The 288358-nt window shown below is 34.1% G+C and overlaps 3 protein-coding genes across 4 annotated transcripts; 1 reads left to right on the top strand and 2 right to left on the bottom strand.

Annotated features, from left to right (window-relative positions):
* Nucleotides 1-11382: 11382 nt before the first annotated feature.
* On the bottom strand, nt 11383-205742 carry LOC124353722 (roundabout homolog 1-like). The gene is made up of 19 exons (XM_046803694.1): nt 205643-205742; nt 81576-81872; nt 48743-48896; nt 47229-47359; nt 46505-46774; nt 42609-42765; nt 39930-40047; nt 38525-38755; nt 32454-32669; nt 30270-30534; nt 29719-29834; nt 28628-28931; nt 25996-26219; nt 18716-18839; nt 15881-15942; nt 14610-14732; nt 14359-14432; nt 12099-12166; nt 11383-11647 (listed from the first exon to the last, which is right to left on the bottom strand). Exons 1-19 carry the CDS (start codon nt 205707-205709, stop codon nt 11532-11534), a joined length of 3117 nt encoding a protein of 1038 aa, XP_046659650.1. The 5' UTR covers nt 205710-205742; the 3' UTR covers nt 11383-11531.
* Nucleotides 205743-234644: 28902 nt separating this feature from the next.
* LOC124353723 (galactose-specific lectin nattectin-like) lies at nt 234645-251236 on the top strand. 2 transcript variants are annotated; one of them, XM_046803696.1, is made up of 4 exons: nt 234645-234789; nt 241887-241930; nt 249289-249400; nt 250848-251236. In XM_046803696.1, exons 1-4 carry the CDS (start codon nt 234726-234728, stop codon nt 251096-251098), a joined length of 471 nt encoding a protein of 156 aa, XP_046659652.1. In that variant the 5' UTR covers nt 234645-234725; the 3' UTR covers nt 251099-251236. The 2 variants fall into 2 exon arrangements, with proteins under 2 accessions (XP_046659652.1, XP_046659653.1); XM_046803697.1 differs by having other exon boundaries at nt 249292-249400.
* Nucleotides 251237-261851: 10615 nt separating this feature from the next.
* Nucleotides 261852-269054, bottom strand: LOC124356226 (trypsin-1-like). The gene is made up of 6 exons (XM_046807411.1): nt 268937-269054; nt 267030-267133; nt 266577-266665; nt 265916-266156; nt 265509-265664; nt 261852-262079 (listed from the first exon to the last, which is right to left on the bottom strand). The coding sequence occupies exons 1-6, from the start codon at nt 268962-268964 to the stop codon at nt 261915-261917; spliced, it is 783 nt and encodes a 260-aa protein (XP_046663367.1). The 5' UTR covers nt 268965-269054; the 3' UTR covers nt 261852-261914.
* Nucleotides 269055-288358: the final 19304 nt, after the last annotated feature.

Below are 288358 nucleotides of genomic sequence, written 5' to 3' on the forward strand. Positions count from 1 at the left end.
TTGTACATATATTTATTATCAATGTATATACAGGGTGTATATTATGTCTGGAAACACCCAAATATATCCTTTAATAATTTAAATATAAATTTTAAAACCTCTTACAATCGTGATAGAGATTGGGCATCTACTTTTTGGAACAATTTTTTGTTATGTCACACCAACGGGGGACGTCCTGCCGAGGGTATCGTGAATATTCTTAATGGAAGCCTATACCTTGTGATACATAATTTTAAAGGTAATAGCTTACTGAATGGAATGCCACAAACCGCATCTCAAAGGAATTATTCTATCAGAAAATAGAGCATTTTTAGTATTGAAAATTTACTGATGTTCAACAATGTAATTTTAACATGGTTCTTGCCACAAAATGTGTTATACTAATTTTTTAGCATTTTTTAAATGTTCAATTAAAATAAAATAAACAATTTATTTTTAAGCTGGTTTCATTAGTACAAATTTACCAGTTTTTATTACAATGAATAAAACTTATGAGTCACTTTCTCTGATTACTTATGAATCTGTACTTGGTGTTTTCCAGTCAGCAGGAAGGTTTAAAGAGACAAAGGTCACTAGCCTATGAGAAACATTATTGCGTTATTAATCATCTGGTCTACAGGTTTCAGTTTGTTGAGCATGGAGCTTTCACTAGACAGGTCTAAGCTTGGGAATTACAAATGGACAAAGGTCATATCATTCCTGTCGAGTTAATCAGTGTCTCTGAAGCATTGCTGTCAACAAGTTATCTAATTACAGTAGTTCAGTTTTTATTTGGCATTTTAATGGAATTGTCTGAAAGAGAACGAATTACTCTGTTGATGATGCGAGGATATGGCGATCGTCAAAGATCTTATCGGGAAGTTTGTAATTTGTTTAATGACACTTTCCCAGAAAGGAATCCCATAAGTGTTTCAACAATATCAAAAACTATTGAGCGTTTTGAAATGACAGGGAGTGTACGTAATCGGCCAAAGTCGGGTAGGATACAATCTGCAACAGATGAAGAACATGCACTAGATGTTTTGCAAACATTTATTGAAGACCCACATACATCGCTCAGAAAAGCTGCACAGCAACATGATATGCACCCTATGTCTGTGAGTAAGATTTTGAAAATTAATAAATACAAACCATTTAAAGTTCATTTAGTCCAACAGTTAAGTGAGGATGATTACGACAGAAGAGTTAAGTTTTGTAAACTTGTGATGCGCAAATGTGATGACAATAGAGATTTTCTGACCAACATACTATTTTCTGATGAGGCAACTTTTTTCCTAAATTGCAATGTTAACAGGCACAATTGCCGTTACTGGGCTAGTGAAAACCCACATTGGATTACTGAGTCCCATTCACAGCAACCACAAAAACTGAACGTATGGTGTGGAATTTTAGGTAACAAAATTGTTGGACCCTTTTTCATCAATGGAAATTTAAATGCCGAACTTTACTACAATATGCTCCAAAATGAAATAATCCCAGCTATTCAAATTGCATCAGGAGAATACTTTGATAATGTATGGTTTCAGCAGGATGGTGCTCCACCCCATTATGGGAGACAGGTAAGAGAGTATTTGGATTTAAGGTTTCCTCATAAATGGATTGGCCGAAGATGAGAAATCGAATGGCCTCCAAGATCTCCGGATTTGTCACCAATCGATTATTTCCTATGGGGTCATTTAAAATCCAATGTTTATAGAAGAAAGCCTCATAATTTGGAAGACCTAAGAAACAGGATTATAGAGGAGATTGCTTTGATAACTGAAGAAATGTTAGGCAACTCTGTCGAATCATTTTACGCAAGATTGGCTCATTGTCAAACCGTAGAAGGAACACTGTTCGAACAATTGCTTTGACACCAAATGCAGGTAAAACGTTTGTTGTAAGACTTTTCTAACAGCATACATTATTTTTTATTTGTAATAAGAAATCAATAACATAAGTATTTCCATAATTGTACTGTAATAAAAACTGGCAAATTTGTGCTAATAGAACCAGCTTAAAATGAAATTTTTGTTTTATTTAATTGAACATTTAAAAAAATGCTAAAAAATTAGTGTAACACATTTTGTGGCAAGTACCATGTTAAAATTACATTGTTGAACATCAGTAAATTTTCAATAAAAAATGCTCTATTTTCTGATAGAATAATTCCTTTGAGATGCGGTTTGTGGCATTCCATTCAGTAAGCTATTACCTTTAAAATTATGTATCACAAGGTATAGGCTTCCATTAAGAATATTCACGATACCCTCGGCAGGACGTCCCCCGTTGGTGTGACATAACAAAAAATTGTTCCAAAAAGTAGATGCCCAATCTCTATCACGATTGTAAGAGGTTTCAAATTTATATTTAAATTATTAAAGGATATATTTGGGTGTTTCCAGACATAATATACACCCTGTATTAATACTAATTGTAATAGTATTGTAATTATACAGGAAATAAACTTTCTTTCATTTCATTTCATTTTTCTGCCTAACATCTTTCACTATCACTTTTTATCATTATTTTCATATAATATAAAGCAGCACAGTACAAACATGGTACTGTAGCCTATGGTGTTAGGGTGTTGACACTACAATAATGGATGAAGACTTCAGAAGACTATTATGTAGACTGCATTGATGTTTATGGGTTGGAGGAATGAAGGTAATCTCTCTTTTGTATCTGACGTGGGGCGTTTTCCCTAATTTTGTCACCAAACTTGTCAGATTGTTTATTTAAAAAATATTTTATTAACAAATATGATATTTACAGGAATTTTAAGTTTTGTTTGTTTGTTAAACTGTTAATTGTTGTTTATTATTTGCGACATATAGTGCAATACAAAATAATCTGGAAATTTGATTTAGTGAGATGGGTTATGTTTCAAATGTGTATGATGGATTCTGGATTTTTGTGATGGGCAAAATTATTTTCTTTAAATCCATTAAAGAAATTGCTATTTTTATAGCTTATATAATATTCCTTGTTTCAGAGTGACTAGTCGTTGAACTTCATTTTGTACTTCTTAATGTAGTAGAGGTGTTCCACAAGGTTTTGTTTTATTTTATTTCCACTGATAACAACAAAGATAACAAGGCCAACAGGCATGATCTTCATCTTAAATATTCGTAGTTTATCCTGGAAGAAGTCCACTTCACCTGGAATACAGTTACCAAGTCTATGTTTACTAGTGATGGGTCCAGCCTTCAGGTAATTTACCCTGCCAATTATATATTGGTATTGACAGTTTTTTTAGTTTTGCATGTTATAGTGTATCTGGCTTTTGTAATATTCAGCCAATTTTTCTGTGGTAGTTATTATCTAATGAGCAGTGAAACATTCACTAAGACAACCTAACAAACATATCATGGATAGGGTAGGTCAATTATTAATTTAAAACTATCATATGAAGAACATTGATTTCTTTGCCAATCGCAATAGTCCAAGGTGTTCTGGCACACCTCTGTTTGGTGTCTGATGTGACAAAGGTTTTATGACCACCTTGGAAATGACCAAATTGTCACCTTTACAAGGATATATGTATCAGAGCCTCTTGAGTGCTTTAAAATCTGAGTCAATTCCATGGTAAATCTTTTGGGACCAATCTTAAATAAGCATCTATGCCTATATGGCAGTAACTTACTTTTCTGAAATCCATCAACATACACACATGGATAAGAACTAAAAACAGAAGTAATTCATAACAATTTCAAAAAATAAGCAGAAAGTTTTATTGGAGATGTACATTATTGTGTTTAACCCGTTGACTGCAGCGGACCCATTAGTGCGCCATATACTATTACGAGTACTCAAGATCACTCAGTACAGAGCCACATTTAGGGTGTTAACTACTTGTATTATAGCTGGACAGTTATTATACAGTAGTTAGTATTATAGCAAGACAGATACTGTACAATAGTTGAACGTATTAACAGTATTTTCTACACATAATGTAGCTATGGTGAGAAGGGTTGATTCAATGTGAATATTGAGTTAAACTTCAGTTCAGGTATTTGGAATCTGATTCTGTCACATCTAGATTATGCTATATTTGTAGTCTATGTGTTTCTGTTGTCAAAACGATGTAGAGAATTCATATTAAGCTTCGTCGCAAACTTTTTCTGGATCTCTTTAGAGGAGCGTGACTCAAGTTCCAGGAGCCAAGTCTATAATAATACGAATTGGACCTGAATTATACCTTGCGCAAATCACTATTGTAATATTCTGGTATTTAACAATGGGCTTTGTTGTGATGTTTCTTTCTGATATGTTATCAAACTTATATATTGTAAAGTAAAAAAATCATTAATTTTGGTCTACACCTCAACAAATGTTATCCCGGTAGTTATCAACTGATATTAGCCACAATCACTTGCGGTGGGCCGTTATTCATCTGATTACCATGTTTTTGTCATAGGACTGGACTCAGATTAATTATAATCTGTTTGTAAACATTAGAAATACCTACCACTATTATGGGAAGCTGAGGTTATGGATCATTCCTAGTTTTGTATAATGCATGTGTAAATGTAAACATCTGTGGAATAAATCATTATTTTTTCATAAATTGGGGATGTGCAATTAGTACGTAACTTACAGGTTAGCTGATGAATGTCCTATAGGAAAAGTTTTTGAAGTATTGATGAACAACAAAACTTCATAGCTTTGGAGTAAATTTACAATGATAGATGTAGAAAATTGTTTCTCTGATAAATTGAATCTTAAACATTGCAAGAGAAGTACAGAATATTTTCAAATACCTGTCTGATATGCTTGCAAGAGCATCAAGGAAAGGATTTTTCCTTCAAATGAAAATAAACATTATTACCCTCCTACACACTTGTTAATGCCATTTTCAAATCATAATATAAAAGAACTCCTAAGACACCTTAAGGAATAAATTTTTATTTTCTAAAAATGCCAACAAAATTGAAAATTATGGATTTATTTTTCGCTAATGAAATCAGTTTTTACTGTGATTCTTAGTGTGATTAACCCTATTTGACAGCTCTGTAAATGTAAGGAGATCTTTGGTCTGAACACATACTTGAGAAGGGGAGGAACTATGTCACAGGGAAATACACACTACACTCCTTCACACTTGTTAATGCCATTTTCAAATCATAATATAAAATAACTCCTAAGACACCTTAAGGAATAGATTTTTATTTTCTAAAAATGCCAAGAAATTGAAAATAGTGGATTTATTTTTTGCTAATGAAATCAGTTTTTACTGTGATTCTTAGTGTGATTAACCCTATTTGACAGCTCTGTAAATGTAAGGAGATCTTTGGTCTGAACACATACTTGAGAAGGGGAGGAACTATGTCACAGGGAAATACACACTACACTCCTTCACACTTGTTAATGCCATTTTCAAATCATAATATAAAAGAGCGCCTAAGACACCTAAAGAAATTAGATTTGACTAATTAGTGTCGTTAATCCTATTGAACAGCTCTGTAAATGTAAGGTCTTTGTTTGGAACACATACTTGAGAAGTGAAAAAGGTATGTCACAAGGAAATAAGACCAGTGGATTTTTATGTCAGCTTCAGATTTTTGCAGGGATCACGTTAATGAATTGTCATATTGTGCAGCCATTTCATCAAACAGCTTATTATTGTTATCCTCAATTTCCAAAAGATATGAGAGCTCAAAAGAAGAATTCAAAGAGTTAGGTGTTCACCAAAGTATTTTTATCTAAAAGAAATCAAATTTGTCTTGACCCTTAATGGAAAAAATATAACCACTTGTAGTTTTTCAGGACTAAAAGTGTCAACAGCAAAAGATTTACTCGTAAGTATGTAGACAGCAGAATGCATGGGGATGGATCTTTTGGTCAATGCATACTGCCACATGTTGATGCAAATTTAGGTAAGAACTTAGTACCCTGCTACACTTCTTGTCTTCAGCAATCCTGCAATGGCGTCAAATGTGCTGTGTGATGGGAATTTCTCAACATGTTTTCAGTGGCTATACTAAAAAAAGTAATGAAGAGTTGGTAATGTTATATTTAGTATCCAATAGGTCACATTGGATACATCCAATTAGTAAAACTGAAAACTTCATGATGAATGCCATATCTTATGCAAGACTTTGGGTATGGATGAGTAAAGGTGTAAAGGTTATTACAGATTCTCTTAAGAGAAATTCAATGGGGTGTTGTAGTTGGGTCCCAAAGAACATGATGCAAATCTCACAGCCTCTATTAATTGTTTCATGTCCATTACAGCAAAAGACAACAAAGGGAAACACTACTCACATGAAGAATACCAAGCATGGCACCTTACTTTACTGGTAAAACACTCCTGCACCCCTAGCAAGACTGTTAAAAAAATACTTAAGTACATGTGTAAGACAAGATGTCTGCTTGCAGGCATTTTAAAAGTAGTCCCCGGAGTGATTTTAAAACATATGCACACAAATGTATACAGCCTGGTGGATTTCTGGGTGCATTGGCACATATAATTAACTGGGGAGCTGGTCATCTGCTGACCTTGAGAATAATATAAGTATTGAATATAGTACATTATTCTGTCCAAGGCTTGATTATATAAATATATTGATTTGTTGGACAGGATCTGGAAATTCATAGTATATAATATTGCCATTCTACTGATGGTGTTTTAACACTCCTTGCCGTGTATTTTTTTGTACAGTTTCATCACATCCACAAAAATCGAGAATTTATTTTTTGTTTCTAATTTTTAAATGTTTAAACTTTTTTTTATTTAATCATGGAATGTTTTAGTTTCAATACCAAACCGTGGAAAGCTATATAAGTTGTAGCCATTGAGAAAGAACTAATACTAATTTGCTAAAACAGTTAATTAGTAATAAGTTGTTATAAATGTTGGAAAATAGAAATGATAGATGTTGTTTTAGAAATGTATGAAATGATGAATACATGAATTGTGTCATAAAATGATCAACAGTTTTTAGTTTTAAGCCAATCCTGTTTCAGCTCAGTTTACATACCTTAAAGTAATGTATGGCTTGATAAGTTCAAGAAGCAAATGGAAAAATCTTCTATAACTCCATCAACCCTAATATGATTTCTCCATCACACAATACAAATACAACTTTCCAACTAAAGGTCCATTTTATAGCACAATATGTTCTAGGAACATATACAGTTTATATACACAACTACCATTACATATCTGTATACATACAATGGATATCAACTATAAGTTATATGGATGTATGCAATATACAAGTATATTCACTCGTTTTCCAGAGATGGATATCTGATTATGATCATTTTTGGATGAATTATGTCCAAAATACATTTTATATAATGTTTAAAACCATTTAGATTCCTTATTACATATTTCACAATCATTGCTCATCCTCATAGTCAATATTAATTTAAGCATCGATAATTTTAGTTATTGCACATCAAAGCGGGATTGATAAAGCACTGGGAATAACAAGAAGAAAATAGTTTTATACTAAAAACAATTACATTAAGCATATAGGTGGAGGGTGGAGGGTCAAGGAAACCTGTCAAAAGGGTGTTTTTCAAAATTAAAGGATGGATAAACGATTTACAACACTTAATTATGTAATTCTTTATTCTTTACAAATTTACAAAATGTCAAGGGTACAAAATGGTTGTACAAAACACTAGACTAGGACTAGATTAGAAGTCTTGAGAGTCAAGTTGTGCACAGGATTGTACGAAAGTTCTGGGATAATTTAGCGATATTTATGTTTATGTTTAGTGATTAGATTTACAATAGTGAAATGCCACTCCTGAACATCAAAACTAAAGGTTTTATTCCATAATTGGCATTTCATTTTTTCAAGAGAATTTGTGAAGGAGATAATCTGTACTGGTTGCTGAAACTCTATTAGTCATTTGTGAGATTATATTTGAAAGCATGAATGGGGATGTGAAAAATTAAATGTTGATGGTTCTAGATAAAAATGGGGACTATTAATATATTTTGAAAATGCATAAGGTTTGTAACAAAATATTGTCAAATTATTATTTTAGGATTGTTTTAACTGAAAAATTGTTTATTGTAAATGGTATTTCTTAAGGAAAATTTGTTTGCATGATTTTAAAGTAGATGCTTTGAGTTAAATAATTTTTTTTTAATCCCTTCTAGTTACTCGTGATTACTTCAATTATTGGTGATTATTGTGTATAAATAGATTTTTTGCTTTGATCCAAATTATTTATCATTAAAAAAACAAGACACCACTATTTCAGTCAAGGTTGTGCAAATTTGTTGTTCACCATAATCTTTCCTTACTATAAGATTTGTTATCGATTTCTCACATATTGTCTGTCCTTTTGACTAAATAAATAGCCACTAACTTCATAAAATAATCTTTTCTCTTACACTGATGTACAGAATTTCACTTTTACAAGTTGAGCCATTAAGAAAAGTTAGTTATGTATCCCAGGACTTTCAGAACCCTGTACAACGGACACAGATGTATGAGCAATCACATGTACAAGTAGTAGCACAACCTACAAACTACAGTACAAGCATGTAGGAACACTAGTTTAACTAGTACATAACACAAATTTGCAGCACCTCATACAAAATACCTTATACACTTTAACGGGGTGATCTGGATGGAGTGTAAAGATGAACATCTTTTTTGCGATTTGATGCTTTTACAGGACGTGTCTGAACTATGTGACAAATTTGGAGGTTACGTTACTGAGATTGTTTAGCATTTTCCACAATACTAACGCTTTTGGATTTATTCCTCTAAAGCTCGAAAGAACTGATGATTTAAAATATTAGCTTTATTATTTGATCAAGTTGTAGTTAATTAGGGGTTCTCGTGGTATGTAGGCAATTCAGTTAATTATAAGAAAAATAAGTATTAAGACAAATAATTACATATTAGTGTATATAAATATGTGAAATGTTCTTGTCCAACTAACTTCAAATAGTTCAGGTATTTCACTGCCATATTTCCCAAAAAAATCCTGTGCAGCATAAAACAAATCCTCATAGTTTCCCTTCTGTTATAAGTAATGCACTAAATGTCATCTCTATTGCCCCCAGAAGAAGATTCTATTTATGTCACTGAAACTTGGAATAGATTTTCAGTCTTATTGAATGTGTCACAATTTATTGCCATAGGATATATTCTTGAATTTCCTATAGTATTATTTTATATTTTTAATCAACAGACCAATCACTTAAAATTACATTTCCTCTCTTAAAAATTCACAATGTTTTCATTCTAATTAGAGAAGTTTAACACTACTTATCTTTTGAAATATTTAATATGTTTTCATTGATTTGCCTGATCATAAATTCCTGATACACAACATCATACCTCATTCCTAATCATTCAGTAACTGCTTCTAAAACTAGATTTTTATATTCAACTCCTCTGACTACTTCATTACATTTGGTACTTGGTTTCACTGTTTTTCACTGGTTCCAAGTGGTATTTTTAGGAAAATTTTACAAAAGTCTGAAAAATATCCTAGAAGTTTGTCACATGGGTTCAGACACACCGTGAGTTAGCCAATGCTAATTTCACTCCTGATGTCTCTTAGGAGATTTGTGTTTACCGTAAAAGTTATATTTCATTTTTAAATGTAGAATATTACACTTACTTAAAACACCCCTTTCTCAATCATCAGTACATAACATTTTTCAATGCATTTAAATTTTGAAAACTATAAACATAGTTGAACATGAAAAATACACCAATTTTGCAGAATGTAAGTTTAAATTTAAAAAATTAGATGTACCCTTTTAAGCCTTATTCTGAGCGTTGTTATGGGGCACAGGCCTGTGCAAAGATCTTATCAAACAATTTAAGGAAGAGAATCGACACAGTCTAAGGTGTGGGTACTGATAAAAAGTGCTATGTCACAAAAATATTTGAACCCGCACAACATATAATTCAAATCTAAAGTGGGATGTTTTGGACCACTTGGCCAATGGCTCTCCCACAACACAAAAGAACTTGATTTATTTATATTTTTTCCCCATACTGTTATAGCTTTTAGCTGTGATGTAGTTTAAATGCAAAATATACATTTCAAAGTTCGTTTGAAACAAAGTGTACCAGTTAAAAAAGGATTTATCGCACAAATCACCATTTGCTCAACATCTGATTGACAGGACCACGTGATGACTAACATAAACAAGAATCTTAGAAAAGTACATTTATAAAGTAATAGGTTAAAGAAATATGAAATACATAGGCATTTCAGAAGCGATATATCACAGGACAATTCATTATAAGTGAAATAAAACCGTTCAGCTTTTATTATGTATTCAACACAATCCTCAACCATACTTAAACCTTGATGTTTTCATCTTTGACACATAATTATTGACAGATTGATTGCATCAGCATTTAAAATACTGTCATATCTTGTCAGTACCTATCGTAGTGTCATGTCAGTTGTTTAACATCATAATAGCATCAATGAATAAGAAGTAACTGGATCATCTTGGCCAGTGTATTCTATCATTTGTGATACCATTTTTTTATATAAAGTACTGTGTATAATAATGGTTGAGTTTTTGTTTTTCTGCACTAGTTTTAAAATTATTTGTTGTCTGTGTGGTATTAAGCGTTGTAAACTATGACAACTGCAGCTGTAAGATCCTTGCATTAAACAAAATAAGAAAATTAATTACTAGAGTTGAAAATAGTTTTTTATATCGACACAAATTGTTTATGACCTGTTTAGCTAAAATAGGACTTATTGTAAATTGTTTATTTATTGAGCAAGATCATCAATCTTGTGCATCTCTCTATGTTTATATCAGTAGTAAGGGTGAACTATATGAGAAAACTATTATATTAAATCATTACATTGAAATAAAAGATATTTTACAATTAAGATCATAATAGAATTGGTAAAGTGTAATCTTCAGATTTTAATCTACAATTTAGATTTAATTAGTTCATCAAACCCCCCTAAAATAAACATTTCTTAACCGCTATTTTAACAAAATATATGTGTCTTTACTTTTACCGGAAGTGAGTGAGCTAGCTAAAGTTTCTTACATTGAAAAGAAAAACAGGAAGAAGCAAAGGATTAACATGTACAGTTATAAAACAAAACACTAATTTGTAACTGTCACTTTCTAAATGCTATATTCTAAAACTATATCACATAATAGGGAATGTAGATTTGTATTTTATACAGACGGAAACTAGTCTGACTTTCTTCTACACTCACAATTCTTGATTGGATTTCAAATCATTTCTATACTCAGGTTCAAACTATATTTCCAGTTAGGCTTTACTAATGACAATAGCTATGTGTGATATTTAGTTCTTTCTTGAATACCATCTTTCATGTTCTACCATACACAGACTGATTTATTTAGGTTCGTAAAAAGAATTAGAAACTTTCCTAGATGGTAACCTTGAGTCAGAATACATCAAGCACTTTTAAGATTTATTACAATAGTTTATAACAAATTACAAGTATTATCACAATTACAAAGTACATGTAGATAGAGATCGTTCGTATTGTACATTTGTTTACTTCCAGCAGAAAACTACTAGCTGGAACTTGATGAGGAAAGGTTGTGTTCATGTACAATTCCTAGTTGCCTCCATGATTGCGTTTGTGTTGTTGGTTGCATATGAACACGATGAGCCACTGCAAGAACAACTGTCATCGTAACTGCCATTGCAACCGCAAGACTCTAAAACAAGATGTAAACTTTTAAAACAGCAGCTTTTTAAAAATTCAATATCCATCAAATAGACCTAGAACTCACCATTTTTGGGAATTATCACACCACTAGCGAGTTCTGTTAGTGGTCCAAGTTACTAACCCCTGTGAGACTATTAGATTTGGATTGTCTTTGACAGTTACAAAACACCCTTCTGTTTGAGTTTTTATCCTTCCATATACAGGTATACACGTTACTCACATAATCCAATTTTAGTCTGAGGTAAGAATCAAGTTTATACATACAAAAAGTTTCTTCTGCCAGTATGAAACTGTGGAAGATTAAATGGGTAAGTTTTGAAACTAAATTATTGCATTTTTTTAAAGTTCTCCCTGTTTTGAACAAAAGAGAAGGTTCTCTTGCATTCACTTTGCATATTGCTGCAGTAACAAGAAGTAAAGAAACTTGTACTTTAACTTACCTACAAGCAGTTGTGGATACTGGGCAGATAAGGGAGTGGAAACATTACCACCAGCTGTGGCTTTTAACCTGTAACAATTATAACTATTTACTATGTGAACAATACTCTTGAAGCTTGAGAAAGATAGAATGTAGACTGTTGGCAGTACAAGAATTAGGGTAAACAACAATTGTGGGGGTTAGTAACAATCGTGCATGTGTTTGAAAAAGCAAGATAAATAATGATATAAAATGACTTTTTCTCCTTTGTAATATCAGTGTATGTTAACCTTTTTCCAAAAATGAGAAGAATTACAAATCTACCTACTTCTTTTCATTATATATACTTCCATAATTATTATGGAAATAATTTAATTTAATCACTAAATGGAATAATTAATTATTCAGGAATACTGTGAGTGTATAGCACTTTTTTATTTAAAAATCCTTAAAAAAACTATAATCATGTACTGCTTAGTTTACAAATGAGATATACATCAAAATTCAAGGTGGTGTACTTTAATAAACAAGGTAGAAAGCACAATACCACGTGTCGTATAACAAATTTCTCTCATGTCACATGTAAAATTTTGATGTCCGTCTGTACAGACAAGCAGACAATGATTGATGATGAGCAGAAAAGACACTTTAACATTCTCATGGTAGACAAAAGAGAAATTTTGGAAGCCTACTGAGTGATAGACTTCAATGATGCTCAGCAAAATCTCATGGAGTGGCATGCATCGTTATCGAACTTGATGTTGACTATATAGAAATGAAGCGCCATGCAAAAATCTAAGTTTAGAAGTCAGTTCATTTCTAGATATAGAGTGGATAGACATATGGATAAGCAGACAGAAATGAGACTTTTTCAACCAACAATAAAACTTTGGAGATGTTACACCTCAACTCAGCTGATAAATATATCATATTTTATAAATTTAAATCATTTTTATTAATAAACTATTGCTACCATAAGTAGTCAACTTTTCGTCAATTTATTTAAGTGTTTATTCCCAGTTTCAAGTAAACGGAGTATTTCTCTCTGAATCATAACCGAATTTTGTTAAAGAAAAATATATTTGGTGACACAGTAAAAATGAGCAGTTATATTTCTATTTTCCAAGAACTCTGTGATCACAGTTAGCCTTTGTTTGTACGAGTATTTGGTACACAAGAGAAAACTCATCTGTAATGTAAAAAAATATGTAAAATAAGTAATAATTTCTACTTTTCTTAGTTTGCAACCTTTTATTAATACCTTAAAAATGAAAAATAACTTGAGTGCTGCCTAAAATTTAAAATTTTTGGCTACTCCAAAGGGTTACGTATGCCTAGGTTGTAAGCAGTTAATTCTTACCTCTAAAACTTTTAATTACCACCATTTTGAACTAGATTAAGATAGAGACCTCTAGTTTTCTTTTAACAGGACCTTCAAAATAATGGGTCATTCAATGAAATCTCCCGTTTGACTCATTTGAAATTTTTTTGAACGGAATAATTATGTCCAAAAAGTACTCCATAACTGAACAAAGATAAACAGAGCTTAGTTTTCTAGTGTGAGCCATTACAATATTAACAGGGGTCTCCAAACTTTTTATTAACCCTGTATATAAAATAGTATGAAAATTTAGGGACACAATGCAAATACCCAAAATAGGTTCTAGTAGTTGAATGGGCTGTCAGTAATGCCTCTGCCCATCATCATGGCTGTGATTTTCGGAACTGCTCTGTGCTGATGGTGACAAATGAAAAATATTCCTCAAGTAAGTACCTATCAGTAAATTTCAAAATTCTACTCTGAGTTTTCCTTTTGAAAAAACAAGAAGTAATGTGTATATGCTGTAATGAATAAACAGAAAAGGACCAGTTTGTTTGTTATGAGTGAACAAGGTATGCTATGTTATTAGTTTTGACCTATATACACATAATAGGTATAATAAACTTCTAACCAGTTCCAGTTACGTTTTACTACCTAGATTTTATAGAAAGCTTTTCATAACTGTGTCAGCGTTCAGACACCGCAATAAGCACATCAACAATAACAATAAAAACATTAACAATAAGCTGCTATTTTACTCCAACTTCTAGCACTGCCACTTTGTTTATTTTTAAAAATAATTATATACAGTTTATTAAGTAAGTTCCAACAATTTTTATGTTAAACAAATTGGGTGTTTTGTATATTACAATTTCTTTTTTAAAACCAACTTATTCGAGTTAAAACAGTAAATTCCTGGCATATTTTTGGTTTGTATTTCAGTAAAAGTGTATACACTCACTCTGAGTCTGGCTGTCTGTATGTTGGGGAACAGTTGCAGTAGATGTCTTGGGAGGTTCTTGTGCTCACAGGAACCTGCAAAGATCCAATACCATCAGCTGAATTTTAGAATAAATTCAGATGTATCGCATCTTATATAACTCTCACAGTATTTTACTTCATAAATTAATAAACAAAAGAGAGGAATTACCAAAATGAATAGAGTGAAACCATACTGTGTACCTTGAATTATAAAATGATAATTGAACTCACAGGGGGAGGAAGTTGTACGGGAGGAGGGAGGCGAGCTATGTCGAGATTAGCAGCACTGCTAGCAACTCTCACTGGGGCTACTGGAATGTTGGCTACACTGATGCTGCTAGCCCGTCTTTCTATCTGTAAAAGTAAAGAAAACTGAGGTTGAAACTGAAATAAAGCATAGTGTATAAGTAAAAACTAATCAAACCCTTTAATTTTAGAGTCTGACACTCTAAAATCTTGTGTTATGTTTTCACCACTATTATCTACATTTTATGCTTGACACCACATCTAAACATTACCAACACAATTAATTAAAAACCTATTTTTAAAATACATAACATTGAAATGGTAATCAAGCAGGTTCAAAACATTGAAAAACTGTTTGAGATCAGCAAAGGACATACTTCTACCACATATATCTGAAATATACAAAATGTCAGACAAATATGAGGTTCAGTCTAGAAGTTGAACAACTATTGATAAAGGCACTCAACATCTTCATGAGTTTGTAAACACATTAAGCACACAGAAGATCAGGATATAGAAAAATCAGCCACATTAGAATACAGTTACTCGACCAAATGGGGAATAAATAGAATTCAACAAAACAAAATCCATGTAAATATTCCAAAATCTTATCCAAGGATAATGAGGGGAATCTTAGAAATACCTTAATCAAGAAGGACAAGAACTTTCGAACAAGACAGCAGCATCAAACTATAAAAAAACTGGTAATCAACAATAAAAAAAACATATTGAAACTAATTGGTCACATTGATCACTAATTGGACGCATTGATAACTAATTGGTCACAATAAACGCTAATTGGACGTATTGATTGCCAATTTGACATATTAATCGCTAATTGGTCTTATTGACTGCTAATTTGTTATAATCATAGCTAATTGGCCATATTGATTGATAATTAATCTTATTAATCGCCAATTGGTTGTATTGATTGCTAATTGGTCGTATTGAATATTACTTGGTTTAACTTCATTCAATCACGATACAACTGTACCCTCTTCCACTTAATGTTTTAAGTGAATGTGCATTACTATCAGTTTCAGTTAAGATCTGTTGACTGAAGATAACTCTCCACAGAGAGGTCAGAATTTCTCAAAATGTTAATTTATTATGTTAGCAGTATTTCAAAGTATTATAAATTTAAGAAATTAGATGATAGCTGTGTTACCAGTCGCACAACTTTTCATCAACAAAAATAAAGGAAGAATAAAATTTGCATAAAGAAACTGAGGATGACACTAAGATATAAAACCTACCTGTGAAGTACTTCTTGCCAGGAATGGTGGCGGAGGTGGTACAAACATTCGAGACTTGGCCCCTAAAAATATAAAAACAGATTTGTACCATCTTGTAGTTGTGCCAATATAAAGGACTAGGATTGATGGTGTGGACGGAAAACTACATTTTTTAAATTCAAATCTAACTGCTAACACAATGTAGCTGTAGAGAGGGTTGATTCAATGTGAATGTAAAGTGTAGTTCCATTTCAACTTCCTCTTAGTGCAGCGTTTAGAATATGATGTGATGTAAGCCAAATTTGATGAGATGTCAATTTTGATGAGGACCCCTCGTTGCTGCGCCTATTGATGTAGGTCAAATTTGATGCGAGTGTAAATTTGATGAGAGTCCCAGGTTATAACACCAATTTGCTATGTGTCACTCCCACGTTGGTTACGATAATTTGCTGAAAGTCAGTTCTTTAGAATTATTCACTCACCATGTAGTTGTACGCGCCTTGTCACCAGTGGCACGTTGTTATATACCATGTTGTTCATCATAGTATCGGTCGCCATCTTGCCCAATGCTAGCTGTATTTCCTCGTATTACTCAAAAATTATTAGATTTGAATGTCTCTGGTGTTATCACCAGAGACAAGTCTGTGTGTATGTCAGGGTTCCAAAATATATTAAGTAATAATTACAAAATTTAACATCACTCCACACTTTTTGTAAAAGGGATATTTAAAGAAAGTCAAAGCAAGTGACCACGAGATTAGTTTATTAAATGTCACACTCTCAACAATATTATAAACTCACTCACCTTGCAGTGCTTTGATAATTTTAAAAGTCTAAACAATATCCCATCCTTGATTAAATTTCAATATACTATACAACAGATCATTACTTTCCCAGGAGAACTAACACAACCTCCTTGCTTCGAGTCTGATGGTAGAAGAACGAATCTCCGTATAATACGACGGATACTGATTCAAAACAACACTCATCACTTCTCTCGTTCAAATCAGCGTCTTCACGAATAAATTTAATTTAATTCTTTCTTACAATTGTCGAAATTTATCACGTTTACTATAATTAATCAATTTAAGTATTTCTATTTTCTTTTTATTAATTTTTCAAAGCTTTTTATTTAAATTTTTAGCAACATGTGATTTATGACGTCATAAATTTACAAGTCATTCATACCACAATTGGCTCTTCTGCGTAATTCTATTTAATGTTTTTGTAAAACACGAATTTTGGTTATGTTTACTTTATTTTAATTAATCAAATCTTTTCCCGTATAAAGTTCAATAAATGTCTTCGTTATTAAATAAATCTCAATTCCGACAACATGTGATTCACTGATGTCACAGTCTGCCGATTCATTGACGTCACAGTCTGCCAATTCCCCGCGAATATTCAAATGTCGTAATTTGACCTGTTACAGATGCTGTCACAAACTTGACTTCTGAAATCTGGAGTCAAAGGTGACAAAGAAGCTTAAAATGAACTCTTTACACTGTTCAGTGGCACCTAGACTACAAAATATGGTGTAGCCTAATCTAGATGAATAGGTATCATCATCGTCTCGTCAGGAATACAATTGAGTGCAAACTTGAACAGCACCAAAAACAAGTAGATATTTTGTTGTTACCGACATAAAAACTTAAAGTTTTTGTTTGTAAGTAATTTTTTCTATTTGTCTAAATGCAGATATAAACAAGCTATATTCTAATGTCATTCCTGTTATTGTAGCTTTACTGGTTTGTGGTTAACCATAGCTAAATCTTTGTATGAGTTTTAAGAATTTCTTGTTTATTAAATAGTGTTATGTTATTATTGGTATAAAACAAACATTTTATCAATATGACAACATCCAATGTTCAGACTATGTACTTTTATGAATACAGTTGTTTTCAATTCAATTCAATTCAACCCCTTCATGATTTTTGACATAATATTACGTTCATATCAATCGTGTAAAGTGTGTTACTGAAGTAATATTGTGTGTTATATTATTCCTGTTTTATTCTGTTGTCTGCCTTAATATTGTGCATTTTATTCTATTGTCTGTCATAATATTGTGCAAAAATGCATGTAACGCAAGTAGTTCTGGTGTTCTCCACTAGATGTCAGCTCTAACTTGGTCCTCTGTCATGAGTGTTTGCACCTTGGTGAGTTCGCTGTAGTTGCTCTGTGTTACCGCGTGTGTTGTTATTGCATGTCACCCATCGTGGAGTATTTTATAATTTTATTTCTAGTGTTTAATGTACCATGGCAATATCCGATGCACAAATAGATGATTGGCTTTGTTTAAGTGATGATGACACGAACACATTGTATATATTGTATTTTGTATATATTGTTAGTGAAATGGACAATATATACAAAATAACTAAAATTTGAAAAGTGACACTAAAAAGTATATATTTAAAGTCTAAAAACCTGTCTAATTGCAAACATTAAGTAAAACAACACAATAGTTTAAGGTACAAAAAAGTGATAAGGTTTTAACTTTTAAACTAAGGAATCAAACTTTTTGATCCAAGTGCAGTGTATTAAGGAATTTTTCTGCTTGAAACAGATTTGTTATGGTGCATCTGCTGATCCTATTTCCCACATCACTTTGGGAATGTTTGCAGTAGCACTAATCATGTACAACATGTAGAGATCTTAAATTTTGACCTACCATCATCTCTCAAATCATGACGTTTTCTCAATGAGAAATTTTATGGGAGGATCTACTCTTAAGAACTTCATGACATGTTGTTGAGGGATTTACGAGTGTTTCCTGATAAAACATGAAGTAATAATGATTCAACATGAATTGGAGTTAAAGAATTAATTACGAAAATATTGACAAAATCTTACCATTGCTAGGCATAGTGGTGCAGTGATTGGTGGTGGTCTTTTCTGTAGATCTCATCTGGGCCTCATTTTTCACAGGGTCTAGAGGTGGTCTCCCTCTTGTAGATGCCAAATTGCCCTTAGAATCCTGTGATAGGAATAAATTTTTTAACATAGATTACTTTGTTATTTCTTTTTTTATGATTTGAGACTGAGTGTAACTTTAGTACAGACTGATAAATCTTTTCCTTGTGCACTAGCTGATGCCTATGATCAATCAATCAATCAATCAATCAATTCATTTATTGCCAAAAACATAACATGCATAGGCATTCGTCAAGAAAATTATAATATCCTAACTTAAAGTATAGACTACTGACAGATCAAACACAACAAGACCAAATCAATATAACAGGAGTGATCTACAACTTATTATCCTCAACGTATTCCCGGACACTGTAATATTCTCTCGAAATAAGAAATTTTTTCAGACGATTTTGAAATTCCCTATCGTCCACAACAATTTTCAAGCAGGATGGCAAAGAGTTAAAAAGGCGGATGCAGGAGTAAAGACTTTGTTTTTCAAAAAAAGATGTTTTATGGCAGGGTAGGATTAGGTTGTTTCTTTTTCTTAAGGAGTAATTATGGGCTGGATTAACGTTGACTGAAAAAAGGTGGGGATACTTTTTGTAAAAAGAAAGACACTGAAGGATATAAATGGATGGGAACGTAAGGATATTATTACTGCGAAAGTAACCTCTTACAAGACTGGGAACGACTCAACTTGAAAAATAATCCGTATAGCTCTTTTCTGGAGACGAAAAAACATATTGAGTTTTCTTACTCTCGTATCCCCATATAGAGACTCCATAGCAAAGGTAAGGATAAAAACAGCCATAGTAAGTAAGCAAAAGAATTTCCTCATAGCAAAACAGGATAGTCTATACATCAAAAATATGCAGCTGCTTAGTTTTTTCGTGACTTTATCAATGTGACTAAAAAAGTTTAGCTGATCATCCAAAACAATTCCAAGATAATTAACATTCAAAGAAGGACACATTTCTGGACTCTCCAATCATAATGTTTTGAGATTCAATCAACGTTTTAGCAGACTTTCTAATTCCAAAATCAAGAAAATTGGTTTTAGATGTATTTACAAACAGAGAGTTTTCACCCAACCACTGCAGCAAAATTACTGGCCTGAACAAAGGTTTGGATTTCAAGCTCGGCTCGATTGCAACCAGAGATGACCAAAAGAGGTGGTATCATCAGCAAACAAAAAACAACTTGGAACCTTTCACGCTTCGATGGATGTCATTTATGAATAGTAAAAATAATAAAAGGACCAAGTACGGAGCCTTGGGGAAACTCCAGTGCGTACTTCTCGCCTCCTCAGAAAATTGTTTTCTTCAGCACCCTGTATCATCAATAAAAGGAATTTCAACAATCTGTCTACGGTTCAGGAGATAAGAAGCAATCCAATCAAAAGCTTTCCCTCTAATACCCAAGTTTTTCAAGTTTTCTGAGCAACAACCCGTGATCCACAACGTCGAAAGCCTTCGTAAGATCCATAAAAATAGGCCAAAACACATGATTCCTGTTATCCAATGAGTTTGATACCTCAGTTAAAAGACTAAAAAATTGCATTGACTGTAGACAACCCCCTCACGAAAGCCATATTGATGGTCATGTAAAATTCCATTGACAGACAGGTAATTGGAAAAGTCTGGTCAGCACAAGCCTTTCAAGAACTTTTGAAAATGTAGAAAGGATCGAAATGGGGGCGGTTAATTGCTAAGTTCATTTGGACTTCCTTTTTTCTTAAATATAGGTTTTACAATTGAGAGCTTCAAGTGTGATGGGAACTTCCCAGATTCAAATGACGAGTTCGCAATCTGTGCAAGAGGATCAGCCAATATATCTATACAGCTCAACAAAATCCTGGATGAAACTCCATCAAATCCTGCTGAATTGCTTGTTTTCAAGGACTTTACGATTGAGATGATTTCATTCTTATCAGTTGGAGCAAAAAATATAGAGGAAACTCATACTTGATGAAGACAATGATCTAGGAGGAACAAATGAAGAATTACCCTCAGAATCTCTCAAACTCTGGCTTATTTCTGCAAAATGGATGTTGAATTTCTCTGAAATCATCCTAGGATTGTTCATCAGATCGCCATTCTCGTCATTAAGCGTAATATGTGTGAAGGCATTAGCTTTCTTATCAGGAATGAGATCCTTAACCACATTCCAAGCAGCTCGCTGTTTATTCTGAGCCCCGCTGATGTAGGTCAATATTTTTTTCGCTTTGGCGGAATGGATGCGATTCCTAAACTCCTTCTTGGTTTGAATAAAAGAAACTCTCAAAGGATGAGAAGAGTCAAGATGCTTAGACAGCGAGTAGAGAAACAAAAGGCGATTATGAAGTTTTTTTAGATCTTCATCCAAAGGAATCCTCATCTGAGTGCCCCATGTACCGAACTTAGTCTTTTTTGTAGGAAAAACACAATCAATATAAAATGACAAAATTGCAAGAAATGAGTCAAACATTTCATCAACATCAGCGGCTCCAAAAAGCTCATGCCATGATTCACCCTCCAGAAGACTCCTCAAGACCCGAATGCAGTCCGGGGGTGAAGCACCGCTTGAATGTAAATTTAATAATATTGTGGGTTGAAGGAACAAATGAGGCAATGTTCTCCAATTTGCGCATGATGATCGGAAATTCCAGTAATTAGAACCTGAGGTGAAAACATATTCTTTGGAATATTGCTAAATATGTTGTCAATGAGTGAACTGGAACCATTAAATTCTCGAGTGAAAGTGTCTATTGTGCTCACCAAGCCGAACGAATTCATCAGATCGATAAAAATTTTAGATGACTGACTAATGGTGGAAAAATCTATATTGAAAATCACCAGACAAAACAATCCATCTGTCAAGATGGATACAGGTTTCCAAGCAATGCTGAATCGATAGAAAAAAATCATTTATTTCAGAAATGCTCTGATTAGGTGGTCTATAGACACATATAAAAATAATACTATTTGCTTCAGACTCAACTCTAACACCACACAACTCACAAACACCCTCAATCGAGAAACTCAGACATATCAATTTCATAAAACTTAAGTAGTTCCTTAACTAAAATACAAACGCCTCCTCTTTTTAGATAGAACGACAGTACCCCCCGAAGCAATACAGTAGCCAGGCATGCTGAAAGAGTCTAGGTCCGCTTTATTAAAAAAATGCTCAGAGATACAAAGCAAATCTGGGAAGTACAGATCAAGTAAAACTTCAATTTGAGGCATTTTTTGCCTTGGCACCCTGCACATTCCTGATGGATAACTCGGAGACTTCGTAATAGAGGCCTGCCCACCAAAGAACAATTACCATTCACTAAAACACTATCCACTCTCGGCAAACAGCCCTCAAAAAAACAGTCTTTCTTAGGAGGATAGGTGTCTTTCGGCACTGTATCCGACATAACTGGGAGTGATTCGGACATATAGTTATATGAGAGATCTCGGTTAATTAAGACAGGAATAGGAGAGGTTTGGGAGCTACAATCAACAGGCATCATGTTAAAAAGGAGACTAGCTATCCTCCTCTTCCCTGAAATGTTAAGATGGGAGGCCAAAATTTGGTGTAAAGTTGAGGCTTGAATACTGAGCTGAGTGACAGGAAATGGGCATGAACAAACTGTGAAACGATTTGAAAAATTTTCATATTAATCTTAGAAATCAAACTATTTAGTCAGGCCTATCCCGTCTATTAAGGAAGGCCAACCACAATCACGTTTGTGTTGCTTAGTCGATGTTAATAATCTGGTAAATGAGTTCAATAAATCTTCAATACTACAGTGTCCAGAGTTTACATCATTGGTCCCACCAAAAATTATCAAATAATCATTTTTACATAAATCACTAGATACATCATCTATATCATGTACAACATGATCCAACTTAGCACCAGGTCTGACAAAAGAAAGTACATCAGAACCACTATTACATTTTTCTTGTAACAAGTTACTTAGCAGTTTACCATGACTGTCAGTTAACAACCTAATTTTCCTTCTTGGACGTCTTACAGAAACAGAAGGAGAGACATTTTCCTCATCGCAATATTCTGGGTGTTAAGCTTAACACTTCCGTACTGATTACATTTGTTCTATCAGCACATTTGTTTGACCTAGAAAGTCTTGTGTCTCCTAAGGTGACTAGGAGAGTTGTGCAATCTTATTGGACTACCAAAATCTCCACTTACTCTTGGAGGTACCCCTACCACCTCACAAGGAGGTTCAGATTCGTCAAGGGAAGAGAGGATGGAGTAAGGATTATTGTGCTCAAAAGAGACATCAAGAGAGGTACTGGGGTGAATTTTACTGGAAGTTTGGACAGTTACCCAACCTAACTCATCTGACTGCTCCCCTCCAGCCTCCAGGGAAGCTGGTTTAAGCTGTACTTTCATGAGATCAGGTTGATCAGTTGGCGACACCATCAAGCTACTTGAAGAACAAACCTCACTTAAATCAGAATTTACATGTAATATCACATCAGTGTACCAATCAAGAAACGGTATCTGCAACATCTTATTACAGTAAGCTTCATTAACCAATTTAGTATACATCAAGACATTCAAGCCACACTCTCATAGTTGTTGTTTTGTTTTGCACAATCCACTCAACAAGAGTAAGTCCAGCATTCAGTCTCTCGATCAAAATGTTCGCACTTAAGAGATTGTGTTTGCCAAGCGAATCAAAATGGAATGCCTGCTTTACAAACAAGTCTACGAATAGTAAACTCCAGTGATCACCAGAATCACTTTTAATTTTATCAAGGTTATTGCCTACACAAAAAAACGCATATTTAGAGTTATAAAATGATAATTCCTCTAGAATTGGCAAAACATCACCAGAATCACCCAACTTAACAAATTGCGTAACAGATGGACGAAAAAGAGAGTTTCCGAATCTTTACTCGTCTGTTTGTCAGCAAAGGATTCGAAATAGGAATCAATAATTTTATCTTCTAGCCACCTACTGTTATGCCAAGATTTTTCCTCTGCATCTCGCAACTGAGCTGCCAATTTACTATGAACAGATATTAATTCGACATTTTGCCTCTGATGCCGCTCAATTTGATTTTCAAGATTCGAGATAAAACTCTCCTTCTCAGATAGTAACCTTTGTACAGTATTACTTTGGCTTTCCATTAAACTAATTTCATCCTTAAGTTTACTAATTCTAGATTTCAGGCAACTATTTTCATGAGCTAAAGAGTCTTTTTCTTCTTTAACTACATCCTGTGCCGTTTTCGAGTCATTGAAGTCCGAGATTCTTCGAGTTTTTTCATCCTGATATTTGGACTCAAGTTGGGCTGTCTCACGCTGGCAGGTGTCCAGCAATGTTTGGAGGCTGGAGCCTCGAGTCACGGCATCACTCAGAGAAAGTTATCAACCGTGCAACAGTTGATTCCAAATCGTCCAGTTCAATCTCAGGGTAATTAACTTTTAGTTTATTTAAAAAACCATGCATAGATCAGTAACCAAAGTCTCAGATACATCATCAAGATTCAAAGTGTCTTTAAGAATTTCATCAATGGACAGAATGTGAGATTTAGTTTTAGCCCTGGTAAGAACCATTTTTGAAACAAATCACAAAATCTAACCGATGACTCACTGTTGGTAGAGTTTTAACTAGAGTTAGTGATAAGTTTAAATTGTACAGTGCCTTCAAAACCCTGGATACAAGTACCGCATGCAGTAAAGATGTTAGAGTTGCCTTCAAATATTCCAGGCGCAAACGCTGCCAGCCGTAATACAAGGCAGCGGCCGCTTTTTTACCGGTCAGATAGATCACTACCAATCTTATTTTTGCATCTGTGTTCTAGTTTAAAAAACCATTATGGCAAATGACAGAACCGGGCACACGTTAATGGATAGATAATAAATAATAGTAAGCTAACATAAAAACATATAAAACAACAACAAATAAACACAAGTAAAGAATAATTACAAGTAGTCAAAGATACATACAGGATACTTATCCTAGAGAGAATAATTTGAACAAGTTACAATAATAAATATAACAATTAATTAAGACAGTAACTAGATACGGATAAATTATATTATTTTACCTTAACAAAGTATATACATAATTCTTACATTAATTCAGACCTGATAAATCAACAAATAATAGTTGGCTAATTTTTACAATAAAATATATTTAATACATACACAAAAATACAATATTAACAGTATGTGGAGATAAATTCCTCGAAAAAATGTTACATTTACTTTTACTATTTGTGTTAATGATAGAAATAAACTCAATCAACCATAAATGGCTCAAACATTATCTTGTGCATTATGCAATATACTAAAGTATTCATAGAAGATTTTTGGTTACTCCCTTAATAACCAACTAAATAACGTTTGTTTATATAGCATCCCTTCCATTACAAATCTCCAAGGTGTTCAAGGATTAGACTAGATTCACCAAGAAAGTGTTGGCTTTCAACATCATGCTAATGTTATATACAGATTGACAATTTTAACTTAAATATATTCACTATATCTGATAAATATGCTTTAGTTGCAATAATTGTTCAGCATTTATCTACAAGAATTTGTTTCCAATAATTATATGGTTAACTTACTTTAGTTTCAGAGTTTAATAATTAATCATTAATGTTTTAAATCCAGTTTGAATTGTATTTGTTTTATGGAATGATTTGTTAAACAGTTTTAATTCACAATATTATCGTAATTGCTGTATTTTCATTAATCTAATGTTACTTCTCACTGATTTTTTATAAGTTGGATATCTTATAAACCTTGTAAACAAATAAAGTACAGTATAAACAATAAAGTGTATTTAACACCTTCACTATGGAAAAAGATGTGCCAAATTTAAAACAGCTGGATATATTTGCTACTGTCAATATGTTAAAATATGTGCATTTTTGTAAAAAACATCTGCGCATGAGATAACAAAATGTATAAATATTTTTTTAATAAAGATGATTTCATTTAGAATATGTTGGTTTTGCCAGCAACTCTGACATGTCACCTCACGATAGTATTGGAAATACATAGGCTATTACAATGTACCAGGGTGGGCATGCAAAGCAGTCAGGAGTGTCTCTTGGTTTTTTTTATTGGATATCGTTTACGGCACAAATGTGGGACATGGTGTTGAATTATATTTGCAGTTTGGGGAATTATTAAAATAATTATAGTATGGATCTACTTTCCGCCTGATACATTTTTACACTATCAAACTATTAAAGTGACTTCACCTTGCCGTTGACAAGGGTAGTGGTGGCGTAAGGGGTGGGTGTCTCCGTTTGTCTGGGAGCAGAATAGAACGTGGACAGTCCTGCTGTGGTGGTGGCACCACTGAGCCCTCCACTGTTGTTGTTGTGAGGTTGGTAGGCCTGCAGACTCACCCAGCCCCCCTCGATCCACAGGGACTCCTTACAGGCCATCAGACTCAGCTGGGACAAGTCTCCCATGTTATTCACTGGAATGAAATAAAACTCGTTTATAACATTTTTGTTGAACACACCCCTCCTCCCACTCTATAGATTTAGTAGCCTCAATTATTTTCTTACCTGTCTATTCTGTCTAGTTTCTTGAAAGCAAAATAAACTAAAATCCATCTTGAACAAAATTGCAAAACCCCATAAGCTCTGCACCTTTTTATGACTTGAACTTAACTTAAACTATGGTAACTATTGATTCTTATTTTATTCATTTCCCTAACAGCTCTATTACTTTTTAACATAATAATTTTCTGAGCATTAGCAAAGCCTATCACTCGAGGAGCAAATTGTATCTCTTTCAGTCTGTCTGCATTATATCTCAAGAAAGAACTGAAATACAGAGTTGAAATTTTGAATCAAGCTTCTTTTCTGTAGAGGCAACATCGAGTTCCATGATGGTGCATGTCATTACATTACATGGGATTTGGCTGAAATTTACAGAAAATTTTTATATTAGCCTTATGGGTAACCATAATGGTATCAAGGAAATAGCTGGATAAATAAATTTGTAAACAAATTGAGTTAAATCGAATGAAATTGATCATGTTATATAAAATCAATGTAGTCAAACTATCTATACAACATCTCAAGAAATGTTTCTTCTGTATACTTTAAAATTTGCATAACTCTTCATTTCTACATAGACAAGAATGATATTAATGATTATGCATGTCCATGCATGGGATTTAACTGAGCATCTTTGAAGCCTACCACTAAGTAGATTAGCACAATTAATTCCTCTTTTGTCTGCCTGGGATGTAAAAATGTCTTTTCTGTATGATTATCTATCTGTCTCCAGTATATATCAGATTGAAATGAGCTAAATACTTGAATTTTTGCATACATCTTCAAGGAAGCCTGTTACATGACAAATGGTGTAGCATACTCCTAGCTTTAAGATGTGCTTTAGTATTTAACAATATCCTACACCATGCACCCAGTTTAGATCAAATTTCACTGGTTAAAAAAAACAGTAACTGTACAAATTAAAATTTGACTGCTGCCTTAGAGACACCTATGTTAGAAATGGAACACTACATCCTGCACAGCTGAAACTTATGAATAAGAATAAGAATAATTTATTCACCCAATAGAACACAAAAATTTTCTGTGCACAAATCAGAATCAGAATCTCTTTATTTCAAGTTTAGAAATTGTGTCATAGTAACTTAAAACAATACAATGTCAAATATTTACAGAGTTTCACAATTTCAGTACAAAAATTCATCAATGGAGTTAAAAGATTTGTCAATGAACCAGTCTTTTAGTTTCTTCTTCAGAGTTGTGGGTAGACTATTCTTGAGACTTGTTGGTAGGGCATTGAAGAACTTTGCTCCGGCATAGGACGGCTTTCCCTGGAAGAGTTCTAGGCGATGTGCAGGTAGAGTAAACTGTTGGGAATGTCTTGTATTATGTTGATGGATGTGGTTAAATCTCTGTAGATTCTCTTGTATAGCATACATAATTACTTAAATTATATAGATGGAGGGTACTGTGAGTATTCCCCATTCCCTTAATGCTTCCTTGCGTGACTCTCTTGGCTTTAGCCCAGTGAGTATCCTTACAGCACACTTTTGTAGGACTAAAACTCTCTGGAGATTCCCTCCTGATGTGCCTCCCCAAACCAAAAAATTCCATATCTTACACAACTTTCAAAAAGTATATAGTGTGGGACTTTAACTGCGTCTACAGTGGAAATTGTTCTAGTTCTTCGAATTGCATACAAAGCTGATCCCATTTTACTGCACAAATACTCCACGTGGATAGTCCACGACAAGCATCCATCTATAATTACACCCAGATGTTTTGTTGTATAGACTTACTGTAAGTTTGGCAGTGTTTATAGCTCGTCTTTCTTTCTTCTCAGTATAACTTGTTTATCAGTATCAAAAGTATTTATAGAAGAGCATCAGAACATAACCATTTATACTATAGAGCATACAATCTAAAGTTAAAACACAATAAATTCTTATAACAATTTAAAAATTGTTCCTACTACAAAAATAATTGGTCTAATTAAGACATGGGTATCATGAGAGCCTCGTGGAGACTGTAGAAAGCCTTCCCGATTTGAAAGTAAATTGTAGAGTTTAGGACCAAACTAAAAAAATTGAGTTTTTGAAAAGGTTGTTTGAAACTGTCTGAAATTATGTAATTTCTATGCCGTGTTTTATGATCATGATTTAAATGTAGAAAAAGAATTTGATTTTGAAAAACAAACGTTGTCGAATGAAAAATGAGAAGGTTATGGTTAGTTTATACTTGATCCACCCTCATAACTAGGTCAATTTTAAGAAAGCACACCCTTGAACTATAAGTGGAAGAGATTGTAGGAGTTGTAGGACCTTTTAAGGATGCTTTAACAACTTTTGTTGAGTAAACATACCACAATGCCCAAGCTCCTTGGTGAGTGCATGGCGTCGCTTGAGGTAAATGGTGGTGACAAACGCAAGTGCACAGATGAGCACAGAAGCGGCGAGCAGTAGGGCGAGTAGTGAGCGCGGCTGGGGGTGTGGAGGAGGCCGAGGAGGTGCCAGGGGCACAGGAGGGCTGTAGGGGCCTGGACCTTCCCTGGTGACAGCACACACACGCACTGAAACTCCTCCCCTGGCTTGCTGCAGGGTCACAGCTTGTGTAGACGCATTCACTGACAGAGATACCAGAAGTTTGCCGCCCGCTCGTACCTGGATCTGTGACCATGACACATGACTCAAACTGGTTATTCACTGTAACAACTCTTAATTCTAGGTAGAGATTAGTGATAATGGTTTTCATTGGGAAATGTTACATAATAAAAGGTTTAAGCGAATAAAATTCTTCTCAAAAAATCAGGGAGCACTAGGACTTACTTCAGAATAAAAAAATGAAGAATATTACAAACCATAAATTTTGAGGAATTTTCAATAAGTATAGATGTTAAAAATAATTTACAAATGTACAGTACTATATGTTTAAAACAATATAATAACTTTCTTTTTAAAATTGATAATATATTTATTAAAACCCGTACAAATTTATAAAACAGTGCAACAAGCTTGTTTTTTTATTCCAAAGTTGACTGTTGCACTTTGTATCAATATTGTTGACCTCATACTGTACTGATTCACCTCCTTATTCTGTTTGTTAAAATCCTCCCACAACCCAGTGGCCCATGAGGACGGGCAGAATAAGGCTAAAAAGGAAATTGGTCTCTCTTTGAAATAAAATAGGATCACAAAATGTCTACATACTTGTCATGGTACATCAAGGAAACAACTTGTAGTTTGATCCATTATGCGTGCATTGCACACAGCAGTGGAAAAATACATGAAAACTAAATTAGTAATTCTAATCAGAATCTGTTGTGTTACTGTAGTAAATGTCAAAATAAACTAGAAAGGTATATGAGCAGCTCTGTTACTGCAGTATTGTATCTATTAACAAGTTTGTTGAAACTATTGAAATTGAAAGAAAAACAGAAATTTGAAAAACATATACCTTATAACCAAGAAGAAATCCGTTGATTTCCTGAGCAGGAGGAGGGCCCCAGCGAGCAAACGCTGTTGTTTCATTGAACCATCCCACTTCTAACCCAAGTGGGAAGGCAGATGGTACTGAAAAAGTTAAAAACGAATAAGCTCTGCTAAATTCTCTTAAACATTGTTTTAAGTTGAACAAAAAGTGAGGATGAATTAAGACATGTTCCAACATATCTGCGACATAACAGTGGGGAACAGAAGCAATAGAGAGCAATTATTTATAATAACCTATAAGAGTTTAAAGTTCCGTGGCCTGCTTTCAATCTTATGAGATTATTTTTGTTTAGTAAACAGCTGATTACTAAAACACACATCTCACTCAAGTTCAAGTTCAAAACTCTTTATTCAAGTCAACATTTTTAGTACATAAATCTCACAGATCCCAATGCGCGTGCGTGAAAAGTTGTTGACAGTCTCTTCTTGTCTTTGATATCTATACAAAGGTTATTAATAATGAAAAACAATACTTTCATATGAATCAAAAGTAAGGAGGATGATAAATTCACTCACCATCCTCTAGTGTCTGCACAATCCTGGAGTTGGAAGGTCGGCCCTCGACAGTCTTAAAGAAGGGCACGAGGAAGAACCGATAATGGGTGAATTTGCGGAGGTTGGTAACTGTGTAGCTAGTGGCCCCTGCATTGAGTACTGTCTCTAGTTCAAAGTCTCCGTCCTCTCCTCTCTCTTCCTCCCACTTCCCCGGGCTTTGAAGCAAGGGAGATAAGGGTCGGTACCTCAGGTAAATACCCTCAACATACTGCTCAGCACCAACTATCTGTTTAAACATTTAAGTAATGTTAAGTAAAAATATCAAGAATTGATTTGGTGGTTGGGAATTGGTTGTACAGTCCTATTTAAATTCTTTGAAAGATTTTAGCTAAAACTAGTTACAATTAGCCTTATTGTGCTGCCTATCAACACTAATCCTTTGGAAAGTATAGAACTTTGAAAAGGTGATCAAACTATAATTGGGCATGAAAAATCATGTTCAGCATTTGAGAACCTATTCATCGTAATCAATATCATAACATGGAATCATGTTCTTTTAGCATATTTATTGGTTTACTGGTTTTGAGTAATTTCCTAAATCAGTCTTATTCATTAAAAAGCTACCGCTCTAATTACGATTCATTAAAATTATATAGGAATACACTTTATGATGAGCACTGAAACGACATCTGTGTGAACTTATCAATTACGTTGTTGTTTAATTAAATTGAAAAAGATGTGTAATACTTGTATACCTCAAGATGAAGTATTGGGTCCTTTTTTTATTTTTACATTTTTTAAATTAAAGTTGGTTTGAAAATATAATGGGAACATTACAGATATTTGAAACTGTTATATAACAAAATGTAACACTGTAACACAATGTTATAAGAACTGGGAATTGATCTCTTTATCAAGAAGCAAACACCTACCCCTCGTAAATGAAGACGATTTTCTTTTCATTTCCCCTGAGACAAAAAAACCCCCAAAAAGTTTTAGTCTCAAATGTGTTTTAGCTAATTACGCCATAATCTTGATGGCACATAGAGGGCAAGATATTCCAGAGGGGTTCCTGAGCCCAAAAGACATTGCATTCATGGTTGTTCCAAATATGGGAGGAATTCACAGACCAGAAAATCTCAGATACTAGTTGGTTACATAAACATTGTGCTTCCATTGGAAACCAAAGATCCCTGAACCATGGATCAAATGAAATAAGGGATAAGGGTAGGAGTAATTACAGGCATCCCCAATATACTACAGTGTTACATTAGATTAAAAGAAAGTATAAGGATTCTTATTTTCCAATACGTCGACCTAAAATTATTGTGCACCCCAAGTTCCACTAGTAGGGTCTGCCTATCCGTGTACCTTCAAGAAGATCCAAGAGCTTCTGCCCGATGCTGATGTTGAATTCATTACCTTACTGTGAGCTTCCAAATACGGTTCTTTTGCCTCTCACATTCCAAAATATCGTGTTTAGCAACCACCTCTGTCTGATTACATTAGTTTATACCTAGAATCTTCAGTAGTGAATTCTAAGGGGTGCAAGTATTTTTGAATTGATCATGCCCAATAATAAGGGGAATGATCTGGGTCAGAAGGCTTTTGTTTGAACTGGATGTTAGTGGTTCTAATGAGTTTCTTGCCAAATGATTGCCCAGAGAAACTCAGCCACTGATGACAGTGCTTATCTCTGAACTATTCCGTAATAGGTTGGTAGATAGTTAATTGCTTATACCACAATCCAGTTCAGGTCCAAGAAAGTGCTTCTTAGAGTAAATTTTTTGCCAATTCATCAGTGAGTTCATTTCTCCTAAAAATTGCCCCCTAAAATTTCCAGGAACCCAGCTGAGATGTACTGAATAATGACTAGCTAGGACAGATAGTCTTAAAGATTTCCTATACTAACATTGAAGTAAATTTTGTAAGATTCCCATTATATTAGATTAACATCTATAAACTGGTGAAAGGCCAATTTAAATTAAACATTATTTTAATATTTTGCTATTTCGGAGAATATTAGTGATTCAGTGTATTGTTGTGCACTGCACTTGTGATGAGAATTCCATAACTGTACAAATACTACAAATACAAGAAATCATAGCTTATAAAGTTTTAAGATTTTTAAAACATCAGAAATAGGATGGAACTAATTTGTACTGTAGTGAATGTATTATTGACATTTGAAATTTATTAACTCACCTGCCAAACTACCCTGACAGCAGTGGATGATGCCGCAGTTAACTGTCTCAACTGCAGCACAGTCTCTGTGAGCACAATTCGTGCAGTCTCCAACTGGTGTAGTGTCACTTTGCGTGCATTAGCGTTCAGTGTGCGCACCACCTCTGACACACCACTATCCCCACTCTCAGTACGAACGATAAACACGTACGCAGTCGCTGGCTTTAGGTCTGTTATCTAAAGTGTTAAAAACTAATATAATTTAATCTATTAAATTGCAATCATTAAAGTTAATACATGTACATTTAAAATAATATAATTTTAATTTTTGATACAATATTGCAGTATAATTAGTTACAATACAAAATCTTTCATTAAAAAAAATAATATTTTTAGGAAGAAATCTATATTTGTTATTACTATACTCATTTTCCTCAAATCCCCATTTCTATATAATAATATACATGTCCTATACTGTGACAGGTGAAAATTAATGTACATATCACACTAAGTAAGAGGTACAGCTTACATTCATTTTAAGTTACTTCATACTATTCAATTGGTAGAATGTGTAGTGTACAAGGGGGTACCCAAAAAAAACCGGAATTGTATTGCTGGCAGCCGGCAGCGTGTAGTACACATTCCTGCCGCTAGGCGTGTGTCGCGCAACCCATTGCAAGCTCAGTGACCCCAGTTCCGTTGTCCTAGTGCATTCTGTTCGTTCGTAGTGACTGTTTTCGCTATCCCTGTTTTGTTCTTGTTTCGTTTTTTGTCATGGCAAGTTTAAGTGAACAACGTGCAGCTGTGAAATTTTGTTTTTTACTTGGTAAAAATGCTGCAGAAACTATTTTAATGTTGAATACAGCTTACAAAGATGATGCTATGGGGAAAACTCAGGTCTACGAGTGGTTCGCTCGATTTAAAAATGGCGACATGTCGATTGAAGACAAACCTTGTTCTGGACGTCCATCAACCTCTCGAACGGACAAAAATGTTGAGAAAATTCGTGAACTTGTGCTCACCGACCGTCAACAGACAATTGAGGAACTATCAGAAGAGATTTTAAGAAGATTGCGCAACAGTGTTCGCCAGAAAAGACCCGATTTGTGGCAGACTGGAGACTGGTTCTTCCATCACGACAACGCACCGGCACACACAGCCATCTCAGTTAGGCAGTTTTTAGCCAAAAACGGCATGGTTTCGCTGCCCCACGCACCTTACTCGCCTGACCTCGCTCCATGCGACTTTTTTTTATTTCCACACATGAAAAGAGGCTTGAAAGGTCAACGATTTGACAACGTTGAAGAGGCTAAGAAAAAAACGAAGCTGAGCTTGCAGCCATTTCTAAAGATGACTACAAAAAATGTTTTGATCAATGGAAATACCGTTAGGACAAGTGTATTAGTTGTAATGGAGATTATTTTGAAGGAGATAAGGTCGTATTGTAAAAAATTTGATAATATATAATTTTTATAAAATAATTCCAGTTTTTTTGGGTACCCCCTCGTATTATGCAAAACAAAACAAAATTACAATTACATTACAAAATAACGATAAAAATGCAATATTTTAAAAAATCTTGAAGAAAATTAAACAATTTTAACAACTAAATTGTATGTGAGGGTATTCTAAATTGATTGTAAAAGTTAAAAAATAACAAATTGTTTGTTTATCAAAAATTTAATTAAATAGATAAAACAATTTTTATAGCAAAATGTTTGTGGTTTATTAGTAGTTTTCTTATGTTATGAAAGTGGACAATCCACGCTCACTCTAGTACCAAATACCTATGTACAAAGATGGCATGTTTTGTTTCTTATTTTGTTTTTTGTTCTTATTCCTTTAGCTCACCATTTTTTCCAACAGTATTAGCCTATAAGATGAGCAAAAGCTTGGAATACTAATTGAAAGACAGGACCTAACTGACGATTTTCCATTTACCAACCTGTAATATTAATCAGCATCAGTGGCGTAACTAGACAGAGTCGCGCCCACCCCGCAGCGTACTGAAATGCGCCCCTCCTGTCGGCTCCTAACACCCCCCCCCCCCCTTCCTCCTACTGACCTACACGCATCGTTATAATTATAGCCTACTTCCCCTGGTCTACCTTTATTCTCATGATGTTCACTTCTACTTACGGTAAATTGTAAATAGAAAAACAAACCTTTACTTTTTAAGAGTGGGCTTTAAATTTGTGTAAATAGTTGATAGTCCCGTGCTGTGCAATGTTTATTATTTTTATACATTTTGTAAAAAGATCAAAAAGGAAAAGAAAAACTTTAAAATGAATTATTCATCATAATTATTTATTAATGAAACTATCTCAAACATTAAAATAAAAATAGAAAAAAAATTGTAGACATGTTAATTATTTCCATTTATTTAAACCCTCTCCTCTTCTTAAAACTGAAATATTTTTCAGCTAACATCTTCAAGTTGATCCTACGAGCCCGTTCATGTTCTATGCTCAAGACTCCCAAAGCGCTCAGCCTGGTATTGGTCATAGTGTTTTTCTCAAATAATTCTTTATGAGCTTGAGTTTAGAAAATGACCTGAAAATTTATATAAGATTAAAAAACTATGTTGTTAACATATATGCCATTTTCAGGTTATAATACAAGTATATAATTAAAGGGTATAATAACTCTTCTTAAACACAAAAATTTAATTTTAGTTAGTACGGGTTTTTTATGATATTTTGGTGATTACGAACCTTTCCGCTGACGCTGACGTAACTGGGAGAGTCAAGAACATCATCATCGCTGTGCAGACATCAGGAAGGCTGCTTGACAAAGTCACGTTTTCTATCATTAAATATGAGGCTAAATCCTTAACTTTTTTCAATCCTCTTGTTTTTATTTCATCCGAAACAATGTTTCTGAAACACACTATTTGTGTCTCCAACCCGTGTGAAACATCTTCCTCATACTTCTCACAAAACTTCCTGGCTGAAAAAAAATTAGTTTCATCATCACTTTTCTCTGTGAGGTACTTTGGAGTTAAAAAAGATGAACTGATCGTTAATCCTGACCATGCTCTCAAAAGTCTGGAGATTTGAGCAATAACTATATCCAAGCTCCTGTAAAATACTTTTACTTTGAATTCTTGCAATGGATTAGAAAATTCAACATCGTTGGTCAGTTCGTCAAAAAAGTTTTTTTACTTTTTTACATCGTTTAGTCGGCAGAGAAGACTCAATATTCCATCCCCTTGGCTAGCGTTTTCAGCTTCTTTAACAACACCTTCAAACTCATTTCTTGCTCTCTTTAGTTCAGTCATACTCTTTCCAAGAAGGGCTGTAGCTTCGTCAATTGATACATCCTCTTTTTGTAGTGTTTTAGATGTAATATTAATTCTCTCTAAAACCTTACTTTGGAAAGTAAGCATCAATACAAATTGAAAAACACGTCATTTGTTTTTTGAGTCCAGTTGCCTCTAAAACCTCTTTATTCTTTTTAGAAGTCAGAATAATATTCGTCAAACAGCTTAAGACAGAAACAAAGTTACACTTTATGGCCAGTAAACAATCGTACCTAGATGACCAACGGGTCGGACACAATCTTTTGAGTGTCTTGCTAAGTATAGACCCCCTTTGCTCCATAGATTTCTCTCTCAAAAGCTTGCCATCTTGGCAGGCTTTCGCCGAAAAAACACGTAAATTTGATTGACCAAATCGTAAAATAAAATCATTTCTGTTATGTCAGTAACTGAGTCATTGAGTACCAAATTTAAATTATGCGAGGCACAATGCACGTACTCTGCATTTGGCGGACTTTTGCTTTATTCTAGATTGGATTCCAGAATAGTTTCCACTCATTACGGCTGCCCCGTCATAACCCTGGCCTCTACACTTTTCAATTTTAATGTTGTTTTCTTCTTCCAAAAAATTACAAACCTCGTTAGTAATTTTTTCCGAATTTTGGCCTGTAAGAGCTATGAACCCTAAGAATGATTCTTTAATTTCAAGTTTTTCGTAGTTTTGGACTGCCACATGTCGTATTACTATCGATAGTTGATCAGTTTTTGAGACGTCTTGAGTGGTGTCTAATACCAGAGAGAAGAAAGGAGCTGCTTGGATTTCACTTACAACTTCATCCAGAACATGCTGTGACGCAAACATGATCATTTCATTTTGGATTTTGGGAGACAAATACTTAACTTTGCTTTGATCGTTTTCTAAGTGACTTTTTAGAAGAGGATCGTATCGTGACAACAAATCTATAATATTCAAAAAGTTTCCAGAAGTAGTGTCCACTGTTTCAATATTTTCATTCCGATGCCCTCTGAACGCTAAGTTACAAGTAGCCATAGTTATTACTACATCTAAAAGTCTTTTGAGAATCTCACAATACTCAGGTTCATACTTTTGAATAAGTGATTTTGCATCTTGGCTATTTTTTACGGTACTATATGCTAAACATGAATTTAAGTGTATACGAGATGTTTCATGTTCTTTAATTTTTTTTGCTTAAACCTTGCCAATCATTTATTAGACCTTTACACCAAGCATCTTTAAATTTAGGGTCAGTTCTGTCAGCGAACAACCAACAAGGTTCACAGTATACGCCATTTAATAAAGGTGAATAACAAAGCCAAAACCGTTCTAGTTTTTGGCCCGTTTTGGCAATTTTGTAATAAAAATCACTGCTAAAAGATCTATTGTTTGTCGAGTCTTTAGGAAAAGGCCCTGTGGGCCTACATGGTTCAGAATTCAAAATGAAAGTTTTATCTTCTTCTTTTAAGAGGGATACTCCCGTCATTAGTGTAGAGCCCAATGTCAGTTTTAAAAACACCACGTTGTTGACTGATTTCATTAGTATCAATATGCAAAACACAGTTTTTATCAATGTCTACGGTACAGCTACAGCTATCATTATTTATCTTAACGTCTAGGACTCACGTCTGGTTCGTTATTTGTGAATTCAGGTGGGGTCTGAGTAGATGTTCCATTTTCTGTCTCGATGGTAGGTAGGTCAGAACTTATTTCACTACACTCACAAATTAAACCGGAAGTTATTTGTTTCCTTACACTGTCATTGTTTTTACTAAGAGATATGTCAGATTTAAAAAAATAGATCAATTTTTTGGTGTTTTTTTGCTTTTTTCTTCCTCCTCCTTCTTCCGCTTTCGGTATTCTGCACCACTAGGTTTTTTAGACATTTTTGTTTAATTATTGATTTAGTTTTCTAGTACATCGTCCCATAATATAAGTTTCCTGTAAGAGGTGTAGTTTGCAAACACTTTTCACCGCCACCACAGTTGTAGGCTACTGAATAAATCACAACTTTCGAAAATGCAGTAAACGTTAACGAGTAATGAATATATGACTGAGTGACAAGGAACCACAGTATACTGTGAAGGAACTACCTAACAATAATTTGGTACTTGGTAGTGTGGAGGGAGGGAGGGGATATTCAAGTCGCAACATGAAACAAGGCAGTACACGCACGCACACCCCCACGCTCACACACGGTCCTAAAAGCGCCTTAAAATACACTTCCGTGGCGGTTCAGCAAATAGTTTGCCTGCTTTAGTTTTGAAGGCGTTTAACTAAAACAAGAAATGATAATAGGCCTACGATATTCCTCGCTAGCTCATTTATACAAAAAAAAAATTATAAGGAATTACAATGAAAATAGTGATATTCAACCTTAAGAAATTTTGGTAAAATCGGTATAATTTTTTTTTATTTTTTTCATTCCTTCGTGTGGCGCCCCTTGACACGCCGCGCCCCCCCCGCATTGCGGGGGTTGCGGGGGTATGTATTACGCCACTGATCAGCATCCAATCTTACACAGTCTACTGATTACCATTGGATCATCATTTTACTTGTAATAACGTCACAGACATCTCACCACAGTGGTGTATATAGAACATTATTTCATGGGGAATGGGGGCTGACACTCTAGGTGACATAGGGAGTATAAAATATCTTCTAAAATAGAGGATTACTGATCTTTAATACCAGTAGTTTGTTGTAGCTTAAAACAAACTACTGGGTGCATTTTTAATGTTTGCCTTTCAACATTTCGAGATGGAGGGGCTTGAGCCCTCTTTATATACACTTATGTCTTACAAATATCACACCTACCATGACAGTAGTAGAGGCTATTCCAGTAGCAGCAACCTGCCAGCCAGAGGAGGGATGGACAGAACAGTAGAGCACAGAGTAACCCCCAAAGGGTGGAGAGGGGGAGGAGATCCAAGAAAGTGTAACAGAATCCTGGGTGACATTGGTCGGGTGTGGGGTGCCTGGGGAGGATCGCGTGGAGTTGGTCACCCCTGCTGTTGGGGGTGGAGGAATGACATCCGTCAAAGCCACCTGTAAGAAAATGAGACATGTTCATAATCGTTTAAATAGGGCAAAAGAGGTGCATTGCCTTACAAAACAATCAACCAAATAGTCCTCTAAATCTTCAAAAGATTTCAAAAACTTATCATCATAAGACCTGAAGAGATTTTTCTCAATCCTTGCCATCATGGGTGCTGAAGGTATTCATTGTGGAAGATGTTTGTTATCTTTGCTTTTAGGATTCTTCCTCAAAACTAAATTTTTCCAATGTTTTACCTTCCATTTTCTTTTTTCTTATTATCTTTCTGTGTTTACATTGCTGGATGATTTTATTAAGGACTTACTATACAAGGGTGGTCTGAAAAGTTTCCGACCTAACAAATATACAAGACATTTTTTCTGAAACTTATTAAAATTTTTCAAAACTGTCTCCTTGTAACTCTACACACTTCTCCCAGCGATGATCCCATCTCTGTAACCCGACCAAATAATAGTACTCAGCATTTTTCTCTGCAAAATAATTGCTCACGAAGATAGTTGCATCTTCATTTGACGAAAATCTTTGTCCTCCAAACGCAATTTTTAGATGAGAGAACAAAGAGAAGTCCCTTGGATGGATTTGGTGAGTAAGGCGGATGGTTAAGCAGTTCAAACCATAATTGATGGATTTTTTGCCACGGCAACCGCTGAGGTATGAGACCTGTTGTCTTGGTGAAACGGGATTTTCTTTTTCTCCGAATGTGGCCTTTTTCTGAAAGTTCTGCCTTCAGCTTGTTAAGTAATGATGCATAGTATGCTCCTGTTATGGTTTTTCCTTTCTGAAGATAATCGATTAAAATAACTACATTACTTTCCCAGCCCAAAAAACCTTTGGTGTCTTGGTGCGTGGTTACTTCTTGGTGTCTAAGGCATTTTATGCTGCAGGTGAGTTTTTGGCTTTCAACTGGAAGGCCGTCCTATTAGGAGACTGAATTGGGTTACATTGGCAATGAATGAAAGAAGTGTGATTGTAAAGATTGTATATATATATATATATATATATATATATATGTGTGTGTGTGTGTGTGTGTGTATTATAGTATGAATGGCAGAAATTTGAGGATATCCTTATTAATTGATGTTTGCCATACGATGTAATTATTGTCACAGCAATAAAACAGATTTGATTTAATTTGTGAACAACAAAGATGTTACTAAAACTGACCTGCACAATTGCTCTGTTGATTGCTGCCCCAGCCTCGCTCACAGCAGCACACACCATGTGGTCCACATCTTCTGCAGTCGCCCTCACAGTGATTGTGTGGTCCTCACTCACTGAGTACCTGGGGTTAGTTACAGGTAAGATCTATAGGTACTACGAGTCTACTGCTTTAATAGTATACAAGGTTAATACTGCCTCACTGATATTATTTTGGATAACATTAAAGGGCAATATTGTTGTTACACATAACTGATATGGGAATTAAATGAGAAATTACATCAGTTTGTTACAGTATAAATGGAGTTACAAACAACTAAAAGTAACTTTTAATTTTTATTTACCATACTTTTTTATATAACAAGGTTTACACAGCTGTTAATTGTGAATTCCATAAAAACTGTCAGATCAGTACATGAGGTATGTTCAAAAAGCAACAGAAATTCTTTACTTTCGTGGGTAAGGAGAGTCCAATTGCCAAGATTTTTTTATTATGTTGGTACTCATGCTGCTGAAGTATAATACAATTTCCAGCTGTACTAATTGTTTACTTTTTCAGTTGCAGCCCCTAAAGTTAAACATGTTTTATGAACTCAGCAATGTTTGTGTGCTAAACAAATTGATCAAAGAATTTGTATCAGATTTTGTTTGGAATATTAAATACAGTTTAGTAAAACAAGGGTTTATGAGTGGTATAAGGTTTCAAAGATGGCCATGTAGACATTAAGAGATAACAAGCTCCGGACGCCCCAGCACATCAACAACCGATGAAAACTTGAAAAGAGTAGGAGAAATGGTTTTGAGCGATAGCTGTGTTATGTTCAGAGCAGTTGCTGATGATATTGACTCGTCAATTAGCTTAAAATGGGCATGAAATGTTTCTGAATGTTGTGTGGCAGCAAAATTTGTTCCAAAATTGTTGGCTTTTGAACAAAAACAGTGGTGAATGGCAGTTGCTCGGGAGTCCCTAAATGAAGTCAAAGATTCTGCAGAATTACTGAAACTTGCTATAACAGGTGATGAAAGATGGGTTTACAGATGTGATGTCAAAAGTAAGGCTCAATCATCCCAATGGAGGCATTCTGGATCACCAAGACTGAAAAAGGCTCAACGAGTGCACTTGAATGTGAAGGTTATGCTCACTGTGTCTTTGATTTTAATAGCATAGTGCATCATGAATTCTTGCCACAAGGTCAAACGGTCAATAGGAATACTACCAGAAGTTCAACACTGTTTGCGTGAAGCAATCCAAGAAATGCAATTTTGAAGGTGACAACATTAATGTAGACAAATAAATAAATATTTTTAAAACATGAAAATTTCCATTACTTTCTGAACATACCATGTAAAACAGAATATTTTTGAAAATCCCTTTCTAAGAATAGTTTAAAAGAATGCATGTTATTTATATTTAGTATGGTTATGTAAAATCAATACAAATTGTACATAACACTAAATAAAAAAATACTAGTGTGATAAATCAAGTAAATATTTTAGCACAGTAAGCTGTGAATTTAAAACATAATAAAATGCCTCTTCAGTAGAAAGCATATTGATCAAGTTTTGAATCAAACTTGACTTTCTGATGCCCCACTAATCTCAAGGAATCCATTGATAACTCAAAGAGCTTTCATGTTGATTATTTGTGTTATGAAAAGGTATCTTGTTACTCCAGTTACCTACTCCAGTTTTATTTGTCAGAAGTCTATCACTGTACTTTTGAGAGAGTCTTATGAATGGAAAATTTCTTTGAATTCTTTTCTGTATTCTTCAAAAATATAGATAAAATAAAGAGAGAGTTGAATTTTCTTGAACATAAAAATGCATAGCTTCAGACTGAATTAAAGTAGGGAATTATGAATAGAAATACAGTATGATGAATATTTTTGTAATTTTCCCACAAATTGAGCAGAATAAACTGTTGTGGTCCAAAAAAAATCAAACTTTGGCCTCCAGATGTCCATCAATTTTGTCATGGTTTGTTGGTGAATGACTTTTGTAAATGAATGAAAAATATTAAGTGCTTATAATTAATTTTCAATAAATGTTGATAGGTTAGTATAATCTTTGCTATCTTATTCGGATACGTACTTTTCATTTTAAACTTTTAAATATTTTTGGATAGTTATTTCAAAAACAATATTTTAGTAAACATTTCTGAATAGACCCTCTAAGAAAATAATTACTAACTACTTGATCTTAAAAAAAACTAGCGAGAACTAAAATATTTATCAAAAAGTTTTCACAAATTAATTTTTATTTTAAGAGAAATTATTTTAATATAATCAAAATGGTTTTTAAATATCTTGACTTAGCCTCTTTACTGTTTAACAATTTAAACATTTTTACATTTTAAGAATTTGATAAATTAAAATATTTATTTAAGAACAATTTTTTGCGTAATAGAAGAAAATTTTTTTGACAGACAGTAGATTTTGATTAAGTTTTCATAACTGTATCATAAAATGGCTTACATTTCTGAATCAAGGTCTGCATGCAAGTTTGTTTTTGGAAAATATTAAATTTTGGTATTTTATAACCTAATCAACATCCTACATAGATCTTCTGAACTTCTCTTGTGATGTGGAAACTGTGAAACATAATCTCTAGTATGTAAAAACTGGGTTCTCATAATTAATTGTTCAACGAATTGGTGTATTTATGAATTTGTCATTGAATACTCACCTGTCACTTATGTACCCTGGCATCATGAGCGTCTGCGAGCCCTCAACACTCCAGTAGAGCAGGGGAGGGGGCCAGCCCTGGACAGCGCAAGGGAGGGAAACTGAACCGCCAGCGGCTACTGTCCGGTTTGGAGGGCTTATCACGAACTTGGGTGGTGCTAAGGACAGTACAATTTTATCAGTCGATAAATAAATAATTAACTTGACTCGATTAAAAAAAATGTAAATAAGTTATTCAAGTTTGACATTTACATGTAGAACATGTAGTTGCTTATGTTGGTTACTCTTCTAAGCAAACAAGAGATCCAAATGTATAAAGAACTCTGTGCTCTAAGATTATCAAATTATGGCAAGTAATTGAGCACAACAAGAAGATGATATATTTCTGAGACAGAATTAGCTTTAATAAAGTTTTATACATTAATAGTTTAGGTCTCACTGTGAAGGACGTAGCCAGCGAGGAGGTTGAAGGGATCCGGAACCTCCCTAATTTCTAGTAAACGATTATTATTATTTAAATAATTCACTATTACTGACATGCACTGCTGAAAGATCGTTCTCAACAAAGAAACAGGTCAAAAACTTTGAAGGAACAAAATGGAGCCTTACTCTCTGTCTACTACCAGAAAATATCAGTTGTCTGGATCCCCAAAATTTGTTCCTGTCTACATTCTTGCTCATAATAGTTAAGTTTTATCTTCTACATCAGCTGGGGAAGTACTCAAAGAGCGGGTATAAACTCTATTTTCAATATTGTAACATGATAATAGTTGGTCTCTGCTGTCTATTTGTTTCTTATTCAGACATCCTTGTAGTTGCAGTTAACACGTGCTGTATTCCTCTCTCCTATCCAAGATATAAATATACATATTAGGCAAAAAATAATTTTAAGAATTTCTATATAATTGGAACATACAAAAACGCCTGTAAGATCTCTAATAAATTTTCTAAATACCCAGAAATGTACAGTTGAAAAAATTATATACAACATTTTTGACAACAAAATTTCTCGTTAAATATTTTAGAACAAGGTATAGGAAGAGAATAAAATAATGCACCATATTTGAGTCCAAACTGTAACATTCATTTTTGTAGATAAAATATGACTCATTTCCCTATATACACATATTGTGTTAACAGAGTCAATATTTGTAGTGAGGTAAGAGTAAGTAGATTCACCCTTTTAAAATATATTCAGGTAGGCTCATGTATCATAATAACTATGCTATACTAGCAGTTGCCCGCGGCTTCGCACGCAATTTCCCGTTGAAAACAGTACACTATATTCACTTATTCTTTTTCTATCACATTTTAAGCATTGCAGAGATAATTGATAGTCGTTCCTTCGTGAGCCTCTTGGGCGCATTGTGAAGGTGGTACATATTCCTGCCTCTATCATTCGTGGTTTTTGCTAGGTGTTGATAAGTTATTCAGAACAATAAATGTATATGGATGAATCTCGGTAAACTAATTAGGTTATAAAGAATCAAATTCAGTCTGTTAAAATTACTTTTCTGTCTAAGATATTTCCAGTATTATATAGGAGTGTGCCTTCAAGAAAATGTATCAAAGAAACCCAATTTCGATCATAAAGTGTCTTCTTTCGGCTCTTTTCATTTAACTTCGATGTAACCAAATTCGATTACCTTATGTGCAAACATTCACGGATTTGTACAATGAGGTTATTTTCATAATAGCGTTTAATAGTATTTTCATAGCATTAGATAGTTTATTGATCATTGGTGCAATCTGAATTTAAAATTAGGCAATGACGTCCTCTATGCAACCTGCATTACACTACTGATCAAGCACTTTACAATAAAAATTTTTTAAATTTTCAATGTAAACAAATGTTTCTGCCTCTTTGATGAACTTCAGCTGAAAGTATTAACAGCTTTTAAGTATCAGTTCGCTTTGTATTACGTGTCGTAGCGCAGTCTGTCGGATCAAATGTAAAACACTCCAACATCAACAACAATTTATAATTAAAAGATTAATTAAATCTATGTTTCCCTCTCTAAAAGTATGCCTATGTTACTTCCAGGAACGTGTAGAATCACTGTACAAAATTTCACGATGTTTCGTGCATTGGTTCCAGAGTTATAACGGAACATACAAACAAACATTCACATTTATATATATAGATTAAAAATTGGTTAGTAAACCAACACAATGGAACATCAAAGAACACAACTGAATGTAACTAAAGTCTTACTACCAATGCAACAAAGTAACTTTGTTACATGTGTTGGTAACTTACTGAAAAATGACAATGATTTCACTGTTTTTAACAAATTTGTTTATTCTGTTTATTCTCATTTGTTGTCATGTTTACCCTGACCAATGTAAACATTTTAGACCTTTGTTTTTAATTAAATTTAGACCTCTTGACCCCAAAATCAATACAGTTCTTTCTCGGACCAAGAGGACCCTACATGCCAAGATTAATGTCCCTAGGACCTTTTTATAGAGAATTAACAGAAACAAACAGACAATACAATTTTAAAAACGGTTGTGTGCTTAGTAGTTAACTGTATTATGAGTCACAGGTGACTCATAGTGAACCTGTAGTCGAGAAATCTACTGGATTTCACTAAAGCTACCAGTGGTGGATCTGAGGGTTTGGCATGGGGGCCATGACACGTCCGAGATGTTGTAAAAAGACGTTTTAGTGGGGAAAACTTAATCATCCTCTTATTATAGCCATAAAAAATTAAATGAAATTCATGAACTAAACTTTAAGTATGAGTAAATTTCTTTCTAAAAATGTTATTTTTTGTTGTATTGAAATGCAATATTTCCTGTTTTTAATAGTGGTAAACTAAAATTCAGGTGGTTCAATAATTATTACCATAAAGAATATTATTATATACGAGACTCTGGTGTCTCATGCCGCACATGAATAAATATACTTAAACATTTATATTTCGAGTGTGCACCACGAGTCATCCGTGACTCAGCACGTTGTTTCCTTCGTTCATGCCAATTTCAGCTGCTACCATTGTCTGCTTTGCTATTGCATCAGCTTCAAAGTTACAGGGTAGATGTTTACATTTGTCATGTTGTGGAGGTTTATTCAATAATTCACTCACTATTAGTCTAATTGAATATAACTATTTTGCGACATGAGTCACTTGTGACTCATGACAATTACAAAGCAAAAACCTTCCACGGTGGTGCTCTCTAATAGAACATAATCTGGAAGTTCCGCCAATTTCACCCAGAACGCCCTAGTGCTAGCTTACACTAAACTGTCAGATGCCAAAATTCGCCATTTACATCAGTCACTGATGCCTCATTTTTTTGTTCTCTTAGGACAAGAAGCTTATACATTGCACTTAGTCCTATAAGCCTTAGCGCTGGTTCCAGAGTGACAGGATAATTAGGATGGATAAGGTTAGGGGGTAGGGGCCGCCTCCTATTGAGATCCATGAGGAAGAATTAGGGCACTAATCTCAATGTCACGTCTCCCCAGAAGAAGGGGAAGCCAGCACTGAACCAGCCTCTCTAGTCAAAGCAGGCAGGGGGTGACACACCCTTGTTGAAGCTAGCAAGAACCTCTGATACTTAGAGAATGAACTTCACCAACTCCAACAGTCATCTCCCACAGTAGACTAGACCTATTAAATTACCCTTGCACCCCAGAATCCCAACATTTGCGGTTAGTGATGTGCCGCTCCTGGACATCCATAAGGTTGCCCAGATTCAAGTGACACATCGTTTTTTGCTGTGCCCAGTGGTAGGTTCAACTGGAAGGTATAAACCAGCCAGAAGTGATCCCTGCTGGGTTCACTGGTGCCTCATACCGTACAGATATAATTCATCTTTATGAGTCACCAGTGACTCACGTCGCAATATGAGAAAGATTACAATAAGAAATACTTATAGCAGACTTACCATGAACAGTGATAGTGGCACTAGTGGTGACTGTCCCCACAGTGTTGGTGGCCTGGCACACATACACCCCTTCATCCTGGATGGAGACCCCAGTAACAATGAGGGTATGGTCATCCCCCACGTGGGCCCTGGGTGGTAGAGTGGCTGAGGGGTGGTCTCTGTACCACCTGATCAGTGGTACAGGCTCTCCACCTGCTCTACATACTAGGCGGGCAGTTCCTTCCGGAGCTACTGTTACATCCCTCGGTGTACTCGTGAAGAATGGCTTTACTGAAACAATACATCCTATGATTAAATGAGGATACAGGAAAAGGCTTATAGACTTTGATGGCGTTTTTTTTACGATTGAACTGTTATGAACCCTGCTACTAATTGCTCTTTTGACTCAGTTTTAATATTGAATAACAATGTCTCATTATCAATCACGAGTTCAATAAACCTTCACCTTCCTTGCTGTAATGGAAAAGAAAGTTGAGGATGAATTTCCTTACTACGTTTTGTGGATGCCTAATTGTATTTGGTGCAGGGTAAGGTATACTCAGAGGGAAGAAGAGTAGCAGAGTAACAAATTATACATCTGTCTCATAATATGTTACTCTATGGTGGTAGCCAACTATACGCGTTACAGAACTTCTAATTTCTAACTTCTAATTCTACGCGAGCGGTACATCTATAGTACTGTTATGATCATACCTACCAAAGACCGCCAAGTGAAGTAACCTACCGTGAACAGTAAGGGAGGCCGCTCCACTCTCCCGCAATCCCGCCAAGTTCTGGACGACACACTGATAGTCTCCCGCATCCCCTGGTCTCACGTCAGCGATCATCAAGCTCCCGCCGTCCACCAATCGGAACCTACCTCAGAACAATACAAGTCAATACATCATGCATAATTAGTTAAATAGTTTCTGCCGATACAATTATATTTACAGGGTGTCCCACGAGTAACCCGACAAACTTCTCAGGTGGTTTCCTCTCATCAAAATAATAAAAAAAGTTCATATAAACATATGTCCGGAAACGCTTCGTTACCGAGCTACGGCTAGTGAAAGATTTCGCCCGATTTTCTAGGAAAGGGTGGAGATAAAGCGAAACTGATGTTTATATGGCGTAAAGATAGTTGTAAAATTTATTGGATTTTATGTAAAACTGAAAAATTGAATAAAATTCGTCCCGGACCTGTAAGACCACCCATTTCTGAGATATCATACAAAATATGCAAATTTTGGTCTCGAAAAACATGCTTTTTTAGATTTGAAGTATATTAACTTCATTAAATGGGTAATAAACACGCAAACTTTTTAACCAAAACTTTTAGAAAATTGAATTCCGAAGAGAATAATGTAAAATAGGCTTATAATAAACATACACAAAGTTTAAATAATTAATGTCAACTAATTAAATCGATATATACGAAAACTAATACCGTAAATGCAATATATGTTTATTAAATGATAAATAAACAACTTAAGCCAATACAAAAATATAGAACAGGACCTACATTGTAAATGTTTCAACTCTTTAAACATGTGTAATGTTTAAAGAGTGAACCTTTTGAGGTCGGATTTGCGCCATTGTACTCTATTAAAAAGACCTAAAGACCTCTACTCGACCTATGCTCTTATTTAAGATTTCCTTCGGACTATTTGGAGGCCATCCCCCGACATGACAAAAAAATGCTAGTTACTTCAAAAGTGTATTTTAAAGTGCAGATATGATTCACTTATATAGTTAATGATATTTGATATTTAGTTTTATTGCTTTACCTGAAATCGTTTGGGAATGATCATCATTACCTGTGCGGGACTTTTTAAGGAGTTTGTAAAATATAATAAACAAGAAAGTCTATTCTTGGTGCGAAATTCATAAAGACAGTTAAAATCTAGGTTTACGTAATAGCCTAATTAGTGAATGGTTGATTAAATTGTTATAATTATAGAAAGACAATGTTCAACAGGAACAATTTGTTTGAAAGTTGCGTTTTTACATCAAAGGTTGTGGAATGCTACAACTGAGCAAAATTATAAGAACTTTAAACTATATTTAGAATGTTGAAACTCATTATTCTTATTTTTTATTCGAATGTTACAAACCAATACATCGTTCATTGATAAGTTAAACGATTTCGACAATCGATTGGTTGGGGCTGCTGATCGAAGAATTGTAATTGTAAATTCATTTTAATCATACACCTTCATAATATTTCGTACTTTTACAAGAGCCAGTTAAATACTCCACCTGGTAGAAGACTGGAGGTCCACAACATCCCCGTCCTTACGCCAGTGAAGGGCTGGTTCCGGGTGCCCTTTGGGGGGTCCGCAGGCCAGAACTGCCGTCTCTCCAAGGGCCACTCTCGTGTCACGTGGTTCCTGACGGAAGTCCTCCCTCAACACTGATTCAATACAAAACGTATCACTAGATGTAAGAGATCAAAAATACTAATTTTTTAAATTTTATGAATTAACATATATCCTCACATGTCTAAATGTTCATTCTATCCATGTTATGGAGTTTCAAACTTAGGCTACTATTTATTTTACCAGCACATTTAGGCTACCTCAAACTATACCGACTCCCTTATATTGTGCTGTAAAGTCTTCGTTCAGCCTGAGGTCAAATTTCTACGAATATGATCATTCCTTATTTATACTAATTTTATGTATATACTGTATGTTTAAAAATTGATACTTATATTGTAGAATCGATCAAAAGTTATATTTAGCTACTTACATTTAGACAACTCTAACTGTAAAACATTGTTAAATTTGGTAGAGTTTTTGGTTAGGACTGGTAACAAATAGTCGTAAGACATTTTCTTTCTTTAATTTTGTACGCTCTTAAATTCCATGAAGCGTAGTGAATGTTGATGTATTCTACATTCTGAACGATACTAAAGTACCAAAGTTAACTCTAACCTTTATGAACGCTTCCGTGATCTGAGCTTTAATTTGGGTACTATCTCGAGGGATGTTTTTAGGAGCCGAAGGCGCTTCTGTAGCGCACTGATGGCCAGGGCATTTCCCAACGGTACTTTCCGGACCTCGTCCAACGTGATGTTGGAAAAATTGGACGATCTAGGACGTGATCTAAGGTTGGGAAAGTACCGATCGCAAATGCCCCAGGCCATCAGTGCGGGCTTTGGTGGCCGAACTTCTAGCGAAAATAGAAAAAATATTCTTCGAGATAGTACTTACCTAAATTCCAGCTCAGATCACGTGAGCGCTCGTAAATTTCAAATTCAACTTTTCTATTTCTAATAAGTACGAATGTATTTACTCACTTATACAGACCAGTGGCAAATAGTAGATAAGGACAGAGTGGCCTCATTATATTACCAAAGCAGGCTATCCTTTTTCTAAAATTTAATTTAATTTATTTTTATGGTAATTAAGTTAGTTAAAGATTCTTTGAATATTTAAAATATTGAGCCGAAGCCCCTACCTTATAATGATATTCTTATCGTTATAGGCCTATGTCTTCAGAGCTGCGCTCTGTCTGAAAGAAGAAGGAATAAATATTGCTTGTGCTAGAAAGTGTCTGCCATACCTTTTTAGTGTCAGTCTATACTATACTACCACAATGAGAAAATAGTGTTTTAATTAATAAGAAAGGCCAGTTTACAGGTTTTACTCGTGATCTGTATGTTTTCCTGAAGCATATTATTTTTATATGTGCTGTTAAATGTATTGTTGCAAATATCAAATGAATAAAACACTTTGTTTAAATTAGGTAATACCGATAAAATGTATATTTTGAATATATTTTAATACGGCTCGAATTTAAAACTGTTATGCACATTGCACAAGCTTTTCAACGGTTAGAAAACACTAAAAAAGTTAATAATTACCGAAATATAAAACCAAAATGGCGAAAATTTTAAATACTTTTTACAGAAGTGACTTTAAATGGTTGGCTACACCAGAATTTAATATTTTTATAAATATTTTGTAATATTACTTAATTTATGAAGATTGACCATAGACGTAATTGTTGATAGCAAATTTCAACTCCGTCAAGGTACCTGTTAATATTTTTACAACAATGAAATAGTCACCTACCTCTCACAATACAATACAACAATTGTGCCTGTATGGGTAATTATGTACAACTTCAATATGATATTTAAATTTTATTTTAGCCCAGTAACAACGCCTAAAATATTGGTAGAGAGTTTTGAAACTATTAAGATCATGTAATAAATTATCTAAATTTGCTCCACATTTATACATAACACTGAACATAATTTGGAAAAGGTTAAATTTACCTCCTCCTCATCTAAAAACATGAGATGATGCTCCCCAAATTTAAATTCTGGATACGGCACTGATATAACATGAAGCAATATATATATATATATATATATATATATATATATATATATATATATATATATATATATAGCACAAAACTTTAACAGACTGACGCCACTTCATCTTGTATCAAAGTTCCTTTCCTTTGAGTTTCTGATCTCGTTGGAGAGAAGCATCCTTTAATCATAGCCCTTAGTGCTGCTGCCTTACGTGCCCTCGCGTCGCTATATATACTTACTCAGGGCTTTGAGATGATGTAAGGGCAAAGGAGAACGGACTACTCTTTTGTAATTGAAACCCTAATGCAGCACTTTTTCTGTGACCTTAACTTGGTTAAAACTTAGGATTCCAGTCGCCAGTTTCATTGACCGTTTAGACCAATCATTGTTTTTTAATTATTGTGAGCTGTAACTAAAATACCGAGAAAAATTCGATAAAGAAGATATTAACTACAAAAAGAGACCGGTTTTATTATTTTATTAACTAATATAGACACAGGAAATGTAGAATATTTCTAAAGAAATCTATATTAAGGTTTAGGAAAATGTGAACATTAGTGAATATTATGCATATTTTCCTGTGACCTAATGTGGTCACATGGAAACAGCTGTAAGTACAGTACTTAATACAGAGTAAGGTCACCTGAGTGTGTGTTATTAATCTGGGCTGTGACGAGTTAATGTTGTTGAAAACACAGTTATGTTCGTCGGACATTCAAATAATAATAATAAATGACAAAGTGCTTTTGTTTGTTTTTTTGCTTTTACGCGTAAACTACTGAACCGACTGTAATGAAATTTTACATGGATATTCTTAGGGTCCCTGGGATGAATGTAGGCCTATTCTTATATAAAAATTCCTCTGGGCTACGCCCCACTTTATTACGTTAAGCAATAAAACGGCTAAAACTTACTAACCCCAGTGCATTAATGACCTTACGGACAGAATAATAGTTGAAATTAAAATAATCCCGCCTCATTCCTTAAAACATGTAGTTTCAAGTTTCTACAACAGGCTTGGAAATTGTCAAAATCTCGTGGGGAATTATTTTGAAAATCTTATATAAAAACACAGGTTAGTGTGTTTGAGCCGTTTTATTACTTAACGTAACTGTAATTACTAGTGCTACTGTAACTTTACATTTAATATTTTCAAACTGCCCCTAAAAAGCCCATTTTGGGGAATTGTTTTGCTTTTGCATCTTAGAGGGGTGTCCTGAGTTTCATATTTCTATGCATTGAACACGCATCACAATCTGATAATCCAGGTGTACTAAAGCTATCCCACATATTCTGTGTCACTGGTTCTCTGTTATCAATGCAATTCCACGGTACAGGCACGTCCCGTCTGCTGTTATCAATACAGATGGCGCCATGGGTGGAACTGGAACATGACTGGAATGTCCCTGCTTCGTGGGTGGACCTGCCTCTCCTAGATTTCTGAGTCAGGATTTCATGCATGTTCGAGTCTACTATCTCCGGGTGCCATGTGTCCAAAAACTTCCACCTATTCCTTGTCTGAAAATTTGACGAATAAAAAGGAAAATCGTTGTTATCAACGCCCTTTTTATTAACCATTTCCTCTTCTGGTATTATTCTTTTTTTCCCGTTTACTCCGTTGAGAGTCTTTTCTGTCATCTCACACCAAACCTTGCAAAGTCTTATATTCGAAACCATCACACCGTAATGGTTTTGCTAATGGCGCAGTGCAGTGGATACGGCGGTTATCGCAAGATAACTGAACGAAGCATGGCTGCTGCTTGGATGGGTGACCGCTGAGCGATCCTGTCCTTGCAAGCAGCCCTTCTGCCCGGCCATTGATGGTGGTTCGGAAGTCAGCTTTACCTTCTCCTGGTAAAATAAAACATTCTTTGGCCTTTACTGTAATCGTTATTAATGATATGTTTACAATGTTATACAAGAATGGAGGTCGGGTAACGTTCCTATCTTGTTTTATCTACTAAGATTACGGTGCTGCCTTGCAGTGATGGCGTAGAAAAAACAGATCCATCGAGATGTGCCTATCACTGAACACAATAAGGATCTGATGGATCTGTTCACAAATGCGTGAGATAGCAATGGTATATTGGTGTGAGCTAACTAAAAAGACATGGCATTGATGCTTCTAGACATTGTAAAAACATATGTGACTGGGTTCCGGATTTAAGAACATTTAAGAATGGATATGCTCTGAATTAGTAAATAATATTTATTGTAAAACTCACATCCTTAGCTGGTAAGAGGAAAGGATTCCACGATTACACGTAGAACATTGCTGAATAGAGCAATTCTACCTATTCAGTATTCAGCAATGACAGAAATCGGTTTTGTATGGATTTCGTGTAAATTTATTGGAGCCCCTAATGGATTTTGGGCTATTTCAAAAGAGTGGTATCTCAAAAACATAGTTTATTCAGAATTGATAACAACTGAAAAATTTACAATCCTTTAGTATTTGAGTACTATATTCTTAATTATCTATATTTTCAACACCAAGACAAAAATTAGTCTTATTCCGACTTTATGTAAATTTGTTGGATCTGTTTGTAATGGATTGTTTGTAATGGATCTTGAGTTATATTTGTCAAACAGTTTTTTATTCTAAGTTCATAATACTAAACGCAATTGAAAAGTTGGAAAGTTTGTAACGCTGTAGAAAGAGTTGACTATCATAAAATGATATTGAATATGTGCACCCAAACAGTAGAAGTGTATTCCAGCTAGGGTAAATCTAGTTATTTAGAGAACATTTGGGAAAGACCGATAAATGTAATAATTTATTCAGGATTAGGTGAATTAGAACAATGCAATTAACACTTTATTCAATGTTTAAAAGTAAATTTTACGGAAAATAGTATACATTTCTTAAAATTACAGCGACTGTGAACTAAGAGATTCGTACCAATACTTTTATAACTCTTGAGGACTGTTGGCCATTTTGGGATTTTATTTTATTTTAGTGGGTTGACTGTCGTCGATATTTTCATTCCGACAAGCACTCCCCCTCCCCCTCCCCCTCCTCCCTTCATTAAAGTCTCTTTAACCTCGATCTCACGTCCGACATAACAGTAAAGTTACGAACAACTCTTTACTGCCCCCCCCCCCCCCCCCCCCCCGACTAACCACCTCCCACAAGCGTCGGTCTCATTAAGCGGCGAAATGTGAAGCAACACTGCACTTAGCGCATGAAAGGGCAAGTCTGGGTAGTTAAGTACCGGAAGTCATCGCAGCCAAAGGCGGCCCGGAAGTTTAGCCAACGTTGCCAAACCCTCCGATAAAACACACGAATTGCCACAAGTTGGCACTACTGAGGCTCAATCTAATAAAATAGGGATAACGAAGTTTACTGCCTAAGTATGACAACAAAATTTGCAGTTTAAAGATTAGACCTCCAAAATAAACGATATTTAGAAGTTTGATTGAAAAGGTATCCAAACGGGCATTCAATTATATTTTTAAAGTCTAGACATAAATAAGGCATAATTTTTTAGGCTTTAAAATTTTTAGTATATGTAATTCAAGCCAATAGAAGATCATTTATAACAGTTCTATGGTGAAATTTCTACATTATAATATGAAAACACGAGCACGACTACCAACAATTACTGTTATCACTAATCAATTTAAAACACAAGTTTTAATTGTTTTGTTTTTTACATTTAGAAATCATTAACACTGTACAAGGTTACAATGCAAGAAATAATGTCACATTATCAAGAAAATAAATAAAATAAAGAACTCAAACATGTCCATTTAGTCATTTCTAAATATATAAATTGTAATAAGTAATGTCTTTGATTTTATTAGTCACACCAAAGATAACTCACCCAGTGCTAAAGATTGAGGCAAGGCAAAGTTGGCGCTCGGACTGCCATCTATGGAGATAAATAGCAATTACTTGAACGACAACTATCAAAGTTACGTGGCGCAGCCCTAGCGTTGGCCATAAGAACTAACTGAAATAATCCCGAACCTCAACCAGGTCCGTAGGAACAAATACAATCAAAGATAATACATAGCCTACTTTGATCTTGTCCTCTTACAAGGCCAATGAAATTGAATCTATATACATCTCCCTATACGCAGAAGAAAAGAATATAACATTGGTTTTACGAGTACTTTACCAATATTTTGGGAGCTGCAGTACCCTGTCTTCAGGAAAAAGACATTAATTAATATACTTTATATAAAGTAAAAGTTTCTTTATTTATATTAGAAGAATTTAAATATAAACACAGTACATTAGTTGAAAATGTCCGGTGACGTGCAATTTTTAAACAAAATCTTTGTGGAGCAGTTGATTTCAAGTAAGAAATTATTGATTGATAGTGCCAACAATGTTTTTGAAAAATTTTGAATCCAGCAACGGTTTGAAATTACTGACAAAATTATCTTAAATTTAATCCAAATGGAATAAAAACAATTTAAATTGTACTTACTCCATGTACTTACTTACTCACTGATCGTTATTTTTCAATTCCGACAAAAAGTATAAACTTGTAACTTTGACATGGTAGATCCACTTAAGCACTAAACGAGTAATAAGAAGGGATTTCAAAATCATTAGGAATCATAAAATTCAATAACATATTTCAAGATAACAGCCGAAGACAAAATTTACTTCTGCCTATCTTCCTATTGTGCCCAAAGGGATGATAATTGTTTTAGAGACAATTCTAGACAATTCTTTTAAAGAGAAATACATTAATGTTTAGCCCTAAAAATAGGGTTTACACTTGGCATTCAACCGTTGTTAACGATTAATTTAATAGTATTACTTAATATAAATCACAGAGTTCTAATACTGATTTAAAACTTACGGCCCTTATTAATTTCTGTGGCTTTTTATTAATTAGGAATAAGCGAAAATTTATGTAACATAATGAAAACTTTTTGTATTAAATGAGGGTATTAATCCCGTAACACATTTTTGAAAAAAGTTGTGTTAAATCTCTTTCCAAAGCTACGAAATTATCAATGATCCTCTGAATAATATTCGTATAATTTTAAATATATTCCCTAAACTGCGTTAATACAAAAATAACTACAAATTTGATACTTTAAATTCATTTAAAATCTATGTAATATTTTTTTCAAATTGATAGACGGATCTCACATTCAACCGCTCATAATAGAGATAGCCTACTATAGTGATGAATTACTCCGGCGAAGTAGTGACAAGTGTTGACTGGTTTGCCCTCAGAGGGCTTTGAGTTTGCCCCTCCCCAAGTCGAAAAGTTCCAAAGTCACACCCTCTCTTCCTTGTTGTGGATTAGTGTCGAGGGATCCCAAAACAGGGAAGTGTCGACAACTAGAGGTTGCTCTGTGCTTTAATCTAAATCCGTTAAATCCAAATAATCGCTGAGTATCAGTCCTTATATAAAGAAATAAATAAGATGGTACGTTATAGGTTAAAAAGATATATATTCACAAGATTTGTTCAAAAATATGTTATGGCCATTTAAAATTTTACATTTCCTCCCAGTAATGTGTAAAGAAAGCAATTTTAAAGAACTAAATATAAATAATAAATCATTTTCTCAAAAAATTGATCTGGTGTTTTGTTTAAAGTGTACTATCCTTATTAGAATATCAGGCAAGACTTTTTCAAAAATTATGTAGATTGAACTTTAGTAAAAGAAATTAAGAATTTGTGATGAAAACAGAAACATTATGTTTTATATAACAATATTACTCTTATAATTAGGAAAGCACAAATTTATTTCCCAGTGCTTCAAGTTTTATTCCAATTTTTAGAATTTTAACGTCCAATAAAAGCATAAAAATCAGATGCCGTACTCCATAAATTATTACAGTTTAAAAGTATGCAAGATTTCATTTTAATTTTGAGTCTAAATAAAATTAAACTTCGATAAAGACTAATCGAACTGGGTCTGTGTAGTTACACTGGTGCTTGGACAAACCATTCATTAATACAGAATGTTTCTTAACACATGAACAGTTTTAAAGAACGTACTCATTTGTTCAATCATTCTTTAAGATTTATTAAACCTTTACAAAGATGAAAAGTAGAATATCAAAATAGGTTTCAAATTTGGATCTGTTTTTATGAACAAAACTAGATTATTGCCTATGGCTTCCCTTAACATGATTGTCTTTTCTTTGTTAAGAGTGTTGTTGAACCTTGGTCATATTTAGGTCTACTTCTAAAGAAGTGTTTTTGAAGAACGTTTGAAGAACGTTATATTTTAAAAGTAAAGTAAATATAAAATAAAGAATGACTTATTTACCAGGCGAAGTTAGGGGTAGGAAGCCCCTTCTAATACTTAACCTGGGGACCTACGGCTTAAAAGTGACTTCGAATCGCCACCAATAGCCGAGCAGGCGAGCCGCTTACTAGGACAGGATCGCTCAGCGGTCACCCATCCAAGCAGCAGCCACGCTCAATGTTGCTTGATTCGGTATCTCGCCTTAACCGACGTACCCGCAACAATGGGCTATTGGCTAACACACATTTTAACCGTGGAAATAATACAAATCCTAGGCCAACAACGCACTAGGACACTTCCACATTTTAACCGAAGTTTTGTCCTAATCTTAATATAACCTTCCCATTTATTTGAGGTTGTTGTGGTGTGGCTATGAAATTCGTAGAGACCTTAAGGTACTGCTGCCTTGAATACGAGTATATGATAAACTGTGCTGGAACACGCTTAAGTCTTTCTGAACCCAGAATCAATTGAGCTTTCCATACTTTGTAATCTGCATTGGCTGGGAGTGATAAATTGGCTTTCAGCGAAGCCGCCACTCACCACTCAGGGGCTGGGAAAAAAACTCAGAACAAATTGGGAGGATATGTCAAGAACAAATTGAGCTATAGACTTAAATTAACTATAGACTTAATTGGTCCATGGAACTTCATTTCTACATAAAGATCGCGTTCAATGATGATGCACGTCTCTATGTGCAGGAAGACGTGATGTGATATGGAAGTACGTCTTGGCTATATATGTCTCCGACTTGTACCGAAGGTGGAGGATTCGGTCTATGATCTCTCTCTCTCTCCATGAAATATTCCTTTATTTAGTCATGATACATTCTGGAGTACAACACTATGGGCTTAGCGAAGCTAGTTACGCTATTCGTGGTCTAGCATACTCCTATATTGTATAGTATCTCACACCTCCTTCTGTCGGTGAGCCTCGAGAATAGGCTGACCTCTTCAATCATCTAATGTACCGACTATGATGTCTTATATATCGTAGGCTATAGTACTCGTAGGTGTGGTTTGCGTCTGAAATACTTCAAAATTTAAATACTAGTAGGCCTATAAGAAATCCCATGCCACACTGCTCGTCGAAGGCAGTGTACAGTTCCTCGTTGTTCCTTCTAAACAGAATGCGAAGTGTTGTTTTCTTCAGCACAAAGAGAGAAAATGGGCCAATTTTGTTTCTTTTACAGGCATTCTAATTTTTTGGACAAATAAGGAGGGATTGAAAGTTTTTGAGTCCCATACTTCAAACAGGATATTCTGATGATGATAAAATGTGAAGTTGTGCTGTTTATTGAAGTATTAGTTAAGCTTGTGTGAACCAGCTATAGTGAAACTACCTTGCGTTATATCCCATAAGAACGATGAAAAATTTAAAAATCTCTACTTTTTTCTTGTTCGCAGCTATTTTCTTGGGATATTTTAATTTTTATCGAAAAGTGCACAATTTTTAGTATTTTTAGGCGCCAAAGTCCAAAATGTTTGATATTTTTTTTCTGAACAACTCATAAAAATATGCCCTAAAAACAAAAAAGATGCATATCTTTGATATCTTCAAAATGATACGATTCATGATTCCATGATTCTACGACTAAGTCAGCGTTTACACTGGCGAGTAAAGTTGAGCAAGAGCTTGGGTAGCTACTTTTGCATAATGTGAAGAGTGTCAAGCAATTTTATCTAAAGTACTGTCGCTAATACACTTGTGCTTATCCGAAACTGTTCTCCAGTTCTTGCAAACAGCTGCCGGACACTGGTAACACTTGCGCCTGTTTACACTAGCAATTTTTACTAATGGACGCAACACTCAACTTCATGCCGGTGCAACATAAACATAAGAGCGCAAAGGTTTTTGACTTTTCTTATGGGTTAAAATCAAGATGGCTGCCAGTGCAGCCGACTCTTAATTTTAATACAGTTATGGAAAACTCTCGGCGATGTTGCAAGCAAACTAAAAAATCTTTCAAATAACTACTATAGTATTTAAAAAAATGTGAAAATTTAGAACTTTTACTTAGAGGTTCAAAACGTTGAGGTTACATATTTTTTGGTTTTTTCTGCTAACCATAACTCTCTACAACCTCTCGCGATGCAGCTTCTTGGTAAGTTATGCAGCGAACAGTAAAACATCGGAATGGTACCCATCGTTCCATTCCTCCGTTAAGTTCAGCAGAGTAGGGGAACAGCGCAATAAACTACTAGACTTTACGATACAGGGAGCTGCAGGGGAGGGCGCTATGGAGGGTTTGTAGGAAGTAATAGACCCTGGTACGCACCTATAAACGAGCAGTTGTTATAAACGGAGCCCTGGGGTGGAAAAAAACGGTGACGCGAAATGGACTTAGTTCACTGGATAAAATCTGTTTTAATACGAATCATACTTTTGTCAAAAGGGTATTTGCATGGATTTGTCACAATCTCTTGCAAGAAAGTAGCTAGGAAAAAAATTTGGGGGGGGTTCAGACAACTGATATATTCCCGTAGTGGACAGAGAGTAAGGCCCTATTTTGTTCCTTAAAAAGTTCTTGATCCGTTTCTTAGTTGAGAACAATCTTTCAGCAGTACATATCAGTAATACACTGAATTATTTAAATAATAATAATCGTTTACTAAAAATTTATTGAAAAATTGAAAACTGGGAGGAGGGATCCGAACCCCTTTAACCCTCTCGCTAGCTACGTCCCTGATCTCTTGGCATATGATGGGTCTTCAAAACAATGTTAAACTCGCGTTTCAAACCTGTGACACATTATGAAATCAGTACTATGTTAAGAACTATATTTCATTTATTACATGTACCTAATGGCATTGTCGACATACTGTTATAAGTAGGCATGTTAAAGCATAGTATTGTTTGGTATTCTTATGGACAGATTTGAAAAGTACAAGGATTTGTGCCCTGCTGTCCACAGAACCTGCTACTGAACAAGCATGTAATTAGAACTAGTCATCATTGTATAGTATTCAAGATTAGGCCATGGATACAAAATTTTTGTAATGCGGCTTTCGGTTTGACCGGCGATCTAATAGTTTCTGACAATTAAGGTCCTATCCATAAGGTTCTATATTATAACAGAGGCAAGGATAACAGAAAATAACAAAGGGTGAATCTTTGTTACAAACACAGATTCGGTGCGTCCTCTTTTCAAATTTATAAAGAAACGTCAAAATTATATTATAAACCAATATATATATATATATATATATATATATATATATATATATAAAATGTTGAACTAAATCACTAACTTTGAAGTTTGTTGGTTGCAGATTTCAGCAAACCTTACTTCCCTTGTGTCAGATTCCAGTCACCATCGGAGGTGGACAGCAAGGCAGAAGTCCTTGTAATTCCTTATAAATACTTTACAAGGCGCATTAAAATGGTTTTTTTATGAAACTGCCTTATTTCATTATACTTGACTTCTACATTAAAATAATAGATTATCGTGTACCTTTGATCAGTATCTCCAAATATTGTGAAAGGGCAAGGATTCTCATTGAAACCATCTGAAAATTCAAACAGCTAACTTCTATTTTGTAACCAACCATATACAAGAGTACAAAAAAAGATTGAACGTTATAAATTTGTAATTTTTTTGTATCTTTAATAAAATTAGATTTATTAAATTATTGGTTATTTTACCAATATTATCAAATACGTTCAATTAGTTCTATGTGAAACTCAAAGAAAATGTTTGCTTGTTCGTTTAAATAGTACATTATTATATTTTATGCACCGAAATTATACGTCATGCATTTTAATTGATTTTTTTTCTTGAACAAGACGAGTGAAAATTAAAAATGTCAATATTTACTTTCCAACAATTATGCAATAAAAGTGTCAGACACACAAATTAAAGCCATTTATAAAATTGTGTCACCTTGTTACAACAAAAATAGTGCTATTTTAAATTTTTTTACATTTTTATTTAATTCAATAAGTAAATATAAAGATCTTATCAATTAGAGGAATAAATATTTTAGGACAAATATTGAGTAATAGTGAGAAATTTCAGATTCATGCATTTTAAACTTGGATAATTAACAATCGAAAGAGCTTTTTACATTTTAAACAGAAATACGAAAATCCAATTTTTAAACTGAGCCACTGCGTATTGGGTTATTATAACCATATTGAAAATTGAAACATTTTAGCTACTCCAAACTCTTTCACTCCCCTTAGAAAATGGACAGGCAAAGACAAGAAGCCAAGTTGCAGATCTCTCTCAGAGAAATTACAGGTTCGATTCCCGAGAAGGTCAATTATAATTTGTAAACAATTTGGATTGTTCACCCCAAAAATGTCTAGTCCAATAAATTAAAATACTATTGGCGTAGAAAAAACCCCCTTAAAAATTTATCCATCCTTAACTGATCATTCATATATAATTAGTTTAAAACTGTGTTAATACTAAGCATGTACTGTAAGTACGTGTTGAGATTTCAATAGTATTATTTGGTACGCCACACAAAAATGTTAAAAAGCAATATTTAGGGGTAACTCTCTCTCCGTGCATCAAACATATCATCAGACTACGGGAGGGTGAGGGTTGAGAATCTCCAAGGGTCGTAATTATATTCTCCACTTCCAACATTCAAACGTCAACTCAGCTCGATGTGTGTTGAAAAGCTAAGTAACGGGAAGAGATTTGTAATTGATCCGAACTTCTCACCACCCAACAGTTGTAGTTGAGGTAAACTTGGCGCCATTTGGTGGTATAATCTATTGTTGAACACGGGGCTGAGTCGTCAATACGGGTTAAGTGCTCAAGTTTCCAGCTTAACCCTTTCTTGCTTCCCTGCTTCTCCGTTTCCTACTCTAGCGCATTCCAGAGGTGTTTTGACAGTATTCATCTTCTCTTTCCTGTCTGAACTTACATCCTTCCTCAGTCATTTATCATTAGACTTTTCAAATTAGATTTTATACGTACCGTCCTTATGCAATATAATTGTTTTGTATAAATGAAAGTTTTCATTAAATTAAAGAATATTGTTTTATTTACGTTGCTGAGAGGCGGTAAGAACGATATACTGTATGTGACAGTGTGTAAGAAAACAACTTATACAACATATTGTATCAGAATAACCGATAGTCAGTTTACGTAATCGCCCAGCCAATGAAAATGAAAATAGGCCATTATTGTAAATAGTACCGGGAAAGCGTGTTGTTAATGGTGTATTTTCTAAAAACATCTACACATATACCTACGTATCACTGGCCTATAGCGCAGTGTAGCGGGAATGGAGCATGGCTGCTGTTTGGATGAGTGACCGCTGAGCGATCCTGTCCTTGCAAGCAGCCCGCCGTTAGTGGTGGTTCGGAAATCACCTTTAAGCCCAAGGTACTTCTTAGACCTAACTTCGCCTGGCGAAATACGACATTCCTTACCTTCTTTAAATGTACTTTTTCCTTCACTTCCTTCAAAAATTTCAAAGTGTAGATTTTTACAAAAATCAGCCACCATTACATTGTTCTTTATCATTTTTCGTCCTTATTTTTTTATTACTCCATTAAATCATCAGTAGATAATATATCTGTACACGTAGTTTTCAAACAGCATGGTTAAAGTACCAATACAAATAATATAAAATATTTATTTTTAACCCTGGTTTTATTTTACTTAGTTGTTTTTTAAATTTAGAGGAAAATACTGTGACGAATTGTTTAGAAAGAGTTTTAACTGATATAATGGATTCTTTACAGCTGTGTTAGGAGACTGGCTTCTTTTGGGAAACTAGATCATCTAATGAGGAACTTTCATGGTAGAGGAATAGCTACAACATTTGAATATTAGGAAATGTTTACGTTTAAAATTAATTCGTACGTGCACATAGTTCCAATATTCAGGCACCAGGGAACTCCAGAAATTAGGAGTTCCATAAAGTTCCAGCGTCTTGTAAAGTCCTGTAGGTCTTGGATTTATGGGTTAAGATGGGACTTTTGGAGATAATAATCTGTTTAATACACTAGAAAGGGCGGTCTCTTGTTTTCTGATGGATCTTGAGTACTTCTTAGTAAATATAAGAATTCTTATTAATAGATTAATATTGGCACGATGGCGGTGACTTTTCTGAACATTGTGATAAGATAAGTAATCAATTATGTGTTGAATATACAAATTCCAAGGAATTTCTTGTGTCACATATAGTTATTACATATCATTGCGATAACCTTTTCCAAGTTCAACTTCTTGAGAAGTATGATCCAATACGGTTTTTGTATTTTGAAGTAGTTATTTGGTCAGATTCCGTTATATGCCCCTAACGCTTAAATTTTTTTCAATGAACTTAGAACATTATAAAACGATCTAGTTGAGTAACAGAACTAACATTCCATCAATCAACAAGGATTTCCAGGTTTTGCGGTCGGTATTGTTGTCGCTGTTATCTTGTCTTTCTCAAGAATCCCGATTACGGCAGGCCGCGCGGCATCACAACGCTTCACTTCAACTCTGTTACCTGTTCAATTAAGTAGGTACTGATATTTTACATATTTTACTGATAGGTAATATCTCGAGGGATGTTTTTCTTTCGTTGTCATCAGCGCGGGGCAGCACCGACGCTGCCGAAGCCTGCGCTGATGGCCGGAGGCACTCGCATTTTGGGTGGAGGAGTGTGATCAAGAATAAAAACAAGTTATGTGTGTTTTTTTCAATAAAGAGTTTAGTTTTTGTTTGGTAATGTTTGTTTTTGTTGAATTTTTGTGTTTGGAGAAATGTAGGGGTGTGGTCGATATAATACGTAAGTACGCTTTTTTCTTAGCTAGTAACCAATTGTCATTCATTACAATCATCCGTAAATGAAAAATTAGCGTTGGGGGCATAATGTTAGTTCTGTTACTCAACTATACATCGTTTTATAACGTTCTAAGTTCATTGAAAAAAGTTTAAGCGTTGGGGGCATATAACGGAATCTGACCAGTTATTTTTTTAAACAATCTACTCCTGCCATCTTGGATTACCTATTTTGCTCTCATGATCCAAGAGGATTGGTAGATTTATCTGCAGCTGCTGTAAAATATAGTTTGCTCACTCCACCCTCCATGTACCCCATCGAACAAAGGGTATAAATGCCCAATAAATCCCCAGATTAACGACGCTGGACTGTATGGGGATGAGTGCCGTGAGGGTTTGAACACGAAGGGTTGGATTTAGTTTGTGAAATATTCACGGAATTAATTAATGGCATCGCACTCCTTGAGTTATGCGTTTAAAAAACAAATTTAGTTTATTTTATATTAATTAATTGCTGATTAATTGTTTAACAGCAGAGCAGGTCGAGAAATAAGTGTTACGCGTGGTCATCTAATTGACAGAATGGTTTTGATTCATGAGAGTGACAACATAGTATTACTTATACATGTTTAAAAATTAATTTACAACATTAATAAGAATCAATACATTTTATCAATTGAATAGATTATGTTTATATTATATTACTGCCTGTCTTACAATATCAGTAAGAATCTATACATTTTATCGATTGAATAGATTATGTTTATATTATATTACTGCCTGTCTTACAATATCAGTAAGAATCTATACATTTTATCGATTGAATAGATTACATTATGTTTATATTATATTACTGCCTGTCTTACAATATCAGTAAGAATCTATACATTTTATGGGCTAATAAAGTAGGTTCTGCTTATGATGTTAAACTGTTTTTTAAAACAGGAAGAAATTATACAATTGAATACAAAGAAGTAGATGATTCTGATTAGATTGTATAACTGATTGTCTTGTAAAATGAGATTCTACATTTCATGGAATGTAAGCAGTTCTAATGAAGCAAGTTCTGATTGCATTATACTACTGTTTTACACTGTCAGGAAGAAAATATACAATTTAAAACAGATTAAACAAATAAGTAGTAAGTTCTAATTATTGTTATGGAATTAAACAACAAGCTCTCACTATGCTTAATTATTGTTTTGCAGCAACAGGGAGATAATATACATTTTACAGACTAACTAAGTAGGTTCTAATTAGATTATATTACTGTCTGTTTTACAACATCAGTAAGAAAGATACACTGTTGTGGACTAAGCAATATATTAATGTAAGTCTTGTAACATCAGCGACAAGTTATATTTTTATATTAGGAAGAAACTAATATTACATTTCTACTTTTTGTACATACAGAGTTAATAAAATGTTTGAAGACCCCCTGTTAATATTGTAATGGCTCACACTAGAGAAACTAAACTATGCACATCTTCATGTCTTATTATGAAGTACCTTTGGGCATAATGACTACTGTGTTTACAAAGCCAAAATGGGAAATTTTGGGAGCAACTCAAATATTTCAAGTGACAAGCCCCATCGAGTGACCCCTCATTTTAAAGGATCTGATAAAAGGAAACTAATAACGCAAACTGGAGGTACTTATGTTAACCCAGAACAAAATGGCGGCGAATTGAAAGTTTTAGGAGTCAGAGTTAACTACTTGCCCAAGCATAAGTAACCTGTTAAAGCAGTCTGGAGACCCCCTGTTGATATTGTAATGTCTCACACTAGAAGAACTAAATTCTGCAAACTTTTTGTCATATTATGAAGTACTTTTTCGGCATAATTACTGCTTCGATCAAAAAGTCAAAATGGGGGATTTTTGAGGCAATTAAAAAATTTCAAATGCTCCATTGAGGAATCCCTCATTTTAAAGGTCCTGATGAAAAAAAACTAACAACGCAAAATAAGAGCTTACAATACAACTGACTAATTAGATTATATTGATGTCTGTCTTACACCAGTAAGAAAGTATATATTGGTATGGGGCTAAGCAATACATTAATGTAAGTCTTGTAACGCCAGGAAGAAATTATACATTTTTATAGACTAACTAAGTAGATTCTGATTAGACTACATTACTGTCTATCTTCCAGCATCAGTAAGAAACTATACAATTACTGGATTCAAGTAACTCCAACTACGAGTTACAAAGCTGGTGGAGATGCGATGGAGAGATTTGTGGTTACTCTCTAACTCACGCTATCCGGTAATTGTAGTTAAGGTAAACTTGGAACCATTTGGGGGATATCATCTATTGTTGAACTCAGCCACGAACACCGACACCGGTTAAGTACCCAAGTTTCCGAACCGTCTCCTCTCCCTGTGCTCATTGTATCCCACCCCTGCCCCTTAGAACATCCAGACTTGAACTTCAGGTATTGCTCTTCCTCTCTGGAAGTATTTTGGTGTGTACAATGTAATAAAATAGTTTCATAAGAGCTTAAGGTGTTGCAATCGATTTTGGGTTCAGTAAATGCTTTAAAAAGTCACAATCCTTTAAGGTACCCTTTTTGAAGACAGAAAAAGAACAAACTCTTTTTTGGTTACTTAACGAAGAATTATAGGCATTTGAAGTACTCATTTGAAGCCATTTTATAATCAGGTCTAAACGAAAACGGCTGTTGATAACGATTTCAAATTTTTACAGTGCGTATGTGAAATATGACCCCAGGGGTTGACATATATTTTATTAAAAAAAACAAACAAAACACGAGTTAATGTTTTACCTAGTATAAAAATTCTTTTTGACCCAAACTTTTATTACTATTACATATATTAATATTTATTTTATTTTACTTTTAATTAATCTTTATTCAGCTGAGAATTGTTTTAAATTGTAAATATATATTTTACATATTTATACTATTTCAAATTGTTGATTCACACCTGCTGACGATGGCATCTTTAATGTCGAAAGGCCTCGTGTGAAAAAAATAAAATTATTGGATAATTGTTACTTTTCTTTACCAAATCATAGAACAAAACTAGTATAAACTGTCACGGAAAATAATAATTTTGTTTATTTTTGGAATTAAAAATAAATCAATCCATTTGGGAGAATTATATAAAAAATTGGTCTTTTAAAAATTGTAAAATACTATTCATATGGAATCTGTGTTCATTTTTAAAAAGACACCACGCGCCTTCCAATTTTTAGTCCGCGTCATGTTGAGCATGGTAGAGGGGAAAGGGATCGGAAGCGGCAGACCGTATTATGTCAGGAGCGGTAGAATAAAGAAACGATTGTGTTCATGTGACCTAGCGAGCTGATATATGGACAACCTTAAGTCATACAGAATAACTTAACACAGCATATATCAGAATCATAAGGTTAGGAAATTGTGTCATTTTGAAAGCGTGTTGAACGCTTTATATCACTAATGTATAAATTTAATGAGACTGAACGAAGATTTCGACAGATCTAATAAGAAAACAATGAAAACGTGTTTAAAACTGGCAATATAATTTTTCTCTGTTACAAGAGATGCTCTAAACATCCACTAACTGGGCTGATCAGTATTTAGTTTTTGGGATATATGTAACTTATGTATAAACTTTATAAACTTTTAAAATATTTTTTATTGCTTCGGGATGACTAATTTGCAGAATAAGAAGGAACGCTGTGTGGATTTGGAAACAGCCGTTTAATTACTAAAATAAACTAGGCCCGACCTCTTGGGTTACCTATCTTTATGGTTTTCAATTTCCTTGTTCTCATTATGAGATCACTGGTTTCCTGCAACTGTAGTAAAATATAGTTTACTAGCTCTACCCTCCCTGTAGTCCAGCAGACAGAGCAGAAATCCCAGATAAATCCCCAGATTAACTATATTATGGACTGTCTAGGGATGAGTCCCGAGAGGGATTTAAACATAAAGGGTTGGATTTGGTTTACGAAATAGTTGTCGAGCTCCTTAAATTCTGCCTTGCAAAAGACACTGTTGTGTGTTTCACATTAATTTATACAATATAATTAAGGTTCTTGTCAGTTTAAATTATTTTTTTGGTAATTAACAATAATTTTTCAATTATTTTGGGATAACTAATTAATATATGAGAAACACTGGTGTCGTTCGAATGATCAAGGAATGAAGAAGGGGAGATTCCACAGCACATATTTTTCAATATTGTAGAACGTTTGTAACTTTGAAAACGGACGTTTCATCCATTTTTGGTTATTATTTGGTCGACGTTTTTTGCCGTAATGCTACATCTGTACGACGATTTAATATAGAGTGCGACCATGATAAACCTTATGTTTTAAAGTTATACCCATTCGAATCTTCTTAGAGTGACCTCATTTTAAGAAACTGGATTAAAATATTGGGCATTTCTTTCTTTATAAAATATTACTCAATGTAACATGTATAATACTTTTGAGAAGTACGTTTATAACTCTTATTTCTTTATTCTAACGTCAGGAGGTGTGCAACCACGACTTTAAATAGCAACGTATCGGATATTAAAAGTAAAATAAAGTAAATGGAAATAATGATCATATTTTTATGGACAAATTTTCCAAATTCACACGTAATATTGCATGTATTTAAGGTACCATAAGGGAGAAACCAAATCCACCATTTTAACAGTTATTGGATCTTTTCATTTGTCACATTGTCAGCGTAACACATAATTATTTCTTCTTTCTTTCTACGATTCTTAAAGAAAAATACACAACTATACTGCAGAAACATGTTTAAAACCGATACATTTTTCGACACCAATACAATCTGAATATGATGATTTACTTCTATGTAAAATATTGGACACGGTATGCAAAGTATTGTTTTAATGTAAAGTTTGCAACTTTTTGAAGGCACAGCCTTTGATTCTTAACGGATTCCTCTTAGAAGATTCCCCTTAATCATCGGTTAATAAAGCATCTCAGACAAAGGCATCCCTCATCCCCCTCATGCGCCATTACCGCCTCCTTCTCCAGTTTTCTCCAGTATAATGAGATGTTCCAGTGATTGTTATCCAGCCCTTGTCAACTGCCGGTATCTAAACACAGACTGGAATTTCAATATAAATTGTTCAACGAAATATTACTCGGTAAAGGTGTATGTGAAATATGTCTTTGGTGGAATTTTATTAGTTTTAGAAGCAAAGTTCCTGAAGGTATTTTCACTAAAAATAGTTTAACTTTTGGTCCTATTTTGATTTTTCTTTAGCAAGAAAGTTTAAAAATACAAGATTAAATTATTGCATTTAGCAATCATATCGTAGTTTTATAAATATTGTTACTGAATTATTTTAGCTGTTGACATTACTCAATTTTAGATACTTTATGTATTTTTTATCGTGCTCTATTAAATTTATTTCCTCCTATTATAAACATTAAACTAGTTGGGGCTACTTATTATTGACTGCTGTCAATATTTCATTTTAATATGACAATTTTTATGTCGAAATCTAGATAAAGGATTTTGCCTAAAGTTGAGAATAAGTATTTTTGGATCTTAGATATAGATTGGCATGACCTTTTCACAAAGAGAACTCATAGTTCACTTCTTTCAAAAAAACTGTTCTGGTACTTAATAAGGAGTTATAGGCATCTTAAGTTGGGAAGTCCGAATAATTTTGTAATCTTTCCAAAATTAAAACGTCTTAACATAAAAATGTGAATTTTGCAGCACCTTTCATAAGGGATTCCATTGTTTGATAATGACGTATAACTTTTATTAATTTTGATGAAAAGAAAACTTTTTTTCGAAATTGTTTCGAAAGAAAGTTTTGTTCCGTTCCGTCATATTTTAGATACATTATAAAATAGTGTATATTATTACTTCAAGTTTTGCGCTGGGTCTAATTATAAGATGACCTTACTTAAATGCCTAGAGTAGATCATGAAATAACTCAGTGCCTATTGAATATTTCCTGCCTTTAGAAAATGTATTTCAAAGGGTTATAACTGAAAAGTGTTATTATTATCATGACTGAATACCGATTAAACCACTGCTGCCAACACAAATTAGAGAAAACCCGAACTCCTCGTCGTTATCAAAACATCATTCCGACTTAGTTAATAATTAACGGATATGGCAAGCCGATGAGCACCATTGTTCATCTCCATTATCTTATCTAAGATATAGTCTGGATTTTTGATCGTTATGTATATATATATATATATATATATATATATATATAGACACAAATTTTCGAAAACATACATCCGCTGTATGTTTGATGCTCTATCCCCGCAAACCCTTCTCAGTCTGAGATATTAAGAAGCCACGGCGGAAAGACGACGGCTAGACTTCGCTACGGCACTTTTACTGTAAGCAATAATGTTGAATTTCAAACTACACTTTCTGCAACCTCTGAGGGTTTTATGAGCCGGAAATAAAAAAAATAGCTTTTATACAGTAGAAAGCCTATAAATATGCCTATTGTATCGTGTTTCAATGCAGGGAACGTTTAGGTTAATTTTCGTCCGTAGTGCTCTTCATAACCGTGAACCCTTCTCAGTCTGAGATATTAAGAAGCCGCCACGGCGGAGGAAAGACGCGGCTAGACGTCGCAAAGGCACTTTTACTGTAACCAATAATGTTGAATGTCAAACTACTCTTTCTGCAACCTCTGAGGGTTTTATGAGCCGGGAATAAAAAAAGGAGCTCTTATATAGGGGAAAGCCTATAAATCTGCCTATTGTGTCGTGTTTCAATGCAGGGAACGTTTAAGTTAATGCTCTTCATAACGGAGGACGACATTTTGTTTAATCGTTTATATACAGGGTACACAGGTAGACGGATTTACGTGATGAATAAAAAGTGAAGACCCCTCTATTTTTTTCTCAAGTTTATATAAGGAGATATTCCTGGGGTAGTGGTGCAATGTGGAAGAGAAGTTTTATTTAAAAACTTTGAAAATTTGTTGTGTCTCCCAAAAATGCGAGATTTTGGGGGCAGCTAAAAAATTCTAAATGTAAACTCTTGAGTGACCATTCGTTTTGAATAGTATGAACAAACTGAAATAATGGTGAAAACGCAATCTCTTTCCCATTCAAAATAGTTAGTTGTTAACATTTTAATGAAGTCTACACTTATATTAATATTTTGTAAGATTATTGTCAAGCGTGGGAAACGCTTTATTGGGCGTTTGTGTTCTGAATCAGTTAGGAATGGAATAGACGAAGGATCCAATTAAGAGTAGAAAGTACACTGATAAGAAGTTTATTTACAATGAGTGACTATGCAGACAGTAACTTAACCCAAAGTAAATTAATCTAAGTCAAAATTTTTAGGACGTATTATTTTAGATGGGATCTCTGGTTTTCATCATTCTTTAACTTTGTTTATGCTCTTCAAAATGAGGGTCCCTTGAGAGGGGTTTACATTTTAAATTTATGAGTTGCCCCAAAAATCCTACATTTTGGAGGACTCAAACAATTTTCAAAATCATCAAATAAAACTTACTGTCATAAACAAACTGAAAGTCGCCACTTTTGAGTTAAGTAGTTGCTTTGTGCGTGGAAAAAATTATAATTTCATGTTTTTAACCTTTTTGATGACCACCAAAATATATTTTGAATTATATCTACCAAAATTACCGCTCACTGACTATAAGCTCTTTCCCAAGAAAACTTCTATCATTTTCAAGAAAACCCGGGTTGTGTGAACAAATTGGCTCCTGGACTGAACATTAATAACCTTTTTGGTTAGCCAAGCATTGTAAATTTCTTCAATACAAAAATATTCAAATAGTGTTATAAAAATAATTTATTCTTCCCAAATAACCTTCTTTGTCACGAAACTTCCTTAATCGATTTTAAGAATTTCTATTCAGTGTACTTACTATAAATATTTAAAAGAAGACTTGAATTTTATTTAAAATATTTTTTCATCTAACACCTTTCCTTACATAATATACTTGCATAGACGTACTCTAGTGATCGAGCGACAATTATTTCCATATTTATCATACTATTGTTTAATTTGGCACTAATTGATTTTTATTATACGAGTATATACGCATACTCAATGAAAATCACAGTGAAAAAATTATATATTTTTCAATTTTAACAAAAAAAATATATACTAGGAATCCAAAATTTCCACTCCCAGCTAAAAGTTTTATCGCTAAGAATTTAGAAATCTTATTTCAGGATAAGTAATAACAAAATTTTTGGCTGATTCTAAAGTTACCCGCCATTTATAATAAATACTCTGATAGATGGCTTTATTTTACTTTCATTGTTTAATAGGTCAAAGATAGAGAGAGGAATGTTTATTTTACATAAATAAGTATTGATTTAGCAAGATTAGTTTCGGTAACGTTAGTTCCTATTGTGCTGTACTAAAAATGGACAGCGACGAGTTTATGAATGCAAAGCTTCTACCATTGCCAAATGTATAAGCAGTAGTCAGTGGGATTATGTTTGTTGTTTGGCAACCCTGTCTCTTGGTGGTGAGGTCGACTTCCGGTATTCGCAGCCCAGACTCGTCTTTTCATGCCAACGTGTACGGTCTGTTTTAGTTGTGTGTAGTAATGAAAGCGTAAAGAGGGTTGTAATGGAGGGGAGGGGTGACTTGTAATAGTTGGGGATGGCTGTCGCCCAGAGACGTCAATATATGAGCACTGATCATGTACAGACGGGAGGGTTGGTAGAGATTGAGTCCATATTTTAATCACTGCCAACACAAATTGGAGAAAAACCGAACTCCTCATCGTTATCAAAACACCATTCATACTTCCTTTGATCATAATTAACGGATGCGGCCACTGTAGGCCGACGAGCGACATATATTATCTCACTTATGTTATCTAAGGTGATTATAATTAACGGATTCGGTCACTGGAGGCCGACGAGCGACATTTATTATCTCACTTATGTTATCTAAGGTGATTATAATTAACGGATCGGTCACTGGAGGCCGACGAGCGACATTTATTATCTCACTTATGTTATCTAAGGTGATTATAATTAACGGATTCGGTCACTGGAGGCCGACGAGCGACATTTATTATCTCACTTATGTTATCTAAGGTGATTATAATTAACGGATCGGTCACTGGAGGCCGACGAGCGACATTTATTATCTCACTTATGTTATCTAAGGTGATTATAATTAACGGATTCGGTCACTGGAGGCCGACGAGCGACATTTATTATCTCACTTATGTTATCTAAGGTGATTATAATTAACGGATCGGTCACTGGAGGCCGACGAGCGACATTTATTATCTCACTTATGTTATCTAAGGTGATTATAATTAACGGATTCGGTCACTGGAGGCCAACGAGCGACATTTATTATCTCACTTATGTTATCTAAGGTGATTATAATTAACGGATTCGGCCACTGTAGGCCGACGAGCGACATTTATTATCTCACTTATGTTATCTAAGGTGATCATAATTAACGGATGCGGCCACTGTAGGCCGACGAGCGACATTTATTATCTCATGTTATCTAAGGTGATATACTCGTAATTAACGGATTCGGCCACTGTAGGCCGACGAGCGACATTTATTATCTCATGTTATCTAAGGTGATTATAATTAACGTATGCGGCCACTGTAGGCCGACGAGCGATATTTATTATCTCACTTATGTTATCTAAGATGATCATAATTAACGGATGCGGCCACTGTAGGCCGACGAGCGACATTTATTATCTCACTTATGTTATCTAAGGTGATTTTAATTAACGGATGCGGTCACTGAGGCCTATGAGCGACATCTATTATCTCCCTTATCTTATCTAAGGTGATTATAATTAACGGATGCTGCCACTGCAAGCCGGTGGTTTAGGTTCAGGTTGAAAGGTTTAGTTTAGTTTTTGTCTAAGATAAGATCACTTGACCAGTCTTCCACTGTCAACCTTGCGGCGAAGATGAGTCAAAATGTGTACGTGAGTTTTTACATTCATTAATCGCAAGGTTTCTCTAGATCAAAGGGGTTTCCTTATCCAAAATTCATCTTTCAGACCTTCTTCGGAAAATTATACTTTTAGACTTTAAATTGAGAAAAGTGCAACTTTACATATAATAAGATTTGATTATAACGTAGTATTATAATGTTACATATATCAGTTTAGTTATAATTTTCTCATAGTGGGCTTATCTGATTATTTGCTAAGTAAAATGTGTTACACGTTTAGCCAGTTAGATAACATTTGATGAGTTACGGCGTTTGAATGGCGTTAGCAAAGTGGACAGGATAATATTATGCAAACAGATCAAATAGCATATGAAGTAGGGGAAGAATACATGGAGGGTGGAACGATATACCTTTGTCTGGAGATCTTTTAGACCGTTGATAAATGGGCAGTTTTCTGAGAGAAATCTGATAAATGTCGAGAGAACTTTGCCAATATCTCATGCGACTGCTGAATTTCCCGAACGATGCAATTTTATTTGAGTATGAAATACAGTAACAAATCATAAAGACTCTATAAGGCCATCTCACTATGAAATCCAATTTATTTGGCAATAGACATAGCAGATGTGAGTAAACCTTACTGTACTTTATCCCCAACGCATAACGTCTTTGGATAGCAACAGGCGAAAATTTCAAATTTGAGTTTCTGGTGTACTGAAGTAAATTTTATTTTTAACACGAAAACACGTAATTTTAATTTTTTAAAGTATAAACTAACGGTATAACCATAAAAGTTGTTGACAGAATTAGCCAACCCGTACTCATTATGTGTAGTAAATTTGTTGCGAATTTATGAACTATGAATGAATATGAAAGAAATAGGAATAAATACGACAGTAGTTTAAAAGACAACACATACCAGCTATTGTTGTATAAATTTAAAAAAACAACTATTTATCTAATTCTTTACAAAATTGGTTAATCACTGCCACAATTAACGTAATGTAATAGCAACTGCTCGATATTGGGATTAGCAGAATCCGCACACATTGTTTTAACCCTATTATTTTGTTAGTATATAATGTTAAATGATTTTTTGTTAGTAATTTTTGTTGTGGGAGTAGTTAGTTTAATTGCACGAAAACAATTGCATTCGCAATTAATTGGACTCAGGATGTCTAATGTCGTAGGAGACAATATATTTTGTTACATCGTAACTTCACGTTTTTGTCCTTTTTTATTGGCAACATGTTTTGTTTATGTGATCACCTTTTAATTTTTTGGTGTAATGTACAAAAACTGGTAGTAATTTAATGCTCTACTATAAAGATAGCGAACTGGGATTTCAGTATATTTCAAATTTATTTTTAAATCATAAACAAGATATTAAAAATTGAAGAGTATATGGAAACTTACAGAAAACAAATAAAAAACGAAATTATAGTGCTGTATGGATCCAAAATACCTAGTCTAAAGGTTATTTTCTACAAAAAGATGGGAGAAAAGTTGTGAAATTAATAAAATTATTATTATTTCAATAAAAAAATAAAAACTGTATAAACACTAAAATTGTAAACATTAGCTGTTAAAATGAATCTGGCATTTACAAGCTCAATTCAAGTTTCTTGACTTACATCAAAGGCAAAATGGATGGGAAGGGAACTGAATGTAAGTAAACTATCCTTGGAATGTGTTCAGGAAGGAGTAGCAGAGACAATGAAGGCTGGGAAGTAAGTAGGAGGAGGAGGAGGTCTGGAAACTTGGGTACTTGAACTTAACCGATGTTGACGTTCGCGCCAAGTCCAACAATAAATAACACCCCAAGTAGCTCTAGGTTTACTTTCGGTGTAATTAATGAGTCTGGAGAATTGTAATGGTTTCAAGACTTCTCGTTCTTATTTACCTCAACAATGGTGGAGAGTGAAAACAATACTAAGTTAACTTTAACATCAAGTGTCTGGCTTGGAAAGCAAGCAAATATTTACGGTTGTGAATTGGAGAATTAATAACGGAAATCTCGTTTTAGACACTGTATTATAATTATATTATTCCTCAACATTGTCCCTAAAAGTAGAGGCGCAATGCTCAAATCCCCTTTTCTAAATCACTAGCTTTTTCCCTTCAAATAAAAAAAATTATTCCTGGAACACTAGAAACGCCGAAGTAAAAGAAATCTCATTTTAAAAATTACACTCTTAACCCGAAGTATATATTGCTGCATAAATAATACCAAAGAAGCCTCTTCGATGTTACGTATCATATATTACTGCAAAATTAGACACTAAAGTAAATTAGATCTCTTCTACGTTATATACCACATAGTGCTGCAATCATAGACACCATAGTAAATTTCGTGTCGTAAATAATAAATATAGTCTCTTCGATGTTACACATCATATATTGCTGCAACAGTAGACACTAAAGTAAATAAGATCTCTTCTACGTTATATACCACATAGTGCTGCAATCATAGACAACATAGTAAATTTCGTGTCGTAAATAATAAATATAGTCTCTTCGATGTTACACATCATATATTGCTGCAAAATTAGACACTAAAGTAAATAAGATCTCTTCTACGTTATATACCACATAGTGCTGCAATCATAGACACCATAGTAAATTTCGTCTCGTAAATAATAAATATAGTCTCTTCGATGTTACACATCATATATTGCTGCAAAATTAGACACTAAAGTAAATAAGATCTCTTCTACGTTATATACCACATAGTGCTGCAATCATAGACACCATAGTAAATTTCGTCTCGTAAATAATAAATATAGTCTCTTCGATGTTACACATCATATATTGCTGCAAAATTAGACGTTATAGTAAATAAGATATCTTCGATATAATATATTACTGCAGACTTTATAACATTGAATTATTTTTAAGGTATTACTTACAGTCATGATTACAATTGGTAATGAAATTAGTAAACAAGGTCTCTTTTATGTTACATAATATATAGTGCTGCAAACGTTATTACATTACATTATTTTAAAGGCATTCCTTACAGTGATTATTACAATTAGTAATGAAATTGACTGCAGAATCTAATAACAAACTGATGTAAAATTGCTGTAATTTTTTACCTAATTACAAACACGTTATTAACTTATTGGATATAACAACGAAAACAAAACTAAAAAAATAACCTTTCCGGTAAACACTATGTCGAAATAAAGATTGCTTACTCGATTACGTTCTTGGAAATATTTCGAACTCCCTGTGGAAAATCATCTCTACCAAAGATTTGTTACAAACCAACCAAATGAGTCATATATTTTCACAGCGAGATCAAAACATTATTTCAAGAAGATAATAAGTGATAGTCGGTAGAGTAAACTGGGAAATATAGGTATTGGTCATGGCAACGATCATGTAAGCCTAAGAAGTATGAAAAGTTATTTAAACATAATCTGATTGTAGCAAGTTAAAAATTGATGGAGAGAAGTTCATATGTAATTTCTTTATTGATTTACAATATAGACATCATTGTTCCAAAACGCCAACTCACTGTTCTCATGGTTTCCATATTTAGTTTGGAAAACAAAGACACATACTCTAAACTCCTTTGTTTAAAAGGAAATTATTCGAGGCTTCATACATTAAACAATCAATCAGTCAACCATCAGTCGAATTAGGCCGCTTTGGTTGCCAATTCTGTAAAATGAACTAAAAAGAAAACCAAAAGTAGAAAACAGATTAGATATTTGTAAAAATCCAATGCAGAGTCACAATACAATTTAAAGAAGTTCATCTAGCATGAACCAATGACAATATATAAAAGACCCACTCATGTTCCCTCTTTTTTGCCACCATGTTGTTTCTGCCGTGACGATTGCCATTTACTATTGGCCTCTGGTCAGTCGTATATGGTTGGTCAAATCAAATCAATTGACCTATTGTGACCTGTATTCTGTAGTTCAGTATAAATAATTAGTGTTGGGTTTTTATTTATTTTTTATTAAGTGCATGTTTTATAGTTACTGAAGTTGACACACAATATGGTAGTGTGATTCCTGACTTACGCGTGTCACAACGCTTTGGTATGATTTGTTTATTTAACCTAGTTTGTTATTATGTTTTACGTTAGTTATTCACCTGAAGAAGAGATGAGATTGCAGATCTCGAAACTTAGTGTTACTGATTTTTTGTATTACTGAACGATGGCAAATGTCCGGAAAATCCTGTTTCCTTCATATACACTAAATTATAAGACACGTTTAGAGGGATTTCTTCATTATGGTGTAAAATCAACAATTTATCGAAAAAGTCCAGAGAGGAAAATGCAACACCAGTTAAATATTGTCACGAAATACAGTATAATCCTTGCTTGAATAGAAATTGCCCTTGACACATCCACCAGACTCGACCCTCTCTGCAGCACCCCAGCTCGTCGTAAAATCTAGGAGTTTATTGAACGACTGCTCACTCCGTTGAGTTTTAGTGAACAATTGAACACGAATCTGATATTTTACTACCTGCTGTAAACTCCGCACAGGACTCAAGTAGAAGAGTACGAAGAGGGTGAAATACACTTCACTTCAGGTTAAACCTGAGTGGGTTGGTTTAAATCTTTACAGGCAGACAAATTAATACTGAACAGAAGTCAAGTGCTGCGTGTACTTTTGTAATTGTTTTCGCAATCACACTCGTATTTAAAGAAATTAAACTTTAACACCATACGATTCGTAAATATAGAAAGGACATAACAACCTAATTCTTAAACTGCTGTGAATACCTGTGTTGGCATCAAATATTACATATGATCTATGTACTCATACCGACAAAGTATTTTTAACGCCAAAATGTTATCAAGGACTAGCTGTTTCCCGCGGCTACGCACGCTTTTCGTAAGCTTTGCCCGTGTATGAGTACTTCTGGTTCAAGTGAAATATATTTCCAACACCGATGTAGAGTTTGCCTTGTTGCCACGATCAAGAAAATCTGTCAAAATTGTATGTTTATAACGATTGTACACGTATATGTTCTTTATTATAAAGTGGTCTAACACTCAAGCTTTAAGTTCAACCATAAATTTATTTTAAAGACAAATGAACATAATAACTTAGCGCCTTTTAATAGAGTATTTTCTATTTAATATACGTAACTGTTCATAATGAACACGCGCTTTGAAAACGTTTATCTTTTGCAGCACCGTCTGGTGCCGAAGTTACATCAATGGGCATAGTATATAAACCCTTCTACGTTGAAAAATACATATACATACAAAATTTTCATAATGATCGATAAAATAGTTTACGATTCTATAAAGGACATACAGAAAAACATTCATATATATATATATATATATATATATATATATATATATAAAACTGTCGCAAAAAACTCTAAACATAATTTTCAATATTAAAGCTCAAAACTATCGAGATGGAGTCTACATTAGTGGGAATTGTTTGCAATGAGTAACTCTAATCTCGGTGGTTATTAGATTAGATTTATCGTACTGTCCAGACATAAATGATCACTCATGCCCTTGCTGGAATCGTTGAGCTGCTAGACTTGGTGTAGAGAATTGGGTATTCTTCTTATGAATGTCATAACTTGCGATAGGGACAATAGGGAAAGTCATCACGTCTTCATAAGGGTAGCAGCCCACATACACGTTTTAAAAGCCATAAAGTTTTGAGCCCTGAAGTTCAAATAAAAACTATTGTTTTATGCAAAGAGGTCACAGATGTTAATTTTATCCATAACTAGTTTGGATTTTAAAGACCATTATCTCCTCTCCTTAATTGAATTGAAGCTGACGAAATCGATACAATCATCCATTAAAATGAGAACGCCTAAGTAATTCTGGTTTGCTCATAATAGCCATCACAGATTTCCTACATCCTCATTATTACCTTGCTTTCCAACCAAGGAAATTTAATGATATCCTTATTTTAAAGTTAATCCTGAATGCCATCCTTACAGATGGAAATCACAAAGTGCAAACGGTTGTAGGTGACAATCTCATAGTCAGTATCTCATACTGCTTTAAATAAGCCATGTGATTACGTTCAATTCAAACCTAAATTTAGAGATTGTAGGATGAAAAGAATTTCCATGTACAAAAACATACTGCATTTGAATTACAATGAAGTAATAAAATAACATGAGTAAATTAACTTAATAACGATAACTTTTCTTGTGGTTACCTTACATATTTAACATTGTGTACCGGTTTATTTAGGCGATTTGATAAGCATTTCATTAACAATGTTTGAGTGTTGGTGGCGAAATGGGTCAGTTAATATGAAAACATATCATTAAAATTTCGTATAAAACTAAGGAAGGGGAACACGATACTTCTGTCGGAGGATCTTTTAGGCTGGTGATAAATGGGCAGTTTCCTGAGGAGAATCTGATCACTGTCGAGAGAACTTTGCCAATATCTCACGCAACTGTTGGATTTCCCGAACAATACAATAGTTTTCCTGGTGAATAGCTTATTGGGCATTTATATGAATAAGAGAATCTGTAAAAATACAAAATTATTTTAAAGAGCTGTAAAAATAAAAATAAATGGTATCACACAAGTGGCCCTACACATTATCCTATTTATTATAAAATGCTAAAAATTATTCCTAGGGTTGATTTTGACTATTTTTACTACAGCTGACTATAATTCAAGTATTTTGGACCACCGCAATTATTCTTGTTAATCCTGAGGCTTTTAAGTATGTACATGGTTTTTCAAGAAGTAGAAATTTGAAATCCATTTATAATTAACAGCTTTAAAGGTATCACTTAAGTATCATATCTGTACTAAGAATACACTAACCTTGCCATAAATTCTGTTACGTTAGCCTTAATACTGTAACAGAAATACATTGGAATTTTCATATCCTATTTTGCCTCAACGTTGTATCCGGCGTTACAACAGCCATATATCGTAGCTATGATGGGAAAGGGTTGATTCAATATTGATGTTAAGTTTTGCTCCAGTTCAGCTTCCTCTTAGTGCAGCGTATGCAATCTGACGAGTCAGAAACATCATAGTGCACTCAATCGTGCACGTGATGAAACAATGAGAATACATCTTCACCTAGATTACACTATATTTCGTAGACTAAGTGTCCCTGATGTCGAAACGATGTAAAGAGTTCATTTTGAGCTCTTTCGTCGCCGACTTTTTTTATCTCTTCAGACAAACATGACTCCAGATTCCAGAGAGCGTCATATTCAGACGCTGCACTAAGAGGCAGGTGATCTGGAGTTAAGATGAAAATTCACATCCATCAAGAATACTCCACTTCACAGACAACACAATATAATCAGCCTTAATACTTCTTCAAGAATACTCGACTTCAGAGACAACACAATATAATCAGCCTCAATGCTGCATCAAGAATACTTGACTTCGCAGACAACACAATATAATCAGCCTCAATGCTGCATCAAGAATACTCGACTTCGCAGACAACACAGTGTCATCAGCCCCAAGGCTGCATCAAGATTACATGGCTGCGCACACAACACAAAATCGTCAATCTTGTTAAAGTAAAGTACAGTAAAGATGTCTTATTTTACTAGGCGAAGTTAGAGCTAAAAAGCCCTCTCGGACACTTAGTCGGGGGACCAACGGCTTAAAGATGACTTCCGAACTACCACCAATGGCTGGGTAGGTGAGCTGCTTGCAAGGACAGGATCGCTCAGCGGTCACCCATCCAAGCAGCAGCCACGCTTGACTTTGCTTGATCTGGTTATCTTGCGATAAACGCTGTACCCGCTACACTACGCCATTGGCAGATAAGGAGTTTTGCAGTTCAATGTCTCATATGACAACTCAAACTTATTGTAGAAGATCAAACGGAAGTTTTGTGATATTTCAAGAAGGAATCCAAGTTTTGCAAATATTTTGAAGTAACTGTTCAGTAATGCCTTGAATAAGACCCACCTGCGACACTCAATGTGGCGTTCCTGCTACGGACTGTCCCCGCCTGGTTGGTGGCTTCACACCAGTAGAGGCCACTGTCAGAGTCGCGCCTGCCGTGGATGACACGCAGGAACAGGAGGCTCCCGGCGGGCAGGACAACCCTGTGTCGAGGCTCCAGGTCGAGTGGTCGTCCATCCTTGAACCACCGGATGGTCGGCTCCGGCGAACCCTCTGCGTGACAGTTCAGGGTCACCGGGTCGTTTCTGGGGACAACCAGATCCGCCGGATGTTCTGTGATTCGAGGAGGTCGCGTTTGGCCTGGAACAAGAATAAATGAATATAATATTATCTCAAATATGGCTTCCTAATATGAAATATAAAGGCAGGTGTTATACAGAACCAACGTAATCTAGATAAAAGCATCTCTTAGATGTTTTTGGGGATTAAGGATAATTTTAAAATTCCAAAAAAAGATATATACGGATATTTGGGTTCAAGCTACGTAGCTTTGATTATTATATCTCGATACCAATAACTTTGATGAAGGTAGAGGACACTTTATTTCCACATTACTTCATGGTTTGAAGTGATTATCGACTATAGAATATTTAAATTGATGAGAGGCTAATGAATATTTACTAACTTAAGAGTATCAACTTAAATAACAATGGCGCGGACTTATTGCTTGGAAAAACAACAACAAATATTATCGTAATACTTCGATTGCCATTTATCAATGGGCTAGTTATTTATTAGCTGAGTTTTAGACTCGTGCGACTGGACAAAATTTCATTTATTTTTGTCTGTCAGCATGATATCACGGAAACAAACTGACGCATAGAGTTGATATTATGCATGAAACTTCGTTTATATATATATATATATATATATATATATATATTTATATATATATGAGAAACACAGTTCGATGACGATGTATAACACTCCTAACTTTCCCAACACATACATAATTTTATTTTCTAACTGAAGAAACGAACAAATAGAACAGTTATAAAAACTAAGACCAATATATTATCAAAATGTTCTTAATTTCTTATCTTGAATAGTCCTGATGGAATATAACCACCGTGAGCATGCTTTACTTATAATATTTAGTTTAATTATTTTGTTTCAAAGATGTTTATAATGATGACATTTATAGCGTATATTTATTATTAGTGTAATTTTGTCTAATTAACGCTAGTCAAAATTAAAATTCAGGACAAATTTGGAATATCCACGCCTTAACTTCTCACAAACACCTGGAACATTGCGTTTCGTTGAATGCATGTTGAGATCTGAGGGAAACAAAACGTGAACGTTAGAGGCTAATTATATATAGTTTTAAATATGACCAATGATAAGGTTGATAATCCCCCAGGAGGGTTCGCTTTTGGCTGGTTTATACCTTCCAGTTGAACCTAAACTGAGTACAGCAAAAACATATGTACCACTTAAATCTGAGGAACCTTATGGATGTCCAGGAGCGGCACATCACTAACCGAAAATGTTGAAATTCTGGGTGCAAGGGTAATTCGACCGGTTTAGTCTAGTGCGGGAGATGGCTGATGTAGTTGATGGGTTTGTTCTTTAAGAGTCAAAGGTTCTTGCCAACCTAGACATGGGTGTGCCAACCCCTGCCTGCTTTGACTGGAGAGGCTGGTTCAGAGCTGGCTTCTCCTTCTTCCCAGGGATCATGACTTCAGATTAGTGCCTTAAATTTTTCCTCGTGAATCCCAAGGCGGGCCCTACTCTTAATCTTACCTATCCAGAATATCCAGCCATTCCGGAAGCAGCGCAAAGCAAAGGTCCTTTTATAGGACTAGGTGCAATTTAAACTTCTTCTCCTAAGATAACGAAAAAGGTTGATAATATAAAAAATAATAATTATCAATCAGATTTATTTTTAACGGGATTTTTTCTACTTTAGTGGCATTTTTTAATAATTACAAAACAAATTTTAGGAAATTCAGTCCAAACCCAATTGCAATCTTTCATAACTTCCTCGGAAATCGAACACGTGACCTTGCGGTTAGATCACATCTTTATCTCTACGCTACGGTGAAGGTCTAAGTTATTAATGTCTTAGTTGAAATCTTACCAGTTATTGATTTAAGCGTCTCCCTCAAGAATGGGGAAAGAGGGGGAAGTTTAATAACAGTTGATAAATTGTAGCGTCATAATTATGTTGTGTCAAGAAAACTTGCAGCGATTTATAACCGTCTCAGCCAATAATGGATCAGTTGTATGGTTTTTATTTAATCCAAGGCCTTTTATTTCTGTACGAAATTTAAACAGCTGTGATGTTCCAGTGGAATAAAAACTGTATTATTTTAATAATATTATTATTAGTGCCTTTGTTTGTTTTTTTTTTTTTTGCTTTTCACGCGTAAACTATTCAACCAATTATACTGACATTGTTCATGGAATTCTTAGAATCTCTGGTAAGAATTTAGATAGGTCTATTCTTGTTTAGAAAATCCCTCCGGGTTCCAACACTACTTGTCTCTAAATTAGCAAATAATCCCATCTTGGTCTCTGATGTTGCTAAATATTAATTGAAAGAGTCTGTTAGATGTAATCAACTGTTATATGCAAAAGTTATTTTATGGCTTATTTTAATGATATTTAAGAGTCATAATAACTGTGAATGTTGATGTGCAAGAATGTCTATACTCTAGACTCTAGAATGTTGGCTCCTTGACATTGTAATATGGCATTTTTACACAAACATGCATCAACGAGACTGTTTCCCAGACTGCAATCCAAAAAACAAGACTTCCACAACAAAATCTATCATAAATAGTGGTGGGAATAACTGAATGAAAATAATTGATTAGTTCGGTTATTTTAATTTAACCGATTAGTCAGTTATTTTTGCTGCAACCAGTTAAATTAGCTTAAGACTAGTTTTCCTAACGACTAATTTTTCAATAAGTTAACTGATTGTATAGACTTAGTCTATACTTAAATTAGCCGTTGATTCAGATCGGTTATTTTAAATTAGTCTTAAGACTAAATTTTCTACAGACCAATTTCTCTGAGTTAACTGATTGTGCAGACATAGTCTATACTTGAAGTAGTTATTTAATCTCATAGGTTATTTTGAATTAGTCTTAAGACAAAATATTCTCTTTTTAAAGTAGTACTTTATTCTTATCGGTTATTTTAAATTAGCACTAGTCCTAAAACTAAATTTTCTACAGGCTAATTTTCAATAAGTTAACACTGATTGTGCAAACTAAGTCCTGTACTTGAATTAGTGACAACTGTTCGTGTATTTTTCTAATATATATTACTACCTCAACTAATGCTCCATACTTGACATATTATACATAATTTTTTTATAAAATAATACAAAAAACATGTTCTACAGAAAAAACAAATTTTTTTTCTTGTCATAAATTTTTGATGCGGCAAAAAGATTTAAAAAAGTAATAAAATAAAATTTTATCCTCGGATCCGTTTTGTACTTGACTTCAAGCGTATATAAAAACAATTCTAATATATACATTTTATTTAGAATTTATTGGTGATATCAGAAATATATAGTTTATATGACTTTAAAAATCCATATTTACACTTTTTATGTTTTTTTGTAAACGTGTTTTGACAGGAAGTAGATTACAGGAGCTGCTTATGAGTGTTTTTATTGGCCGAAGTAAGTTTTTGAGACCTATGTATATATTTTCTTGATCGGGACAGCAAGGAAAACTCAGCTGTGGCATTGGAAATGTAATTCATTTCAGCCAGAATTGGTCTTATACGTGCAAATTTTGATATAAGAGTTAGTCACTCAACCTGTGATCGTCTAACCCTGAACACTGAAATAACATGTACCTGATTGTGTACCTACTTACGTTTGAAAAATATCATAAGGGACCATCATATTACGTCATAAGTGCTTTGACTAAGTAGGTTGCAGAATTTCATTTTTAAAATTGCGTGCGAATCAGTGGGTAACAGCTAGTATAAAGTGTAAAACTTAAGTATTTGAATACTTTATATCCCGGATTGAATCTTGTAATATACGGAAATTGTGCCCTAGAGGCGCAATAAGAAAGGATATTTCTTTCCAGCATCAAAGTTGCGAAAAAAAGTTCTTATAAAACGTATTGCTGCAAACACAATGTTACAAATACAAGATTTGGTTAACTGTGATCAGCTGTTCGATGTAAACAAATTCTAATACAGAATATATTTGTACATAGCAGCATCCAGGATGCTCGGTACAGAAGGGAGCAGAGAGCCTGTTATCTGTTAATATAAATGTCTGTTATCTAACTGATATAAAAGTTGGTTTTATTCCTAGACTTCCAAGGAATAAGATAAAAAACCTAATTCAGGTCAGACAGATGTAACTCACACTGTAATGTAACATGTTTCCAGATATTTATATTTTCCAAGAAAGAAAACAGGAATATAAATGAAAAAAAACTGCAAGCCCGATGGTCCTTAAAATATACAGATGTTTCTTTTAGGGAATCGATTTAATCGTAAATAATTTCAATTTCACTGTTACGACTTTTTTTCTATTACGCAAATGATACTATGTACGATAGTTTAATTTCGTATAGCCGCCGAAACAATATGTGCTTGAAATATGCCCGCTTCCGTTTCAAAATTATTATAAGAATCCTTAATATTACAGTACAAGTGCTCTCACAGTGAAAGTTAACAAACTTCGACTTGTGATTACTCTCTTTGGCCAAGCATAGTTGAAGTAATACTGAAATCTTTTGAGCCACTTAATTGCAAAAATCATAGAATGTTGCATGGCAATTAGAATGGAAATATCATCCGATGGCCTTTAATTATGTCATGAGTGATGCCCAATTTAGAAAAGATACGTCCCTGACGACCTGTGGTTGAAGACGCAGGTGACAGCTACTTATATATTTAGCTATATTGTAAAGCACAGTGGAAATAAGGTCAAAATATGTTCGAGCCCCATTTACAAACTTCCAAGACCTCTTAGTAAACAACATATAAATCTGCACATAACGTAGCTATGGTGGGAAGGGTTGATTCAATGTGTATTTTGAGTTTAGCTCCAGTTCACCTTCCTCTTATTGCAGCGTCTTGAATCTGACGCTGTCACATACTTAACTCCTGAAATCTGGAGTTATGTTGGTCTGAAGAGCTCAAGACGAAACATCGTTTCAACATCAGATTAATTTGGTAATAATCTCGATTGAAAAGTTCATCCATTTTTGGCAATGGCCACATCAAAATCAGAAAGGTTCCTACAAGAAATTCAAAGAAAAAAATGTGCGCCAAAAACATATCATACCACTGACTTGTATTGCTGTAAAAAATCAGATAAAGCAATTGAATCATACTTTTTAAATCATACGATAGATGATAGTTGTGACTGTTACGTTTAAATAAAGTTTTGAATAACACTTTGATAATTTTCCTTTTATACTTTCATTTTTAACCAATTCGGGCATTTGATTTCAATTAAGTCTTAAAATATTCCAGCGGACAATAACAAACGTTGCCGTTGATTGATGACCGAGCAATGATAAATGGTTGCCTCTTCACAGTGTTGTTTATTCAATACATTTTATTGATTGAGTATTCATTCTTATCCAAGAATTTCCTACAATATTTATGAAATTGGCTATTCAGTTGTGAAATATAACCCGTTCAAAGGAAAATTGAAGAAAACTAGTTTAATTGAACCTAAGCTTTGGCGTATTGAAAATTCTGAGTGAATGTTGCCTGAAGGAAGCCTCGCAAATCAAAATGTTCTAATCATTTCTAGGGCAAAACATCCTGGGTTGCACTAAGCTAAAATAAGAAATGAAATTGTACACTGGCGCAGGAGTTCTACAGTACACTTATGAAAGGGTTGTTCACTGGTAAAAGAATTTTGCACTGTTGAAGGATATGTGCACTTGTGGGTTTGTATTGGAGTTGTGAACTGGTGAAGGAGTTGTGCACTGGTGAAGAAGTTGTACTCTGTTGAAGAAGTTTTGCACTGTGAAAGGAGTTATACAATAGTGAATGGGCTGTGCACTGGCGAATAAGTTGTACATTGTTGAAGGGTTTGTGCACTTGGGAATGCAAGTCCTCTGTACACTGTTGGAGTTGTGCACTGGTGAAGGAGTTGTGCACTGGTAAAAGAACTGTTCAGTAGTGAAGGAGCTGTGCATTTGTGAAGAAGTTGTACTCTAGTGAAGGAGTTGTGCACTGGTAAAAGAACTGTTCAGTAGTGAAGGAGCTGTGCATTTGTGAAGAAGTTGTACTCTAGTGAAGGAGTTGTGCACTGGTAAAAGAACTGTTCAGTAGTGAAGGAGCTGTGCATTTGTGAAGAAGTTGTACTCTAGTGAAGGAGTTATGCACTGGTAAAAGAGCTGTTCAGTAGTGAAGGAGCTGTGCATTTGTGAAGAAGTTGTACTCTAGTGAAGGAGTTGTGCACTGGTGAAGGAGTTGTGCACTGGTAAAAGAGTTGTATACTGGTGAAGGGGTTGTGCACTAGTGAAAAAGTTGTATACTGGTGAAGGGATTATGAACCAGTAAAGAAGTTGTTCACTGTTGGAGTTGTGCACTGGTGAAGGAGTTGTGCACTGGTGGAGGGGTTGTGCAAGAGTGAAGAGGTTATACACTAGTGAAGGGGTGTTAGCGATTTAGATGTCACCCTGCATAGGCAATACTTATTTGGAATGATACAGCTTGAAAGGATAGCTGGATCAGAAAAATGTAATATTGGAACACTGATAGGAACAAATGAAACACTATCTGCTCTCTTTAGAGAAGAAATAAACGCCGACGAAACAGTCCCGTCATATGAAGGGTCATGTTTCATTTCTCGTGGACATTGTTTTAACCCGCCGTCACAGCAAAACGCGCTGATATTGGCTATTTTTCACTCGGATTACCAACTCTGGATATATATCGCTGTGCAAAATTCGGGTTTTTAATAATTAAAAAATTATTTCAAGCTAAGATATTACTGGAAGTGAAATATTGTTATCTGAAAATTAAATATATAGATTTAAACTATTGAAATACATTTATTTCAGTTACAAGTATCGTAATGAAAATAATCATTGATACAAACAATATTTTATTTAATTAATCCTATATACAAATTAAAAGTTTTATAATCTATTTATTTGAATGATTAAAAAAATTAATGTCAAATGTGTTTTTAATTTTTTACTTGTTTTTTAAATAAAACAAATTTTTTTTCATTTATTTTTAAATTTAAATCTAAAGTTTTTGAACACATGATTTTTCCACTATTTTCCTGAACTCTTTGGTTTGAAACGTTGTCCTGTATACTTTTCCGTTCTCAAAATTGTAAAAAATAACTGGAAACAAAAATGTACGTATTATTAATGTTGTTGATAATGAAAATTAGATTTGGTTTAAACACTTAACAATACAACTTCACGGGTAATATAAAATGCTAAAGTTACTGCATAATTAACTGTTTGAAGTAAAATTGTTTTACTTTTAGTGATGCCCAGGGCATGTTTTATGTAAACCTCTATAGTCTAATATCATATTTAAAATTTTTATTGTCATTTCAAGGTAACTTCACCTCTACTTATAAACGACTACCATCAAAATAATTTTGAAATAAGATATAGTAGGCAATGTTAAAACTGCCTTAGAAAATAACTTTTTGAAATTTTCAAAATATAATTTTATTTTCGGCTGAGCGTTGGTGAATCCTATCACTCGCGAGTTGGAAAAATTTCATTTTTACCTGTATGTTTATCTGTCTGCACAATATCTACAAAACGAATTGAATTATAGATTTGAATGTTTGCACGAAGCTTAATTTTTATATGAGATACACTGATTTCGATAGTTGACATTGTTACTAGAGTGGACAGTTAGTGTTATAAATTGGTGACAAGACTTAATTTCAGCGCACTACTTACTACATTGCAGTAAACTCGCTAACCCACCAAATCTTATTATATTATTGTTTGAAAACTGCTAGGAAACCTAACCTAAAAAAGTGAATATATCATGTAGCAAGATATATCGTGAAATATTTAATCTGTGAATAATTTTGCATGAAACTTCGTTTCTACATAGACAGGGATAATTTCTATGGTGATGCATATCTAACTATGGAATTTGGCTAATCATTCCGGAAGCTGACACAATTTCCCTTTTGTCTACCGTGGGAAGGGGGATGTAAAATTATTTTTCTGTATGATTCTCTGTATCTCTATATCTCCGCAGGACATCTCAAGAATCTCACATTAATGTAGTCACAACAATTTAACACTGAAAATAATAGTAGTTATATTTCCTTAGTATTTTTATTTTTATTCCGTCAATGATTTTTTCCGCAAACTGTGCCATGTGAGGTTTATGATGATGAGCCGTCTCTCCCTAATTCGATTGGATTAGACTATCTTCAGTGTTTCTATTTAGCAACTGCCAATCCCAAAATAACAAAAGCAGTTGATTTATAACCATACCAAATATTACGGGTGTCCCACGAAGAGGTTTAAACGTTTGGTTTTATATTACTTGCCCATTTATGCACGGAACATTTTCAAACTCTACGCACAATTCATTAAATAGGTTCTAAAAATATTCTGTGAAAATGTCAGTTCTCTAGCAATTGTTGGGACAAAATTGCATTTTGATATTTGATTTAGCTTTATGGCATTTTGATAAACTATACTTTAAAAACAGTATTTTGGTTTTGTAAAATTATTTATTGTCATATTATAGAGAAATAAAGCATTTAAATCAGAAAATTAGAACACAGCCTATTAAAAAACCTACATTTAATTACAGTCCACAATTATTCGAACTGTAATCCATCCACAGCGACACACTGATAACAGCGCTTAACAAATGAATCGTAAGCTCTTAGTAAGAAATTCTGTGGTATTCGGACAGGTTCTTCTTCAATTGATTGTTTTAATCCCTCATCATTATTGAAGCTACGAGTATAACCTTGTTTCTTTAAGTAACCCTATAGAAAGAAATCACATAATATACTGTTCTTTAAAACTGCAACGCAGTAATCAAATCAGGTAATTCAAGAAATGAATTTTTATAGGAAGCAAAATGGTAAAATTTTTAATATGTCACCATTTTGTTTCTACAATTATTAGGGAGCTTTAAATTTTCACAGATTATTTTTTAAACCTACTTTATTAATTCTGTAGAGTTTTAAAATGTTCGGTGTATAAACAGGCAAGTAATATAAAATCAAACGTTTAAACGTACAATTATTACCTATAATTTTAAATACTCTACCCGTACTCTTGGAAGACTAAAGTCACAACACAGATGAATCGGTGGACAGTGTCCAGTGATGAACCGAGTTGTTGAAAGAACCACTGTTGCAATAAGGTTACTTGATAAATCAGATAAGATAAATGAGCATCGAGATAACGGCTACAACAAGTAGCAGCTATCAAGAGTAGCAGCTCCTGGTGAGTATCAGTTACTGTGAGCAATGAGACACTCTATTCCCCTGACAGTTCCATTTGGGACACATCTATTGCGTTTCTCTTGCACCAGATGTCTGTAACGTTGATAAAGTTGCTGTACCAAATACGCTGTCTTGTGAGAATTTTGTATTTTAATAACTAGTTGTAAACGTTGCTGTACTACTTCAGACGATTTTCATGATATATTTTGTATCTTAAGTCAAGCGGTATTTTGGGCGATTTTTGTATTTGTATTTTAAAAGGGCAAGTTCCGCCGGTATTCAAAAAGTATAAAAAAATTTCAAATTTTACAGATTGATTAGTTGGAGTCTGATTGTTTAGATAGTGGAGTTTTAATATATTTGGTACTCAAATTTCGTCAAATTAGGAGAATCAGTAATAAAAATCTTTCGAACGGCCACTGTAAGTACTAGTCGTTAGAATAAGGTGATGCAGTTACCAAAGCTGCAGGTGCTGCACGGATCTAGTCAATTCGTATTGTACCAACAGATCAGTCTTTTGAGTTTTAAGCTAGGGCTACTAAATCTAGATGCACCTAGATTGTGCTACTAAAAAAGCAGACTGTGGTAAAAATATGTTTTCCCACCAGAAGCAAAGAATTTTAACAAATACTACGCATGTCAAAGTAATACAATTCATCATCGGACTGTGCTGCTTACCAAAAGTGCTCTCGTCACAGTAACATCTCACATGTGAGATTCATTACAATATGTGATTCTATGCTCATGATCTACGTAATTAATTAGAAGCTCATTGGTGAGAATATTATGTCTTTAATACAAGAGACTCAACGATGTAGTTGAGTAACAGAACTAACATTATGCCCCCAACGCTAATTTTTTCATTTACGGATGATTATAATGAATTACAATTAGTTACTAGCTAAGAAAAAAAGGGTACTTACGTATTATATTGACCACACTCCTACATTTCTCCAAACACAAACATTCAACAAAAACAATACATTACCACACAAAAACTAAACTCTTTATTGAAAAAAAACACACAAAACTTGTTTTTATTCTTGATCACACTCCGCCACCCAAAATGCGAGTGATTCCGGCGATCAGCGCGGGGTGCTGCCGAAGCCCGCGCTGATGTCACCGAAAGAAACACATCCCTCGAGATAGTACCTATCAGTAAAATATCAAATTCTAGAGGGGCTGATCAGTAATATAAATTGAATTGTAATGGAAAGGCAATTATGTACCGATCAAAAAAACTTAAATAATCATGTGATGCCGCGCGGCCTGCCGTAATCGGGATTCTCGAGAAAGATAAGATAACAGCGACAATACCGATCGACATACCTGGAAATGCTTGTTGATTGATGGAATGTTAGTTCTGTTACTCAACTCCATCGTTTTATAACGTTCTAAGTTCATTGAAAAAAGTTTAAGCGTTGAGGGCATATAACGGAATCTGACCCAAAAGTAAATGCTGAGAACTATTTTATTCTACCGTAAGGAACTTATTGTGGCGGGAGAGTGAGTGAGCGAGGGTGAGAGGGAGGGAGGGAGGGGGAGAGAGAACTTATTTATTGAGATAGGACAACTTTGGGAAGAGGAGCATTTCAAAATTTTTCTATCAAGGAAGAGAATACCTAATGGTCTATAATACTCTTCGGCATGGGAAGCCGAGCCATATTTCCGATATAGGATATGATAAAATCTAGAAAGAGACCAGGAGGAGATGAAAATACATTTTTTGGGATGGATGAAAGGCTGTATTAACGTTTGGCTCGAATTACTAACAAAGAAGGACTTTACTCCTCGGGTTGGAGAAAACCTCAAGACATAGTCTCATGATCAGTCAGTGTTTAATAAGATCTATGTCACAGAAAAGGCGGAAGTTTAGAGACTAATGCAGACGTGAAGGGGAATATTTTTCCCAGTATTTAATGTTTTCAAGGGAAAAAATCGTAGAAAAACACGTGTAGAAATTAAAGGGTAAAATTATGAAGGTTTAAAGTTCAAATCCTTGAAGGACCCCTAACGTTACAACATATATGATTTGTAAATTGCTGTTTGTTTTATTTAAATGATGTTATTATTAAGATCGACGACTCCTCTAAAATTATCCAAAGACCACACAGCCTCTAGCGGAAAAAATAGGGGTGTTAGTGTAACATTATAGATCGCAAACAGCATATTGCGATAATACCCTTATATGCCAAAGTTCATACCATTAGCGAAACCTCGAGAGGTTTATTATTATGTCCAGGTGAAAGTAATATTTAATAAATTACTTCAAATTTCTCCTATTTGTATAATAACATTTATAGTACCTACTCAATTTTCAAGAAAGTTTTGTTATCATGCAAATTCATTTGTTCTGTGCTGGTCTTTGATTTGATATGTGACGAATGAATAGGTAATTTCAAAACTAATTTATTATGACACACATAGTTGCAAGTGATATTGACTGACACATTTGAAATAGTACTGGAATTTTTAATACAAATTTCCAAAACTCGGTTTCTATAAATTTTAAGATTAAAATTACTACTTCTTTTTTTCGGATTAGGCATTTATTACTAACCGAATTAAATATCCAATCCAATTATGGCAGGTAAGCTCATTCACTGTAATAAACTAAATTATGGATTGAGAGGATCAATGTGAAAAGCTGACAATATCGGGCAGCGTGTAGATGTGCTGTGGTGGGTGAATAACACCCACTGCGAACCTTGCATGTGATCTACCCCCCCCCCTCCCCACGACGTATATATGACATGTGATTGACCGCTGCTGCCAGGGGTTTTCAATTAGCTGGAGAGTACCACCCTACTTTGTTTATTTACTAGCTTCAAACTTTCAATATTTTTACAATTTACCACTCCACAATCCTAATACCAGCCAATATACAACTAACTTTGCAGACTGGTATAAAGGGTGATTTGTTTGCCGAGGGATGCAAACCGATATTTCATCCCGCGTGAGCATTGTTTGCATCTCACTCTCACTGGGAAATATCACAATGAATCGTCGCCTTTTTTTATTTAATTCATACGTCAAAATGATAAATTTTGAATGCTGTTACAGTTTGCCTAAGAAGCTTTAATGTATTTTATTAGTATTCTAAAGCCAAACAATTCAAATAGTCCAGCAAGCAAGAGTAAATTTGGAATGAATAAGCAGACAAATTATTTTTGGTAACACCGAGTTTCTCTAAGAAATTTGAATGTCGGCCGCGCTAGTTTTTGAGAAGGTCGAAATGAGAGGATACTAAAAATATTTAGAATAGTAAGCTATGAGCCATTTCATGGATTAATTTCACATGATCTTATCAAGATCTGAGGGTGTTTAAAAATAGGTCAGGAATATGACTAAAGTACTAAAAATGTTAACATATTTCACAAATTATGTTTTTTTAGTTTACCAAAGTCAAACTAACCTCAAATACGAATATTCAATACGTTAAAGTAGCGTGGGCCAATGAGATATAGTTACTGAAAATGACTACTTTCAGATGTATTCTGTCCAAAATGAGTGCACATGCCTTTAGACTTTCAAGATTCATAGCATTGTTCATCACCTATTATGTAGTTAGTCAGCTATTTATACTTCATCTACCACAGCAATAGAGTGCATTTTCATAATTACGTCTGAAGCAAATATTATGCAAAATTTCTCACTGGAAAGACTCAAAGAACATAGAGTAACGTATTATATAGCATGTTACTCTATGGATTCAAAACTCCTCGTTACTAAATTTGCTGAACACGTTTATGCTTACTTGCATTGCAATAATGTTATCAGGAAACGCTAGACATATTTGAATAACTGTATTATCCTCAAGCGCCAACAGTAGCGTTATTTCCCGGAAGCAGCTTGGTACCGGAAGGTACAGCCTGTATGAGATTGTAGTGTGCGTCACTTTATCAAACTTAAAACGTGTTCTTTGAAATAAACAAATTGAGAACGTTTTGAAATATATTACACATTGTAAATGTATAAAATGTAATTTTGTTCAAACTTTTACTGATATAGCTCTAAAGTCATTGTAAGTTATGTACACGTTTACTCTTTCTCTGTGTTTATATTATATATTCGTAATGCATGTGTTTGCTCTTATCGCCTGTCTTAGCGGAAGATAAGGTTAATTATCAGATAAATTCCTCCATTATTCGGAATCCTCATGAATTTATAATCTTGGTTACTGATCAAAGTAATCTGTTTTAAGGATTTGTAAGACAGACAAATTAATACGACTCTAGCCTTATGTACGAATTAGCCTCCCTCCTGTAGATTAGCCTTACGTGTCGCTACAGATTACCTATAAAGTAATTGTACATAGGTCTAATTACCCGTAGTTTTAATTTTCGTAATAAAAAAAACTACAAATAAAATTATTTTAATAAAAACTCATTATGATACAAGTAAGATAACACTCGTGATTGAAAAGCGTTCATTGACAGTTTAAAAGGTTAATAAATTTTTTAAATTAAATGTCCCTATAAATAGATCACTTTCTGGTAAAAAAAAATAAAATGCACTATTACACAATTCTTGACAAGCATACTTTTAAATACGCAATAACTGCCCTGTTTTTAGCAACATTAACCCAAAAAAGATATAAAAATCATAAAAGACGTTTGCCAGACTGTAAATTTTTATTAAGCTACGTTATCTTTACAAACAGTACATTTTCTGTCCCGCTATCATTGTATATCTTCTCCCTCAGATATCAAAAGGGGTATAAAAACTATACAGTAGAGTAGCGAGTTCCATCGTATTAGCTGGGGGAGTTAGGTCATTAAAACTAATGACTGCATTACAATCAATTGAGTTTCCCGGGGCGTAGTCATTGTAACGGGTTACTATCATTGTTGCAGGGGAAGGGAACGTGTCAGGAGTTTATACACGTTCACCGCTCTGTTAAGTAGGGTTAGGGGATACCACTGCACGCCAATGGCGCTCGAATTGTTTTCAGACCACTACCGCAATGTGACGCGTTAAATAGGTTCATTTGCTTGGTTTCAAAACAATAAAGTTTATATCTTCGTTACCCCGGCCAACCAGTAAAGTAAAACTGGTTTACTCCCAGAAAGTGGAGATTATTGTGTGGGGACTTTTTATACTAGCAGCAACTTAGAATGAATTTGGAAATAGGATAGTAGAGGAAAGTAATGCAGGAAAGAGTTAGTTAACGTGACAGTAATCCATTCAAATTCGCCCACCTTCTACACTGGGACAGGTCAAACACGATATGTTGTCAGTTGACAGGCATCAGCTGTTTTGACATGTTTGTTGCTCCCGGCTTGTGCAAGCGTACAATGAAAGTGGCCGTGTTTACCGATGTGTTGACGGATTTTGTTAAAAATGGTACCGTTGGAATTGCAGTAAAAATTTCAAAATAGTTGGTATCCTGTAAATGTTTTATAACATACAAACACTGGCTTTGTTTTTGTTATTTGACTTTTTCAATACGCTCCGTTTAGTTAATATAATATAAATAAAATTTGTTATTTTAGTCTTATTTTTGATAATCCATGTGCAAAGTTTGGTATCTGTAACTTTACTAGTTACGCAGATAACACATTTTTTGTAAAAATTACGAAACGATGGCTTGTGACTAAACGACACATTTCTCGGCCTATTGTTATATGGTTATTTTTAATTGTAATAATTAGTATTAGCCACAGCAGTTTGTGACATCCTTTTCTGAACACTCTGTATATGGATATCGTGCAACTCCTGTAGTTCTGGTGGACATATGGGTATCGGAAGTTTATGTTGCTACTTCGGAGACGGTAACAGGTTTCAATCATAGACTGAGAGACATCCCCTGGAGGGAAATGTATCATCATTGAACTCGATCTTGCCAATGTAGAAATAAAGTTTATGCAAAGTTCCGAGTCTCCAGCTCAATTTGTCATGGACACACCCTGTAAGCAGTCAGACCGACAGACATATGAGAGATTTTCCAGTTCCCTGGAATCCCAACCATGTAGAGATACCTGGCCGGTCAATTTAGTTACTATAATTACACGAATATAACAAAATAAATTAATTTCATGTTACGTTAGTGTAGTACGATGTTGAAACCGGTCAGGAAGCGTGTCATGAAACAATATCCACCCGGTTTGCTCTGAATTCTAACAGTGTACACGTTAGTCCTATCACTGCTCGTTAGTCCAACTTGCTTGTTAGTGCGACCTGCTCGTTAGTCCGACTGTTCGTTAGTCCGACTGCACGTTAGTCCGACCTGCTCGTTAGTCCGAACTGCTCGTTAGTCCGACTGTTCGTTAGTCCGACTGCACGTTAGTCCGACCTGCTCGTTAGTCCGACTGTTCATTAGTCCGACTGCACGTTAGTCCGACTGTTCGTTAGTCCGACTGCACGTTAGTCCGACCTGCTCGTTAATCCGACCTGCTAGTTAGTCCGACATGCTCGTTGGTCCGACCTCCTCGTGAGTACAACCTGCTCGTTAGTCCGACTGTTCGTTAGTCCGAACTGCTCGTTAGTCCGACTGTTCGTTAGTCCGACTGCACGTTAGTCCGACCTGCTCGTTAATCCTACCTGCTCGTTGGTCCGACCTGCTAGTTAGTCCGACATGCTCGTTGTTCCGACCTCCTCGTGAGTCCGACCTGCTCGTTAATCCGACTGTTCGTTAGTCCGAACTGCTCGTTAGTCCGACTGTTCGTTAGTCCGACTGCACGTTAGTCCGACCTTCTCGTTAATCCGACCTGCTCGTTAGTCCGACCTGCTAGTCCGACATGCTCGTTGGTCCGACCTCCTCGTGAGTCCGACCTGCTCGTTAATCCGACTGTTCGTTAGTCCGAACTGCTCGTTAGTCCGACTGTTCGTTAGCCCGACTGCACGTTAGTCCGACCTGCTCGTTAATCCGACTTGCTCATCAGTCCGACTTGTTCGTTAGTCTAACCTGCTAAAACAGAACTAAACTGAAGTAAACGAACCTTTTTTGTTGGCTCACGCCATATCAGTCCAGTTCAGAAACTAGAACACAGAAACCTCACTGACATATCGTGGAAACGCAATACGATGACGAGACCTAAGATGTATCATTGTCGAGACATACCGGATCACTAGGGAATTCTGTTGATTTGCCCAAGTTTCTAACCTCAATGAGGACGACTGGGTTTGAATGTTTTAATATCCAGTTATTGATATGGATCGGCTGGGTACTGTCATATAGATACACATGAATGTAATGTAATGCATGTGGCAGGATACATATCCTGAGTAAGGCAGGTGGAAGCTTTGTCTGCATTTTAATAAGAAAATATAAAACTAAGAGCTCAATTTTCGAATGCATTATGGTAAATTCAAATTTCTTGCTCTGTGTATAATCTTCTAAAGATCTTATTCGCAAAATGTTTTAAACTTTACTTTGGTTTAATATTACAAATTGGCAATTACTTAGAACATTTACACAAATCATAATTCATTAATATGGTATTTCCAATCATAAGCAAAGCATGGTAGCGATGCAAATCCAGGCCACCACTATAGCAGTGTGCTCCTAATTGAATCCGGAACTTATTAAGCAATAAACCAAATATCGACATAAATTTTGATAGCCAGCCCGTTATGAAACCCGGATCCCATTTCAAACCCAATTACCCAACAGGGCGACAGTGCCGAGTAATATGCGACAAATTAAAAGCGCCGACGTCCGCTGTATTAGACAGCATACGCTTGTGGGTATTGGATTATACAACGGTTTCCCCTTTGTGTGTATAACGTGTGACTGGCATTCACCTCGACTCAGTGCAAATGTTTATTTTCGCAGTCGTAAAGGCAAATGATTAATATAATATTGGTTTTTAAATACAGAAACGTAAGAGTTGGAGAACTACATAATCCTTTCAAGTTCAATTCTAAAATATATAATTCTAATCTAAATTCGTAAAAATAATTCCTTTAGCAATACTTCTAACGACTTACATCGAACACCCAACCCACTGTTTGCTTTATACTATAAAAATCAAATGTCACAAGCTTTGTTTATTTCATCATATTTTTATACAAACATTGGTCTTATCCAAACCTAAAATATTATTGTAAAAGACATTTACAGATTTCTAAAATGTCTCAAACTTATTTGTCATATTTCACAAAACTCGACACAATACAAAATAGTCCTTCCGGATCTGAAGAAGAACCTCGAAAGAAGTAGGTGGATTTTGTTACAACTGAAATATTATTAATTCAATATCTTATGATTTACATGTAATCAATATCTCGAAAATCGGTGAAGATGCAAAGATACGTTAATTTTAAAATGTTTGTAAAATGTTACAAGCATTATAAAAAACTTTTTTGTTTTTTCCTAGGTTCGCAAGTTACGGAGTTGTATTTTTTTATGTTTTAACGACCGCCATATTGAAACTACATGGAGTACGAAGCTGGTTCTCATGACCAATATTTCACAGTTTCAACTTTTTTGGGCGTTTTTGGAACAGTTATCGTTTCCACAAGCCGCGTTATAAAAAAATCAAAGGGTTCCATCATATTACATAATAAATGCTTACATCGTAACAAAGCTGCTCCCTTCAATTTAGGAAATTTGCATGTGAAGCAGTGGGTAACTGCTAGTATGTTTGTGTGTGTGCGTGAAGGAAACAGGATTTTTCCGTGTTTAACACTTTGGTTTTGGCTTTTAGGTTACCATGTTTGATTATGCAGAAATATTCGGTAAGTGCTATCCTTATGGCGATTGTGATAGACTGATTGTGTACAGAAAAACTACCTGAAACCATTTAAGAATAAAGAATATTCAAATTTTTGAAGGTCTCACGATTCTTCTGAAGGTGTACTTTTTGTCGCTCCTGACCATTAATTTGGTTTATCATGCCATCATCAACGGAATTCACAATGTAGGCTCTTTTCGTGATGAAACTTAACTAAGAAATAATCATATATCAAATAATCAGGGAATCAAGAAATACTGTGTTGTGAGTCTTTAAAAATCATTGGAGCTTTAACTAGGGCCTTATTCTTTTTAGTAAAAGATGTTTGTCAGCTCTGAATAAATGAATACAAAAATATCTGACAAATATCATTACGGAGAATGATAACGAGATATTTACCTCAGCGATCACCGTGTTCAAAACGACGCGGCAACTTTTTATACATTAGGAGCACTTAGACTTAAAGACTAATATCAAATTAAATTGAAAATTCTAAATGCGGTTATTTTATTCATTGAACAAATTCGGGTTAGTTACACCATTTATAACTCAAGAATGGCTATACCGATTGTTAGGCTAAAGAAGCCAAACAAATTGTATATTGCTGGTTGTATAAAACATATTGATCTCTGATTTGTTGGATCCGTCTCCGCCCCGAATATCAGAATAACTATTAAAATATCGTAAAAGATTAAGAAAAATCAATAGTATACACTGAAAGAGCCTGTTAAATGTAATCAGCTGTTCTGTGTAAACACTGTTTTATAACATCACAACCAAATCTTCAATTAGTTTAACTATTCAATTTGTTTGCATTTAGTGTGTAATCATAGAGTAAGCTTGATAGTAACAACAATCCTTATTTCAATCTTTTATGCAACCGCTGTTAAACACAGAGTAAACAAATCCAGATAAGTAAATTAAAAGTATTACTAAAATATACTTTTAACTGTACATTATTGAAAATGTTAAGTATGCCGTGATTGGTCAGTATTGTAATGCAGATTTTTAAAAGACAAGGTTACCTAACATGTACTACTACCAAGCCAAAAAGCCAAACAAATTGTATATTGCTGGTCGTATAAAACAGTGCACAAAAAGCAATTGCAAGATCTTAATAACCCCTATAACAAAATTAATAATCTCCATAACATTTTATTAAAACAATTTATTACATACATTAGAGATATTTAAAAGGTCCCCAGTGCGATCTATATAAAGAACCTAAAATGTTACTGTCTCAACAGTCTGAATTCGTCCACGTTTGCTTTATCTGACGCAGCCTGTTGGTAGACAGAGATTGAATTCCATTTTTCTATGAATTGATTTCCTTTCTGTACAGGAAACCGAAGGCTATAGAATATCCGCTGTAGTGTAGCGGGTACATAGGTTATCGCATGATAACCGGATCAAGCAACGTCGAGCGTGGCTGCTGCTTGGAAGGGTGACCGCTGAGCGATCCTGTCCTTGCAGGCAGCCCGCCTGCCCGGCCGTTGGTCCTCAAGGTTAAATGTTACAGAGGTCTTCTTAGCCCTAACTTCATGTGGTAAAATGAGACACCCTTTAATTTTTTCTTAATTTTTACTAGTGCGTGCTTACTGTGTTTTACTAATTAATCTGTACAGCCCTGGAGACAAGACTAACTTTGCATTCTATAAACACAAAACCTGTTTGTTAGTTGAATTGATACATGAATTTCCCTTAAGAAATTTAGAAAAGGTCATAATGGGAGGATAACGAAAGGGTTAGATATATCAACCGTTACATTTTCTCACAGGTTATAAATTTTAACGAGACAATTAAAAGCAATCTGCACATATTTAAATGATAGTTAGCCCAGACCAGCCATTTGGCTGAAATGGCAAATTTGAAATCTATTCATCTTCTTGGCTGACACTGATATAACCTGTTAAAATAAGACTGGAAAAAAATTATATTTTTTTATTTTCAACCCTTTCTTACCGCCCCGTTACAATAGTGCGACAGAAGGTCAAATTTTGTTGGAAAATTTATTATCGGTTTAAAGAAATACTACGTTGTGTTATACTATGCAAATTTCCTTGGGCTTGTGGACCATGCCATTATAGACCATGACGAATTTTTATCACTAAAAAAACTTTTAAATATAAAATAATATTTTTTCCCTTGAATGAAAAATGCACAGATCTCAAATTATTACACGATTTTAGGACATAACGCTTAGTTTTACAAGGTATTATAAAAATTTTTGGCAACAAATTAATATAATATTTTTACCTTAACGTATGTTGATTTTTAAGTTTTTTTTTCAAATAACTTTTATACTCGTATTAATTTCTCGTGCAATATAAATACACATTAATAATCTACCGAACTGATCGAGCCCGATTTGTAATGGTAGAAAAGCAATAATGATCAGCCGCCCATCGTCATTACTGTCAGTCATTATTGCTGCAGCCGTTAGCTAATGATTGTAGTGGTTGCCTGTGTGACAGGATACAGTCAGTAATTAACACTGGGTATTGGAAATGCCCCGACCAATTGGTCTCATTAAACTGACATACAACTATATCCCAAATGTTCATTTATTCCTGACTAATGTAAATATTGCTGAACTAACATATGAATATGATTGTGTGATAGTAGTGTTACGGGAGGGAGGAGTTAACGCTGCATTATAATAACGTGGTAGTGATATTGGCTATCATAAATTTGTGGACGACTTTATTTCTCTTTACTATAATATGAATTTAACAATGTTATAAATACAGAGATCAAAATAAAACTTAAGAACATTTTAAGCTTCACATTACTTACTATCTAAATAGTAATTCCTATTGGGCGTTATACTACAAAAGTGCAAATTCAAAAATGCCAGAACGGAATTGCCAAATTAAAAGTGCCTAAGACAGCAAGTGCCACAAGCTTCAAATGCCATTTAATTAAAATGATAACAATTAAATATGCCAAAATTTAGGTTGGATTTGATGATAAATCTTTTAAGCGTCCATGCTGAATTTGTTTCCGAATGTTTTCTCTCTCGGGAAGTTAAGCTAGAAATGCTTTCAGAGCATCTTGAAAACACCTCATAATTCTGCTGGGAGGATCTTTTGGATGTTCGGACAATAATTAAATATGCCAAAATTTAGGTTGGATTTGGTGATAAATCTTTTAAGCGTTCATGCTGAATTTGTTTCCGAATGTTTTCTCTCTCGGGAAGTTAAGCTAGAAATGCTTTCAGAGCATCTTGAAAACACCTCATAATTCTGCTGGGAGGATCTTTTGGATGTTCGGACAATAATTAAATATGCCAAAATTTAGGTTGGATTTGGTGATAAATCTTTTAAGCGTTCATGCTGAATTTGTTTCCGAATGTTTTCTCTCTCAGGAAGTTAAGCTAGAAATGCTTTCAGAGCATCTTGAAAACACCTCATAATTCTGCTGGGAGGATCTTTTGGATGTTCGGACAATAATTAAATATGCCAAAATTTAGGTTGGATTTGGTGATAAATCTTTTAAGCGTTCATGCTGAATTTGTTTCCGAATGTTTTCTCTCTCAGGAAGTTAAGCTAGAAATGCTTTCAGAGCATCTTGAAAACACCTCATAATTCTGCTGGGAGGATCTTTTGGATGTTCGGACAGTAATTAAATATGCCAAAATTTAGGTTGGATTTGATGATAAATCTTTTAAGCGTTCATGCTGAATTTGTTTCCGAATGTTTTCTCTCTCGGGAAGTTAAGCTAGAAATGCTTTCAGAGCATCTTGAAAACACCTCATAATTCTGCTGGGAGGATCTTCTGGATGTTCGGACGCATGCCTCTTCATGCTCATGCTCGTTAGTAATAGAAGAGCTTGAACTTCCTCTGGATTTTGAGCACGGTTATGGGATTCCACATCACCGCCTTTTTTCACAACAATGTCCCTCTATCATCGAGAGTGGAGGTTAGGCGAGCAGAGCATTCTCCATGGAATTTGCACCTCCAGTGTTTGCTTGCAGCCGATGATGAATGTTTGATATAAATACTCCCATTGTAACACAAGTATGAAGTTTTTCCTTTAATTATAAGTTGCGCCATTTTATAAAACATTTTATATAAAACCATATCGAAATTTGTATACAAAAGATTTTACGATCGGCACTTCATCATTTTGGCAATTATTCGTTATGGCATTGATTAGATTTGGCATTTTATAATTTTGACATTTTTACGATTGGCACTTTTAAATTGGCGCTTTTGTACCCTAATTCGGAAAAAAGCCATATACGTACCTTTTAGAAAATTATTTAATTTAAAAGGAAACATTCCTTTCATGTAGTGCCAATAAAATAAAGGGCAACATTTATAAGAAACTGTTTCCAGATCATTTATAACGAATTCTATAAAAAATATTATCTAAGTTAAATGAACATTTCACCATAATTACAATGTTAATTAATAACTAACAGTAACATTTTCAAAGTGCCAACGATAGTCAATTTGGGGGTTCTCAAGGTAGTAAACTTAGTGTTAAATGTTTAGTAAACGGTAAAATTTATAGACCGTTAACATTAAACTACGGAGAGTCTGTACGTGAGACCAGCTTGTGCACATCTCAATTCCAAAAGTGTTTCGAGACCCGATAAATAAATCCTTTTGTAGTGAAATAAATTGTTCGTTGGAATAATTTTTGTAATTACAATTTTAATCAAAAACCTTCAATATCTCTTTTCTGATGACAGAAAAAATGGTTTCTTTATTTGATCAAAAAGAGAACTGTAGCTAGGCATTTGAAGCAGACCTTATAATTAGAGCAAAAGAAGACAGGTTGAAAAAGGATATTAATTATTACAGTAAGTGTACGGAGAAAATAAAATTTGCTTACATAAAAAATAAAATCCTCATGAAAATTTTCACTGGAAGCATTTATTTTCATAAATTATATTTTATTAAAAAAATATAGTTTTCATAAGTTAAAAATAATAAAAGAAAGCTAACCCTCCCTGAATTTATAATTCATGGACTTACTGTAAGAACATATTTTTATTTTTATCAGTTTTAGATCTGGACCTAATTATAAGTTTTTTTTCATTTTCTCTTAATACTGTAGTTTCTCATAAGGTGATTACATTATTCTACTTTTCTATCTTCAGCTTTCCACGTAATCGTAAAGGGCTACCTGAAATCAGATATTCCAAATTTTAAGGTGGTGAAATAATTTTTTTGGAATAATTGAAGGAATAATTTTTTTAATTACAATTTTAATCACATGCCTTTAATATCCCTTTTCTGGTGACAGGAAAATGGAACTTTTATTAGTAAAAAAAAAAAGAACTGCAGCTAGTCATTTGAAGTAGAGCTTATAATTAGTGTTAAGAAAACCGTTTGAAGGAAAGGATATTAATTTTTACAGTAAGTATATGGAGGATGATTGGAGAAAATAAAATTTGTTTATATAAGTATAAAATCTTCAAGAAAAATTTCATTAAAAGAAATTAATTTTCTTAAATTATATTTAGTTAAAAAAATAGTTTTTATAAGTTAAAAATAATAAAAAAAGCTGCCTGTCCTTGAATTTATAACTCATGAAGTGAAGTTGAAGTGATTGCATTATTCTACTTTTCTATCTTCAGCTCTGATGTAATCGTAAAGGACTACCTGATCACAGATATTCAAAAATCTGAAAAAAATACACTGCACCATATTAATGATTAAGGCTCAACACTGGTTTAGTGTTAATGGAATTCACAATGAAGAAGACAATTGGCAATTCCTGAAAATGTTAGTTTGAACTGATCAACTGTTGTTTTCAATACGTTCGCAAGAAAAGTAAAAGAATGGTGACGTAGGCATGGTTACTTGAACACTCCTTCCGTCGAACCCTCCATCCCTGATGGAACTACTGCGGTTACCTCAGGATGGCAGATGTTGAGTAACAACAAGCATGATTGCTGACGATGGATGATCCTGTCTGGCACTAGGGAGAGGTGTGAGGGGCAAAACTAATGGGTGGGATAGAGGGTGATCCCAAGGGACTTTAGGGATACGGTAACTAGTACAGATGAGTTTGGGTCGCAGAGGTCTGGAATTACCCAACACTAATACAAATCCTATACAACACTGGAGTATTATACAAGCATAGTGTTATAACCCATTTCTGTAATTTCAATGTATATGAATCTCAGAAAAGAATATCATTTTCCAAAAATAAAAGTTGAGTGGGTTGATTTTATTTTATCACTTTAATTACGGGTAAAGAAATATATCCTTATTGATTCCAGCCCTAAATTGAGCACTTAGTAGTATTTTAATTTCATTATAACCAATTACAAAAATAATGGCTATTCCAAAAACCGAGTCGTTACTCTAAATGTTGTTAATAGGATTGTTGACATAACAATCTGTTCGACATTCCATTTGTTTATTAGAGAAACGTTTTGATGAAGTAAACTTTAAAATTCTAGAATCACAAAATATTTATGACTATATTTTATGCATCATTGTATATGGGATCACAGATTCTAATTCAGGTTCAAATTCACTATTAGAATTACTTATTTCTTTTTAATAATTCGGTAAGCTTTAATACAGTTAATAACGCAAGGAGCTGCACAATCTCTCTTCTGCCTGTCTGTTTTTCTACGTTGAGTTTGATAATAGTGTGTACCTCCATGAGACTGGGCTACACGCTAGTGAAATTTAGTAGACATCATTAAGTTCAATGATGGAGTATGTCCTTCAATTAAATTTGGCTGATCGTTAGCGAAGCCTATCATCTAGGGGAACAGGAAACCTCTCCTCTATCTATCCATCTGACTATATCACAGGGTATGTTTAGGACATATTGAGCTAAGGACTTACAAGAAAATCTATTTCTATATTAGGAAGATTGAGTTTGATGATACTTTTCCCTCCACGGGATGTCCGAAAGTCTTTCACCGAACCCTGTTACGTGACACGTAGTTTGGTGTATACCTAAATTGTAATAAGTCACTGAGGCTGCTTCTTTTACGTATGTACAAATTTGAAACTAATAATATAGTCTTTTTAGTCGTAGACCTTCATTTGGTATGGATGTTTCAGAGCTGAAAGATTTATCACGTCTTTCTGGTTAGAAGAACTACGAATTTGGGTGTCTCCGAAGTGGCCATATAAACTTCCGATAGCCAGAACTACAGGAGCTGCACGATATCAATATACAGGTTGTTGTGAAAATGGTGTTAAAAACGTCTGTAGATAATTAAACTAATTATTTCAAACCAAAAATGTCATATACACGCCAGTCGAGAAATGGGCCGTTTAACCGCTAAATATAATTTTGTATTTTTTTACAAATAAAGTGTTATTTGTAAAGCTAGCAAAGCTACTGATACCACACTGTGCACATAGGTTACGCCAAATAAAAGAAAAACTTACCAAAATAACTGTGTCATTTTCTTCAATATTAACAAAATGGTGCTTGTTGAAAATTTAAAATGTCAAATAAAAACCTCTATAACCTCTATAATTATAAAACATTGACAGGATACGAACTATTTTACAGTTTGTCGTACAATTCCAACGATACCATATTTAACGAAATCCGTCAACGCATAAGCAAACACGGCCACTTCAAATGTACGCTTGCACAAGCCGGGAGCAACAAACAAGGCAAAACAGCTGATGCCTGTCAACTGACAACATATCGTGTTTGACCTGTCCCAGTGTAGAAGGTGGGCGAATTTGAATGGATTACTGTCACGTTAACTAACTCTTTCCTGCATTACTTTCCTCTACTATCCTATTTCCAAATTCATTCTAAGTTGCTGCTAGTATAAAAAGTCCCCACACAATAATCTCCACTCTCTGGGAGTAAACCAGTTTTACTTTACTGGTTGGCCGGGGTAACGAAGAGATAAATTTTATTGTTTTGAAACCAAGCAAATGAACCTATTTAACGCGTCACATTGCGGTAGTGGTCTGAAAACAATTCAAGCGCAATTGGCGTGCAGTGGTATCCCCTAACCCTACTTAACAGAGCGGTGAACGTGTATAAACGCCTGACACGTACCCCTCCCCTGCAACAATGATAGTAACCCGTTACAATGACTACGCCCCGGGAAACTCAATTGATTGTAATGCAGTCATTAGTTTTAATGACCTAACTCCCCCAGCTAATACGATGGAACTCGCTACTGTATAGTTTTTATACCCCTTTTGATGTCTGAGGGAGAAGATATACAATGATAGCGGGACAGAAAATGTACTGTTTGTAAAGGCAAAATAGCTTAGTTAAATATTTACTCTTCATAAAATGTACTTTTTAGAATTTGATTACTTTTTTTGAAATGTTGAAGGTTTAAATGTTGTTAAACAACATGACAGAGACTGCCTTAAATATATTCTTTTTCAAGAATTGAGAAATAGTTTATTTTCTTTTATTTACCATAAAATGATCTATTTACACGACGATTATGTTAACGATTTTGATTACTTTTTAGAAATTGTTAGGTTAATGGCACTAAACAACAGTGTAATATTTTTGAAAAATTGCGAAATAGTGTATTTTTCTTTATATATTTTTATACGGACCTTTAACGTTTTAAAAATTAACATAATTAATTAACCTTTTAGACTGTCAATGAACGCTTCTCAACCACACGTTTTTTGTATTTGTAGCAGAATGAGTTTTATTTTGAATGAAACTTAAATTAAACTTTGTAATTGTACCTATGTTTAATTACTTTATAGTGAAACTAAAGGCTAATCTACAAGAGTGATATATCGTAAATAAAGCTATAGTCATATTTATATAAGCCCTTACTAATATTTAAAGGAGACCACTTTGGTTTTAGTTAAGTGAAGCAACTTTATAAATTATGTGGGTTCCGAACAGTATAAGGATTGACATGATAATTGGCCTTCTCTCCCGCTAATACAGGGGTTAAGAGCAAACAACTGCATTACAAGTATATACTATTCACACATAGAGAGAGTACACGTGTATGCAACTTACAATACGTTTAGAGTTGCATCATAAATGTTTTGAAATGAAATGAACATTCTTTCTGTGCTTTTTTATAATAAAAACTTGTAAGTTTGATAAAATGACATACACTACAATATCATACAGGCTGTACCTTCCGGTACCAAGCTACTTCCGGGAAATAACGCTACTGATGGCGCTGGAGAATAATACAGTTATTCAAATATGTCTAGAGTTTCCTGATAACATTATTGCAATGCAAGTAAGCATAAACGTGTTCAGCAAATTTAGTAACGAGGAGTTTTGAATCCATAGAGTAACATGCTATATAATACGTTACTCTATGTTCTTTGTGTTTTCCAGAGAGGAATTTCGCACTTGAATAATATCTAAAGTTGTAAGTAATAATCGTATAATACAATAAAATGAAACCGCCACTTGGTATTGAATAGCCAATTGTCAGAATGTATGAATTTAACTCAAAAAAAGCTACGATTGTCAAAACTGTACAATTTGTATAATTTTACTGTAGAGTTAAACTAAGTATTGACGATTTTTAAACCAATGATACATTGTAAGATGAAAGAAACGAATTTTATTATATTTGGACGAAAACATTGTTTTGGATATCGGAGTATATATTCTAAGGGAACAGCTGCGACCAAATGTGGTGACTGAAATATTTGTGATGGGACGGAATAAAATCTCCTCTTATTTTGACTGTCGCCGGACGGACAGTCGGGCATCTTTTCATCTCGTCTGTTCCAGTATTACAGACTCGAAATGAAACCTTTATGTTTCCGCATTAGATTGTTATTTACGTACATGATACTCTCAGCCATAAATTTTATTTTCATTGTTACATACTAAGACAATATTAAATGTACAGAGAGCGAATTTAACAAAAACGTTATTTTTTTAACTGTAATACTTGACTAATTTACAATAATTAATGTTTTATTTGAAATAGCTGTAACGCAAAATTTGGAGATAGCTATCTAATATTTTGTGTGTGGTAAAACTTCACTCTCTCTGTTATATGTAACAAAGTGTATATCACAACGTTTCGAGGGTTGGTATTCGTCATCTTCGTCAGGTGGGAAGCTATTAGGTACATAAACAAGAAAGAAACTTTTCCCCTTTTGTTTCTCTTTTTATTTTCTTTCTGTTTTACGTACTAATTATCTTCCCACCTGAGGAAGAGGATAGATTTCAATCTTAGAAACGTTGTATTACACATTTTTAGATATCGCTACTAGTGGTCCTAGAAGATAATCCATCTATTTAAATATGTCTAGGACTTTCTTGATAACATCGCTGCAATGTAATATAGCACTAAAATCGAACAAAAATACTAAACTCTGAGTTATAATTTAAATAATGCAGACAGTGGCGTGTATAGAAAATTTTTTCGGGGAGGGGAGGTCTGACACAATGGGTGGTTTAGGTAGTATAAAATACTCTCTAAAAATAGGCCCTCGAGAAAATTCCCCTGGGAAATTGCTAGACGTCATAAGGGTGTTATAGCTTAAAATAGACTACTGAGTGAAATTTTAATGCTTGTCTTTCAAAAGTTGGAGGGGGCTTGAGTCCCCTTCCTCCTATATACGCCAATGAGTTCAGATGAGCGTTAATTTCATTTCCCCATTTCACTCTACACTAATACATACAATAGGTAGTAACTCTTAATTGGTTACAGGACAAAATATCTCAATATTATCTTACAGAACCTGAGTGGGATTTGAGATACTTGTAGGTTCTAGATTGGCGTAGAATTTGCCTGTTATTTGGATTACCTGTCTAGTTTTTTTAATCAGTTAAAAATTTTACCGCCACCTTAATTCTGTTTGCAGTCTTCTATAGTGAGGATTTTCACATTATATATTTAAATCATAGCCCGTCCCATAGTTTTATACCGTAGTACTGTGAGGACTGTCAATGATACCAATAGCTTGTTATTGCCCGTAAAATAATTAAAACAGTACAAAGTACAGAGAACTAAATAGCAGAATTGTGAGACTTATAATGGACCAATATAACTCTATTGAATTTAAAAATATATCCACAGAAGTTCAACCAACGCTGTATATATTTATACTTCTATAACGACACTATTTAAGTGTTAATAGTTCCAATACTATTCTACTCAAGACATTATCATGTTGTTGTCGACATCCAATAACGTATGAAATACGGAAGACATCCTTGTAAATGCTATTGAAAACTGTCGAATATCAGGCATTTATACAAAGTGTGCACCGAGAGAGAAAAAGAGAGAACGTATTTGTTTCTTCACACCAGCTAAAGCCATTTGACTCTGTGTTTTGAAGCATTATTAATCGTCTAGATTTTTATCTAATAAAGCCGTATTACACAGCATTTTTTACATTTTAGCATAAGTTACTATGGGTTCACTGAAAAGGACCAACACTAGGTTAACATAACTGTTAAGTTTGAATTCTGTATCTTAAGTGGTTTTTGAGTAGTAATTTTTTTCCCAAAAAACACATACAGACAGACAGACGCTAAACGAAGCGAAATAGGGCACCTGCTATATTGCATTATTTGTTGTTAGTTTTGGCCTGCTGAACAATGTGGCAAAGTTTGTTCGAATGGGTGCTGGACACCCTGTATATGAGGAACACAAGAGCTTGATTGTGCATGTCACTCCATGGGATTTTAGAAGCGTTAACGAATATTCTAACATTGGTCTTTTGGGTAACCATGATGGCAACGAAAATTAGACTAACTAAACTTGTATACAAACTCAATACACCCATACAGGATACATCAAGACACTATCCCAACATACATAAACATAATTTTATAGTGAATTTTTCTGACTTTTATTAATTTATCCCGAGTATGAAATATAATTTAATGAATAAAATGTGAATGAATCATGTAGCAAGATATTTAGAGAAAAACTCCAGAACGAGTTATATGGTATACCATTTTCGTGCCAACTTTTTTGTATGGTTGTATGTCTGTCTATCTGTATATCGAGAATGAAATGAGTTATAAATTTAATAATTTGCATGCAACCTCGATGAATCCTGTGTAACGACAGGGTGTAGTGTACTCCTAACATGTTGGTAACCAAGGTGGCAATGAGAAAATCGCAGGATAAATAAATTTGTAAACAAACTGAGTACAATAGTAACTTACGCCATTTTAGCATATGACATACTAAGTTTGCGTACTTGTATTAAAAAATTATTTTCTTGAATGATCGCAGTTTTCGAACAGAAGAACGTAATATATTGTGTCTGAAGCTATAACGAAATAAATATTTCATGGATTGTGCTACGATTATTTCCACATATTGTGGCACGTTACTGGGACACCCTGTACACCTAGGGATGAAGTATACATGTGTGTGCTTGGCAGAGGAGAGTGTGTTGTTATTTATGCCCTACTCCAACTGAAACCATAAATCAGGCAGAGTTAGAGTTGGTGGTTGCTTCCTCTGTACGCCATTGTACCTCCATCTCTTGCACCTTTATGTGCTTTTGAGTGATTGAATTTCCTGTTACTCAAGAGTACTCCGATTGAATTTAAACTTAATGCTGACTCTAGGACACATTTAACAATTTATAAAAAAGCTAGTCCCATGTTTTTTTTTTAGTTTTTACAATTATACCTATTCCCAGTTCCTTTCATAAGGTTTTTATAATATATAAAAATATACAGGGTGTAAATTAGGTGAATGAAACAGGATTTTTCGGGACATTTGCCATCGTTCAGTGAAACAAGAAATCAGTAACACTACGTTTCGAGATCTGCAATCTGATCTCTTCTTGGTGTAACTTTTTTGCACTTTTTGAAGGATAAAAATATCCCCCCCTTTTTCAAATGGGGGCAGTGGGGAGTAACTTTTAAATTTTCAAATTGCAATTCCAATCTTGTGACATGTTATATTAAAGGTCTATTAAATGGAAACAAAATGACATGAACAAAACCTCTACGACGATACTGGCAAAAGTTATGGGCCAATAATCCCTTACATTGTAATGCCGCCTAGAAAATGACACTTCTTACCAAAACTATGCACACCAGAAACATTAGATACTACGTAAAGGAATAGGTTGGACCCCTCAAAGGATCCCTAAAAGATATCACGCATGCATTGTGTTGATATGAAACACAGCCATAAATTGGCATTTTCGTTGCGATATGCACAAGATATTGGCCTTATATTTTTATGTTATTTGCACATAGCTTTTGCTAGAAACAGCGGAGAGGTGTTAAATTTAAACAATATTTTTTACATTTTTTACCTAGTTTTTGACATAACATTTTTTTATTCTAGAAACTAAATACAGATCCAATGAACATGCGGTAAATGATTAGTTAACACATCTCGGCAACGGTTGTCATTATATACAAGGTGTTCGCAAAAGGTGTCACAGAGTTCTGTGGGAGATGGTACTCATAATTTCAAGCAAAAAATGTTCTAAAGATATAGGCCGAGAAATGAATCATTTAGTCGCTAGCAGCAACAAACAACTGGCACCTCTCATTTGTGACACGTTTGGCGCTCCCGACTTGTTCAAGCGTATCTTAAAGTAGTCGTGCTCGCTTATGCGTTGACGGATTTCATTGGGAAAAGTACTGTTGGAATTGGTATAAAAAGTGCAAAATATTTAGTATCTTGTAAAATTGTTTTAATCTATCTAAAACAGTTGATGCCTATCAAAATAAATGTTTGCTGTTCCTGGCTTGTGCAAGCGTACCTTAAAGATTGCACAAGCCAGGAGCACGACCACTTTAAAAGTGGTCGTGCTTTTTCCTTTTTTTCTTTTAGTTTACAAAAAGGAGAGGCCGATCCCCAGGGCCACTGGCCTGTGCGAGGATCTTATCAAACAGAATAAAGGGAGAGTCGATACAGTACGAGGTTGATTGTATTGATAAAAAGTGCAACGGTCACAGACAGAATTTAATCCTGCGCTATCTCCAACTCAGACCCAAAGTTTATCGACTTAGACCGCTCGGCCATCGGCACTCCAAATATACATACTCGTAGATATCTTGAAATATCCTATAAAATATCTTGAAATATCTTTCAATCTGATACAATATCGCTTGAAGTATCGCAGCTAGTGCTCGCTTATACATGGACAGATTTCTTTAAAACAAGTACCGTTGGAATTTTAATAAAATCGCTCAAATATTTGATTCTGGTGAAGTGTTTATAACTATTATATTTCATAAATTATATTTGACTTTAAAAACTCTCAACCGTCGCTATTATTTAATAATAAAGAAAATAACACACTCACTGATCTATTGAGACATATGTGCCAAATTTGGTTTCTCAAAATTAAATAGTTGTAGAGATATTACTTCTTTTCTAAACAATGCAAAATGTCGGCTTGCGGCTAAACGACAGATTTCGCAACCTGAATTTATAGGAAATTTTTAAATCTAAATGATGAATACTATCATCAACCACAGAATATTGTGATACCCTTTTGTGAATACTCTCTCTCTCTCTCTCTCTCTCTCTCTCTCTCTCTCTCTCTCTCTATATATATATATATATATATATATATATATATATATATATTTTTTGATTCATTTTTGTTTAAAACTTCCTGAAGACGGGGGTATTAAATCCCCGAAATATAGAAGTGAAAAATAGTTATTTTGTTTTCTTCTATTTAACACAGTGATTAGTAATTAGTATATATATATATATTCTAAAGAGTTACAAATCTAAAGAGTTACAAAATTAGATTTACGAGAATCAGACACAATTTAACTACTTTGCATTGATATTCTTCTACACTGTATGTGGGGGTTTTCTGGACTTCTTCACATGCATACACACACTCTATCTTCTTTTGATTAATATTCTCTTCAACCTTATATTTCTTCAAAATCAATAACGGTGTTATAAGCCTAATTCACCCGTTTCAGATCAAGGAGCAGTGAGTTGTCCATTGCTTTTATTTTAGATTTTAGTTAAGTAATTATTAAAAGAGAAAATTGCTTCTGACACACAAAACTTCAATGTTGGTAAGCTTGAAAGTTTGCATTGGAAAAGTCTTGATCAGATCAGATTATTTAGGGATTTATTATAGAATTCTATGTTTTTGCTTTTAGACATGTATTAACAGCCCAGGCCTCATATGCAACTTGTGGGTGTCTGGTAGCAGGAAGTGATTGTTCGTGGTGGTCTATATTTCCATAGAAATTAAGGCATTGACGTTGTTTAATCAAAATTACGTACTAAAACTTATGGTAACACACATACAGCTTTTTCACCTTAGCGCAACGAGATATAATAATAAAATACAGAAAAAACTAGTTTTTTTGGTATGCCGTAAAGTGAATTTCATTGGTAACGTTCCTTATACGAAGGATGGCAACAACTGGAAGTATTGAACTAATTTGAGAAAAATATTCTATCACGACTAAATAATGTAAATTAATTTCACGCAACAAAAACAATGAGCCTGTGTTCGAAAGTTGTTGAACACAAACATCCGGGGACTTCCCTGGATGGATTGATGAGACGTGAATGTGGGGGATATCCAGAGGGAATGTGGGGGATATCCTGTGGGAATGTGGGGAGAGTTGAGTGAGATGGATGAGTTTGCTTGGGGAAATCAGGGAGAATAATCTGATTAAACTGTAACCAATCACATGTATCTGGTGTTAACAAATTAATTGTCAAGCATTCTTATGTTGAGGTGTTAGGCGTGAATTCCCTGGCTGCGTTGTTATTAAAACAAAATTTTGTTTCGCGTAAATATTATTCTTGACAGAGTTCTTGACAAAGTCTCTTGAAATATTCTACAACATATCTTGAAATATCTTTCAATCTCATAAAACATCGCTTGAAGTATCGTAGCTTTGGTGGGAAGGGTTGATTAATTGTGAATGTGGAGTTTAGCTCCAGTTTATCTTCCTCTTAGTGCAGCGTCTGGAATCTGACGCTGTCACAGCGAATCTCTGTCATGGAATCTGGAGTGCAAAAAGAGTCAACGCGAAGAAGCTCAAATGATGCCTTCGACACCAGACACAAAAAGACTGCAAAATAACTGTAAACATGTAATCTAGATGAAGAGGTATTCTTACTCTCTCATCAGGTGCACATTTGAGTGCACTTCGATGTTTTAAACACGATCTATAAGCAAGGTGGAGCAACAGAAATTTATACACATAACATAGCTATGGTGGGAAGGGTTGATTTTAGCTCCATATTAATGTTGAATACCTACAGTACACCTTCCTCTTTACTCTATGCCTTGTTTTACCTTGAAAATTTACCAAAATCGTTGTAGATGTTTTACGCATCAAATACTAATCAAGGATAAAGTTCATGAGCACCTTATTGAAGCCTGATGGCCAAAGCCCATTTTCAGAACAACCTAGCTTGTGTAACATAATGAATTGTTTAAACAAAAATTTGTATAGACGCTCTGTGAAATAAAATGTAATAGAAATATTCGTAAGCTAACCATAAGCACGGGTGGAGCTTTATACACATAAGATAACTATGGTTGAAAGGGTTGGTTCTATGTGAATGTTGAGTTAAGCTCCATCTTATCTTCCTCTGAATGGCATCTGTCGCTGTCACAGACTTCTTCATTTGGAGTTTCTTCGCGAATTTTATTTGAGCTTCTTCGTCACCAACCTTTTCAGATATTTTTAGAGAGATGTGACTACAGATTTCAGTGAGGGTCAGGTTGTCACAGCGTCAGATTTCAGATGCTGCACTAAGAGGAAGGTGAACTGGAGATTAACTCAACAGTCACCTGGAAGTATCTTGAAATATCTCTTATAGGCACTTTAAATATCCCTAAATTTATTTCGAAATACTTTTTAAATTCTCTTGAATTGTCTCTTAAGAAATAGGCCTAAATAATTTCAAAACATAGCATAGGCGATTTTCCTTTACCGCTCATAAAATGTATCTTGACGCATCTGGAAATAACTTTAATAAATATCTTGATGTATCTTAAAGTCTCACAAAACGTCTCTTGAAATCAATTTAAATATGTCTTGGTTAACTAATGTCACAATGCAGCGCAGACATTTCTTTTTACGTCCTGAACACTGTGTGTTTCAACCTCCCACACCATCAGTGTCCTGACAAGTCTATAGTAAGACGTCGGGAAGTCAGTGTGAACCGTCTACAAAAGGGGTTTTATACCATTTATTATACGATCCTTGACAAATTAACATCCACATATGTAATAAAATCCGTATTACATTAGATAACCTCTTTGATTCAAAAATATGTTTTTCAGGTAAAACATCGACATATTGGTTTAGACCTTTAAAATAAAAAAATTATCTTGATTATTTCCAAAGACAAAATAATGAAACTAACACGCTGATTTTAATAAAAGTTATACGAATAGTCTCTATTGAACTAGGATAAAGATATAAGCGAGACAGATAAGAAACAGGATGAAGAAAGAGAAGCAACGTAATTTTATTTTATCGGCAAAACTAGGAGAACTTACCTTTTCTTACATTTAAATTCAGCTAGTAAACATTTACAACATTAATAAAACAATATAAAAATAAAAAATCTCCTTATCTTTCAAATATAAATTTGAAAACGAACACTCCAATAATACACTTTTTATTTTTTTGGGGTTCAAGGAACACACCATCAGACCCACATATATTCCTTGAACACGAAAGGTCTTAAAAAAATAAAAAGTAAATTATTAGTGTTTGTTTTAAAATGTCAAAGAATTCCAATAAGGGCTTCTAGAATGTCTCCTTATCTTGTACAACAAATCCTAGTTGAAGTTATCTACAAAAACAAATGAATATTGTCATAACAAAAAAGGCCAATCCACATCGGTCATTGAGGAAAAGAGATAAAGTTAATGAAATCAGAAATTTTTGGGGTTAGCGTATGATTAATTATTTTCGAATGAATCCAGATTTGGCACCTGTCTACTTATCTGCTTGGAGAACACCTACGAGCTCTTCATCACGTTGTAAATGGCCGAGCCATTATTTCCACTAGGGGCCACCCTATCAACCTTCGCCCTTTGATAAGCTCTGTAGCCGCTCTCCCTCCCTACAACAGATACAACTGAGGGGACAGTAACAGAGGGCCGTGGACGATCATTAAAACAAATGACTTCATTAGAATCAATTATTGAGATCCCCATGTTGTGGTCACTGTAATGAGTGGTTGTTATTGCACGAGTGCATTGGATGGTAAAGTTTTAACACGGTTTTGTGTGGTTTTATTTTTACAACAACAATCAGCATGGTGAGATAATAAAAAAAGACACTAAAACTCGTAATTTAAACTTATCTAAAATACAAATTAAGAATAAATGTTATATATAATAATACAAATTTATCCAAACGATAATAAAAAATTGGCTAGAATGTTGGTTTGAACTTAACTGGAGGATTTAAATAACATAAATATCTGGAATTAAAACAAGAAATAAAACAAGTGTTAGTAAATATTAAAAAAACTCATTTTAATATTCATGTACATTGCGTGACACCTGTTGATAATAAATTGTCCCTTTAAAACGCCGTCAAATAATTAGAGTTGTAGTCAACAATATGTTATAAAAATGTGTGTGTGTGTGTGCGTGCGCGCGTGTATGAGTGTGTCGTGCTTATTTAGATTACATTATAGAAAATATGGAGCAAATACAATCCCTACCTAGATGTCTCATAGTAGTAACTACGATCAGTCTTTCCAGTGGTAACTCTTAGGTCTGGCCGCCGGATAGCGCTGTAAAAAGCGTTTAAGTGTTTTTAGGCTACTGAAACTTGTCTTGTATTCTGTAATGTCTGTGACATGACATGGTTTGCTGGTTAAGAATGACCAAAAGAGATCACAAAGAGAGAGTGCAAGAGATCACTCATGAAAGATACACTTCCAGGAAGAATCCATCAATTCATATGTAACCTCAGTATACTCTGATCATATATAGGCAGTTTTAGTGAATGTCCTTTTAGAAGGCCATGTAAGATCTTCCTTCCATGGGCATTATAAATCCTTTCTAGAAAAAAGATTTTGTTCTCTTAGAACAACAAGAAGCTGGGAAATTTCTGATTGCACGTAGTCCCATAAGGACCTTTACGCTTGCTTCCGGAGTGACAGAATATTCTGGATAGGTAAAATCGGGGGAGGGGCCACCTCCTCCATGGGTCGAGATCCTACGGGTCATGTCGCCTTGGAAAAAGGGAGGCCATCTCTGATCTAGCCCTTCCAGTTAAAGCGGGCAGGGAACAGCACTCCCACATCCTTTAACACTAAGGATGGTCCACCCAATCCAACAGTCATCCTTCGCAGTACACTAGACCTATCTATCCACCCACCCATCCCCATATCATTTCTGGTTAGTGATGTGCCGCTCCTGGACGTTGACAGGGTTGCCAATATTTAAGGGATACATCGGTTTTTGCTGTACCCAGTGTAGGTTCAACTTGAAGGTACAATCCCGTGAGCCTTCCTTGGGATATTGGAGAGGATTTTGCACTTCTTACTGAAATGACGGTAGTTAAAAAGGATTAAAAGGGTTAAACAACATGACACGAAAATTGTTTCTCAGATCAAATTTTTTCCTCGCTTGGTATATACAAAAACCGTCATCCAACTGGATAAAGGGACTGAAAGCAGCCAGTTCAAGGGTTTATGGTGAGCTGAAGCTGTTTCAACTTTTATTTATATGTCTGACGGTTGAGTTTGAGTGTGCCAAGTTGAGAGATGTACGATCTGAAAAAAGTATAGTTTCATATTTTGTAACGATTTTGATACGCTCTGACTTAGACCTACACCAAAACAAGCGCGTCTGTCAATTATTGTATCTTAGAGAAGGAATTTCTGTGTCGATTTTAAGAAAACCTATTGTTTGTTTTTATAATGCTAATTAAATTTCGGCGCCTAGACTATTTCTATTAACAAATTAACTCAACTGCTATTTTCATGAGAGGGCATTGCATATCCAAAATAAAAAAAAAATAAAAAAAATCTTTAGTAACATGAACATTATTACGTATATCAAAATAACTCTTATAAAATAAGATAATAACATCCAAAATCGTTAGAGAACTGAGCCAAACTCTTCACATCAGAATAAACAATTTATTGTATACTTCATTGTTGAGAGTGCTGACGCAACACAGTCCTTTGATTTTGAAAACACCAACCACACAACGTGTATGCGCCTTGTAAATTTCCCACAGCGGGTACGTGGCCTCTGATGTTACAATGGAATACATTAACATGTTAATGGGCTCGGGACAGCATACATTAACTGTTAATGTACAACCTCGCCGGTATGGCAGAGTCTCACTGGACATGGCAACTCCTGGCGTGGAGTGACACAAACTCCCACGAGATGGGTTTCTAACTCAGAAACGTCTTTTACAGTACATTTTCGAGTGTATAGAATGTTAAAACTAAAATCGTAAAAAGGCCTAACTAAGTTGTGAATTACAAAATCAGTTAACACATATTGTTCTTGGCATTGTGTTCTACTGTTTTCACACTAAGCTCACTCACTCAGTTCAAATCTTGTACCCTCACATTTCCAATACAGTAGTATCTGTACAGATAGTACCCACATTTATGCGCACAATATATTGTTACTTGAAATTTTACTCCCCTTTTTCCACACTAAGTTCACAAAGTCTCACTCACTAGGTTCAGATCTTGTACCCTCACATTTTCAATGGAGCAGCATCTGTACAGATAGTAGCCACATATATGCATACAATATATTGTTCCCGACATTGTATTCCACAGTTTCCATACTAAGCTCAACGAGTCTCACTCTATAAGTTCAGATCTTGTACCCTCACATTTTCAATAAGCATGTGTACAGATAGTACCCACATATATGCATACAATATATTGTTACTTCCCGACATTGTATTAAACCGTTTCCAAAGTAGGTTCACAAAGTCTCACTCACTAAGTTGATGCGTTTATGACATAGCTATGATTATAGTGCTAGTGGATTACATTATTTCCAACATTTGAAAGGAATTAAAATCCACAGATATTCTATGACAGTAATAAGGTTATACATGAAAAATATAATAAATCAGCCAATCCTTAACAGATTTTGACAATATAAAGGCCATTGATTTCGTGATCACATTGTAAACGATTTATTATGCTTTAGTAGTACCACGCAATTTTCTTGGAATGTTTTGTTAAAAGATGAAAACTGCCGCCATTTTTAAACTATAAATGGCGTAATATTTTTATTTTTCTCGATTTTTATATATACTGTATATATATATATAATATATATATATATATATATATATATATATATATTATATACTCATAATACGCGAGAAAAAAATTCAGTGCTGTAGTTTTAACAGTTTTTTTTAATATATTCATATTTTTCTATAAAGCATATACATATACAGGCCGATGAAACAAAAGCATTTTCCATGCCCTGAACCAGTATTTTCAATATTGATCATCAGTTATGGAATACCATCTATATTTCAAATAGACATTGATGCCAACGAACTATGTAATAATTCATCAATAATGAATATTTGGAAAAATAGAAAGCGAAAAAACTTTCTTTCTATACAAAACAATCTTTTAAAAATTAATATTTTTACTAAAAATAAAAAAATAGTATTATTTTGAGCCAAATATTAAAAATTACGAACTAAAATAAATTATTCAATCTCTATTATGATTGCAATTGGAGTTGACACAAAATGCAGTTGATCATATATTATTTTTTAACGATAAACTAAATTATTTAACATGTTAATGAAATTATAAAATTATTTATAAAAGTTAGTCATAAAAATAATATTAAATTGTGTAGTAACTCATGTAACTATATATTTTTTTGTTTATGAAATTATAAAATTATTTATAAAAGTTAGTCATAAAAATAATATTAAATTGTGTAGTAACTCATGTAACTATATATTTTTTTGTTTATTTTTATTCTATAACTATTAGTTATTAGTTTATTTTGAAGTTCAGAACTATGTACTTAAGCTTTGCTTACTGGACACTTCCTATAATTAATAATTTAAATTTAATTATTGAAAAACTAACAACCAAAGAATTCAGTAATATATATGTGAAACATTTATAAACATATTTTATAGAAGGATGTCGTCATTGAAATCTGAGTAATAAAATATATACTACCATTGAACACTTATTAAATTAGTAGCACAAGTTATGACTAATGAGTTTCGGGATCGTTTTAACCATATTAAAATAATCAGAAGAGTAAGAGCAATAAAAACTGGTGAATATTCATAAAAATGTATAACAGCATTAAGGTAATTGCTTATAAGCCCATTAATTTTAATTACGACCCTATCCCCGTGCGTGGAGTTGGGGTGAAAAACGACACTATGAAAATTAATCTGGTTTGGCCACCGGAAATGAGGGGCTTAATGAAGTTTTATCTCAGCCACTTCCTCTATAATGGCACTGGAGCTAATTATAAAAATCTGTTGCAGCAATGCTTATTTTTGTTTTACAAAAAACCTGCATAACGACAAAGTGTTTAATCTAGTTTAACGAGATGTGTATTCCACGTAGTATTTAAGCGAAGTCTTTTTTAATAGTTTAATTATTAAACTATTATTAAATAATCTATGAATTAAAATATTTTATACGTTTTATTCTTAAAAAGCATTGTTCTTTGAAAATTTAGGATGTACAAAATTTATTTTATTTGTAATAAAAATGACTTTTAATTCAGTAAAACACATTATTATAGTTTATTACCCGTAAGGAATTGACTTATTTGTAGAACGAATGGGAAACTACGCATTTCGCGTTTCAGCGTAAATTTATTTCATGTGCTAATTTAATACACTCAGACACATAAATGCTACATATCCATAGCCAGGCAGTTTACGGAAAACACTGATTCTGCACATTAACGTGGATTCCGCACCACTCATTTATTGATTTGGTTTTTTAGACTTTGATTGGTTAACAATTTAAATTGGACACTTGTCTATTTGAGACACAACAGCATTCTGCAACTGACACGATAATACATGACGTAATGTCAGTGGTGGGGGGGGGGGGCAATACCCTCCAATTAGAAACGTTCCCGTGTCTCACTAGACTGATATCAGTCATGACTTAAGTCAAGCGCTACTGTTATCAATCACTTAACGTTATTAGCAGCAAAATCAGGGTTTCATCAGTGCGCGGATATCAGCTGGTAAACTTGTAAAAGTTAAGTTTTCGGTAACGGGGAGCAGTAATTATGTCACGTGACCTGTGATCACTTGTTACAATGCTGCCACCAGCATTTTTTATTTGAACATTCGAGCTTTTACAGCTAGTAAGCAGTGGCAAATAAATTAAGAAATGCTGCAATTGATTTTATACTCTCCGATGTTAAGAGTGACAGGCGAGAGTCCATTACAGGAACGTCTCGTAAGACGAGGCGATCTGTATTGACCACTTAATTTTCCTTCTGAATATTTTTTGGGAGCCTTTGCTGATACAAAACTCTGCTACCCTTCTTCAGATAACTTAGGACCAGGCGATTTCAGTGTAAAGACTTGCCTTCAACCAGGTAAAAATCATATCAGACCGGTAAAAGGAAAACGATCAAGGCCACAGCACCACCATACCATACCAGAGTGTTGTGACACGCATAAGTCAGTAATCACAACCACCATGTTGTGCATCAACATCCAAACACTAAAACATACACTTAATGAAAACCAAATCTAACACTAATTATTAAAATTGAACTACAGAATACAGGTCACAATAGGTCTGCATCAGCCGACCAACCACCTAACACTGAAGTAAACTTACGAAAAGGAGGATAAGCAATTAGCTTCAGCATTCGACACTGATAAACAATACCGCAAGCCTCTTGGAGTATTCTTGCTCAGTTACGCTTTCTAGTCCACCTTCTTATTGCAACACCTGAAATCTAATGACGTCATAGACTTTACTCCTGAGTTCTGCAGTCATGTTCGTCTCAAGAGTTGGAACGAAAATCAGAGACGAAAAAGCTCAAAACGAACTTCTAATGTAGGATCTATAATCTGGGTGAAGAACTGGAGGTAAACTGTACACTGAATCAGTCCTTCCCACCAAATCCGAATGCCCCAACACGCGTTATGTGTAGAAACTCGGTTGCTCCACCGTGCTTTAGGATCTTGTCTAAAACTTCGTAGTGCATTCAATTGTGATCCTGGTGAGACAATGAGAACTCTTCACATAGATTATACTATTTATGTTGTAGTCCAGGTGTCTCTGACGTCGAAACGATCAGAGCTTCTTTGTCGTTTTCGAGCTTCTCCGTCATCGAATTTTTTTGGATGTCTTCAGAAGAATATGACTAGATTCTGAGTCAAGTTCAGATTTCAGACGCTGCATTAAGATAAAGATGAACTGTAGCTAAACTGAACATTCACAATGAATCAACTCTTTCCACCGTACTACGTTATGTGTTGGAGTTCTAAGTGGCTTTGCATTTAACATCTCGGTCACTTGGGGGAATCTCGATTTTTGCTCTCCAAAAGGGCCACGTGAACGTTTTTGGATGAAGTAAAGTGACCACTAGAGCCGGCTTTGGTAAATGGATATCGTTAAATGGAAGACAGAAAAATTAAACTGGGGCTTCAGTTAAAAATACTATTATCCATCCTATCCATCCATTCCTTTTATACCTAGGTTCCTCCTACCTGTGGTACCATTTTCATTGCTGAAGGTGTAAAAAACTAGAATGGCATACCATAGACTACTTCTCTCACAGCTCTGCTCTAATCCTTCTTTCACCATTGTTGGACTCTTTCTTGTTCACATGGTGTGTACAGTCGAGAAGTTGGGAGACCTTTTGTGTTAAAACAGATACTTCCTACCAAAACTAACGATCGACAGCAGAGCGAGGATTAAGAACTATTACACGTCATTCAGTAGACGCTGTGGATATGACATGTGTGCGTGACGTCTAGAAGACAAGTGGGCAGAGGGAGAACTTTCAAAGCCGTCACCCGACGAAGAGAGGAATATCCGCCGTCGCTTCCTCTTACTGCAGGACATCTGGCACACCAATTGTTGTAGCCAGGTCCAGACTATTGTCGATGGTCCTATTGGATAGTCAATGAAAGAGAAGTACGCTCAATCAAATTCTGCACCAATCAGGGACTACTTTGTCAGATGTATCAATGAATCGTATAGTCCAGAATCGTATTCGGGCTCAATAGAACATTTCGTAGCAGGAAACGTTACATCACTTAAAAAGAACTTCCTTTGTTGTTTTTATAATACTTGCATGTGCAATTTTTCTTAAGTATTAATAAATTATAAATTCATTATTGACTGCGCTAAATATGAAAGTTTGCCACCTCTGGCCGTATATATTAAGTAGCAAGAATTAAGCCGCTTACATCTACCGCAGACAACGGCGTTGAGCTTCAAACTAATATTTAACTTTTGTGCACTGATCACATACACTATTAGTACACTAGCTAGTTTGAGCAGTGTTTGTGTACATTTATTCTAACATACAGTTATATAAGGATTGTCATTTATTTATTTATTACAATGAACGGCAATAAACCTTTTTACAATATTTGGTTTCTTGATGACTACCATTTGCTCTTTACATCAATAAATTCAACAAAATTACATCCACATCATAACTATAAATTAATCAGATCAACAAAACAGCTAAAACAATAACAAATTAACAGTAAACAACAAGAACAACAATGATCAATTAAATATATAATATTCTTACGGGAAAACGTAAGTAGACTATGTATAAATGTAACAATAATTTAAGTAACAAAAATAATTTTATTATAACAGTGACATCAGGCTATATAACAATAAACTAATCAAGCTCATGCAGTGGCTGCCCTCCTCTTAAATGATAACAGGGGCATCCCAAAAAAATCCAGATCTGCAGAGACTGCATTTCCAATCCTCATCAAACATCAAGGTCATCAAGGTCTTCTGGTTCTAACCGCGTCGAAAAATAGATAATGCAATTCAGATATTGAAATGTCTAATCTTAGATGTATTTAAACTCTTGCATAAGGAGTTTCTTACGATTGACTGACTTTTATTGTAAAATTTATAATCTGAAAATAAAACAAATTATGTCATATTTACTACTTGTTGGTTTTATTATATTCCAGGTTAGTAAGAAGCAGAATAGAATTTTTAAACAATATCTACTGTACAATGATCTTGAAATTACAATCTTTTGCTCATCAAAACTTACTTCACTCTGTTTTGTAAACTGAAAAATCTATTTTTATTTTCTAGGTAAGGTAATGAAATTCTCTCCCTAATTTTCTATTCGAAATTTGACGTGACGATGACGTACTGCTAAGTAAGTAGAAAGAAATCAAAGTGCAAGTATAACAATTTTAGGCTTGCGATTGTTGAATGTAGTTCCAATTCACCTTTCACTTAATGCAGCGTCGAAATCTGACACCGTCACAGGTGTGATTCCTAGAATCCCAATTAGCAATCGACTTCAAGCAATCCATAGCTTGAGTTTTGGTTTGAGTAAACTGTTGTTTATATTTACTGCCTAAGCAGTACGCTGTGCGTGTGTAGTGGAAGTATCACTCACATTCTTCCACAGAATGAAGAACGAGTGCAGGTAAAAAAATTATTGCACGGCCAGGTCAGTTTTGAAAAGTAGGACAGTTAGTCCGCAGGTGTCGGCGTGGACTAACTGTCCTACCCTGAAGAAAAGTGACGTCAGCCACCCTCGTCAAAACTAGGCGTGGACCTACAGTCCTACAATTTCTAGAGTCATATCCGTCTCAAGAGTTCCAAGTACAAACCAAGCTCTTTACATCGTTTAGACATCATAGACACTTAGACTACAAAATATAGCGTTATCTAGGTGAAGAGGTGGTCTCATGGTTTCAACGGTTGCAACTTTAAAATTCATCAATTTTTAACTTTAAACTCTTAAAAGCAACCGTCTTTTACGTAAATAAAATAAACGTTAACCGAATTTATGAAAAACGACTATTTGGCTTAAATGGTATGGTATTTTCTTCAACCTCTTTATCTCATTGAATAACAACAAAATACAATAACTGTATACATGTCAGTTGGTTTTTTTTTTAAGATACAAAATATTATCTGAGAAAAAAATTTTTGAAAACATTTTAACCCTTCCGATACCCTGCCAATTTGACCCTAGTTTGATTAGTAGGTCCTTCAATGTGGGATACGCCTCCAGTTCCAGTGTCTGGAGTATACTGTCCTTTTTATGCAGAATCAACCATTACTCCGGATTTGAATACTCAGCGGAGTCTTGGTTGGTTACGAAACAATGTACAACGCCGGTTATATAATTAATGATATGTTTCTAATTGGATACGGTTTGTAGAACACAGAAGGTCAAAGCTGTTCTTCGACTGGAACTCGTCGATTATGGCACGAGTATTTTACTTGCCAAGCTCGAAGTGACAATGTAAAATGAACCTTTAGTACAAGTCGTTTAGTCGTGTAGCCAAGGATACTGGTGATGCTTAGGAGTACTAAGACAATACAGGTAGCAACAGCTACTAAGAGCTCTAAGGGTCTAAGAGCCAATTTGCATTGAATAAGCGTACAACCCAGTTTTACTTAAAATTGGATATATGAACCTCCCTTCAGAAAAAAATCGATCGTCAGACGCTCTAAAAAAACCCAATTAAAACAATATATAGTTTGCAAGTTTTGAAAAATTTTTATAAATTTAAATTACTGCTATGACATTTTTAACTAATGATTACTAATCTGCACAATTTAAAGTTTTCGCCTACTGTCGTTTTTTACATGACAAGGAGCATAAGAAGGAAACAGGATTTTCCGGATATTTATCATTGTTCTGTGATACAATACAATCAGTAATACTGCGTTTCGAGATCGGAAATATAGTCTCTTCCTCAGGTGAATCACTAGCCTAACACATAACTAAAATCTAGGTTAAAGTAAACAAGTAAAGGGGCACGTCACTAAGAACCTCAGTTTTGTGAATATCTCTAAAACCTCGAGTGACATTTTAAAACATTAGAAATTGCATAAATTATTAGATACAATTTTAGATAAATAAGACATACGTAACCGCAAATTAATAATTTTTATTTCGACAAGTAAGCACATTTAAATTTTTTACGAACGAGCTATTCGCTGTGAAAGGGAATGGTCACAGGAGCCGTTGTGGGAGGGGAGGGAGGGGGAATTAATCCCAAGTGAGAGTAAGGGATGGGTTTCATTAACATGGAAATGAGGTTATAGGCCTTGGCACCATACAGCAGGTAGTTTATACCGTATTCTGTCACTGAGATTGTATCATCAGACTTTATGTAAGTAACGTCGATGGCAAAAATAATTAAATAAAAACCCTCGGAAATACCAATGTCATTTGAAGTTATCTACAATTCATATTATGGAGTTTAAAATATATTCCAAAAAATAAGCTATGTATTGTCAGTTTTGAAAATATTTTCGGTTAAATACTACATGATTTGGAGGCTTAAAACACAAAAATATAGAGAACTTCAATAGAGAAGTTATTATGTTTTAAACATGTGCTTCAAGATAAAACAGTTTATGTACAAGTAAATATAAAGCTGCATTTTTGTCATACTAATTGAATAACTTATAAATATTGATGGGCCACAATAATGAAATTTTGATAGAAGGTTTGGCGCCCAGATCAGAAAATACTGGAACTTTAAGGTGGCAAAATAGGTTTTTGTTAGGATAAAAAATCAAATCTTTTTAAGATAGGTTCCTTGTAGATAGAAAAGTAGAATCAGGTTTTTATAATTCCTTAAGGAATTACGCGCATTTAATGTAAGGAATTTCAGAAATTTTGTAACCAGGCTCAGATATGAACCGGTAATGATAAAAATATGATTATTTATAGTATGTATATGAGTCATGTCTGGAAGCAACATGATTTTAATGATTTATGATTTAAAAAAATTACAGAAGTGTAATTTAAGCAAATTTTATGTGCTCAATAATCAATATTTTTGTTTATAATTTTTCAGATTGTCAATATTTTATAAACAATGGCGTGCAATTCTTGTTGTCTTTCAAATACATAATGTAAACACCTTTATATATACATACTTACTTTGCCCATTTTGGGCCTCGTAATAAAATGCCCAAAATTTATGCTCTTGAATTCCTTGTGTAATGTTAAAGAATATTTTTAATATTTCCTGTTCTTAATACGTATGTAGCAAAGTTATTTTAAAAAATAAATAAAGAAAACATGTTTTAACCAAAAGTGATTGCATCACTATAATACTCTTGACAATTAAGATATGAAGTCCTATCTAACACTAACTGTGTTTATACTAAATAAGCCCCTTTGAATGTAAACTTCTCTTCGTCATTGTATATATTTATAAATCCTACCACTTCGACAAAAATGTGCGCGGGTAAAACCACCTCGGAGACAAACAACCGGGAAATATCGGTGAGAAAGGACAGTTGTGACCAAATGTGCTGAATAAAGTATGCTTGAAGGAACAAATAAAGGGGCTTTCATATTCAGAGACAGACGGACGGTCGGACAGACAGACAGACGCGGCTTTGATCTTCTCGTCCCTGAGAATGCAAACTGAGACTTTTATTTAGACTTACCTGAACTCCCGAGGCAGTTTTTAAATGTGCGTTTCCCTACCTATCAGATGGAAATACAAAAGAAGGAGGTGGAAGGAATAAAGAAGAATTAACTCTACAGTTTCTTACTTACATTTCGATTTTAGAAATAAATTCACTTTAAACTTGAAAAATAATTGCCTGAGGTGGAACCATTCGAGGGGCTAGAAAAATTTCATTTCTGTCTGTCTGACTACCCGCACGATATTTCGAAAACGAACTTACCTGTATACTTGAAATTGTGCATAACGCTTCATTTCTATATGAGGAACACTGAGTTGGATGATGGTGCATGTCATCCCCATGGGATTTGGCTTAGTATTTCCATTTGGCTTGTATTTGAGGTTAGCGAACATTTTTACCTTAACATGAGTAACCATGATGACAACGAAATAACAACAGAATAAATACATGTGTAAACAAATTGAATACAATCAAAATTTTAACGTGATGATATATTTACACATGTTGTCTACCTACCCTCACACATACAACATAACTTTTTGACAAATTATGAGTGGCATAGAGTAAAAAGAAAAGGGTTTAGACTTTTATTATTTTAACACTGCTTTGAAATCCAATTTAATCAACCAAGATGTGAATATATCATTTTATGTCAAATGTGGGAATCTATCCCAAGAAAGATTTTTTTATATGTAGGCGTTAAATTTGGTAAGAAACTTTATTTCGATATATACTAGAATTATTTTATTATGGTACATTTTCAAAAACTGAATTAGGCTGAACGTCATTCTACTCAGTAGGATGAAATTTTTTTTTTTGCCTGCCAGAGGGATAAACAAATTCCCTTTATATACAGGGTGTTTGAAAAGTATGGGTACGGCTTAATATTTTAAAAACAATAGGAGATAACATCTATAAACTTTGCACAGTGTCATATGGCTATGTAAACTATTTTTTCTTGCTATTACCATGACATGCCAATCATGGGGGGACGGCCCACAGAGGAAAACATGGAAATCTTAAATTGAAGCATGGGTCGAGTGATACCTCATTTGAAAGAGCTTACTTAGTAGAGTTGAATGCCACAAACCGCATCTCAAAAGGTTTATCCAATCAGAAATGGCGGCTTGTTTTAGGTACACATTGTGAAGTATATTAAGCGCTGCCATTTCTGACTGGATCGTCGTATTCTGATGCGGTAGGCGGCGTTTCACTCTACTAACCAATGTGTTTTCACTGACATTTTTTAATTAGTAAATTATGTCATAAATTTATAACACAATAAATAAAACACAATCAATACCGATGTTTTTTAGTTTTTTAGTACTAAGTGAGCTCTTTCAAATGAGGTATCACTCGACCCATGCTTCAATTTAAGATTTCCATGTTTTCCTCTGTGGGCCCATGTCATGGTAATAGCAAGAAAAAATAGTTTACATAGCCATATGACACTGTGCAAAGTTTATATATGTTATCTCCTATAGTTTTTAAAATATTTAGCCGTACCCATACTTTTGAAACACCCTGTATAATTGGCTGCTTGACTTTCAGTCCACAGGACATCTCAAGAATGAAATGAGGTATAGGCTTGAAATTTTGCATCCAAGCTCTGCGAAGCCTGATACGGTACACGTTATGTGGTGTACTCTTACGTTTTACGTATTAAGTTAGTTTAGAAAAATAGTTTTTTTTTTTCAAACAATACTTAAAAGTTGTATACAGACGTGTATTAAACGTGAATAAGTATTTTTAAATAAAAACATTTCTGGACCAATTTCCGTTAGTTGCCCGTAAAACGTTGTTTATAGAAATACATGTATATAAATAAGTTTGTAATCCTTTATAGCTCTCACAGTACTTGTGATTAGACTCAAGAATTGTTGTGAATGACTCTCTGTTATGTGATTAGCATTATACTGAGGGTTTTATTCTGTTGGGTGCCAGCGTTGGCTAACCGATGGGCGGAGAATTTATGTCAGATAGTCCATAAAGTGGAAATGGTTGAATTTTATTCGAACGGTCATGAAGACTGTTGTTCTTGATTTTCAATACGTTTACTTCATTAAGTACCATTGAAAAGATTAAGTTGTTCAGGCAAATAACTTAATTTAACCAATTTCTGTAACTTGGAATTTCAGTTTAAGAGAAAATCATATTATCATGGGTGGTAAGGTTTTTGAACCACCTGCGTGGTGTCAAAGTTTAATGGAAATTGTTGGCTTTTAAAATAGCATAAATCTACCATGAAACTGTAGGTTTCACATCATTATAAATTTAATAGATGGGCAATGTAGCGGGTACAACGGTTATCGCAAGATAACTGGATCAAGCAACGTCGAGTGTAGCTGCTGCTTGGATAAGTGACCGCTGAGCAATCCTGTCCTTGCAAGTAGCCCGCCTGCCTGGCCGTTGGTGGTGGTTCGGGAGTCACCTGTAAGCCGTTGGTCCCCAGGTTGAGTTATTGAGGGTTTCTTAGCCCTAACTTTGCCTGGTGAAATAGACATCTTTACTTTACTTTACTTTAGATGCCCGATTTTTTCTCTCTTTGGACAAGAAGCTTATAAATTGCATTAGTCCTATAAGAACCTTATCGCTGCTTCCGGAGTGACAGGATATTCAGGATGGGTAAGGTTAGGGGGTAGGGACCGCCTCCTGTCGAGATCTATGACGAAGAATTAGTGCACTAATCTCAAAGCCATGTCTACCCGGAAGAAGGGGAGGCCAGCTCTGAACCAGCCCCTCCGGTCAAAATAGGCAGGGGGTGGCACACCCTTGTTGAGGCTAGCAAGAACCTCTCAGGTTAGGGAACAAACCCCACCAACTCCAGTCATCTCCCGCATTAGAATAGACCTACCGAATTGCCCTGGAACCCCAGAATCTCGACATTTGCGGTTAGTAATGTGCCGCTCCTGGATATCCATCCATGAGGTTGCCCAGATATAAGTGACACATCGGTTTTTGCTGCGCCCAGTGGTAGATTCAACTGGAAGGTATAAACCAGCCAGAAGTGATTCTTGCTGGGTATAGATGCCCGATTAGTATGTTGCCTATAAATATGGTTTAAATTAGGTAAGGGCCATGCTGGGATGAAAAAATAATCCCAATGTAGGAATTGCATATAAATACTTGACAAAAGTTGGGTGAGAGGCAGTAACAAATTTTGGAAAAGATTTTGCAATAAAAGGATAACTGTTTGATTGGCATCCACTTTGTGTTGATAAGTTGTGTACTCTATGGAAGTTAATTTAAAATGCTTCAGTGCCAATAAAATAATGCAAGGTACGCTAATATTTCAGGAAAAATGTTTGAAAATTCCCCGAAGTGGAAAGACACATTCATTTTATAAACGCCACCCGGCTGGTATTACTGGGCAAATAAATAATTGAACATTTGCGAAGATATATTGAAGACATAACAGAATCATCGCCTTCCTGGTGGTACACCTGCGTAAGAGAAATGTACCCGAAGATAGCTTCTAATGGAACTGTCACTGGAATAGAGAGCCCCATCGTTTACAGTAACTGATATTTTCAGAACCTGTTACCCCATTTTCGCGAACAAGTACCCTTTTATGCAAGTTTGATTTACCCAATTGCAAATAGTGTGTTTGGGGCAAAGAATTACTATTTTCCATGCGAATGGTTTTGAACTGGTGCATAATTTCTACAGTTCCATATTATGATTATTAATAACTATTAAAACTCTTTCTTTGATACTTGTTGTTAATACTTTAATTTGCAACTATAATTTCTTTTATCGGAAATTAAGACGTATATAAGAAGAATCAGCGTTTAATATAAACCCATTTCATTATTAATATGTATTCCTTTTTCGTAACCAAAAGTCTTTGGAAAGATTAGGTTGTAATAGTGATCTGAACAAACAAATGTCAGTTTAGTTTGAATTTAAAAAAGGTGAAGACCATATTTTCTTTTGTTTCGTGCACAACCAACATTTTTTAAAATTATTAACCAGTCCACACTTAGAGCTGCGGACTGCGGATACACAGGTAACGACTAATGTATGAAGAGTTCGTAGTCTTTATTTTTGGATATTCTGATACAGCAAGCTTGTAAATAATTGGATTGGTTTACTGGTACTAGAATACTCAGTAAGACGCGTGTTAAAATATTAATAAATTCCGATGAGTGCTCTCTATGCATTAGAGTCCGTTTTATTTCTTAAAAATATTATATTTTTAAATTCATCTGTTTTAATTATCGGTACGTTTTAGGCGCAGTGTAATTGGTTGTATTAGGTTAGGTTAGATTAGGTTATATTGTGTTAGGTTAGGTTAGATTGGGTTAAGATTCGTACGTTCGTACGGTTTGGTTAGGTTGTTACATAAATGTTTAGAAACACCAACTGTATTAAACAAGTTTCTAATCAGTTTCTGGCACTAAGTGTGATCATCATGATCACACCCTAAGATTTCTAACTGATTAAGGTTTTCTTGGTGCTACGTCTTGGTGTTGTTTTTTTTAATGTACGTTGGATGCAATTACAAAGTATTGATACATTCAATTTGTTCAAGCTAAAATTAACTGACTCCCACAAAGTATACGAATTATACGAAAAATGTAATATTAGGATAACCAGCTGGTTAGAGCTGACATGATGGAGGTGCCGTTTCATTCATCATCCGATTGATAGGAAATACCACCGTAGTTTTATCAACTCTTTGTTCCACCGGTTACTATTATTTCTTTACATGAATGAAATATGCCAATATTTGTCATCATTCTTCTTCTATCCTAAACTTGAAATATCAATAGATTAATTATTTCACAGAATGTGAATGGCCGATTGTTAAGATTTTAATGATTATTGAGAGTAATCAAGTCATTAATTATAATCAAAATATTTAATTTTAAATGTAATAGAGGGGAGATTAGTTTATTTCATAAAGTTTAGCGTAATTGTGGCGTCAATACCAGTAAATATGTTTTTATACACTATTCCATTGCGAAATCTTATATTAGACTGGAAATTCTTTCTTTGATTATTATGTATGAATTAATTGTATACGGTTACTGAAATTGAAAAGATTATCAATCGATTGTTTCGTTTAACTAAGAAAACCGACTAAATACAACATCAGCCGATTGGAAAGATACGATTGAAAGATTTAATCAGAAGAATTTGGTAGACAGTGAAGGACTGACTGCATACTCGATGTAGTCTGTAAGAGAGTCAACGATTTGTGAGTCATTGGCACTTGTGTGGTAAGTGGTTTGCACGTTATGGCTCAGATATTGTTTTAGAAGTACAATACGCCATCCAGTGGCGTAGCAAAGGGGGGCGGTGGCAGCGAGCCACCCCGGGTGTCATCTTTTTTGGGGTGACACCCACCCGGTGTCTCTTGACTTTAAGACAAATGTACAAAAAGAAAAAAAAATCGCTAGCACAACATTTCTTTTCGGGGATTCCTCCACTAGCACTACCTCAGCTCTATGTATAATTCAGGGATTCCCGCAAAAGAGCCTGACGCTGTCGTGGGGGATTCCCCGTCCCATACTCGCGATCTTGGACGTTTCAGTTGCAACATTTCTCATTTGTTTCGTGAAGTGTGTTGTGTTTGGTTGGAGATATTATAAATAATAAATGATCCATGACCTGTATCATATAAAATTTATTGCTTTTTACTTTCGATGGGGTGACACCACCAACTTCCGCACCGGGTGCCACCCAAGGTAGCTACGCCACTGACGCCATTTTCTCGTCGTACATGATTACATTACAGAATATTTGGCCATGTCAAAATATACTAAGGACAATCCAAACTTAAACTCAGATCAAAAAGTTTAAATACAAGAATTTGAAAGTTAACTACAAGCTAACTAGTAAAGCAACAACAACTATAGTTAGGCCTACGTTAACATTTAGCTTGTTTATTTCTGCGTCTAGTCATATAAAATAATATACAAACAATAACGCTCAGTTTTATGCCGGTAAAAACGACTAAATACCGGTTGCTAATTTGAAAATTCAAAACTAGGATATTTTTGACCCTATTAGAACATATTTGTTTATGAGATAGGTACAAGTTTACTGTTTTTGAGTGTGTAAATTTAGATTATAATAGTTATACGAAAAAATATATTACTGAATTACCATCTTAATTTCTAGATCAGGCCGTTTAAGAAGTCAACATAGACTCGTTATAGAAGCTCTTAAAGTTATAACTTGGACGTTTAATTTTGTAAATTACTATTAAAACGTTTAATACTTAAATGTGTAGTTATTGTTCGTTTACCGCAGGAGGCGCTAATTCATTTAAAAGCTCAAATCCGCCAGCTAATCGAAATAATTATCCCGCTATTCCAAAATTAATTACATGCTCAAAAACGACACACTTGTACCTCTCCTGCTAAGACTTTGATTGCAATCAAGTCTCCAGGCTTCGAACTATGGATTTTCAAAGTTGCAGTTTGATTGAAAAGCGCTAAAAAACAGTACCTTTTTTCGTTGTTGTCGACATAAAAGCTGGAAGACAATGGTTATTAAATAATTTTTTAAATGTCTAAACTCAGAAATAAACCTACTAAATTTTAAAGTAACTGTCGTTATTGTAGTTCCATTGGTTAGTTTGTAGTTATCAGGAACTAGTACTAGGACCAGCCAATAGTGTGAGTTATATGCACTCAATTTATACGTTTAGGACTGGCCATAGGATGGAGCTGTGACTGATCAACACGGTCAATTAACAATGGTATTAAATAACGAACTGATCGTTTACTGTTGTATGGGGATTATTGGGTTACGTCTTGTCCCAAGAGCCCTCCAGGCTGGCGTTAAACGTACTGCTGCCAATAAAACACGTCTGCCCTGTAATTTCCTTTTCACCCACGAGGATTGAGTTGGCAGGTCGAAAACTGGACCGAATGTTGATTGACATGATTGTGAATGATTAATATTGATGGATGAATAACACTTGATGTTGCCTAATTGTTTACATAAGTATCATGTACTGCACGTTTAAAATTACTTAATTAGTTTGAAACTCACTAAACAAATATTAATATGTTATTTAACTAGCGTAAATTTAAGTAAATCTCTATTTGGGTTTAAAATAAAATTGAACTGGAATTTGTAACGACTGATTTTTCTAACAGAACAGGAAAGTTATAATACTTAAACATTACGTGTTGTATACAGAGTGTAACCAAACTCTCTACACAAACTTTAAGGTATTGCTCTATAAACTCAGAGGAGCTAAAAAGTACAGACCGAGAGATTCCATGCACGAGAGGGGAGCAGACTTAACTTACAGACTGAACTCGCGACTTCCCCCTCTATTCCACATGAGCAGTAGGCTACTGCGCATCGTCGGACCGTGGACCATATGGAATCTCTCGGTCTGTAAATGCAACCAATAGTAGTAGATATCTTTTAGTTTACCACCTGTCCTGCACAATATATGTGTTTTAGATTTTATGTTTTATTTCAGAAACCAGAGAATATATGAAAAATAATTTCGTAAAATTATCATCCATGCAGTCTTACATCAAGACAAAGATTAATATTATATAGTTCATATCTAGTTGTAAGATAGTGAATGGTTTTAAAAGTTTACTAAGATTATACAAGTTTTTAAAGAATACAAAATCTGTTAAATTTAATTAGAAACATCGTGGCACGAAGATCTTAAAAATCAGCCAGTAAATAATGTAGGTACTTACCAGTGCTTACTTAGATGCAATGCACAATTAATGATGTCGTAAACATGTAAATAATGGAAATTTTGCCGTTTTGTCCAATGGTCACGAATTTCTGTGGTGCTAAAGGACTAAATATTTCATGTTTCAATTCAATTCAAAACCTTATTTATTTCCAAATAAAGAAATTACAGTTCCATAATAGAGTAATATATACTATAGTAAACCCCCCTACTATGTTACCTCCCTCTTTCTAAACCCTGTCAAATAAAGGTATTTATTTTCAATAAATATTTTTATTAAACAAAAGCTAACCCCCCAAAAGCTAAGTAAAAAGTAACGATTTTTACAAAAAATTTTACTTTTCTTAGAGGAATAGGCTAACCTATTATTTTTTTAATAACACACAAAAATATTGTAATTTTAACTCATAAAGATTTTAAATAAAACAAATATTATTGATGTTATTCGGACAACTAGTATAAACGAAAGTTACAGAAATTGCCTATTTTATTGTTTAGTAAAATTGACCAATGGACGAATGACTATTGGCCGAGCTTTAGCGATCACTTTTCAGCTTTTACTCGTGGGGCTGGAAAATGTAATTTCTGTCTGTTTGGCTGTCCATGTCTCAAATACGAACTGACCTATAGACGACATTTTGAATGAAGCCTTCATTTATATATAAAGAACACTAGGTTGGACGATGGTACATGTAAGCCATCATTCTGGGTTTCGCTGAGCGTAAATTCTTGCATGTTACTCAGTAGGCTAAGACAATTTCTCTTTTTTCTATCAGGATATGTAAACATTTCTTTTCTGTAAGATTTTCTATGTTTATCCGCAGGACATCTAAAGAATGAAATGAGCTAGATTTGTAATGCTGCATGCAACTTTAGCAAAGCCTGTTACACGACACTTAGTTTTAGTTGTAAATAGTTGAAAAGAAGCATTAGTCCCATTATTTAATAGTTTATTAGATAAAGAACATCCCTAACACATATACTACGCCAAATTCTTCACAAAACGTGCTTACAAGCCTACACGCCAATATACATTAAGTATAAGATGGTATAAACAGAATAACTGTTTATCAACAATTTAATTGCAAATCTGAATTTAATTTCTAGAGATCCAAGAATAAAAAAAATTTCAACTTGGGAAGAATTAGTAACATTAAGAATGAAAGATCATAACTATCAATTTGATTTGTGTTAATGTTTATCAGCACATCTCGTTCTTATTTGTCCCAGGTGTAGCTAATGCTCAAATGTATTAATAATAGAGAAATCACCAGGCCTGTTATATTACAAATGCCTATTAAATAAACAATTTATGTTGTTTGAAAGTGATTAAAATAAGGTTGTTCATTAATTGCTTGGTTTTTCCAAAACGTCGTCAGGATAGTGATAGGTCTGTAGGCGCTCATAAACAATGTATTGCCTGATAGACATCGGAGACACATAATGATTAGCATTATCAAATGTAATTCTCAACCACACAACTGTATAATGTAATGTATATTATATTAGCATAAATTCAGACAGTTCATGTTTTTGCGTTCAATCCAAATGATGTTTTGGATTTAAAAATGGGGAACGGTAATAAAGTAATCAGGTTAGTTCTGGAAAATAATTAGACTGTATTAATTTCTACAAAATATAAATATCTATTTAGTGACCGAACATATTAAAGCTTGAATAAGTTGAAAATAATCGTAAAGTAAGTGGAGTTTGAATGAACAAGTGTTTAAGACAATTTTTAAGTTTATAAATAAATTCAAAATACATGTTCAATTCTCTTACCAACCATCAAAAGCCATTTTAATATTATTTAAAAATTAATTTTGTATAAAGACAATTAAGTCTCAAGTATTATTTAAGTAGCCTAAACAACTAACTATCAACATTTGCAGAGGAAATCGTAACAGAAACGTTGCTGGTAGGAAATTAGCAAAGTTAGTTACCGAGAAGACCAATAACTCAGCTGATTACCGGATATAGCTTGAGACCGGAAGTGTAAGATTAACCGGATATTAATGTTGGTTCTTGTTCTATACGTTGATAACAACTTCAGTTAAACTTCCCTTTGCGACTCCGCGTTGTTTGAACACTTAATCTGAGATAGAATTCGGTATAAAATACTGTTTTATTTCATTTCCTTTTTTATCACGAACAAACTGTGCAACATATAAAAAAGCTGATGAAAATTAGAATAAATAAATAAAACTATTAAAATACTAATATAGTCCTTCCGACTCAATCGGAAGTATTGTATTAAAACTAAATATTTACTCTGAAAGATTATTAGAGTTTATTTTAGAAACACAGGATTCACACAATGACTTTACGAAAACAGTTTTACTCTAGGCCCATAAATTATAACAAAGTTGTATTTTTTTATTTCAACGACCGCCATATTGGAACGAATTGGTGTGCCAACCTGACCACTGAATTGGACCGTGAAATTTAATCACTAGTTGCATAAATTAGTGTAAATATTTTTTTCGTCAGTTCTTAGCATTCGAAAAATTCTTATGGGATTTACATGTAACGTATAACTCAAAAACTGTTCGTGATAAAAAAAAACTATGTTTATAACAAAAAGTTTAATAATGTCGTATACATTCAAAACAACTTTTTACACTTTTATAAGCCCATAAATAGAGAATGAATATTTTTAACGGCCGTAAAATTAGGATTGTAGGACTGTAGGTCCACGCCTAGTTTTGACGAGGGTGGCTGACGTCACTTTTCTGCAGGGTAGGACAGTTAGTCCACGCCGACAGCCGTGGACTAACTGTCCTACTTTTCAAAACTGACCTGGCCGTGCGATAATTTTCTACCTGCGCGCATTCTTCATTATATGGAAGAATGTGAGTGACACTTCCACTACACACGCCCAGCGTACTGCTTAGGCAGTAAATATAAACAACAGCTTACTTAAACCAAAACTCAAGGTATCACATATGAAGTGGGTTGCTAATTGGGATTAAATTTGAACAAATTCCATACATCACTACATTACTATCTGAGTAATTCCGCAATATCCTAATGAATGATAAACATCTACAGTAAGTTTGTTTTAATTATACCTTATCTTGGTGCATCGTTAGTATCAGGAGGTAAGATATTATTAAAAATTAAACTTTTAAAATAGATATAACTCAATTAGGGACATTAATTTGTTGATTATTTGTACTAACAACGAACTTTATGTTTATTAACATAAAGTAACGGATATATTTCGAAGGACAATAATGCATATATAACAGTTATTAAAAATACATACATATAGTTATATACATTTTGGATTATTAATACATTGGTTGTTTTAGTAAAAAGTTAAGTAATTTATTTAAATAACAACAAATAATTTAAATAAATCTGAATGAGCAAAACATACGATTAGTCTCAAACATTATGTACACATAGAAACGATGATAGGAAATTATTAATACAATGTAAATATAAAAATTAATTTATAAAATAATAATAATAGCAATAAAAAAGTAACGTACAAAAATTCAATGACGATTAGCGCAGAAAAAAAAACTTAACAACACACTTAAGAAAATAAACCCGACTTTCATTTATGCATTTAGCTTTTTGTTTCAATCTTTCTGTAGTTGGTCTTCTTCTGTAGCGAGTCAGAAAGAAGTAGTAAAAATACAGTAGTCCACTGAATAATATTTATCAGATATAGAGTATAGATCTCTAAACAACCGTTTAAGGGCAGTAGAGCCAGTACGGCGATCCCCTGTCAAACCCTCGTTAAAAGAAACCCGTGAGTCGGACAGTAGGTCCACGGTCCCGGCCTGGGACCCACTGTCCACACCCCTTCAGAAGCAGGTAAGAAATTATCCCGACAGTTTTACGACGTGGACCTACAGTCCGTTTACCCAAAATTAGAATGAGATGGCTTATCAAGCCGTCAACTGCGTCTGAAAATGCACGGATACTTCCATTCAATAATAATAAATAATAAAACTATACTAAATTATAATAAATAATTTCAATTACTAATAACAAATAACAAAATAAAAATAATAAGAATAAATACAAAAGTCAATGACAATATATTTCTCTGAGGAAAAAGTTGTCCTATAGCGAAGGGAAAGCTGAGAACGATGCGAAAAGAAACAGTTGCGACAAAACATGGTGGACAAAAACGCTTCACGAAATATGTAACGCCTCTCTTCTACATATTTGTTTTGGATCGAGAAATAAAAATAAATATAGACACATCGCCTTCTCAACCTCCCGCCCAAGCTTGGTGTGACACGACATTCCCTTCTTGAAGGGTTTCAATATTTAGGGAACACTATTGGTTGGTGTGTTATTTTTATATACCACTATTTTCATATTGGCTTTTCGTAACCTAAAACAAAACAGGGGGGGGGATATTATTGCTTTATATTTAATAGTTCCTAAGCAAATCCGCTTCGGTTCACATTGAGATTCGATTACCGTTGTGATAATATGGTAAGATGGACACTTTTTCACAAATCGAAAAAATTAAAAACGCCTTAAAACGTCACAATTATCTTATTAAATTGGAAAATTTAAATGATTAATTAATAAATCAAATTAATTTTCGGTTGTGAAATTGTACTCAAGTTAAACACGACATAACAGTTTTAATTGACACAGTTTTTTTTTTTTTTTTTTTTTTTTTTTTTTTTTTTTTTTTTTTTTTTTTTTTTTTTTAATAAAGGAAAAGCCGATCCCCTTTTAAGCCTTATTCTGCCCGTCCTCATGGGCCACTAGCCTGTGCGAGGATCTTATCAAACAGAATAAGGGGGAGAGTCGATACAGTACAAGGTCAATGGTACCGATAAAAAGTGCAAGGGTCACAGACAGGATTCGAACCTGCGCTATCTCTAACGCAGACTCAAAGTCCGACGTCTTAGACCGCTCGGCAATCGGCACTCCCAAAAACGGTTTATAGTTAAAAAACGGGTCAGCTGTACTGGTGGGGACGGCCATTTTCAAATTTTCTCCATATTGATTTTTAAAGATACACTTAATACGCATTTAAACGCTTTATAGTTTTTTTTTTTATATTCTTGCAGATATTCATAGAAAATTCTGAAACTGTTTTATACTTCATCGTTTAAATATGTTACTTGAAAAAATAAAAAAGGCTTCGATGTGTATTAGAATAAAACAACTCACACAGATTTATTACCCATAATACAGGTTGTAGGTGATGAGGTTTTAAAACTTTTCTTATGAAGTAAAGCTTAATACAACATATCTTAATTGTGGTTTTAGCTTTAATTAATCTCACATTAGCTTTAATCTACACACTTTACAAACGAAAACAAACTAATTGTTGTCAACTCTGGACTGATATAAATATGTAAACAAATTATTAAAAGCTTTCGTGTAAATTTTTAAGTATTGTAAATCTTTTCCAATTATACGGCAAGAGTTATATTACAATTTATTTTGGGATTCTTAAAGATTTAAGAAGACTAGGTACAAAATAAAATATTCAATTTGATTTAAAAATATAATGTCTCCAAACCTACTAGATGTCCTGATTTCGAAGAAGGTTTGGGAAACACTGAAAGCGTACACGAAGACACAATGAGTGACAGCTGTAGCAGAGCGTGCATATGTTTTAGGTTGGCAGTAAATAGTTGAACAGGTTTGCCAACGTATGGTTTTACTGCCACTTACCTTGGAGCACAGCATTATCTATATTGTTTCGTTTTTAAGATATCAACAGGGTCAAGTTCCGTTATTTCACCCCATGTTTTTAAATCGCTACTATAGCCACGGAATTGATTGTTTGAGGTGAACTAATCATTTCAACTTATATTTCTGATCAGCCCCTCTAGAATTTTTATATTTTACTGATAGGTACTATCTCGAGGGATGTTTTTCTTTTATTGACATCAGCGCGGGGGTGCTGCCGAGCCCGCACTGATGGCCGGAGGCACTCGTCTCATTTCGATAACAAGAACAGTCTGGGCATGCCTGATGCTGATAAGATAAGACGTCGCGTCGTCAAAGAAAACAAACAGTGTCTATCTAGTTTAGTACCTCCGTACTCATCTATGATCATAAATAGTTAAAACAATCAATTCCGTGGCTATAGTAGCGATTTAAAAACATGGGGTGAAATAACGGAACCTGACCATCAACAGGATAGCGTACATATTCAACTGTTTCTTCGTGTAAAGTATGTTTTCTGGTTATGTTTGAACCTTTTTCTTTTCCTTCCTTCTATTCTTTATTTTTATATGTACTAATTCCTCCCCACCTGACGAAGAGGATAGATTCCAGTTCTTGAAACGTTTTGTTATACCTTTTGTAACCATAACTATGGCAAACTTCTGAAATCCTGTTAATCTGTCAAACCTGCCACCGTGAACAACCAACTTTAAAGAAAGAGTTTGGCTTAATTTACATTTTTAGTTTATAATGTTATATTTATAACGCTTATAGTAATAATGCTTATATATTATACTTTTCAATTATAATAAAATATACGCAGGTAAATGGTTTTCTAACACAAAACGCCTTATTAAAGTAGAGTGTTAGCATTATTAACCCATTAACTCCCAGAAAGTGAAGAAGACTTTAGATGCTACCATCAAATTTCTAGAGTTCATTGCTGCTCCCCCCCCCCCCCCCCAGTAATCTGAACATTTTTAACACTAGTAAAAAGGTAGAAGGTTGGTATATTCACTTTTAAAATGGTGTTTAAAGAAATTTTACCCGTTTGAAAGCGTTAAACTTCTAACAATTTAGTATTTTATTTGAAGGTACATAGTACTACTATCGTTTTACCTTAAACATTTTCAAAAGTAATTGTAGGATGATCATATTTAAAAAAAGTTTAAGTACGCCACATCATGTTCCGTAACAGTCTTAACAAAGATCGCATGCAAAATTTAAATCAACTAGCACATTTCATTCTTGAGATTTTCTACGGACAGATAGTCTGGGACAATCATACAAAAAATAAGTTGATAAGACAATGATCCATCATTGCACTTAATCTTATCTGTGTGGAAATTGTTTCAAGCAGACTTCAAAGTCTACATTCAGATGTTCGGACATTGAATTATGTTTCATATCAGTGTTTAAATAATTTACATTTACCCACCAAGTCATAATAAAATTATATTGGATGTGTTAGGCTACATGTGTTAATATGTCACAAGTTTGAGTCTCTTATGGGTGTATTGAGTTTGTTTACAAATTTATGTGTTCTACTATTTTTCGTCAACATCATGATTACGCATAAGACCAATGTAAAAATATTAACACAGCCAAATCCTATGCATTGACATGTAGCGTTATCGGACTCAGTGTTGCCAATATATAAATGAATCTTCATCCAAAATACGATATATTGTGCGGACAGACAGACAGACAGATAAACAGACAGAAATTAAATCTGCCCAGCCCCACGAGTTAGGCTTCGCTAAATCTCAGCCAATAACATAATTATAAAGTCAGTTCATTGTTTAAACGAATAACGAGATTGTAATGGACTTTTGCAATTCTTAAGTTTACTTTAAGTTACCATTGTTAAACTACAGCACATTTACTGTCTAGCTATACTACCTGTAGTTAAACTACTATACAATAGCTGTCTAGCTATAATACATGTAGTTAACACGTTCACTACTGAGTGAAGATAAGTAGTCTAATAAGATAGCAAATGCACTAGGACGTCTGTCGAAGGCAGTTAAGAGCTATCGTCATTACCACCATAGAAGAGCTGTCGTCGTGGTCTTGCCGTTAAGAGATAGAGCTGTCGATACTTGGACATATTTTGTTAAGAGCTGTCATCATTACCACCATAGAAGAGCTGTCGTCGTGGTCTTGCCGTTAAGAGATAGAGCTGTCGATACTTGGACATATTTTGTTAAGAGCTGTCATCATTACCACCATAGAAGAGCTGTCGTCGTGGTCTTGCCGTTAAGAGATAGAGCTGTCGATACTTGGACATATTTTGTTAAGAGCTGTCATCATTAAAAGTCACTTTTTGGTTTGGTTTTGGGTTTGGTACACAATATGTTTGTTTTAGTTCTTACAAAGCACTCTAGAATGCCAAATTCCTTTAATTTAAAATATATACTGTATCTAGATTGTTATACCTTAAGTAATTTATCCACACGAAGAATAAAACTGAATTGAAGTCTGGAAATGCAGTATTCATAAAATCCTAAAATTTTGCCTACTGAGTCAAATGACTATGACTTCATGAAGCTTCCAGGCCACGTTATAAAGCCTTTTAGGGTTGTTTTAAAAGACGTTTTTGGACTTGGACTCCGTTTCCCAAGACTAAAGGTAGTTCACGAATTATTCTCAGTGAACATTTTATTTCACAGAATGCTCATACCAATTTTGGTTTAAACAATGTATTACATTACACAAGAAGCTACGTAGCTCTGAAAATGGGTTTTGGCCATTGGGCTTCAACAAGGTGCTCATTAACTTTATCCCTGATTAGTATTTGATCGTAAAACATCTACAACAATTTTGGTAAAATTTCAGGCAAACACAAGGCATAGAGTAAAGAAGAAGGTGAACTGGAGTTAAACTCAACACTCAAATGGAGCTAAAATTAAACCTTCCCACCATAACTACGTTATGTCCAGAAAACTCGGTTGCTCCATCGTGCTTAGATATCGTGTCAGAAACATCTTAGTGCACTAAACTGTGCATCTGATGAGGCAATGAAAATACCTATTCACCTGGATTAAACTATTTCTTTTATATATTGGAGTCTAGGCATCTCTGATGTAGAAACCGTGTCACGAGTTCGTTTTGAGCGCCTTCGCCACCAATTTTCTTGGATCTCTTCAGACTAAGATGACTTCATATTCCAGGAGTCACCTCTATGTTACAAGGTCACATTCCAGACTCTGCACTAAGAAGAAGGTGAACTGGAGCTAAATTCAACATGCACATTCAATCAACCCTTCCAACCATGGCTACATTATTCATTGAATAAAATTGTGCATAACACGCGTTTAACTTTGCGACCCTTTCCCTTTCATCCAGCTATCTCCAACAACTAACATTTTTATACGATCCATACTGATTTTTGTAAAGATCATTTAAAAATTACAAACGAAATATTCGTGATACTTAGAAACATAGATGCAGATTTGTTTACAAAAACAGTAATTAGAAATCTAGCTCACTTGATGTTGGAAGAACATTTGTGTAATCCACCTGCAAGTAAGTTATAAAAAAACCAGAAAAAACGTGTTAAATCTCCGTGAAATAGATGTGGACAATTATATATCATCAATGTAAATAGAATTAGAATCTGTCGGAAATTCTTCAGCAATCGTTAGTTGTGGTCTAATAGTACTGGCGAGCAAACAACGATATCTGAGAATTGTAAGATTGATTGATCTCTGTTAACCGCATTCTCCCACAACCGGGAGAAAATGGCGAGACGAAATATCCCGACACGTTTCACTACCTCGGACCGGCCATTATTTATTGTACCCCTTTTATTGTCCTCCCCTCCCCCACCCCTTACTTCTCTCCCACAATCCCTCGCCATTACAGTAATGCCCGGTAACACCTGAGGGTTGGCGAATCACACTTGAAGGTACCAGTTTTTATGACTCGGAATGTATTATTTATCCGATATAATATTATATGTGAGGAAGCAAGAGTTATGGCCTGTAACGTTGCCGTTATACCTCACAGAGTTCATCTATATTTATATTGTTGCTGTTACTGAGGGGAAAAGTGTGTTTTTTTTTTTTTTTTTTTTTTTTAATAATCTCTTAAAAGGTTAGTTTATCGAAATAGGAGATAAGAACGTTTTGTGGGATTATCAGATTCATCTGAGGGTTGGCGAATCACACTTGAATGTACCAGTTGTTATTACTTGGAATGTAGGCTATTATTTATAATATTATCTGTAAGGGAGCAAGATTTATGGCCTCTAGCGTTTCCGTTATACTTCACAGAGTTCATTCATGTTTATATTTTTATATTATTGAGTTTAAAGCTTTTTTGAACAATCACTTGAAAGGTTTGTTTATCGTAATATGAGATAAGAAAGTTTTGAGGGATAATTAGATTCATCTGAGGGTTGGCGAATCACACTTGAATGTACCAGTTGTTATTACTTGGAATGTAGGCTATTATTTATAATATTATCTGTAAGGGAGCAAGATTTATGGCCTCTAGCGTTTCCGTTATACTTCACAGAGTTCATTCATGTTTATATTTTTATATTATTGAGGGGAAAGCATTTTTGAACAATCACTTGAAAGGTTAGTTTATCGTAATATGAGATAAGAAAGTTTTGTGGGATTATCAGATTCATCTGAGGGTTGGCGAATCACACTTGAATGTACCAGTTGTTATTACTCGGAATGTATTATTTATAATATTATCTGTAAGAGAGCAAGAGTTATGGCCTCTAGCGTTTCCATTATTACTTCACAGATTTCATCTATGTTTATATTTTTATATTACTGAGGGAAAAAAACTTTTTTTGAATATTCAATTAAAAGGTGAATATTCAATTAAAAGGTTAGTTTATAGTAAAATAGTTAAACGCGTTTTGTTGTATTATCATATTAAATTGTTGTTGACCTTTGTTATATTACCTAGTTTGTTTGATATATTTGCGTCACTTTTACGATGCTAAGCCCTTATTGGTCTATTGGTTATGTTCCAATTTCCGCTCTCACTTTGATGCTTTTATTATTGCCATATTATTATTGTTCTTTATTTGATGTGCTTGTTTACTAAGGTTTTCTTTTTTTTTGCCGTTTGTTATTCAGATAGGTTTTTGTATTAATTCATATTTGAGTGTTATTTCCATGTTTTTGGAATGCGTATATTTAATGCGTCCACTATTTGGCCATCATGATGTAAACAGTTGTAAATAATAAATGGTGGATGCGTTGATGAATAAATAAAATCTTTGCTAAACATCTCAAATTTCAGGCATGTTTACATTAAAGTATGATTCGTTACAAATTTTTAATTACGAGGCTAACTAAAAAAATAATGGATTGTTGACTGTTATACAATTGCAAGGGTAGAAATATGTTCCCTACATGTCGAGTAACAGGTTTCGCCGATTGAATGATAAACGTCAATTCTATAGATCATTTCGTTAGGCTACAGTGTATTACTTTATCACAAGTTTAGTGGTAATAAATAATATTCAGTTTTTTAGAAATATATTTATTCTGCGATTTTCTCGTTGCCAGCATACCCATAGGACCAATGTAAAAATGTTTGATAACGTTCATTCAAATCCCATGAGGTGACAAGCATCATCATCGAAGTAGGCTAAGTGTTGTATATAGAAATGAAACTTCATGCACACTTTCAACACCGTGGGTAAGTATAATCTTAAGATATCGTGCAGTCAGAGAGACAGAAATCACTCTTTTCTAGCCCTTCCAGTGATAAGCTTTACTAACGCTCAGCTAATAAATTAACCGCCCACAGCCACTTGATCTGACCTACATTGGTAAAGGAGGATGTTTAACACCATCGTAAACGTGCTGTAATTCACGGTACAAATAAAATTTGCTTTATTGCTCGACAACAATTGTCTATTATCTTATCAGTAAAGCTGATAAGGTGCACGCAAGCAATTCGGTTGGCGGTAAATAGGTGTACCACATCGAGAAGAGATGCGAATTGACGTGTAAGACGACCTGCTTAACATTACAAAGGCCTGCTTACTTCAAATGGCTTGAGGGACTATGAATCCGAACTGCTCCTTAAATATAACAGTCTCTTGAAGGAAAGTGAAAGATGAAGGTACACCGAAAACCAGGTTGTTTCTAGAAAGGTAAGCTTTCTGGGTATAAGAATTTGAAATATTTATTTTCTACAAGAACTTTCCTATTGATTCAAATAAATACTAAGCAAGGCGTTGTGGCAATAAGTACACAAACCTACTGTTTACCCCTGTGTTTATTTTAATTACTACTTTTTTATGTTTTCAGTTGGAATAATTTCTACGAATAACGTACGTGTGGCTCAATTTATTTATTTATTCTTCCAACTGAATTACACCAGTAGTACACGTAATAAGTTAAAAAGAGTATAAATGATTAATATAATGTAATGCCACTAATATAATGTATACATATATAATTAAATAACAAACAGTGTTAAAAAAATAATCAACAAAACAGCGAATTAATAATAACTATAAGTTAACAAATAATCAACAAGAAGGTGAAAAAACAAAGCCAATAATAAATAGTTAAATATAAAAACGAGCAACAGTAATAAATGTGTGGTGTATGATCAAAAATTTGACTAATGCAAAAGTAACAATATATAACTAGCAACATCCAAGAAAAGATAAATAACCAGGAAAATGCGTAAATATAAATAATAATAAAAAAAATCTTAAATAATTTAACATTAAAATAAACATGAACTAAATCCACTACATGCATACCAGTGACGTGTGTGTGTGTGTGCGCGCGCGCGCGCGTGTGTGTGTATGGGGGGGGGCAGGCTACTAGTTAGGTATTTCCAAGGGAAGCCACTTTTCTTCTGAATGATGCGACAGTCTCATTGAAGAAGTCAACATGTGGAGCAGCATCACTTTCAGCTCTAAGAAGTCTAGAGAGACCGCTGTGGTAAGCGTAGTAAGTAGGATCTCAATTTAATTGAGATCGGGCTTGGAATTGAAATCAGACCATAACGTCACTATATCCGTTAATGGTTGTTGCCTTTAACAAAAAAACTGAGGTAACAATAACAACCGGTTTCCAACGTGGTGCTTGGGTTACATTGCGCTTTATACTCGTACACGGTAACGGATTGGAGTTTCATTACTACTCGGAATTCGACTTTTCATTGCATCTCTAAATTAATAATAAACTGTTATATCACAACTTTACTTACTTTTATTTCGATAATTAACAAATTTAAATAATCGTTTACTTGCCCAATGTGATTAGAATTTTATATTTGTATAGATATATGTGTGTCAAGTAGGAATAGTACTTAAATAGCCAATAAAGTGGGTTACTTCATTCAAGGTTGAAAGAGATTTCCCTGAAAGCATTGTGGCTCTCCCGGCATTTAGAGAAATTAAATTACTACAACGAAATGTGTTGTTTGTAATAAGGGAATTTGTTTAATGGATTCTTTTAAATTCTTATCCAATATTTCTTATGTGACAGATACCAAGACACTACAAACACAATTTTCATCACTGTGTTTCATTGATCGTGGACTGTACAAATAATATCATGTGAACTTTATTCCTCATTAATGAGATAATTTGCTATCATTAAAAAACGCTTGCAAATGATTCTAACTGTATGAAGTCCTAACGTGGCTTCCTACAGACTAAACTACTGCCCTACTACCATAATGTGTTTGAAAATAATCATAATTCAATCGCAAAGATATTGTTACAATAAAATATAAACGTTTTATTTTTCGGTAAAATGAACAATTGGCATGACTGACCTGAAGTTACTTTATTACACTGTAAAATGATAGAAATATAACAATCTTAAGATTACTACTGAAAAAAACACTACTAAACTTTAAATGTAGAAACAATTATATTATTTTATTCAAACATAATAGCAAGTTATGAGTATGCCACAAGACGTGTTGCATGATGACCTTCGCTGGGTTGCATGCAACATTTTAAGTATATACCTAATTTATTTAGTCTACATGCGTTAAAATGTCACAAGTTAAAATTTCATATTAATGTACTCATGAGTACATACAATATTATTTATTCCACGTTTTTCTCGTTACCACCATGGTTACCCGTAAGGTCAATATAAAAATGTTCGCTAACGCTCAGCCAAATCCGATGCAGTAACAGGCACCATAATCAAACTCAGTGTTGCATATATTATAGAAATGAAACCATGCAAAAGTTCAGGACTATAGGTCAGTTTTTTAAGAGATATTGGTCTTTCACTATAAGAAAGTTAATTTCTCCAGATTCTTAAGTGATAGGCTTCAATAATGCTTAGCCAGTAATAAATTGTTTAAAATAATGTTACTGAGCATGTAATATCTCTACTAAATATCTAACAATCTCCCAGTATTATTTACGAAGGTTTATTTTTTGAAATAAACCTAGGTTTATTTTTTTTCTCGTTATTGTTATGGATTTTAGTTGTTTTTGATATTCTTATCGATGTATCTGTCACTTATTTAGACTATCTTGGTAAGTTCTCTTTTATATAATATAATTAATAAGTAAGTAGTCAAGTATTCTTGAGTCTATAATTTGTCATTGAATGGAAATGGTGTAACCGTTGATACAAATAAATAAATAAAATAAATTACCTTTACGGGAGATAATGATATAGCATTAGAATTACTAGCATAGTGAAAGCATTCTAGGAGTTGTTGATGAAAAGAATCTTTACCAGTAATTTATTTAAACTGTATTTATTTAGACTGTTTAATTTATATTTTCAACTTATATATAAAACAGTAACTTTTATGTTATTATAATTATTTGTAAAGTATCCTCCATCAATGGCATTGTTTCAACGAACACATATATTTCGTTGCCACAAATATCACCAATATGATGAATATCCTTTACAAATATAAAGGGAAGCATTGTCTGCAGAGAAATCCTGAGATGCCAAACCGTTAAAACGCTTCCCTCTGAAGATGCTGAACCGACTTCTCAGGAACAGGACTCGTTATTTCCGCCCTTAGTCAGCCCTTTGAGGATATCTTCCCCGCTCCAAATAACGATTATTATCATCTACAGTCGAAGAGAATGTTTTTACGGCTATCTGATAATATATATACAGTACGAGTTTCATGGATACAAAAAGCTTCTTCAATATCCTGAGTAGCATTTTATAATGATGAATATCTCAAATGGACGACCATGTTTTATATAAAAGTCTTATATGTAAAGTGCGCGCGCGCACACACACGCACACGCACACACACACGCACACACACACACACACACACACACACACACACACACACACACACACACACACACACACACACACACACACATCAACATTGTGGTGGAAGTGAAGACAAGTTGTAGTGATCACGATCACGAAGTCTTTGTTATGTCTGCCAGAATTCGACGAATGCAGACCTATTGTGACCTGTATTCTGTAGTTCAGTTTTAATAATTAGTGTTGTGTTTAGTTTTGTATTAAATGCATGTTTTAGAGTTAGTGAAGTTGACACACAACATGGTACTTGTGATTCCTGACTTAGGCATGTCACAACGCTCTGGTATGATTAATTTATTTTACCCTGGTTTTTAATTATTAGGAGGTTTGTTATTTGAAGAAGAGATCGTATTGCAGATCTCAAAACGTAGTGTTACTGATTTTTTGTACCACTAAATGATGGCAAATGTCCGGAAAAATCCTGTTTCCTTCATCATCTACTTCCTGTGATGCACTTATTCAACAGAATTAATAAATATAACAATTTATTCTAAAGAAAAGAGCAGGATTAAAAAGAATTGTTGGACCCGCTGTTTTACACGCAATTGTGTGGGCTTTGCACGTGTATGAGCACTTCTGGTTCGAGTGAATTACATTTCCGTCGTCAAAGTTAGGTTTGCCTTGTTGCCAAGATCAAGAAATTCTGGCAAACATGTATATTTATGGTCATTATAATTTACTCCGGTTTTAGAATTGTTTTTGTGCCACAGTTGATTTTTCATAATTTTCCGATCAAGAAAAATATATAGATAAACAGGTCTAAGACGCCTACTTCTGTAAGGCAACTAAGGTGGGCTTTTTAAAATGTAAAATTTTTAGTACAATCGCTTGAATAATTTCCGTGTGAAAGCGTAACAAACAAACAACCCCACTTTTGCATTTATAATACGTAGTTAGGATATTTACTTAGAGGTAATAGGCAATGTGCTTTACTACCTTTTCGATCACTTTTCGGTATGTCGTATGTGGTCAGTTCATATTAGGAGGAAATTTACTCAGGTGATTTGTTGCAAGAACTGTCTAAATGAACGTGATTTGGATTCCATTGTTGTAACCAGCATTCAATATGCCGGGAGGGGGGGGGAATAAAACAACACGGATATTGAATGTCCCAGGAGGGAAAAGTGTTACGCTTCTTCAAGAAACTCTGAATATTTATAAACTAAAAACGACATTGTTAAACAAAATTAGTTTAGGTACAAAACACAGATTCTAGTTTCTTTATAAAACAATTTCCGAGAAAACGCGGGCATAAAAATACCGTTTAAATGAATTTTTAAACTATTTTTGTATTATACAAATTATACTGAGCCTAAGAACTACTTGAAAACAATCTTTAAACCAAGGCCTAAAAATAGATTTTGGTCGTATTGAAACTAAATACATTTATATGAAAATATCAGTTAAGCCAAAATCACAATGCAATATTTTAATACCTAGTCCAGTATGTGTATAATATTAGTAATAAAAACTCAGTCTTCAGAATAAAACCATTGCTTTATTTTACTGCAAATACAAGTACGGATGTATAACCACATTGTTAATTGGGTTACGAATTAATGACGAATGATGAATCTTAATCAGTAATACAGATACTGCACCTATCTTATCTATTCGGGTTGTATATTAGTGTTTCATCTCTGGATTTATCCAATATGATTGATAAAAGTAACTTGAAACATAATGGCAAGGATTACGTTTCCATTTACAAAATAATACTGACGATCAGTGTTTGTAAAAATACATTTTATATTTTTATAATATTTTTTGTGTTTAATGAGTAATTATGTATACAATTGTATTCAAATGATACATATTCCCACCTACCAAACCCATTTTCTCCTTTATTTTTAACAACTCGTTGAAGTTAAGTCCCCGAATTTCATTTTTTTAATGAACGCTTAAGAAATGGCCGTAACTATTTTGATTGTAGTTTTAACAATGATAATGCATAAAGTGCTTACGACCCAATAATTGTCGTTAAAATATCTTGTTTAAAATTATGTAAGATTGAATATTAATGTTGATATTGATAACACGTTAAATATAAATATATAATGTACGATGCCTTATTGTCTAATCGTTCGATGTCAAATTTAAACAAAAATCAATATAAGTACTCACTAAGTACCCATTTTAATAGTTAAAGTTTCAAACCCAACAGTTGTGTTTTTAAACTTAAAAATTCGTTTTTATACGTTCTTTTTGTTAGGAAAACAGGATTTTTACTGTACTTCTTGTCGATTAAAGAAGTGCTACAAATCTATAGGATTTTTACTGTACTTCCTGTCGATTAAAGAAGTGCTACAATCTGTATCTGAATAAAGATATTGTACTAATTTAAACAAATCGAATTTTTAAGCCTGATTGAAAAGGTGGAATAATATTTTACACATCTACCTCATTTACTTATTATTTCCAAAACGCTCTCGTAGTGTAAAATGTGGTAGTATAATAGTCAAAACTTATAGCAATTTCGTACTATTTGTTAATTGAATCATCCAATCATTCATTCATTAATATTATACATAACCTCTGATCGGCATTCTATCAGTTAGAGTAAGACGGATCTGCACGACTCAATGGTTGTCAACAATATCGCAGAATATCTGCAGCAGCTGAGCCGGGGATATTGGGACATTGAGCAGGACAAGAGATATTGTACATATGAGATATGGAACATTCCGGTCAGCAGGATACAATAACAAGGATAATCCAGGACCCGCTGAATAGCAGTATTTTAGGACACTCGCTTCTTCCAACTACCATTGTGAAGGAAAGATATCGGGGTCAATCTTTTTCCCCACAAATATACCCAATATAACAAAATAGTAGAATTTAGAACATTTGCCACCATTAAACGTTAAATAAAGTATAACTATACGTTTCGAGGATTGAAATCTACTCTCTTCTTCGTATTAAAACTCCCAGGCCGGGGAAGGGAGGGAGGAAGGGAGGGAGAAAAAAAGAGAGAGACCGTACCTTTTAGTGAATTCCTGTATTAGAGTTTTAACACCTAAAAGAGGGGTGTTAACGGAGTGTTATACTATTTTGTCACATATGACGATGACAAATGTCCGCAATTCTACTGTCTTCTCAGATCATCCATCGTGAGTAACAAATTTTTAATAATACTTTATAAATTGCTTTTCCCATAGTGACATTTTCACAAGTAACCAGTAAAAGTGTAGAATTTGGGAACAAAAGAAAACTGAATAGACTTGTAATCCCGATCATTGACTGCTACAAATTATTGTTGGGGGGGGGGGGGTGAAAGGAAATAGGAAGGCGATCGGAGAGGGGGGAGACGTCGACAGTAAAGAGCCTTGACGTGACAGTTAACTACAAGGTTTACAACTGGTAATGGGAGGGGGACAAGCGCGTAATTAAGGGGGGACAATTAGTGAGGGTGGGGAGGGGGTGTTTATAGTATGGGGTGGAAGGGGTGGCGTCTACAACATCTGGACAGCTCCATAGCTTCCGAGTGCAAATTGTGGCACCATAATTGAATTTGAGCCTAATTGAATTGATTACGATTGAGTATTGAATTGTTAAATTAATGTAAAATTGTATAGTACTTGTTTTGGCACAACAATTATAAACTGTAAAATTACTTTATATTCTGTATATTATGAGGTAGAGAAAGTAATTAATTCGTTATCATCTTTTAGCCTTACTTTTGTTATGTATTAATTACCTTCCCACCTAATTTTAAACTTTCAATCCTTTCATCGTCAATAGCAAACTTTAAACAAAGAAAGAGACTATTTACTCGAGCCGATTCTAGAGATCCAAAAACGAGTTTTTTTTTTCAAAACTTTCTAAATACAACTGTTTCGAAGGCTGTAGCCTAAAACAAATAAAATATGTGTGTTTTAATCAGCAGTTTTGAAGTATTTAGACAATATTCCAAAAAATGGGAGTTCCTAAGATTTTATTACTCGAACGGGTATTTTGTCAAAATATTCTAGAATTTACACACGCTTAAAAACCAATCGTCAAGACACAAATTTATTGTTATATCACCATCAAACAGCTAGAAAAGGGACTAAGTCGTCATTGTAAGGGTCTGTATATAGTTATCTGAAGCTAATTAACATTATTTATGTGTCTGACGGTTAGTTTTAAGCGTGCCAAGCCACGAAAAATATTATCTGCGGGAAAATTATCCTTTATAAAAAACAAGCAGATATAAAAAGGTTTTAAAAGCTGTCCTTTTTGTTTAATTCAAACCTTATAATTTAGCTTTACAAGTATAATTAAAATAGAATTCTTGGAAGAGAAACTGTTGCTTAAAACCTAAACTTACAGCTTCATGAACTTTAACAAAACTTGTTCGTCTTAATCTTACTAGAGCGCTTTTCGGTTTCAAAGATACGTGTTGTTAACATTTACTGCTATAATTACACGTTAAATTTGTCCTAGTTGCCCTAATTGGCATCTTCGTCATGTCGGATTTTAGTATTCTTGGTTAGCTGAGTTAATTAGTCTTATTAAATATGTTTCTCAGTTCTACTCGATGAAAGAGGGCATCTTAAAATATCTATATTAGCAAGAGTTTCTATAAATGCCGTGTACCTTTACCATCATCATGATGTAATACAGATATCCAGAAAAATAAAACGTGCTGGTAACGGAAAATAAAACAAAACAAATCTTCTGATTGTGTTGAGAACAATTCAGATAACTAAACTATGTTCTCTGAAGGGGAACTAATAATTACTGTTTATCTTTTAGTTCCCGTTCAAACAACATTAACTAAAGCCGGCTGTAACAGCGGTAATTTTGATTTTAAAACCATAAAAGCAATGTTAAACATCAACTACATTCATGAGCGTTTTTTACTCGTAGAATTGTACATCCAAACACTTCTTAATTCATTTATGTTTTCTATCGTTAATCGCAAATAAACCTCAAACCTTTACCTTTTAAATATAGAAATACATAATGTACAAAAAATAAAATTCGATTGGATGCGTTTTAATTACAAATGAACTTTGAACTTTTGTTCTTAAGGGGCAAAATCCAAGCTCGTATCACTGTAGTCGGTTCTTAAAGTAACCCTTTCCAAACAAACATCAAATTTTCACCATCCAGCATTTCAGCCTTGTAGTATAGCCTGAATTAATGACTTCAGGTAAGTTTACACTGGTAAACATATATGAAAACTTGTATGAGATACTTGTTGAATTAAAAAAATGGAAACATTTGCTCACTAAAAAATTAACACATTTTCTATGAGCTTCATTCAACATTTGATCATAAGTATTGAACAACAATTTGTTTAAACATTGACATGTATGAGATGAAAACTGAAGCTTTTCTGCCCTAGACAATAGATTTTGTAGGTTATTTTCATTGTTTTTAAATTTTTGTGGTAATTCATATTTATTTTTTTACCTTTACGTTTATTGTTGTTGTCTTTAGTCAGGAATAGAGAAGCAATACTGCAATTAATTGATAACATTAGGGCTTTGTATGAGATGGTAAATCCAAAGAGTACAAGAATAGTAGCATATCCTGCCATACGAAAAGGATAAGATTTATCTGCTAAGAGATTGAGACCAAATGGCATACTGTAAAAAGCTCATTTTTCTCTCTGTTGCTATTTTCTTCAAAAATTCACGCTGCAACAACGCCCATTTCTCTTATTTATTATATCAACAGCAGTGTAAGATAAGTATAAGTATAAAAACTCTACTTCATCGCTATTCATAATTAATAATACAAAATCTATGAAAACAATATTTTGTCGAATCAACATATGTGCTTGTGTAAACGCTCAGATGTCAGCGAACATGTATTGGGATTTCATTACTCAAACTTTAAACTTGTATCCTGACGACAATATCACACAAGTTTTCAAAAATGTGTATCAGTTCAAACGTAGCTACCTTTCTCAGATCAACAGAGTTCAAACCCTTTGCAGGTTCTCGTGTTGAGAAACTAATCCTGCCTTCCACCCAAGTAAGTCTGGGACTTTTCAATTTTACTTAGCGGAAAGCCCTAACTGCCGACATGTGTTACATTCGCGTGATCAGCTCATGCCCGCTAACAATGGGCATGTTTATTTTTACCCTGTTGGCGTGTGAGAGGCCCGTAACGGGTGCGGGGAGAGGGGTTGATTGTGGGGGTAGACTTCGTGGCGTAGATTGGCAGCGCTGACACGATATTGCAGGGTTGCACTATAAACACGCGGAAAAAGCAATAAAATAAAATTGCTGACACCGCACACAGTCCCACGCGTGTTTACTAATGTCGGCAAATATTTATCGCAATACAACCTGCTTTTAATATGAGCGACAGGTACATATTCGTGTAGCCTAATATAGCTACTTGGAGGTTCTTTTAAGTTTTTGTTTTTGATAATGAAATGCTGTGAAGGTGTCAGGATATTTTCTGACATATTACACAGTGATTCAAAAACAATTAGTAATATTAAGTTTCGGGATTTGCACTCAATCCTCAGTTGGGTAACAAATACCAACTCTAATTGGTACTAAATCGAGGACAATCTTCTAGAGAAGATCCATGCCCTCTTACTATGCGTACAACTCGTCAGTCCCAAGACTCCTCCGCAGTGGCAGTGACATGGCTCCACTGATTGACTTCTTCATGAGGCCAACTGGATTCAGAAAAGAACTGTTTAAAATTATCTATAAGGAACCATAGTTAGGCTTTTGTTGTGGCAGCATCATAAAAATATAGCAATTTCTGATGTGGGTAAATTTTCTACACTTTTTTGTTACACTATGTTTATTGTAGTCTAACTTATTATAGTTATCGTCCTGATTGTTGAAGTTTGTTCTACGTTTATCTTTTGTTATTTCTTCTCTTCTAATTTAATTTCGTTATTTTTCGAATTTTTATTATATTGTTATAGTTTGTTTTCAAGTTTATCTCTTGTTATTGCTTTAAAATCTTTACTGTTGTTATAGTTTAAAAATTTTATTTTTAATTTTTGCCCTCTTTTTTTGTCTAGACACTAGACTTGTTACACTTGTTTACTGTTTTTGCTCACCAGTTCCTGACTTCTTTTTGTCTTATTTTCTGTCCACATATTTAATGCATGTCCTATTGTATATTTATATAGTATTGGTAGGTCTATATTGGCATAATGTATTAGTTATACAAATATTGTTAATTGTTACTGTAAAAATGGTGGATACCGTTGATGAATAAATAAATTTTACCAAAGCATTTTTGGCACGCGTAAGCCGTTTTAACCAACCACTGACAACCAACCAGCGGCCAATAGTAGATGCCCACTTCACGATAGAAACAAGATGGCAGTAAATCAAGAGATAACGTTAAATCAGCGAACCGACTGCTCAGTCAACTGATAAAGTTAGGCCGAAGTGGTAGCAAATACTAAAAAGTGAACTGAACAAGCAATCTGTGTCATGTTCATCTATAATAAATTGTGTAAGTTTCATTAAGCAAGTCTTGGAAATAGTGCTCTTAGAGTTGACCCAAAACATATTTGTTATTATTTCTGACTGCACTGATAAGAAAGATTGTCCTAATGTTTGGTATCATGTTTTTTTTTGTAAATTAAACCAGATTGTGGTTAGGTATTAGAATTTTATCCACTTGAGTTAGTTTTACTGATTTTCTGCCTCACTGAAGATTGGAGGTCATTTTTTGGAAATGATAATTGTTAGAGTTTAAAGTATATTATGTTCGATCTAATTGTTTCTCTCGTCAATGGATTAGTCTATTCGCTGACGTAGACTTGGAAATTGGGATACTGTAGTATATATGCCCAAAATGGCAAAAGCCGGAAATCCCATGATTAAGGCTAAAAATATAATGATATCTGCGTTATTGATCAATTGCATTTTCTAAGAAATATGCGATAACCTAGTATCTAGGTCGAATGTATCACACATCATATTCGTCCATGAGTCATAATCGCCTTAAATATGATTGACAATGATGATTATGGCAAATGAAAAATTGTATTCTGTGTGAGATTGCATTTCGAGTTGGTTATTGGAAATTTTAAAACAATGGAAATGTTGTTATTAACTTCACATGATGGTTTTTACTTTTTATTTTTCATTCAGTCTAATGCAGAACTGGAATGATGCAAATGTTTGAATGCTATAACAAAATCGGGTTTATTTTACTTATTTAAGTGTTTTGGGGTGTAGTTAGTTTTAACTTAATCCCCGTGGAATTGAGTAATGCAGATGAAAAGTATTACTTAGTATAATCATAGTAGTAGTGTAATACAGTGCACTGTATATAATTGTAGGAACTTAGTAGAACAGGTAAAGGAAAAATCCAAACAATAGAATCAGAAAAACATTTAATTATCCACGTAACGCTCACACTAAAACAATGTTGTTTATGTTTTTTTTTATATAACAAGTGAAACTAACCATTGGACAAATGAAGCAATATTTACCAAATAAAGATGGTGAGATTATAAATACAATTATATAGTATTTAATACATTTAAATTTGAGTCACAGTTTACCTGTAGAATTGTAATTAAAATTAAATATTCACTCACTACACATTTTTGAAAGATATAATAACATATTAATAAAATTAATTTTGCTAGATAAAGGTAGATGAGTTGAAAGTAAGTGTATCAATGATTAACATTTACAAATTGAGAAGGTGAATAATTAAAATGGTTCTCAGTCACAGTTTGTTTCAAATTGCAAATACACATATTCAGGAAAAATAAATCTTATTGATCTTACTTTTTTGAGAGGATATGATAATATTTTAATATGTAAAGAAAATGCAAGTATTATATTAATTCTTTTCAATTGGTTTCTAAATTAATTTTAACTCAATACCTGTCCAAAAAAAGTATAACAAATTTAAATATAGTATTCAACTAAAATCAGTGATAACATTAATTAAAAACGTAACAGAATAACAATTAATGTTTATATAAAATGTGATTCAAAGGACTTACAAAGATTTAATTGGGTTAATTGTCAAACAATTATGTGCATATTATAAATGAATATTGTAAGCCTGTACATTTTGTTTATTATGATCATCTTCAAAACGAGCTTTTAACTCACTTACTTTTTACAAACGATTTGAATTCCGAACTGCTGTATAGGCATAATGTAAATATCAATCGAAAATCATATGAGATGTATGTGGAATTGTCCTAAATGTATACATATGTGTTTCATTAATTTCAATTACGATTTTCAAAGAATTGAATTGATCATAAATTAATTATGTCAAATTATTTAAATGTCAATTCTAATGTGTTTTAAATAAAGTTCCTAATCATATATGATTATATTAATGCAACAAACGCATAACCATAACCAAATGTATACGTGAGTGTTTCATGAATTTCGATTTCATAATATTGGAAGAATGGAACTGATCATAAAGTAATTATTCATATTATTTTTGAGGAAAATAAAATACGTAAGAACTATAAAATAAATATTTGTGTTTTAAATATAGTGCTTTATCATATATAATTATATTAATGCAATAAACACATAGTCCTAAATGTGTACACACTTACACGAATTTCAATAAATAATTTTGGAAGAATGGAATTGATCATAAATTATTATTCATATTATGTTTGGGGACAATAAAATACATAAGAACTATAAAATACAAGTTCGAGTTTTAAATACAGTGCTTTATCATATATAATTATATTAGTGCAATATAAACACTCAAAATAACGCATTAAATAAAACACATTATTTCACGAGGCATATTAAAAAACCCACCAAGGCAGCGGAAAGAACTCTTGTTTTCTTGTTATCTAGGATGAAATCAAAACTCCTTAAGGCATATTCCTCGCGCAATAATATGCATGATTTAATCTTCTCAAAACATTGTAATGATTTCCATCTCAACAAATTTAAAATTAAATTCTGCTTCCACTTTTTTTATAAGCTTGTATTGGAATATTAGTAGTTTCATATTATGTGTGTAGTTATAAACATTTCTAGTTTTAAATACAACAAGCGAGTTGAATATTGAGACCTTTATGAAAAAGTCTCACAATCAAACTTTTAAATGTGATTTGCTATTAAAGTTGTATTATGTTTACTAAAGTACAAATCTCTTTTTTATTCTTCCAGCCTCAACATTTTAACAAAGAAAGTCGTCGTTATAGACTATAAACTGATATTTCAAGAAATCAATAATAAAGATCCTAGTAACTATAAAACTTAAAAGTTAATCAATAGGAAGTAAATTAATTGAATATTATTTATTTTGTACACAACAAACTGTATTATTATAATGAAAATACACGATATGGGAGGATCATTAATTCACAAAATTAGAAGTTTGAATGAAAGAAACTCAGTTAAGTTTATTAATTTTAAACAGGCTCCGCTATTTACGTAAATTTAAGCATAATACTAAATTGTTAAAACGAATTTTTAAATTATGAAAGTAGTTATCCACGTTCTTTCAACAAGTATTAACATGGTTAACATTTTATTAGTAATATAAGTAGTTCATGACTAGTAATTAGTAATATGTGTAGTAATAGTAACAGCAGTGTTTACTTTTCTTTTAGTAGTGATATGTTGATAGCTTCAAATAAAGTTATGAAAGTAAAAGCATTAATTCTTATCGGCTTAAACTAGTTAAATGTTAGGTTAAAAATAACTTTGCAAGGTTGGAAATAAAGCGGAAAACTGTAGTAAAAGTTATAAACTACAGTTCACCTACTTACGTGTAAGTTTTCCTATCGTTACCTTACAACTCAAGGTTACAGATAACGTTCACGTTGGAACAATATTTTGTTGTCATATCATGTTAGGTAAACATGTTACAATTTAATGTGACTGTAAAAAAACTGAGAATGATTAATGATATATTTTTTTGCACAAGTCGTACAATGAAATAGATATAGATGTGGATGTTTTAATTAATTACAAAATATTATACAGACTGTTATTGTTTAGTAAATTAATACATTGTTTATCATTGAAATTTATCCAATAAATGGTAGTGCTTTGTTCGAAACCGTACCTAAACTTGCCTAGATAACCAAAAATAAAATAATTTGGTCAACTTTAATCTCAAATTTAAATGTGTAATGGGCATTTATGTTGATTTAATTGTAAAAATATCAGTATAAAAAATAACTTGGTACTGAAAAATAAATAATATGCATGGATGATATAAACTTTTAAGATATGCTACTCGGCAAAAAATAATTTAGCTTCAATTAAAACAAAATTGCGAATGGTAAAGTAATAATAAGAAAGAAATATATTCGACGTACAACGACTTCAAAGAATTCTAGATTAAGGACATGTTATCTCGAAAACAATGAACAGTAATTAACGAACTTTATTAATTATTTTTTAACTTATTATGCAGCCTCTTTTCTCAAGAACGTTTTATAAACCAATTAGGGCGTTTTTTGTTCTGGAGATTAAACTACAAAAACATGTTTTCAAAAAAGGATGTTTAAAGAAAAATCTATTAAATAATGTGTTACAATTAAATTAAGATTTTTTGGAACTGTTTATGTCCTGGGACTTTTCGCAATTACTACAGAGTTAATTATTGATGAAATTACCTGATAATACGAACAGAGGTAGTAGTGAAATGGGGGGTGATTGGTGGGGGAAGAGGGGTCTGTGGGAGGGTGGAAAGAATCGAGTTTCAGAACTAATGGGCCCATTATCAGATTAGAAGTTAGCACCGGCTTAGGCTAAAACTTCAACAAAAGCCTCTTCTTGACAGCATCCCTTTTTAATAGGCTTTATTTATTACGTCACTGACGAAATAATAAATATTTTAGCTACGTGTTTTAAGAATTAATATATCCTGAAATTTATTGTGGTCGTACTCTTGGAATATGTTACTAATGGTTTAAAAACTTCTACATATATTTATACATAAATGATTTGTAATTATGATTTGTAAGTAATCTAGCCAAATATTAATTATTTCCAAAATTTCGGGTATTAAAAACTCATGATATTGTAAACAAGAGTAATTTCACGATTAATTTAAAACAGTTTTAAAACTGTATGGTGAAAGGTGGAATAATAAATCTGTAAACTATCCAGCAAAGGTTGTAAATATTTACTACAAGAAACGTAAAGTAATATAAAGTTATTATTTATTTTAAAAGTCTACAAATTAAAAAAGAATGTTGGCGTTTCCGTTTCGAGTTTAACTCATGGTTTGTTAATATGAAGTGTTTAGTATCAAATATAAAATCCGTTTTGTAAAAATAAACACAGCCTTCATAAATGCAAGTAGTGTGTTTTAAAACGCGTTGAACTCTGTATGTGAAATAAGTTTCTATAAATAGACAAATTAAGTTTGTAATAAGAATAAAAAATGTAAATTTTTTACTAGACATATGGATAGTCTATAATACTTCAAAAATTTCAATATTTATCAAATTAATTTTATTTTTATACAAACGATTACCTAGAAATCATGAGTTCATGTGATTTATTTGAAGAGTAGCCACAGAAGGAACCACATTTTTGAATACAATGAAACGTAGCCAATGGAACTTAGTGGGATAATTTTACATGATTCAATATACAAATGTCCTATATTTTGTATGATTGTGATTTTGATATGTGATAAAACTGTAAAAGTAAAAATAAACATTAAAAAAACGTCAACCGTGCCAACACTCAAATGTATTTAGGACCAAATAATGTACAATTCAATTTGTTATAAAAAATAACGGACTCACCCGACAAAGTAACCTCCAGCTTTGAAATTATACAGTACTAAATTTATTATAAAACACACGAAGTAAATGTTTTTAAATAATTCAATATTTTCATTACAACATTATGCTTTTGAAAACAAATCTATATTTAAGGCTCTATAAAATAATAACTATAGTTACTCAATTTAAATCGACTTTTTAATTATGAGTTTATGCTCATCAGGATTTCATTGAAATATTTAATAAAGAGTAATCTGACGAAAATTACAATTTGTTAGCCGTAGTTGTGGGGTCCATAAAATTTAGGGGACACAACATTTTTAATAACATTACAAAACCATGATTGTTAAAAGAGTTTTGTGATATTTTCATTTTATTTTATAAACAATAAAGCATTTCTAACAAGTCTTTTACAGCCATTGTGCCATTGTGACAAGACAGCATTGCTCTACGGCAAGTAGTTTATACAGTTCTGGATATCTAGCTCTACTTGGAATAGCAATTTTTAATGTTCTACGAAAGTGATTAGCTCTTCATTTTACATAGAAGTCATCAAGACTCACACTTGACAAAGACAACGTTAATTAATTCATAAAATCTGTCACATCTAATTTAAGTTACACTTGAGTTTTTTAATACAGTTTTAGATTATTAGGTAGTAGCATACGTATTAGGTAAAGGATTGAAAAATAAAAGTGTCACGATAAAATTTGGTTTTTTTGACTTCTTTAACTTTGAAAGTTTATCGCAAAAACGTCCTTAGTGAATTAATAAATATTAAAACCAAATCATTCAATAATTAACAAAACTGTATTTGAAGATTAGGAACCAATAATAAAATTTAATACAGAAAAACTTGTAAATAATCGCAAATATGGTTTAAATAAATTTTAACTGTCCAGTTCACAATGTGTAATAAAATTATTTTTGTCAACTATACGACGTATAAGTTTAATATCTTCATAACATTTAGTTCAATCCGGTTGATATTTATAATATTTGAACAGGTATTTGGAATCTTACGTATAATCTTTGGAATTGGAATCTTTGGTAGCAAGATTTTATTATTACAAATTTAAAAAAATATTTAATTTATTAGATCAGTGTTTGAATTTTAATAATAATACAACAAAAGGACTAATTTTCAATGGGTTTTAATTCCTTATTTTATCCTTCTCCTCAAAACAAACTTAATTGTAATGAAACAAATGAATTTAACTTTTAACATTGGAATTTAATTATGAAAGCAATTAATAATGACATTGAAATTCCTTTAATTCTTTAGTTTAAAATGCGTATCCAATAAATAATATTACCAAATCGAGTAGGATTGTAGAAAAAAGCAATTAGATTTTGCAATCAACTAGAAAAGCAAAAACATGGCCTCGATCGGGAAATAATTTAAAAACAAAAGAATGGCGGAACAATTGAGTTGATTGTTTCTCTTTATGCCAACCAAGGCGAGAGAGGCTAGTTGAATAATTCATGCCAGAGTAAACTCCCATCAGCCATTCAATATAGGTGACCTTGCCAGGTCATATTGGCTGTGATCCGACAAACAATTGCTGTTATTAAATAACACTGCAGTTTAAGCGATAACCTCCCGGAACTTTAACCGCGGAGCTATTAAACTGCGTCAGTTTCGTTCAATGGACTTTGCGAAACATCTGTGCAAATTGTGTCGTCATCCAATTCAGTGAAGTCTGACGTTACTTAGATCTTATTATTTGTTTTGCTGTGAATAATTACTGGATTTCAATCAATATTAATGTAGAGTTAGTGGGGACTTTATAAATAGCAGTAATTAAAGTTTTAAAAGAGAGTAGGATTTTAAATTTCTTTGAATAGTTGCGCAATAAAGTGAAGACTTTTATATTATTTATGACGTCATCTCTTGTTGAGTAAGAAACAATTTGTTGAGGCTGGATTATTAAACAACTCTATATTGATTGCAATTTGTGAAAAATTAATTAAAAACCGGTTATGGTATAAACCTGTATTTAAAAATTACTATATAAAATAACATTTTGAGTTTGTTTATTTGCTGGATTCTACCGAAGTGTATGTGCAGTAAAATATTATTTTTGTGTTTAATAAAACAAACTAAGCATTTAATTTGTGATTTAGTGGGCCCTCTTCAGTGCATTATGTTGTTAGAAGAGGTTTTCATAGAATATTGTATATAACAGTATTAGTATATACCCCATATAAATGATAATTAGCAGCTATGTGATCTACAACCTACCTTATGAACATCACTAATCTACCATATAATAGGTAAGATAGCGGGCCAAACACAGCCAGCAACTGCGAGTAGCGATAACAACACCACTTAACACCGCATTAACACCCACACTTTCTCACAACCTCACTCTCAATTCATGCCCGTTTCCACTAGGCTGTAACTCTTCTCTCGGCGTCACTCTCCCAGACGATCCTGGTCTTTTCAAAGCGCTGGAACATGGAGATTTGGGGTGCCTCAGGGATCACCTTTGGCCCTCCGAATTTGGAAGCTAGCTTCGAGATGATCTCGGTGATCTTCTTCTTCGGCTTGATCCTCAAGTTCAACCTGCTTCGCAAAGTTTCCTTCTTCTCCTCCGGTTTTATCTCCAAGTAGTTACTGGAGGTAAAGGTCTTCTGCTCACTCTGAAACTCCTTTGCGAAAAATTCCTTCCTCAACTCTGCAACACTTTTCTTGCTCTTGTTCTCAAATCCTTGGATTCCGTTTTCTCGTGGGAGGCTTACCGAGAAAGATTGAATCCCGTACTTGGCGGTCTCAGGAAGATTTCTGGGATCAGAATTCTTGTTGAAATAGCTCCTTGCGTTTTCAAAATTTCTCTTCCGAATCGAAACCTCAACAGGATCTTCGTTGGCGTTTTCGATCGTGACTACCACCTCGGCCTTTTCTTTCTCCTCTTTCTCCTTCAGCAGTTTCTTGAGCGCCTCTATTTCACTCTTCAGCGCCTCATTTTCCTTCTTCACGGCATCCCTCTCGACCCTGTATATGTCCACCGCGTCCGCCAACTTGCTCAGGTCTCTCTTGACGTCCTCTAGACACCCTGAGCAGTACTTCTTACCCTGGCGAGGCTGCTGCCATCCTCCGTACTCCCGAAGGTCTAACTCTCCCTTGGTGGGGAGAACGGGCAGGATGTCTTTGAACGAGAGGTCATGGCTGTAGCTGAAGACTGATGGTACATCTCCGATGGTCTCCGCGAATAGATCCTCCTCCCCGCTGTCCTCCCCCAGGTCTCGCACCCCGGGGGGAGTCGCCGGAACGTCCTCCGTAAGAGCCTCCCCCGAAGGCTCCAACACGCCCATGCCTACGGTCTTCTCGTAGCGGCGGTATCTCTCGAACTGCTGTCTGCGGAGCGCGTCGCGCTCGACGGACTGCGCCACAACTCTTCGTAAGAATAATGGCCCCACGCGTTGCTTGGAAATTCCCTCTCAGCAGATTCCCTGTTTAACGTTCCAATACTTTGATTTTTACGATCGAGTTGCGTGTCTCAAGGACGGTCATTATCACAGCACCGCGTATCGTGTATCATTAATAATTATTAACCGTATAAAGTAAATCATTATTGTAAAATAAGGCATGTATCTATATCATATATTTAACTAATTAATTGCTTTTAATTACTAATGTCAAAAGTTTGGGAGGCCACCTGTACCTTTTAATTACATTTTAACATATTTCATTTAATTGATCTATTCTCAAGTAAATATAGTACTGTAAAAAAATGTGTTTACGTGTTGAACTAAATAAAAGTACCTACTGATTATAACGGGAATATTATTAGCAAACGCTTAATGAAGAAAACGTTAACCATGAAATAGACTATGATACAGAGTTGTAATCATTCTTCGAAAGCCCTTTCTAATTCAAAATAATAATTTAATTCCATTCAGAAAATGATCTAATTTTATATATCGTAATCGAGGAGTGTTGAATTACATTATTTTTTTTAAATGCACAATAGTAAGTAATGTAACAATAGTTATTGAGTGGTTAAATTTACGAAATAATAAAACATTTTAAAAAAATCAGGTTACGACATAAAGTTGCTTGGTTATGCTTAGTTCACGAGGAAAGTTTAAAGGTATGTTTAATAGCGAATTAGAATGGAGGATTTTAAGTCAGGTTTTCCCTAACAGTTTAATTCAATGTAACATTGTTTGTTTAATTAGGTCTTATTAATTAAGGTAATTAAGCGCACTAAGTTCAAAACCAGCGTTGAAATGATGTAATATTTATTTTAAGAGTTTGGTTTTAATGAGATTTAAAGAGAATAAAATTTCGTTCCGTAATAATGATGGTGTGGTAAAAATATAGGGAAATATACACAAAAATTCGTACAAAATTGGATTTTGGAATATATAGACTGCAATAAAAATAGATAAGTTATAGAATGGAGAAAAACTTTACATTACATTTCACCTATACACGAATTTAATTTAGTTCAACAATGTAGGTTACCATTAGTTAAGAATAGCCTTAAAACAATACGGTTACAGCGATCTAACTATCAAAATAAACTCAACAAAAATTCCCTCAGCGGGGATTTTTTCCCTCAGTGTGCATCACTGTATGTTATCACCTAATCACCGCCTTACGTCATCGCCTAGTGGCAGTGTCTCAGTCAGGTGTTGCGAAACTTGTGCTGACAGCAACACAACACTCCTGTTCTGCCTCTGCCGCCATTCATCACTGATAAGCGACCCTGATAACAGCGCTATAATTGGCAATAGATTACAGCGCCTACGATAGCGCTACTGGGTTACCGCCGCGGCACGTTGATCTGTTAATGGGTCATTTTACAGTCGGCGAGGATGTAATTATTCAATTTAATTGGAGTTAATAGTAATCAACTTTAATGTGCTTCATAGGACATTATATTATCAATGGTTTCTTGTTTTAGTGTTACTTTATGGTTTTGTTATCACACGTGATCCTATAAAGCATTATTACAAATAAAATCATTATCATGAGAATATTATCACAAAAATAACAGGTTATAATTTGTGTATGGATGTAATGACAAACATGTTATACGTCCTAATGTCTGCCTGAGTTAAATTTTAAACGGACTATTGTTAGACCTCTCTCGTTAAAAAATAATATTTAAAGTTGAATATATTATTTATTATATTTTAATGGCGTCATATACATGACGCTTTGACAATAATGTACATTAGTACCTGAGCTTAATAGATAATTTAAGGAAACATCCAAGATATCTTTAACAATCTAACATTGTTCACAATATTAAATAATTCACAAATAAACGTACTACCAAAATTCTATTTTACTCGAAATTATGATGTACCACCGTTATAAATTAAAAAATTAAATTCGAATCTTAATAATACCAGCTTGACTCAATAATTACTTCAAGAAAGCTCGCAAAGGAATAGCTCCATATAGGTGATCTCTTTTTGTGCTACTACTCAATTCTATAAATGTTAAATAAGAAAAGGGATCAAAATAATAAGATAGTTGATGAAAGGCAATGAAAGGATTATATTTAACACTAACAACTCTTCACGAAAAAAACGAAAGGTGAACTACGTTACCAAACCAATTGTGCATTATATTAGCGTATGAATCCACTGAAGATCAAGGAATCCTGATGAAGAACTTAGTCGAAGAGTGAACCCTTCTTCGGCTTTGCTCTGAATTTATCTATGGTTTGTTATTAGTTTCTATATTCAGACTGGTATCATCTTCCTTATAGGAGACAATTTTCAAAGACAGCAGGATCCTGATTCTCGCAAAAGGACGGAAATTCTTAAAACATCTTCACCGCGTCAGTCCACGTCCAGGATTCTCCAGTTTTGGTTAAAAATTGGTTCAGGTCGAACAGCCTATTCCTCCGCCAGTAGCAGTTGTAAAATAATTGTTCATTCAAACAGAAACTCATACAGGACCACCGGTTAATGATCCTCCCAAACTTAAAAACTCTTTCAAGTTAAATAAAATATTATATTATGACGTAATAGGTATACCCATTCATCTATTAGAACAAGGCAATCTACAGACTTATCTTATCTATGATTGACAGTTTCTTAGCAAAGATCATTGACCAAATATTCCGTATGTTTTAGGTGAGAACTGAACTACAAATGTTCTAGTTAGCTTATTTTTGAAACCTGTTAGAATCATATTTCCCAATTCCATACATTTGTACCAAAATAAGCACAACTTTGACAATTGACTTCATGTTACAAAAAAAGAGACATATGAACTAAAAAAAAACTAACTTCTTCATATATTCAGAAGTTTTTACTTCAAATAGTTGATCATAAAATACGCCATAAGTCCATCAACGGTGCTTTCATAAAATAATACTGATCACAGAATATTATTTAAATGTGTATCTCAATTCCTAATGAGTATAATAATTATTTCATCAAACATTTACTAACTGTACAGTATCAACTTCAGTAATACTTTATTGTGAGTAATCGTTTACCAGACGACAAAAGCTGATATATCCTCTTAGAATTGTTTATAAAAGTATAACATTTTTATATTACCACTTTCATTGCGTATGCTGAGTAATGAGCAGTGGTAACAAAGTCGTATTAAACCGTTATAATAACAGTATGCCTATACAACGTAGGCTATAGCACTATAATGTTAAGTATAATTTTTCTGACACATCAGAATCATTCTAGTGCCGTATTCACAATATAACTGAAGTGAGAAACTAAATTAAAAGTTATATGTACGAGTCTTCAAAACTTAGTAACTATTGATCCTATAAAACTTTTACGTCACAAAATGTTTAAAGAAAATAAACTCGGTTTCGCCCTTGGAAAAGGGATTACTGACAAAAACCTGAAGGTTTCAGAAAATTGCGAAGAATGACCAAAACTTTTCGAACAAAACCTTCCCTTTCCCATCCCCCCCCCTCAGGCAGATTCACCCTCACCCTCGTAGACCGTTATTGAATCAGCGACTTAGCTCATTATGCAAAACACCGAGTAATGTTCAGAGATTGCCCTTCAAGAAAGTAAATAATACAGAGAGTGGAATTTGATATCTTTGTCAAGCCACTAACGACCCCACTCGAATTGCAAGTTGAGTACTACTTTGTGTAGTTGAGTTGTTTTATTTTCTGTAAACTTATAAAACTGTGGAAATTATGAGATGTCTATTGTGAAGGCGTGTTTAAAAAATATCCTTGCAAAATTCGGTATTATATTTTTACCCGCAAACAGAACAAATCTTACATCCAGAAGTCTATTTTGATTCATTGTTAGTTTTTACAAAAAATAATATAATTGACGGCTTACAACACAACATTACAATTTACATTTTTAAAACCAAATGCCACTAAAAAAATGTTTACACATTACTTATTGTGTTAGTTACAGAAAAATTATACACCTTAAATATAAAAAATATATTCTCATTAATTAACTATGAATGCTTTAGCTACTTCGGTTTTTTGTGTAAAATTGCTATCAAACTTTGAAATTCTGAAAACATTTCTTTTGTTGGTTAATTTTTAATTCTATTTGGTCGTTTTATGACCTATAAACTATTCAGTAAAGAAATATGAACGTCCACAGAATTATATATACAGAAAAGGGATAAATCCAGGATTGTAAATATTTGTTATCTATTCACCCAATAATCAGAACTCTTTTAAAAAGTAGTGGTTGTGCCATATTTTGTTTTGGGAATATTTGCTTATCTGGATTTAGTACTTGATTTTATCTACTTGGACAGAACCTTATCTTGAGATAAGGCCTAAAAAGATGCGGTCGGTAAACAGTGCTGTACGAACATGACGCACCTTTTTTCCTGATTAAGATGTATCGATTAAACAATAACCTCATTTGGAGATTTGTAATCCTTAGAGAATAACAATAACTCGCAGTCTGAATTAATTTATACTCAGTTTGAAGTGATTATTCTTTTAAAATGGAAACATTAAAAACAAATTGTAGTGCCTAATATGCTTCATAGTGGTGGAAAGAAATCTAAAATTCGCATCAAAATACATATTTTATACAAACAATTTGAATATTCTGACCTCATTTGAGACGAGAGTACAACTAAACGTATTTCTCAAAATGAAGATGACTTGACATTGTTTAAAACTCATAACAAGTTTTGCTGCAAGTTCTTCTCTTTGTTAAGTATTCAAATTCTCCCTGAAAGAGATAAAATATTTATTATTATGCAATAAAAATACGTGATTTAAATATAAAATACGTCATACTTACAGTAGGTAAACAAAATACAAAAGTAATCTGAATTTTAATCATAAATGTTTTTTAACATTTAATCTCTTAAAATGTCTTCTTCAATAATGGGAATACAAGATAGAAGGATTTTGAACAGTTGCCATCGTTATGTTTTACAAAAAACATTACACTAAGTTTCGTGAACTGACATTTAACACCTTCTTCAGGTGTCAAAATAATTAAGACGTTAAAATGTACAGCTCAACTCAAATTTACGGCGATGAACTCAAAATGTCAACAGTATTGACAACAGAACAAGGTGGATGTTAAAAAACGTTCAAGCACATATATGAGAATCCAGTTCAGTAGGAAGTGACACACAAACCATAATTGTGAGTATTGACAACAGAACAATGCATATGTAAAAATAAGTTCAAGCACATATATGAAAGTCGAGGGTAGTAGCACAATCAATAATTGTACAATACATACACTAAGCAGAAAATATACACACTTCGGATATGGTAAAACTGAGTGAAACATATATTTTTAAAAACTACCTTTCGTAAATATGGTGAAAAACAGTATAATGTCCACTATTTCTCTCAATGTCCCTCTTTTTTATGTAATAATTATTTATTATTATTACATTAACAATTACATTAATTACAAAAATAATTAAAAATAATAATAAATAATTATGTAATAATCCGGGATCACCACTATCCGGATTATTGGCTGATATATTCCTTGACAACATAGAAGACAAATTCATACTAAGCGATAAAAACAAACATCTAACACAAATAATTTATTATTACAGATACGTTGATGATATAATATGTCTATTCAAAGGAAATGAAAGACAAATAGACATATTCAAAAACTACTTAAACCAAATCCATCATAATCTAAATTTTACCAGTGAAATTGAAGAAAATAATGCAATAAACTACCTTGATTTGACTATAACCAAGATCAACAAAAAACACAATTTCAAAATTTACAGAAAAACCAACATACACAGATTTAGTTATTCCTTCCTCATCGAATCACCCATATCACCAAAAAATGGCTGCATTCAAATCAATGATCGACAGATTACACAAAATTCCAATGACAAATGAAGATTTTTATAAAGAATTAAACATTATTAAATACATAGCCCAAAATAATGGATATAAACCAAGCAAGATTGATATATTATTGAAGAATTACAAAAAGAAAGAAAATAAGAAGAAAGAAGAAAGAAATATCAAATACATTCAATCAGACTACCTTGGTAAACATTGTCACAAAATTAACAAATCATTTTATAAACAAGGATATCAATTGGCATTCAAAACATCGAACAACCTTGGACTTTTAATCAAAAACAAAAACAATTCAACAAACCAAAATCAAAATTCAAAATTCAACAATAGTGGAGTATACAAATTAAATTGCAACGATTGTCAATCCCACTATATTGGACAAACCGGCCGATCATTCAAAATTAGATTTAATGAACACATAAAAAGCATTAAAAACATCATCAAATTCAAAATATGCAGACCATTTAAACAACACCGGCCATACATACACTAACATCGAAAACAATCTTGAAATTTTACACACAAGCAAAAAAAAGTCGCATATTATCCACTTTAGAACATTTTGAAATTTACAAAAGTGCCAAAATTAATCATAATATATTATTAAATGACAAAGATTTTCTAACAAAAAATTTATTATTCGATATACTTTCAAACAACATACAATGAATGATCTCACATAAAATTAAATACAACAATTTAGCCACCAAGGTAGTAAAAAACACATGACAAATTGATTTTAATTATTTATTTTAACTTAACCTTATTTGTACCTGAAGATGGAATCAATGATTCCGAAATGTACATTGTACGTAAAATAAAAGTATAAAAGTGATAAAAGTTTATTAATATTATGTTATTATTGTAATAATTATTATCTCACCTGACGAAGAGCACAGATTTCAATCCTTGAAACGTTGTTATACACATTTTGTAAAATATAACTATGTTAAATGTCCGAAATCCGTTCAAATCCTTCCATCGTCATACCAAAATATAAACAAGGAAGGAGCATAATACCCTGCTATCCTTTCAACTCATCCCTCGCAAATAGTAAATTCTATTGCAACACTGTTGTAATCCACGTGGCGTTGCTTTTTCACGTAACGCTGACTAGATCTCAATTCATCAGATCAAGTGACAGTTTAATGGGTAGGAACACAGTACACTGAAGGACACTGTTGTTGTTTGGAAGGAGGATGTTGTGATTGAGGCGGTGATAAGTCAACAGTGCGTGCTGCTGATAGATAAGACAGATAAGGGAGCGCGTTATTGATATTATGCCTGATCGCTGACGCCTCACGCAAGGGGCTGCACGCAGTGCAAACACCGTGGCGATATTTCAAGAGTGAATGTGTTGGCTTTATAAGTAGGGGAAAAATTCCAGATGTGAAACGGCACTTTCTAGGCACATTTATCTACACGAATTTATTCACCACCTTCGTGTTCAGCTGTGAACACGATTTTAAGACATTTTTTACTGTATTGGTTTTCAATCGGATGTATATTCGATTCAGGGGAAAACGGCTTCTATGCACGAAAACTGCGTAATTTATATGATTCATTTACTATTCTATAAGCTTAAGTAATATCTATGGGGGAAATACACATACATTAAAAATTATAATCTATTCCAAATGCATGGTTTATTTAAGAAATAAAATATAAAATAAAATAAGTAGTGATGTGAGCTACTATTAATAAATATTGATATATTTGGATACATATGTATTTTTTTGTTAAAAAATAATTTGTATTTTGTAAGTATATAAAATGTAGCATGTGCTTTGAAAAGGTATTAAATCACTTAAAAAAAATATAAAAAATACTATTGTAAAACTACCTTACAAAGGGTCATTTGGGTGGGAAATGGTCTTTGGTTTTGAATCGGATGTATATTCGATTTTGGAGAAAACAGCTTCTATACACGAAAACTGCGTAATTTATATGATTCATTTACTATTCTATGAGCTTAGGTAATATCTATTGGTGACAAAAATACACATACATTATAAAGTTATAATCAATTCCAATTGCATTGTTAAACAAAATTTAAATTTAATCGTAATGTGAGCTAATATTAATAAATATATCTGGAGAGGCTTATAGCAACACACACAACAAATAATTATTATTAATGGATAAATAAGTTTTTTTGTTAAAACATATTTTGTAAGTATATAAAATGTAGGATGTGCTTTGGAAAGGTATTAAATTAAAGGTAATTTGGGTGGGAAATGGTCTGTAACTGGATCACTTCCATTGCTTGTCAGGTTTAAGGTAGTAGAGTTTAGTATCGTATACTGAATGGAATGGTACTCGAAGATAGAGCAAAGCTCTCCTTCAACTGAGTACGTTGTACAAAGCTTTGCTCTTTCATTGAGTACCATTCCAGCCAGTGTAGGAGACTAAACTCTACTGCGCTACATTTTTCCTGGCTAAGACGATCTGATAGACTTTAACTCGTCAAGGCTTTAGGTGTTGTGATTTAGAATTTTCTTAGTAACTACAACATACTGTCTATCTGCAACCTCTAGCATAAATATTAAAATAACAATCTTACTTCAAATTTATTTTTAAACTATATCTAAATTAGATGAGAAAATTGCCTCAAAGTAATATTTAGTTGATTAAAATATAAAACCATATTGTTATATTCGATTAAATATTAAGTTTTGATCTTGTTTAAAACTGTAGTGTTTAAGGTTTCCGTAAGAGAAAACATAGTAAAACCAAACTTGTTAAAAACAAGGAACTAAAATAATTGATCTCATACATACATATTGTAAAGTTTGTTAATGATACAAATTGAAAATAAAACGTATATATTTTAAATGGTGTTTTAGGCAATAGAATTCGTCAGTATCTTACGTATAAGTATCCTTCTTTTTCAACATTTATTCGTGGTGTTTAAAGTAACTATGTTCCTGCAATGGTCTTTAGATTTTATGGACATCTAAACCTTTGCGAATCAGTACTCTCGTCTCTCGTGTGCGCTAACCTTGTAACTGCTAAATGCGTTAAAGGATGTTAGTATATTTCTAAATTTTTATTGTTTTCATTGTCCTTACATCAGCATCACTTCAAGGGCATCACTTAACATGTTTCAAAGATGACTTCTGGCATTATAAGTCATGTTCGTCTGGAGAGATCCAAAAAATTCGGCGATGAGGAAATTAAACTCGGTTGCTCCACCGGGGTCGTGTCAGAAACATCCTATTGTACTCAATTCTGCAGCTGATGAGACAATGAAAACAGCTGTTCACCTAGATTACACTATATTTCGTGTCAGAAACATCCTATTGTACTCAATTCTGCAGCTGATGAGACAATGAAAAAGAGCTGTTTACCTAGATTACACTATATTTCGTGTCAGAAACATCCTATTGTACTCAATTCTGCAGCTGATGAGACAATGAAAAGAGCTGTTCACCTAGATTACACTATATTTCATAGTCTAGGTGTCTCTGATGCTGAAACAATGCAATGAGTCCATTTTGAGCATATACGTCGCCGACCTTTTGAATCTTTTCAGATGAACATGACTCCAAGTTCTAAGAGTCAAGTCTCTGATAGCATCAGATTTCAGACGCTACACTAAGAGGTAGGTAAATGGGAGCTAAACTCAACATTCACATGCTTCAAAGATTAGCAAAATTTAGTATCTAAGACTTCTATACTTTTCAAATTAAATTAAACTAATTTATTGGAAAATGATGAATTACATATAAAAAAAATAAGCAGAAAATCAAACAATAATATAAAAATGTTAATGAACTAATACTTTTTGCATATGATTCCGCTTTAGTAAAATAATGAGACTGGAATTTCGTTTGAATATATTTCATAGTAATGTAACTGTATGAGATGTTACAACAATTAAATATTATTTAACATACATAAAGGATTGTGAACAGATAAATTAATGCGTAAAGTAATCTAAAGCAATTAGATTTTAAGTTGTGTTATGAATAACTGACGTGTATTTAAACTTGCGCTTAGAATAGTTGTCAGACGGGAACTAATTTCTAGTTTGTGGCATGGTTAACCATAGTCGGTTTCAAACTTCGTCCCCTTTCCCCAACCGGGGCAGCATGGCGGGGCTGTTCCCCATCATTCATTTTGTTCGTCGCCAGCCTGTCAAACTTTCACGTAAACAATTTCACTTCCAACTCACTACGGAGTTGAGAGATTGCCTCCATCAGAGCTTTACGACTCAAATTGCACTGCGCCTAAGAACACTACACCAGCTGAATATTACATTGTTGTGGCATCACTGCTCTAAAAATAGAAATACCACTTCAGGCACTGTTAGTGTGGTAAGCTCTTGTGATATCCCTAATACAACGACATCTAAGTCAGCCGGACACCCAGCTGTGGAAGGATTAGAGATAACAATATACCCCTTGAGCTTATCAAAATTATACTAAAAAATCCACATTTACAAGCGACTTTGTGTTACCTTTGATTACTTATCATTAACGGTATTAATAAAATGAGTTACTTTGTAAAGTAATATAAAATATTTCTTTTTCTAAGGTGGCAAATAGTATTATTATACTATTTTGAAATCCCCACAACACGAACATATTTTAAAACAAATATGTTAGTTTAGTAACGGATTTCCCTTTAAAGCACAAGTCATTGAATCAGAAGATAAATCATGTATGCATTCGATTATTTTAAGGACCATCATGACTTTATTTCTAAAAAAAAAAAACATAATGATAAAAGTTCTAGTTTTGTAGTAATAGTTCATGAAATATACATCTAAATTAACTGTTTTTGTGGTTTCCATAAGTTTCTAAAACTAACATCTCACTAACTAACTAATCTCAAACACTACAGTAGAAGGCACGAAAGAGTGCAGTTGGCGGTGACCAATAAAATGGACAGGCCCGCGCGACGTTGCCGCAAGACACTACAACTACCGCCCGGTACATAGCGCTGTTTCAACGGGGAACAAAATTGGTAACGCCGCTCAGTCCTCATTGGCTAACCCAAGGTCACGCACCAAATAGGCTCCTCCCTCAACTGCACTCTCTGGTGACTCCCACTTTTTTTTTTGTGAGCGACTTTATTACAGTCTTAAATAGTTATTTGGGTTAGTCATTGACTAGCCTTATTAATGATCTCAGTGAGACATCTACGCTTAGATTATTTTTGGTCAACAACTTGTAATCAAAAAGCTGAAAAGCCTAATATTTTCAATAATCGATTGGATAGCTTTTCAAACTCAAACAAATTCTCCTATTTCTTATTTCTTCCCCGTTAAATTCCTGTCCAAGACTGAGGTAATTCTAGAACAACTGGATAGGTGTTATTGTTCAAAAAAATTCCCTCAACAATCAGCACTGAAGAAGACTTTTGCCTCCAACTCAGAACCCACACGACAAAGTTTAAAAAGTTGAGGATGAAACAGTTCAAAGCAAACCTTAGGAAACGAAGAGTGACAAACTCGAGGTTTTTAAAATAGGCTCTTCGTTTAAAACTTGGGAAGTGCTCGCCCCTCTGTGGAACTTGATTATTCCTGCTGAAGACTTTTAGTTGAATTATCTCATCGAATTGCTCTTGCCCAAGTACGTGACAGTATTCACCAAATTGTCTCTCTTAACTACAAGAGAGGGATTTGAGTAATGATTTGCTAAATTTTTAACGAGATATCAGTAAAAGAAACTGTAAAACCGCACAAATTTGACTTATTTAACGAGATGGAAAATAAATTCAAACTTTTTTAAATGATAAATGAATAGAGATACCTTTAAAATGAGGTACGACTCTACTTGCTTTTACGTTTGAAAATGTATAAAAAATTGTCTCTACCCCTCAAAAGTGCCATGTTGGGTGTTACCAGTTATTTACCAGATTCTTTGGGGTCCAAATATGGCAGTTTTCATTAAAAGAAAGAAGGTAGGATTCTTGGTTTTGGCGTTAGACATCCAGTGATCTGCCTCGCCGTGTATAGTTTGGCAAAGATGTAAAGATAACAGTTTATACTATTATTAGGTTCTCATAAATTAACATAGAATTCAAGTATATGTAATCCAACTGTAAGCTTAAATATATGTCTGTCTGTCATTTGAGGAATATTTAAATTCTAACAGTCTGAAATAATTAATTTTTCTACGATAATTAGAACAATGTTATTCATTGCTAATATCTATAAAATGTAGTGTTGCTTAGAAAAATCTACCTGAAATTTTATACAGATTCTACTAAATATTTGATATTCGCTCTTTCTTAATGTTTTTTAACATACGAAATATTCGGTTTACAAGAAGTGTGTTAGATAAGAATCACAAGCTGTTTAAGAAACGTTAATTATTAATATAGGCATGAAAGTTCAAAAAACATTCACCGTCACAAGACACCTGTGTGCTTTTTGTGAGTATAAAGTGTATTTCTTATAAAACAAACAATAATTATAAATACTCTAGAAATAAAGTATAGAGTTCTACAGTCTCAAGTAAAAATAGAAAAAGTTATTATTTAACTAATGGCACAGTAATTAAAATAAAACCTTATATATATATATATATATATATATATAATATATATATATATATATAACTCGTTATAGCTACGTCAGTAAGCTAATTGTAAGTTACTATACATAAGGTACAAATTTCAATAAAACACAACTATGTGAATTTATATTGTTAAAATTTGCAGTTACTCATGTTATAGTATGTAGTAAAAAAAAGTAAAGTACGTAAACTGCTTATGAATCCAACTAAATAAGATTGAGTAAAAGAAGAGAGTTACAACTCTTTCTACTTTTCTTTGATACAACCACAAGAAAAGCCTCAACGTTCAGCCAAATAACTGTCTTGATCACTCCCTATATTGGATACCAGAACCACAATGACGGGCCCCTTTGAATCAAATCAAAGATCCTGTGTTGTCAGTGGTGTTGCAGGAAGCAAATTTGCATGATTGCCGCTCCCTTCCTACCCTTCCGTACTACCCCGCCTCCCTTCTCCCTTTCCACTCTTCAACTCTACACACCCCGGAACTCCTTCAGGCCTGATAGAGTGAGCTAGGCTCTAACTGAAGAGGCTAGGTACTCCCCTGGTAGCGAATCCAATCACGCTCAGGGGCGTAGTCACTAGGGGTGCCTGGGTGCTTCAATTTCTTTCCTGTTCTTATAAGTATAAATACAGTTTTATCATGTAATGTTTACGTGCTTTTGATTAACACCTTATGGTAATCCAAAAGCATGAGGTTTGAGTGTAACAAAATTACGTTTTAGGCAGATTTCCAATTTAATCTTTAGATGAATGAGCATGGTCAATTTTAATTTAAGTACAATACTGACCCGACCATGTTGAATAGATTAAAGTACAATTTGGCGTTTTCCCCCGCAGATTGTGAAATGTAATTTAAGTGGTATTTTGGAATAGGTTGGCATATTAAATTTACCAACGAATATCATCCACACTACTAATGGATTATTTTTTTATTTTCCAACAACATAAACGATGGGGAGCAAGGAAAAGAAAGAGAAGAATCTTCAAAGAGAATCAACAATTCGCTTCTTGACCAACGAAGAAAGCGACAATGCAGTGACAATCGGGGATGATGATACTAATACAATCTTTTATCAGTCGGTTGAGCATCAAACCAGAAATGGTTCATTCCAGAAAACAGCCGCGTACTCATCCTTTGGCAGCGCCTCGTTCGTTGTACACAGTCAAAAGTCAAAGAATTTCTTATTTTACCAGGGGAAGTTAGAGCTAAGAAGCCCTCTCTAACACTTAAACTGGATACCAACGGATGAGAGGTGAATTCCGAACCACCACCAATGGCCGGGCAGGCGGGCTGCTTGCAAGGACAGGATCGCTCAGCGGTTACACATCCAAGCAGCAGCCACGCTCGACGTTGCTGGATCTGGTTATCTCGCTGTAACCACAGTACCCGTACACTGTGCAATTTAAGATATTCAAACAACTCCAACTGACAAGCACAACACTGCGATATGCATGTAAATAAAGCACTTTTCAAGCACTGCTGATTCAGAATAGAAGTGAATGTCTTTTAGCACCTTCTTCGGCCCTACTTGACCTTACAGAGCACAAAGTCCTGGCTTGAGAAAGGAATACCCCAGCACAAATGACAGGGAAAATGAAATAATAAGTAGGCATTACGCATAATAATAAGTCAAGCCCTTCAAAGACCAATCCAATGGCCAAAGTCTTCTCAGTAGCATCCATGAATTTTCTGTCAACTTTGAAAAGTTAGACAAGTACCAGGATGAGAATATTTGTCTGCACGTACAAAGCTGTCCTTAGTTTAATAGCTATTCTTAGTTGTCTACGAAAATTGCCTATGAGACCATCCGTAGTATAATAAAGTAATGGAAGTTTACGGATGAAACCTTACTTAAACGTGATCTTCTCAAATTTTGTAAATACTTCCAAAAGATATACTGACCCAAGTTTCCCACGTCGTATTGAAGTCTTTCTTCCCACCAAATATATAAAGACAATACCGACAGCATGATTAATTTTAACGTTAAAAGCGTTAAAAACTGTTAACACGCAATGTTTCTTTCTATAATGAATTCCAAATTATGTCGAATTCTCTTATTTCTGTAACGTTTAATGTACAGGTTTATCGCATGCAATGTTTCATGCCGAAGAGACATTATTTTTATTTTTTGTTTAGTGGATCAAAGTAATTTACTGGAGGTAGTTAAGAACATAAAGTTTACTGTTCCTCAAACTTCAATCAACAATTTTACATGATTGAATCTAAGAATTGTTCTACTATAGTTAAAATGGAGAAGTCATTTTTATTTTAAGACTGCTGTAAAATGATAATGATAATCACGTTTCTTTAATATTTCCTGAAATTATTTTCTATTAGGGGTTCTTTGTCTTTGGTTACACTACAATTTTTAAGGAGAAACTGACAAAATCTTTTGCAAATATTTGTGACCTTCCCTGGAATCAAGCCTGTGACTTCTCACTTAGAGAGCCTTGCTCCTACGCCATGGCGATCGTGTTGTAAGCCTAGCACGCAGTTGTATAGGGAGACGTCCCTTCGATGAACTGTAGGGATGAAGTAAGTCAGAAGGAAGGGAAGGGGGTTGAAGACTCGAGTGAGACTTTTAACATAAAACTTCGACTCCTGGATCTCGCAAGAATGGCCTCTCTCCGGGCAGACTATTGTTGTGGCTTACAAATAACACCGAGTTAAACTTCTTATTTTCAAGGCGTAATTTCGTCGGAAAACTTTCAGTGAAAAGCCGAGAGATAATATTTTCTCACAATAACTCTTCGTAGCGTTTTCTAACGCGTATATTTAAACCGCAAGGTTTATTCATTTCAATAGATTTTTGTTCAGACGGAGGAAGTTCTTTTTAGAAACTACATTTCACAAATAAAACCTAAAAGTTTGTTTTACTTCATGTTTTAATGTAATAAATCGTAAGCTTTTTAATCTTTTCAATACTTAGATTATCAATTTCTTTAAATTTTTTGCTAAATTTTCTCTCAGTGGTATAGAAAAGCTAAAATTGGACACACACACGCGCGCGCTCGCGCCTTATTCTCTTAACAGATAAATAAATGAACTGTTAAATAGACCAACTGCACATAGGGGTTAAAATAGTGTTGCAAACCCTTGAATACCTATATTTTTGTGTCTCCAACTTTCTAACGTCTTAGTAAGATGATATTTAGTACTCACGTGCCTCATTACTTACATACAAAATAAAAAGAAATTTAATTAAGATAAAACTTCCACAGGGGTTGAAATGGGGTTGCAATCTCTAAAGGAATTATATCCCGATGTCCTAAAACGAAGAAGTTTGACACACGTGTTTTATGCTCTGAACAGACAAATAAAAGATTTTTTATCAAGATCAACCATCCATATAGGTTTGAATGGGTTGCAATCCCTAGAAGAACTATGTTTTTACAACTTCCCCATGTCCTAGAACGATGGAATTTGACACACATGTTCCACAAAGATCAACCGTCAATCTTAAATGGGGTTGAAATCCTTAGAGGAACAATAATTTTGTTTTATAACATTCCAATGTTCTAAAGAGACGAGATTTGACATACGCACGTGCCACATGATTTACATAAAAAAATCAAAATAGACATTTTATAAAAATCAAACAAGTACAGTGGTTGAATGGGATTTTAACTCCTATAATAACTATATTTTTGTTTTTACAACTTCCCGATCTCCAAAAAAGATTACATTTGTTACACACGTTCCTCATCACCTACATAGAAACAATTATTTTCATGAAAATCAACCCCCGTAAGGGTTTAAATAGGGTATAAATCCCTAGAAAACCCGTTGCTGTTAAACATACAGCATTCCTAGAACGGTTAAATTTGACACACCTAGGTATTATGCCTTGAAATACTACAGCATCGGGAATAACTTAGACCAGGAGAAGCTTAAAACCTGGAAATAGAGACTTTTTCATTAAAGTAGGCTTCTCAGGCCGTGTATGTATACGTGTCTTTGGCCGTTGAAACAAGGGCATCTCTACAAGGGCGTGTATATAATTTAATAGATCCAAACCAGATATGCTTCTCCAGACGCTAAACCTGAAGTAACAGCCAGTGGAAATGTTTTTGCCCTTTCAACCTTTTCTAAATGGACTCTGAAATAATAATTACCATACACATGTCCACTTTTATGATATTTTAAAATATGAGTTATTCTAAAATTGATCAGGAAATTGGAATATCTTCAGTGACAATAAATAGCTTTCAGGAGTGTTATTACGTCATTATAAATGGTATGACTATGACGTACCTGTTATTCAATAGTTATTCGCATGCGAAACCTCGGGCAAAGTGTTAGTGTTTGTTTCTATATCAGGTTATTTGAATATTATTGTAAATGAATTCATAGATTTATCTCTTTCAAAGCTAACCATTTTTTTACTAGAAATTAGATATTCAACCCTTGGGACTGAGCTTAACAAGGGTAAGGGCTTCAGGAAAATTGAATATCCTTACGTATCTTCTGTGAACGTTCCCCTCATGTTAATGTTCAGTCCTAAAGGGCCATTAAGAATCACTAAAATTTCCTTACTGACATATAGAAAATATATACGTAAAAAACGTAGTAAATATTTGGTGGTAAAATGTAAAGTTACTAATGTTCAATGCAAACTTCCAGGAAAATAACTAAAACTTAACACTATTTTAACGACTATTTAACTTACAAAGGAAGTGGCCAATCCAGCAAAAACAGCACTATCTCCAGCGCTCGACACGTTGGTCTGAGTTATTAGTTTTAGTTGTAACAGATGTTTCGTAATTACATGACGTAAGAAACCAGATCGCACTTAACTCCGAGGACAAGATCAAGTAAAGAAAACGTGTAGCAAAGTTTTACTCTAACTTCCGCTTTATGACAGGACAACGGGGGGGAGGGGGGGGTTAACGTTAAAGTGGGAAGTTTTTCCGACATCGGACTCTTTTGAAGCAAACTCCAACCTAAATAACATTTCGCGTCTTTTATTTTGTGTTTTAAAATGTCATTACTGCCATACAGTTCAATTAAATTGTTTTTTTATTAATGATAGTAATAATTATTTATTTTCATATCCGATAAATAAAATCACTAAATATTATATGCTAGTTTCATTTTCTTAAATATAAAAATGCTGTATTAACGGAGCACTTCGTCTGCTTTCGTAAATTTTGGTTCAATAACAGACCCTCAAATGAAACAGTTTCACTGTTCAATTCAGCTAAATTACATGAAGGTATAGACAAATATTAAAAGTCGTTTTCATAGCATGATTGAGACAACTTCACCATCTCAAAAGTATTGGGTATAGCAGAGAATGGCCAGAATTGCCTCATAATCTATAAAGTTGGGATCAAAGGACATACAACTGTTCCAGTATGACGATTTATGACATTTGCAACATCTTAAGATGTTTAAACTATACCGTTATTCTACCAAACCTTTAGTATTTGAATTATGTTAGTTTACTTAAGTATCCATTTAAGTACTTTACTACCACAAGCTGGAATCGAAGAGGATGCCGTACTGGAAACAAATTTACATGATTGCCTCTCGTGAACCCCACTCTACCCCCTCCCCTAATCGCAACCGAAACGCTTATCTCCTCCAACCGGGATTGAAAGCAGGGATGTAAGGTCTCTTCTGGCTTCTGCTTGAATCGAATCACGAGGATGGAATGTTATTGAATTAAGAGGAAGAAATCTCCTCTTACGAAACAGAGCGGTACCCTCATTATACATTACTAGCAGTTACCCGCGGAATTGCACGCAATTTCCTATGCTTTACACGTGTATCAGCACTGCTGTTTCGAGTGAATAATATTTCCAACGCCAATGTTGAGTTTGCCTTGTTGCCACGATCATGGAAATCTCCCAAAAAGGATGGTCAATATATATATATATATATATATATATATATATATATATATATATATATATATAGTATATTTAGTAGCCTACTGAGATCTCAAAGACAACTAAGATGAGTTTTATAAGTTTTTAAATGTATAGTAAATGTTAGATAGTAACTTTGTTTTTTATATATAATACTAAATATGTATCAGCTAAAAATATACTTTTATATATATACGGGAGAGATGGTTGTATTTGATTAATGGATAAAACTTTACTTGGAAAGTACACTCTCATTGAGGGCCTCTTTCCTATCACGGGTGGGTATATGGGTGTATCACAAATATATACTTCGTTTCACAAATATAAAAAAAATCGAGAAGTTTTATGCGAGTTGCAATTGATTTGTCAAATGAGTTTAATGAAGTACAATGTAGTCTCTATAAATAATCAAGATGTATTACTGAGTGACTCCGATTTTTCCATAATAACTATGCACTTGTTATTGCTTTTAAAAACAAAACAAAAATTTACCACAAAGAACTTTCAGCTAAACAAGGTGCTGGATTAAAGCTTGTGTGCTGTTAAAAGGAAAATTGTACGATTCAAAACAAGTTTTTGTATCTGAAAGTTTCCGCTGAACGTTTGTTTCCAAGAAGCCCCAGGCTCTGGTATCTTTAACTTTGCGCTTTGTCTAAGACTCGTCTCTTAATCAAAAGTTAGAGTTGAAGTTATTTATGGCTGTAAATACTTTCAGTTGTGTAGCCTGTTGTCATATGCCTGTACATTCACTGGCTCTTCCAGAATAACAATATCATTCCTTCAATAACAATTGGTGTGGGGGTGTCTTAGATAAACGAAACAGGCTGTACATTCATTGGCTCTTCCAAAATAACAATATCATTATTCCTACAATAACAATTGGTGTGCGGGTGTCTTAGATGAACGAAACTGCCTGTATATTTATTTTCTCTTTCAGTATAACAATATAATTCCTTCAATAACAATTGGTGTGGGGGTGTCTTAGATAAACGAAACAGGCTGTACATTCATTGGCTCTTCCAATATAACAATATCATTATTCCTACAATAACAATTGGTGTGCGGGCGTCTTAGATGAACGAAACTGCCTGTATATTTATTTTCTCTTCCAGTATAACAATATAATTCCTTCAATAACAATTGGTGTGGGGGTGTCTTAGATAAACGAAACAGGCTGTACATTCATTGGCTCTTCCAAAATAACAATATCATTATTCCTACAATAACAATTGGTGTGCGGGTGTCTTAGATGAACGAAACTGCCTGTATATTTATTTTCTCTTCCAGTATAAAAATATAATTCCTTCAATAACAATTGGTGTGCGGGTGTCTTAGATAAACGAAACAGGCTGCACATTCATTGGCTCTTCCAAAATAACAATATCATTATTCCTACAATAACAATTGGTGTGCGGGTGTCAGGTGAACGAAACAGCCTGTACATTTATTTTCTCTTCCAGTATAACAATATATTTCCTTCAATAACAATTGGTGTGCGGGTGTCTTAGATAAACGAAACAGGCTGTACATTCATTGGCTCTTCCAAAATAACAATATCATTATTCCTACAATAACAATTGGTGTGCGTGTGTCAGGTGAACGAAACAGCCTGTACATTTATTTTCTCTTCCAGTATAAAAATATCATTCCTTCAGTAACAACTGGATGTGCGGGTATATTAGATCAATGTGCGGGTAGTGTAGATAAAAGTTTTTATTGTTGTACTAATAGAAATAAACGTCTGTACACTAAATTTATTCACATATTTCTCAAACAGCCTAACTGCACACTGGATTATTATGTTTATTAATAGATATATTCTTCATACTGGTAATTTGCACATTTTAATCAAACCCGAATATTTCATGGATGATATCTACATACAATTTTATTTTGTTCTATTTAAACAGCACTAGCACTGAACGATAATCAGAAAGTACAAATTATGATTTAGCATGAAATAGAATTCATTATGATTGCAAACATCGTAACTTTTTTAGAAGGTAGTTTTACAAAGGACTATTTATACATAATTGTATTAGCTTAGGAGATAGTGAAGGACCTCCATTAAATATTCTTTTACAATCGTCAGCACAAAAATGTTATTCATTTCGGCAACAGAGTTAACAAAGTAATTTTATCATTCCCAGCGATTTGTCATGAACTCATCAACGGAATAAAACGTGTTCGACATTAAAAGATCTCGTAATAGAGCTTTGAAACGTTTCTTTGTTGCCAATTCTTTGATGCACTCCGGGAGTCTGTTGATCACTTTAACACCAACCTGCGATGGAAGTTGTTCATAAGCCATCGTTCTGTGAGACTGGACTCTCAGGTTGTCCCTTCCCCTCGTATTATATCCGTGGACGTCACTACCCTGTGTCAATTCGCATTTGTATCTAAAATACAGGGCAACTTCCAGGATATAGAGGCAGGGCAAAGTCAGTAATCCCAAACTCCTGAAGGCATCTCTACACGACTCTATAAATTTTTAATTTGCGATGATTCTGACTGCCTTCTTTTGTAGCCGAAAGGCTGTTTCAAATTTGTATTTTCCGCAGCCACCCCACAGTCTTATTCCATAAGAAAAGTGTGGGTATACTAGCCCATAATAGGCCATTTAAATAATTTACTCAGAACAATATTTGGCTAAGTTCCGCAGAGCAAAGATACCATTGACAACATTGGAAAATACACGTCGATTTGATCACTCCAGGTCAGCCCTCTATCGAGGTGCATTCCTAGGAATGTAGCAGAATCGACTTCCTCTATAAGAGAATCGTTCACTATGACCACTGGTAAATTTTCATTACCTTGCTGCCACATGTTGAAATTAATGAAGTTTGTTTTTTGATTGTTTATTGCAAGGTTTATTGCGATGTTCCATATCGTCTCATTTTGCTCGGAGGAACACTATTCATTCAGATATTGCCATATTATACTTTCAGTTCTCATTCCGTCTGATAAGAATATCAACTTCATGATTGGCTAACACATCACATCACACTGCTGACTGAAACGAATTGTAAACGAGGTACAATAGCCTATCGTGATTATTATATTGAATACCACTCAGTTTACAAAAGATACAATTTGTGAAGTAAAACACTTTTAAAAGAGACAAAGTTTTGTTACCTCAAATACAAACTTTCCCTAGACTGAAATCAAAGTCGTCTGTGGCTCTGGAATCAAATTTGCATCATCCCTCCTCCCAGTCTGTGATGGCCCTCTCTTACTTTGTGCCAGTCAAAGACTCCACAGTTACAGCGCAGGAGGGGGTGGGGAAGGTAAAGGGGAACGAGTCTCCACTTGGAATCAAATCACAGGAATACAGCGCTGTTGAATTAGAGGGGGACTTTCTCTCGTACTACAATATAAATGTAAGGTTATTTACTTAACTCGTTTGGGAAACGCCCATCCTTTATTTTCTTCACATATACAGAAGAAAACGTGTCGGTCTGAAAGTAGAACTTTGCTTTCTTTATAAACATGATACGAGTAAGTCACACCACGTGTGACGTGTGACGTGTAACACTAGGCTGAGGCTGTGTGCAAGATTTCTAGTCTATAGCTGCACGTATTACTATGTAACATGATTAAATATCATTGTTTTACTCTGTTTGTTTACAAAGGTTTTAATTATGTGATTTTCTTGTTGCCATCATGGTTATACGTATAATAATGGTCACTAAAGCTCAGTCAAATCCTATGGAATGATACGCACCAGTAATCTAACGCGATACTGCATATGAAGAAACGCTTCATTCAAAATTGTTCATAGGTGTTCACATACATTTGGTATACCAGGGTCAAAATAAAGATTTTTTTTGTTTCCTTGTAGGAACCCTCCGTCAAGTCATTCATGCCTGTTTGTATCATTCCATAAAGCAAGCATTAAAACTAAACATAAAATGCTTCAAGTATCGCTTATTAAATCATGAATAACATTTGCGATTATCAAATCATCGCAAAATTTCACCAAGCGGAAGAATGATTGAATTTTGAAACGTATTACTGCCTCATACAGACATGAAATAAAAATCTATAATTTTATCTTCTTGGAAAAGATATAATTTAGCCTAAATTGGAACACGATAATAATGTAGAATACTGCACTGAATTATTTACTAATGAGACAGAACAGAGACAAGTAATTTACATTTCATTATACAAAACAAAAAACAGTTAACAAGCGGGGTACGTTTTGAAGGCAAATTTGATTTTTTAAATATTTTGGCTTGAGTTTATGTGACGACTAACCATCAGTCTTTCTATCTATCTGCCCACATAACATCTCGGAAATTGCCTGGGCGTTAGTGAACATTATATATTTATTATATTATTAACAAAAATTACTCGCTGTTCTCAATTTAGACTTTTCTGTCACACATATGTTTACATAGCTACATGTTATCAGAGGACCACCTGTCAACCGTTATTTAATATTCATTGAATACTATTAAGTCAATCTTGTTAGTCTCTCGTATTTCTGATGTGTGAATAATGTGTACAATGCTCCTGGTTTGTTGGGTGACGTAAGTTATGATTATTCTGATATAGGATTTACCTTATAAGCCTTAAATTTACAGATATAAGTTTGAATTTTTTAAGTTTAACTTGTTCACTTGTCAAATTTGAGAATGCCATATTCATCACCATAAATTAATCAATTTTTAATTAATGTGCCCGCTTAATCTTGAGACATCTTAAGATATTTTAACAACTTGAAGAAGAGGACGGATTCCAAATCTCGAAATATGCTTTTTTGAACATATAATAAAGATAGTAATTGTCTGAAATCCTTTTATCCCCTCTATTCATCCATTGTTAATGATTAAACTTTAAACAAAGGACCACCTAGTGTTATTGTGCACATGATTCTGGTTAAAGAAATATGAGGATGTTTGTTACGAACGTTTATAATGACAAGCTGTTAGTTTCAGGATTGTTATTCTTCTTTAAAAATTAATTTTAAGTACAGACTATAATTTACCGGTAGTGTTTTTAGAAACGTTACTTTAAACCAGTGGCGTAGTTACCTTGGGTGGCACCCGGTGCGGAAGTTGGTGGTGTCACCCCATCGAAAGTAAAAAGCAATAAATTGTATATGATAAAGGTCAGGGGTATATATATTTTTTTCTTTTTATTATCTATTACTATAGAATAATACACGTTTAACAATTCACGCCAACCAAACACAACACACTTCACGAAAACAATGAGAAATGTTGCAACTGAAACGTCAAAAATTGCGAGTATGGGACGGGGAATCCCCCACGATAGCGCCAGGCTCTTTTGCGGAAATCCTCGAATTATACATAGAGCTGGGCTAATGCTAGTGAAGGAATCCCCGAAAAAGAATTTTTTGTGCTAGCGTTTATTTGACTTTTTTTGTACATTGTTCTTAAAGTTGAGAGACCGGGTGGGTGTCATCCCAAAAAAGGTTACACCCGGTGCGGCCCGCCCCCCCTTTGCTACGCCCCTGCTTTAAACCATTATAAGGTCTATAAATTAAAGTGGAAGTTAACATAGCTCGTGTGTGAAAGTTCCTATATGCTCTAAAATAAGTTTGATTAGAATACATTCTATTCCGTATACGATGTCCATAGTTTAATTATAAACAACACATTAACACATACACACACCCTCATGTGACCAAATGCGGCTAGACACGATGGCGGGGGTGCGGCGCAAAACTGAAAGCCAACAATTGATGGATCTTACACATTAGTAGCGTGTTACGATAATGAGTTAAGTTGTCAAAGAGACAACGCGACTTGGAAGTAGAAAGTTTGCGGAAACAACAGCAAAAGCATTGTTTGAGCTGCTCCCCTGTTTTGTCAAAGTTCAGATGTGTTGGACACGTTTTACTCAGTCTCAAGTTCCACCTCTTCCTATTCCCTGTAGTAAATTCCTCCATCTCATTTTTAAGGCTGATTGTCACTTTGGTCTGATCTAAACTTGATGAGATTCAGGAAGGTTCCGAATCACCTCTCTTCTAAGACTGGGATTGTCCAAAATCATCTTCAAAATTTGGTTAAATTACAGATCAACCTTGAAGTTAAGTAGTTTTCCACAATCCGGTGTATGCATAAAATATGCGAATATTTTCGTAATGCCTCAACGTACGCAAATAGAGAGAGAATGAGAGAATATGTTTAATAATAATTGAGTGTTTAATAAAGGCTACTGAATATATTCAGCGAATTTCAGAACTTATATTTTGTGTTTTGCAGCACCTGAAAAAAAGCTAACCTCATTACGTTGTTTTATTTTTTGAAACATACTCGTGTTTTGTTATCAAATGTCCGTCATCCCTTACAATTCTTGACAGTCAAATAGTTCGCTAACGCTCAGCCAATGAGACTCACTTGAATGGAGGTTTTAGTTAGTACCATATTTCTATGAACACTAAATTGAATGTTATTGTAACGGAAATGTATACTTCTACAACAGAAACCGCCACACAAGACATAAAGAGCTGGGTGTTCTATATTCCCCGATATGAGAGACTTGTAAGATTTGCATCACAAAGGCACCGAGTAAGATTACATGAGCGCGGACCAGCTTATAAAGATCCCTGTACTGTATATTTAGCCACATCAGTACATTCTCATGGTAAACTATGCATGAAAGCGAGCCTTTGGATGTATTTAAGTGAGCATGTTAGCAACCAATTATCAGCATTAAACCAATAGTAGAATAAAGTAATGTCAAAACATTATTTCGTAAATCGAAAAGGATACGATATTTTGAATAACAAGAACGATTTTTTAATCTTCATTTCTTTACTACGTTGTAATACCGATATATTTCATCAAAGTAAGAAAATCAAAATACTTAAAAACTACATTTAAACCGAATAATGTATTTGCACAAATTTACTGTCTGTTAGAAAATGGATCGATCTACAAATAAATGTTTGCAGAAACTAGGAAAAGAAATGAACTACAAAAAGGACCTGTGACTTTTGTCCTATATCTTGTTGTTAGGCTACAAAACGCTCGCATTTACTAATCGCAACCAACATGGAACAAAATAGAAATTAATATGACTGTGTTATCAACAAAATTTACTGACACCAATAATAATCATTATTCAACATTAAGGCATTACAAACATTTTAAATTACAGTTTTCAACTTCCACATAGTGCAGCATCAGAAGTCTGACACTGTCACAGGCTTGATTCCTAGAATCTGGAGTCAACGGACTTGCACCTGATGAGACCATTAGAATACTTCTTTATCTAGATTACATTTTTTGAGCTTCTTCTTCACCGAATCTTTACAGATTTCTTCAGATGGACGTTGCATCCAGATTCCAAAAGTCAAGTAAAGTATAAAGGAAGGTATGCCTCATTTCCCCGGCGAAGTTAGGACTAAGAAGCCCTCTCTAACACTTAACCAGAAGGCTAACGGCTTAGAGGTGACTTCAAAACTACCATCATTGGCCGGGCAGCCGGCTGCTTGCAAGGACAGGATCACCCATCCAAGCAGCAGCCACGCTTGACGTTGCTTGATCTGGTTATCTTGCGATCCAGGTTATATCCGCCACACTGCGCCATTGGCCATTGGTCAAGTCAGTGATAGTGCCAAATTTCAGACGATGCGCTAAGTGGAACTGGACATGGAGCTGAACTCAACATTAGCAACGATTTACTGTTACTTCCTATCATTTGGCAATAGTAATTAATATTTTTATCTCACAAAATGTAACATTGTAATTGTTATATTATATACATCGAAGTGTAAACATCGCTAAAAAACTAGTGAAATAAAAGTTTACAATGACATGGTCTAAATTGTAACAACTCATAGAACAACAAACTTCATAGAACACAAACTCATTTTAAATTACTAGTGTTGTTTGTACTTTCGCCTAAAAAAAGATTTATATCAGATAAAATAAGCATTGAGTTTTTTTGAGATATTTTATTATTAATCTTGAAATTGTACGCTTCTAGAAATCTTTTTCGTCAAGATTCAAAATATTTTTAAATAATATTTTTATTTTTTAAGATGATAATTATTACCAACATTAGTCGTAACTGAAACACCTCCTGTGTCAAATAATTTGGTGTATTGGTGGTTAAATAATCAAATTCAGTTGAAAACAATTATTGAATGATTTAATACAATTTTCCTTTGTTAATTACTTTTAGTCATATTTTTTGAATATTTTGGGTCTTGTTTCTGTACGGAGAGATCTAACGACGTCGATAATTTAGTCTTCAACACGAGCGCCCTCTTACCTGTGTAGACGATTTTGATTTATTATTCTGAAATGTACGCGGGGACGTTTCGCTCGTCGGGGAGAAGCGCCAATTTCGCCAATAAATACGATTTCACCCTCCGAGGTTGAACACAATAAAGGTGAGGGCTGCGGGTAATTTGAATTCCCTCGCGTTTCTCATTGAACGGCTCCTTGAAAGAATAATAATCCTTCCCGAAGATGCGTTCGAGGGGAGAACGTAAAAACTGTTTAATGAAAAGGGCATCCGGGAATAATTATGGAAATGGGGACGCAGGAAGCTGGCGGAAAATAGGTTCGAGAAGTTGGGAAATTGCTTCGGTACCTGGCACGTGCTCTGTGAGGAAATTTTGTGGGAATACGCGAAATCGGAGGGTAATTTGTTAAAGCACCTAATTGAGCAAACTTTAAGGCAATAACTTCTCGGGGGGTTTTTTCAAGTGTAGATAAATAAAGGGATAATGTGGGGATCTTAGGGGATTCATAGATTTCAATGGGCTTCCCTTCTTTGGTAGTTTGAAGATGTCCACATGACATCTAATTACGAACTGAAATTGAAGATATTGAAGAATGAGAGGAATACAAGAAAGTCATAGTGCTGGCTGACGTTACTGTATTGGTATGTTCTATTACAGAAATACCAATTATTTTCAGAGTGTCGCACTTAATATCAATCAAAACAGCAAGATAATTAATTAGGTTTAGATTAAAGAATTGTAGTTTTGAGAGTATTACAGCTTAAGATGTTTATTTGGTAAGCTTTAGTATACTTTTTGTTACATGATTTGTGTTCAGTATATTGTTGTATATATTGTACTGGTTTAAACTTAAAAGTTTTCTAGATATATTTGATAATATGTAAGAAACATGTTTACATACTAGCAGTTACCCGCGGCTTCGTACGTAATTTCATGTTGAATAATAGGAATACCATGGGCACATTTATAGTCATTGTAATTTACTTCGGCCTTAGTAATTTTCCTTAGTTGTCTTGCATTATTTCCTTGGCAAGAAAATATAACTTATACACACACACAGGTCATAACAAAGATGCATACTTTGGTTATAAAGACTCTACTTTCGGCCTTTGACATTTACTTACAGTCTAAGATATTTATGTTGCCATTATAGAGTGTGCTTTGATACTGTGATCAAGAAGACATATACGAGTACAGAATCAGATCTACCAAATCTATTTCTTTCAAAATACAACTGAGATAGATTTTACAGATATTAAATTTATAATAAAATTTAGATTGTAACTTTGTCTTTTTTATGTCTTCATTACAGTACACACTAGATACTGCATACTTAATTGCTAAAATGTTAAAAGTTATTAGTCCTAAAAAAATATTTTTACATGGATAAACTCTTTGCTCAATAGCGATTCCAGAAAAATCGTAAGAATTGGTGTTATTATCAAGCTTACTCCTTTCTTTCAAGAAGATAAATGTGTTTAATAATATTTAAATCAATTAAACATATAGTTGTGCTGTTAAAACACTGTTTACATAGGAAAGTTAATTACATTTATCAGGCTCTTTCTACTTTTGCAATTATAAGCCTATATCTTAGAGACGAGTTGGCTGTAGCCTGGAGGGGTTTTCGAATCAGGAATAGGACTATATGTTAGTCAAAAACTCTAAGAATGCTCTTATAAAATATCAGCAAAATAGGACTAGTTTTTATTGATTGAGTAGACACAGAGACACCATTAAATATTTATATAACAATGTATTTTATTATTTATTTTATTATTTATTTTATTATTAAATTACACTTATGGACATGATAAACGTTTTACATTCAAATTAACTTAGTTATTATTTGTTCCTAATCTTGAAAATATTTTAATTTTTAAACGTTATATTAAAGCATGGACATACGTGATTGGCGTTAACAATGTTTGAAGCGCGTACCACGTTAGATGCATTTGTAAATATATCCTGTATGTGAATATTAAGTTTAGCTCTATTTCACGTTCCGCTTAGTGCGGAGTCTGAAATCTTTGCAGCGACGCACACAAAGATTCTATTATATTTTCTATATTTCCATGATTAAGTACAAAGTGAATAAGACACAGGTTTTGGGAAATTAACCTTAATGGTCCATTTTCGTATTTTATTATTCTATTAAGCTTTTATTCTTTACCCGCTGTACCACAACTGAACGACTCAGATAACTTCCTTCAGATAATCACCCTCCACCGCCTTGTTCCTCCTACTTAAGATCACATTGTCATCTCAGAGAATCTAAGTCATGTTCTCCAGAGCTATTAAGATTAAGACCACACTCTGAGATTACCAGAGCTGATTGTACAAGACCGGAATTCATATTAAATAAAGAATGGTACTATACCCTATCGGAACAGTTCCAAATGTTGTAGATTTTATTACATGTTTCGGAACGAAAGTTCTTCCAAAGGAAAAATACTTGAGATTGATCACCTAAATTATTCTACATGGATCTCGACAGGAGGTGGCCCATACTCCCATCCTTACCCATCCAGAATATCCTGTCACTCCGGAAGCAGCGCGAAGGTCCTTATAGGACTATGTGCAATTTAGTCGCTTCTTGTCTAAGAGAACGAAAAAAAAACAATGTGACAACTGGTTCCTCTTCTATCTACCAGATTTTGTATCCAGTAAGAGATCTGGAAGGGGGTTGCCTCCCCAAATAATCGTGCGAGAAAAGAAATTATCTGAAAAAGTTGTCATTTTTACACAGCAGCATTAATTCTAATCGCACATTTCATTAAGTTCTCTGTTCAAACCACAAACCATTTCAGTAGTGAGGCAGACTAGTTCTTGGAACTCTACGGCTCGTAATTTAATCCTTTCTTTTATACACGTGTAGAAATAAATATCAATTTTCAAATTAGGCATTATATTTTATTGTATTAGTAACTCAGGAGATTAACCATCCATACGGACATGGTATGTTAACGTACCGGGGAGTATGTCAGTTGGTTCTGAGGCCCGAAGCTAGGGGTTCCACAACGCAACTCTGATTGATGTTGAAATATTTCCTTCCCAAGTTAATTGAGTCTTTCTCCACAGATGGTTTACCGACCGCTCACTTTTTCCGTGCTTTAATTTACATCATTAGATTAGTTATCTGTTTTGTAACTAATGCAAGGGTATTATTAATTGCCTGATTTCATACCTTGCGTGTGTTGTGATAATTTTGCTCTAGCAGAAATCCGTCTCAGAGAAATTACCAGAGAGGGCAGCCACTTACATAAGATTAGGAGAATTAAATAAGCTATTATTCATGTTATCCATAGTAATACAGTATAATGGATAGATCACAGTTCCATTTACTTACTGACTTACTTTATTGTTTGGAATTACAGTCATGCTCTCTGACACCGTCTGTCTCTAACCACAACGGTCTCGAGCATCTCGTCTTCAACATCTTCCTGGGTCGACCGCTCTTTCTTTTCCCACTTGGATTGCATAAGACTACTTCTAAGTCATCTATCACAAGATGCACGTGAAGCCAAAGAATTTGGTGATTTTGACAATAACTAACTCATTGTTGAAAACAATGTTTTCAGCTTTTAATTTCACCTTATCCTGCATCATCCCCTAAATCTATGTCAAGATCTTCTTCGACCATCTCTTAAGTTACTCTTTGAGCGTATCACCACCTAGTCCATTACTAACTTCGTCTCATAGTTTCTTGCACATTGCATTCACTGGTCCCCTAATCTTTGTCAAGATCTCCCTCACTCATCTCTTAAGCTACTCTTTTTATCATCACCTAGTCCATCCTCACTCCACCTCATAGTTTCTTCCACATTGCATTCACTGGTTCCTTAATCTTTGTCAAGATCTCCCTCACTCATCTCTCAAGCTACTCTTTTTATCATCACCTAGTCCATCCTCACTTCACCTCATAGTTTCTTGCACATTGCATTCACTGGTTCCTTAATCTTTGTCAAGATCTCCCTCACTCATCTCTTAAGCTACTCTTTTTATCATCACCTAGTCCATCCTCACTCCACCTCATAGTTTCTTCCACATTGCATTCACTGGTCCCTTAATCTTTGTCAAGAACATCCTGACCCAACTCTCAAGCTACTCTTTTCTATCATCACCTAGTCCAGTCCTCACTTCACCTCATAGTTTCTTGCACATTGCATTCACTGGTCCCTTAATCTTTGTCAAGATCATCCTGACCCAACTCTCAAGCTACTCTTTTCTATCATCACCTAGTCCATTCCTCACTTCACCTCATAGTTTCTTCCATATTGCTAAATACGAGTATGACAAAATATGATGATGATGATGAAAGCGTATAGTATCCTTGATTTCTTCGTTAAAGTGACTCAAAGCTTTACAAACATGCTGTATCTTTAATAAAGAATATATCTAAGCAATGAGTGCGATTCATCTCTACATTTGAGTTGATGGGGTATCCCCGTTCCACCCGAATTTTATCCTGGACACACCACTGCCTTCTACAAATTGGGAAGAAAAGGGAAAATCTGAAATAAAACTATCTGACACAGGAGAAATTAGCGAAATCTCACATGCTGTGAGACGCTCTAACTTCTCTTGAATCCAATACCGCATCCACTTCATTGCATTTGCCCATCACTTCTCCACGAGTGGTTCAATTTGGGGTCAAACAATGTGGTTCTCAACACACCCGGTCGGGGGCACTACACTAATGACGTGGATGCTGAACTGGATAAGATTTTCAACCTGACAAATTTTGATCCAGATAATATACGGGAAACACAGCCACCCTCGCTCGTTGTAACTAGGGAACCCCCGCTGGATTTGATTACCATTTAAAAGCAAGTGATTCGTTAAACGTGTATATACACGCGCTTATGGTGTTCTATGTTTTTGTTTACGGACCCAAAAAAGCAGTTCTGCTAAACGGCTAATTGGAAAGCAGAGTCACAATTATTTCGAGTCCCGGATCTCAAATCAAGGGGTGAGGTGCCCTGGTGCATGTCTGTCTGCCCTCTCCACCCCCACTCCAACTCGCTCTAGACTCTAGACAGTCTGGGGCTGTTCAGCTGTAACAGAGCGGGCTGCTGCGACTGAAGGGGCTTGGGGCACCCTCTCAATCAAACCTCGAGGGCTACGTATTCAATACAGGGAAAACTTTCTCCCGGTCGAAATTACGATGCAACTACACCACTCGTTTTGACTGAAATCCCCGACAAAATGGGTATGAGCCACATGAAAATTCAAATATTAATATTTAATACATCTAAATAAAATGCGAATAACCCTCCTGACTTTAAAACTTCGAATGATCTAAGTACTAGAATGATGTGTTATAAATCACAAAAAGTGCTATACAAATCATATCTATTACATAATAGGATTCCTTACAATTTCATGTCATTAATAAGGAAAATATTTTGTTTATAAAAAGAGTGTATTTATTTTGGGAACGAGTATTCAATTATTAGTTTTCTTTTATTTGAATAGTATTTAATAGTTTGACTATAGTTACTATACTATACTATAAATATACTATTTTAGACATACGGGTGAACTATTTAAAACCATACAATTTATCTATACTCTTATAAAAATCTATTAGTCTGTCTGTGTGTTAGTCAATTACATAAAACCTACTGGACTGATTGAACTGAAATTTCACATGGACATTAATAATTCGCTAATTAACATATAGGTTTATTCCTATTTCAAAAATTTCTTTCAAGCTACGCCCCACTGGTCTTAAAAAGTCCCTTAACACTCCATTATCTGTTATATTTATGGACTTGGCTTAATCAGCAGGTAGTAAATGTGTTTTTAATTACATGTCAAAGTTAAGAATAATAAGTATAATAATTTATACATATTTAAACCGGTGAATGTTTGTTTTTATCCATCTGTCAAAGTCAGTAACACTTTACAAATATTATGTTACGTACTTTTCTTTGCCTGGGTTTGTTTTGATTGAAATTTTAATCAAGATCATTAATATTCCATCATTTACTACAGTATGTTAACTGAAAAGCTAGGAACTACAACTACGGTGTTCCTCTATACTGTAGTGTTCCTCTAGACTTAAGGTATCTCCACACTGGCCTAAAATAGTTCAATTGTTATTGAGTTCGTTGAAGCTATTCAATAAAATATCATGAAAAAATTAAGACAAATGTGTGAAATTTCAAAGGTATTTATAAAAAAAACTGGTTAATTCTCCGACTTCGGAGAATTGTCTTAAAACTTAAATCTAATAGGGATCTGTGACTTAAATCTATGCCATATCTCAGGATTGTGAACAATGTCATCGAAAAGGTATATGCTTACGGTTTCTCTTTATTATGCTGATCCTCTTTTCTTTTCTTTTTTGTTACAATGGTCACGGAGGATTCATTTCTACTTAGTTTCAACTAAATTGCAAAGGATACTGTATAACTACTTTTGCAACAATTACAATTCTAATTAAATAAGGTTTTGATGTACTACTTAGATATTTCTAAAGCAAAAATGTTTATGAAACACCTGTTTTGTATTATATTATAAATGTTCCATAGTACCTTAGCCTTTTATTTTTACTCTTAGTTTGTATTCCATAAAAATATAAACTATATTATTTAATTAATGCAAAGAATTTACAGGGTTGTTGCAGAGCCATCTGAAGTAAATTTTCACTTAAAGACTATATTTTTTTTATTAAGTTCCCACTCTTTTTAATATGTTTATATTCCAGAATTTCTCACAATTCTTTAGTATAAGTGTAATGTTTTTGTAAAACTTTTACAAGTTCAACTGTGGGAAATTTTTTTTCCTATTAATTATTTCAGAATAAGCAGAACTTTATAGTAGTTTTAAGCCGATGATTACACGTATTGGAACGCTGGTCCCTGGGGTTTTCAAAATGCTGAATAATCCGATCATCCCAGAGTTCTGAAGTTCCGAACCACTCACATTTGAAAAAAGTTCCATATGGTAACTACTATCTGCCACAACAATACTATATGAAGTATGTGATATATAATAAATATGATACTCAATACTGAAACTAATCTTTCGCCAGCCACCCTCACTTCTCCCCCACACTCCTGTACCATATATTAGTCAACAGAGAGGCGATAGTTTCCCTCTCCCACACCTGATGGGGTATCTACCCTACCGTACACCTCGCTATTGCCCCTTGGGCCCCGGGGCGGCCGTAAAAGCAATTTTAGCCTCCCCCAAGACTGCGGTGCTTATCTTGGAGGGAACTCGTTCTGTTTGCTGCAGGATGTGGTATCACTGTAGGGGTTACTGCTCAATCAGGGTTGGCACTGCAGGTAATTAACCGAATGACCACAGAAATCTGGGCTCTGACTCGTTTGTGTTCTTCGATTCCGTTATCTCTTTAGGCTGTTACAATGAGGAAATTACCTCATTATCGTCTGTTTTGTGAACAGCTGGAGGTCGCTAGGTTTTGTAAGTAGATTTGCTATTATTTTCAAAAACAATCTCTTATTTTTAATTATTATAGACCTTTATTTGTGAAACCCGTGCATACTTTTACGTTGTTTTCAAAAGAGCATTTATAGTAAATATTTTCATAATGAATATTTATGTCAATGTTGATTTTAGCTCCAGTTCACCTTCATTGTTTTGTCTACTTCTTCTTCTTCGTCAATTTTTTCATCTCTTCAGACGAATATGATGACTCCAGATTCCAGGAGGTAGGTAAGTCTACGAGAACGTCAAATTTCAGCCGCTACGCTAAGAAAAAGATGGACTGGAGCTAAACTCAATATTCACATTGGCACCCTCCAACCATAACAAACTACGTTACAATGAGAAAATTACCAAACTACCTGTGTTTTTTTCTTAATTAATTTTATATTTTAAAATTATTATAAACATTTATTTTTTGAGACTCCTGCACACTGTTTGGTTTTTCAGAGATATTTTCAAAAGTAACATTTATAGCAAATATTTCCTGTTACAAAAACATCTGTGTTACACATCTCTGTGAATATTTATGTAAATGTAAGGTTAGCTCCAGCTTACCTTCCTCTTAGTGCAACATCTGGAACCTGATCCTGTTATAGACTTGATTCCTGGAATCTGTAGTCATGTTCGTCTGAAGAGATTCAAAAATAGTTGGCAACAACGAAGCTCAAAATGAACTTTTTACATCGTTTTGACATCAGAGACACTTGAACTACAAAGTATAGTGTAATCTAGATGAAGAGGTATTCTCATTGTCTCATGAGGTGCACAACTGAGTGCACTATGATGTTTTAGATACGATCTCTAAGCACAGTGGAGCAACCGAGTTTCCTACACCCAACGTAGATAGGGTAGGAGAGGTCGAGTCAATGTGAATGTTGAGTTTAGCTCCAGCATACCTTCCTCTTAGCTTCTGTTCATCTCCTCAGTATTACCTTTTTTAAGTCCATTTCATCTTTATTTTGAGCCCTCAAAACCTGACTTTTTTGGATCTCTTCAGACGAGCTTAATGACTCAAGAATTCAAGAGGAAACTCATCATTCACAATGATTCAACGCTTCCAACAATAGCTGCGTTACAATAAGAAGATTACACATCCCTCGTTTTTGAACACAGCATTTAAACAGCTGGCGGTTGCTTGGTTGATAAGTAGATTTGCTATTATTTTCAATAATAATCTCGGTAATTTTAAATTATTGTTGACGTTTTATTAAATTAAATTTTTAAATTATTTCTTACACTTGTGCACGCAGTTCAGAGACATTTTCAAAAATTATACAGTATGGAAAATGTTTTCACATAAACATCTCGGTTACCGTGAGTATTTATGTTGCAAATATAAAAATGTAAGTAAGCAACTATTTTTTTTTCTTTAGCGTTTTCCAAAGCGAAATATACATTAGTTTTAAAATAAATTTAGTTTCCTATGACAGACAAAACCTAAATATATTGTTATTGTTTTTGTTAATATATTGTTGAATTACGAAAGGTTTTTCTATTTCTCGAGTTTGTGAATATTTTATTTAAAAAAATTTAATATCGTCTGCGAGCTAGCCTGAAACATTTGTACATGAAGCCTATAACCTATAATAACTTATTAATTTTGAATATCTTAAAAACACAATATTAACGAACAATAAAATCAATTTGGTGACGAAAATCTCTGAAGCAATAAGATATCGGTATTGTAAACTGTACCTTGCAGAACACTAATGAAAAATCTACCCAACTGTAATTATCTTCAAATGTAGTTTAAATTTTATGTAGAACAATCAGAAATTCACCTTCCCATTGTAGCTGAACAATCTCACATGTTCAATAATTGTACAAGTACAAATCCTTGTATTCAAGAAGGATCAGTTGCCCACAGAGTAATTCCTGCAGCTATTGTCTCGTGCAGAAGGAAATAGCAAATCAATAACTTTAATTGAGTCTGCAGGTTTATTCCATACTGCAGATGGCTTATAACGCATTGTGAATGATTATAGGATATGGCACAGAAATGAATGAATCTCGTTATTTCTGAAGGTGGAATAGTTTTATTTCGTGAGAGTAATTTCGGGGTAGGGTACGATAAGCGGACCCGGTTTTTTATATCGAAATTGGCAAACAATATTACTTAATCATAACCATCGATACTGATTAATTATTTTGAACTATTAACTTAAATAATCTATATCAACAGCTGTAAACACTCTAAAATAATACACGTAGGATAATATTTAAATTTTACATAAGTAATTCTGGTTATTAAAAATAGCAGTCCATTTTAGAAAACTACACGACATTGTTTTTTCGTGGCTTCAACATGTTGGACTCGTACCGAAAAACCCATTATGTCAAATTTGTGGGAAAGAAACAACTGTAACTGTGAGAGGAGTAAATATGGTCGTCTTCAGTTTTCTTAATTTTGGTTATAATAATATGTTTGATCACTGTAAATATTAAATTCATATTTTAATTTAAAACATATGATTGGTTATTGAGGACTATAGGTACTTTTATATCGATTGATAATCTAGGATTTGAGATCCGAATATTAGGTATCGATGATAATATTCTTTGATATAATAAACCGGGTCCGCTTATCGTACCCTACCCTAATTTCGGTATAACGATCAAGTGGTTTATATAATAACATTCCTTGATTAAATTGTAAATGTCACATTTGTCTGCGATTGTGCGTTATGTGTTCATAACGGTTTAGTTGTTACACAAAACATAAATAACAATGTTAATGTTACAATCGAACCGTCGGGTCGCATCACGAATGTTTGTGTCACACATTTTGAGTTTGACAACAGCGATTCTTTATGTTTTTAGGGTAAACGCTGTTTCAATCAAGTTTGCTGCAGTTAAATTTAATTTCCTATTTTTATTTCTTCTAATTTCTTTTAATTCAGTTTAATTTATTTTGCCTCACTTTATTTTCCTTATATTTTATTTATATTGTTTTAATTTTATTGGTATACATTTACTTTTATATATTTCAACTTCATTTTGTTTTTATATCCTGTTCGATTTTTTAATTCCTTTACTTTATTCAATCAACTAAAGCCATGAAAATTTGTGGCTTTAAATTCTATTTTAGTCATTTGTCCTTTTAAAGAAAGAAATAACTAAAACCAACCAGGAAATAAGAATCCAGCTTTTTATTGAATATTTTTAGTTATTTCTGCGTATTTATTCAATATAGTTATAGAAAAATTCTAATACTCTCTTAATTAAAATACCCAATAATAATCTTTTTCAGTTCTTTTCATTATGAATAGTGAGTGTTAAGTTTATTTTAACTATTACAGTAAAAGTGATGAAATAAACTTATTCTTTAAAACCACAAAATTTCCTTTTATTATCAGTGTGAGACTTCTATAAACATCACATTGTTGTGTTCAGTTTAAGATAAATAGCGTTATTATTAAGAAGTAAATAGCCAAATGGTATTTAGTTACTTGAAATTTTATTGCAAAATGAATGATAATTTGCTCCATCTGGATACCATTACATCGGCATGACCATGTACACTTGGTCCCTTGCATACACAATGTGTGCAATGACAACCCCCATACAACCAGCGACAACCCCCATGTGCAGGATCCCATGTAATGTGCTGTGACCGTGTATCCCATGCGGGCTTAAACCTCACTGCTCATCCCTTCTTGTAGTCCAACACTACTATTTCCTACCATTTCAATTTCTAAAAGGCTAAATTCGAATTAAAAAAAAAAAAAAAAAAAAAACAATAAATATCTGAGAAAAGTTGTAGTGTCATGCTACTAAAAACCATAACCTGATTCACTAAAGACTTACCGTATACGAAGTCTATGGGAACTTGGAGAAGCAGAAGACATAAAACTTTGAGTTGGGATGTCTTCATGGCATTGTTTTAAAGCGATGTAGTTTGTTCATCTGTAACACAAAGTTACAATTAATTATATTCTTGATCTTAATTCTATAAAATTATTATTGGCTGAGCGTTGGCGAAGCCTATCACTCGTGGGGCTGGAAACATGTCCTCTCTCTGTCTATCTGTCTGTCTGTCCGCATGATATCTCGAAAACAAACCAATATATAGACTTAAAATGTTGCATGAAGCTTCATATTTAAATGAGGAACACTGAGTTAGATTATGGTCCATGTCACTACAAGTTATTATTGGTTGAGCGTTGGCGAAGCGTATCACTCGTGGGGCTAGAAAAGTGTCCTTTCTGTTTATCTGTCTCTGTCCGCTAATCTCGAAAAAACTTCTATGATCCTCTATCTATGATCCTGAAATTTTGCATGACCTTCATATTTATATGAGGAACACTGTGTTAGATTATGGTGCATGTCACTCCATGTTTTTTGGCTGAGGGGTAGCGAAACCTTTTACATAGTTCTTATGAGTAATCATGATGGCAACGAGATGACATCACAATAAATAACTTTGTAAACAAACTGAATATAAGAAATGAGGGTCAGATTCCGTTATATGCCCCCAACGCTTGAACTTTTTCAATGAACTTAGAACGTTATAAAACGATGTAGTTGAGTAACAGAACTAACATTATGCCCCCAACACTAATTTTTCATTTACGGATGATTATAATGAATTACAATTGGTTACTAGCTAAGAAAAAAGGGTACTTACGTATTATATCGACCACACCTCTACATTTCTCCAAACACTAAAATTCAACAAAAGCAAACACTACCAAACAAAAACTAAACTCTTTATTGAAAAAAAAAAAAAACACACAAAACTGGTGCTGCCCCGCGCTGATGTCAACGAAGGAAAAACATCCCTCGAGACCTATTAGTAAAATATCAAATTCTAGAGGGGCTGATCAAAAATATAAATTGAATTGTAATGGAAAGGCAATTATGTACCGTGCAAAAAACTTAAATAATCATGTGATGCCGCGCGGCCTGCCGTAATCGGGATTCTCGAAAAAGATAAGATAACAGCGACAATACCGATCGCAATACCTGGAAATGCTTGTTTATTGATGGAATGTTAGTTCTGTTACTCAACTGCATCGTTTTATAACGTTCTAAGTTCATTGAAAAAAGTTTAAGCGTTGGGGGCATATAACGGAATCTGACCGAAATGAGATATATTAACACATGTGACCTAACTACCCCACCACATACAACATAATCTTTTGGTGACCTGGTGTGTAGCATAGAGTAAAATGAAAAGTATGTAGACTTTTAATATTTAAACACTGCTATGAAACATAACTTAATGAACAAAATATGTCTCAATAAATGTTTCATCATTAGAAATTAAATTTGGAATCAAACTGTATTTCTAAGTAGACTAGAATGACTACTATGGTGGTGCATGTCCAATCACGGAAATTGGTTAAGCATCCAACTAAATAATCCTATCATCCTCTGAATAATCCTATCACTTAATACGCTGACACAATTTCGTTTTGTCTGTCGCGGAGGGAGGGGGTTACGTTGCAAAAATGTCTATTGTATTGATTGACTGTCTATTATCTTGAGAATAAAGCCAGCTAAAGACTTAAAATTGTTCATGAAACCTCAGCGAAGATTTTTACGAGACAGGTGGTGTAGCATATTCCTAACTTGTAATTATGACACCACAACACTTCATAACACTTCTATTACACTGTTAAGTCCTCTTGATACTAAACCGGCTGCAAGCATATTAAGTAGCTAAGGCTGAGGATAATTTTAGGAGGAAGTAATTTATCTTGATCTGATTACAGGTATCTGCGTATATGGCATTTAAAACCTTCATCCCGCTTCAGCGACATTTTAGTACATTTTTACGACGGTATTCCACAAGGAGCGTGATTGGGTTTTTTATGACACGATTGATTTTCCTATAATCTAATAAATGAAGTTAGGATTTCACTCGCAGATCCCTCGGTAGACGACACCGTTTGTAAATAGCTTTAGCATGCTTTGTTTGTTTACCTAGACGTTTTATACCTTGTTTCTTCAAACTTGTGTATTATGCTATTCATGCTGTAGTTCGTTTTTTGTGTTTGACATTCCTTTCCCTGCATAATGTTATTTAGAATTTATGATTCTTTTACTTATGCAGTTTCTAGCTCCGGAGTAAAGCAGTTTACATTGCTCAAAATTAAGTCTTACGACGGATAAGCAGGAAAAATAAACATACATAGTAATTGTTATATTTTATTTTTATTTTTTATTTTATTTTACATTTCAACGGACATCTCCATTTTTACAGTTTTGAACAATAATTAAACAATGAAAGTAAACAACTACAGTGACAAATAGAGCAATAACAATTAATAAACTATTTAAGTGACGAAACGGATATAAACTATGAATGACAATAACGTAATTAATTATTAGTGTACCGTGATTTGAACTATGGAAAACAACGAACAATAACAGCAATAAATTAGCACGAAACAATGAGAATAAAACCATGAATAAACAAGAATAGACAAGAATTAACAAGACACAATATATAAATAACAGCAATGAGAGACGTACAGGTAAAGTATAAGAACGAGTGTCTTCCCTCATTGTGCAACTACTAGGCAGATAACTCATGCAGACCGGCGATCCTCCTCTTGAGCACTGGTATACTGTCCACAAAAAAGTCAACGATGTCGGCGACGCTATTACCAGAACTCTGAAGTCGGTACATCGTATTGTTTGCTGCGTGGTTGGTGCGATGTTGCTGCCTAGCTAACAGGTCTCTGGAGCGAGTGGCTGAAGGGGTCCTGAAGAGGATCTGGCTCAGCATATCGGGACAGTCGATCTTGCCGTTAAGGATCTTTGACAGCAGTACGACGTCAGCGGAGAATCTGCGATCCGCAAGAGTCAGGAGTCCCAGATCACGAGACACTTCCCCGATGGGAACCTGACGATAGAGAAGACCACTCCTGACACCCACCATTCGAATAAATCTTCTTTGAATAGTCTCTAGTTCATCTATGAGAAACTTCTGGTGGGGGTTCCATACTGGAGAGCCATATTAAAGGATTTGGCGTACCAAAGCACAATACAAAATTTTTAAAGCCGTGTCACTTAACTAATATTCAGTTAGTTAATATTATATTCATATATTTAGTAAAATAAATATGGCAATAATTATTAATTGTCCACGTAATTAACCTTTAAAGTCTGCAAAAAGTCTTGAAAAACGGAAAAGATTTTAAAAGTATATCACATCTTTACTGTAAATAAACTATATCTTATTTAATCTCCCTTATTTATTGTATCTTTTGAATTTTTCCCCGTTTCTAACTAGTCACAAAACTTTTTAAACTCTCCATCACACAATATGAAAAAATTCCTAAAAATGTTGAACAAAAAAGTATGCTACAGTAAAATAGGCTGTAGAAAGCCTAATCTCTTGTGGATAACACCGAGTTACCAACAGTTGGACTCGTACCTCACTGCAACTTTACAATAAGAGCTCTTCAACGCAACAGCTTACCCAAAGATTACCAAAGTTTAATTATCTACTACGAAGGTGAGCGTATAGAGTCAGAGCAGTTACCAGAGTCAGAGTCATCCCCTACCGCTTGCATTTTTATTGCCAAGAGTTGCAATCTCGTTGTTTTGTCCGTGTTAAAAACTCATTTGCAAGTCGGCTTTGTTCGTTTTATATCTTGTTTGGTTTTATTGCCGTTGTGTTATTCTTGTAAAGTTTTGTATTGTTTGCTTTTATCGTGTCTGCGCTTCCCTCTCCTCCCTTGTCACTGTTTATTGTTGATTCGTGTGCTCTTCCCATCCGAGTTTCAAGTGGACAGCAGCTTGACTATAGTGTAAATTCCAATGAAACTTTTTTCTTTACTTCTATTATAAAGGTGATTTTAATTCCCTCCTTAATAACTAGTTTAGCACCTTCACTGCTAGCGACGCAAAACGCGTCTTGTGGTGCCCAGGTCACGTGAGTACTTTACTTGCAATGGCGCAGTGTAGTGATACGGCAGTTATCGCGAGATAATCGATCAAGCAACGTCGAGCGTGGCTGCTGCTTGGATGGGTGACCGCTGAGCGATCCTGTCCTTGCAAGCAGCCCGCCTGCCCGGCCATTGGTGGTGGTTCGGAAGTCACCTTTAAGCCGTTGGTCCCCAGGTTAAGTTTTATAGAGGGCCGCATAGCCCTAATTTTTCCTAACTTCGTCTGGTAAAATAAAACATTCTTGTTTTGAATTTGAATACCCACCAATTGGTAGCATAGCTGACTAGTCAATCCCAGGCAACGGTTATTTTTTGTGAGTTCTTGAGCTACTATATCCACAAGGAACTCTGGTGGGGTTTTAGTGGCTGTGAGTCCCCTTATACGCATATTCCTATCGTCACGAAAAAATTAAGTGTGTAGAATATTAGGAGATTAAGACATGTGAATATTTCATGATGTGAAATATATGATCAACATATGATTTCAAGCGTTGACGCTTTATTGTGTTGTCAGTACATTGCGTCAACTTATGATACTAATTACTATCATCCAACCAACTGCACTCGGCGGGAACTTTCCCACATCAACCCTTCCCACCACGTATTATTCATATCCCTATGCCCTCCTACCTTACAGTATAGGGAAGCAAGAGCCAATTTGCAATGTTTAAGCACATAACCTGTTTTATACAGATACCCTAAAAAGAAATTAAATTCGGCCAAGCCCTGAAAGTATGTAAGCTTCGTTGATATTCCGCGTGCAATTTTGTATAACGATATTTTGTCCAACCAACAAATTTTTCGAATAATCATTAACAACAATAAACGAACCTACAATATTCATTTTCTCAACTAGGTCATTATACAACATAAAATACTATAACACTTATATAAATAAGCTGTGGTGACATTTATGTTCTGCCATTTTAATCATTTAATATCCCAACGTGCTAAATTCTAGTTGTGTGCATATTTGGCAAGAGGTAGATTAATTTAATAAATCATTTTGTTAATGAATCAGATGATTTTTTTAGCATTATTTAGAAGAAACGACTATTGTGGAATGTAAATCGAGATTAACAGTTTATTTTCAAACCCATACAGACTTTTTTCCAAGCTCGTTATTTACTGAGCGTGGTATAGAAGTATATTAGTGTAGAAATGTAATGACAATTTATTGAAAATTTCTTAAAAAATCTGTAGTAAAATTTGGAAATTAGTACACAAAATTATCGAATTTAATAGGACATATATGGGTTTAAAAGTAACAGAACTTCAAAATTGGTTTCTCGCTAAAAGTTTTAACTATTCGCAATGATCAGTATTTTTGCTTTGTTTCAGAGGGTGAAAATCAAAAACCTGTATTGCAAAGCATTAGCATTCACGCTTGCCGCCCTGTTGCGCTCCTTTAGGTTCTCTTAGGATCCAAGAACCTGTCGGGAAGTGTGGGGGGGGGGAAGAGAGATCAAATTTGGTCCGGATCGCTACACACTCACACCTGCCGAATTGAGACAGATACAATACAATTTGTCCCACCCTTGGTTGTTCACGTATTGCCACCTTTATTTGATCACGTCTCCACATAACCTCCACCTCCCCCCCCCCCCCGTCAAGATTACATCCAACGATCTCAAACCTTTGTCTACAAAGGAACCTGCGTTAAAGAGGCGTACTAATTAAATATTAACATAAATGGAAGCTTTGTGTTGTTTTACTCATTTCCTCTTATTAAATGTAAGACACATTCAATCGAAATAAAAATAATACAAAAATCAGGATCATAACGTGGATATATTTGTTACCACAAATTCTTGCTAGTTAGAAAACGATAAGTGAATATTTGGTGTGATCTTTGTTCTATACTAGAAGTTACCCGCGGCTTCGCATGCAATTTCGCTGGTTTTGCACCTAAATGGGCACTTCCGGTTCAAGAGAATTATATTTTGCTACGCCAGTGTTGATTTTGCCTAGTTTCCTGTACAAGAAAATATTTTTTTTTTTTTTTCAAAAGACAACTAAGTTGGGTTTTATAACAGCATTTAAATTTATATTTAAAGTTAGATAGTAACTTTGTCTTTTATATCTAATACTTAGTCTAATATTGGCTACGAATTTAAAGTACATTAACGAAGACACTATTTACGTGTTTGTTTCTTTATAAACTGAAAAATATTTTAAAACATTTAGAGCTGGAATTGATACATTAGTTCAAAAGTATAGCCCAGCGAACTTTCATCTAGCATTGTACTTGCCGACTGCTTCAAAGGGAGTCTTCTGAGTCAAATTCTGACCATCTTATAATTTTGGACATTTTATAAGGTTGATCAGAATCTTAACTAATCGCTGAAATAAAAATCGGCGTGTAAACTAATGTTTACCTTAGATAATTTTACACTCTATAAATATAAAAAAAATAATTACGGTGGTTAAATTAATTAAACATATGGTTGTATTCTCATAAAACAATGTTTATACAGAACAGTTAATTACATTTGACAGGCTCTTTCAATTAATATTTAACAACTTTAGAGACCAAGATGGGATCTTCCGCTAATTTAAAGACCAGTGGGGCGTAGCGCAGAAGGATTTTCGAAATTAAAATAAAACAACGTTCATCCCAGGACCATAAGAATGTCCATGTACAATTTCAGTACAATCAGTTGAATAGATGGAATTTTTACTTTGAATCCCTAGTAGTCTTACGAGGAGCCTCTTTTAGGGAAGAGGTCTCTAAATCCAAGAGCCGTCATGGAAATCTATTCTATTTACCAAAAGTTACCCTGGAGCTTAGGAATCTTCGAGGGAGCGTTTCCTACTTGTACAGTAACTTAAAGTTGCAAGGCATTTAAAAAAAAAACTTAGAGGTTTAGTAGTGTATTTCATTTTGCAAGTCGCCATTAATAGTTGCAATTTTCATTTCAGCATCCTTGAGTTTCTCTTGGAAACAGTGTAAAACTGTAATAAGGTTGTGAATGAAGACCTTTTTATACATTTTTTTACAGAGATGTCCAGAAATCGAGAATAGGGCAAATAAAAAATATCAAGGTAACTAATTAAGATTTTAGTTTACGTACATGAATTACCACAACAATTTTGAAACAAAGAATGTAAGAGAGGACTAATCGTACGTGGAGAGATTTCAGATTTAAAAGGTTCTTTTGTTGTTGTTGCTGATAACAATATTTTACCAATAAGTTAATTAAGGTAGATTCCGTAACCTATTAGAAACTTTATTAAGTTGTATACCTTTGATGTATAGTTACACAAGATCTGGAGTGAGATGCTACTAAGGTAATAAATATCTATTTTAATACTCGGTAACAATCGATGTTGTCTGGCGCTGCCCCAGCTTCGGACCTCAGAATTATGTTTCCCCCAGAACTTAGCACACTTTCTTCGTTTAAGTGATTTATCTGTTGTGTAATTAATACAATCAATGGTTATATATGTTACAGAGCATGGACATACTGAATAAATAAATTTATTTCAAACATTAATAATGTTTGCACAACAGATTTTTAGACTGGAATATTTTGATCAAAGACCAGTAACTGGCAATGTAATGTAAAATAGCAGGGCGCACCCTTCGCTGAGGTTGCAGGTTACATTTAAAGTCTTTTGGCTCATTTCATTAGGCTACATGTTTTACTATGTCACATGTTTAAAATTCTGCATGATTGTACTCAGTTTGTTTACAATGTACTTATTCTAGAATCTTTTCGTTGCCATCAAGTCACCCTTGAAACCAATATAAAAATTATTACTATTGCTCAGTCAAATCCCATGGAGTGACATGCTTTATCACCGAACTCAATATTTTATATATAAATAAAACTTAAAGCACAATTTCTAAGTCTACATATCAGTTTTTTTCATGATATCGAGTGACAGCCGACTTTTTAAAGGTAGATATAAACTTTTTTAATTTAGAATGTAAAAAACTTCATGAGGTAACGAGCATTATATCAAACCATATAGAGTGGTATGGGTCGTCTAGAATGTTGATGTCCTTGGAGATCATTCAAAACTCGTTGTATTTATTACCAATCCTATAAATTATTTTTATTTAAAAGAGTATTTCATGAATTGTTCAAATAAAAAACGATTACGAACGGCTTTGTTTGTTCAACAGCATATCCTGTTTTATTCACCCTCTTTTGTTCTTCGGGGCATATTTTTTTATGTTGCGTTTTATTGCTCTTCCATTCTCCCCATCTCTGTCTGCATCACGCAACAATTAAACTTTACGACTGCCCTTGTCCTGTTTATAGCTCCAGGACAGGATGTTGCAATGTTGTAGTTTGTACCATGAAAGCTTCTATATCCGGGAAAAAATTGTGCTTTTGTGTCCCGAGCTCCAAAGCGTGCGTCTGCCACTCATCTCGGTGTCGTTGAGCTTGTGAATTTCCCACCACCAGTAGGAACTTCAAAAATTCAAGTACTGCTATGGAATACTAGATATGGATTCAGAGAAACGAGAGGATTTAGTTTAGCGTTGGTTATAATATCACTCTCTGTACCTGTGGATAATAGGTACAGTAATATAATTGCAGAACTTGCAGTAAGACGATCCAAATCAGATATCACACTGAGAATAATAACTAGGACCAGTCAACAGAGTTCGCTAGTGATGCTCCTCTTGCAAATGGTAGTTCAAAATCCAACGGTCAGATAGCGCTGTGTACAGTCCGTTCCACTGTTCTATTTTTTTCTGTGGAACATACTGTCATATACGGTCTACTATAGATAGTGCAGTTCGACTATAACAGAATACATTTTGAATTATTGTGTTCTGCCTTGAACAAGGGCATATAAACTTTAACAAGAACTATAATACATAAATAATTTGACTTAAACAACTTTAAGACCACTAAAAATAATTTACCAACAAATTATACTACTGGAATGCACGCTGCACATAAGCCGCATGCTGTGCTTTCCGGTCGCATACAGCTGTGCGTTGAGGGTGTATCCACGGCCTCGCAGGTGCCTAAGTGAGCAAGAACTCACCGCGTTGTGCGTTGGGGCGATATGGCATCCCGCCTTTTCATGTCGAAACACGAACCATTTTAAAACGCGGGATATTTTTTGTTGGCTACTCTTCGTGTTCAGTACGTCTAAACGTCTGCTCTGAGCAGTCAAAAGGTTTTTTAATGTTTTTTTTTTAGTTTACAATATTATTTTGTGACATGGTGAAGAGTTGCGCTGCGTACAACTGAACATCAAGATGGACTAAAGGCAACCACAGTTTTAGTTATTTTGATATTGTAACATTATTCTGTTTTTTATAAATAAAAATAAAAAATCCATGGTATAAAATGTCAAAAATCAACTACTAACATTTGTAGCAATAAATAAATTGTGGAATATAGCAATATTATTAAGTCTACAAGGTGTTTTACATTGCTGTTAGATCATTACTATAATGCCTGCCATATGGGCGAAGTGACTTCTAGCCCACATACAGCGCCTGCAAACCCGGACGCAACCCGGAATCCAGCTCGGTTCTACGGCCCAAAGCGTGTTCCAGTATTATGACTTGTTGATTTTTTACCAATTGTAGACCAATATTGTTCTTTATTTTTCGTAGCTAAGGAATTCAACTCAGGAACCTCTAAACTTAGTTAAAGAAAATTATGTCAAGATTGGTATATTTTTAATGTGAACGATTTTAACTTTATTATAGCCCTGAGCATTATACAACTTGCTTTAGCATATAGTATCCAATAGTATTTTTTGTAGTTTGAAAATACCTTGCCCCAACCGGGACTCGAACCTGTGTCTTTTGGGTAGAGACAGAAGCACTAACCATTCAGTAGTTCCGTAGGCACCATGGACCAAATGCGGAGCAGGTCGTACATAGCTGGTAGGCCTGTAGTTTATTGATTAAGTTTAATGAAATTGTATATTAAATTTAAAATAGTAAATGTCCAATTTTAAAAGTTATTTAGCTTTGATGGTGTAATTTAAAAAAATGTCATGTTTACTCTTTAACTCTTTTATGCTTTACGATAATTTGTATAAAGCAATGTTTTATTAAAAACGGCTTAAACATTGTTTTATGAAAATTATAAAAAATTAAGTATTTCTCATTACTGGTTTATTAATATTAGTTAATAAATACAAAATATTAGTTTAAAATTTGTGATTGATTGTGGCCGTGTAGCCATACAATTGCCTTTAAAACCATAACCACAGCCAACATAGACAATCCTGGAGGATAATACTATGGAGACAAGGCACTGCCATGCACAAGCGCTGAGAGAAACGACCTTTGGTTTTACCATAAGACAATATTATTTCTCAAACACTTATATAAGATGTCTCATTTCAAAGGTGTGACAAAGTAAAAGTAAAGTAAGTCCTCCTGTAAAGAGCTTACTTTTAAATTACGTAACCAAATAACTAGAAAGAAGTTTGATATATTTCTGAATTTTAAATAGTTACAAATCTTTTTATTTGAATTAATTGCAGTCCAAGACCAAAACAGTCCTTAAATATTTATAATATTTAATACTTTCACTCCGAAAGCTTACACATGCTGACTTTATGTAACCCAAGACTAGGCAAAGTGCCGCTTCGGGTCAAAGTGTTAACATTTGTATACTACTGCTATACGTATATCGTATAGTGTAATGCTATATGTATATGTTATAGTGTAGTATCGCTATTTTAAAACATTTGATCTTGGGGTTGTAATAAATATTACCTTTACGAGAGCCGGTTCTTATTACGTAAATGAATAAAAGACGTTACTATTTTAAAATTTATGTAATAACAGTTTTTATGTTTTTAGCTTTGAGGAACTGAAAAAATCTATTTATGTCTGTCTGTCCGCCCGATATCTCAAGAAATTTTACATGAAACCTTCGTTTTTATTTAAGGAATATTGAGTTCAAGCATGGTGCATGTCACTCCCGACGACATGGCTGAGCGTTAGCGAAATTTCTTTTTCGTGATTGCAAAATAAATAAATTCGTAATAAACGAGTACATAAAATATATGATTAAGGAATATCGAGTTTGATCATGGTGAATGTCATTCCCGACGACATGGCTGAGCGTTAGTGAAATTCCTTATTCGTGATTGCAAAATAAATAAATTCGTAAAAAAACGAGTACATAAAATATATGATTAAGGAATATCGAGTTTGATCATGGTGAATGTCATTCCCGACGACATGGCTGAGCGTTAGCGAAATTTCTTTTTCGTGATTGCAAAATAAATAAATTCGTAAAAAATGAGTACATAAAATATATAATTTTCCATGTCAAATAGTATTTCATATAGCTTAATTATCGGAATAAAATGAGCAATAAACTTGAAATTCTGTACGACACGTAGTGTGGCGTACCCCTACATTGTATAAATTACGCATAGTCATCCAAACAAGTTAGTGTTTAACCGAGTTCACCAACAGCACACAACATGCTGTTAACAATATGCGATATTTCAACCTCGGTCTACCACGTATTGGTTCTTCATTTCATCAAGTCCCCGTTTTCCAACGCCTCCTTCCGCCGAGACGGCTTTCTGTCAATCTCCCTTTATTGTCAAGTAAATCTGTTCAGCCCGGGACAAGGGCACGGTATAATTGAATTGGTTTTTCTATTCCCCACACCTCTCAGCCTCTGTAACATATTGTACGTCAATGTTACAAAATGCACAATACTTGTGGTTTATTCAGTATTACATACCACTAAAGTAGATTGTTTTTTGATCCTTGTTATATCCTACTTAGGATAATTAATCATCCAAATTGTCTTTTTTATGTTTTTTATGATATTATCTTATGTTTTACATTAATAAATGTTTGAAAAAGTCTAAAAATACATTTAGTGATTTTTTATAAAAAATTCTTTATTTATACAGGCAAAGTTAGGGCCCTTTCTTACACAACCTACGACAACGTAAAATGTAAAACGTTAATTAAATATCACCTTAAGAATAAAAAAAAAATTAAAGAAACAATTATATTTAAACAATGTGATGAAATTAATATAATATTTTAACATGATAAAATTAAAATTTAACAAGTTAATAAATTAACTACTTCTGTAATTCTTAAAATATATAAAATAAAATTATACTTTTAATATACAAATAAAACAAAATTAGTTATTGATAATGAGTCCTAACTTTTATCACACCCAATCTCACATTCATCCCTCTGCCAGTAAATTAGGCTATAAAAAATATTAATATGTTTCCGTTAATTAATTAGGTTTTAGTTATTGTATCACAAATATTGCTGGCCATCAGCCTGGATTAGTGTATTGAACTGATTTTATGAATTGTGTGCGGTCGAATGTTGAGTTTAGCTCCAGTCCACTTCCGCTTAGTGCAGCGTCTGAAGACTAAGACGATTGGCACCGAAAATCAGCACCGTTTGAAGAGTCATGCCTGTATTTTATCCTGTTTGTATGTAACGATCGAGACGATTGGCACCGAAAATCAGCACCGTTTGAAGAGTCATGCCTGTATTTTATCCTGTTTGTATGTAACGATCGAGACGATTGGCACCGAAAATCAGCACCGTTTGAAGAGTCATGCCTGTATTTTATCCTGTTTGTATGTAACGATCGAGACGATTGGCACCGAAAATCAGCACCGTTTGAAGAGTCATGCCTGTATTTTATCCTGTTTGTATGTAACGATCGAGGACGATTGGCACCGAAAATCAGCACCGTTTGAAGAGTCATGCCTGTATTTTATCCTGTTTGTATGTAACGATCGAGACGATTGGCACGAAAATCAAGCACCGTTGAAGAGTCATGCCTGTATTTTATCCTGTTTGTATGTAACGATCGAGACGATTTGCACCGAAAATTTGCACTGTTTGTATGTAAGTCAACCGAAACTGTGTATTTTATCCTGTTTGTATGTAACGATCGAGACGATTGGCACCGAAAATCAGCACCGTTTGAAGAGTCATGCCTGTATTTTATCCTGTTTGTATGTAACGATCGAGACGATTGGCACCGAAAATCAGCACCGTTTGAAGAGTCATGCCTGTATTTTATCCTGTTTGTATGTAACGATCGAGACGATTGGCACCGAAAATGTGTAAATCGGTTCGCTGTTTCTCTGTTTTAGTATAGTCTGCTGAACCATTTTACATTACATATATTTCTGTACTAAATCTAATCTAAAAATGTTTTTAGGAACTTTCCTACCTTAATAAAAAGTTACATTTTCCCTTCATTGATTACGTATTATTCCAAAAACGAAGAATTATGCTTTGCAAACTGAAAGTATATATGCTATATAAATCTTGTAAAATCGAAACAGCTGTTTAACCTAAGAGTTGTATCGCCATTTCTGTTGGTTATAGAATCAAAGTTTGAATTTTAATTCGGTTGCTTTTTAATAAATAGTATTCAATGAGCAATACCAATGTATCTAAAACAGAATTTTGAGTAAGGCTCTTTATTTCTTTCCAATGGTTTTAATTTTACTGGCAGATCATAATTTTTGGGAACAATATTGTGCGTAATATTCTTTTGAAATTAATTTAATTATATAGGTAAAACCATTTTTATGCAACCACATACAATCATTCAACAAAAGATTTTCGGATACGGCTGCTGTGAATTAAACTCTTTTTTAATTTTCAGTTACATAACGCTTTTAGAGCAGTACATAAAAGCCGTTTGGACTTAAGTTTTCAACATTTTTGGAACACGTTAAAATTAAAGTTAAAATATATTGCACTCTTTTGAATGATAATTCATTAACTTTTTACTGTCGAAGAATGGCCAGAAACGCTCCTAGCGTTTATTTTAATTATTCATTACGTTAATTTAATGGGTTATAGACCTATAAAACGCTCTGAGATATAATGGAAAACTTTCAAACGGCTATAAAAATGTGAAGGGTTAATGAACGGCATTTGTCTTATACACAGGTCGAGATAAACAACATGAAATGTTCATATAACATTTTAATTGTTTCCATGGTAATAACTCACTAGCTCAAATTTATTTTTTATTTAGAATACCTTGAGAAACTGAGCTTAAATTTTAGAGGTAAATTAACAAATAAATTATTTGTTTATACCTTACAACTTATCAAAGATTATGTAAATAACTTTACAGGGCATTTAATTTTTCGTAAATACTCTGAAAACTTTAGAAATGTTGTTCTTTTTAATCTTAAACCTATATTAAAATTGGCATTGATTATGTAAAATCATTTGAAATTTGTAAGGGAGTATGAGCCTTCATGAAATTGTGTATTGGATTTACACCAGTTGCATTATCTTATGTACTCTGTAATTTAAATACATAAAAAGATTTTTTTAAATTTGATTGATTCGAATGTACAGATCTGAGTAATTAATATTGTCTTATGCTAGTTTCTTGGGGAACAAGCCAAATAAATATAACTTTATAACTGTCATTTAAAATTGTTAAATTTATAATTCAATTGTTAATCGATTTCAGTAGTTTTGAAGAAATGGATACTTCATTTCGAAATATCGTATAGAATGACATATAATCTTATATGATTTATGAGCCATATCCCCCCCACCCCCCCCCCCCCCCACCCCCCCCCCCCCCCACCCCCCCCCCCCCCCACCCCCCCCCCCCCCCACCCCCCCCCCCCCCCACCCCCCCCCCCAACTCTCTGAAAGATGCAGACAAATTTATTTTATTGGCTGCGAATTTATGCAAGTTTGTGAACTATCATATTTTGTAAAATTATGCTAACACGGTATTACTGTTGTACCCCCCCCCCCCATACATCTAATATGTACGGGAAAAATACACATATTTTACAATTTAATTTTTTTCTTCGCACTATTCCAGATTTATGACATTTTGTCCTTAAACCAGTTAGCTTACGGATGGAATAACATTACTTTAAGGTAAAATTATAATGAGACTTAAAAAGATTTATAAAAGTCAATATGTCAGGAATCGTGTGGCTCTTACGCATACAGGGCAAGATCAGAAAGTTAGGTCATGGCGCTTAGATAAGTAAAAAATTAAGGCTTTGGTGTTTAAATCCTTAAAAAGAATACCCTAGGTGCCAATCAATGCGTTAATGAGGAAGACAGGGGTATATCTTATTGTTTTCGGTTAATCCACATAACAAACATTTTGAAATTGAAAACCCTTTTTAAATCCATCCGAGATTAGAATCTAAGAAAAATATAGCTTATTTGTTGTGTGTGTTTTGTATATATACGTACTATAGTTGCAAAATGTATGTAACATTTAATTTTTTCAAGAAGTTTTATTTTACAAATTTGGATTTATTACACAAACATATATGGAACCTTTGAAAATCTTAAACTCTTCACCTATACATTCATAAATTATAGTAAGAACTTTTTTATGTATAAAGTTTAATATTTGCATTGCAAACGAACTTAATATTGCAAAACTAAAGGTAATGTCGTTCAAAGTTATTAGCATATTTAAGTCTGGTTAAATTTTCGCCCTGTAAAGTAATACACCGCACCCTGTACAAAGCATCATGACATTTAGTTGCAGCTGGTTTAATGACCCACAAGATATAGGAATCACTTGGTAAGATATTTTTAAAGCGAGTTTTAATTTAAAAAGTGAAGTAGATTGGCAAAACAAAAGGAGACAAAATTGGTGATATTGCATAACAGTGGAATTTAATAAATAATTATTAGTGGTAGGAAATACGGAGATATATTTGGCTGAGAAGACCATTCGGTGTAAAGCACCAGGTGTAGTTGTGTAAGAGATAAATAACTGTCTGGTCAGCTGGCGGCAAGAAGTGGATCAAGTTCAAGGTCAGATGCTTGCTCTAGATGCGAACGCGCGCGCGCGTATGTGTGTGTACTAAGCTGATTAATCTTACGAGCTCGTCGTGGGCCACCCACATGGGCCCGATCAGAAACCTAGGAGAGAAAGAGTGGGGGCAGTGCCGAGTAGTTCCGACAAATACCGAACATACAGCTGATCATAGCCGAGCAGTTCCGACAAGTACCGAACATGCGGCTGATCAGAGCCGAGCAGTTCCGGTAAACCCTGAACATTTGGCTGATCAGTGACCTCAGTTCGGAACGGTTCTGAATTCTATTATCTATTACGAATTAATGAGTTGTTTTATATTCGAACTTATCTGAAAAACAGAAATTATATGGAACTTATGCTAAATTAATGTTTATTCAATTAATTATATTAATATTGGATTTTTCTTATACCTCCGAAGACACTTGATAAAATGTGAAATGGTGCACATGAACATTGCAATAAGTGTCACAATTTCATCATATTTTGCATACAGGCTTAAAACGACGGTAAATATATTTTTTTATTCATTGGAAAGCTATTAAAATTAATAGGACAAAGCAACACATCATGCATAATTGCAACATATTTTAATATAGAGTCTTTAATTTATGGTACAGAAATAATTAACTAATTCAGCTACAAAAGTTGTAATAAAAATAGTTATAAAATGTTGCGAGTACGTGGAGCTCGTGATTAATCTTCGCTAATCCACCGCAGCGCAGCGTAGGTTGTTTTTTATAACGCCATTGACTGAAAATTATTGATTCTTTTAAGCAAATGAAAAAGCAAATAGGATTTCTCAGTTTCACTCTTTAACTGGTAGCACTAATCAAGACAATTTATATGTACACACAGCTTATTTCGATTTCTATGACTAATTTAAGTTTTAACTTGATATTGATTCTTGAAAAATCTCTCGTAGCCTATATACAAAATTGAAATATCCATTAGGGTGGTTGGTCGATAATGTATAAGTTTACTATACGTTTTAGCAACAGTATTTAAAAATTAATAAAACGGTTATTAATTATTTTGAAATATTTTGCTTTCTTCAATGAAAATTCGTATGGTTTTAGAAAAATGAGTCAGCATATTAAACTATGGTTATGCAAGCACCATATTCTCGGTGTTATTTAACATGATATCAAATGATGCAATCCTATTGCTTTCAATTAATCCATAAAACAATATCATAAAAATAATGGTTAAATACGTTTTGAAATTGCCTCCCACACATAAAGTATAATTTAAGAATAAATAAACTGAGAAATCAGTTCAAAATATTAAGGATTGTATCTATTTTGTATCTGATTAAACAGAACTAGGATATGGGTAAAATAATAGGATAATCCAAAGTAGGTTTGAGCTAGTTCAATCGATTTTTGAAGAACAATTCAGAATTTGTACATTAAAGACGTTCTGATAAGCCCTTCTAAAATGGTCAATGCAGGAGTGTCCCAAGGATCTGTTTTGTGACCCTTATGTTTGACCTGTATTAACAATTTACTAGAAAATAGATAATTCTTTTGTTGAATATACTGTATTCTTGCGGACGATATAATTTTTTCTATTCTTAAATATGTTGTTATGTTAAATAAAAAAATAAGGAACTAGTTAAATGTTTTAAGATCATTGACTCTACCGAAATGAGATAACAGTTAAACGTGATAAATGGCATACATAAATTTTGGTTTTGAGAAATTGATTTTCCAAGAACTTTGGAATATCAAAAGGTAACTGTACAATATAAACTGTTAAATCTTGATAAGCGGTTTTAAATACATTGGAGTCGGATGTATTTAACATTTGATAGTTTATTTAACATCATTATAGGTTTCAATACTCGAAGCATACTGTTCTATTTTGGTACAAAATTTCATTATCCTTTATTATTATTCAGCTAAAAACATCATGGACCCACGAGTCCGTGTCGTTTTTACTGCCTTAACTCATGTGAAATACTGGCAGTTCTGAGTATCTGTGACTACAGTACAATTATGTGATTTAACGATATCACATCAAGTCAGTATGCTCTCCCTGTCGTCCACATTTAACTCATGGCCCATATACGTATGGATATACGTACAAGTCAACTAGACCATGTTAAATCATTGTCTGTGTCACAGTTTTCATTTGTCACAAATCGAAATGTGCCTACTGGAGTTCGTAAATTATCTATGACTACAAGGCAATCATCTATAGTAGTAATATGATGTGTAGTAATATTCCTTTAACTCAACTTAACGTCTTCATGCCTTAACAGCGCTTGACTACTATATTTTGTCGCAAAAGAGACAATGGATGGCCAGTCGACTCGCTGTCATAGATGCTTGAAAGAAGCATTTTCCGTATATTCGGTCACAACGTCTACTACTTCTCTTAAAATGCTGCCCATATCTTTTCTGCTCAACTTTGGAAATCGTGAATATTTCTATCTTACAGACATATTGTTTATTTTCGTACTTACTTCACAATAAAATCAAGATAATTTTGGTATGAAACATAATAATATTCTGAAAGAATTCTCCTTGCAATCCAAACTCTAAATCTCAAACGTAGAGGTAGCTTGTATATTATTTTGCGTGTCTTTGCTAAAACTAAATTTTGTATTTTTAAAATTGTTTTCTACCTCCAGTATTTGCATTAGAATAAGATAACGTGTTTAAGCATAATTTTGACGCGTTTTAAAATTTATAATGTTAATCCAACAAATGTTTTGTACTTTAAGCCAAAAATTATTCAAATATCTAGGTTATTTAAAATATAGTATATTTTTAGACGATTAATTATATTATTCAGGTACAAAATTGATTGTAAGTGTTTACCAAATATAATTAAACAGATAATTACACTAATTCATATTTATACATTTGTTTTATGAACAGTTTCATTAAAAGCAGTTTTTCAATAAATTGCAATAATTAATATTTCTTAAAAGAAATTACTTACATTCAAACATGTACATTATAAGGGTCACCGTATTTCACTCAAAAAGTAGCCTACCTTTTTCAACAATATTAAATTATAAAATTTATCGCTGGAAAAAGTTTTAAAAGCCCGATTAATTTTTGTGCTTGTTTTATTTAATCTATGAAAGTACCGTGTTCGTACTTCCTTTAATCCACCGAAGGCAAATAGTTGAACTTCTGTGCACTGCAGGACACAGCGTAACTTAATCTATCTATCTAAGGGCGGGAGGGTTATAACATGTCTGGATTCGCTACTAACAATGGAGCCCTTTGCAAATAGGCAAGTCCCCTCCACAATTAATACTGTAACCTGACCTGCCCTAATAGTACTGAGGGATTTTCTTTATAATGGGGTCTCGAGGGAAATGCCATATGGTGAAGCTTGAAATTCGTCATCAGACTTGGATTTATTAGTGCGTTCCAAGGGGAATTCTACTATGGGGTATTCGCTCATCGTAGGCTATCCTGCTTAATAAACCCAGAATAAATAATATTTCAGTTTGAAAGTGTGCGAGACCTGTGTAATATTTCATGTAGGATCCGAACAGTGTCCTTTCAGGAAATGCAGATTTGATTTATAAATAGATGGTTAGTGATGTCGACATATCGTTCCCCAAACCTAAGCCTTTACCATATTTTTATGTGATAAGGCCTTTCCATCTGTTAACTAAATCAAAAAACAGAAACAAAAAACAAATACTAAAAACAAAAAAACAAATTCAAAAAATACCACAATCACCGAAGAATAAAAAAATATCGTTTAGACGACATTGAACTTTTTCGAATAAAAACGAATACGAGTGCCACACGCATTCACTTAATCATCGTCATTGCGTTGCGATATAATTAAAAACTTTCTATGTGACGTGGCAAAATCGCTTTATACAATCTCGCTCGTTTAACGAGTAAGGGACCTAACGAGTGTTTGCGAGATTAATGAGGCAGAGAGGGATTTCAGCCCGCTTCAACCTCAATCTGAACAAAAGTAAAGCGACGTGAATAGCTGCAGTTTTGTCCAGCTTCAGGGTTACCGGAGGGCTGCCCTATTATACAGTAGGACTCACCCCTATTGAGATAAATCATTGAATTGTGCCGTATAGCCCTGCTTCGTTAAAATCCAAACGGCATGAATGTCAATTCTTTTGGAATGCTATAACCCCAACGTGAAATAATGATTGGAAAAAGGTCAATATGGTAGCCTATATAGACTTGTTGTCGACCACTGCAATACTTCTATATAGAGTTTGGAACGCAAAAAGATTTTCTGAAATAAAGTGGATTATGAACAAAAGAATGTTTATTTTATATGTGATACGTTGAAAAAAAAAAACCAGAAATTCTTTTTAGTTCCTTGACTTACTTGGAAAGTTATCTGTAAACACTTCTATTTGGCCAGTTGAAATTTTAGTTTTATGTCCTCAAACTATGGGTGATTTTAGGATAGTACTCTGTTTTAAACCTCTTTTCGTCGAGTGAGTCACTTAAAAAATAGTTGAGTGCGTGTGAGTAGTGAGTACTGTTGGAATAACTTTCTTACGCGCTTTTCATTTTTAAAGGTTCTCAAGAAAACTGAAACTGAATTTGAAATTGGCAAAGTGGAATTGTACCCTTATGCTCAGTTCTTTGACTTTGAAAACTGTTAAAGAAATACAGAATTATCGGATTAAATTGCCTTCAGCTGTCCCTATTTTATATTTCAGCAAACTCAAAAGCTCAATACTGGTAATTAGCCTTTATGTTTGTAAATCCACTGCAATCGCTTCTGAGTTGTGATGAGCATTACTACATTATGACCAACTTTAAAATATCAAGGTTGGGACTATCGCATGGTGCTTTCTTTAAATGGTCAACTACACTTTCATTCTTTCAAAATACTGCAAGCTTTTTTAACCGTTAGGAGGATAGAGAGATAGACTGAACAACAGGCTGGTGATACTCTAATGGGAATGAAACGGTTTGTTAATATAGCAATGCTCCGTTAGTATGTATTTTTAAAGAATGATAGTCCCTTCTATCTTTCACTTAGTGTTAAAAAACGTACTCGTGCTGGTGCTTAGGTTTAACAGAAAAATGGTGGAGGATTGTCAGGATAAAACACACAGAATGAGAAAATGATTGAAAGTTATAGTGTTATTTTTCGTTTCCAATAACGCACAGCATCGAGGTTTTTGTTATTTTCATTCTTACTATAAAATTCAAGTTTTATCAGTAGAACTGTCAAAATACAAAATCTATTGAGTATGTGCTTTAAAACTGAGGATAGCTGTCACCAAGTATCTTATTTTCAATACTGTCAGTCAGACTGATCGGGTAGGACTGACAGTTGAATGATGTTAACCTTGACATGGGTCCGTCTTCCGAAACTTGATAATTGTTCAGTAACCCTTTAAAGTAATAACTGACTAATAAAGTTAGTGCTAACTTATTTAAAAAATTTAATTTAATATTTTTAGTAAAGAGACGTACAGATTAGGATCGATTATCACATTCCTTAATTTTATAAAAGGAGTTATCAAGGTATTTAGGTTAAGCAGAGTTTCCATATAATTCCTGAATTTTACTAGAATTTCTTCAATACTGGGATAAAAGCAACTTTTTTCTGAAGTATCATTGTGAATATTACAAGATGAATGATAACTACCATGCTTAAAGCGGTGGTGTACTGGCCCCTAGGAGCCTAGGGAAGTAAGGGAGGGGATGACACTCGAGCCCTTATACCGAATTAGGCCATCATTGGGGTAAGGCGCAGGGCATATGTCAAGAGCCTTAGGGACAAAGTGTAAAGAAGGGTGACCGGGGGGATATTGACAACTACATGAGCTAATATGGCCTTTATTTGTAGTACACTGCTTGAAGAAGGGGGCTGTGATACTTAAGTATTATTTTCCATTGTTATTATCATTCAAAATCGTACAGAATTACTATAGAAGTTCAGCATGTAAGTCTAAGGAACGGATATACAAGTTTATATAAATACTAGCTGTTTCCCGGGGCTTCACACGCTGTTCGTAAGCTTTGCCCTTATATGAGCACTTCTGGTTCAAGTGAATTGTATTTCCGATTTCGATATAGAGTTCGTTTTGTTGCCACGATCAAGAAAATCTGTCAACAGTGTACGTTTATAGCCATTGTACACGTACATGTACTTAGTTATAAAGTGGTCTAACACCCAAGCTTTAAGTTCAACGAGAAATTTATTTTAAAGACAAATATACATCATAACTTAGTGCCTTCAAAAAGTGTTTGGTTATTTAATACACAGAACTGTCACGTAATTGCAGTTTATAATGTGCAGGCGCTCGCTTTGAAAACCTTTATATTTTGTAGCGCCGCCTGATGCCAAGTTAAATGAATGGGCATAGCATATTAACCTTCTCCGTGAAAAAAAAATACATATACATACAAATTTTCATAATGGTTGGTCAAATAGTTTACGATTCTATAAAGGACATACAGACAAACAGTCATATGTATATATATATATATATATATATATATATATATATATATATATATATATATATATATATATATATATATATATAAAAAACACTAGTTTTTAGTTTTTAATAATCAAAGCCAAAACATTAGTAAAACTGCAAACCATATCAGAGTATTTAACTTCAGGTTCATTTGGTAGTTGTATGATTTTTGTTCTCCATTTCAGGCTCAGGGTTATTTACACTCGACATGAAAATCGTGAAAGGAAGTTTTAAAATTTCATGTTACATTCAGGTCCAAGCTTTTTGTTACCGTCATTTCCAGGAGTTAGTGCATTTCCGGTTTTCTGGTCATAAAAACCCGATCCATCTAAAATTAATGTTCCGTCCTCAGAGAAATCTATTGCCAATGCCCTCGTGAGCCACAAATGGCAAATCAATGGAGCTGCCCCATCATAAACCGATCTCTCCCTTCCCACGGGAGACAGGTGGGAAAACGGGATCGATCCGGGATAGGGAACAGAGTAGGGATCGCCCGGGACGGTTGGAGTGTCGAGGATGTGCAAGGCCTGTGTTACCAGATATACTTGTTAAGTACTTAGCTGAGCTTTAGCGAAGCCTATCACTCAGAGGGCTGCCAAAATGTAATGTCTAAAGAAGAAATTTAACTAAAACTCTGTAATTTTGTATCAAACTTCATTCATCAAAAGCGAGATTAACCTTGATAATGGTGCATGTCCCTCCAGGGACTTGGTAGAGCGTCAGCGAAGCCATCTACTAAAGGGATGGGGAATATCTTTATTCAGTCGACTTGTTCTGGTATTAACTGAACGTTAGCAGAGCATAATTTTCAGGAGTCTGGCAAAACTTCTCTTACATGGTAATTCATGTAGATGAGAAATCTTTACTGCAACGGTCTTCGGGTGGCTCCGAAGTAACTATTCAGGATCAAAATGAACTCTTTACAAAGTTTCGGCGTTAGAGAGATCTAGTCAACTAAATATAGTGTAGTCTAGGTGAATAGGTATTCTCATTATCTCATAAGGTGCACAATTGAGAGCACTACGATTTTTTAGACACGATCTCTTAGAACGGCGGAGCAACTGAGATTTCTTCACATAAGGTAGCTATGGTGGTAAGAGTTGACTCAATGTGTATGTTGAGTGCAGCTACACTTCACCATCCTGTGTAGCTCTAGAACCTGACGTTTTCACAGACTAGGCCATGGGATCTAGAGTCATGTTCGTCCGAAGACATCCAATAAATCGGCGACTAAGAATCTCAAAATGAAATCTTTATACCGTTTTGACATCAAAGACACCTATATCGCAAAATATAGTGTAATCAAATTCCAGACGCTGCACTAAGAGGAAGGTGAACTGGAGCTAAAGCTCTACATTATCAATCAACTCAACCCCTTACGGTTAAAGATATGCTGTTCCAGGACACCCATGGGGTTGGCCGGTGTAAGCGACGCATAGGTTTTTGTTACACCCAGGACAGGTTTTATGGCAGGTATAAAACTGCCAGAAGCGAACTATCGTAGTATATCAAGGTTATTACGAAGAGACAAAAATAGGCCATTTCTATGTGAAAACTCGTTAACGATAGTATTTTACTATTGCAAACTTTATGATGCCCATAGTATATGTTACAAAAGAAGGAAAATATTTTCTTATAAAATGTTTATAGATAAATTCTGTATATTCATATTCATGGTGATTTGTTATTGATTTCATTTTATTATTTCAAAAACTAGATGTTACACACGACGTTGCAAGCGTTTATCTGCGTTATGAAAAGTAAAATACACGAGTGCTTGATACTAACATAATACGCTTTGAATATCACTTCAAATACTCATGGAGCAAGTGAGTACCTCCGAAACTAGTTTCGTATCGTCAAATATCTAAACTGTAAAGTATATACGATATTTGATTAAGTATTATACTTGTTTTTGGGACGAAAACCTGAACGGAAAATCACAACCGTTTCTAAGTAACTTGAAGTAAACACGATTGTTGCCTTTGCAAGCGTTTAATTGCTTTACAGCAGTAAAGTTCACGATGGCCTGTGTTAAATGATAAAAAGCTTCTGAAATGAGAGATATACGTAAATAAAGAAATTACCAAAAACTAACGTTATTGGTAGTTACATAATTATGAAACCATTTTCCTTATCGTTAAATGTCTAAACATAAGGCCTGAGCGGGCTTTGAGATCTGAGATAAAAACAGTTTCTATGTCAACGTGCTTACGTGCTTATGTGTAATTTAATGTCTACTTCAAAACTACAGTTAAACTATTATTCTATTTTAAAACTAAACTGCATTACATTACATTAGGCGAGACTACTGGCCTCCTTACAATATACACTACTGAAACCATTGAAAGAACCGTATCAAGTACCTTAGGACGCTTAGAAATGGTTGTGCTCACGTGCCGTTATTAAACAGCGTGCTCACGAAAACATATGAATATATGTAAAACATGTTACGATATGTTGTTAGCCCTAAGCCAGTGGGGCGAGACCAACAAAAAAGCACGACTGTTTCTAACGTAAGCACCATGAGATAACACCTTATGGACAATGTTGTAACAATCTTAAGGTACTTGGTTTTTAAGGTACACGAATTTTACGTGTCGTGAAATACAGAGAGAGTACTTTCTCAGTAAGCATTTTACAAGGTAATGTCTACGGAAACTTGTATGGCATTTCGATAAATAATTCTTATTGTAAAATCCAGTGGATCGGTTCCCTGTAGTAGCGGAATGAATACGTCTCTGAATTAAGAGATAACATAAATCGTTACAAATTTCACGATCAGTAAATCAGTGCTATAATTTCAGTAGTTTCTCTTTGAATTTTAATTCCACTCTGCCAAAAAGCTGACCTCACATGGTGAAGTAGTGCTCGTATAGAAGTTACATTGTGAAATATCTTGGTCAAGGAGTGTGTCAGTAAGTTTTACAGTCTATTTTATTCTTTAACATTATATAGTGTTTGTATAGGATGTTTAAAGAAAAAGTCAAGAGCGAAATAACATTTTAGCTAAGGTACACTCTTTTTTCACATGGAATATATTGTAATCTAGAAGCTCGGCAGGTACAGACTCATACATTGAGGGTCACCTCTCATTATTACTGTAACTTCTGCCAGCGAATGTGTTAAAATAAATTTAACTGCGGAAGGGAACGCAGATCTAAAGGCCATAACAGCTCACCCCACCATTACAGTTTATGGTGTTCAGCCCATAGAGATAATGCAAGTGAAGAGCAGCTACATTATCTGGCTTATCTATAATGCCTGAGTGGCCACTTTGGAGTTGTCCATGTTTACTTATTAAATGAGAAGTTTTGCTGATTAAACTTAAGTATTTTGCTAAGCACACAGTCGATACGTGGAGGGCTTTGTGAGACCAAGCCGCTTACGTCATCCACTTGCACTCAGAGCACTCACGAGAGATAAATTTCAGAAAGATCAGGCATTAACCCCAAAAATAGCATGTGAATGCAAATAGAACGTATCACTATTGAAATATGAACAAATAACATTTTTTAGTATTTTAAAATAGTATCGATAACAAAAGTAAATCAATGAAATGAAAGAAAGTTTATTTACGAATGAAAGTTTATTTCCGTTACAATAACAATACTATTACAATTAATTAGTATTAATATATATTAATACTAATAATGAATTGATAATAATATATGTACAATAAATAATTAAAAGTATTATACATAACGTTTGGAAATTAGCCTACATGGGCAAGGAGCCTGTGCGTAGGATAGAGTCGTATTATTAATAGATAGTAGCCTATGTATATACAAACTAAACTCCAAGGCATGTAGCACTGATATATCGCTTACAGCAAAGCTACTGTTGTCTTTATTAAATTAAAATGTTCATCGCCATCAGTGTATTCCAGTACCTGTAAAAACACGTTTTTCTCAAGTTTACTGCCGAAGGTGGATGTGAAGGAGGAGATAATGGAGTATTCAGTAATGTCTACCGTAGCAGTTAGTCGTAGGTAAACCATAATCATGAGCAAACAGTTGGTACAAGAAATGATCATGATCGCCCACACTCGGACAGTAACAAATGAATAGAGAGGAAGTCGGAATGGCCCCAATGGAAGATGTATGGAGCGTCCTGACAAACTGCATGACCCACAAAGTCCTATGTCTTGGAGAGCCTCGGTATCTTTGACACAGACTGTTGTATCGGGAAGAGATCACTCAAAGGAGCACCCGCAAAGACCGAAAGCTTCACTTTCCTCAAGTGCGGCTTCAGGTCGGGAGGAGAAGTTTCAGCTACTTTGGCCCAACCTTGTATAATGACCTCCCTTGTATAAAGTCTTATGTTGTTTAAAAAGAAAATGAAAATATTATACAACAGCAGCAACTAAGATGTTAATAAAGGATTTACATATTAAGTAGTGATTTTGTTATATTAGTTTTTAGCTTTTAGAGCTTTTATATATTTTAAAAATAATTTTTATTTCTGTATTTGACTTGCCTTAAAATATTTAATTAATAGCGTTTTAACTGTTTTTGTAATCTTTGTTATAGTTTGTGTGTTGTAATGTGTGTTATTGTTATTTAGTTGATAATTAGTTACAAGTCATATAACATTTGACACAAGTTATTCTGAAAAACAGTTATGTACTAAGAAACGCTTAAGAAATAAAGGCATTTTTATTTATTTATTAAATACATGTATTATAAAACATTTATGATGAGGACCATGACAGGGCTGGGGAACTATTGTGCTAATTAATTTTATTTAATGTCAAAGAATTCATTATTTTTGTAAGACGTTACCTTCCCATCTCGTGGAAGTAGAAGACATATTGGACTCTTATTCGGTCCATCGGTTTCGTAAAATAGGGGAAATCACCGGAACAGGGGAATCAGCCAGCGGGGTGGAAAATGAGCGGGGATTGTCAATAGGGGAGGGGGGATGGTAGGATGGAGGTGGGGGCTGCAAATCGCGGGATTCAATTTCGATCCACCCTAACCTAAACTGCGGATTGTGTTATTGTCTTGAAATTAACTCGTTTTTTTTCCTTAGATGGATTAATGACTACGGCTGGGTGTGTTAGGTCTTTAGTAAAGATTTCAAAGGTATGTGTTTGACGTATTAGATAAGCACTGTAACTACTTCTAGTTGAATCATATCTCCATGGGGATTACTTTGAAGCGTTTGATTCACCGGGATTTGTCTAATTTAACGTTTTGAAGTAAGACCGCTCAGAGACTTTCCTGCAAGACCATCATCCCTCTTTCTCTAGAAAGAAGAGGAAGTGATTAAGAAGTTATCTATAAATCACTAGTTCTCAGGTCAAATTCTCTAAGGGTGAGAAACTTGCATGGCAATATATTCTAAATTTAACTTTTTACACGTAATGACAAGGAATCAAATATCATATTCATCCCAGTTTTCGAAGAAGTTCGTTGACCTTATATAAGTTGTTACGCTCCAAATATCAGAGGTTATAACTCTGGGTTCAGTTAACTATAATGAACCTTAATGAGCGGTTTCAGTGTATGATCATAACTAATAGTTACCCCCGCCTTATTATACATTTTCAAAGTTTTGCACGCGTATAAGCAGTTCTGGTTCGAGTGAAATATATATGGTATATATGTGGAGATCTAGAAAACCTATTCCTGTCAAAAAGCGTTGTCTTTCTGTCTAAAATATGTCCAGTGTCATGGTAAAATTTGCCACATTGTAATGATAAATAGAATAAACGTAAACACATTGGACTGATAAGCCTACTTCGTGCAAAAAGAGTCTACTGAAGTGCATTACGTATACAAGTCCAGGAACATCTTACCGCGAGATTCTGCTGTTTTTGCATTACTTAGGAATCTTTTTGTATCGTACACCGAAAAGGTTTTCATTTCGGCTAATGCGAGAACCATGGTTAAGGCTCCACAAGAAAGTCAGAAGACTTCGCTAGAGAGTGTCTAACAGAGCTGTGGGGGCTGCGCGGTGTTAAAGATACAACAAAATGGTTCTCAAACAATCTACACTCAATTGATATGATTAAACGGGATTTATAATTTTCTATATCTAGCAATATTTCTGGTATTTGAGCAGTAGTTGCTGTGTATAATAACTGGGTGTTTTAGCAAAGTTTCTAATATAAACGTAAGGAAGTCTAATTCGAGATACATAACCTGTCTAAATAAAATGTATCATGTTTGCTGACACAACTATGGTAGGTTTACATATTATGTTAGATTTAATTCTTCTTTTATTTACATTTGTAGACGTTATTTTGCTGTGTAATATTGTAAAATACAAATTCTTTCTAATTGTTGCATTTTTCTCAATTGTTGCCAGTCTTGAAGGAATGTACATCTGTTGTTGTGTAACTTTTAATACACTTTTTTATGTATTTTTGGGATGAACGTTGGAATATAAATAAATCACCTTTCTCATAGAACTAGAAGCAAATGAGTTGTAGCTTGTAAAACTAGAAATTCCTACCACTTTTGCAGAAAAAGTGGGATTCCCAGTTTTGTGTAATACATGACGTATGAATGTATATACATGTGAAATACAACGTGCTTTTTAATCTTACACTAATTACAAATAGAGTACTGGGGGTTTATAACACAAGATGCATAAGAAATGTAAATCAGGGAAGTAAAAATAAACAAAGTTATAAATATATCTGTCTGACCCTACTTTTATCATATCTGTGCAGCGATTGTCTTATCTATGTTTGGCTTCTCTTGTCTTGGCTTGCATTGATCTCAGAGCTTGTGATCCGGACAGAAAACGCCATGGATGTGTCTCCACTTCTTGTATTGCTGACAGGATTTGTCTTTGTCTTCGGCTTAATAGATGGTAATTATTCTCCTTCTTTAACTTCTTTACTAATTATTGTCTGAACCTTTTCAGGGTTGTACTCATAGAATAAATATAATTAGCAGTTTAAACACTTTCCTTGACAAAGAAATCTAGTCGAGGTTTTATTAGAGATTTTCAAATATTATTCGTGGCAAAAATATTATCCTTTACACAACTTGCACTTTACTTAACTTTTAAAATAATTAATTACAAGTAATCAATATTACAGCAAAGTAACTAGTTTGAAAAAAAAAAACTCTTTATTAGAATAAAATTATTATATTGCTGTTTATACAAATTAATAGACGTTTGTGGTCGGCCGATTATATGTTATATTAATTATTTTAACACAACATATACAGTATGTGTGTGTGTGTGTGTGTGTGTGTGTGTGTGTGTGTGTGTGTGTGTGTGTGTGTGTGTGTGTGTGTGTGTGTGTGTGTGTGTTTATTTATAGAACCCGGATCTCTCACTGTCGGCGATATTACCACAAAACCACAGAAACCCCAAGCTTTTATTATTCAATTATTTGTTTAATATCGGATCATATCTGTCACAAGAAGTATGATTAAAACATACGAAAATTTATAGAGCTTGCTAATATTGGGTTTTTTATTTTTATTTCTACATGAAGATAATACATATTATATATATATATATATATATATATATATATATATATATATATATATATATATTCATTAAATTTGTATAAGTGGCAATAGCCTAATTTAATTTCAATGTTTATTGAAATTATATATATATATATATATATATATATATATATATATATATATATATATATATAGCTCTTACTCGTGGCTTCGCAGGCAATTATTTGCTAAATAACAGGAACTTATAGACATATTATTGTAAAAATATACGAACATCTCCTGAGATAAATGATGTCCAATGTAATACATTCACTCCTCGGATCCAAAATCTAAAATACGCAAATGGAAAAAAACGATTTTCAATGCGAAATTCCACTATATTCGCTTCAATAGCTTTAATTATTTCAGTAGCATTTGAACAAATTTTCGCCAGCGGGGAGGAATATTTTAGTCGGTGTTCATAGCTTTCATTAGAGAAATGGAAGTAGGCATATCGAAGTATATACAGTATTATGTCAGTGTTAATATACAATTTCAGCACAATTGCACATTTGCCTTCTTACATACAATATACTAGATGAGTACCCGTGCTTTGCAATGGGATCAAAACATGAATTTGTTTTACTTTGTTTGTTATAAGTTAACTGTGCATTGTATACTGAAATAAATAATATTTAACAGAAAAGGTAAAATAAAAACAATAATTGAATCGTAAAAAGTAAGGGCTCTTTGTTGTAGTGGTAGGTGTAAATCTTCGGGCATAGAAGGACTTTTTGCGATTTAATTTGTGTTGAAAATAGGTATTCAAATCTCCTTATCTATTTTATATTTAAGTTAAAAGGTGAGTGAAAAACTGTATAAGTACTTGTGAAATAAGTGTTGTATGTTAGGTCAGTGTAAAATAACCCAAGTTGAAATTCTTAAATTTTCGGATAATGCACTAGTAATGTAATAGGTTATGATGTTCTATGTCACTTTGAAAAGGAAGTGCATATTACGAGTATATAAGATACAAATAATTTCGGTGTTCAAGATCTGGAACTTTATTTGCAAAATTGCCAATGGATGTTATGTTAGTAATGTTTCTTTATTGTTGAAGTCAACATGTGTTGCATACATGTGACAGACCGACATAATACTCGGTTCATCCAATAACCACTCAGATATTCAGGGTCAGACATACACTCACACGTTTATGCTGTTTTTGCAGCTCTTCCAGGTCCAATGTGGGTTTGCTTGCTCCCCAGTTGTGAGCCATAATACTCGGTTTATCCACTCACCACTCAGACATTCAGGGACAGACACACACTCAAACGTTTATGCTGTTGGTGCAGCTCTTCCAGGTCCAATGTGGGTTTGCTCGCTCTCCCAGTTGTGAGCCATAATACTCGGTTCATCCAATCACCACTCAGACATTCAGGGACAGACACACACTCATACGTTTATGCTGTTGGTGCAGCTCTTCCAGGTCCAATGTGGGTTTGCTTGCTCCCCAGTTGTGAGCCATAATACTCGGTTCATCCACTCACCATTCAGACATTCTGTGTCAGACATACACCCAAGTTGAAATTCTTAAATTTTCGGATAATGCACTAGTAATGTAATAGGTTATAATGTTCTATGTCATTTTGAAAAGGAAGTGCATATTACGAGTATGTAAGATATAAATAATTTCGGTGTTCAAGATCTGGAACTTTATTTGCAAAATTGCCAATGGATGTTATGTAAGTAATGTTTCTTTATTGTTAAAGTCAACATTTGTTGCATACATGTGACAGACCGACATAATACTCGGTTCATCTACTCACCACTCAGACATTCTGTGTCAGACATACACTCACACGTTTATGTTGTTGGTGCAGCTCTTCCAGGTTTAATGTGGGTTTGCTCGCTCTCCCAGTTTTGAGCCATAATACTCGGTTCATCCACTCACCACTCACACTTTCTTTGTCAGACATACACTCACACGTTTATGTTGTTGGTCCAGCTCTTCCAGGTTCAATGTGGGTTTGTTCGCTCTCTCAGTTGTGAGCCATAATACTCGGTTCATCCACTCACTACTCAGATATTCAGGGACAGACACACACTCACACGTTTATATCGTTGGTGCAGCTCTTTCAGGCCCAATGTGGGTTTGTTCGCTCTCCCAGTTGTGAGCCATAATACTCGGTTCAGCCACTCACCACTCAGTTATTCAGGGACAGACACACACTCACACGTTTATACTGTTGGTGCAGCTCTTTCAGGCCCAATGTGGGTTTGTTCGCTCTCCCAGTTGTGAGCCATAATACTCGGTTCATCCACTCACCACTCAGACATTCTGTGTCAGACATACACTAACACGTTTATGTTGTTGGTGCAGCTCTTCCAGGTTTAATGTGGGTTTGCTCGCTCTCCCAGTTTTGAGCCATAATACTCGGTTCATCCACTCACCACTCACACTTTCTTTGTCAGACATACACTCACACGTTTATGTTGTTGGTGCAGCTCTTCCAGGTTCAATGTGGGTTTGTTCGCTCTCTCAGTTGTGAGCCATAATACTCGGTTCATCCAACCACCACTCAGACATTCAGGGACAGATATACACTCACACGTTTATGTTGTTGGTACAGCTCTTCCATGTCCAATGTGGGTTTGCTCGCTCTCCTAGTTGCGATACATAATACTCGGTTTATCCAACCACCACTCAGACATTCAGGGACAGACATACACTCACACGTTTATGTTGTTGGTACAGCTTTCCATGTCCAATGTGGGTTTTCTCGCTCTCCTAGTTGCGATACATAATACTCGGTTCATCCAACCACCACTCAGACATTCTGTGTCAGACATACATGTTTATGTTGTTGGTACAGCTCTTCCATGTCCAATGTGGGTTTGCTCGCTCTCCCAGTTGTGAGCCATAATACTCGGTTCATCCACTCACCACTCACACTTTCTTTGTCAGACATACACTCACACGTTTATACTGTTGGTGCAGCTCTTTCAGGCCCAATGTGGGTTTGTTCGCTCTTGCAGTTTTGAGCCATAATACTCGGTTCATCCACTCACCACTCACACATTCTTTGTCAGACATACACTCACACGTTTATGTTGTTGGTACAACTCTTCCATGTTCAATGTGGGTTTGTTCGCTCTCGCAGTTGTGAGCCATAATACTCGGTTCATCCACACACCACTCACACATTCTTTGTCAGACATACACTCACACGTTTATGTTGTTGGTACAACTCTTCCATGTTCAATGTGGGTTTGTTCGCTCTCGCAGTTGTGAGCCATAATACTCGGTTCATCCACACACCACTCAGACATTCTGTGTCAGATATACACTCACATGTTTATATTGTTGGTGCAGCTCTTCCAGGTTCAATGTGGGTTTGTTCGCTCTCTCGGTTGTGAGCCATAATACTCGGTTCATCCAACCACCACTCAGACATTCAGGGACAGACATACACTCACACGTTTATGTTGTTGGTACAGCTCTTCCATGTCCAATGTGGGTTTGCTCGCTCTCCTAGTTGCGATACATAATACTCGGTTTATCCAACCACCACTCAGACATTCAGGGACAGACATACACTCACACATTTATGTTGTTGGTACAGCTTTCCATGTCCAATGTGGGTTTGCTCGCTCTCCCAGTTGTGAGCCATAATACTCGGTTCATCCAACTACCACTCAGACATTCTGTGTCACACACACGTTTATGTTGTTGGTACAGTACTTCCAGCTTCAATGTGGGTTTGGTCGCTCTCCCAGTTGTGAGCCATAATACTCGGTTCATCCACTCACCACTCACACTTTCTTTGTCAGACATACACTCACACGTTTATGTTGTTGGTACAGCTCTTCCATGTCCAATGTGGGTTTGTTCGCTCTCTCAGTTGTGAGCCATAATACTCGGTTCATCCACTCACCACTCACACTTTCAGGGACAGACATACACTCACACGTTTATGTTGTTGGTACAGCTCTTCCATGTCCAATGTGGGTTTGCTCGCTCTCCTAGTTGCGATACATAATACTCGGTTTATCCAACCACCACTCAGATATTCAGGGACAGACATACACTCACACGTTTATGTTGTTGGTACAGCTTTCCATGTCCAATGTGGGGTTTCTCGCTCTCCTAGTTCGCTACATAATACTCGGTTCATCCAACCACCACTCAGACATTCTGTGTTAGACATACATGTTTATGTTGTTGGTACAGCTCTTCCATGTCCAATGTGGGTTTGCTCGCTCTCCCAGTTGTGAGCCATAATACTCGGTTCATCCACTCACCACTCAGATATTCTGTGTCAGATATACACTCACACGTTTATACTGTTGGTGCAGCTCTTTCAGGCCCAATGTGGGTTTGTTCGCTATCCCAGTTGTGAGCCATAATACTCGGTTCATCCACTCACCACTCAGACATTCTGTATCAGACATACACTCACACGTTTATGTTGTTGGTGCAGCTCTTCCAGGTTCAATGTGGGTTTGTTCGCTCTCCTAGTTGTGAGTCTTAATACTCGGTTCATCCACTCACCACTCAGACATTCTGTGTCAGACATACACTCACACGTTTATGTTGTTGGTGCAGCTCTTCCAGGTTCAATGTGGGTTTGTTCGCTCTCCCAGTTTTGAGCCATAATACTCGGTTCATCCACTCACCACTCAGTTATTCAGGGACTGACACACACTCACACGTTTATACTGTTGGTGCAGCTCTGTCAGGCCCAATGTGGGTTTGCTCGCTCTCCCAGTTGTGAGCCATAATACTCGGTTCATCCACTCACCACTCAGTTATTCAGGGACAGACACACACTCACACGTTTATACTGTTGGTGCAGCTCTTTCAGGCCCAATGTGGGTTTGCTCGCTCTCCCAGTTGTGAGCCATAATACTCGGTTTATCCATTCACCATTCAGCAATTCAGGGACAGTCATACACTCACAAGTTTATGTTGTTGGTACAGCTCTTCTATGTCCAACGTGGGTTTGATCGCTCCCCAGTTGTTATACATAATACTCGGGCTTACACATGTTCTCGTGATCGTTTTACGAAAACACGCAAACAATTGTCGACCGCATGTTTGGGACTCTCGGGGATCCTAATAGTATTTTTCCCCTTTCAATAGTTATAATAAAAATCGTGGTTTTTTGAGGATTTGCGCATTATTTTCAAAACAGTTTCCTATCGAGTACCTAAGATCACTGCGTACATTAGTTCTGTAGTCTTTATATAACTACAGCATCCTAAAATCGGTGTTATGCCTTAGAAAGGTCAGAGTTCACAGACAGCTCTCTATATTATTTGTAGAGTTATTGATGGGATCCTTCTTTCTCGGGCACACAAGGCTCTAATTACCCCATACGAACTGAAAACGTTTCTATAGCACTCACCAATGCACTTAGCACTCAGTATCACGATTTGTCACGTTCATTATTCTTTGTTATATTCTATTTCGTCTGTAGTTCGGCAAATCCAACTCTGTTACATAAACTCCAATGTTGTTTTTTTGTGTTGCCTTTTAAAAATATAAATTAAAAAACCTTAAAATTTTTCTCCTTCATACAGGCACCACTAGCCATATCCTCCACCCCCGTCAGTCTGCACACACGACTTGTTCTTTTGCAATACATCTATACTAACCTGTCCTTCCTTCGGTTTCTTTCCAATCGTGGCATTCAATTAAAAACAACTGGATTTCTCATCAAAGCAGTTTGCAATGTTTTGTCACTTGTCCGAATCTCTGTCATCTATAAAGCCTCATAAATTCGTCTTGTTGATCTGCTATTTCAAATATAGCTTTTTCTTTCGATTTAACAGAAAAGTTCACTTAGATAAGCACTTTTTTCAAGAGCTACTTACATTCCTCTTCACGTGCGTTACCTCCGAGATCAAATCATACAGAATCATTATCGATTTCTTCGATGCTCTCAAGCTCCCTTCCTCTGCACATCACTTCTCAACACTTCGTATGTTTACCAAATCTGTCCTCCGACTTAATTAGGATTCCTCTCTTGTGTTATTTATTGTCCTTCATTTCAAACTGATCTCTGAACTTTACCAGCATCCTTAGGTACTCTTCCTTGCTTTTTCGCCTCTCACGTATCATGACGACCTCAGAAGCGGAACACCGTCCCGTTACTACCTTTTTTGGCTTTAGCATTGAGCCCCTTCGACGACGCAAACAATAATAATATTTTATGAATTAAACTAAAAAATACTAATTTACGTGACTACGTATTAGGCATTCATTCATTAAATACAAACATATACTTATACTGTAAAAGATGCCATTGATACCTCGAGTGTAATTGTAATATTAATTATAACTTGTAATTTTCTGTGTAATTTCTAATTTTATTATTATATTTATTTTTATTATTTTTTATTATATATTTTCCGTGTAAGGAATACAAGATATAACCAAGCTATTAACCCAAGGTTTGAATGCAGAGTATTTAAATATTTTTGTCTTTGTTTTAGATATCACAGGAAAGAAGAAGTATGAAGCTGTCATCACAATTCCGGTAACCCCTTTTGAAAAATGCAATACTTTACTGTAGAAACAGCGTCCTTACAATCGTATCTCAATGTTTTTTTTTTGTTTGTATACTCGAATATTTTTCCTAGAGAGGATACAATCTGGTACATTTTACTGGGTGTTATAGGAAAATATTTTAGAATATGGTTGAGTAAACGAACAGAAAAGCGTTCCTTTAATATTATGGTCGTTTTCCTTAGGTTTACGTCTGTATGTCCGTATTTTTAACGAAAAATGTATAATTCAAAATGGTTTTATGTTACGATGTAGTAACTAACTCTGCATGTATGAATGTCTTATTAGGGTGGCACTTTCCATTGAAAAAAGCTATTATTAATAATGTGAGAATGGTTGGTTTTCAAGAATTGCAAAACAAAACGTTTTGGAACCGTTGAGAAGAGAAATATTTCCATGACTTATCAATGTAATGAAAATAACTATCTTGTTAACAGATAACAATGTTACCCTTATAAAAAACCCGAGGTAGAAGAACTATTGCAGATGTATTGTCCGATAAGAATAACTGGTTATATTAAGGTTTAGTATGTTGCTTATGTGTTGACAAAGATAATTAAGATTTATAGATTTCATAGTTACGTTCTACCGTTGAGATTTGTTCTAGCACTAGAAATGTTGTAAAAAGACTCACACATAATCTACAATATGCCTTCATTACATCAAATCATTAAAATATGTATGTGAGGTCATATGTTGTTATAGTCTTGGTTAAGAACAGTTTATCTAAATATAACTATAAGTAATAATCACAATTTAAAGAGAGTTATGAACAAATTACGACACTTTTTTGTTGGATCATTAAAAACTCGTAATGATGGACTAGAAAAGAAAGGGCAAAGGCAATCGAAACTCGATACGACTTTAAAGAATAATAATAACGAATAAACGAATATATACTTCGTTTTTATATTGAACTATTTATTATTGTTTTTTATTTACCTTTTCGTTGATTTTTTGTTAACTTATATTTATTACTAATTCGCTGTTTTTGATTACTTATTTTAACACTGTTTGTTATTTAATTATATATGTATACATTATATTAGTGCTATTAATAATTTATAGTCTTTTTAACTTATTACATGTACAAGTGGTGTAATTCCGTTGGAAGAATAAATAAATAGATAGATACCTCACTAAGCAAGTACTTGAACCAGTTAAAAGAGTTCGCTAACGCTTCGCTATATCCAGTACATCGTGTTTCTAGATGTGGTCCGTAGGGGTGCGCTGTAATCGTTGTTTCAGTAATATTTTTGTGAGTTTTTTTAGTAAGAAATGACAGCATTTTCTTAAGAAATGCTGTATTGGCGGTTTTGTTGATTATAGCTCAATAAGAGCATTGTAAACCTCATGCACTCTTACAACCTTATTTCCAGTCGAAGAATTATCTGGGGATATCGTGCTTCGTTTAAATCCAGGATCACATGAAACGTATAGAGCCTCTATTCGAGTCTTAGACGCAGAGGTTGATCAATGATTTATTATTTATTTATTCTTCCAACGGAATTACACCACTTGTACATGTAATAAGTTAAAAAGGAGTATAAACTATTAATAGCACTAATATAATGTATACATATATAATTAAATAACAAACAGTGTTAAAATAAGTAATAAATAAAACAGCGAATTAGTAATAAATATAAGTTAACAAATAATCAACGAAAAGGTAAAAAAAACAAAACAAAAACAATAATAAATAGTTAAATATAAAAACGAAGCAACAATAATAAATGTGTAGTGTATGATTAGAATTAAATAACAACTAAGTGATAACAAAATTTGACACATGCAAAAAGTAACAATAAAAATAACTAGCGACATGCAAGAAAAGATAAATAATCAGTAACATGTGTAAACCTAATAAATAAACAACAACATCTTAACATCTTAAATAATTTTAACATTGAAATAAATATAAACTAAAATTCCACTACATGCATACCAGTGACGTGCGTGTTTGAGTGTGAGTGTGTGTGTGTGTGTTGTGTGTGTGTGTGTGTGTGTGTGTGTGTGTGTGTGCGTGTGTGTGCGTGCGCGCGAGGGGGCAGGCTACTAGTTAGTTGTTTACAAGGGAAGCCACTTTTCTCTTGAAAGATGCGACAGTCTCATTGAAGAAGTCAACATGTGGAGCAGCATCACTTCCAGTTCTAAGAAGTCTAGAGAGACCGCTGTGGTAAGCGTAAGTAAGTAGGATGGTAGCGTCTACGGAAGATGATCATCGAACGAGTTCCTCTTGAGATGGAGAAGTCAATGCCACTGGGAGACCTGGGCAGTCAAGGAGTCCATTCACCAGTTTGAAAAGAGTTACCAGATCCGTGAGCTGACACGTCTTCTATGTAGAGGTAGGAGGTAAATTGACTCTCGACTTCGCTTATAGGAGTTGTGCGGTAAGTGAAACCCAACCTGGAGCCAAGCATCCTGATGAAGCGCTCCTGGACACTCTGTAGTTGGTCGATATGGTTGAATTGGTAGGGCGACCAATGACCGATCCATACTCCAGAACAGGGAGAATCAGAGACTTATACAAGACGACAAGAGTGTATGGTGAGTTGAAATGTTTCGTGGATCTAAATATGAAACCCCAATAACGAGTTAGCTCTTGCGATGATTTGTAGAATGTGTTCCTGGGGGACTGAGAGAAGGTGAACATAATTACCCCCCAGGTCCTTGACCTTATCCACTCTCCTCAATAAAGTGCTGTTGGTGAAAAGTATTAGCACCAACGTTTGTAGGATAAGACAGCACACTTAGTCGCATTCAACTCCATTCCTTTCGCACGACACCAGTCTCCAATGTTGTTTCAGAGAACTTTGTAATGCTTCGTGTCCCAGTTAATGGGGACTCTCTCAAAAATCTTCATATCGTCAGAATACATAAGGAAGTTCGTGGTAATAACACTGCCAATGTCATTCATAAAATATGCTGAAGAGAAGGGGGCCCAGATGCGATCCCTGAGGGACTCCTGATAAAACTCCAAAGGGGCTAGAGGTAAGGACCATCAAATTTGACAATAAGAAATCTGTCTTTCAGGTAACTCTCCAACCACCTCAGGAGTGAGCCACGCACCATAACCCTCAAGCTTTGAAATCAGCAGGTGATGGTTCACTCTGTCGAAGGCCTTTGATAAATCTAAGTAAACGCAGTCCACCTGGCTCGAGTTTCCAAAGGCCGACATTACATATTCCTGAAACTCGAGTAGGTTAGAAATGGTTGAACGGGACTGTAAGGAAGCCATGCTGCTCCAGGGATATGCATTTCCGCAAATGAAAGTATAGGTGGTCCAAGATAATGTTTTCATACAGTTTGGCAATGGCAGACTGGATCACAAATAGGTCTGTAGTTTCCTCACGTTTTTACGGTCGCCGGACTTAAAGATGGGCACAACAAAACCCCGCTTTAACACAGAGGGGAAAACGCCAAGCTTTAAACAGGGCAGAGAACAAGACAGTGAGATGTGGAGCCCAGAACAGGAGCGCAGAATTTTAATACAAGCGGAGGGATCTCATCTGGCCCCCCACCCTTGGTGGCATCAAGTGCTTTAGCCTTTTTTCTACATCTGTCGGTGATATGGAACACGGAGGAACCGTGAAATTCCACCCAAAGTCACATGTAGGAATAGCGACGGCTGTATCACTAAAAACAGTAGAGAAGTAGTCAGCGAAAAGCTCACATACTTTTCCATTGGAGTTTTCTGCCACTTTAGAGTCGAAATTCAGAATGGTAGGAACAGTAAAGTCACTCTTTATGCTGTTAATGTGGGACCAAAATGATTTGATATTAGTAGTTATACTATTTTCAATATTACTAGTGTATTTTGTAAAAACAGGCCCTGGCCAGATCTTTGCATTGCCTTCTTAAATTACTGAAAGTTTCTAAAATGCGAAGGCTTTTCAGTCATCTTGTACTTTTTGTGAGATATTTTCTTATCAATAATCAACTGCTTAAGACCGTTGGAGAACCATTTCGGAAAGCTTGTTGAGTAAATTTTTGAACTATAGTTTGACGTATAGTTTCACAGAAACCGTTTTAAAATAAGCTTCGATATCAGTTGATGAGTATAGTAATGGATAGCTAATATCTTGGAGTTCACTGAATATGGCATCCATATTGCAACGGCGGAAATCGTGCACATATCTTACGTTGGCAGAGAAAGGGGCCTTTTTCCAGACTCAAAAGGATGGAGAGCGCCGGATGGTGTGCATCTTCCCAGATTAGTACGTCCTGAGCTGGGAACACTGCAGAGTCAGGGATGGAATGAGAAAACGAGATCCAGATATACCCCTCTGAAATTGGGTGTGTAGTTAATTTGTTGCAGATTGTGAAAAGACGCCAAGTTAATCAAACTTCGAGATGCCCAGAGTCCTGTCGAATATCACAGGCAGACCAATCCATGTTAGGCAGGTTGAAATCGCCCATCAATAATACATTCTCAGAGTAACCAGCACAGGCAATAGCCTCATCAACAGAGTCACAGAAAGCTTACATAAGCTTTCAGAAATCAGCTTCCCAGAAATCATTTAGGAGAAGAGCTGGAGATAGTTTTGTCCAGGATGCTTCTCGATCTTTCAAATTCTATTATGAACAGCACCACTAATAAAGCAATAAAAGGAATCTGCGCTAACGCACAGACAAGAAATTAACGGAGGAAGAATAAAAGAATCATAACAAATCTTCAACAAAGACTACGGAAAAAACAGTCCAACAGAAAACAACATCCAAGAGCCAGCAAAAGAGCACTTAACCTATAATACTGTTACTAAAAGGAGACGGTTACGTTCATCATGTGTTGGTCTGATCCAACGTTATGTGGCCTCAGGGACAAAAATGACCGCCATATGCTCGACTGCTTGCCGTTGTATCAAACAGTTCTGAAGCTCCATCCAGAAGCTGCTATTTAATGCTGGTACCAGTGATATCTCACGTGGAACTGCCAAGTCATCTACCAACACCTAGAGTGCCTGATCAGCACTCCAAAGGTCGTTTTCTCAACAATACTACTACAATCACATAATTTTCCAGATATTTGCCATCGTTCAGTGAAAAAAATCAGTAACTCTACATTTTGAGATCTGCAATCTGATCTCTTCTTCAGGTAAATAACTAACCTAATAAATAATTACAAACTATGTTAAAACAAACAAATCTAACTAAAGCGTTGTAGCACGCCGAAGTCAGGAATCTCAACCACCATGTTGTGTGTCAACTTAGTGTCAACACTAAAACATGCACTTAATAAGAAAACTATACACAAAACTAATCATTAGAACTGAACTACAAAATACAGGTCACAATATGTTTGCATTCATCTACCAACCACCTACGACTGACCAGAGGCCAATAGCAAATGGCAATCGTCACGGCAGAAAGAAACAAAATGGCGGAAATAAAAAGGACGGGGCACAGGAATGGACCTTTTTATTATTATTATTATTGGTTCATGCTAGATGAACTTCTTAAAACCATATTGTGACTTCATTTCATTTCATTTCATTTATTGAGTCAACGGTAAACCATTTCGTACATATCAAGTAACAGATGGCATGCCAGAAATTAACAAATCCAAATAAATATCGCCAACACTTAATTGTAGATAATAGAAAACAATGTTATCAAATATCCAAAGTTTAACATAATATACATATGTACAAATTTACGCCTACATCAAAATAAATATCAAAATCGATTAATTATAAATAATATGAAAAATATTAAATAACAGCTGAAGTTTCACATTGGTTTATTATAAATATCTGATCCGTTTGATAATTTTGGTTTTCTTTTTAGTTCAACGTGGTGTTACTGATATTTTGTTTCACTAAACGATGGCAAATGTCCGAAAAAATCCTGTTTCCTTCACAATCCTTCCATCGTCAAAACTAAATTTCACGCAAAGGGACAATCACATACATGACTTCATCCTATCAATCAAGAGAACACCCTTATCAATTCCTTCTAAGAAGAAATATGTACCTAATGTATAGGAGTAGAGTTACTGGATTTTAACACGATCGGGAGGATGCAAGGCAAAATACCCCTGGCCAACATGCTTTTGGAAGTTTTGGTCTGTCCTGATAAAATGCCTGTCATCGAATGATTTCAAGACAGGGACATGGAAGTGTCTGTCTCTGTGGATACTGCCGCTGGACCATCTTCTCCTACAGAGATCATTCCACTGTCTCCTGCTACAGACGTGAAGAGTCCATCTGTGCCAGGTGATGCCATTTAAGAGTAGCAGCTTTTAGAAAACGACAATTGTAATTCTAAAATTAAAACAAGAGAAATTGCTCGGAACTCAAATTTACAAGTTTGACGAGCTGATGTTAGTCGTGCACTTGAACGCGCAGACTTCTACCAAAGATGAATAAATGTATTTAATAAACTTTCATTGTCCAATACGTGTTATTGAATCGACTGAATATCAACACATTACTATTGTAGATTTCAACCCCCAGACCCAGCGGCTGCGTGATATTTTCTCCACTTTTGGTCTGTGAACACGCCAACTCGAGTGACCACATTGTAGAGCTCAGCCATCGACAACGTCATCACCAACATACCAAACATCCGTTTCTGTGTTGGATGTTGACGGATCTGAGGACTTGGCGCAGATCATTGTCCGAGGTTACAAAATGTGTCCGAATGCGATGTCTGAGGCATTCAATAGTCGCTTAAGGTTCAATTTAAACATTTCTCAGCCTTTCTAAAAACAGAAGCAAAAACATAATTGTAAAACTAGCCTACTAATCTATACTTGTAGAATATTTACTATTGGTAAAAATACTCATATTGTGCCACTCAATTTAAATCGCCAAAGAAAAGGAAAACTTCAAATAATTGCATTGCAATTATAAAGACATTTATAGAGAATTCATTAATGCCGGAAAGGTTGTAATCACGCATTAAAGAATTTTAAAACAAGTAGGATAAATGCTGAATTAATTTCAACCAAGATAATCTTTGTAGAAACTCTTGAAGTGGCACGAGAATTTAATATATTTCTCCGTCGCTGAACCCTATCCATTATTCAAAATTAACTGCAATAGTCCAGATTGGTCCCTGTTAATAAGTCGAAGGTTGCGTGTGTGGTACAAGGGTCAAAATTAAAATAATTTGTGACGTAAACAGAATATAAGCTTTGCTCCAGACAGTAATGAGACATCCCTGAAGAAACATAAACGTTTCCTTGTGTCCCTTCGAGGCGAAAATAGGTACTTAGCAATTTCTTTGATCTCTCAACGGCTTTTGTCAGTGGCCCATGAGGCACTGCTGTGCCAGTTAGAGATTTGTGACTTGTGATTTAAAATTAACGGCTTGATTTGTCAGCAGCTGAACTGGGTCGCCGCCTACCAATACTGTCGGAGAGAGGGTGGCCAATTGGCGACCATCACCTCGAAGGAGAAGAACGATGGCTTTATCATTGAGCTTAACAGGATTCGTAAGTACCAGTCATCTCGTACTTTTTATGGAAATATACAACTTTAAAGTAAGTAGTCTTAGGACATCACTCAAACAAATGAGCCAGTGACGTCGAACAAATTAATAGTCGAAGGGGTTGGTGCAGCAATCTTTAAACCTGGAATATATTGTGTAATATAAGAAGTGGTACCTTAGGGTGGAAAACTGTTTTACTTGTTATTAATGTACACTTAGTTTCGATACCTGTAAGGTCAGATAGTGGACGCACGTCAGTTTTGTTGAAATAATATTTGCCTAAGAAGTGTAAATGAAATTATTTATTAAAGAGGTTTATTATGAAGCATGACCACGCCAACTTCCATAGTGGTATCTATGTTGCCGGCATCATGATCATTGGAATGCCTTTGCTAAACCATCTTAATGTATTCGGTAAAAGGGTGCTCTGTGGTATATGATAGCTGCATATGCAAGATTCCATGTAAATTTAAACATGTAATCAGTATTTTAACTAGTCAAGTATATACAATAAGCTTATAGCCCTTGGCACACCACTAATAAATCAATTAACTTACCTATAACGCCAAGACAAGTAAAATATTTTTTCAAAGCTAATTTTTATTATAACTAAATTATGAAAGGTAAAAGCCAAAAAGTATAAAACAGGGAATTTTTACTTAAAATTAGCGTATTTATTGATTTACAAAACTGTTTATTTAAGATAAATTTGACTATAAAACAACATCAATATTTCAAACTAATGACAACACTACCAAACGATGAAGATATGTTTGGTTATGGCTTTGTAGAAGACGCAGAACTGACAATAGCCAAATAGCCAATGTAATTTTATATGCAGCCAACGTTTATACATTGCACAAGTACCCCAGCAGGATCTCTTACTGATTTATACCTTCCAGTTGAACCTACCACTGGGCACAGCAAAAAACGATGTGTCACTGAAATCTGGGAAACCTTATGGATGTCCAGGAGCGGCACATCACAAATCGCAAATGTCGATATTCTGGGGCGCAAGGGTAATTCGATAGGTCTAGTCTACTGCGGGAGATGACTGTTGGAGTTGGTGGGGTTCGTCTACTAAGTATCAGAGGTTCTTGCTAGCTTCAACAAGGGTGTGCCACCCCCTACCTGTTTTGACCGGAGAGTCTGGTTCAGAGCTGGCCTCCTCTTCTTCCGGGGGGACATAATTTTGAGATTACTGCTCTAATTCTTCGTAATGGATCTAGATAGGAGGCGACCCCTTCCCCCTAATCTTACCCGTCCTGAATATCCTGCCACTCTGGAAGCCGCCCTAAGTTACTTATAGGACTAAGTGCAATTTATAAGCTTATTATCCTAAGAGAACAAAAAGTTATCCTAGTAGGTTATAAAAGTGTCATCTATAGGGTTTATAAAATGGTATTTGAATTCTCTAATTTCAATCTTCAATTAAAAAAAAACTTTTACAGGCGGATCCCTTGGAAACCCTGAACACTGCTACTGGATAGGACTCACCAGTCTGGCCAACTTCAACTATTGGTATTGGATGTCGACGGGGAAGGCCCTGGTTGACTTTAACGCTTGGGACTCCGGCGAACCTAAATCGCATACCGGGAGCCTCCGTTGCGCCTCTGCCGGCTATAAATCCGAAACATCTTGGTTCTGGCATTCCGCAAACTGCGAGAATATTTGTTACTTCGTCTGCGAATATCAAGGCTAAACTATTTACTTTACTCTGGAGAAGTTAATTTCTAAGTGCCTTACTAGCTTTTTATTTTTTAAATGTGGAACTATTAGGGACAATTTTCTTTATTATTACCTATTATTTAGCGGTACAATATAATACTATACAAACTTGCATTATATTTCATTTACCAAGTTTCCATTCGCTATGTTGTATATACAGTTGTTAATATTTTTATACACATAATCTGCTAAAACGAAAGATCTATTATTTGATTTAGGGTAAGTAGTTGTAAATTTATGGCACCTAATTGGAGAAAAACTATTTTGTACAAGGTGTCAATCAAGTATGGAACCAGCCTCTCAGACGTCAAATGATTACAGATTAGAATATGCCACTTGAATTTATAAATGTTACACAAAAAATTCCAAATTTTCAAGTGACTTTCAGTTTTTTTTTAATCACATAATTGGGACGTCCCACAGATGAAGTATTGAGAATATTTAATGCATGCATAGGTTGAGTTGTACATAAAATTAAAGGGTTTTGTTACTAGAACTACAACGCTACAAGATTCAGCCTGGGCCATTCCATCATTGAATTCTAGGGTATAATTTATTCCTAAAATGTTCATGCGATTATAATCTATTAATTCTTTAGAAATAACTAGGATTTTTGCAAAGAATATGGTATGGCACCTGGGCTTTTGTTCCTAAGGCTCCAAAGGGGAACATGGACCTAGCCTCGTTTAATATTTGTTAGAGGTAGGCCCTAACGTCTGCACCTCAATATCGGAGAAACTACCGATGGGCCGATGTGTACGATTTACGAGTGCTATACGGATTGTGCTGAAATTTGGAACAGGTATAGCTTTTGGTCTGAATTAATATTTAGAGTGCTTTTTATCACCCATAACACATTCATTTCACCAAATAAAGTTGAATTCAAATTGAAAAATTAGTTTGTTTACATTCGAATGTTTTGATAAGAAAGAAATGTATTTTTGACAGCTGTTGACAGCTATAGTTCGACAAACTTTCTGAAACATCTGTTTACATTTGAATTTTATCAGTAATAAGTAAACAGTGCTTGATCGGTAGTGTAATGCAGATGGCAAATAAAACGTTAATATTTAAATTTTACTCCAGATTGCGCCAGTGACGAATGATAATCATCTAATGCATTAAATACTGTTATACAACTAACCTCAATGAACAAAGTTATGAATGTTTTCACATAAGTTACTTTACACTGGCGGGCTTCCTTGACATTACGATATTACATTTTAACAATGGCTTACGGAAAAACAGAGCTAAATGAATACTAAAATACCTCAACGATTCATTCTTTTCCTGGCTACAGTCCAAAAAACAAGTGTAACACAAAAATTTAATAACGATTATTTTGGAAAGTTGCAAATCCTTAATAAGAATTTCCCTCTTATACCGAAAGTACAAGTAAGTAGGTAGAACCCTACCCTAGGTTGTAATAGGCTTTTCAGTCCTACTTATGTGTGTATTTTCTTCATCAGGACAAGGTAAACTCAACTATGTCAACAGGATTTTGACCAAAGTAGATTTCCGAGAACTAGATAATCGAACGTATATAAAGTTTGATCGAGGCAATATGGCAAGCTAAACTGTGACATAGTAGGTAAGTGAATATAAATGGTCTTAAGTAGGCACTATTTAACAGAAGTAAGCATCTCGGTCCTACGTAAGTATGTATATATATATATATATATATATATATATATATATATATATATATATATATATATATTTCTTCTTCGTCAGAACAACAAGACAAACTCTACTATAGTACTGGAAATATCGTAGGCCTGAAATATATTACAAGGACTGGAAATATACGCTTTTTGACCGAAGTAAGTTTCCGAGACCTGTGTGATCTGAGATTTGTGTTTTCTTGATCGGGATGACAAGGCAGATTCAGCTATGACGTTATGACGTATTGTATATAATTAATTAGAACCAGAAATGCTCCTACATGTGCCAAACATGACATAATAATTAAGTTAAACTCTGATACTATTTACCGCGAACTTAAATAATATCTACCTGATGTATGCCTACTTACGTTTTAAAATGTTTATAGCATCATATTACATCATAATTGCTTTTACTAAGTAATATAAGGACTTTGGTTCTAAGATTGCATGCGAAGCCGCGGGTAACAGCTAGTATCTAGATAAAAATCACACACATAAACAGAAGTTTGTTTTTGTTTTAAGGGTACAACAACAAACAACGCAACATATATTAATCTGATGTTAACCTTTCCAAAGATAATTGAAAATATCACTTTCAAAACTTGTTGAAAATCCAACACTACACAACCTTCTACAGAAAAACCTGAGTAAATAATAATAATTTTAATAATAATAATAATTTATTTTCCATTCGTTAATTTACATGAATATAACATAAAATGTCCTTGGAAATAACTGACCACAAATACAAGTATGTGTGGCCAGTGTGAATGATGAAATATAAACAAATTAACAACATATATAAATACTAATATAAATACATAGTAAAAAAAATTATAAATGAGTGCAGTCTCGATACATCCAAAGACACTCTCTGCGGCGCTTGGGTTACTTCAAAAACTAATTAATATATGTACAGATTATATTCCTATAACAGGTGGTACTGCAGTTCAACTTAACATTTCTCACATAATATACGTCTTTAATTTACAATTTTTAAAAGAAGAATAAAACAACAAATAGACCAGAAAAAAATTTAAATTAGTTTCAAAATATGTACAGAATTTATACTAAGCAAACATTCATAAAGTCTACATCTTGGTTTAAAATAACCACTCTTTTAATTTTCTAGAAAATATTTTTAAGTTTATACAACTTTTTACCTCATATGGTAATTGATTGAAGTACTTAGGCTCTATATATTGGAAAGATTGTTTAAATGAAGAAATTGAATGACTTCTACAGAGGGAAATCTGATACAGTAATTATAAACCTCATTAACTATATAATTGACCAGCTCGATGAAGGTCCATTTGCTATAACGTCAGTTTCCCTCGTTCACAGCAAGGATTTTAACTGCCTGGACCATGACTGCAAAAACTGGACTTTCAAGGTTCGGGAAAAACTACAAAAGAATGGTTCAAGACCTATCTCGAGAGTAGAACCTAATATTTTGAAATCAACATATTAGAAATTGGAGTAACCAAGGCTGTAAGATCGAAACTATTATCAGGTATACCTCAAGGATCGGTCTTAGATCCTGTATTGTTTATACTCTTCTAATGTAATTTACCAAGCTACATAAGAAATTACGCTGAAAATTTTTATAAGCTAACGACACACCTTTTAATACTAATTCATACCTCATCTGATCAGACATTACTTATCATAAACACTTTTATAGTCCTAAACATCTCGTACCAACACTTCCTAATAAACCTTGCTGTGAACCCGCTTAATACTAGACAGATGACCTTTAGAAGAAGAAGTGGAAAAGTTCCTTAAGTTTTACAAGCAAAAGAACCCTATTTCATAGGACTTAAACTTGATAACTAACTTTCCTGGAATACTCATGTAGACGAACTTCGCAATAAGTTAAGCGCAGTATTATATGGCATTAAAAGGATAAAGAATATAACTAACACATATACAGCTGTAATTGCATACTTTTTAGTTTGGGGAGGAACATCTACTACAAACTAGAATCTTAACGCTGTAAAAAAGAAAGAAGGGATATTGCTGGACTCAACCAATGGAAACGTGCAAAGAGGCCTACAAGAATTATGAAATAAATACTGTGTTATCACTGTACATAGAACAAGTCATCCTGCATGCAGTTAAACTAGATCTCCCTAAAGTCTACAATACTTACCACTATGATACCCTAAAGGGCTCAAAGTATACCAAGCGCATCCACAGATTGACTGCAGAAACGAAGCTGTCTTACTTTGTAGCAAAGCTACTCAACAAACTCTCATATTACGTCAAGGACTTTACCGGCAAGTCATTTAAGAAGAGCCTCCGCAGCTGGCTACTTGATCATCATTTCTACACCTTCGAACAGTTTCTATAAGGCATCATACTCTAAGTTAAACAGTAATATTACATCTTTGTAAATTATTTTATTTATACAGGGTGCTCAGTAAAAATGTTCCAATACTTTTGTCATACACATAAAAATTATCAAAAAAATTCATATGAAGGTATGTCCTAAAACCGTCCGTCTATCTGTGTCTATAGTTTTCCGTCTATCTGTCTGTATGTATTTATCATCAAAAAGATTATATCTTTTGAACCAATAAGTATAAAATTATAAAACTTGAGAACTGTATTAACCTTTAGTAGACTATCTTTTGAAAATAAAATATTTAAAAAATCATTTTACCCGTTTCAAAATGGTGGACGATTAAATTATTCCATCAAAATAACCCGAAATCGATTAAAGTCCGCCATTTTAAAAATGGTAAAAGGGTGTTGTTAATATTTTATTTTTAAAAAGGTTTACCAAGGTTTGATACAATTCTAAAGTTGTATAACTGTATCTTAGCCGGTTCAAAAGATTTTTTTAACACATGGATAGACGGAAAACTAAAGATTTTAGGACATGCCTTCATACGAACGTTTTTGTTCATTTTTATATGTAGAACAAAATCCCAAAGTATTGAAACACTTTTACAGAACACGTTGTATAACTATTTACATGTAATAATTAACATTGTTTATAATTAACGCTATAGCATTTAAAGACATGTAAATGAAATTAAAATAATTGAATAACAGCAAACTTGCAATAAATACAATATTAATGCATTTAGTATACATTGTCTATACATAATCGGATAGAAACCGCGTCTGCATAACCATGAAAATAAATAAAAGCCGAGTTGATTTTTAAATTTAAAAACGTATTCCTTATATTTAAGGACTTTATCCTGGGATTATACTAACACATAAGTATATACGAGTCCTAATTATGTAAATGGGAAAATGAAATATCTCGGGCTGTTAACCAGTTTAAAATAGGCCTACTTTAAATTTAAACTTATCCTCGTAGAACTAAACCTCTTATATGATGTCGGGATGTCATGAACACTGTATGAAATAAATGTTGATCCAGCATAGTTGTTAAGGGTGGGTAGGAATGGATAGGGGCAAAATAATTAATCGTTGCCGTGACCACTCTGTCCGCTACCATTAGTCAAGCTTAGCGTTGTTGCGGTATGTCGCACATCACAGCAAACGATTTCGATGTATTGTTTAGGCATCGATAGCCGAAATCGATTGTATCCGTTCCTCATTATCTTTGTTGCAGCATAATATGCAGCCTTGTCCATTTGATTTGAAGACAGAACCATTAGTAAATTGATTAATCATACGCATTTCAAATAGGACACGGAGACAGTTGCCTAATAAGGCTCAAATAAAATAGCCGTGTAAAAGATTGTAATCTTTTCCAGTATGTAAACGAAATATAACTTCAGGGGAAATGACATTATTCATTTGAGAGTTAGAGTTTTTTTATAAACATAATTGGACATCAATGCAATACTACTAATCAGCTGAATATAGAACTGAGATCTGCGAGTCATGTAAGGCTGCTATCATTCTTACTAGACTAGTGGGGATATCAATGCATGACTGATAATTGGCTGAATGTAGAACTAAGATCTGTGAGTCATGTAAGGCTGCTATCATTCTTACTTGACCAGTGGGGATATCAATGCTTTACTGATAATTGGCTGAATGTAGAACTAAGATCTGCGAGTCATGTAAGGCTGCTATCATTCTTACTTGACCAGTGGGGATATCAATGCATTACTGATAATTGGCTGAATATAGAACTAAGATCTGCGAGTCATGTAAGGCTGCTATCATTCTTACTTGACCAGTGGGGATATCAATGCATTACTGATAATTGGCTGAATATAGAACTAAGATCTGCGAGTCATGTAAGGCTGCTATCATTCTTACTTGACCAGTGGGGATATCAATGCATTACTGATAATTGGCTGAATATAGAACTAAGATCTGCGAGTCATGTAAGGCTGCTATCATTCTTACTTGACCAGTGGCGATATCAATGCAATAATGATAATTGGCTCAGTATAAAACTTAGACCTAAGGGACACTTTGTTTACCTATTTAGCTCTGGCGGTCGTTGGGTTTCATATGGAAAAACCAAAGGCAAAGTTTGTTGCAATGTATTGTTGGATGTTCAGTCATGTGGAGACTAAACAATAAGGCAATTCCAATTAGGGGTTCATCTATATGGAAGTGTAGATCTCTGTTCTGCCCTGATAAAAAAACAAAACATTCCCATTTGCACATTAAATGGGTATAATTTTCTAAATTATATCTCCCCTGTGAAAGTATGGGTATTAATTACTTGAATATATCCTTTGTGAAATGATGTTAAGGGTCCCACCGAAAGGCGTAATAATTAGCACGCTGTTTCACGGACGAAGTTAATTACGAAATGGCACTGTATGATGTTCCTGAATCATATTAACAAAGGGCTTTGAGGTTAGTAATGGAAAACTGGAGAGTGCTTTATTCTGTGTCTTCTCTCCGCCAAAGGTTAATTGATGGTTGGGTCATTTCTGCGCATCCTGATAATGGCAAATAAGGATTGTTTAGGAGAACTTGTAAGAATTGGTTGAACTTTATCTATAGGTGACAATAATAAGAGATATCAAGCTTTCCTTTAAATTTTTCATTTTTAATGTAAAAACGATAACTTTATAATAATTAAGTTTTAATAATTTAATTATTAAAACCTTTTTAATAATTAACAATGAAAGCGAATCCATTGATAAAATAACCTATTTTAAGTGTTAAATTAATATCAATGTAGCCACTTATATTTTGTTCTAATTGGCATTATGTAATGCGAAGAGTGGGAAATAATTAATAATAATTTAATTTCAAATTAAGGATTGTCTTTTAGCTTGACAGTCTTTATGTGTTATCAGTAATATTAGCTTACGGAAGCATTAGTGATAACACAAACAGAACAAGGCATTGACGATTCAACAAGAACTTTGATACAAGACTAGTTTCATACATTATCACATATTCAATAAATTACAATGAATTAGATGATTAGATTTTATGTAACTTAAATATGTCGTACAGAATTACAAAAAGCAGATCCTATGTAAATGCGTTTTGATCAGTCATGTGTGTAACTATATTTTCTGATATAAAATACAGTAACAGCCGATATAATATATTCATGGTCAACTGTGATTTAAAGATGTTACGAACCTGCTTTATGGATTCTTGATAAATGAATAAATCTTGATTCGTTTTCTGCAATCCAGCAGGAAGTTTGGACGATTTTGTAATCAGGAGGAAGGAAAAATATTATTTTGTATAATATACACTGAGATAACATTCAGGGAATGATATATATTGGTAGTTATTTATGATTTCAGAAAACGACGTTTGAAAAAGAAACTTAGTTAAAGAACCTTGCAATTTTAAAAATAAAATATTACATAGGAAAACGTTATTTTTTGTGAATACAGATCGCATTGTCTTTAGTTTTCTTCCATATATTTTTATATATTGTTAAAATTTCATATCGTTGTCTACAAGCGTTTATCTGTAAACCTGATTAAAATATACCCGAAAAGGCCTATGTATGCCTATGAGATCAGAAAAAAACATTCTGTTTTGTTTTTATTTAGGAAAGGTAAATTAAAGGGCCGTGCCTAAAATAAAAGTTTAACATTTATACTACCACAGGCCATGGCGTTTTGAAAGATGTATGTTGCAAAGCCACTGTACGTGATGTTGGAATCAACCATAATTCCCTACGCTTAACGTAGCTATGGTGAGAAGGATTGATTCAATTTGATCGTTTAATCCAGTTCCAATTCATCTTCTTCTTAGTGCAGCGACTGGAATCTGACGCTGTCACAGACTTCACTCCTGGATTCTGGAGTGATCTTCTTATGAAGAGACCCAAAAAAGTCGGTGACGAAGAAGCTCAAAACGACCTTTGTCGTTTTGTCATCAGAGACACCTAGACTACAACATTAATATAATCTAGGTGAAGAGATATTCTCATTGCCAATTAGGTGCACAATAACCGTAGTTTCAAAAACAAATCTCTATGACATTTTTGCAAGAAAGTACCTCTACACTGTCGTGGCTTATGTGCATAAAGTAAAATTTATATAGATGTAGCTAATGAGGAGGTTCAGCACGAAAGGGGGTGATTTTGTGCTGCCAAACTCCGTTGAGCACCTTCCAGTAAACTGCCTCTTTCCAGTCGACCGGTTCATTTATCATCAGCTTACACTCTGCAGCACGATAACTCCCTTATCGCTTATATTACTGAGAAAACCGCTATGTTGGTAACAAAAATACAAACACAATATAACCCCACTTTATCTAACTATCCAGTAAGTTATCGAAATAGCCTAATCTTTACTTAATTCGTTTAAAAGGAATATCCTATCTGTAGAAAGAATCAGTTAAGCAAATGGATTCGTAGAAATTATACCGCATAGATAAAACTTACTTATGTTTAAAGGTTTTTCATGAAATCAAACCAATATATATTGACTGGATTTAATTCTTTTCAAACGAATTATGTTCTTCAGCTCAATAAACTTTTAATGAGGTTTGTAGGTTATCTTGTGTACAAACCTATTATTATCAATAAATGTTCACAAAGTACAAAGAATTATATAAATCCAGTATGAAATATTTTTTCTCATTTTAGTTAAAAAAAACTCTCTTCAGTTTTAGTACTCGTCTCATTAAAAATTAAACGTGTCATACAATAGTAAAAAAACTAGATACTAGAACATACCACCGGTGGATTTTTAATGACCTAGAGGGTAAGGAAATAATAATGACTTACCTAATTAAGTTGCATTATCAATGTAGGACACAATTTATTGTAGAAGATATTTAGCAAATATTATTTTTGTGAATAAGAACCAATTCCTTTCTTATAAACAACTCTTATGATAAAATTAAATTAAAACACTGCATGATGTGTCAAAATTAAACACAGACTTCTATGATGCCTTTGAATGATGCTACAACATAGAGAACAAAAACGTGCCAGACCGATGACAAGAAAAAACACAGAGAAATACTATAATATTGATCCCAAAAGATTATACCCACATTTAATGTGGTTTTCTTTCTTTTTGTGATGCAGTAAAATCATCTACATGATATATACAGTAACAGTTTATATCTTCTTCGCATATGAACAATACAGTAGGTAATATTAATTATTAATAATATTAGTCTAAAACTAAGTGGTAATATTAATTATTAATAATATTAGTCTAGAAACTAAGTGGTAATATTAATTATTAATAATATTAGTCTAGAAACTAAGTGGTAATATTAATTATTAATAATATTAGTCTAAAAACTAAGTGGTAATATTAATTATTAATAATATTAGTCTAGAAACTAAGTGGTAATATTAGTTATTAATAATATTAGTCTAAAAACTAAGTGGTAATATTAATTATTAATAATATTAGTCTAGAAACTAAGTGGTAATATTAATTATTAATAGTATAATAGTCTAGAAACTAAGTGGTAATATTAGTTATTAATAATATTAGTCTAGAAACTAAGTGGTAATACTAATTATAATTATTAATAATATTAGTCTAGAAAACTAAGTGGTAATATTAAATATTAATAATATTAGTCTAGAAACTTAGTGGTAATATTAATTATTAATAATATCTAGTCTAAAAACTAAGCGGTAATATTAATTATTAATAATATTAGTCTAGAAACTAAGTGGTAATATTAATTATTAATAATAATATTCTAGAAACTAAGTGGTAATATTAATTATTATTAATATTAGTCTCATGTATTATACTATACAGTATACACTTAAAGTGTACTATTATGCACTTTTCGTTTATGAAACAATGTGTTGTGGACCGGCTTCACAAGTCATGACTTTGTCACTGTAAAGTTACACTATGCAGGTTTGTAGAATTGTACAACCACTTCAAGTCGGACCCCCATGAATTACCACAGCATCAGCCGGGTTGACAGAATGCAACTATCGGTTTTTTTGTTACTTTGGAAACTAACAAGGTTTGTAATTATTTCGCCCAACGATTAGTAATTTAATGTAAATATCATTAAATGGTTAATATGCAATTTATTATATATTTTTTTAAATATGGTTCTTATTAACCATTTCAGTAATATTTGTCTTAGAGTGAATGGCTTATTTTTTGGTGTTAAATATATTGCCATTAAAATGATTAAATAAATAAATTGCAATTTAAACACAACATGTGATTTTTTCCTAAACACTCTACTATGACACTTTTGTAAAAATGACCGAGTTTGATGAATCGCGTGACGCAAACGTTGAGGACCGGTGACATGTTACAACCAAATCGCCAGTCACGAAAATCAGCGCTAGGCGACATTATAAAGACCGAAGTTTTGGCCACCTTACTCTTCTTTACGTTCCGTTGTTGGCTATAGGTGATAAAACTGATTTGTGTCTCTAACGGTTGGTTTTTAGGTTTTCAATGAGAGAAAAATATAATCTGAGTAAAAAATCGTTTTAACCCTTTCAGTTCTTCTCATTTTTAACCCCACCGAAACTAGCGTGGCTGACGATTAATTCATTCTTATAGGAAAATCCTCTTTCGATTTCATGGAAAAAATAAGTTGTGTGACCATATAATGCAACCCGACTCTTAAACTATTTTATGTTACATTATGTGAATATAAACTGTCAGCGAAATAAAAACATCCAGCAGGTAATTACAGAATGACTTTATTTAACATTATCAATACAAAGTTTGTTATGTATGGGCAAGGCTTCTAGTTGTGAGACACGACGGATCGTATCCAAGACACCACCGGAGCTACGGAACTCACGAGGACCGGGTAAGGGTAAGCGGAAGAACACGACTGGTCGTAGTCGGGGACGTCGATGAACATCCCGTAGAGGAGGGAATCGGCCACGAAAGGGGCCCCGAAGTCGCCCTGCAACGAATAGAAGTACGATAACACAATAGTCTTCTTTTTAAAGGCTTGTTATTGACGAAGGAAGGTTTGAAAGGATAACAGGATTTCGGACAATTGCCATCGTTATAGATTGTAAAAGCTATAACACAACGTTTCGAGGATTGAAATGTATCCTCTTCATCGGGTGGGGGAGGTATTAATACATACAAAATGAACGAACAGAAAGAAGTAAAGAAGGGAAAGAAAAGGGTTCAAACATACCCAATATCTGCTTGGAGTCTAGTCCAGGCGTTGTCATTGCATCCTGTGCAGAGTAATCATGGTGAAAAGATATTTTCATCGTCTCATCAAGTGCACGATTGAGTGCACTAAGACATTATTGCCACCTGACGAATAGGATAGATTCCAATCCTCGAAACGTTGTGTTATACCTTTTACAATAGTCTTCACATAACACAGTTATAATGGAGGGTTGTTTCAATGTGAATGTTGAGTTTACCCCCAGTTCACCTTCCTCTTAGTGCAGCGTCTGGAATCCGACGCTGTCACAGACTTGACTCTTGGAATCTGGAGTGATGTTCGGATGAAGAGATCCAAACAATTCGATAAAGAAGAAGCTCAAAATAATTTTCTTACATCGTTTTAACATATGTTTCTTAACATCGTGATTACTCATATTTTGTGTAGATTACAAAATATAGAGTGATCATGGTGAAGAGATATTATCAACGTTTCATCAGGTGTACTATTGAATGCACTAAGACGTTTTAGACACGATTGCTAAGCACGGTGGAGCAACCGAGTTTTCTACACATAACGTAGCTTCTTCACATAGATTAGGCCTACATGATATTTTTTATATGATATCGTTTTTATATGTTGTGCCACACGAAATTTACTTATAACGTATTATTCTTGGTATTCTTTTACTTTACTTACTTTCTTACTTAATCTATGTTCGTGCAATACGGACCTAACGTTTAAATTGTGTGCTGGTAGTTCTTTATTTTATTTACTATCTTACTTAATCTATGTTCGTATAATAGGGACCTAACCTTTAAATTGGTTATTGGTATTAGTGGTTCTTTACTTTACTTACTTTCTTACTTAATCTATGTTCGTGCAATACGGACCTAACCTTTAAATTGGTTATTGGTATTAGTGGTTCTTTACTTTACTTACTATCTTACTTAATCTATGTTCGTGCAATACGGACCTAACCTTTAAATTGGTTATTGGTATTAGTGGTTCTTTACTTTACTTACTATCTTACTTAATCTATGTTCGTGCAATACGGACCTAACCTTTAAATTGGTTATTGGTATTAGTGGTTCTTTACTTTACTTACTATCTTACATAATCTATGTTCGTGCGATACGGACCTAACCTTTAAATTGGTTATTGGTATTATTGGTTCTTTACTTTACTTACTATCTTACTTAATCTATGTTCGTGCAATACGGACTAACCTTTAAATTGGTTATTGGTATTATTGGTTCTTTACTTTACTTACTATCTTACATAATGTATGTTCGTGCAATACGGACCTAACCTTTAAATTGGTTATTGGTATTAGTGGTTCTTTACTTTACTTACTATCTTACTTAATCTATGTTCGTGCAATACGGACCTAACCTTTAAAATTGGTATTAGTGGTTCTTTACTTTACTTACTATCTTACTTAATCTATGTTCGTGCAATACGGACCTAACCTTTAAATTGGTATTAGTGGTTCTTTACTTTACTTACTATCTTACTTAATCTATGTTCGTGCAATACGGACCTAACCTTTAAAATTGGTATTAGTGGTTCTTTACTTTACTTACTATCTTACTTAATCTATGTTCGTGCAATACGGACCTAACCTTTAAAATTGGTATTAGTGGTTCTTTACTTTACTTACTATCTTACTTAATCTATGTTCGTGCAATACGGACCTAACCTTTAAAATTTGGTATTAGTGGTTCTTTATTTTACTTACTATCTTACTTAATCTATGTTCGTGCAATACGGACCTAACCTTTAAAATTGGTATTAGTGGTTCTTTACTTTACTTCTCTTACATAATCTACGTTCGTGCAATACGGACCTAACCTTTAAATTGGTTAAAATTGGTATTATTAGTTCTTTTACTTTACTCTTACTATCTTACTTCATCTATGTTCGTGCAATACGGACCTAACCTTTAAATTGGTTAAATTGGTATTATTGGCTCTTTATTTTACTTACTATCTTACTTAACCTATGTTCGTGCAATACGGACCCAACAAATAGATTATTGCTCTGGGTCTATTATTACTTCTCTTACACTTTTCTTACTTAATCTTTGTTAATACGATACTGACCAAACATTATATATTGTTCTTAGTGTTGATATTACTTTTGTTCATACTATTTTACATAACATACAGTGTGTTGCGGTTTGAGATAGCTTTGATTTAGATAGAGATCTAGGTAGTTACGCTTTTGTGTCAAATCCTTTTTGTTAATTGATGATAGTAAATACCTTACACATCTGTACCATTTTATTTCAAATTCTCCATTTTTTCAAAGTCAGTTGGGTAATGATGATTTACTAAATGCTTAAACTTTACCACCATCTTATGTGATAGCAATATATCTGAATCCAACTGACATACATAATCCATAAGAATAAAATTTAGACCCCTGGATCGAATCCCCGCTTGATTGGGCTCATCTAGAGTATGCGATACGTGTAATTCTTAACAGTAAATGGTTGTGTTGAGAAAAGACACGTCACAACGCAATTCGTGTAAGGTTGGAATAATCCTTTAAGGATTTTCTAGTCGTAGCTCTCTAAGATATCTCTGAAGAAAAGACATATAGAAAAAGCTTTGCTCAATCTTAGAGGATTCGTAGGTATTTAAAGTATAATCTAGGGGCATCTGGGCAAATCAAGCCTTCAGGAAACACTTGAAGAGAATAATATAAATTCTTCACGAAATGTATATGAAAGATGACTGAAGGGAGTACCATGTTATTATCGATAAGATAGTTAATATTCTTGAATAAGATTTCATCATTAACGTAATTTTATTCTGGTATATTTCATTTCAAAATTTAATAATCTTAAATCATGAAGCATTAAAATAACGTCTTCATTTTATAACTCATACAAGCTGTAAAAATCGTATTTTTGTCTTCAACCGATTGTATTTATTGCTTCTTACAAAAGTGCTCATGATTCTCTTTTTAAATACCTTATTTAGAGTTTAAGAAGGTATTTTGTGTTTTAGGAGAGTTATCTTAAAGTGCTGTGGCTTTAAAACCAAATGCAATGAACCATTTTAATACAAGAGGGATATATGTGTTTAATCCAAGTTTTACTTTTCTAAATTTCTGCTATGGGCTTATTACAGCATTCTTATGTTGATAAAATAGATACGGTAAGAAAGCATTATTGAGCTAAACATTTAATTAACTTACGAAGCAAAGCGTTGTTTTGCCCTGATTAAAGGCACAGCCGAGTCTCTCGTTCCAAGAGTAGTTAAAGGTAGAAAGTCGGTTTGAACACTCATCTTGGGAGAGCAACGTCATCTCGCCCCCATGTAGAGGAAACGGCATACGGCCAGATTTATCATCCTTGACAATATTAAATGTATTCAGTATATTATAATAATGCAATTTAAAATAATTAATTTCTAGTAACTTCTTGCTTGATACAAAGTTATGTATCGTTTATTATACTGATCGCAGATAAATAACTACTATTTCAATAGGACAATTTTTAAATTGACAAGTTTTTAAACTGTCCAGTTTTCAAACTGTCCAATTTTCAAACTGTCCAGTTTTCAAAATGTCCAGGTGTAAACAGGTGAGTTCAGTTTACTTACAATGTAGCCCCAGCTGGCCACTTTCGTGACGGTGTCAGGTTGAGGATTGCTCTTCGGCAAACGAATAGGCTTGACCTTGGCGGACCACCTAAAGTGACCTTTGACCTTGACGCAGGCGTAATTGTAGTCCAACTCTTTGCTGTCGAAGGACGGGTGAAACACGATCTTGACGGCTTGGAACTGACTGCCGGTGGCTCCATCATCGCTGCCCGCCACAACGGTCAGGTACTTGGGGTTAAAACTGAAGCCAAAAAATTTAATTTTTGGGAAATTGGGAACAACATAAACAAGGGATTCTTGAAGCAGTCCTGTAAGGAAAAGTGAAAAACTATATTTCGAAAACTAATTATTCATATTTGGAATCTACTCTATGATAACTTAGAAGTCTAACTCTAAGAGAGTCCAACATGTTGTGTTGTGTCTATCTTGGTTGAAAAATAAATTATAAACTAACGAAATGTGTATAGACCCTCCTTCTTCTGATGTATTAGACTTGTTCAAATGAAAAATACCAAAATTAAAAAATAACAATGTTATTTGTACAGTGGTTGCTTTTTACTGTGGATGTCAGTAGCAATATATTGTGGACAAGATATTTTAATGAAAAACACATCTTGAATACTTGATTTCGCAAGTTTCAAGACGGGAATTAGTGACTCACCCGTAAATAAAATGTGCAGTAGTGAGACTCCAAGATTTGGACACGATGTTACCGCTTCCTATGTAAATTCCGTCGTATAAATACGAGACCTGTAACAGAGTCGAATTCTGAACATCATAGAAACTATATGAGATGTAATCATTGCTCTATTACATTACTTTCTTGAACATAGATATACAGTCATATCTTCAGATACACTTACCAACAGTTCAGTATTAAACGTATCACATTGTAATTTTTCTCACATATATTCATTAATGAGATGAGTTGTAGGCACTTCATGTTTTTTTTGGAAATGTCAAAAACAATTCCTATCTTAAATGGATACTGTTGAAGAAATTCTCAGATGATTATATAATATTGATTTATACTTTAAATCAAAATGAAAATGAATTAAAATTTTCTTAACCTAAATAAATGTAGTTTATGGTTTTGTTTGTATATTACACTTACCAAGTATGGGAACTTCTTGATTGAAACGGTTTTACCCCCGTATACTCCAAGACCTGCATCCTTTTTGTCCTGGGATCCTTCTATTCCATGGACCACGATTGCAGCTGAAAGACATGATTCACTTAATACAAAGAATCAAGACGTTTAAAACAACCAATATTAACAGTTTAGTTCAATGTTTTCCTTTCGGTTATTTTTGTCAAGACAGCACACAAGGTCCCTCTGTTTTTTTTAAATGAATGCATTTAAATGTATTAGATACTTAGCATTTTAAACTTTGGAAATAGTACAAGCACTTTGAAAAGTTGAATTGGGCATTCAAATTTTTATCAAGCTAAACTTCTTGATTGAGACGGTTTTGCCCCAGTATATTCCAAGGCCTGCATTCTTTTTGTCCTAAAATCTGTCTAAGCCATGGACCAACGTTACAGCTGAAACTCAATGTTATGTGAACAATGCAAATAATTAATACAATCAGTATAAAGAACTTATATTAACCTTTTAGTTTAATGTTGCATTTTTAGTTACTTTTTGTGAAGATAGTATATGAGGTAAGTCTGTATTTACTTAATGGATGAATTTAATTGAATACATCTAATAAGATAATTAGAACTTTAAACATTTGTAATAGTATAATCATATTTTAGAACCTTTCAAATAAAAATTGAATAAGCCATTCAAATGTTTTTAGGATATAATCACATGAAACAATGTGAATAGAATAGCTTTGGTTCTCCACACTTACTCGAAGAATTTAATAATGTGACCTGAGAAAAACATCGTATGATTTCTATATTAAATAAAGCAAGGCACACACAAATCTAGAATTCTGTGAGCTTTAGGTCATATGGTTCTTTTTTTAAATTTAACGACTTCCAAACTACTCTTCAAAATTCGTTACCTATTCTTTTTATTGACTTTCCAAACATTAATAATTGAAAAATCTTTAATTAGCATTAAAAGTAATTTAACATCACGTTAAGACCCCATAGGTTGGTTTGGTTTTGTTTCTTCCATATAGGGACTATAAAAAGTTAAAATTTGATGTTTATCATAAGTAAAATTAAGTAAATGCTGCTGGAAAATATCCAGATTGAAAGATAAGCAATAAATGCTGATAATTAAAAAATAAATAACGGAAAATGTCAGTTTTAAACTCTTACAAAATTCTATATATTTCAGTTATTGCTTGTTTCTGGTATTTATTTGCTATTTATTATCCTCTTTTCCGTAAGTTAAAAATAATTTTAAACCGTTCATTTTCAGAAGTCATGAAATACATAGGCCTACTGTAACAGCAATTTTTTTTTTGGATCTGATTACAAAACTGTGCAATATTCCTGCTTTAATACTTATACATTCTCGTTATATTCTTTCTTGCGACCTTCTATACGAAAATTAGTTACCTAAGATAGAAATTACTCTGAAATTAACACAAAAATTAACGGTAACAAAACCAACCGCACCGCCCCATCATTAAAATGCCAATACCAACCGTGAAATATTTACGTCATGATTCTCGAATTTTTTTATTGAGTATCATTTAAAGTGGACGAAATGACAAATTTAAACGCTCTTATTCCTCATAGAGTGCTATTTACTGTCCGGGGTGTCTTAAAAGCTTGTGGCGATAAAATAAAAACAATCATTCATAGACCTATTGCACCATGTTACTTTACATGATTGAATTTTTAGTTTCTGAATATATTTTAAAAGAAACTACGGTGATCTACCGCAGACGATAAGTTAACACTTTTTACTAAGGTATTATATCTTTTATTAAAAAATTGATATGTGTGAAATTTAACCATTTACAATTTTCAAAAAAAAAAAAAAAATTTTTAGAAAATATATACATATACACTTAAGAAATAATACGTAGTGCCCATGTATAACAAGGTACTTACTTAATACCAATATGAGGAGTGTATTCATGATGTATGCTTTACTAACCGAAACTCGCACACAGCACACTCACACATTTCGCTCCACTTGGTTTATAAAGCACTTTATTGACAACTGAAGTGTTTACAATTAAATTTTTGACATTTTTGAGTGCATGACTGTCACGTCGAATACTTAAACTGAGTTGACCTATCTTGCACAACTGATTGTTATACTCGTACAACAGTGGTACGTAAGATTTAAGCATAGCAGAAAGTATTTGGTTATATAAAGTGGTACTAGAAAAACCAATTTTATTCTTTTCCAAAAAAAATCTATTTTTATGATATTAACAATGAAATGTAATCTGAATTTCTGGCGGTTACTGGCAATGCTGGGATTTTTGAGAACCACAATTCAGTTTCCCTTACTTACCAATACGAGATATTTTGGCGAAAAAGAACTATTTTGAATCAAATATCTTGAAAATGGGACTCTAGTTACAAAAATGTTGATTTCTGTGAAATTCCAGGCAAAGGCTTAACGAATCGCACTACAAACTTTGCGTCGGTTTAGAGGTAATTGTCGTAAAACAATAGCTAATTGGTCAGTACAAGAACAATCAGGCGTCGATTTACTATGAAAGAATGGTAATTATCTAATTTAATTCATTAACAACAGTTTTAAGCAAACAGTTTCCAATAACTTCAACAAATTCCTTACATATTTCAGAAGACAGGTATGAGGTATTTATATCTAGACCTAGTAAGTAGGTCTTATTGTCCAAGTTAGACAAGGTCAATGATGAAGGCGAAGGTCTTTGGTAATTTTGGCATTTACAGGGGGTTGAATCAGTAAAGAATGTTCCTATTTGAGGCACTTTCTCGAGTATTTTGTAAGTTTGTAACTCTGTCTTTTAGCGAAGCGTTTTTTGTATTCAACAACAATTTACTTTTGCTCATTGCAATATACTCAAAAACAGACAAAAAACACAAGACAATGAGATGGGTAGGTGAGGTTATTCGGTTGATGAGCGGATATAACCAACAACAGATTAGCACACAAGAAACAGGCAGTATGGCCAAAGCCACCCAACGACTGACACAGCAGTGATGGCAAACTAGACTGGCAGTGTGGCTAAAGCCACCCAACGACTGACAAGGCAGTGACGGCAAACTAGACTGGCATTGTGGCCAAAGCCACTTAACGACAGACAGGGCGCAGTGATGGCTAAACTAGACTGGCAGTGTGGCCAAAGCCACCGGACGACAGACAGGGCAGTGATGGCAAACTAGACTGTCAGTGTGGCCAAAGCCACCCAACGACAGACAGGGCAGTGATGGCAAACTAGACTGGCAGTGTGGCCAAAGCCACCGAACGACAGACAGGGCAGTGATGGCAAACTAGACTGGCATTGTGGCCAAAGCCACCGAACGACAGACAGGGCAGTGATGGCAAACTAGACTGTCAGTGTGGCCAAAGCCACCGAACGACAGACAGGGCAGTGATGGCAAACTAGACTGGCATTGTGGCCAAGGCCACCACTTGACAACAACACGTACGTAGGCCATAGTTACCCGATCCGCTGTCCTCCGCTCATCAAAAACTGACGCTATGAACAAATGCCCAGTTCGCCAGTTTGTATATCGGGCCTATTTTTACGACTAAAAATAAGATCGTAAACGTGCATGATGTTAACATTGTTCTTATGGTACTAAAAGTTGGCCACCACAATTACCGACATTTAAGATGACTTACCTGAAGATTGGAATATTTAAAAAAATAATGTTTATCAATCCACGAGAAATTACAAGCTTTTAATATAGGATCTTGGGCAATTTTCTTATTGCCCAAGCGAGCATACGAGCTTAATTTTTTTCAGTGAGTATCTGAACTATAACTTTAAATAATATCTTTTTGAAAACAAGTATGACAGAGAAATCATATTTAAAAGTAAATTATAACTAAAGACATTGTAAATAGAGGTAATTTTAGTTCAAAGAGGACAACATCATTTAATACGCTTCAGCTATCTTCTATAACTATACTACAATTATCTTGTTTCTTTTATTTGTGTACATGTTTCAATATATTCCCGAATACATTTGCAAATGTCTACGCAGTGCCTAAAATTTCTAGTAGAATAACCAAAAAAGTGTTTTCCATTTTTAAGTCTTCAGAAAAAGAATCTTAATAACCTATGAATAACGTTATCAATACAAAATCTTTAATCGAACTAACTAACGTAAAGTAGCTATGGTGGAAAGGGTTTATTCCACGTGAATGTTGAGTTTAGCTCCAGTTTCCCTTCCTCTTAGTGCAGTGTCTGAAATCTGACACTGTCACAGACTTGACTCCTGGAAAATTTGTAGGGTCAGTTCATCTGAAAAGATCGTAAAAAGATCTGCGACGAAGAAGCTCAAACTGAATTCATTACATTGTTTAGACATTTTAGATACATTTTAGATTACAAAGTATTGTGTAATGTAGGTGAAGAGGTATTCTCATTGTCTCATCAGGTACACAATTATTGAGTGCACTTCGATGTGATAAACACAATCTCTAAGCTCGGTGGAGCAACCGAGTTTTCTACACATAAAGTAGCTACGGTAGTACAAAAACTACCCTAATGCTTGAAGGAGTACTGTTTTAAAAATTATGTACAATATGACGTAACGGGATGAACTAAATGTATAGTTGACACCTTATCAAAGTCTTGAGTATCTGAAAGCAATTGGAGATAAGGTTTAATTTTTAAGATATACATTTAAAATTATATTTCCAAGTTAATAGGATCAACAGATTCAAGTTTCCAAATACATCAAATGTGAAAAGCACTTCGATAAACATTTGAGCCCTACAAATTAATATCAATTGATCGTCTCTGCACAGGCAACAAGATCATCAAACTTAGGAAATGAGCTCAACTTTGCATGAAATTCATAAAGTCAGCGGCTATCGAATGTTCTCATGATTTGCAAGAAGTGTAAAATGAAGATAAACAAATTTAATTCATTGCTAAATTGTTACACTTCATAAGTTTTGCGGTGTCTATCAAGAAAGTATACTCATATTAAAGGAAGATAAGAGCGATGACGTAAAGGAGGAGGGAGCGGAGAAAGTAACCGATAAACGTTAGTTGATGGCCAAGATCAAAAAGAATTAGAAGAGGGAGCGTCTGGGGAGATTACAGGACTTACTGTCGGTAAGGCTTATCTTTCCATGCAATCATGTGTGGAAAAAGGTTTTGATGTGATCGCATGTGTCCACTTTATTGCTTTAACATTTATTCATAATCTATTTAAAAGTAATATTATTGTTACATAATCATTGGATACAATAAACCACAACACAACGACAAACCAAGGGTATTAGTTTCAGGGGTTTCAACATTGTACACGTATGTTTTTCTATTTCCATTGTGATGTTATATTTGATTGATACCGTCATATATTTGGGAGTATATACAATCGAAATCTGCCTATTATGTTCAATCTGATAACAACAAAGCTTCAAGAATTTGGTAGCATAGCTTCTTCAATCATTGTAGCTTAGTTGTTAATAAATTATTTCTATTTCGTTTTTCTGTAATCAATGCCTTCAATTTAATATTTATATTATTCCGTAAACATGGCAGCTATTACATGCATTTTCAATTTATCAATAATTTTTGGATAATTGAATGATTTTAAATATCACAACAACGTTATTTTATAACAAATTAAAGACATTTAATGTAAAACTTAGTCTGAGTATTCAAAAAAATCTTAATTTATTAACATAAGGTCCATATTTCGGTACTTTGGTTTAAACAAAACAAACCAACACATAAAAATCCTAATTTGAAAATAATTGAATTTAAAATTAAAATTTTCTCATTTAATGAATAAAAATTCAAAGTACACAAAAAAATAATTTGTGGAATATTTTATTTAAAAATTTATACTTTATAAATATCAACCTTTGTTCCAACATGATTAGATAAATTTATACAATACATTTTTCTGTCAGTTCGTACCACTGCATCTTGCAAGACGAAAAATGTCAAGCAATCACACACGTACAATAATTACACATATCTGGTTATAATCGTCAACCTCAAAAATGAAAAAAGGGGAAAATGTTAATTCATATTTTAATTTTTATTCTTATGTTGAATACAAAACAAATGGAAACAACAGATAGAGTATTAAAAGTGATATAAAAATGATATGGAAAAGTAAATTAATGATAGAGAAGACACCTTTTCCACAGTACTGACCCAATCTGCATTTCATCTAATTGAACATTTCATAAATCCCATAAACAATTTCTTTCTTGAGCAGCGCTAAGTCGTTTGAACCAAAAACATACGGCCCAACCTTACAAGAACCTTTCATACATTCCGGAGAGGGTACAAATTAACGTGCTCTATAAAAAGGATTTTGTTACAATAAACTTCATAATTATGAGATAGATTCACTCTTGTATATTTTGCCCACCCTCATGGACCCCTGGTCTGTACGAGGATCTTATCGAAAAACAGAACGAGAGGAAGAATCGATACAGTAAAAAATCGATGGTACTGATAAAAAGTGCTTCGGTCACAGACAGGATTTCGAAAGCATGAAACATGTCCCAGTTGAGAGGTATCAGATGTTTGTTGCTCTTGGTTTGTGCAAGCGTACCTTTGAAGTGGCCGTGCTAGCTTATGCATTGACGGATTTCTTTGAAAAAGGTACCGTTAGAAATGGTATAAAATGATTAATTAGTTGGTATCATATGCGTTTTTATATACCAGTATAATATACCGGTTTTTTGTTGTTCGACTTAAAAACTTAAATAGACTCCATTTTGAAACGGATAAAAGGATCGTATTAATATATTATTTTCAAAAGGTCCATCAAAAGGTTTAATGCAATTCTAAAGCTTCATAACTTAACTGGTTCAATAAATATATGTTTTTATACAAAAATACATACAGACAGATAGACGGAAAACTAGGTTTTAGGACGTACCTTCATATAAACTTTTTTGCTCATTTTTATGTCTAGAACAACATGCCAAAGTATCGGTACACTTTTACTGAACACCTTGTATATATTAAGACTGAACAATGTTTTAATAGGGATTTTACGAAATTAACTTACTTGACTCGCGGCTTGTAAAGTAATTTACGACGATATCCATCAGCAACTTTCTAGAGTAAGGTGTAGTGGTGGGGAAAGGGGCATTTAGCTGATGATCGGGGTTTGAGAACCAAGATTAGGAAGGGATTATTTGCGGGAAACTGCTGGGGTTTATAGGGCTTTCGCTGGATAGCGGCTTAAAGTTAGAGCGGAATTGTAAAGATGGGGTTCATAGAAGTATTTTCACTAAGACGATTAAAGGAATTACTGATATAATAAAGTTAACTGTATTAGTAATTAACCCACATTACCTTTCTGGTACCTATGTAAGAAACCTCGTTATGAATGTACTGTCTATAATCAAGGAAATCAAGGACATTTTCTATCATTCAGTTATACAACAAATCAGTAACACCTTCTTTCAGTTATGCTTCATTCACAATGCTTCCATCGTTAGAAACAAACCTCAAACAAATAAGTGTCTATAGTTATCATGGTAGCAATGCTCTACAGGCAGACGTGAGTTATAATATTGCACAACAGTTTAATTACAGTCAAAACCATCGTGATTAAAACACATATTTAGTGGATTACGTGACAAAGATGTTAATCTTTGATTTATAAAAAAATGGCGTCAGTGATGGAATGTATTGGTAATTTTACCTCTACACTCGTATTATTTCTGCCACATTTGTTGAACGCTTGCCAGACATGGATTTCAAAGTTCAGATTACAGAATATGAGTATTATTGTGAAAGAACCTAATCTTTGTTGCTCACTAAGTTCCAAAACGATTCACGTCATTTTTAATCTTTCTACATTACGTCATACACAGTACAAAATTATAATTTTATATTTAGTTGCACTATGTAGCTGTTAAAGGTATTTTGCTTTTCTTCTTCAGAAAAAAAAACAAAAAAAAAAAAAAAAACACTCCATACTATGGTTTCCCAATGGAAACATTGGTGGTTTTTAATATATTTAATTACTTAATAAACTATGAATTATCAACTAGAAATATAAGGAAGTCAAATTCTACTAACAATCGAGTAATGCAAAAATCAAGTAATCTCTTATGAGTATATTTTCATGAACCTTCAAACGTCTGCCATTATGAATGGTATCATCCTCAAATTGAAAATGATTCATTTTCTGTACACAGGAAATATAACTGTGGATTATTCCACGAGGAGTTTTAACTATTTTAAGTATAATTTAAGGCATCTTAGAATTATGTCTAATATAAAATGATCGTTAATAAGCGTACGATTTTTACAGTATCTACAGATATACTACTAGAAATTTAATTTCTGTCAAGAGTACTACATTAAAAATACGTATATTTCCTTAAATACTCAATACAAAATTAATTTTCTTAATAGATAAATTATTAAAAAATTTCACTCTTTCAAGGTATAACTCATATATATTATAAAAATTTGCATTTGCATTTTTTTGAATTTAATTAGTTTTAATTGGAGTTGGTTTTAATTGCCTCCTTTAAAGTGCCATGTTTCCTTGTGGAGTAATAAAAAATGTGCCCTGTCTTCAAGGATCAACTAAATATCTTAGAACGGTTGTGACTTAGAAAACTAACCTAACCAAAAATTATTTGCACAATCTTAAAATTGTTTCACGACCGCAGCATGTGACATTCACAGTTTTAAATCACAAAACATTTTCGCCACTAAAGAGAGTTTATTCTGATCGGTGGGGTGCCTATGAGAAGAGGATGACTTACGACGGTTAGGTGCGGTGGTAATGACAGCTTTATATCGACAGGGTGGGCCTCAACGTGAAATATGTGAATAGATTTTCCGATACTTTCATTTCCCTGCACCACATACTGACCGAAAGGTTGAATAATCTTAGAACTTAATTTTTAGGGAAGTTTTCAAGATGTACCTTGAACTCGTGATACGTATTTTATTGCAAGGCAGGAGTACGTCACACCTTGTGTAGCATAATATGCTTCGCTTAGATTGCATGCAAGATTTCAAGTCTATTCCCCAATTTACTCTCGAGATAACCTGTGGACAGATAGACAGGAAGGTAGACAGACAGACAATCGTACTGCTCAGAAATGCTAACCTTTTCCGGCAGGCAACAGAGATATTGTGTCAACCTACTGGGTGATAGGCTTCAATGATACTCAGCCAAATTTCAAGGTTAGACTGCACTCAGTCTTCTTCATGTAGAAATGGAGTTTCATGCAAAATTTGTAAAATATTAGATGAAACAAGAAATGAGATATAGCCTCTTCTTATTTTGTTCATTCAATAAGTTTTCATAGCAGGGTTTAAATAATACAGTGGTTGAGATAGAGAGGGTACTACAACGCAACAGTGAACTGAAATCAAATCTTTATCCCAGACCCCTAACATTAAACTGCCAATGTATTACGTTTTTGTTTCAACGTATAAAACATGGACCATGTCTTGTCACTGTAAATCTGCTCTAAACGATTATTTTTATTTATTTTTTTTTTTATTTATTTAATTTATTTATTTTTACTTTATTTTATTCGATTTAAACCATTTTGGCCATTAAATTTGTGATGAAATTCATTGCAAAAGTTTTGTTTTTATAATTATTTAGTGAAATATCTGGCTTTTACGATATTAAAGTTACAAAGTTTTAATGGTCACCGTTTGAAAATATAAAAATAATATTATAATATTGTTATGGGAATAGGCCTTGTTACATTTTACTCAAATTAGGTACGATTTAATGTGTTAGTTTTTAAGATATTAATTTTTTTTACAAACAACACCCGGTTATGGTGAAATAATGTATTCGCCTTACCCTGAAAAATAATGTGACTTTGTCCAGAAAGTTATGGGCGATCGTGTGTAATTGATTTTAATTATTTTTATTGAAATAATATGAAATAATGCTAACCTGACTGCCGGAATATCTAAGTGAAACGCATCCTTTTGTCGAAATTCATTGTGCTGAACAATTTATCGCACAATACCTTGATTTGTACATGTTATTTAGGTATATATTCCTAGATGTGTTTATTAATGTGTAAGTGGCGAAAGCCGTTACAAATATAAAAAAATGAAATGGTAATTATTCTTTAGCTTTTTTCCTATTTGCAAGATAACCCTACCTCAACCGTCTGTTCCGGAATATTTAACATCGTATTCCGTAGAATCTTGTCGATATTTTACATTCACCCCCAGAGCACATATCAACCATGTATAACATCTCAGTTCCACTAGAGCTAGGAGCTACAGTGTTAATTATGTTTAATATTAAATGGCTTTCACACATTTTAGTGTATTTTTTTTACTGAATATCCTCAGCTACAGTAACTCATTTTGGTTTGTTAATTTGTAAAAAATGTATTTTCTGCTTCGTTGTACACTCATGTCCATTTCTTGAGTAACGTGGTAAATACATGCATAGTAATTAGAAAAATGCATTAGAATTAACATGCGTGATTAGTTATATAGGGTTCTAGGCTAAAGGTTCTATGAACTAACATCTATAACGTTTATAAAATTTTAAATTTCTTATTGGTACCAATGTTCTTATTGGGAGTGCCGATGGCCGAGCGTCTAAGTCGTTAGTGAGTTAGAGATAGCGCAGGATCGAATCCTGTCTGTGACCATTGCACTATTTATCAGTACCATCTACCTTGTACGGTATCGACTCTCCCTTTATTCTGTTTGATAAGATACTCGCACAGGCCAGTGGCTCATGAGGACGGACAGAATAAGGCTTAAAAGGGAATCGGCAACCCCCCTTTTTTTTTTAAAAAAAAAAAAGAACGTAACTAATAAAATTCCCTTTTTGTGAAAGTTTTAACAGAAACTGTGACAAATGTATGAAAATTCTTTATTGTAACGTATAAATTGTATACTCACTTTTCGATGCATTTTGTTATAACGTGGGTATAAAATTTACTACATTATATACATATAAATTTAGTTTTTATGAACTTTGAGTAGAAGACAGCCGGTTCAAAAGAAAGTGCTCGAGCTTTTTCCGGTGGGATTCAGTGTTCCGGCAGCGGGAAGTTTTCAAAATGGACAAAATTGCATTTTATCCGGATCGAGGGAAGAGTAAAACTCCATTACGCGGCGAGAGATAGTGTCGAGTTTGATGAATGACCCCCTCCTCGCCCTATAAATGTGGAAACCTGGGCTCACCGGAAGTACATAAATCATTTATCTACCTTCTTCCGGTCTCTGCAACTTCCGCTGCAAACACCTCGCGATTTACACGTAGGATCTGTGAAAAATATAAATAAATCCATAGCATTTCCTTTCAATAATAGTTTATTTGTACCATGGTGTTCACAATGTAGATTGAGGTTCAAAAGTAAGGATGTTATGGTGGCCATGTTGATTATTGCCCCATAACAACAATGTTAAACCTCATACACTTTTATGACCTTATCTATATCGTAGAGTCGTGGGAGATTTCTCACTGTTAAGATGTAGTTAAGATGCATCTAAATGCTTTTTTATATTTTACGATATTTTTCTTGGCTATTAAGGAAAAGGTCTCAACACTTTTTTGTACTTCTTCCTTTAAATATTCACAAAATGTACAATTAAAATACTAAAAAGCGTTTGAGACATCGCCCATAAAACTGCGATACAAATAAAGGAATAAAAGTGCACATGGTTTAACATTTTTCTTATGGTGAAAATTTCAAGGTCGTTCCATATTATATATTGTAAATGTAAATACTACATATCTTAATTATCAACAAGATGTATACTTTATAAACATTCTGTGCTGTTTTAATTTCTAAATAAGAAAATTTCTAAAACGCATAAATGTACATTAACAAAAAGTAACATGATAGGATTAGACTATGCAACTATCACTTATGGGTAATGAGTGGAGGTTTATAAAGAAATTTCAAGAGGACTCGGTACAGTGTATAGCTTGTAACTACAGTACTTGTCTTTCATCTTTGAATATATTAAAAGAATATTCAAAAAACGATCAATATAAAACTTAGTAAATATCCCCTGCTTTTAATTCATATACACTAGAAACTGATAGTACTCATATCTTTATCATTTTCCATTTGTAACTGGATGAAAAGTTTTCCAAAATTAATATTATCTCTATATTGGAATAAATAACTATTTAATTTCTATTGATGTCAAATTATATTAAAAGCCACAAATTATTTGTTGAAAGTTCAAAATAGTTTTACTGCATTAAAAGTTTTCTTTATTTACCGTGACTATAAAATTAAAAAATATAATTTACCGAACCAAACACCCGTTGTACATTAAGTCAAACTCGTATATAGAATATGTTAGTGTCTAATAATATCCACTAAATTAAATACTAAGTGGTATTTTGAGGAGCTCTAATTAGATCATTTTACAGCTGTGGAAATTCAACATTGAATCGTCAAAAATTTATTCTGTCGTAATATTTTCTCAAATAAGGTTACTTTAATTATCTGATTTTATTTTCATTTAGGAATCGGTACAAAGCGGAGTAACTGGTATATCGCTTGAAAGGTTTAAACTAGCTATTTTCTACAATAACGAAAATAGTTTGTAAATCATATATATGAAATAATGCAAATGTTTATCCAATTTGATAATCTTGATTACCTCTCCTTAATGTTATTCTCTTCAGAAAATTTACCAAAATTTTCAAAAGATTCCTTACATAAATATTTTATTGAATATTCTCCTGAAAAATTGCATGGAAAATTTCAAACTTATATAAAACATGTATAACAACAATTATATGGAGTCTGTCACACATATAAATTTAATAAATATGTTAAATAAAACAATGAAGATGAGATTGGTCTAGTTTCACAGTGTCCTGAAACTATATCCCATCTACAATTCATTGTTACTTTACCGACAGTCAAAATAAATGGAACTGAAAGCCTTTCTGCAGCCAGTGGAAAACGCTGGGGAATTTACACGGCCTGTATTATTGTTATTGTTATATTTCAAAGTTATTGACATCTCTTCCACGAGTTCACAATATGGAAGATTGGGGTTCGAGAACAATATTATATTCATATCATTCACGCACAACAATATGATAAATATTTCCAATAATATAAACAATGTTAGTCAGTATTGTCATCAATATAGCGTGTCATCTACATGTATTATAGTCAGACAGTTAATGTATTTTACTTTATCACGTTGGTATCACTCAGCATAGAGCCACAGTTAAGGTGTTAATAGAAGTTTTATCACAACATTAATTTAAATATGAAAACGAAACATGTACTTTTTTAATGCTGCCATTTTTAATGTGCTGTAAAATGTATATAATTATTCTCAGCCATTTTACATTGGGCCAAGTTATCAGATTTCCTTATATTCTTATTCAAATGCCTCCTACTGCTCTTGGAATGATCAGAACAATCTTAAACTTCTTAGGTGTAATAAAACTTATTACGTAATTTTAATTTGTATTAAAAAACTGTAATATTGTGTCTGTATTGGTAATTGAATTTTAACAGTGTATCGTTGAATAATATACAGGAAATAGTGGTGAAATGTCATAGTTTCTAGCCAATTCCTACTAAAATTTGTATTAAGATAATACACACGGATAAGTTACAATACATTACTCGGATAAGCTCTCTACCAATAAAATTCTCTTAACCAATAGAAAGTTCCAAAATGGTTACCATCCACATTGTAAAAAATCACGGCATAGTGAAATATTATAAACATAAATTCTTCTATATGTTTATGTATATGTTTTCTTTCGCACATTAATGCCAAACAAACAAACGCTAAAAATAGCTAAACAAACGTTTCCACTAGTTTGTGGCGTATTTTCGTTAATGGGTGCCGCTGGTGTGAAGCTAGCGGCACCCACTTTGTTTTTTGCATATTTCACACATTAATGCCAAACAAACGCTAAAAATAGATAAACAAACCTAAATAAACACTAAACAAACGTCAAACAAACGATTCCATTAGTTTGTGGCGTATTTTCGTTAATGGTTGCCGCTAGCTTCACACAGCTCTTCACCAATGGCCGGGCAGACGGGCTGCTTGCAAGGACAGGATCGCTCAACGGCCATCCGAGCAGCAGCCACGCTCGACATTGCTTGATCCGGTTATCTTGCAATAACCGCTGTACCCGGTACACTGCACATTGGCAATGTTATACTCTATTCTTTTCTATTCTATTTAAAGCTCGCGTGAATTTGATTTCAATAATTTAACATTAAAAGGCTGTTTCAACGTGTAGTACTTTTACGTTGCCACACATGTTTTAACATTTTATCAGAGGCACGAGAAATGTAATATAAATCAACAATCTATATCGCTGTATCATGTATTACTGTCATTGAAGGCGCAGTAGACTGCCCGCCATACATTTCGGCATTGGAATTGTATCGAATACGTAGTTAGAAGGCGCTGTAGGTGGTATTGCCGAAACGTCATCAAGTCGGCATGCTGATGTTGAAATAAGAACTGAAGTTTCGCACTAAGTTCATTTAGAAATAAACTAATTATGACTTACAAATTTTCTCTTACCTTTTAAAACACATATATTACTTTAATACCACTAGTGAATTATAACACATATTCCAATATTAATTTAATTTTGTGAGGTCTTTCAGATTTCCATCTTCTGGCAACGTCATTTGTGAAGTTTTTTTGGAATATGTGTTATTATTCACTAGTGGTATTGAATAAAAATATTTCTAATGGTCCAAGAATCTTTATACATATCTTACTATTACCAACATCCATGTCAGCTGATAGTAATACTACGGTGTTATTATACATATCTCAAATATTGAAGGAAACAGGATTTTTCCGGACATTTGCCATCGTTCAGTGAAACAAGAAATCAGTAACACTACGTTTCGAGATCTGCAATCTGATCTCTTCTTCAAGTGGTGATTCTTCAACATGGTGGTTGTGATTCCTGACTTAGGCGTGCCACAACGCTTTCGTAAGATTTGTTTATTTTAACCTAGTTTGTAATTGTGTATTAGGTTAGTTCTTTACCTGAAGAAGAGATCAGATTGCAGATCTCGAAACGTAGTGTTACTGATTTCTTGCTTTACTGAACGATGGCAAATGTCCGGAAAAATCCTGTTTCCTTCACAATCCTTCCATCGTCAAAGATAACCTTCAAACAAAGGATCTAAAATATTATTAAATACCTGCAAGAGGTTATAAGGCAATTATTGTTCACCATTGGTTCTGTATTATGTGTCGATGACCATATGAATGTTTTTTAATAATTACTTTATACCTTCATACATTTACTGCCGTTTTGTATTTACAATTTTATCAAACTTTATTATAGTTCAGATATTTAAAATTGTAAAAAAATATTAATATAAAATATTTATTCATTCCAGGTCCTTTTAGTATATTAAACTAGTCCACAATATTTAAAAAATAATTCATATGATATATTTAAATTGAATGCAGTTTTAATTAACATTAACAAAATATTAAATTATTAGAAAAGAAGTAATTGGACGTTAAAACACAATTAATTATTGAGTCAATGTAAAGTAGGGCTGTGGACTTGCCGTACGAAGCAGGGTATATAACAAAGGATAAGTCACACCATATATCGCGTAACGGGCTTCACTAAAGTTGCACACATTTCAAGTCATTGGGCTACATGTCGTAAGTTATAATGATGTAATTAATTTGTTTACAATTTTATTATTTGTTCGATTATCTCGTTGTCATCATTTTCATTCATCAGAAAAGCGTTAACTCTCTGTCAAATCCCATATAACGACACGTACCCTTATCGAACATCGAATCTTCGAAATCAGATTTGGAACAAAACAAATTTGTTGGAATGAACAAATAATTGTGCCCAACACTTCCATATCCTCAATCTAAAGACCAATTCTTGTAAATCTAAAGTTTTGAATTTCACTTTAAACTCAATAGACTTTGAGTACGGACCTAGCGTTATGTTGGAGGATACAATACTAGAAGAAGTCTATTCCTCGAAATTCCTTGGAATTTACCTTGGTCAAGGTTTGACATGGAATGTTCACATCGATCACGTTCGCGAAAAATTAGCCTCAGGCATTTATGTTCTGAGGTCTGAAGTCAAATATTACCCAAGTCAAGTTCTGATAAAGGCGTATTATGGCTTGATTTATCCACACCTCACTTACGGATTAGTAGTGTGGGGTGCCTGTGCAAGTAACCAATTTTCAAGAGTGTTTACATTACAGAAGCAAGCGATCGCACTATTGCAAAATTGAAGTTTAGAGAGTCGTGCAGGTCAAATTTCTAAAGGTTGCAACTGTTAAGTCTGCCTAGCCTCTACACTTTGTAGAGACAACGTTGTATTTTATGTCTAAATGTATCTTGACTGCGGGCCGAGACATTCATTCGTACGAGACTAGAGGTAGAGACAACTACCGAACTGGGAGACACAGGACGGTGGTTTATGAACGCTTGTCTTCACAGGCAGGGGTTCATTTTATCAACAAATTGCCTAATGGATTAAGCCTCTACGCTTAAGGCGTTAAAACTCGTTTGAAGTATTGGTGATGGATGAATGTGGAATGAGTGGTCAAATGTATGTCTGAATGAGAGTTCGATGTGGTATGTATGTCCAAAATTTTAACATTTTTTGACGTTTGCTATACAAATGTATTTTGTCTCCGGAATAAATAATTGACTATTGAATATTGACTATTGCCTATTTTGCTTATATAGAAATTAAGATTCATATAAAATTTCAAGTCTAGCCCAGTTAATTCTTAAGATATTGTGTGGACAGACAATAATGAAATGTTTCCCGAGTAATAGGCTTTGCTAATTATCAGCCAACTAAGTAAAGGCAATCAGAGAATTAATTAAAACTCAATTTGGTAATAAAATTGTAAGCGATACATTTTTAATTTTATAAATTAAACCATATGAGTACATCGAAGTACATTGCCACAATTGCTAACAAAAGACGGATTTTAATATAAAACTTGATTTAAAAGCTCGTATAAGCCAGTATGAGTTAAAGCGATTTATACATCGATAACATATGCAAATCCTTGTTAAGCCTAAATTGTCAATTCAGAGTATTCAATATAAACAGAGCTTTCCCGATAAAGCAAGAGTATTCAATTAACAAGCCTCGATAACGATCGACTACCATAGCAACAATGTTCTGTCAGTTCGGGTATCTTCGTGAATCCACGGAAACGCCCGAGCCTTCATGTAGAGATCCGCGAAACATATTTAGGACGGCAAATAAAAATTCAGTTTCTCACCTTATTTGATTTAGATTAAGTTTTAATACTATCAGTATTTCACTTATTGGGTACGGAATCAACGTAATTAAACGGATTTTTAAAATTGTGTTCAAAGACTTTTGCTGTCTAAATTTATTAAATTATTTTACGTATATACTAGTCGTTATCCGAGGCTTCGCACGCAATTTATAAACTCAAAGCTCCACAAAGTTAAAGCACTTAGTATACAATATGATCCTTCCCTATGATATTTTTCAAACGTATTCGTATACCTAAGTAAGCATACATCAGGTTCATATTATTTCAGTGTTATGGTTAATATGATCAGAGGTTAATGGGCATACTCTTGCCCCAAGTTTTGCTCGTATAGGAGTATTTCTGATTTGAATGAATTACATTTCGACGCCACAGAAGAGTTTACCTGTTGTCCCGATCAAGAAAATATATGCAACATATAGGTCTCGGAAACCCACTTTGGTGAAAACCCGTTTATTTCCAGCCCTTGTTATCTACTTCCGGTCAAAAATATATACATATGTAAGTTTCAGAAACCTACTTCGGTCAACGAGGGTTTACTTCAGGTTCTTTCGTTATTCTTTTAGTCTAAGATATTTCCGATGTGATAGTCGAGTTTGTCTCGCTGACCCAATAAAGAAATTATACATACAGGGTGTAAAAAAGTCCGGCAAGGGCTTGATAATTCCTGAACGATTACAGGTGAATCAATAAAACTTGGCACATCATTACTGCACCTATAAATCTACTTTTTGAAGTAACTACCATTTTTTATTATGTCATGGAGATGACCCACAAGGAGTCAGAAGGAAATCTTAAATTAGAAGATAGGTCTAGTTGTACCAAATTAAAGGTCCTATAGTAGAGTACAATGCCGAAAATCCGATCGAATACAATGGAGGATGGCCTAAACATGTTTAATAATGTACATCTTGAGCTATACTTACGTTAAATCCCCCCCCCACCAACTCCTTGTACACTCTCCTTCATTGGATGTAAAGAGTCACTAAATATCTTAACAACTATTTCAAAAATCCAATATTTATTTAATAAGTTTAACTTTCACAACTTGAGTCATTACAAGAATATTAAACTAACAAAAGACCTACATTGTAAATTTTTCATACTTTAAAGCAGAATAATTTTTTAAAGAGTGAATTCTTTGAGGTCTATTGATAATGACAAACATATTGTAATTATTTCAAAAAGTGCATTTATAGGTGAAGTAATGATGTACTAAGTTTTATTGCTTTACCTGTAATCGTTCGGAAATTATCAAGCCCGTGTGGAACTTTTTAACATCCTGTTTAGATTGAGAAGCCTACTACTGTCAAAAACAAGGGGAACATCCTTACTAAGTTCATGCAACATTTCAAAAGAATCGTACATTATAGGTCTTCTATTATAGAAGTCTCTATGTGTTTCAGACTTTGGTTTTCGGAAAGAATGGCTTGTTGAGGCACATTAGTGTTCATTCCGCTCTTTCCTTAAGCCACTGTACTCGTAAAAATACCATTTCGCAATGTAGAAGAAGTTAACCAGTTTTGAGTACCTTATTCACTGATTTAATCCTAAAACTGTTGTTATAACAGTGTTTTTAATAGTACTAGAAACACTTTAAAGAACGTATTTTAAATTCATTACACGTTTTTAATTCGTCATTGGCCCAATATGGAATAAAAGTTATTCGGTATATTTGTATTTGTTATCTGCATTTCCTAACTGATAAAGCAATGTGTTCTTAATATTGTATACAAATGAAATGTAAACAAATGGTTCAGTTTCTCTAACAAACTTCAGCGGAGACATCAAAGAAAGCTTAAAAGTGCCAACAGCTATTTAATGTCAGTTAAATTTGCACTTTGAAACCTAAATCTGATAACTGTTTTTTCCAAATTAATATTCCAGACAACTTTTCAATGTGCCTTTTCATATAAACCTTCATTAGACTTCAACAAATATAAAAATGAATTAGCCAAAGTAGTAGTCCAACTAATCTCAAGAGCAGCGCTTAGCAATACATTAAGCGATTTATTTTTATTTATAAGACTAGCTGTTACCCGCGGCTTCGCACGCAATCTTTAGAACCGAAGTCCTTACATTATTTAGTAAAAGCAATTATGATGTAATATGATGGGAGTCCTGTTCGTGGTAAATAGAATCAGAGTTTAACTTAATTATTATATCATGTTTGGCACATGTAGGAGCATTTCTGGTTCTAATTAATTATATACATAACGTCACAGTTGAATCTGCCTTGTCATCCCGATCAAGAAAACACAAGTCTCGGATCACACAGGTCTCGGATACTTACTTCGGTCAAAAAGCGTATATTTCCAGTCCTTTTCATATCTTTCAGGTCTAAGATATTTCCAGTACCATAGTAGAGTTTGCCTTGTTGTTCTGACGAAGAAAACTATATATACTTAAGTAGAACCGAGATGCCTACTTCGGTTAAATAGTCCCTCCTTAATACCGTTTATATTCACTTACCTACTATGTCACAGTTTAGCTTGCCACATTGCCTCGATCAAAATACTATATACGTTCGATTATCTAGTTCTCGTAAATCTATTTTAGTCGAAATCGTGTTGACATAGTTGAGTTTACCTTGTCCTGATGAAGAAAATGCACACATAAGTAGGACTGAAAAACCTAGGGTAGGGTTCTACCTACTTACTATGTACTTTCGGTATAAGAGGGAAATTCTTATTAAGGATTTGCAACTTTCCAAAATAATCGTTATTAAATTTTTGTGTTACACTTGTCTTTTTGGACTGTAGCCAGGAAAAGAATGAATCGTTGAGGCATTTTAGTATTCATTTCTCTGTTTTTCCATTAGCCATTGTTAAAATGTAATATCAAAATGTCAAGGAAGCCCACCAGTTTAAAGTAAATTATGTGAAAACATTCATAACTTTGTTCATTAAGGTTAGTTTTATAACAGTATTTAATGCATTAGATGATTTTAATTCGTCACTGGCGCAATCTGGAGTAAAATTTATATATTAATGTTTTATTTACTATCTGCATTGCACTACCGATCAAACACTGTGTACTTATTATTGATAAAATTTAAATGTACAAAGATGTTTCAGAAAGTTTGTCGAACTATAGCTGTCAACAGCTGTTTAGTGCCAGTTTATTTGAATTATGAAACGTAAAAACTAAACCGAAATATTCCAAGTAACTTTTCTTAACTTTTTCTTCATAAAAACCTTCCTCGGATTTCAATGGACATTTTACAAAAAGAATTAACCGAATTGGTCCAACCGTTAACGAGATTACCGCTTACCAACACATTTCGCCATTCATTTTTATTTATAAGATTTGGTATTAATCGAATTGAAGGCACTCTATACACTCTATACTCTTACACTCTGTATGTGACTTTTGGAGATCTGAAATACTTTCGACTATAAGGTTAAACCGTATTGGCTCCCAAATTTTCAATGTTAATCTTTTGCAGAGTATTGTTTCATAACATGCTCAAAACAGCTGATAAATAAAATACAAATTTAATGTGTTGGTCGGAGAGTTATTGTCAATCCACTAGTCAACTTAATATCACTGATTGGTTAGGGCATTCTCAACACAAACATTTTACACTATAAATACATTTAAAATCAAATAAATCTTCTATAGATTCTTTATTTATGAAATAAATACATGAACAGGATTAGTCTATTACTAAATAGTTAAAATAAATTGAAATAAATTCCAACGAAAGGTTACCTAATATAACATGTTATAGGTTTCATACAACTAGGCCCGGTTTACCCTGAACAGTTTTTCAGATAATTTTTACCGGGGCCCGGAATGGGCCCCCGCCACATGTCTATTTGAAGGGATTGTGTCGACGGACGAGATAGCTCAATCTATTAATTGTAACTTACTACTGAATCCTACTATTATTAGCAAAATAATAAGATGTTGTAAATGGGATAAAGGAGGGGGGGGGGGGGGCGACGGAACATGACGGGGCCCGGCCGAATATCTTTCCCGGGGCCCGAGAAAACTGAGTACGGCCCTGTATACAACGCAACGGTTCTATTTACTAAGAAGGTACACACCTTGGATCCATAAAATGAAACATTAACATTGTG

Source organism: Homalodisca vitripennis, chromosome 2 (assembly GCF_021130785.1).
Source record: "Homalodisca vitripennis isolate AUS2020 chromosome 2, UT_GWSS_2.1, whole genome shotgun sequence".
In the NCBI taxonomy this organism is placed as follows: Eukaryota; Metazoa; Arthropoda; class Insecta; order Hemiptera; family Cicadellidae; genus Homalodisca; species Homalodisca vitripennis.

What these genes read in the sequence shown, in the direction of transcription:
- LOC124353723 (XM_046803696.1), top strand. Translation starts at nt 234,726, where the DNA reads ATGGATGTGTCTCCACTTCTTGTATTGCTGACAGGATTTGTCTTTGTC. An exon ending in TGTCTTCGGCTTAATAGATG is followed by an intron (nt 234,790 to 241,886) that starts GTAATTATTCTC and finishes TCTTTGTTTTAG; the next exon opens with ATATCACAGGAAAGAAGAAG. An exon ending in CATTGAGCTTAACAGGATTC is followed by an intron (nt 249,401 to 250,847) that starts GTAAGTACCAGT and finishes AAACTTTTACAG; the next exon opens with GCGGATCCCTTGGAAACCCT.
- LOC124353722 (XM_046803694.1), bottom strand. Translation starts at nt 205,709, where the DNA reads ATGAAGACATCCCAACTCAAAGTTTTATGTCTTCTGCTTCTCCAAGTT. An exon ending in TGTGCAGACACTAGAGGATG is followed by an intron (nt 29,835 to 30,269) that starts GTGAGTGAATTT and finishes TAACTTTTTCAG; the next exon opens with TACCATCTGCCTTCCCACTT. An exon ending in CCGTACAACTTCCTCCCCCT is followed by an intron (nt 14,433 to 14,609) that starts GTGAGTTCAATT and finishes GGATCTTTGCAG; the next exon opens with GTTCCTGTGAGCACAAGAAC.
- LOC124356226 (XM_046807411.1), bottom strand. Translation starts at nt 268,964, where the DNA reads ATGAATACACTCCTCATATTGGTATTAA. An exon ending in TCAAGAAGTTCCCATACTTG is followed by an intron (nt 266,666 to 267,029) that starts GTAAGTGTAATA and finishes ACTCTGTTACAG; the next exon opens with GTCTCGTATTTATACGACGG. An exon ending in ACTGCACATTTTATTTACGG is followed by an intron (nt 266,157 to 266,576) that starts GTGAGTCACTAA and finishes TTTTGGCTTCAG; the next exon opens with TTTTAACCCCAAGTACCTGA.